General features: G+C 50.3%; 5 protein-coding genes, 2 long non-coding RNA genes, 1 other non-coding gene and 1 pseudogene across 14 annotated transcripts in view; 5 read left to right on the top strand and 4 right to left on the bottom strand.

The window, feature by feature from the left end:
- The window catches only part of YAP1 (Yes1 associated transcriptional regulator), a 110103-nt gene extending 6675 nt beyond the window's left edge, over nt 1-103428 (top strand). Inside the window, exons 3-9 of one of the 3 annotated variants that reach the window (XM_044257786.1) lie at nt 46968-47083; nt 67696-67809; nt 82526-82704; nt 84562-84609; nt 95554-95684; nt 99127-99239; nt 100454-103428. In XM_044257786.1, the coding sequence (XP_044113721.1) occupies nt 46968-47083; nt 67696-67809; nt 82526-82704; nt 84562-84609; nt 95554-95684; nt 99127-99239; nt 100454-100692 (940 nt within the window). In that variant the 3' untranslated portion in view covers nt 100693-103428. Of the gene's footprint in view, nt 1-46967; nt 47084-67695; nt 67816-82525; nt 82705-84561; nt 84610-95553; nt 95685-99126; nt 99240-100453 lie in introns of all 3 variants that reach the window. The other 2 variants (XM_044257785.1, XM_044257784.1) reach the window with 2 other exon arrangements.
- LOC122914761 lies at nt 43580-43686 on the bottom strand. Its single transcript, XR_006385842.1, has one exon. It is a non-coding gene; the product is annotated as a U6 spliceosomal RNA (small nuclear RNA).
- Nucleotides 103429-134923: 31495 nt separating the features above from the next.
- LOC122912259 lies at nt 134924-136702 on the top strand. The gene is made up of 2 exons (XR_006385592.1): nt 134924-135338; nt 136023-136702. It is a non-coding gene; the product is annotated as an uncharacterized LOC122912259 (long non-coding RNA).
- A 16101-nt stretch (nt 136703-152803) lies between these two features.
- LOC122912258 (baculoviral IAP repeat-containing protein 3-like) lies at nt 152804-171966 on the top strand. 2 transcript variants are annotated; one of them, XM_044257782.1, is made up of 9 exons: nt 152804-153229; nt 156457-158711; nt 158798-158897; nt 161309-161387; nt 164546-164594; nt 166220-166462; nt 170275-170529; nt 170929-170970; nt 171331-171966. In XM_044257782.1, the coding sequence occupies exons 2-9, from the start codon at nt 157859-157861 to the stop codon at nt 171522-171524; spliced, it is 1815 nt and encodes a 604-aa protein (XP_044113717.1). In that variant the 5' UTR covers nt 152804-153229; nt 156457-157858; the 3' UTR covers nt 171525-171966. The 2 variants fall into 2 exon arrangements, with proteins under 2 accessions (XP_044113717.1, XP_044113718.1); XM_044257783.1 differs by lacking the exon at nt 152804-153229 and adding an exon at nt 153639-153712.
- Nucleotides 171967-178196: 6230 nt separating this feature from the next.
- On the top strand, nt 178197-203322 carry BIRC2 (baculoviral IAP repeat containing 2). 2 transcript variants are annotated; one of them, XM_044257780.1, is made up of 9 exons: nt 178197-178297; nt 179009-181137; nt 181230-181329; nt 185153-185231; nt 186045-186093; nt 201290-201532; nt 202193-202270; nt 202534-202575; nt 202683-203322. In XM_044257780.1, exons 2-9 carry the CDS (start codon nt 180240-180242, stop codon nt 202874-202876), a joined length of 1683 nt encoding a protein of 560 aa, XP_044113715.1. In that variant the 5' UTR covers nt 178197-178297; nt 179009-180239; the 3' UTR covers nt 202877-203322. The 2 variants fall into 2 exon arrangements, with proteins under 2 accessions (XP_044113715.1, XP_044113714.1); XM_044257779.1 differs by having other exon boundaries at nt 178198-178297; nt 202016-202270.
- An 8398-nt stretch (nt 203323-211720) lies between these two features.
- On the top strand, nt 211721-214948 carry LOC122912256. Of its 3 annotated transcripts, none has more exons than XR_006385590.1 (3): nt 211721-212085; nt 212264-212372; nt 212940-214948. It is a non-coding gene; the product is annotated as an uncharacterized LOC122912256 (long non-coding RNA). The 3 variants fall into 3 exon arrangements; XR_006385591.1 differs by having other exon boundaries at nt 211861-211875; nt 211978-212372; XR_006385589.1 differs by having other exon boundaries at nt 211721-212372.
- Nucleotides 212490-257879, bottom strand: TMEM123 (transmembrane protein 123). Its single transcript, XM_044257778.1, has 5 exons — nt 257696-257879; nt 253549-253605; nt 216902-217165; nt 215801-215954; nt 212490-214315 (listed from the first exon to the last, which is right to left on the bottom strand). Exons 1-5 carry the CDS (start codon nt 257793-257795, stop codon nt 214291-214293), a joined length of 600 nt encoding a protein of 199 aa, XP_044113713.1. The 5' UTR covers nt 257796-257879; the 3' UTR covers nt 212490-214290.
- Nucleotides 255170-255277, bottom strand: LOC122914720 (annotated as a pseudogene).
- A 22719-nt stretch (nt 257880-280598) lies between the features above and the next one.
- Nucleotides 280599-282122, bottom strand: part of MMP7 (matrix metallopeptidase 7) — a 9876-nt gene continuing 8352 nt past the window's right edge. The window contains exon 6 of the mRNA XM_044260610.1: nt 280599-281839. Coding sequence (XP_044116545.1) covers nt 281811-281839 — 29 coding nt within the window. The 3' untranslated portion in view covers nt 280599-281810. The remainder of the gene's footprint in view (nt 281840-282122) is intronic.

Genomic DNA, 282122 nt, shown 5'->3' with positions numbered 1-282122 from the left:
GGAAAGGAGAAAATTAAAAAAACAAAAAGCAAAAAGCATGGCTGTTCTTTAGGATTTGGGGGGGATTTTCACATAGAAGTTAAATTGGGCTTATTATATGATAAGAAACACGAAGATTTGGGACTCCATGGACAAATTTTCTCATACCAGACCTTTAAGAAATACAGGGATTTTTCCCGAGGGATAGGTGAAACCGTGGATTAGTTGGTAGTTGTGAGGAATTGTAGGGGGGCCCCTAAATGTTGGTTTGTGGACGATGGCTACTGTGGGCTTATAAAATTCTGTATTCTTCTAAAGGGTATCTGCTTTATGAATAATATGTAATTTGGAGAAGTTACAAAAAGTTTACATCCAGTTGTTAGCTATTTTTGTGATTTTATGGGTTGTATCAGTTGTCATGAATGCCTTAGGTTTGTGTACTGCGCAGGTAAACGAGCGCATTGGTATCTGTCCTGACTAGGAGTCAAAGATGATGGTAAATGAACCTTCTTTTGGAGCCAGATTCCTGTTGTCTGAATTCATTTTTATCCTGGTTGTGATGTTTCCAAGTCAGCGCTCTTTTGGGGACCAATATTTATATTTTTCTTGTGTCTGCAGAAGATTCTGTTGCCATCAGGATGTAGAGTGCAGATTTACAGTAGTTACTTTCTGCTCCTTTAATAATGAAAAATTGTATTTTACTACATATACCTTCTTTATGTACATCTTTTTAGATAATCATTGGAACTAAGTTTTAAGTTACAAAGTATACAATTTTTTGAGGTTTATACTTGGCATGAAGAAATCTGTGAATGGTCCAAACATGTAAGGTGATATAATTTGATTGAAAACGTAGAAATGTTGACTTTGGAAACCAGTTGTCGCCTTGTGACCGTAGGTGGGCGACTCTCTGAAGCCCGTCAGCCCCTCTTCTAGCTTCAAAGCAGCACAACTGCTGAAGGGTTACAGGCAGGTGATCATTGCTATTTTTGAAGCCCTCCGTAGCTCAGTGAGATCTGGAGAAAAGATGTTTCTTAGCCTGGCAAGTGGTAAGGTAGGAAACTACATTTATCACCAACACGTATTTGAGCTCTGGTTGGTTGTGAAGTATGTGAAAAATTCTGCGTGTTACGTGTAATATTTGTGCTCAAGAGTTTATTGTTTTAAAACTCATCTTGTCAACATTGTATATGGAGCTTCTGTTTCAAAAGAATTCTTCTCTGTATTACTCTGAGAACTATTGCCTTCTTCAGCTGTCTTACAGTTTTCCTGCAGGAAATGGTTCTTCAAGTAGGTGGTCAACAACTTCCTATTTCTTTATAAGCTGCTGAATGACTTCCTGAATTAGTATTCTATAATATTTCTGGTTACAAGGAGTGTTTTTTTCTTCTCAGATTTTATTTTACTGAATTTGATACCTTGTAACTGTTAATGGTAATAGTTAACAAAGAACTTTTGTACATAATGTACCATATAGAATTATAATATGATTTAAGGAATCTCAGAGATCTTAAACGTTTGTAAATTTGCATTGCCGTAATCACGTTCTTCTAATTTTTAAAGATGTTTTGCTTCATTTCTGTTGTCATTCTCTGAATAACTGGTCAGAGTGTTTTTAGTCCTTGAAGATTGAAGGTTTCTTGTGGCTGTGATTTGATTAAAAGTTACACTGAGTGTTTTGATCCACATTTCAAAAAGGTATTTTTCCAGATATTGTCATCATTGCACAGCCTATAACTTGGCTGTATTTCAATGGTAAATGAACTTGAATTGCAGATGTCATTGATCACTGTAATTGGTTGCTTCTTTTTTTGCTACGTTATTTCAGAAGTGAGTGTTCCACTGCCCTAATTAAAGCTGCCTCAGAAATGTATTGATTAAAGGAGATGATTAAACCATTTCCTACTATAATTTGACGTGTGCTCCTCCTACCACTTGCCCAGTTGGAGACTGGAAACGCAGCACATGCTACCATAGTACAGAGTGGATGTTTGAGAAAGGAATGTCTTCAGAGAGAATAAGGGTACCCTGTTTTCCGGTTTCTTGATAGGACTAGGGGAACCCCAATGACTTCCCATTAGAAATGGGAAGCTTGTGATCTTGCCATGGAATGTTCAGTAAGCTGCAGGAAGGAAACAGCTGAGGTCGCCCTCACAGAATGTGTGCTGGCTGAGGGGAGGGCGGCGCGGGTGTGGGCGTGTTACAAGCTCTTTGCTTCCTCTCACGGCCTGGAGTGGGGAGCCTCAAGGTAAGGTCCTCGTGTGACCGAGAAGGACGGCCAGGGAGCTGCCGCGCCCTGACGAAGACGGTGAGGCTTGGGGTGTGCAGCCGCGAGGGCTTCGCTGAGTGCGGGTCTGTGCTCGGCTCTGGGGCCGGGCCGGAGGGTGGGCCGGGCTGGAGGATCGCTCCCGGTCGAGCTTCCCGTGCATCTGGAGGTGCCTCCAAGGCCCAGCAGTGCTGGGGAGGACCTGCCCAACCCCCGCCCCTGTCTGGGAGGTGCGGGTGAGGCAGGGGTTGTCCTCCTCTGTAGGGCTGTGGGGTTGTGTAGTACACTTAAAAAATTGTGCTCCCTCCTCCTCCTCCAGGTAGCAATCAGGTGGTGGATTTTTAGAAAGTATTTTCTTTGATTATAAAAGTGATGTGTTCATTAGAGCGAATTGGAAAATTCAGGAAAGGAGAAACTAGGGACAGAAGCACCTAGATTCTGCCAAGGAGAGGAGTTTGAAGAGTCTCCTTATCAGCCTCACTTATAAACTTGTGTTTTGATATTTAATTTTGAGGGAAATAACATATACATAGATTGAGAGAGTCCCTTAGTACTGTAAGGTTTATAAAGAAAAAAGGCACTTCTGGCCCACATTTCTGTATCTCTGGCTTGGATAATTCCCAGGCAAACGCTTGGAACTCCTTTGAGATCTTTCCCCTCCCTCGCATACTTAAGAAAACTCCATATTTATAAAATGTGTGGCACTGCTGTTTCTTAAAATTTCTGCATCTCCTAAAATTCTTCTTTCCTTAATCTCCCTAGTATAATTTCTATAATTTTCTTGTTAGGTACTTTAACAGTGTTAAGGCTCTTTCCGACTTGAATGAAGCTGAACTGTATAATGTATATGAGTTTCTGAACAGCTTTGGTATTTTCTTGGAATTGTTAATGGCCTTCTTTTTTCTTTAGTGTTTCTGTTTTGTCCCCTTGAAAACAACCCTTTGTCTTTGCGCTTTGGATGAGGATGGTTGCTTCAGAGTGGGGGGCTCCCCTCCATCTCCTCCTGGCAAGTCCCCACGGGGTCTGGTCTGCTGGGAACAGTGTTGGCTGTTTCTCTTGGTTTGCCCACTCGTACAGTTGTCTCGTCCTTCAGGAATTTACTGAGAAAAGGGGTGGATGGTAGGTAACTGCACTGAGATCCTCTGTGTCCAAAAATAATTCTGTCTGTTGACATTTGATGGGCAGTAGGTTGTAGAATTCAAGGCTAAGATGATTTTCCCTTGGAGCTTTGAAGGCAGTGCTCCATTTTATTTTAGCTTCCAGTTTTCTCATTGAACAGTTAAACCCATTTTGGTTCCTCTGGGGATTTTAGTATTTTTTTTTCCTATCTTTTGGTGTGTGTAGGGGGGGGTTCTTAAATTTCAAGATATGCCTTGGTATGTACATTTTTTTATTCAGTGTAAGGATTTCATGGCTTAGAAAGTCAGGTGTCTCTTTTAAGTGTATGGTGCAGGTGCCCAGCTTGTTCCTGGGTCCTGGGAAAGATTTCTTTCATCCATTCTTAGATGACTTCTTCCAGTCCCTTCTTCTTTTTCTTCTCCTGGAATTCCTGCTTATCAGAATAACGCTTTAATTTTATCTTCTCTGTTTTTCTTCCTGTATCCTTTTGTTATACCTTCTGGAATCCTTTAGCTTTCAATTTTTTTTTTAAATTTATTTATTTGACAGAGAGATCCCAAGTAGGCAGAGAGGCAGGCAGAGAGAGAGGGAGAAGCAGGCTCCCCACCGAGCAGAGAGCCTGATGTGGGGCTCGATCCCAGGACCCTGAGATCATGACCTGAGCCTAAGGCAGGGGCTCAACCCACTGAGCCACCCAGGCACCCCAAGCTTTCAATTTCTTAATCATTGTTTTGTTTGTTTTTTTTCCAGAAGCTCTTCATCATTCTTAATTTCCAGGGATTCTTTTTCTAAGCTCATTTTCCATTGCGATTTTTAATAACATGCAGTTCTTACTTCACGGGTGCAGTGATAGAACATCTCTCTGGGGATTTTATAGTGGGTGTGGTTTTTTGGTTTTGTTCTTTCCTTTTTTTTTTCTGAGTATAGTTGACATAGTGGGCGTTTCTTTATTTTTTTTCTTAAGATTTTATTTGAGAGAGAGAGCATGAACTGGGGAAGGGGCAGAGGGAGAGGGAGAAGCAGACTCCCCACTGAGCAGGTGGGCCCACGCGGGCTGGATCCCAGCAGCCCGAGATCATGAGCTGAGCGGAAGACAGACGCTTCACCGACTGAGCCCCCCAGGCGCCTTGTTTTTTTGTTGTTGTTATTTTATTTTATTTTTTTTTCTGTTGCTTTTAGAGTCATATAACTGGGACCAACCAGGCCCTCAAGTTGTGCAGGGCCCTAATGTCCCTTCTCCTGTAGTGGCCGGTTTCTGCAGGTGAAAGCCTGCCGTCCTCTCCCTAGCGAAGAGCGCTGATGGTGGGGGGGTCAGACTGAGGCCTGTGTTCCGGGGCACGGTAGCTTGCAGCTTCGGGGGTTGCGTCCCTGCTCTTGGCTGGGCCGGGTATCTGAAGCCAGAGCCTCTGGGTCTGTTTCTCTGGGACATAAATTTCCATCTCCTGCTTGGGCTGGGAGGAGGGTGTGCAATAGTTTTTTTTAAAGTTGTAGGTAGAATGAATTTTTGTGAATCCAATTTGTAATTATTAGGTTAACTGTGTGAAGTTGCTGCGTTCCTAAGCTTCAGCCTGTCACTACTGACAATTTCATATGACTTAACCTACATATTACAGGATCACTTTTTTTTTTTTTTTTTAAGATTTATTTATTTGAGAGAGAGAGAGCATGAACAGGAGGGGCAGAGGGGGGAGAGAGTGTCCAGTCAGCTTGACTCTGAGCGTGGAACCCGATGAGGGGCTCGATCTCACAACCCTGAGGTCATGCTCTGAGCCAAAACCAAGAGTCCAGTGCTTCACTGACGGGGCCACCCAGATGCCCCTGCAGGATCACTTTTTAATGAATACTTCAGTAAGTGCTATTACTAGACAGATGATAATTCAGTCACATCTGTCCCTCAGTGGCAGTTGTGCTAGTTTATGTCTTCATGTGTTAGAGGGAACTGTGTGCTTTGACAAGGGAATAGGCATTTTGGTCAGAGGGCTCGGATTCTGAAACCTTGTATAGGGAGAGAAGCATGGAAGACCTCACTCCCATTCCTGCCTGTGACTGTGGAGATGTTCCTGCTTGTGGGTCATCTCCTAGTTCTTTGTCTGGTGTACACGGCTGTCAAGTAAAACGGCCTCACACAATTATCTCATGTCTTCCTCCCCCTGGTTTGCATCGGTATAGATGATCTTAGGGTAAAGAAAACATTCGTGGATATCTAAATGGCTTAGATATTATTGGTGTGCTTGGGTTGGTTCACCCCAGAGGTATATAACTTGGTTTTATCTTAGTTTTGGCAGGTGCTTTTCCCTGGCAAGTACTCATTTTTCAGTAGGTTATTGTAGATGTCTGTCATAAGACAACACAGAATATTTTCTACCTGTGGTTATAACCATGAAGTGGTTAGAATTTCATGCAAACTGGGTTTAGTTTTGAATAGATTCACCCACAGTAGTGACTGAGATGTGTGTAAGCCCCTTTGTCATTGACGTCATTGAATTTATCCAGATCCACTTTTTCAGGAGCCTCTGCCTTGATTAGGTAAAAATCAGTTACATATGGAAATCCTTTGTGGAAGACGAGGAAGAAAACCTTTTAAAAAAACCACGTAAAATCCTACATGACCAACACAAAACCAGACCAGAGCCATCAGAGAACAGTGTGAAATGATACCAGAAAAGGGGATAAGTCTGGATTGGAAAAAAGGTATTAAAATGGCGTATGGTGTAGAAGAATAGAACAGAATCAATGTATCTTAGTTTAAACATGTAGAGTCAAGAAGTATATTAAAAGTAGCCAGATGCTAAGGTTAGGAAAGAGCTTCAGGACTGGAGATTGCTGAGACCTGCCTGGATCTAATCCTTACTAGTAATGGGGGTCACAGTTAAAATATACTGAACTCTCCTGCATAACTTTTTTTTTTTTTTTAGAGGCCCTCTGGGGAAGAGTTGGCCAAAATACAGATGTTTCTGTTTTTCCTCTACACATGTTCAGACTGATACAGGTTATGCTTCCGAAATCGTGTAGTTTGGATGGGCTCCAGATGATGTAATAGGGTCATTTGTAACCCCTCCCAGCTGCGCATGCAGACTTTCGTGTTCGGACTGCTACACCTCTCTTGTTCGGGTGACAGAATGAACACTGTTACTAGACAGTGCTGTGTGAGAGTCAAGGTCATCGTCCTTTGCTTGAAGACAAAGCATGCGCTTGGGGTGCCTGTGTGTGGGTTTCCAGTTCGTGTCTGCCACACCGTAGGTGAGAACTGGCACAGCCTGTCAGTAGCCAGACTTGCTCCACTTGTGTAAACATGGTGTGATTTTTCTCCGGAAAGATTCCTTGGTTCTGGATGGTGGGTGTCGGGTCGCTTGCATTGAAGTACGTAACTGCCTTTCTCCCTGCCCTTCTTCGTGGTCGTCTCTGAGCTCAGCAGACGCGCTTAGAGTCTCTTGATTTCATGAGCCACTGCCTAGTGGACTTAGGGAGCAGACGCTGTTTTAAGGGTTTGCTGGGTCCCACTCTGGAGTGGGGACCAAATTGGGGACTGTGTCAGTCAGGACTGGATGTCCTGTTTCTTGCCTGTCATCTTGTTAGCCTTTTCCTTGCTGACTGTCTCCCTGGAGGACCTGCGGAGGCTAACTTAGCGTGAGCTCCATGAGGGTAGATGTTCCGGCTTTGTCCCGGCTGTATGTACCGGCGACGACGTCTGTCAGGCGCTCACGGATTTTAGAGCCTGTTGCTTGATGCCAGCCCGAGCGATGCCTGTAACCCCTGCGTGATTACTGGGCTGCTCCCCTCCATCCGAGAAAGATGCAGTTCATTTTAGAGGCTTGAGATCGCTGGTAAACTCAGATAACCGGGGCCACTAGAAAAAGACGGCGTGTGTTCCGGGTGCGCGTGAGTGGTAGTTCCACCTCCGGTCATCGCAGGTTTGTTCCGTGGACGGTGACTAGCCGAGTGCTTCTGAGTTAGACGAACAGGGAGTGGACGTGTGCTTGGAAGGCGAGACCAGGGAGAAGACGCCTGCGAGTCCAGGGGAGAGGTGAGGAGGTGGCGCAGGGGGACCCTGAGCAGGCTTCTCGTCCGGGCCCGCGGACGCAGTTAGCTCCTCTGCGCCCTGTCTGCGGAGTGGATGAGTGGGGAGCCGGGCCGGAGCTGAGCACGGGTTTTCTGGGAGCTGCTGAAGGGTTCGCCCTTCTCCTCTTGAGTGACGTTTGTGTCTTTGACAGACGCCCTCCCTTCATCAAAGTGAACCTATTAACAGTTCAACCTGTACCATGACTTGGGGCATTAAAACAAAACAAACAAAAATTCCCAAAACCATAATACTTGAAAAACCAACCATTAAGTGGTTGGTCTAATTCACTGCTTGGAAAAAAAAAGTTTTAAAAGTGAGGACCACCCATTACAGGAACATTGGCAAACAGGTTCAGCCTGTGTGAAAGTTTAATTTGATGTTGCAGCCTATTTTAAGACTTTTTGTTGCTATTTTTTTGACAGTATTTGTTAGAAAATGCTAGTTGAAAGAATGTCTTTCCATTTTTTGGGTACTGTTTAAATGCAGCTTACCTTCCATTTGCTTACACATAAACTTCATTAGTGCACGGGAAGTGAGTATGGGCCCTTTTCATATGCTGCACAGATAGAATTAATAGTAAAGTACTGTGTAAGCAATTACAGTTTCTTACTTTTTATCATTATTATTTTTTATTTTTATTTATCTTATTTTTTAAGACATTTATCTATTTGTCTATTTATTTACTTGACAGAAAGGGCGAGAGAGCACAGGAAGGCAGAGCAGCAGAGGGAGAGGGGAAGCAGGCTCCCCAGCCAGCAGGGAGCCTGATGCAGGACTCGATCCCGGGACCCTGAGATCATGACCTGAGCCGAAGGCAGAAGCTCAACCCACTGAGCCACCCATACGCCCCTTATTATTATTATTATTATTATTTTTTAAAGATTTTATTTATTTATTTGACAGAGAGAAATCACAAGTAGATGGAGAGGCAGGCAGGGAGAGAGAGGGGGAAGCAGGCTCCCTGCTGAGCAGAGAGCCCGATGCGGGGCTCGATCCCAGGACCCTGAGATCATGACCTGAGCTGAAGGCAGCGGCTTAACCCATATTATTATTATTATTATTATTATTTTAAGATTTTATTTATTTAGCAGAGAGCGATCACAAGTAGGCAGAGAGGCAGCAGAGAGAGAGGAGGAAGCAGGCTCCCTGCCGAGCAGAGAGCCCGATGCGGGGCTCGATCCCAGGACCCTGAGATCATGACCTGAGACGAAGGCAGCGGCTTAACCCACTGAGCCACCCATATGCCCCTTATTATTATTATTTTTAAAAGATTGTATTTGTTTGACACAGGGACAGCGAGGGAGGGAGGGAGAGTGCCAGCACAAGCAGGGGAGTGGCAGGGAGGGGAGAAGCAGGCTCCCTGGTGAGCAAGATACCCCATGGGGCTCCATTCCAGGATCCTGGTAACAGGACTTGACTTGAGCCTACTACAGAGGATTAACCAACTGAGCCACCCAGGAGCCCTTATTTTATTATTTTTTTTAAAAAGTATCATTTATTTAAGTAAATCGCTACACCCGTGTGGGGCTCAAACTCACAAATCAGATCAAGGCTTCATCAACCAAGTCAGCCAGGCACCCCTGGTTTTTACTTGTTAAAGTTGCATTGGTCTTTCAGAAATTTGAAGAATTATTTTAATTAAACTTAAGAATTCATTTTAGACAAGCAGAATCAGATGGTTTAGTCTATTTTATGCTACCAAAACTAAATAAACATTTGAGTGCTTGTGTTCTCAGTTTATTAAAATAAATTGTAAAACGGGTACCTGGGATACGGAGTCAGTGAAGCGTCTGCGTTTGGCTCAGGTCATGATCGCAGGGTCCTGGGATCGAGCCCCGCGTTGGGCTCCCTGCTCCGCGGGGAGTCTGCTTCCCCTCTCCCTCTGCTACTCCTCCCCCTGTTCATGGGTACTCGCTCGCTCTCTCTCTCTCTCTCTCAAATAAATAAAATCCTTTTTTTAAAAAAAAAAAAGTAAAATAAATCGGATAGTCTGCCTATTACCGGTATAAGTTACTGTGGAAACTGAGTTTTTTTTTTGTTTTTTTTTTTTTTAAGATTTTATTTATTTATTTGACAGAGAGAGATCACAAGTAGGCAGAGAGGCAGGCAGAGAGAGAGAGAGAGGAAAGCAGGCTCTCCGCTCAGCAGAGAGCCCGATGCGGGACTCGATCCCAGGACCCTCGGATCATGACCTGAGCCAAAGGCAGCGCCTTAACCCACTGAGTCACCCAGGCGCCCCTGGAAACTGAGTTTTACTTTTTTTTTTTTTAAAGACTTTAAAATGTGCTCATTAGAGCGCGTGCAAGGTGGCTCCCCTCCTGCCTGTGCTGCTGAGCCTCTCTCGCGCTCAGAGGCTCCAGACCAGGTCAGCCCAGACTGTGCTCCTTGAGGGAAGGAGCCCGTGTGTTGTCCAACACACTTCGATGGGAAGATTTAAAACAACGATGTGTGGGATAGATGAGTTACTGTGTGGGGCAGAAAACATCCGGGTGGAGCACAGTCTCATTGGAAAACGGTTTCTTCTGTAAAGTGAAATCTCGTGTTTTTTGTTTTTGGTTTTTTTTTTGTGAAAAAATGGAATATAAGTCAATCGGTGTTTCCTTTTGGGTTACCATCTGATCAGCCCGGTTGTTTTGAAACCACTCGGTGGGTTCAACAGAACGTGGGTTTTCTGGTTATACAAGAGGGTTTGTGTTCACGAATTAGCATCTAATTCGAATCATCCTCTAAAACTTGCCTCTTGTAATTTGTCAGTAAACAGTCTCATTTTTAAGTTACTTACCTTTGGATTCACGAGGTCCTGGATCGCCATGGAGAGCCGCGGCAGGAGCGAGCGTGGGAGAAGGAGCCTCTCTCTTCCTGCTTGCAGCTGTGGCTTTGCTCATTGAGATTTTGGTACCGACGGACGGGGGAGTTGTCTGAGTGGGGAGTCCCACGTGTGGACGTGACGACCCGCAAGGACGAGGCCCGGGGCTGGTCACTGGGCTGTGGCCCCCATACCTGTCGTCTGAGGCAGTCCTGGGGCAGCGCGGCTTTCCGAGCCCACAGTGAACACATCTCCTACATTTAATTTCAGAACCAAGGACTCTAAAAACAGCTTTTTCTTTTTAAGATTTGATTTATTTATTAGAGAGTCAGTGAGAGAGGGAACACGAGCAGGGGGAGTGGGAGAGGGAGAAGCAGGCTTCCCTCTGAGCCAGGAGTCCGATGTGGGGCTTGATCCCAGGACCCTGCGATCATGACCTGAGCCGATGGCAGAAGCATAACAACTGAGCCCCCCAGGCGCCCTAAAAACAGCAGTTCTTTTCTTCTTCATGACTTTGAGTACTTCATCCATTGTGATTTCTGGAATCTAAAAATCGAAGTTAAACAGTGAATCAGGTTCCAGCCCTGTGATTCATACTCCCAGAATGAGTAACGTGGTTAGCAGGACATCCTTAGTTGTTCTCTGGACTTGGGAAAAGGGAGGAAGTCCGTGGTGACCCCTCCATTTTTGGTGGTGGAGCTGCATTAGGCCTAGGAGGAGGTTTCCCAAGGAGAAAGAGCCGCTATTTATGGAGCCTTTCCTCAGGCCTGCAATCTGAAGCCGGCAGAGCAGGGCTGCCTAGCGAGGCCGGGTTTCTGCCAGGGGCCCCTGCACTACCTTCCCCCTCCCGCCAGCCCCCAGCCGGCAGAGCTCCGGAGCTCGGCCCTGCTGCTGCTGCAAGCCTGGAGACAGTGAAGCGGCTGTGCGGTTGGTAGGGAACCGCACCATCCAGGAGTAACGGTGACCCCTGTCCCCGCTCCCCTGTGCTTGCTTCAGATCTGCTCTTCTGAGCAAATGCAGAACCTGCCTGGCAGTTTCGCTTAAGTTTGCAAAACAGATGCTGGTAGTTGTGTGTGTCAGAGGAATCACGATTTGATGGACACATCCTGCGGACCCAGAGTCTGTGTTCAAGAGGAGTTCGAGTTTGGATTTTATGTAGCTTCATTGCTTACCTGTAAAATATTCATTTCTCCAGAGAGTCTTGGAGTGGTTTTTTTTTTTTTTCCCCGTGTGTGTGTTTTTAAGATTTTATTCACTAATTAGAGAGCACAAGGAGTGTGCGGGGGAGGGAGAAGCAGACTCCCCACTGAGCAGGGAGCCTGGGTCCCAGGACCCCAGGACCATGACCTGAGCCGGAGGCAGACGCTTAATGACTGAGCCACTCAGGTTGCTGCTTTTGGGGGTTTTTCAGTAGTGGTAGAAAATAAAATAGACTTGTCTGTGGGTTTTTTGGTCCTCATTGAATGAAATTAGGTTATCCAGATGTTGGAAATTATATTTACTTAGATGACAGCAATAATGAACTGAAAACGAATGAGCTTCCTTCTCAGGATAAAATTAATAGCAGGTTTATCTTCAACAGGATACTTCTAATCTGTGAATTTTATAACCTTTCTACTCTTTTATGTCAAACTTCTAAAACTTGGTAGCTTTTCTATAAAAATTCAGTCACAGTAATCTTCACCCTATTTAAAAAATTTTTTTCCCACTGTTTTGCATTCAATTTCAGGAAGATTTTAAAGGACTGGGAAAAATGGTTTTTAGTAATGCCTATAATTTTAATATCAAGAAAAGCATCAATTCATAAAGTCAGGATTTATGTTATGAGACTTGAGATCTGCTTTCAATTCAAGTTCTCTGAAAGTGTTGATGTTTGTAGGTATGATAGCGTAGGCTATTTGAGATGGGTTTCTAGTCTCAGACCTTATCTGTAGGAGATAAGTATTTTCTAACTTACTGAGTCTGCAGCTGTCCCCTCCCCCCACACACATCCAGAGAAATTCTTAGTTTTGTTTTGTTTTTTCAAGATTTTTTTTTTACTTGATGAAGAGAGACACAGGGAGAGAGGGGAACCTGCTTGTATTCCCTTGTGTGGAAGAGGGGAAGCAGGCTCCCTGCTGAGCAGAGAGCCCAACGTGGGACTCGATCCCAGGACCCTGATTTCATGACCTAAGCCAAAAGCAGAACCCTAACCCACTGAACCATAGAGGCGCCCCCGAATTTCTTAGTTTTTAACCTAAGCTGAGATTTTGGACATTCTGTCATTAGCAAAATGGTGGCTTTTGGGAAGTGCTTTTTGGATTTCTAGGAACTATTTTGATGAAACACAACATCTTTTCCTCCTAGAGTGTCTCTCCAGATTTCTCCTACCTCAAGTCTCCCTTATTTCCCATCTTCTGCCTCCCATGGGCCTTGCTGGGAGTCGGGTTGCACCTACAGACCGGCCACACCCCCACACGCACCCTGGTGCTAGCACATAGTAACTGCTCACCAAAACTGGCTTTCCCAGTCATTGCAGAAACACTCGAGTTCTTTTCCTCCATCATGCTGCCTTCTGAAGGCTTCAGCGCCCTGCTCAGAGTAGGAACAAAAGGATTGAGAGCCACAGGGTCCCTCAGGAGGCAGAGTGTGTGGGATGAGCTAAACAGTGTGAAAGGCCCGAAGTCACCTGTGTTGGTCACCCAGAAAAGGAGAGATTGCCGTATTGGAGGTTCGGGGGCAGTTTGGCCTGAGGTGGTTTAGAAGGATTTTATTTTACACTGAACAGTGACCTCTTTCTTTGACTTCATTCTGTTGGTGGTTCAGTAGCTTTACATTCTCTGATTTTAGTAGATCCTACATCTGGCTTAAAACACTTTGGCCGGGGGCACCTGGGTGGCTCAGTGGGTTAAAGCTTCTGCCTTGGGCTCAGGTCATGATCCCAGGGTCCTGGGATCGAGCCCCGCATCGGGCTCTCTGCTCAGGGGGGAGCCTGTTTCCCTTACTCTCTCTCTCTCTCTGCCTGCCTTTCTGCCTGCTTGTGATCTCTGTCTGTAAATAAATAAATCTTTAAAAAAAAACAAAAAACACTTTGGCCTCTTGAATTTCAGTTGCCTAATTGTTTGCTGCTCCCCCAACCCCAGCCCCGTCTCTGTGGCAGGACCCTTTCCAGCTCAGCGTTCTGTCTCCAGCACTTAGTGCGGGGCTGGCCTGTAGGGAGTGTCCAGTGATGTGGCTGACCAGCGGACTCACCTGCCCTGGAGCCTTGCTTTCCTCCTCGATGGAGTTAGCGGAAAGCCCTGGGTGATCTCAGATTCTGTGAAGATCAGTGGCGACCTTCATGTGACTTCCCAGATCTTTATATCCTATTTTCTGAAATGATGTATTTACGATGCTTTCCATTTAGCATGAAGTATACCAAGTTTACTAGATAATTAACTGCTGTTCAGCAAAAACACTTAGTAACTTGGGCAACAGGAGGGATATCTTAGAGGAGAGATATTTGTTATTGTGACTTAATTGTGGAGGAAAAGGAAAGTAAAAAAGCTCGAGGCTGACATGAAGGGACTTAGGTATGAATGAAGATGGAATTTATATTTGGGGAGTTAGAAAAGACAGGGCTGACCCTCCTAGGTGAAGAGTCCGTGACTGGTTTTGGCGTGTAGTTTTGGTAAGAATGTACACTCACTTTTAAGAAACACTGGTTCTATTTAACACTGACACGTCACAAGTTGCTTCTTATCTAAAGACAGGCATCGGAGAAACAGGCATTGGAGATTTAAATTTGGACTCTTTCATTTGTGTCTTCTGCGTTAGCCCAGAAGCTGAGACTTCGCGGCCACCCCTGAGAGCCGGGCCTGCGCCCCGCAGCGCCGCGCTGTCTCTGCATCTTGGGGCGCTCTTCCTCGCGGTCTGCTTGTAACTCGGTTGTCTCCACTTGTAACTGCTTCCTCGGTTGTCGTTTGTAACTCAGGTGTCTCCGCATGCGCGGTGGGCGGTGATGCAGTTCCCTTGGGGTTCCGGTGCTGGCCCTTGCGGGGCGACTTGCTGGACGCGCTGCTCGGCGAGGACTTGGTGAAGACACTTCCTTTCGAGCCTGTGAAGCTTGTTTCCCGCGCTGCCTCCAGCCCCCGCGGTTCCTGCCGCCCTTAGAGTCGTGGGGTCTGGAGGACCTGCTGCGGCAGCCGCGACCGCGTGTGACCGGTCTGTGCGGTCTCGGGCTGTCGCGCGGGTCGCGGCCCTTCCCCGAGGGCCGGGGAAACATCCACAAACCGGTTCTGTTACGGCTGTGGCATCTCGGTAGGATGCTGGAAGTTCGGTAGCTTCTGTCCCACCAGCAGGTTCCACTGTCCACACTGTGTCCCCGCACAGGCCCTGCAGTCGTGAGCCCTCGCGTCGGGCCTCATGCGCCCTGGCGGAGCCGGCGTAGACGCCGTGTTCATGCACGTGTCGGTGCCGGAAAAGAGGTGCCTCGTGCCCCTTGGAAGCGCGCACCGGGATCCCTGGCGGGGAAGGAGGAGCTGCCGCGCTGCGGAACCCGAGTGTCACCGCGCGGGCGCGCCCACTGAACAGGGGTCGAGGGAGCCACAGAGAGCGGGCATGGCGCCTGCTACCGGCGCCTCCAGACGCGCGCAGCCGGGCCGTCCCGCCTCGCCAGTCCCGCCACCCTTCGCGCCCTGCCCGTGCCCGCAGCCGCCTAGCCGGGTGCCCTCCCCGTGCCGCGCGCGTGCGGTCGCCCGCGTGACCCGCCGCCTTTGCGGGCAGGAGCCGGTGGTGCGGTGTTGGCGCGAGGACGGCACGGCCCGCTCGGGCATCTCGCTGCGTCTGGAAGTCGGCGATTCGGCCCAGCCGAGGACGCATCGGTGCTGCGGCCCGGGCCGGGCTTGGCGGGGTCTCCGCGGAGGGCGCGCGCTCGTGGGGCTGGAAGCGGGAGCCGAGGGCGCGCGCTCGCGGCTGGTCGCGTCCTCCGTGGGCCGGTGCCGCGGGGACTGACGCGCGCGGCGCCCTGGTCGCAGAGCCCCGGTCGTAGAGCCCCGCGGGACGGCGGAGCGGCGGGACACCCGCGTGCATGCGGGCGGAGGGCGGGCGCGCCGGGGGCCGCGGGCTCCAGGCCGGGGATGGCTAGTCCCGGCGAGGCTGTGCCCGCGCTCCGGGCCCCGAGGCTGCGCCAGCCCATTGGGAACGAAGGCGGAAAATTCATGACCTTATATAAGTGTGTTTACACCCACGCACACAGAATTTTTTCCCAGCTCCGCCCCAGATTAGTTCAAGTGATAGAGTTTTTAACGGGAGCTTAGGGCTGACTGACTTCCATGGGAGGAAAGTACTTCATTATGTAACTCTTAAGTAGGGAAAACAGTTTTGTTTAAGGAAAGCTACCACGTCTAAGGAACTCTGGTGTTCTTTAAATGAAGATATCTGTTGTGTGATTTTAAATGAGGCTTACTGATTCTGCCATGATGCCTGTTTTACTTTGTGTTGTTGTTGTTTTGTTTTGTTTTTTAAAGATTTTATTTATTTCCCTGACAGAGAGAGAGAGAGAGAGCACAAGCAGGCAGAGCAGCAGGCAGAGGGAGAAGCAGGCTCCCCGCTGAGCAGGGAACCTGATGTGGGGCTCGATCCCAAGACCCCGGGATCATGACCTGAGCCGAAGGCAGACGCTTCACTGACTGAGCCACCCAGGCGCCCCTGGATGTCTGTTTTAAAGTACAGAATCAGCTTCTGCTTTCAGGAATTCAGCCTGGTGTTTCAAATGAGAGCGTGTGTATTGCAACATTATTTATCTATTTTTGTAAAGGGCTGTTAATCGCTTGGTGCCACGGTGTCTGAGCTGTGTGCTTGTGGATGGTCTCCATGAAATTTCTGGAATCGGCCTCTCGTTTCTGCAGAAGTTTTTCCTATATTTTTAGCCCACCACCCTAGTGTGACGCTAAATTATTGAACAGAATATTTAGATGCCAGAGCTGACTTGTAATGACTCATTACTGCACATGCTGCTCCACTCTTTGGAATCGGAGCAGTGTTCAAAAGCAAATGCCAATGTTGTTAGGAAATCTAATTCATTTATCCTACGTTTGGCCAAAACCTAGTCACTCAAACTCTCTTTCTTTGTTTCTCTCCTGTATTTAAGCACGTGGGCTGTTGTTTAAAGGAAGACTTCGTATGTCCAGTTTGTTTCCACATTGTATCTCGAGGTCTGAAGTTTTGCGGGATACTTGGTTTTTGATGGGATTGTCATTTAATGCCTCTTGAATGATTCCACAGGAGTGTCAGCACGGGTTGTAACCTGGAGTTGTGTGAAATGTGAGACTGCAGCCTCTCGATCCAGAGGTCAGGAGTGTTGCCAACTGAACCAAACCGTGCTGTTTCCTAAGAATAGAGGTACTGTGCTTAAGGATTGGAGTTCTGCTCAGTGCTTACCATGTTCTCCAATAATTGGTCAGAATCCCAGATAACCTGGTTGGTTTTGTATGTCTTTTGAGTAGATGGGCAACTGTTTCTTTGTGGGTAGGAGAGGGGAAATGTGCACGATTTCTTCAGAGTTTGGGAAGGAGTTTTAGGGGACCAGCCCAGCCCCACTGGTCTGGGAGACGTGTCCCTACGGAAGTTGTCTCTGCTGTGGAGATAAGTCTCTGTGGTAACGTTAGCCCTAACCAGCTTGAAAAGAACCATGTTGAAGTCTTTTCATTCTTGCAGACTTAAACCCTAGAAACCATCAGTACTGAACTGAGAAAACAAAGAAGGCACAGAAAAGTGGGTGGGAAGTGTGAGAAGTAGGTTTGTCTGGGAGGCATGAAGTATTTCTGAAAGGTTGACCACATCTTTCTACGTGAGCTTGAACTGTTCACCATCCACACACAGCCTTGCCGGCCCGCATTTGACAGACGGGATTCAGGGTTCTTGCCCTCAGACCCACGTTGCCTTCTGTGTATTTCTACTTTTTCTACTCCTTTGCTTATTCACCTTTTCTTTATGCTTTTCAAAATTTGTGGTGTTTTGATGTCCAGATATTTTGGAGTCTTTCAGGACAAAAGTGGTTGCAAAATCACGGTCCACCAGAGAGTTACAGAAGAGAAAGTCTGTTCTTACCTGACCCGCATCATGAAGATAGGTCACTTATTTTTGCTAAGGTTGGCTTAGTTGGGTCTGCTATGTGAAGGAATTGGTATGCTTGGTTATAAATTAGTGAAGATGAGTACAAGCAGTGTGCAAGTCAGCGAAACCACTCACCTAGAGATGAGGGTCCAAAGCTGGGCTCCCACTCTGCTTTCCAGCCTTGTTTTGGTTTACGACCTTCCCTCACCCCCAGCGTGCACCCCTAGTGAGTGTATGTGAGTTTGGACACCTGTGCCCACTGTTAGGGCTGCTCACTGAGGAGGTCTCCTCAGCCTCTGCCCATTTTTTATTTTAGTCATTTATGGCCTGGACACTGGCCCAAATTCCTCCCTAGCCTGTATTGACGGTGTGGACCTCCCGTGTCAGCTGCTATAGTATTTTTCTTGTTGTTGTTGTTGTTTTTTAAAGATTTTTTTTTTTTAATTTGTCAGGGATAGAGGGAGAGAGAGCGAGCGAGCACAGGCAGACAGAGAGGCAGGCAGAGGGAGAAGCAGGCTCCCTGCCGAGCAAGGAGCCCGATGCGGGACTCGATCCCAGGACGCCGAGATCATGACCCGAGCCGAAGGCAGCCACCTAACCAACTGAGCCACCCAGGCGTCCCTCTTGTTGTTGTTTTTAAGTTCTCCCCATTTACATTAGTGTGAAAATGCAGGGGCATGGGCACAGAGAGAGAGAGAGAGCGAGAGAGTTCCCAGCAGACTCCTCATGGAGCCTGAAGCATCACCGGGTCCCAGGGCCCTGAGATCATGACCGGAGCCAAAACCAAGAGACGGATGCTTAACCAAGCCCCCCAGGCGCCCCTGAGCTCTTACGTTTGATCAAAGAGGGTGTGTGGCCCAATGAGAGAAGGCTCTGTGCTGGGGCTTGTGCACACAGAGCTTGTACACTCTGGTGGGGCTGTAGCTCTAGTTCCCCTCCTGACATGGCACCTGACCCGTGACCCTTGACGCTCACACGGTTTTGCATGAGATCGAAACACCTCATCTGGCTCTTGCTCTGTCCAGGTGAGTTTCTCGGGCGTGATTTACTTACACATCCAGCCGCAGTAATAACAATGATGAGTAGCATTTGTTGAGGGTTTATTGTGTGCCCAGCACTGGCTTAAGTCCTTCCCGTGGAGCCGCTCAGTGAGTCCTCACAGCAGCTCTGTTATCTCCATTTTATTGATGTGGAAACTAAGGCCCACTTCCACCCAGGAGAGGGGAGGGAGCTCATGGTGACACAGTGGGTTCCGGCTCTGTGAGGCTGGTGCCGGAGTCTGTGCTCTTTGCCGTTACTCTCTCCTGAAACATAAATGAAGCTTTAGGCAGGCATCATGCTGTGCCCTTTCAGCTGCTTCTCATACAGTCTTCATCCTAGCTCTGTGGGGGTCTGTAATGCAGTATAATAGAACATGCCCACAGGTCAGCTGCACACAGAGATTTTAGTCCATACTCTGGACACTATAAAGAAACAAAGTAATTTCCTGTAAGAAACAAGTGTTGGCGAGGATGTGGAGAAAGAGAAAGGGGAACCTCTTACACTGTTGCTGGGAGTGCAAACTGGTGTAGCCACTTGGAAAACAGTGTGGAGGTTCCTCAAAGAATTGCAAATAGAGCTACCCCACGACCCAGTCATTCCACAACTGGTGTTTACCCAAGGAGTATGAAAACAGTAGTTTGAAAAGATACATGCAACCCAGTGTTTATAGCAACATTATCTACAATAGCCAAATTGTGGAAGCAGCCCAGGTGTGCATCAACTAGTGAGTGGAGACAGACAGACAGACACACACACACAGACACACACACAGAGGAATATTACTCAGCAATGAAAAAGAATGAAACCTCGCCATTTGCAATGACATGGATGGAACCAGAGAGTATTACACTAAATGAAAAAGTTGGAGGACTAATACCATATGATTTCACTCATGTGGAATTTTTTTAAAAATGGACAAAGAAAAGGAGACAAAAAAACCCCAGACTCTGAACTCCAGAGAACACACTGATGGTGACCAGAGGGGTGAGTGAGGGGCGGGGGGAGACAGGATAGGGATGAAGGGGGCACTGACTGTGATGGGCACAGGTGACCCACAGAACTGTTGAATCACTGTGTTGTACGCCTGGAGCCAATACAACCCAGTATGTTAACTACTCTGGAATTAAAAGTTTAAAAAATCATTAAATTTAAAAGAGACAATAAGTTCAAATGAGAGAGTTTAGCTTTAATAGTGTTTAATTCGAAATCAGTCCTATAAAAATAAGCTTTGTATGATAACTGCCTAAGGGGTTAGGTACCCTGAGATCGGCCCTTCAGGCAGCGATAGGAAAGTCCTTATGTATGTGCACAGGAGAGGTCCATTTAATGGATAAATTACGTTTCTTTGAAAGGAGAAAAATATAATTTCCTTCTATTAGGGAGTGTACATGCTAGAGTACAGAGTTAATATGATCTTTCTGGGTCTCTCCTGTCTTTTGAAATCATTGCATTCGGTTGCTAACATGAATTCCTGAAGGACACAAACTACACCATGTGTGCACAGAAGAAAAGATGGGCATGTGGGCCCCTGATGATCAAGGAGCACGAGCTCTTGTCATTGCGGGGCTCTTCCTGCCCTGCAGAGGGTCCCTTGCGGGGGTGTTTTATCTCAGGGTTTTTAGGAAGCCTTTTTTCCCCTGCTGTCCTTTCATTCTACAGAAGAATTATTCTAAAAATTACTCAGTAGCTGTTAACAAAAATTTCATAACTTTGTATTTATATTTAATAGTAGTTTTCTCTGCCAGCCATAACATAATTAAAAAAAATCAGAACGATAGTCTATGGAAAAAAAAGATGGACACATGTACTGTTTCAGATTTAGAAGTTGTCTCACTGTCTTGTGGAATTGTGGTAAAATAAAGCTTTAGAAAAATCTTTAAAAAGCTTTAAAATCATCCTTGTGACTTTTCTAAGTGTATTGTAACTATGACTGTCTTTGATTATTTAGAATAATTAGTACAGAGTACAGTGTCTTAGAAATAAGAATTTTTAATGGTTTTAGTTTGTTGTAAATTGTAGCTGTTTTGTAACATAAGCAAACACCAGGTCCTGCATAAACCTGGGACACTTGGTTGTTCTTTGGCTGACTTGTGAGAGAGATTGCAGCTTTGATCTCTGAATTGCAAGCAAACATCCTGACTTCTCTGTCAGTACCTGGTGCGAGGCTCTCAAGGAGCTTGAGAAGAGCCCACTGGTTTGAAAGCCGGGAGAAGTGTAGGTTTATGACAGTCTGTGTTTTGCAGAAGAGGGCAGGTTTGGAATCGGTTTATCTGCCTGGAGAATCTTGTGCACTAGATAAGAACCGCCGGAACAGGACCGAGGGCTGAGCCCTGCCTGCGTGGCTCAGCGGGGGTTCATTTGGTCTGGTAGGTCCCGTGTGCTCCCCGTGTGCCGCACACCGGTGGGTTTGGGAGAGCCTGGGTGTGCCCGCCTCAGTGCTGGTGTCCGGGCAGGGCCGCCGTAGGGGGATCGGAGAGGCGGTCTGATGGCGCTCGGCACAGCACGCCGACGTCTGAAATGGCTGGGCCAGCTTCCCACCATTTTATCAGTCCATTTTTAAAGAACAAATACACAATGGAATACTATGCAGCCATCAAAAGAAACGAAATCTTGCCATTTGCGACAACATGGATGGAACTAGAGCGTATCTTGCTTAGCGAAATAAGTCAAGTGGAGAAAGACAACTATCATATGATCTCCCTGATATGAGGAAATACAAATTATATTTTTTATTGCACAGGTGGTGAGGGTTCGGTGAAGGGGGAGAATGAGAAAAACAGAATGGCCAAAAAACCCCAAATAAGTTACCCGGGATGTCAGTAGCTGTCGGTAACATTTGTCTCTGTTTTCAGGATCTCTGCTCACGTGCGAGGGCGATCAGACCGCCCTCCAGTAAGGGGGTAACCGCTCGCCTCCCACGAGTACCGCGAGACAGCCCGATTTTCCTGCTCTTTGTGGTATTCTGGTAGATCGTCTTGTATCTCTCCATACGTTGCTGTGCAGTTTTATCACACTTTGAAGCATGTGTTTCTTTAAACTGTGTAAGTGACCACGGTGGGCAGACGCCCAACTGGAAGGTCGGGAGGAAACGTGAGGTGGTTTCCCGACAGCGGTGCGTTGCAAGTGTGTGAGCCGGTTCCGGGGGGACGGCCGCTGGCCTCCTGAGCGAGCAGCTGCGGGCTCCGAGTGGAAGGGGCTGCGGGACGAGGGCAGAGGCCTGGTCCGCGCAGGGAGCTGGGAGCTGGGGAGGGTGACGTGTGTGCGGCCTGAGAACTGGACCGCCTGCTGAGATATGTGGGGGGGGGGCCGTGGGGGTCCCTCCAGGGGAGGCGTGAAAGGGGAGGCTGGATGTGTTGCTCTGAAGGGAAGGGAGAGACTGGACTTGGGTTTCAGGAGTCCTTGTGTGGACGGGGCCCCGGGGGCGGGTGGGCCGTCCGGTTTAACTCTTCTGAGGAGGGATGTGAGGTGACTAGCCAAACCTGTGACAGCGGGGTGGGCGGTGAACAGGGCTTTCCCGCTCCTGGGAAGGTGAGAAGAAGTCGTTTGGGAAGCTGAAAATGACTTTAGTGTGCGCCTGCGTGACACTCTACATGCGGTTCCCTTCAAGCTCTTGTCCGGCCGAGACCTGGGCCTGGGGTTGGGGCTGGGTCTTGCAGCTCAGGACCATTCGGGGACTAACTGCTCCGCGAGAAAGAGTATGGGGGGAACTGCAGCAGTGCGGCTGTCACGGTCTCTGATTCTCAAGGCCGAGTGACCAGGAAGAGCTGTCGGCAAGGAAGGGAGAAGACAGCCCTGGGACCCGCGCACGAGGGCCAGGGAGGACCGTGGGCCCCCTCCACAGTGCCCTGAGTGGAGGAGGGCACACACACGTTCCCTGCACACTTCGTTGGGTCAGCTCCCCTCTGGCTGTTGGCCACGAAAGCGGGCAAGTAGTGGGCTCACTTCCACAAAATTGGGAGTGGCTCTTCGGTGTCTCTTGTCTTGTGTCTGTCAAACGAGAAGTCTCAGGGTGTTTTCATCTTTGGCCAACTGAAGTATCGCAGCCAGCTTTGGGGAGCTTTTGAAATGATGGGTTAGTGCTCAATTACCTCACAAGGCAAATTGTTGAGATAGAAAATCTCATGACGACAGCTTTAGCTACCGGGTTCAGCCTGAGTAACTGCGTGTGTGGTGGTCCAGTAGCTCGGTCTGCTCCCTCCCCCTTGAGACAATGTCCCCAGGAGAGTTGGGGGTTGCGTCTGGGAGGGTTTATTTCCCAGCTCCCACAGTGCCTGCGGACTTGTGCCATGGCCTGCACTGATTTAAAAATACCATGTGTGCTGGCCTGATTTTAATCCTTAAAATATTTTTTTTTATTTCATCCGATTAAGAGTGTTAAAACCTTTAACGGGTGAGATAATTCTTACGCATGCAAATCTTTCTTTTTTTTTTAGTCTGCATTTCCTCATGGAAATACATATATCCAAACCGTGTTTTCTTTTATATAGTTGTAACCCTAGTGTGAAGTTTCGTTTTCTTGACCTTGCTGAAATTACCATTTTTCAGCCACGTAGGGTGTTCATGATCTGGGATTCCATCTAGGAGCTGTGTCCATGATTGTGACCGCGGTGTGGGGACTGCTCTAGAACAGTGCGCCCGAGCTCACCCTGCTCAGCGTGGGCTGCTGCTTCCCCTGCTGCCTGAGTCTGCTGTTCGCAGAGTCTGCTCAAATGACGCCTGTAGGGAGTACGGGACGAGCTCTGGAGCCTTTACCTGAAAGGCATCCCTCTCGGTGCTGTGGGCCTACAAGGCTGGTCTATCCGCCTTCGGTTTTGTGGCTGGAGCTCGTGGGCCATAGCTCCGCTGCTCTCACGGGCCCTCCCGAGCTGCCCTGCACGCCGGCCGCCAGAGCCTGGGCCTGCGGGAGCTTTCGGTGCATGGGACAGTCCGCGCGCGCTGCACACAGATCTCATTTGCTTTGAATTTTTCCTTGTTTGTGGGTTCACGGAACTTCTTTGAGATGAAGCTGATTGCGATTCTGGGAAGACACAATTGAAAATGTGATTCAATAGCATGTTTAAAAAAAAATAAAAAAAAGAATTTTCACCAGGTCTTAGGCTGTGAAAGAGAAACATCCATATTTGCCTTGAAACGCATTTCTTTTGGATTGTGGCACATCGCATGTACATCCATACTGTACAGTTTCCCGCGTAGACATTTTTAAGTGTGGTTTGCTGGCATTGACTACACTCACAAGATCATGCAACCATGACCCGCACCGTTCCAGTTTGCTCGTCATCCAGCAGAGACGCTGAGCGCGTGTCGTACTAAACAGTGACTCTCTGTTCTCCTTTCTCCCAGCCCCTGCTGGAACCCTGGATTCTCCTGTGTCCGTGCATTTGCGTATTCTAGATATTTCCTATAAGTAAAATAAGACAAGATTTGTCCTTTTGTGTATTAGACTTTCAGTCTTGTGGCTGGGAATTACTCGTTGTTGGTGTTTTTGTGCGTTCATGTGTCGGCGGGCCTTAGAGTGTGTCCACTTTGGGCTGTTGCGAATAAGGCTGCTCTGAATGTTGGTACACACGTGGCTGCCGGCATCCTGATGTCACTTCTTTGGGGCTTATGTCTTGACCTGGAATTGCTGGCTCACAGGGGAGCTTCATGTCCATGTCCTGCAGGGCTGCCGCCATGTCCGTGGGGCCTGCCCCGTCTTGCATTCAGCAGGCAGGGGTCCTTCGCGGCCCACAGCCCCACCGGCCCTCGTGCTCTGTGTGCGCGTGGTGGCCCCCACGGGCGTGAGGCGGCAGCGCCGTGTGCTTTTCATCTGGCTTCCCGCGGCCGGGCCTGTGCGTCTTTTCCTGCGCCCGGTGACCTTTGCTGCTTCTGTGGTGAAGTGCCCCCCTCGTGCCCCCTCGCCCGTTTCATCCAAGGCTGTAGTACAGTGAGCCCGCGGAGCCCTTGTCTCGCCGTGTGAGCAAATGGGCTGGAGCCTGGGCCGCGGCTGGCGGAGCGCAGGAGTGCGCGCATGTGGTCATGGCCGCTCCGTCCTGCGGGGCTGCTGCGCTGTGGGCTTCGGCTCTCGTGGCCTGCGGGTCCAGGCGAGCACGCGGGGGCATTTGGTGGTCAGTGAAAGTCTCTGTCACGGGAAGATCACAGAGACTTCATGTTTGGGGTCAGACTCACAGCATTTGGTCCTTCAAGCGTCGGTACTCCCGGCACAGTGTTTCCCCGTGTTTCCGCGGCGGCCGGCCTGTTGATGGCGCTGGTGCGCTTGTCCGCTCCCTGGGGACGAGGTAAGACAAGGTTTGTCCTTTGTCCCCTCACGGGGACAGCTGGGGCCGTCCCTCTCCTGGTGCTTCATGTAGTCCCAGGTCTGGTCACACTGCTGAAACTGTTAGGTTGCCTCCGTTGGCCTGGTATTTGTGTTTTTTGCTTATTCTTGTTTTATTTTTATTTTTTATTATTTTTGTAAAGATTTCTTTCTTTGAGAGAGAGTGAGAGAGAGCAGAGCAGGAGGGAGTGGCAGAGAGAAGCCGGCTCCCCGCTGATCAGGGAGCCTGATGCGGGACTCAATCCCAGGACTCTGGGATCATGACCTGAACCACCCAGGTGCCCCTGTTTTTGGTTTTTTTTTAAAGATTTTATTTATTCATTTTCGAGAAAGTGAGGAAGAGTGCAGGGAGGAGTAGAGGAACAGAGAAAGTGAGTAAGGAGCCTGACGCGGCTCTCGCTCCCATAACCCCTCAGGTCACGCCCTGAGCCAGAATCAAGAGTTGGACACCAGTCACTGAACCGAGCGAGCTCCCCAGGCACCCTGGCCTCGTATGTGTGCACGCAGCTCGTCAGTGTGGGGTGCCCAGGAGGAGAACATGATCTTTATTGAGACTTAGCCGTGGTTGGTGGTGTCCTCACTCGCTGGAGACATTCGGTAGTGTCTAGAGATGTATTCGATCACGAGTATCGTGTTAATCTTTTCTAGCTAGAGGGGGTTTGGGGGCTCTTTTACTGAAGTGGACAGAAACCACCCCGGTAGAGCTCATGCTCGCCCCTTCTTTGGGGTTTTCTTGCCTTTTCAACCAGCTCATCACACATGTTGGAAGTTATCCGCTCTGCGTCCTCTGTGTTCCCACCTGGACCAAGAATCTCTGTAAAAGTATGGTGAGATTCCCTCTCTATCCTTGTTTATTTCAGTGTTCTGGGGACTCTTCCCCTCTAGGAGGAAACTTCTCCAGGTCAGGAACCATGTCTTACTCATGTTGATGTCAGCTGCACTTGGCACTTGGTATGTGTTCAGTAAGTGTTTTAAATGAATGAAATACTGTTCGGTGTGGATTTAGTGGTTTCGTGTGGTATGGGAGAGGTTTGGGGTTGCAGAGGAAAAAGCTGATTGGAAGGGGACTTGAATTCTAGTTCTCCCTCTTCCGGATACTCTCTGTCCATCATGAAGCTCAGTTCTGTCCTCTAAAAAGCGAGGGAGCATTGGCCTTAGTAGGTCAAGGACAGTGCTCAGCCTGCAGGGGTCATGTCACCGCCGGCCTAGCTGGGGCCAGACCGCCCTACTGTGACCGGCAGAGCCCTTTGCATAACTTCCACGTGTTTTCTCTGTAGTTTCAGGCAGTTATGATTAACAGTTAATAGTAAACAAATACCAGGCACTCAGAATCCCAAGGAGGAGGGCCCTTTGCTTACCCGTGAAGGGACCGGTGTCGGGCGCATGCTGCTGACCTGGCCGCGAAGCGTCCTGCCCAGTGTCCCTGTACAGTGAGCGCCTCTCAGCCGCCTGATGAGGAGCTTCCAGATGCTGATAAAATGGCTTTGCCGGGAGCTGGTTTTTACCCTGTGAGTCATCAGCATCAAAGCACTTGGAGCTGCTGCTTCTCCCAGTGACCTTGATGTCTGCAGGTGTTGGGACGGTGGGCAGGGCCCACACCTTTCATTCTGGCCTCTCCAGAGCGGGCTCTGTCCATCGTGCCTTAGACCAGTCCTGGCGCTACCCCCTGAGTCAGGAAATGTGCGTCTCACTGTCTCACCACAGCCTCTCAGGGTCACGCTCCACGTCCTCGTCTATAAAACGGGGCCGCTGGTCTGCAGGTTTCCTTCTAGTCCTGACACTGGGCTGTTCCGTGCAAGTTTACCTTTTGATCTCCACGATTCTTTAATTTGTGCTGACTGAGTCACCAGAGACTGACGCAGGAGACTCTGGCTGTGCCTGGGACGCAAGGGGATGATCTGCAAACAGTCCAGAGTCTGCCTTGATCGGTGCAAGTGCATTTTGATGGGAGAAAGGCTTGGATAGCCCCAGTCAGAAGAGATGATGCCTGTTCTGCTTTTCCTCACAGTGCCTGACTTAAGTTTGTTATTCTGTGTCTTAGTCTATAAAAAGAAGGAAAACAAAGCAAATAATTAGAAACATTTTGTAGACTTAGGATCCCTTTAAACTGAAATGTTTCTAACCATCTTTGTTCTCCTATACCTAGTATCACGATCATTGTTAGGGATCTAGTCAGGAACTTGATCTAGTTAGGAACATGACCAAGTTAGGAACTTAGGAACTTGAACGATTAAAAGGGGTAGTCAGTAAAACACTGTAACTACTATAACAACTTTGTAAAAGATCATTAAGACTGCTTCATGAGACCTAAACTGGTCATTGAAAGAACAAAGTGTTGTGGGATTTTCCCCACCAGTTTTAGTGAGGTAGAACTGAGGTACAGCAGGGCACAAGTTCAGTTTCAGGTGTGCAGGGCCAGGAGGTGACCTACAAGTAGTGTGAAACAGTTACCGTAGGTAAGTCTGGTCAACATCCACCATCTGAGGTAGATACAAAATATGAGAAAAGAGAAAACTACTTGGCAGGGAGAAGCTGTGATTCGAGGGTGGTTCTCCCAGGGTGAGGCTTGTCCACTGCCCTTGGGCCTTTCTGATGCCTGTGATTTGAGCTCAGCTGTACCATTTCTTAGTGGGAGCTGTGGGAGGTGGGGCATAGAAGAGAAAAAGAAGGGGCACCTGGGGGCTCATTCAGTTGAGTGTCTGAGTCCTGGTTTCAGCTCAGGTTGTGATCTCAGGGACGTGGGGATTGAGCCCCATGTGGGACTCCGTGGTCAGCTCAGTCGCCTGAGAGTCTCTCCCTCTCCCTCCTGCTCACACGTTTCTTCTCTCTCAATAAATAATTACATTATTTAAAAAAACAAAAACCAAAATACCCTTTTTGCTTGGGATGAGAACTCTTGGGGACTGAGTCTGTGAGCCACTCCCTCGTGTGCCCCAGAGTAGTGCTGCGTGTGGCCGTCCTGCCGTTCCTCCCGCAGCGGGGCCTCACAGCTGATGCCCTGCCCGCCTCCGCTCACCCTCCCTTCACCTGCCGCCTCATCTCTTTTTCTGTGAGTTTAGTTTTTCCTTTTTAAAATTCCACATCTTAAAATCTTACACATCTTACTGTATGAGATCATATAGTCTTTGTCTTTCTCTGTCTCACTTATTGCACTTAGCATTATGTCCTCAAGGTCCCTCCCTGTCACCACAAATGACGAAGTTCCTTGTTTTTTTTTTGTTTTTTTTTAAGATTTTATTTATTTATTTGACAGAGATCACAAGTAGACAGAGAGGCGGGCAGAGAGAGAGAGGGAAGCAGGCTCCCTGTTGAGCAGAGAGCCCGATGCGGGACTCGATCCCAGGACCCTGAGATCATGACCTGAGCCGAAGGCAGCGGGTTAACCCACTGAGCCACCCAGGCACCTCGTCCCTTGGTTTTTTGGTGGTCAAGTAATACATCATTGTATGTGTAGAGACACCCAGCTTCTTCGTCCGCCCGCTTATAGATGGACGTGCGGGTTGTTGCTGTTGTTGGCTACTGTAAGTGGTGCTGCTGTGAACTTGGGAGAGTGTGCATCTTGTTAGTGTCCTAGAGGTTTTGTTTCCTTCATGTAAATAACAAAACATGGAATTGCGGGATGACATGGTATTTCTGTTTTAGCTTTTTGAGGGCCCCACACGCTGTTTTCCCTGGTGACTGCTCAGTTTACAGCTCCACCAATGGTACGAGAAGGCTCCCTCTCCTCCACCCAAGCCAGCACTGGCTGCCTCTCGTCTTGGATGCTCGCTGAACAGGAGTGAGGTGCCAGGCTCATTGTGGTCTGCATGGCTCTACTGATAAGTGATACTGAGCATCTTTTCAAATACCGGTTGGCCATTGGTGTATCTTCTTCAGACAAATGCCTATTGAAGTCCTCTGTCCATTTTTAATTGGATTAATTTGGCTGTTTTTTTTTTTTTTTTCCCCTATTTAGTTGTATGAGTTCCCTATATATTTTGGCTGTTAACTCCTTATCGGATATCTGGTTTAGCAAATATTTTTTTCAAATCTGAAGGTTTGATCTTTTCATTTTGTTCATTGTTTCTTTTGTCGTGCAAATTAGGGTTTGTTTTTTTTTTTACCTAATATTGGTGATTTTCTCCTGGCTTTTTCTGCATAGCTTTGGAGGTTCCTTAAACTAGCAGTTTTTTGTTTGTGCCTTACTTTCCTTCCTCAACTTCCCTGACTACAGAGGCCACCACATTTTGTTTATTTGGACACTTCTGTTATAGAAGAGCAAGTCCATTTTACTATTGATTGGCCATTTCCCCAGTCTGTAACATGAATATGTTGGATTAAGAAATTCTGAGATCTTGAGGGGCTCTTTGAACAAATACTGGGTCTTCTCCCTGATGCTACTTTCTTTCTTTTTTCTTTTTTTTTTTTTTTTTGAAGATTTTATTTATTTATTTGACAGAGATCACAAGCAGGCAGAGAGGCAGGCAGAGAGAGAGAGAGGAGGAAGCAGGCTCCCCACTGAGCAGAGAGCCCGATGCGAGGCTTGATCCCAGGACCCCGAGATCATGACCTGAGCTGAAGGCAGAGGCTTTAATCCACCCAGGCGCCCCCTGATGCTGCTTTCTTATCACATACAAATTCTCTTGATACAGATTTTTTTTTTTTTTTTTAAGATTTTACCTATTTATTTGGGAGAGAGTGCAGAGCAAGAGAGACCGAGCATGAGCAGGAGTGGAAGCAGAGGCAGAGGGAGAGGCAAGAGCAGACTTTCATCTGAACAGAGAGACTCAATCCCAGGACCCTGCGATCATGACCGCAGCTGAACACAGACACCTAACTGGCTGAGCCACCTAGGTGCCCCTACAGATGTGTTTCTACTTTAACTCATGCATCTGAAATGATCACATAGTAGTTTCAGAGTTTGGCTTAATATTAGCCGTGAGATGAATTCTCAGATCCTTGGATTTCTTCTCCGCCGTAGTACTTGTTATGGTGGTCTGGTCCTTTTCCCCACGATGCTTCAAGCTTCCATATAGCGTCCTAAATCTGCACGATGGCACGATTGTTCTCTTTTATTCTGTAGGACACTTGTGAACGTCAGTTCTTTGTGGCGAGTCCTGAGCCTGCGCTCTAGTAGGGGCTGAAGAACACGCGGGCTTCGCTGTGGGTCAGCATGGTGGCGGTGCTCAAAGTCATCAAGGAAAAGGGCGAGGGCAGCTGGAGCTCTTAGGGGCTGAGTGGAGGTGGGGCAAGCCCCGGGGAGCCATCCTGGGAGTGGGCATGGGAGCTGGCCTCAAAGGCTTTTGCCAGGGTGGGGGTTGGGGGCTCGAAGGCCAGGATGTGGTGAGTAGAGACTGGGCAACGTGAAATAGTGGGTGAGGTTTTCCCTCAGGTGTAAAATGTGTTTTCCTATTTTTTTTTCCAATTTATTTATTTTCAGAAAAACAGTATTCATTATTTCCTATTTTAAGAATTTTAGAGTGCTTTTCCGTTGGTGACTTGACAGCTCTCTCCACTTGGACTCTATCTGGGTGGACTGGGGGGTTCCAGTTAGGCCTAGTCTCAGCCGTCCCTTTTGAGCCACTTGAATAGTTGGTATCTGCCCGCGGCTGCACTCTTCCATCCCGAGCAGCGGTGCCGGATGCCTTCCACAGCAGCTCCCGCGGCCGGGCCACTGTGGGCAGGCGCGACAGCCTCCTTGGCCCCCTGGCCCTGCCCCTCCTCCTCACTGGGGCTGTGCAGGACAAAAGGCTTTATGAAGCCCTCGCATAGAGGTCTTTGTTTTTTTTTTTTTTTTTTTAATACAAAAAAAATAACTTTTATTTCAGCTTTCTCACCTTAAAAATCTAGTGGTTCTGACACCACTTTAAAGAATCACTATTTTTATGTAAGTATGTTGTATGTGAATTACAAGTCTAACAAAATGAGTTCCATAAATAACCAAATAAAATTCCTGCCTTTGTGAACCTCTGTCAGTTATTAATCATTTGGGTTAACAAAAGAGAATTTTAGTGAAACTCCCAACCTGGTTACCAGCGTCCGCCTGTTTTAGAGCCCTGGAGCTTGGACTTGTTCTCAGTAAACCAGTGGGCGTTTGGCGTCTTCATCCAGAGTAGGGAGCAGGCCCCTCCCCGCACAGGGGCTCCTCCTGGAAGCAGACCCTGAGATCCGCAGCCCGTTCCTTGAGCAGCATCTCCTGTGAAGTCCTGAGCGCAGCCCGCTCGTCCGCCCTAAGGGGTGGTGCCTGCGGCTCCATGTTTGCAGTAGAGCCTCCCTGTGAACATCCTCGTAAGTACCGAAACCGTGACTTTGTGTGACCTGTTCTGCCAGCATCAAGAAAAGTCCCCTTCAAGACAGTGTTAATATATTTCATAGTATAACTGAATTTCATAGTCATTTAACTTGCAAGGTTCAAAGAAGAAAATGATTTTCAGTGACAGGATCACATTTCAGTTGCAACTTTATTTTTATTTATTTATTTATTTAAAAGATTTTTTATTTCTTTATTTGACAGACAAAGATCACAAGTAGGCAGAGAGACAGGCAGAGAGAGAGGAGGAAGCAGGCTCCCTGCCAAGCAGAGAGCCTGATGTGGGGCTTGATCCCAGGACCCTGGGATCATGACCTGAGCCGAAGGCAGAGGCTTTTATTTAACCCACTGAGCCACCCAAGTGCCCCTCAGTTGCAACTTTAAAAAAGCAAGTTGAATGCTAGTTTTCAGCCTGAAAAAATACTCTCATTTTGATGGACTGGGGAATTTACACAGCAAGTTTTCTCTTTTTTAATGAACACGTTAAGTCCAGAGGAGCCCGAAGGGAGGCGTTTAGTCTGGATTTATAATCCAGAGCGGATAGACTGCTGCATTTTCTCTGTACTTATTAATAAGGTCAGCATGGCTTGCACAAGTGTCTAGCTTTCATTTTCTTAAAAAAAAAACAAAAAACAAAAGCCAGCATGGATGGCGTAACTACAGGAAGAGAACCTAATGGGTAGCGGGAAGATGGGTGTGGCTGCTTGGCCCTGGGTGGAAGGATCCTGCACTCTCTTTGCCACATTTAAAATACAGAGGGCTGGCCAACCCCTTTATTAGTATCTGTGGTAGTTCTTCATGTAGTTTATTCATGCCTTCATCACCAATTAATACCAATAACTGGAGTTTAGCTGAGTGGATCTGTCACTCCATTCAACATAAATGTTCCCCTAGTGTCCATCAGTGGATGGATCGAGAAGGAAGGTGTGGTCCAGTCCAGTGGACTGTTACTCAGCCATAATAAGAAATGAAATCTGGCCACTTGTAATGACACCGATAGAACTAGAAAGGATTGTTTTAAGTGAAATAAGTCAGAGAAAGATACCATATGATTTGACTCATGTGGAATTTAAGAAACAAACGAAAAAAGGGAAAAGAGAAAACCGAGACGCAAACCAAGAAACAGACTCTGAAGTACAGAGAAACACATGAATGGTGAGCGGAGGGGAAGCGGGCAGGGGATGAAGGAGGGCGCCTGTCCTGACGAGCCCCAGGGGATGTGTGATGTGTGGAAGAGCGGGGTCCTCGTACTGTACACCTGAAACTGATACTGCGCTGTGTGTTACCTAATTAGAATTTAAATAATAAATTTACACAATTAAAAATTTTTCCAGGAGCTACCATCACGTATTTATTTACTTTGAAAATATTTATGTGAATGAATGGTTCAGTGGACATTCAGAAAGTGCAGTGTTGGTTCTTAACCTGTTGGAAGCTGAAGTTGAGGTCGAGACATGTCACAAGACTTGACCAAGGTTCGGTACCCGGAGTCTCAAGTGAGTCAACAGAGTGCCTTTCCCGCAGCGCGTCCCATTCTGTCTTCGGATCCTGGAGCCTGGAGGCATTAACAAAAAGTTCAGAGTTAGCCGAGTGATGTCTTCTAAAGTGACAGCTAACTGAAGAAACATCGGAGTAAGATAATTTCTGTGTAACATTTAATGAAAGGCAGTTAAGGCCCAGGAAGACTCTGCCTGCTGCTCCCCTCTGTGGAGGCCATCGGTCTCTGCTCACCGGGTGGCGAGAGGGCGCGGAGAACGTGCGCGCTAACAGCCAGGCTCGGGGTCCCTCGCCCAGTTACTTAATTTAGATGATTGGGGACATTCTGCATGTTACTAGACTATTGCTTAAGGCAAGTGGTGATTAAAGAAAAATGTATAAGGTAATGGTAATATTTTCATCAAAATGTGGGGCTAGAGGTGCCCAGCAGTTCACGTTACGAGGTCTGTGTGTGTCTGTTTCAGTCGGCCCGTCTGCCGACTTTGCTTAGAAGGGTTATTGTGGGTTTTTTCTTTTTCTTCTTTTTTAAAGATTTTGTTTATTTATTTGACAGAGAGAGAGAGAGAGAGAGAGAGAGAATGAGCGGGGGAGGGGCGGAGGGAGAAGCAGGCTACCCGCTGAGTGATGAGTCGATGCAGGGCTGGGACCGTGGACCCCACGACCATGACCTGAGCCGTGGGCAGACGCTTCACCGGCTGAGCCGCCCAGGCACCGGGTCCCGCGGGTTTTCCTGACCGCCCTCCTGGCGCTCTGGCGTCTGGGAGCCCCTCCCCGGGGGCCGCAGTCTTGCGGGCGGCTGAGGTTCTGTCGCATCCACGTGCTGAGCACGGGGCCGGGCAGCCGCTGTGGTTCCCTCGCAGTGGACACAGGAGCCAGCACAGCGAGCAGATCGGTATTCGGAAGCCGCCGGTGTCTGGCGAGACGCACAAAGCCGATGATAGTGTCGTCTGCGGCCTGAACCTGTGGCGCGTGTCGGTCCCTGCGCAAGGACCCCCGGCCTCTGTCCTGCTGCGGCTCAGCACACCTGTTCACCGTCTTCTCGGGTTTTCTCCCGCCCCCCAGATGGACAGTCACAAAGCGAGAGGAGAGTCCTGCCAGGTCTTCAGACGGGGTACAAGAAAGGCCACTTCCTGACCTCTGACCTGTCATGGTTTCACTTAATACAGTGTTTGCTGAGGCGTGTCCCTGAGCGCAACGGGCAGGGGAGAAGACCAGCCCGTCGTCTTCTGAAGAGAAAGGATTCTGTCTGGTTTTCTGGGGAAAAATGAATTCTGATCCTCTGTAGGGATCTCAGATTGTGGAAGAGTATGGAAGTTGCTAGATCGCTCACACTCTGGTCTCCCTGTGCTGGTTAAATATTCCAGGTGATTCTGATGTAAGGGATTGAAGGACTGCATTTTGAGTAACATTTGTCTCTTTAAATTTCTCAGCTTTTTTTTTTTTTTAATTCTTAAAATTTAAAAAGATTTTTCCACCGTCTTTTCTCTCCATCTCTCTTTTTAAAGATTTGATTTAAGAGAGAGAGTGTAGTGGGTTGAGGAGCAGAGGGCGAGGGAGACAAGCAGACTCTCCCGAGCGCAGAGCCCGGCCTGGGTCTCCGTCTCCCGACCCTGAGAGCACATCCTGGGCCGAAACCACGAGTCGGCCGGCAGCCGGCTCAGCCCCGCAGGCCCCCCTCTCTTTTACGGGGACTCTGGAGGAGGGAGCTAGGTAGACCTCCTGATTCCGAAGCCCAAGACTTGAATTCTGGTCTTTGTTCTTCTCACACAGCTGTGACTCTCGGTAGGTCTGTGAGCGCGGCTGTGGTCTGTGTCATGAGATGAGGGTACGGAAATGCTTCTGTGGAACTTCTGGGGACAATGTGTTTGGTCACTGTGGCATTATGACTAGAACGTCATGGGCCGTAACTACAGAAAAAAGCCGTCTGGGATCGGGATTCGGAGAACTTGGTGTTGGCTTCAGGAAGCATCCGCTGGAGTTCGGCTTGTTCGCGTGACCCCTTCCAGGGGAGCCGCATTTCAGCATGTCGCTCTTCTCGGGCAACGTGGTTAAGTCGTGCTTAAATTGATTTCATACTTGTGAGCAGATGTTAATTTTATTTATCCTGAGGACATGGGGTCAGATTACAGTGCTGTACAGTTTGTGGAGAATTATCAGTTGTCACGTTTGCGTCTCTGGGTTTCTGCCCACACTTCTTCATGTTTTAGCCCAATTTTAATAGCCTCTAGTGATAGCTCAGTTTAAGGTTCTACTTTTCTAGTACTGTAAGCGTCATGTTATCCTAAGGGCAGAGTATGTAAGTCTTTTCATCCTTATCACGAAGTTACAGTACGTGCACATCTCTGACTCTGGGGGTTCTGAAACTAGTCTGGGGTAGACCTATACAGTTACAAAAGGATATGGCTGTGGCTTAGGAATTGTAGCTCATAGAAGGATTAGATTGAACACAATGTGTCATTGTTCCTAGAATCAATTAAGCGTGTAGGTTGAGCTCGCTGGGAACAGCGTCTAGCATGTGACTCTATAAATAACACTTGCACGACAAACATGGGCTTGATAAGTGAGCAATAAATCCGGGCTGACTGCCCACTCTTCTAAATTTTAAAACCAGTCCTGCCATCGTAGTATTCTGAGGGCCTGATGAAAGTAATAGAACTTTTAAAATTAAAATGTTGCTCACGTCTATTTTGTACTATTCCCAGTTTTCCAACTTCAATCTTATTTTTGTTATTTCCTAAAAGTCAGTTTTTCTTAATAAAAAGACTCCTTTAGTTTGACTGCTTGGCTTTTCATGAGATATTGAGGTTTTATGGTCTTATACATAGGTTAGTACGAATTGTCTTACTTTAGGAATGCTATGACTTGCTTGTGCAGATGTCTTTAACATAGAAGCAGAGCACACGTCTGTCATTTCATTTTTATGTTTACCTTTATTGGGAAAAGTTAGCAATTTCTTTTCTTTTCTTTTCTTTTCTTTTTTTTTTTAATGAGACTGGTTGTTTTGTTTCAACACCTTTTTTTTTTTCTTTTAACTTTTATTTATTAAGGAATCTCTGCTTCCAGTGTGGGCCTGAACTCACAGCCCTGAGATCGAGAGTTTAGTTTCATGCTCTGCTGAGCCAGCCAAGTGCCCCGGAAAAATTAGGAAATTCTGTCCCTTCCATTAATGGTTGAATTACAAGCCCATGTAGCAAAGGTGATTTCACAAAGATGCATTTGATTGGGGGTTACTATAAGAAGGTCACCGCTGCTAGATTTTGTGGTTTTTCCCTATTGCAACACAACAAAGAGGGTCTGAAAGATGTTTTAGGAGATTAAGCACTTGTCCGATGTATTTCTAGAAAGTTTCTACTCATGTAGTTTATTAATTATGTTGTTAAATTCTTACAACTGATATGTGGCATCGGGCATCACAGAATGTCAGCAGAGTTGGAAAAGAACCAGTTTGGTGGGTAGCCCTGGGCAGGTACAGACACTCTAAAACTACACTGTTGGGGGCTTCTGTTGGTGCCTTCGCTCGGGTCCTGCATGGGGCTCCCTGCTCAGTGGGGAATCTGCTTCTCCCTCTCCCTCTGCCCCCCTGTGCTTCCCCTCATGCTCTCTTCTCCTCTGTACTCTCAAATAAATCAAATCTTAAAAAGAAGATAATAAAATTAACTGCTGGGATTTTGTGAAAGGTGGGTTTTACTGGTTTAGAAGAAAAACATTTCGGAAGTGTCTGTGAAAGGCGGTGAACAGTCAGGATGTGGTTAGTTCGCAGCAGCCTCATTTTTGATACTCGTTCTGGATTTTAAACTACATTGTAGCATGTTACAGACAGAGGGTTGGAGTGACACTTAGGAGACACTGAACTCCTCATTCTCTGTCTGCCTCTGTCCCAGGACACCAGCAGCTTTGTGCCCTCACCGCTGTCTCCGTGCAGCTGTGGTGCCGCGCTTAGCACTTGGTGTAGGAATAGCGCTCTGGGTCTCGTTCCCCGACAGTCAGGGGCACGAGATTTTGTGCTCTCAAAATTTTGCTGACTCGTGACTCACAAGATGCCAGGCCCTGCAGGACAGTTGACCCTGTTTAGGATTGAGGTCACAGTATTTCTTGGTGGCTCGAGAACGAGCCACTGGAATAAGCTTTCAGGTCCTCACATGGTTACTGAGCACGTGCGGGCAGGCCCCGCGCTCCCGCGAGCGGGTGGGAGGGCAGCGCTGGGCCCCGCGGGATAGGTGCGTCGGGGACACGCTTTCTCTGCCCAGACTTCATGCTGCTCCTTCTCTGTTTTTTTTTTTTTTTTTTTAAGGTTTTATTTATTTATTAGCACAAGCAGGTGGAGGAGCAGAGGGAGAAGCAGGCTCCCCACTGAGCGTGGAGCCCGACATGGGGCTGGATCCCTGAGCCGAAGGCGGACACTTAACCCACTGAGCCCTCAGGCGTCCTGTAGTTCGTGCTTCTCAGTGCTGTCTTCCTTCAGCCCCCTTGAGTAGGACATTATTAGGGAAGTGTTTGTTATTTTAAAATAAAATTTGTGAGAGACTCCTCTAACTCTAGGTTGCTGGAGGATGGGGGTGGGGCGATGGGGTGGCTGGGGACGGGCGTGACGGAAGCACGCGATGGAATGAGCACTGGGTGTTGTGATGAACTGATGAACAGCTGATGAACCACCAGATTCTACCTCGATAATACAGCGTATGTTTGTTGAATTGAACTTAAAATAAAATTCATATGCCATTAATTACATAACTTTATAAATCAACAGTATGCGATGTGGAGGGAAATAAAGTAATTTCTGGTACAGTGATATGTATATTAACATACATGCTTGGGTATGACTGTTCTAGAACTTGTGATGAAGTGGTCCCCAGCTGGTGTCCGGAGTTCCCAGAGTGTGACAGTTCTGAATAAAGGCCAAGTGTGTTGAGTTGGCAACTAAAAATACCAGGGGGGTTTTACTGTCAGTAATGAGATTATCCAGAAAGGGTATTACTGCTAAAAGATTTCCTGGCAAAACTAAATGGAGTTAATTGTCTTCCAGAAAGTTTGGCATGTAATTAAAACTGTGCAAAATATGCTTTATGTGTCAAGTGGAGTTTTATGTGTAAATACGGCTTTTGCCCACGTGAGTGTCTGGTAAGGCCTTCTGAAGCTGGTGAAGACGGCATTGCGGGAAGTCGGGCATCCAACACTCTCCTCATTACATGTTTGCAGGACTGGGATCACCAAAATGCCATCCCCCCAGCCCCGTTTCTAAATTGAGAACCATTGCTCTGAATAAAAATGTTGTTACATTATCGACTCAGTTGTTGAAAGTCTACAGTGCTTTTTGTTTTGTTTAGTTTTGTTTTAAATTAAAGGCACGGAGTGGAGAGGACCTTAGCCAGTGCAGCCCGTGGTGTATGTAACACGCAGATCTAAGGGTCATATGATCGAGCCCTGCTCGAAGTCTGCTTGAGCTTCTCTCTCTCCCTCTCCCCATCCTCCTCCTAAAAAGAGAGAGAGAGAGAGAGAGAAACTCATCAGTATTTTTTTATAGCTGTGAAATTTGTTTCTCATTATGTTGCTGAGGGTCCCTTGTAAGGAATATGGATTCAGTATTTGCTAATACAGCCGAGAATTTGAAGACCATCTTAGAATTTATTGTTGGAATGGCTTTGCTGGTACATAAGAAATGTTGTGTCCCCCCTCCCTTGTCTTGGTTTATGTCAACAGACTTGAGTCTCTTGTGGCTTATGTGAAGAAACAGTTACGAAGAGATCTTCACCAGCGACTGTCTGAGACGTCTGGTTGCAGGGTTGAACTTTCCTTTATTCCCAGATTTCCCTGTCGCTCCTGTCTCGGGAGCCAGGACGCCTAGACTTGCACAGTTCCCCCCCTTGTTCCTTCTTCCTATTAGCAGGAAGCCCTTTGCGCACCGAACTGGTGGTATAGAGACATTGTCGTCGCTTCTGTCTCCTTCCCTGAGACCCGCTGTCCTCGCCTCACACGACTGTTCTTTCGCTGCTGGTCTTCCTGACGTGACCCCTCCCTGCACCAGGGTTTTCTGTCTGTGTTGGACAAGTGCAGGGATGAAGTCAGGAAACAGACTTGAGGGTCTTCCGTGGCCCTGGTGCCACAGTGCTAGGTGCTTGTGGACCTACTGCTGTGTTTTATCCTTGCAGCCTTGGCGAGTGAGGAGGTAAGTCATGGCGACCGAGCCGTTGGCCAGAGTGACCTGCCCGTACAACCCAGATTGTCACTGTTGGAGCTGGGACTTGCATCCCCGCCTGCCTTCTTTTTCTTGCCGTTCCACAGAGAAGCTTCTGAGAGGAGGGATTTGGGTCTTGAGAAGGTTTGGTAGAATCAGGTGTTTTATAAAAGGCCAGCTGGGGAGGAGATGACCTGAAGTAGTCTTGAGAAACGTAGCAGATGTTTCACAAGAATCAGATCCGTATTAGGCTTCTACGGCTGCTGGTTATAGGACGCTGACAACACTTGACTTGCGTAGGGGATTTTTTAATGAGGTCCGTGTTGTCTAAGCCATTCTCTTAGGATGCGGGTTCCAGAGCGGGCTCCCTGCTTCTCCGGGAACGCGTTCGTGTGTGTGTGCCGTGTGACAGGACTTGTTGACGTGAAGAGTAGAAAGAGCCCCTTTCCGGAGATTCTGAGAGACCCTTTGGCAGGAGCCGTGGAAGCCAACACTCAGCCGCGATGGGAAGACGGCCGCGCTGAGTTTGGGAGGCGGCTTGATGCTGCCCTTTCTGTACCTTAAGTTAAGAGTCAGAAGTCTTGCTTCTAAATTAAGAAACAAAGTAGGAAAAACAAAAAGCAGCATACATGTTTAGAGTACAAACCACCAGTTTACAGGAAGAGAAACAGTAAAGCAGAACAGCCCCGTGACCAGTTTATGTCTCTCCCAGGGTCAGCGGTGACCGATCGCTAACGTCCCCCGGCGACAGGCTGTGCGTCCTCTCTCGCCTCGACTGCGTCCTGTTCTCACGGCAGGGCTCAGTGGCTCGTCCTGGATGAGTCTTCATAGTCGATGAATCGGAAAAGAAAGCATTTAAAAGGATTCTGAGTCTCTTTTTAAGTTACATTCCACGAAGAAATTCTGTTCTGCCAGAGTGGCAGTTTAGCATTTTTAGAAGAACCGTTTCCAGTCGGAGATCAGTGAGATGGGGGGAAGCTGAGCGGGCAGCAGGACGCGTCCTCACAGGCCACGCTGCTTCCTGGCCACGGGCCCCAGGCCCCTCCGTGGTCCTGCGCCCCCCATCCTGTGTTCGGGCGGGACTGTCTGGGCGGTGAATGAGAGCCCTCAGACCAGGGTCCGCTCTTTGGGAGGGAGGTCTTGAGTGCCCCCACCCTTGGGCCCTCCCGTGCCGTGGTTGGCCCCGTTGGCTCCCAGGAGGGGCTGCAGACCCTGAGGGCGGTCCACAGAGCTCGGCCCCTTGGTTCTGCACGGCCCATCCCAGGGTTTCCGTGGGGAGGCAGCGCGTGTGTCTCACTGTGGGACAGTGTCTGTGGGACAGTGTCTGTGGGACGTTTCTTTCTCTTTTTTTTTTTTTTCAGTTATCTCCGCACCCACCGTGGGCCTTGAACTTACAACCCTGAGATCAAGAGTCGCACACTCTACCCACTGAGCCAGCCAGGTGCCCCTGTGGGATGTTTCTTGACATTCAGAACCAGTATAGAGGGTTTCTCCCCTCTTCTTCACCTAGTGGCCGAGGATCTATGAGAAGTTATGTTTGTGTGTCATTGATCTCGTCATCTGAAAGGCCTGGGAGCTTTCCTCAACTCCCACGATCCCTCCGTATTTGAGTGGGAGAGATGCAAAGGAATGCGGTCCAGGGTTTTTGTGCTGCGTGCTGTTGCAAAGGTTCTGCTCCTTCTGCTTCCTTTTTGCAAAGGTTAGCACAGGGATGGAAAGGTCAGTCTTAAGAAATCTGATTACCACCCCAAAACGCTCTCACAGCAGGAGAGGAAGTCTTCTGGAGGACAAAGTGCAGATTTTGCATCAGTTCTGAGTTAAAACCCAGCTCTGCCTTGTCCTGGTCCTCTGTCCCCAGACAAATCCCTTCGTCTTAATACATTGCATAACAAAACACTTTGTTTTGTTTTGTTTTGTTCTTCAGTGATGTTGTTGTTGTTTTCCTTCCTGAGGAGTCCTAAAGCAGGGGCACAGTATCATCCTCCCTGTTGAACAGTGGTCTTAGGGAGGTGAGAGGCTCTCCCCGTCAAAACTGCAAGGAGCCTTTCATGTTCTTATGGTTTCCTCAGGAATTTGAAGATGTGACAGTAATATTGTTATTTATTTATTTATTTTTGGACAGAGATCGCAAGTAGGCAGAGAGAGGGGGCGAAGCTGAAGACAGAGGCTTTCACCCGCTGAGCCACCCAGGCATCCCAATATTGTTATTCTTTATAAGGGCAGAATCCGTGCATGTTCAAGGGCCAGGTTTGAGCTTCATGAGACGTGTTTCGTACAGGGGATGTCAAGCCGCGGACACCGCAGCTGCGGTCAGCTCAAGGGCCTCTGCAGAAAGTCAGCTGCTCACAGTGTACTTCAGGATTTCCGCCCCGTTTTTGGTTCTGTATGCATCTTGCTAAGCCATCCAGTGTGCGGGAGTAGATTCTGCAGCGTAAGATAGAAAAGCAGAAGCCAGTGGGGAGGCGGCCCTGTGTGCGCAGGAGAGGGAGCTCCCCCGTGGGCCGGGCCGCAGCACAGCCGCCCCGTCCCACCGCCCGGCGATGGCCAGTTCCTCGGTGGCCTCGCCGTGAGGTCATCGCTCGTGTCGCTCCTGGATCAGCTCCTTTTGTCCAAGATAATACCAAGATTTGTGTCCATACTTTGAAGGGGCTGTAGGACTTCACACTTGTTATTTTCTTATAGTAAGTTCAGTATCTTGACTGTTCTTAGGAAGAGGATAAGCTGAATCTTCATTTGTTTCCATGCTGTGTATAACGAGGCATGTTTCTGACTCTGAAAGTACTGGTTTAGGAGTTTTGCTTAATTTCATCTCCTTGGTTTATATATTTTCATTCTGTTATTTAAAATTTGGCATTCTTAGTAGTAGAATAGATTTTTTTATTAACATACAACATGTTATTTGCCTAGGGTCCAGGTCTGTGAATCGCCAGGCTTACACACGTCATAGCACTCACCGTAGCGCATGCTCCCCCCCCAGTGTCCATCACCCACCGCCCTGTCCCTACCCTCCAACCCCCCAGGAACGCTCATTTTGTTTCCTGAGATTAAGAGTCTCTCATGGTTTGTCTCCCTCCCAGGTCCCATCTTGTTTGACCTTTTCCTCTCTTCCCCTATGATCCTCTGTCTTCTTTCTCAAATTCTGCATATCACTGAGGTCAATGATAATTATCTTTCTCTTATTTTGCTCAGCATAATACCCTCTAGTTCCATCCATGTCATCGCAAATGTCAAGATTCATTTCTTTTGGGCGCCTGGGTGGCTCAGTGGGTTAAGCCTCTGCCTTCGGCTCAGGTCATGATCTCAGGGTCCTGGGATCGAATCCCAGTCAGGCTCTCTGCTCAGCAGGGAGCCTGCCTCCCTCTCTCTCTCTCTGCCTGCCTCTCTGTCTACTTGTGATCTCTCTCTGTCAAATAAATAAATAAAATCTTTAAAAAAAAAGATTTCATTTCTTTTGATGGCTGCATAGTATCCCATTGTGTATATATACCACGTCTTCTTTATCCATTCACCTGTTGTTGGACATCTAGGTTCTTTCCATAGTTTGGCTATTGTGGACATTGCTGCTATAAACATTCGGGTGCATGTGCCCCTTTGGATCACTACATTGCTGGGTCATAGGGCAGCTCTATTTTCAACTTCTTGAGGAACCTCCACACTGTTTTCCAGAGTGGCTGCACCAGCTTGCATTCCCACCAACCGTGTAGGAGGGTTCCCCTTTCTCCACATCCGCCAACACCTGTCATTTCCTGACTTGTTAATTTTAGCCATTCTAACTGGTATGAGGTGGTATCTTACTGTGGTTTTGATTTGTATTTCCCTGATGCCCAGTGATGTGGAGCACTTTTTCATTTGTCTGTTGGCCATTTGGACGTCTTTTTTGGAAAAATGTCTGTTCATGTCCTCTATTTCTTGACTGGTAGAATTAGTATAGTTTGAGTGACAAAATTCTTTTCAGCCCTTTTTCAGATTAGCATTTATATGAAATCTTAATCACCCACGTTTTGATGTAAGTCATTAAAATCAGCACATACTGGGGTCCAGCAATCTCCCAGGTACATCTACTTCAAGAACCTAATACTCTAGTGGTAAAAGAAATTGTGTTTCTTAATATTCTGGATTTTTAAATTTTATTTTATTTTATTTTAGGATTTTATATATTTTCTTGAGAACAAAAGTGCAAAAATGGGGGGAAGTGGCAGAGGGAGAGGGGGAAGTAGACACCCCGCTGAGCAGGGAGCCTGATGTGGGACTTGATTCCAGGACCCGGAGATCATGACTTGAATCAAAGGCCGGTGCTTAACCGACTGCACCTCCCGGGCGTCCAAGTGCCTGAACTTCCTCTTTGCATAGTGGTGTTACCAGTAATACCAGCCTCTTGAATCAGCCTGATGTTTCCCAGGAGAATTGAAGTCTTCACACCAGAACTCATTCTGCTTTTACCAGCCAGTGAAATTCTTTGCCTGTGCCCCATGCACCTGGTGCTCCAGTGGAAGCAGCGTCTCCATTCTGTGCCTTCCCACCCTCCGACGGATGACTGCGGACTCTTCAGGCATCCCTTCGCACACTCTCAGCTAGTCTGTTTCTGTTCACGTTGAACTTGTGTTTCCTCGTCTTGAAGAAAAGAAAGAGTCCTTTGCATCTGGTTGTGGTTTTCCTTCCCTCCCTGTGCACGGCCACACCTGTCTGCTTCCTTACCTCGTCATGCTGCCGAGGCTGCTCCCGCCGCTGCCGCCAGGGCTCCCCTTATTGCCAGTTGCGGTGGCTCTGTCATCCTGACCTGTAATTTCATTTTGGGGTAAAGTCAGTGAGGCTACAAGGACTTTGAGAGAAAGCTGGGTGTTCTTAGGGCAAGAAAGAAAGAAGGCTTTCTTTTCATTAATTCATTGACAGATACTTATCAAACACTCTTCTCATCAATGAAGATATAGTAATTAATAAAATGAGTGAAAGTGCCTATTTTTTTTAAAATATGGAACGCTTCACGAATTTGCGTGTCATCCTTGCGCAGGGGCCATGCCAATCTTCTCTGTATCGTTCCAATTTTAGTATATGTGCTGCCGAAGCGAGCACGAAAGTGCCTATTTTTTCTGGAGGTTTTGTTAGTTGGAGTTTGTTGATAGGAGGAAATAGGCAAACAAAGTTAAATAGATTAAATAGATAATGATAAATGATCTTCAGGAAAAACAATAGAAGGGGAGTGTACATTTCAGTAGGGTAGATTTTAGGTTGCTTGGAGAGGGAAGGCCTCTCTGAGAATAGGACATGGAGCAAGGCCCAGAGGAGATGAGCCAAGGAGCGGAGCACGATCTAGGGGAAGAGCGGACCTTGCAAACCGATCATGTGGTTAGCAAGAATGCTTCTTTGAGGTATGAAATGTTGTGGGTTTTTTTTTTTAAGATTTTATTTATTTATTTCACAGACAGAGATCACAAGTAGGCAGAGAGGCAGGCAGAGAGAGAGGGGGGAGGAAGCAGGCTCCCCACTGAGCAGAGAGCCTGATGCAGGGCTCGATCCCAGGACCCTGAGACCGTGACCTGAGCTGAAGTCAAAGGCTTAACCCACTGAGCCACCCAGGCACTCCGAGGTATAAAATGTTTTAACGAAGATTTTTGTTCCTACGGTAAAAAGGAAAGCTGGATATTTTGAGGCATTCTGTTTCAAATTGACTTACTAGGATAAAACAGCATTTTTCATGATTTAATCTTATAAGACAAATTCTAAGTTAATTTTATTTCGCATTTTCTTTGGCATCTAAGTGATTGCATGCTTTTATAGTTGGACAGTTTAGATAATGACATCTTGATTCCCTAAAGAGCTGTAGGTGTTTCTAAGTAACTGTCATTAGCTGAGGTGACATAGACAGCTGTATGGGGCTGTCCGCCGATTTACTGGGGCTTAACAGCTGTTTCGGGAAGAGAAATTTTAGCATTTGTATGCTTATGGAACATTTCAGTAAAATAACTGAGCTTCTGAGGCAGTAAGACTATGTTCTCAGTATTCACAGCCCAATTTATTTCAGGGAGAAAGAAGTTCTAAGCACAAACACAGATTCGTGTCCATATTCCAGAAGCCGTCAGAGTGGGGTCTTGCTCAACCCTCAGGTGGAGCCCTGTTTCGTTACAAACGGATTAATATGATCTGTGGAATTGACTCATTTTCAGAGAGGCCCAGCTGTTGAGTATTGAGAAAACCGTCGGCAGTCAGCATCTTGAACTCACTTAGGTCTGTCTCCCTCTTCTGTACCCCTCAGGGTGGTACAGACACAGGGAGTAGGCAGGGGCACATGCTTTGAAATTTAAGAGCCAATAGTAATCACTTGTCCATTTCCTTTCCTAGTTTCTTGACATCAAACAGGCTGTGAAAAGCATTTCTCTCCATTCTGTTTTTCTTGAGGGCTGTAGGCTTCTCTCCCGTACGATTGTGTTAACCCCTGTGTGCGTGTCGCTTGGGATGGAGCAGCCTGTCTAGAAAGCATTCTGTGGTTTTGTTTGTTTAGTGGCTCATAGGGAGGGTTGAAAGGGAAGAGGAATGGGCGCTTACTGGGTTGGATGAGGACCCAGTCTTCTGGAATGGGGTGCTTCCATGGCAGGACAGAAATCGGGTTTCATCTGTCTTGTCTGGGCCTGCGCAAACGCTAGTGCCCGTGTTCAGAAGCCGCAGGTCACTGTTGGGAGAGTCTGGGCCCCAACGGAGACCTGAATACTTGGAGCACCTCTCGTGGGCGTGTGGCTTATGGGCGTGCGCCGGGCAGGTCCTGCTGTCGGAGGCGGACAGGCCTTCCTGTTCTCTCCCTGTTTTCATCCCCTTTCTTCTCCTTGGAACTCTCCGTTTACTAGTAGATAATACTTGAGTTTCGTGCTGGCCAGAGTGCAGTGTGATCTTGCTCACCGTCTTACTCACCAGTTACCGTCTTACTCACCAGTTACCGTCTAGTTCCATTTCAGAAAAGTTAGCGATAAGAGTGTCATTTCCTTAAAGGAGAGAAAGCTCAGATTTGGAATTCAAACAGCCATGTAGAAAATGATTGCGGAAGAGGGGACTTCTTAAAAATAACCCTGATTTTTGGCCACTCCCCTATTCAAAAGTAGTGTTAGTTTGTGATTGCTTAATAATAGGAAAACCTAGCATAGCAAAGCAGAGTTTTGTAATTTTGTCATCTAGAAATAAATATTGAGGGAACATTTTGATGTTTATCCTTTCCACGTATTCTGTGTGTGTGCGCATGCACACACACACACACACGGCTCACACTGTACATGCTGTTGTACAAACTACTTTAGAAAGCAATATTACAAAAATAAATAGCAGTATTACAAATACTTTCCATATGATCAAATATTCTTCTAAAATATTTTCAGTAGCTGTGTTGTGGTCTGTCCTACACTATAATATTTAATGGACCAATCCCTTTCATTAGATATATTTTTTTTCCTTTCATTAGATTTTACCTGGCTTTCAAATCTTTGCTTTTATAAATTATACAGAGAACTTTGCATTAGTGTGTGAATACTTTTCTGGCTCTCTCTTCAAGATAATTTCTTAAGTAGTTTCATATACTTAGTATTTCTAGTTTCTGTTTCACTGAAGCAAACTTTGCTGGAAGAAGAAAACTAGTATTTCTGAAAGATGCCACGCCAGCTTCTATGTGGGATGCCCAGGAGTCTTTGAGTTCACAGAGTCTTTGGCCCTTTTCAACCAGTTTTATAGATGAACAAATTTCTGCAGATGTAATAAGATATTTTGTAGTATGTTAACAGTGTGCAGTATTTAACGTTCACATGTTTTGTTTATCAACTAACAAAGACCTTCCCCAGTCACGAGTTAGTGCAAACTTACAGATGAAGGTTTTAATTCTGTTTTGGCTTTCGAGTATATATTTATAATAACACTTTTTCATCCTTTTATGTTTTACCTAAGAGACTTCAGATCTAAAAAGTACATGTTAATTGGCATTCTTGGGTTCTAGAGGAAAAAAAGTGGGTGATTCCCTTGTGAATTCTGGGTTTGAGTTCTATGAGTGCTGTCGTGGAGGAGTAACTCATAAATCACCTTTTATCTGTAAATTAGAAGCAGATATAATAGTCCCTGGTGGAGATGGTTTCCCGTCCCTTAAGGTTGCAGGTGTGGCTTCTCAGACCTTGCTAGGATAGGCTCTGGCTAATGAGAGTGGCCCACAGGGCGCAGGGGTGAGGGTGGACCAGGCAGCGGCGGGGGTGGGGGCTGAGGGCAGGCCATGTGGCGCATGGGGGAGGGAGACTGACGGAGGAGCCGTGGGCTCTGCTCAGGGGGTGGGGCGGGGGCTTCGAGGACCTGGTGTCTGTTGTCTCACGCAGTGGTTTATTGTGTCTCAGTCACATCGATCAGACGACAACGTGGCAGGACCCCAGGAAGGCCATGCTGTCCCAGATGAGTGTCACAGCACCCACCAGCCCCCCCGTGCAGCAGAGTCTGATGACCTCGGCCTCAGGTGAGTGAGACACCGCTGTCCCAGCACGCCCACAGAGGCCTGGCGCGCGTCGGGCTCTCTGCAGGAGATGGTCACTACGAACTCTTTTAAGGAAGCTGGAGTGCGGCTGACCGTTCATTCCATCTGGTTTTCTTTGCGGGCCCTGCCTTTTAACAAAACTGTGCTTCGTCCAAGCCTTTTTCAGTCTTGAATTCATAAAGGGGCTGCCAACTGAAACCCAGCATTTTTAAAGTTTTAGTTCTGAAGTCACTATCTCAGATTCCTCATTTGGTTAATTTTGACATGCTGGTGTTTGACTCTGCTGCTTTCTTTTGTTTTAAAATTGGAGGTTTCTTCCCTTTGTGGTTTGGACGGGAAGCCAAGCTATGGTGTTCTTAACTACCATTTATTTGTTCATTTATTTATGATTTATTTATTTATTTGAGAAAGAGTGAGCAAGAGAGAGTGAACACAAGTTGTGGGGGGAGGGAGGGACAAAGGGACAGACAGACTCCCCACTGAGCAGGGAGCCTCACATGGGACTCAATCTCAGGACTCCAGGATCCTGACCTGACCCAAAGGCAGCCGTTAAACCCACGGAGCCACCCAGGCTCCCTTCTTTACTATCTTTTAAGGTGTATACTTCTTCTGCCTTCAAAGTAACTGGAGGACAGCAGCGTATAAATCCCAGGCATCTTTCTGAAGTTCAGTGTGTGTCATTGAACACATTTCCACCCTTGCCACAGACAATAGACTTGAGTATGAATCCTTCTTATTTGGCAGTGTTTTTTTTTAAAGATTTTATTTATTTATTTGACAGGCAGAGATCACAAGCAGGCAGAGAGGCAGGCAGAGAGAGAGAGGAGGAAGCAGGCTCCCCGCTGAGCAGAGAGCCCGAAGCGGGGCTCGATCCTAGGACTCTGGGACCATGACCCGAGCGGAAGGCAGAGGCTTTGACCCACTGAGCCACTCGGGCGCCCCTTTGGCAGTGTTTTTAAGTCTGCTGTTTTTCTCATCCATGTTACGCGGATTATAATGCCCATTACTAGAGAGTGAGAAATATTAAATAAAATCAAAGAGTAAGTATGAAGCCTTTATTTACAGTTTCAGTGCAGAATAGGAACTCCGTAAAGGTTTCATTACTTCTCTAGTCCTCCGATACCTCTGTTCTGTGGGCCCCATTCTGCACCTTCATGTGCAGCAGAAAAAGGCGCCCCTTGCTCTGGGAAGATGCAGTCCCAGACCTGGCACCAGGGATTGGAGCCTTCGGGCCGACTCTGAGCACTTGCCTGCGCCCCACACTTGCGCACTTGGCTGAGTGTCCCCATTCTGAGCACAGGTGGCGGCCACAGTCCCAGGCAGCCCTGGGCCTCGATGGCTTTCTGCTCAGTGTGTCCATCCTCCTTGTCCAGCACACTGACGAGCACAGGATGTGCAGCTGCCTGTAGATACTCTCACACAGCAGCCTCTGGCAAGATGCTGCCAGCTTGTGGGGTCTGCACGGCAGGCTGGCAGAAGGGCTGCTTGCCTCGGAGAGCTTGTAGAATTTGTTACGTCCTTCTGCCCCCAGAGATGATGCCTGTGTGTGGACTGTTTCTGCTGTTCCAGAACTCTCTGTTCTTGCCTTCGGTGGGCTGAACACTTGAATTCTAAAGAGTTAAGTGCTGAAAAGAAAGATAATGCAAGATTCAGGACTAAACTTGTCTTGTCATGTCTTTATAGAACTCTTGAAAAAAGATAACTCCCTAAATCTTCAATTTTAGCTTACTTTACTAAGAATATATTTATTTATTTTCAGAATCTGTTTTATATGTGATTTTTTTTTTTTAAGATTTTATTTATCTATTCGACAGAGAGAGACTACAAGTAGGCAGAGAGGCAGGCAGAGAGAGAGAGGAGGAAGCAGGCTCCCTGCTGAGCAGAGAGCCCGATGCGGGACTCGATCCCAGGACCCCGAGATCATGACCTGAGCCAAAGGCAGTGGCTTAACCCACTGAGCCACCCAGGCGCCCCTATATGTGATATTTAGATCAAAAGGTTCACAGCAAAATATTATGCAAGTATTTGACTAATATTTTTACTTGACATCGAGGGTTTTTTTAATCATCAAATTTCCAAATAAAAGTTGTGAAAGCTTTCTTGTACTTACAGTCCAACAAGATGATTCACATTACTCATTTTGTCACACTCCACCTAAAACTGTGCCTTGGAAACTAGTAATAAATAACTCATTAATTTAAGGTTTATTTTGGAAAATTTAGGCATTTTGCATCTAACAAAGTTGATTGTGTTTCTTTTACTTATTTATTTATTTTTGAAGATTTTATTTATTTGACAGAGATCACAAGTAGGCAGAGAGGCAGGTAGAGAAAGAAATGAAGGGAAGCAGGCTCCCAGCAGAGCAGAGAGCCCGATGCGGGGCTCGATCCCAGGACCCTGAGATCATGACCTGAGCCGAAGGCAGAGGCTTGAACCCACTGAGTCACCCAGGCGTCCCTGTGTTTCTTTTAGAATATTAGTTTTTTCTTTGTTTACTTATTAAATTTTCTAATGGTAATGGCCTTAAGAAATAGGGAGAATTCAGATTTGTGCTTAAAAATCAAAAGTATGTATCAAGTTATTTTTAGTGGGTTTCAGAATATTTGCGTTTCTATTTCTAGCTCTTTTGTAAAACATAAAGTGTGTTTTACACACTGCATGTAAATTAGTAGGTATGCTTACTTGTAGTTGTGTTAGTAAACGGAGGTGACATTGGCAGGGACAGTTGGAGCAGAGTGGCCTTAGCAGTGGAAGGTCTAGTTAAAAGGTCGGCAGTGCAGAATTGGCCTGAAAGAGGACAAGCCCCCCAGAGAGGCATGGGCCTGCGTCATGGTAGGAGGGGCCAGTCCGGAGTCAGAGGGAGCCTGTCGGACATGCTGCTGGGGTCTGCGTGGTCTCCGTCAGGGAACCCTCCCGGTGGCCAGTGAAGTTCCATGCCGGTTGGTTTGTTGGTGGGTTTTTTTTCTTTCTTTCTTTCTTTTTTTTCTTTCTAAGATTTATTTTACAAGAGAGGGAGTGGGTGCAGAAGCAGGGGGAGAGGGAGAAGCAGACTCCCTGCTGCGCAGGGAACCTGATGTGGGACTTCATCCCCGGACCCAGGATCGCGCCCAGGCTACAGGCAGACACTTCCCTGATGGAGCCCCTGGGCGCCGGGAGTTCTGTGCTGTTGTCGTCAAAGTTACTTTCCCCAAATCACGCAGCTGTCAGTGGTCGAAGCCGAGACTCGGTGCTTGGTGATGGGCTCCAGAGCCCGTCCTCCTCCGCTATGTGGGAACCAGTGATGGGACAGGGCCAGAGAGGAGCCTCCAAGCCCACGAGGGGACAGGACCTGGGAGTGCATGGGCACCCTGGGGAGCTGCTTCTGCACAGGGGTGCGTGGGGGTGCTGGGAGGAGGTGGTTCTGTGGGTCATCAACGGCACACTGTGCCTTGCAGAAGAGGTGTCCTGACGAAGACCGCGGTCATCGTCTCTGCGGCCGCGAGGACAGCATGAGGAGTTAAGAAAGGAAGAGACAGATGGGGCAAAACTAAGAAGTTTTTTTTTAACCCAAAACCAAAAACTGATCCTAAAAAGGAAAAGGAGTCACCAGAGTTTGAGAATGAGAATAGGATGTGAAGTGGCGGCCGTGTGAGAACTCTGGGAAGGTGTGGCGTGCGGGGCGCGCTGGCGCGGGGCCCAGGCTGCGGAGAGGCGTGACGGTGGCAGCCACGGAGCCGCACACTCGAGTCCTGTCCCTCATCTCTTTCAGGCTAGTGCCTGTTTGGGAGCAGACAGGACTCGGACACAGTCTTGAAATGCTTTAGAAGGACTGTCATGGGGACTGCCGTCTTGGCTGTTCTTCACACTCCCGCAGAATGACAGCTCACATGTCCCCGCAGGAAGGTCTCCAGCCAAGGGTCCCTTCTTCCCTCTGGATGCACCTGCAGGGCGTTGGGGGCCGTGCTCTCTGCAGGGAGGTCAGAGGAAAGGCCCTCCTGTGCGTGGGTTCTCCACATCATCTGTGCGTGGAGACTCCTTGTTTAGAGCATGGAGACGGAGGGAGCGAGGAGACCTGTGAGGGTATTTCAGTGAATGGGAGGGCGTCTTCCCCAGCACAGCAGCGGGCGGCTTGCGGCTGAGCCCGGGTGTGCACAGCTTTCATCCCGAGGGGACCGCAGATGGAAGAGGGGCCCCGCACGTCGCTTCGAAAGCACTCACTGGGTCAGTTGTCCTGTGCGCAACTTTTGATTTACATTTTTACTGTTAATTATTTAAGCAAGAGCGTTCGAGTTTTGCTTTTTTTTTTTTAAAGAATGAATCTAGCTCAGTGTTCAGGTCTGCTTCTGATCAGACCCTACTTCCTTAAAACACAGTCACTTTCTTTAGACTCTCCAGACCTGTTTTCTAAGTTTTTAGTGGTTCACGGTACTGACTAGTTTTTTAAAATTCTAATTCTAAGATTTTATGAAATCCTGTTTCTTTCATTCACTCTAATTCAGTTAACAAAGTGATCCGTTTACTTCTGTTTTTACAAGTCCTTTTTCAAAGTATGAGGCTGAAATGATGGATTTCATTGCTGCCCTGGGTATCCATGGTTTGTAACTGGCCACCAATTATCATGTATAATTGAGAAATCACGTATTTGCTACTTAAATGGAAGACATGGAAAGGATTCTAGAGATGTGACTTACCTTACTAGATTCGGTAAAGTAGGTTGTATCTTTTAATTGTCCATTTAATGGGCAAATAAATGACACTGAACCTTGTAAAGGGAATTTGAAAGGTGAAGAACTGAAAACCAAGGGGCACCTGGGTCGCACAGTCGGCCCAGGCGGCTGGCTCTGTAATGACCTCAGGGTCCCCTGGGCATCGGGCTCTGTGCTCCGTTGTGCGGGGCTTCTCCTGGAGATTCTTTTTCTCCCTGTCCCTCTGCCCCACCCCACCTCATGTTCGCTTTCTCTCTTTAGACAGATAAATAAATAAGTGAAATCTTTAAAAAAAAAAAAAAACACTAAAAGGGAACTTGACTAATAAAGTAATAGTCCTATTTTACTATGCATTTAAATATGTAACACGGTCTTCTATAGAAGTGCATCTAAGTCCTGTCCTGTTGAATTACTTGAGGTGACGGGAGCCTGGCTGGAGCATGCGGCAGCTCCTTGTCTCGGGGTCCTGAGTCCCAGCCCCATGTTTTGGGTAGAGATTACTCTTTTTTTTTTTTTTCTTTTTTTTTTTTTTTTTGACAGAGAGATTCAGCGCAAGCTGAGAGAGAGGGAGAAGCAGACTTCTCCACTGGGCCGGGAGCCCATTGCGGGGCTCAATCCTAAGACTCTGGAATCCTAACTTGAGCTGAAGGCCGACACTAACCTACTGAGCCGCCCAGGCGCCCTGGGTAGAGATTTTTTTTAAAAGCTATTTAAAGTACTTGAGATGATTGCCCTTCAGAAATTCTATTAAGCGAATTCTGCTACAGCACGTGAGCGGCCCTGCGGTACCTGGTTGGGAGCAGTATCCACTTGTCCTGCATTCTGAGAGTTTGGCCAACCTTAGTGACTGTGTTTAACATGAGGAAATATGGACTTGGGGAGAGAAAGTGTGCTAGTCTCCTTTGACCAGCTTTATCTATATGAAGATATTAAATTTTTAGTAGTCGTTTGTTAACTACGACCCACAGGATAGCTGAATCTCACAGCAGTAGTAAAGTCAGGAAAGTGTCCTCTCTGATGACCCTGGGATAGCTTGATGGCAAAAGGCTGCTGCCCATTTAGAACTGTTCAGAATCCTAAGCCTTGATTTAAATTAAGCAATAACCCAATTCTCTGCTTTTTAAAAACATACCTTTGATAACAGTCCAAAATCAAGTGTCTTCTTATAGGTACGTTTTAAAGGAGTTCTTGTTTCTGTGTTTTAGAAGGGGGCATATATTTGGCTAACGTCCACATGTGGCGCGCAGTGCGGCACTTCAGACTTCCCTCTTACGAAAGCCTGCACGGGGTTCCTGGGGAGTACGTCTCTCTGGGGGGAGCAGATGCCCTCGATCATGACAGATGATGCATGTCCAAGGAGTGTGCCCAGAACCTCTCTGTGGCGGGCAGACGTTCAGAGGCTGGGAGAGGAGTGCCGAGCTCCCTGCCTGCCCGCCCGTGCCGTGCCATCTCTGTGCCGGCACCAGACACCAGCGGGTCAGAGATAGTTCCCCAGAAAAATGGCAGGTTGAGAGGTGATGTGAAATGGGAAAGGGACAGGTAAAAGCAAAAAGTAAAAACCTGAAAAGCAAAGGAAGGATGAGGGCACAGAACACAGTTTCAGAGCTGATGACAGGTTTCAGAGCTGGTAATTCCTGCTTCCTGTGTGGTAGCTCACCAGCTTTGAATTCTGCTTCTCACCTCGGGAGTGAACGGAGGCAGGATGGGGAACAAGGGTTCCAGTCAGCTGGACGAGGGTTTGAACCGCAGCTGTGTCACTGCTGCGCGCCTGCACGACCTTGGACAAGGTCCCACACAGGCACACGGGAGCTCCCTGTGCTGCGTTTCTTCATGCGGGGATCGGGGTTAGGGGACTAGCAGCGCGGAGCTTGGCACAGGACTGTCCCGGAGACGCAATGCCACAGTTGTGGGACAGGGTCGGAGATCGGGGCATAGTTAAAGATTAACCACAGCACCCAGTGCTCTGTACGTATGGTGGATAGAAGAAGTAAATATCATCTGGTCCCACAGTTTACATTTTACTCCATTTATACCAACAAGTAGCCACTTCTCATTTAAAATAATTTTTTATCACCAAATACGGACCCTTGGCCCTTTCCCAGTTATATGTTAACTTCTGGCATTTAGGTTCTTATACGTTCTCTGTTTGGTATATATAGGTGGTAGAACGTTAAATATAAATATGGTTTTCTTCTACACGAGTTAAATTTTTTTTTGTTCTTCTGAAAGTTCTTGACTGTTCTAAGATGGAAATTTTGTTAACCTGAGTCATAATAAATGGAATGAGATACACTTGAGTGTATCTAAATAATAAATAAAACCAAATAAAACTGTTACAAAGCCCAGAGTCAGAGCAGTGAATGGACTAAGAGAGACGCTGTATTTTATTAGTTATTCTCAAGCTCCTATCCCAAATATCTTTTTTTAAACCAAAGTTGCTTTCTTTTTGGAATGTATGTAAATTAAGAAAAGATGGCCACAGGGAAAGGGAAAATAGTAAAAGCATAATAATCAAAACCAATGGAACTAATTCTCAGGAAACTTGGTTTGTTTTACATAATTTGTTTTTGGTATTTATGCTCCTTAAGAACAGTTAGTAATATGGAAAGAAGAACCGACCCGTGTTTCTAGTGTAAAACCATAGAACAGCCAGCTCAGGAAGGACCATTGTGCATGGACAGGGCATGGGGGCCGCGAAGACCAGAGTGCTGGGGAGTGGACATCGTACATCAGGCAGGGCGTCCGGCCTCTCGCCGAGGACCATGGCTGCCGCCACCTGCCTTCTCCCCTGGCGTTCTGCCGGGTCACACAGCGCCCGAGGCACCATCGATCACCGTGGTTTCAGGACTCAGCTGTGTCCAGGAGCACGGCTCCTGCCAGGGCCGCCCATGGCCCCTGTTGTGCTCCGACAGTCAGAGCCTTTCCCTTCCTGTCGCTGACGAGTGCTCTTCGAGGTGACCCACTCCAGTCGGACTGTTGACTTAGGAATATTTTCTAAACAGTAGTAGGACTGAGGATTGCCTGAGCAGGGCCGCAGCATTTGGCAGACAGAACAGTAGATGCTGCTGGATCGTGTCTTAATGCTGAGTCTAAGGACCCCTCCGCCCCCAAACACAGAAGCAGAACTTTAAAGTCTGGAGTTGAGGGACGTGTTTACATATTAATGTATTGGCTTCTACAATTTACAGCATTTTGAAGTATCTACTTCCTCATTCCTTTATTGAAGAAATCCCAACTAATCATGTCAGAAGGTAGATAGAGTTTCTCCCTCTTCTGGAAGCTTGAGAGCAGTAAACTCCATTTTCAGAAAAGTACTTCCTTCCTGTCTTGTTTGCTTTATGCTTGAGGCTGTCTGGTACACTGACGGGGGACATGGACAGATGCAGGGCTGTCGAGTTCCCTTGACCTGATCTTAGGGCACAAATAACAGATGTTTTTAAAAATCAAGCAGTTTTTTTGAAGGGACTGTTCGGGAAAGTAAAACTCATTTGAATTCTGGAAGATACTAAGAATTTTTATGCAAATACTGAAGCTAATGTTCTGACATTTTAACCAACAAACTAACTTAGAGGGGAGTCAGGATATTATTAAAAAATATAAAGAAACAAGTTGACATGTGAGTGTCGTCGTCTCCCGCTCACTCTGGGACATGAGTTATTATTACAAATAGAAGTGTGTGCTCAACTTTCTTTTCAGTGATTATTTGTAGAATTTTGGAAACTTTGCTCAGCTTTGGAGCAGAGAGGAGGAGAAGGAAATTCAGTTATTTACATTTAAGAAAAAAAAATAAATGCCTGTTTTATTTCTTCTCTGGATGGGGATAGAATATTATTTTTGTCTTTCCCACTGATTTCTAAATACTTCTGGTTACTCTATTGCTACAGTAATTTTATGAGTCATGAGAGGAATATTTGTGTGAAAGATTAAAATGCTAATTCTTTAAAAATGATATCCATAGACTACCATATATAGGCAGCATCAATGAAATAAAACAGAATTCTGCAACAATAAACAGAGGGGGTAGCAGAGCTCGTACTAGGTCAAACATTTTTTCAAAGGTGGTTTCTTCAGGCATTCTAAAGTCTGAACTTACAGAAGCTAATCTCTCATAAATTTATTAAAGAAAGTCTGAACTATTATGTTAAAATACAAAAGACTCCAGTTGCCCTGAAGAAAGTTTGAAGGGTTGTGTATTAGAAAGTTCTCTGAGCTTGTACTTCGCCTTTTCCTCTAGTATGCTCATTCTTTCAGCTATCACAAAGATGAAAATGAAGTTTTTAACATTTTTTAAAGGTTTTATTTATTTGAGAGAGCTAGAGTGTGTGCGTGTGCACACAGGGAGAGAGAGAGGGACAAGCAGACCCTGTGCTGAGCAGGGAGCGCGACACTGGCCTCAGTCCCAGGACGCTGAGATCACAGCCAGAGCCAAAATCAAGAGTCGTGCGCTCAACTGACCGAGCCACCCGGGTGCCCCAAATATGGGAATGACTTTTAACAAAGTCTCAGTTTTACCTTGAGACAGTTGTTCCCCTTCTAAATTATTCCTTCCACGAATACCACATGCCCCACTTTGTACCAAGCACCCGAGTGGCCGCTGAGACTGCAGCATCCAGTTAGAACAGGTTCTCCCCGTATAATGACAGCAGCAAATGTGCGGGCAGGTGTAGCACTGAGTGCCGAGCAAGGAGAGGGTCATGTGAAGGTGGTCAGGCATGATCGGGAGGTAGAGAAGGCGGTTTAGAAGGCAGGCGTTCATCCATCCCCTCAACAAACCCCGAATACCCAGCCTGTGCCACGCACTCTCTAGATGATGACACACACGAGCAGCACACGTGCAGTGTGTCACGTAGTTAAAACTGGCAAGAGAAAAGTCAGTTACGGGTCGGAGAACACTTGGCTGGGCTGGAGGGAGGTGGTGCTGTGTTCGCTTTCCAAGCCAAGACGCCCCATAATTGAGCAGAGACGTGAATGAGCCAAGAGCTGTGCAGCTTTCTGGGGGAGAGAAAGGAATGTTCCTTGCATCACACAACAGCCGGGTCGAAGTTGCGGAGGGATGTTGGGGGAACAGATTCGGGGAAAGATAGCCCAGAAGCTGTATCATATAGGAGCTTACGGGTCTTGAACAGAGGCGTTCTCTAACAGGAGGGCTTTGTGTCAGGCACCAGTGTAGTGACCCAGGGGGCTGGAGCCAGCAGCTGTGGTACTAAGCAGCTGGCTTTAGTACCTGAGCTAAGTGAGTGTGAGCTTAGGTGTGTCCAAGGAAAGGGAAGGCAAGGGAGCTTGAAATCCCCTGAGCCGCTGAACGGGTGCTGGGAACTCAGAAGGCTTTTGTGTGGTCAGCCAAGAAGTCTGAGCTTTATCCTGATGGATTTGGGAAACCACCAAAACCATGACTCTTCTCTGGGGCCCTTTGGCCGTGGCAGGACAGACCTGGTGCTGTTTCTGTCATCTGGTCAGTTTGTCTCTGAGACACAGGGTTATTTTCTGACCAACCTGTCTCTCTGCTTTGTGTATGAGTTTTAGTAAGTTAAACACATGACTAGAACAAAATTGCACAGCTGTTCCAGGAAAGAAGTAGGGAACTGACTTTTTAAGAGGCTGACTTCAGGGCCACCTGGGTGGCTCAGTCATGAGGTGTCTGCCTTCAGCTCGGGTCGTGGTCCCAGGGTCCTGGGGGTCCAGCCCCGCATCGGGCTCCCTGCTCTGCAGGAAGCCCGCTTCTCCCTTTCCCATTCCCCTGCTTGTGTCCTCTCTCTTCCACTGTCAAATAAATAAAATCTTAAAAAAAAGAAAAAGTACTGACTATAAGCCTGGCCCTCTGTGAAGCGCTTTTTTTGTGTAGCCTCTCTGAACTTAACCGGCAGGAGTGATCCTGTCCACTGTGCGGATGAGGAGTGAGCACTGGGTAGATTAGGGAACTTGTACCAGGTTAGAAGGACAGGAGTATAGGCTCCAAGAATGGACCATAGGTCCTTCGTGTTAACATCGGGTGAGCAGATGGAGGGGGAGCTGAGCTCGTGCACAGTGTGGCTGAAGGGACATATGCATCATGGCTGGGCCCCAGCCTGCATGTAGGTGGTACCTGGGCTGTGGGCTCCCCAGCCTGGTTGCTGGTTTGGCAGAAGACTCTTCTAGCTCCCTGTGTGACGCAGGAGTGGATCTCAACTTAAATAAAAGAAAGGGACTGGTCACCATCTTGCCTTTGCTTTTGTGAAGCAGATTTTAATCAGTATGCTCATAATCTTTTTAGCTTCTAGGTCTGTACACAATGACACAGCCTTGACCTTGTGACCTGGGGCTGCGTGCTTTAAGTCACTTTTTACCATGAGAGTAAAACTGTTGCGATGGAAACCAGAAGAGAAATTGTTTCTTCTCCCACAACTAGATTTCATAAGTGGCATTTTCATCCACTAATGCATTCACGAATACTTGCCCCACATTGAGATTTTTGAAGCCAAAGAAAACTTAATGACAATAATAGTTAATAGTGATGGCGCACGGCAACTGCTTCAAGTGTGTCTACTTGAAAACTTCATTCAGGGCAGCATTTCAGTAGGGACTCTTGAGAGCTCATGAGATCAAACATGTCGACTTGGGATGCTCATGTCTGTGGATAAAGAACTGCGGAGGAGTTGGGGTGAATGTGCGTGAGCTCCCGAGTTCGAGAGCCACATGTCTGCAGGTCATAGTGTCCCTTACCCCAGGGGCAGTTTCTGGTCGGCGTTACCGTGTTTTTTCTGATCGACCTTGAAAATAGAGCATACCCATTTATGAAAAAATCAAGATCTCTTTTTCTATATTCTGGGACGGAATTATAAATTCTTCCCATGCTACTACCTGGTCTGTAGTACCATGTAAAAGAGCAAATTCAAAACAGTCTGCAGTAAAAAATGAAAACAAAGTAATTTCAGTACATCGTGGGGAAAGTCTTACTCATGGAGTAGAATTGAGGAAATTTCCCCAAAGCTGTAGTGTGAGAAAGCGGTAGAATTTCAGTGGACAAAAACAGTAGAGGCTAGGGGCTTCTGGGCGGCTCCGTCGCCTAAACATCTGCCTTCAGCTCAGGCCCTGATCCCAGAACCCCCACATCCTCGGGCTCCCTGCTCAGCACGGACTCTGTTTCTCCCTTTCCATCCGCCCCCCCCCCCCCCGCCCCATGCACGTGCGCTCTAGCAAACAAATACAGATCTTTACAGGGGGGCAGGGCGCCTGTAAGCCTCTGCCTTCGGCTCAGGTCGTGATCTCACGGTCTGGGATCGAGCCCCGCATCGGGCTACGGTCTCAGTGGGAAGTGTGCCTCATCTCCCTCTCCCTCGGCAGCTCCCCCCGCTTGTGCTGTCTCTCTGTTAAATAAATAAAATCTTTTAAAAAAACGCTGGGAGGGCTGACAAGGAGCGGCTGGCTGCGTAGCCAGCGTGGTGGAGTCCCCGTAGAGGACGCAGGGACCTGAAGCAGCGGGACAGGCGGCGCTCGGCAGGCAGAGGATCCCGGGGAAGTGGTGTCCTCCAGGAGGGCCGCGGGGCGGCCACACTCGGGCGACGTCAGGGAGACCGCGGTCTGCGCCGCAGCGTGCCTGGAGTCGTCGGTTTAGTGAGCCCCGGTCAGCGTGTGCGGACGTGTCCTGCGAGGTGGCACTGGCAGAGGAGCGCGCCCCGCGGGGACGCCACGGCGCCTGCGCAGTGTCTCGGACGTCGTGGCAGGCGGTCAGGGTGACCTGAAGCCCGCGCGGGGACCGAAGGGCCGGCGTGCCCCGCTGCTGTGGCCGGGCTCGGCCTCTCTGTGCCGGCAGCGGTGGCGCCCGCGCCTCGGGTCTGCGACGCGAGTCCGGAGACGCCGGCCGAGAGCCCAGGCGGCCTCGCGTGGTCGGACGCTCCATGGCCCCGCGCCGCACCCGGACCGCGGTCCAGTGAGCCGCCCTCCCCGAGTGCGCGGTCGCGGGCGCCTGTGAGTGCGGGCCGGGCCTGGTCCGGCGGCCGCCCGCGGGCTCTCGGGGCTGCGACGACGTCACTCCACAGTCCTGCGGCCGGGGGCAGGGAGAGATCGCTCGGGTAACGCGGCGGTAGTGCTGGCGGAGGCGCCGCTGCGGCCGGCGGAGGCGCTGAGTCGCCTGCGGGTGCCGACACGGCTGGAGGTCCGGCCGGAGCCGGCGCCGTGGGAGCCGCGAGGTCACCCCCTGCCCCCGCGGTAGGAAACCCTCCCGAGGCGCGTGACCTCCGTGGACGAAGCACTCCGGTGGGGCCGCCTCTCCTCGTCCTCTCACCGCAGTCCGAGCGTCTCCCCTGGACGACACCCGGCGGGCCGCGTCGGCGGAGCGAGCGCCTCCTGATCTCGGGGGTGCGCGCAAGCCCTGCGGGCGGTAGAAGTCCTTCCCGGGGATCGCCTTCCTCCGTCGGCCGCGACAAGGCTGACCGCTGTCCCTCCGCCTGCCGCGCGCGCGGCCGGTTCTCGGACGCCCTGCTCCTTCGGACCGCGCGGGTGCGGAGGCGCCGAGCCTGGACGGCAGCCGCAGCGCGGCCTCTCTGCGCGCTGTGCCCGGTGCGCGCGACGCGGCCTTGCCATCCTGGGGTGCGCGCCGCCGGCCCCTCCGCGCTGCCGCCGCGCTGTGGCCCTGCCGGGGCCGCTCACGCCCGGATCGTCCCGTGGCCCGGCGTGTGCCGTCGGAGCCTCGGCCTGACGGGCCCGTCCTCCGCGCAGCCCTTCCGGGGCCGCGCTGGTAGAAGAGCCGCCCGTCTTGTTCGCGTTCGCGTCGCTTTCCGCCTCCCGCTCCGGTCGCGCCAGTGATGGAGACGCCGCGCCCCCGTGAGGAGGAAAACGCAGACGTTTTCTCTCACATGCCAAAGGGTTTTCATTGAATTTCTTGTCCGTTCGCCTCAGTCCCCGCTCGTGCGCGCTCCTGAGTCGTGCGCGCTCCCCGGACAGGGACGCGGAGGAGCGCGCCGGATGCCGGGGAGGACAGCTCTGGGCCCGGCGTCCCACAGGCCGGCCTGGAGGGAAGCGCACATCGCCGACTGGCGCTGTGGGACGTGGGCTCCTCCTCTGAACCGAGAATGTCCGGAGTCGAAACCGTCCGGCCTCCAGGGCCCGTCGCATTCCCACGCGGTCGTTAACGGCCGGCTTCCCCGGCACAGTCGCTCGAGCCGTCGGGCGTGGTTTCGTGCTGTTTCCGGAAGGAGGAGCTGCTCTTTGGTGGGGCCGCACGTCCCCGACGACTGGGGCCGACCTCGCTCCCCGCTCTAGGGACCTCGTGCGTGTAGTTCGCAGACGCGCAGCGCGCTGGAGCGGGGTCTGGGAGCGGCCCTGGGCCGCGGCGCGAGCTGTGGCGGTTGTGGGGACGCCGGACGCCGTGAGTGAGCTCCGCGGCCCGCGCACGCTCGGGACCCTGCGAGCCGGCGCTCCTGAGAGCGCGGCCCGGCGGTGGCGTCCAGTTCTCCTCAGAAGCTCTAAGGGCGGGACTCGGCTGTTCTGTGCGCTTTAACGAGCCCACAAATTCTAAGTCATCTTACGTAACGAACGTTTTGCTGCTTCCATTTTACTTGATTTTCTCTTCACACTGAAGGCGCTGCGTCTGTAACACGTTCGGTCGGAGCGTAACCTGAACCCGGGCGCTCGCAGTACCGCGGTCGCCAGCGGCCTTCCCGACAACGTCCTCGGACTCGGGACCTTACCCCAGTAGCGCTCGCGCAGACACCGTGAATCACACTGTCCGTGGCCTGTGACCTAACGGCCCACGAAATCTGTCACTCTTGCTTTCTGTGCTCCTGCTTGTTCAGCAGCCGGCTCCCGAGTTCACGACGACCTCGAGCCCGGCGCTGCGTATCCGGCTCGGACGTTCTCCGAGGTCCGTTTAGCCAGGATTCTGCCCTGTATGCGTGAAGCCCACATCGAGTTGGTGATTCGGTTCCGCACCGAGTGTCGAGCCCCGCGCGGAGCTGGAACCCACGACCCCCAGGTCAGCAGCTGAGCTGGGCCCAAGAGTCAGGCGCTCACAGGCGCCCCGGGATCTGTATCGTCTTGGGCACCTACATTGAAGGTGGAAGATTTGTTTCTTTCCCTTCCCTTTCTCTACTGCTAAGGATTCCATTGCGACACGACGCTATTTGAATGTAATCTTTCCTCATCTCCTTTGCCTTTGATGAGCAGCTTTCTTTCCCTATAAAAGAAACATCCGATCTTGAGCCTTTTTCCGTCTAACATTGTATTTACCCAAGCGTCACACAAAAAATACACATGAGTACAGAAAGCATTGTTTTTTTTGTTTGACATATTAATTTGAGTGCTTATTAAATGTATGGGAATTCTATCTCCTCTGCGCCTCATTTAACTCTTTAAGTAGAAATAGAGTGTGAAAACAGGCAGCTGTCCCCGTGCGGACGGCAGTAGGACAGTTCCCGTTGTGTCTTCATGTCTGAGGTCAGGGCGTTCCCAGTTCTGGTTCTGGTATCTACGGCGTATGAGAAGGGTGTTAGTGAAAAGTGTTCTGAACTTCGTTTTTGAAGGCTACTGTTTTTAGTGGAATACTAAATAATCAATGATTTATACATAACATTTGATGATATGGTTACATATGATAAATACTTATTGATTTAAACTTGCATAAAAAGGGATAAATTCACTATTTCCGCTTTACAAATTTAATGTACGAAATACTTTCCTAAGTTTTGGGGAATATGTTGCTGTGTTTGGGAGGCAGCGTATTGTAGGGTTTATGTCAGAGACCTGGGTTCACACCTTTACCTTGACCAGGTTTCCTGTCCCCCAGGTGGATGACATCCTGCACAACCCATATCTCCTCCATGGGACACAGATGAGAACGGTGCCTGGTACGCAAGGCTGAAAGTGGCCGTGTCCTTAGAGTGCAGTGGCCGTGGACGGAGCTGTGGCCGTGGGGGCTGTGTGCTGTTCTGCTCCTTAGAACAGTCAACACAAGTTCGGACCCCTTGGAGATCTAACACAGGGAAAGGGATTTCTGAATTCTCATGCATTCTACTTCATGGGGCTTCCCAGAGATTGGATTTTGTACAGACTGAAGGTTTGGGGCAACCCTGCACCCATCAAGCCTGTTGGGGCCATTTTTCCAACAGCATTTTCTCACGTTGTGTCTCTGTGTCACTGTCACATCTTGTCAGTTCTCGTAATATTCCTTACTTTTTCGTCACTATACTAGTTACTTTAATCTGTGATCTGTGACGTTTCGGGATACCACGAGCCATCCACATGTAAGGTGAGGAGCTTAATACGTGCTGTGTGTGTGGTGACCGCCCCAGGGCCCCAGCTAGTCCCTCTGCCATCCACCCCCCAACCTTCCTCCTGACACTTGGGGTCTTGACAGTAGGCCAGTCAGTGGCCCTGCCATGACCTCTAAGTGTTCAAGTGAAGGGAAGAGTCGTATGTCTGTTCCTTAAAGTCAAAGGCTAGAAAATGATGAAGCCACTAGAGTGCTCTTGTCACACAGTCCAGTTGTGAATGCAAAGGAAAGTTCTTGAAGGAAATGAAAAGTGCTACTTCAGTGAGCACACAAATAAAGGAAACCAAGTAGCCTTATTGCTGACAGGGAGAAAGTTCTAGTCATGGATAGAAGGTCAGACCAGTCGCCACATTCCTGTAAACCAGAAGCTGATCTAGAGCAAGGCCCTGACTCTGTTTAGTTCTGTGGAGGCTGAGGGAAGTGTGGGAAGCTGCAGAAGACAGGTCGGGAGCTGGAGGAAGTCAGTTTGTGAGGCTTCAGGAATGAACGTGTGGGTGAAGCAGCAAGTGAGCCCGAAGTTCCCGCTGAGATGACAGCACATTTCAACATAGACAACACAGCCTTCTTCGGGAAGAAGGTGCCTTCTAGGACTCCTGCAGCTGCAGAGAAGAAGTCGGTCCCTGACTTCAGAGCACAGGCTGACTCTGGATCTAGGCTCATGCAGCTGGCCACTTTGAGTCGCAGCCACTGGCCAGTCCCAAACTTCTGCGGGCCTCCGCACAGAGGATACTCGGTCAGCTCCGCCTGCGCCCTCGGGCCTGCAGCCATGGATCCAGGTGTCGCTCCGACTTTCGGGTCTTACCACAGAAGAAACGGGTTTTGTAGAGTGGCAGCTGCCGTGGGTGGTGGCTCCTCTCGCAGGTCTGGGCGGAAGAAGGGGAAGGGATTCTCTGTGCTCGATGCGGTAAAGAACGTCATGGCTCACGAGCCATCAGATGTACAGCAGAGCAGCGGCCCAGGCGGGACTTCGTGGCGATGTCGGTTCCCGCCCTCAGGAAGACTCGGAGGGGTCAGGAGCTCGGGGCGGGAGGCGGCTGCAGATGGGGTGGACACAGCAAGGGTGCTCGAGTCAGACCTGGACACAGGGCCAGGCAGCGGCTGTCTCATGAGCCAACTTGGAAGAGGAGGATGTGCTGCTCGGGGCTGGGCAGAGACGGTGGTTTCTCGGCCTGGAACCTCCCGGGGAAGGCGCTGCGAAGATGGTTGAAACGGCAGCAGAGGGCTCAGTGTCCCGTCGGCTCTGCTGATGGAGCAGCTCCGGGTCTGAGTGGGGGGACCCCCGTCTGGAAAGAAGTTCTCCTGCATCAGAAGACGCTCGGCCGGCCTCCGGGGCTGCAGGAACGCGATCCTGACGGGAGAGCGGATCCGCGCAGCCACTGCCTGGTTGTCTTGGGAGCTCGCCGTGGCCGCCTGGCCTTCTGCAGCCCACAGCCCTGCCGACGGCGCCCTTAGCACTGCGGGGGGACCCCTGCCCACCCGGAGCTCAGGACCCATGGCCAGCTCAGATGGTGTCAGCAAATTTAACAATGAAGTATTTTCAAATTAAGGTATGTACATCATTATTTTTTTAAAGGTATAATGCTAATTCACACTTAACAGTGTAGTGTCAACATAATTTTTAAGTGCACTGGGAAACCAAAAACTTCATTTGAGTCACTTTATTCTAGTGGTCTGGAGCCAAAGCCACAACATCTCAGAGCTCTGCCTGCACAGTAAGGTGTATGAAGCCATTAAAAGGAAAGAGATCTATGTGTCGTGTCAAGAAGAGATGCCGTTATCTGTTAGGTGATGAAAGCAGGTACGGGGCAGGTGGAGCCTGGCCTCGGTGGGTGTGAGTGTCTTAGAGCAGCAGAGGCGCAGAAGAGGAGTCCGGGACATAGCACAAAACTGAAGTCGTTTAGCTTTTCCCCCGGGGTGGGGGAGCGGGTCAGAAAAAACGGACGCTTTTTCCATTCTGCGTTTCTGTAGTTTTTAACATTTCAAAAAAACTATGAAAGTGAATATGTTTATGAACAAAAAGTTTAATAAACAGAAGGCATTGGGTTTAATAACATACCATTCGTTGTTATTCATAAACATGTTAATGGAAAATCGTGTATGTACATGATTTTAAGCTTATTTATAGAAAGCTCCAACTCCTACGTGGCAGGGCCTTCATACTGAGCATGTCCTCAGTCCTGCCGGTCCGTGCATGCGAGCATGAGGGGACCGCGCCGCCAGGAGGACATGCGTGTGCACGGGTGATGGTGGCCTGCATGGTAGCTGTCGGCGCAGAGCAGGAGAGAGAACTCGGGGAAGGCTGGCTCGAAGAGCTGCCCTGTGAGCTGCTTGCAGGACAAATAGGAGTTCGTAAGGGTTAGAGTCAGGGGACGTCTGTGTAAGAGGAGCAGGAGATGCAAAGGGGTGGCTTGCCTTTGTGCTGAGTTGAGGGGAACGTGGGATCTGGTTAGGGTGAGGGTTAAGAAATGAGCCCAGCAGGCATTTCCCTTTTGATGGTCGAGAGGAAAGGAACTGCTTTTGCAAGGAACAAGTTGCATGGAGGAATTGATGAGTTGGTGCTTTAAGAAAGTCCGGGTGGGGGGCGCCTGGGTGGCTCAGTGGGTTAAGCCGCTGCCTTCGGCTCAGGTCATGATCTCAGGGTCCTGAGATCGAGTCCTGCATCGGGCTCTCTGCTTGGCAGGGAGCCTGCTTCCCTCTCTCTCTCTCTCTGCCTGCCTGCCTCTCCATCTACTTGTGATTTCTCTCTGTCAAATAAATAAATAAAATCTTAAAAAAAACAAAAACAAACAAAAAAGAAAGTCCAGGTGGCTGTCTGGGAGGGGACGGTGGGGTGAGGGGAGGTGATGAGCAGTCCGGTGCCAGGGAGGGACACTGGTGGTGGCTGAGAAAGGGGAGCTGTGACCCATGCTGGTGGAGTCCTTAGAGGCGCCCTGGGACAGGGGCTCAGAGCACGCAGGAGTGTCATCTGGAGCATGGGCTTGTGCTTCGCGTTCAGAACACGACTTCGGGTTCTGCCTCAGGTGGCCGAGGGGGCGGCTGGACCAGGAGAAGAGGCAGGTGTGGAGGCAGTGCCGGGCTGTGACGGCCTCGGAGAGGGAGGTGTACACAGCCGTCCCACGACTGCTCCGACTGCTTCGTCGTTGTGGTGTGCTAGGCGCTTGGAATGGCAGCTTCCGGTGGAAGGTCGTCCCAGGCGCTCGTACTGCATCCCGGAGGTCCTGTCTTCCTGAATGAAGCATCTCTAGTGACCGCGAACGCCACCAAAAGCGGTTCCATCTCTGTGTGTTGAATGGGTTTGCGTCCCACTCACTGTTAGTAAATGTGGGGTCCTCCTGGCCAATTCGCTTGCACTGTGGACCGAGCTGCCCGAGGAGGATGGCAGGAGGGCTTCCCTGGGCCCCGCGAGCCGTGCGGGACCCTCCAGTTGCAGGTGTCTGTGTCCTGACAAGATTGTGCCCCTGTTGCGGCAGGCCTTTGACAGTGGCGTAGCAGCGGATTGGTCAGTCTCTGCAACAAAGGGAAGTGGCCTGGAACGAGGGCTTCGGGTCCCGTGGGCCTTTGTGACTGTTTTGTTCCAGCAGGGCTCCTCAACGCCCCCCGGAAGGCTGGGGCCAGTGGAGGAGTCAGGAACCCGGGCCAGTATTACGTAGGCAGCGCCCCTCGTGCATGGTCTTGGGGTGGACGATGGCTGAGAAGAAGCCTCGTGGCTCCGGGACCTGGCTGCTGGGTCTCAGTGGCCTCTGACCCAGACTGCGTGGCATCGGACCACACGGAGCCCCTGTGTGCCAGTGTCTCATTAGAGTGGAGCGACGGCCGCCACAGAGGTCGCCGGCGGGCATGAGGGTTACATGAGTTGATGCACGTCACCTCCAGCCAGGGTCCAGGCCCCTGGAGGCGCTCAGGTGTGTGGATCCACAGATGGGAAAAGTCTGGGCACTCCCTCGAATCATCGGTGTTCTTCCGTCCTGCCTCACAGTGGTGTTCCCTCACCCTGCGGCTTTCAGGCTGTGTCCTCCTTCCGCTGACCGCTCCGGTGCCCACCCTGCCCTCCTGGAGCCCGGAATGGACTGAGCGCTCAGCCACCACCCGCCCTCCTCACCGCTTTCAGTCTGCCTGAAAATAAGCGTTTCCTGGAGTAGAGTTTGCTCTGGGCTAGTTTTCGCGCTGAGAGCCAGTCTTGTAAGTCATGGAAGTAAATGGATCTTGGCAGAATTAGCTGAAGTGTGCTCTACGTGAAACTGAATGTGTGTGACGCTTCAGATGTGCCGAGCACGCTGTGTGTCCTTCTCACTGAAGAGCCTTGACGTCCGCAGGAAGGCATCGTCCCCAAAATTACAGGGTGGGGGGCTCCCTGAGCCGTGGCCCCAAATGTGGTGTATTAACAATGATGATGCTTGTTTGGGTCATGGCTTCCGAGAGGATGTTGCAGGACTCTGGTTTCCTGTCTGTGTCTCTGGAGATACAGATTTTGTGAATTAGTGGTTTCTTTGGCGAGATGGAAAAGAATAAGGTATGTAGGTTTTCTTTTCTTCTCTGAACACATGCTTAATTCTGTCTTAGTAAGTTTTGCCGATACCTCTTTTCTTTATAAATTAGTACCCTTCCCACTTATTTTAGTTGCACCAAGTAAAAACCAACCATGATTATTTTTTCTGTATTTATAGGTCCTCTTCCTGATGGATGGGAGCAAGCCATGACTCAGGATGGAGAGATATACTATATAAACCATAAGAACAAGACCACCTCTTGGCTAGACCCAAGGCTTGATCCTCGTTTTGGTAAAGGTTCATTTCAAAACCTTTTTAGACATTTTTTTGATAACGTGTGTGTGTGTGTGTGTGTGTGTGTGTGTGTGTGAGAGAGAGAGAGACAGACAGACAGACAGACAGCTTGGGAAGGTACACTGCAATAAAACTGCATTGCTTTACAGTATTGAAGACATGACTGCTGCTCACCCAGCTTCTCCCGGACTCTTTTTTTTTTTTTTTTTTTTTTTTAATTTCTTTTTAGCGTAACAGTATTCATTGTTTTTGCACCACACCCAATGCTTCATGCAACCCGTGCCCTCTCTAATACCCAGGACTCTTTTTATACCTTTCCCTTTGCCCTTGAGGGAGAAATGCAGATGTAAATGAGCTTTGTAGCTTGGACCCCTCGGGGTCGGGTTGGGGGAACACTGTGGCGGCTACTGACCAGAGTCGCTGTTCCTTTCACATTTTTGGGAGACCTCTGATCTTGCTTAAAGAGGTCTTTCTCGCTGCACTAGTCATCAGGCTGTCAGCTGCTGGGAAACCTGGGGCACCAGCTTTGGTCCATGCCCCTGTGTCTGCTTTTGCTCTGCTTGAGCGGGCGGTGAGCCTGAGCCCGTCCGGTGCTAGGCGCTGCTATGTTTACTGCCTCCGCTGGGAAGGGGGTGTCGCATCTCTCCCTTCTCTCCTCACTCTGGCTTGCCTTTTTTTGTTGTTTGTTTTTTTAAAGGAAAGGTCCTTAGTTGGGTTTTTTTTAGGAAACAAAAAGCAAAAGCAAAGCACTTTCCCTTCCAAATTACATGACTTACTCAGCATTTGCACAAGCGAATACTCCACAAAAATACACGTTTTGATCATCGTACACAAGCTCCGTGTGCCTTTTTATCCACATTTTTTCACTCTTCTCAGTTTCTTCAGTCGGGTTTCTGAGATACTCTTCCAGAGCCATGGAAAAATGAGTCTAGAAAGGAGCAAAGCATTGTGGTTTTGAAGTTTTCTTCTTTGGCCTGGATGCAGCTAAATGAAAACAGTGTGCACGTCACTGAGTGGGTCAGACGGGCGGGGGAGGCTGTGAAGCCCTATAGGGGTCAGCCTCACAGCCGCTGCGGGGCCCTGACGGGAACGAGAATTTAACTCTGCGAATGCCTTCCAAACACAGAAGAGGAAAGAGAACTCTGCCTGCCCGCAACTGAGTGAAATAGCGTCCCCGTCAGAAGCGCTGTGGACAGTTGTGCCGCATTTATGTCGGCTCTGTCGGCCACGGCCTGTGGCTTGGCCCGAGCTGCCGGAGCTGCCCTGGATGGACGGAACCTTCTGTGTGTGGGGGGGGGGGTCAGGGCGGAGACCATCATCCTGACAGATGTCCCGTGTGGTTTGAACGCTAACCTTGGGAGCTTCCATATCTGTTTGGGTGTTAAAAAGTAACGTGGTGTGTTAATAATTTGCAGCTTTGGGTTTTATTTAATACTTAATAAGCCCTCGTGGTTGGAATAGGCAACCAAGTACAGGATTTAATCTGTGCTGTCGTTTGTAGGGACTGGAGCGACAAACCGTGTTTCCTTGAATCATCGTTAATGAAGTGGATCATCTTGTCCACATTTTGGAAATTTTTTTAAATGGTCTGTGGTTTTTTTTTTCCCCCTACATGAGGTTATGAAAGATGATGATTAACTCTTAGCTTCCTGCAGAAGTCAGGAATTAGAACAGAGTTGTTTTGTTTTTTTGTGTAAGTACTTTCAGGTTAGAAAGTAAAGTAAAACAGCTCGGCTGTGGTCCTCAGTAGATCCATTCTTCATATCACCCAGCGTGGCCTTTTGTTTCAAATGAGAGAAAGTACTAGAAGAATTCTCCCACCCTGCCTTGAGCACATACGTACATGCAAACATTACAATTAGGTATGCCAAAACAAAGTTCCATAAAATTCTCTTACTGCCTTTCGTCTCCCGTTTTGGGCCCCTGTGTGTGTGTTCCAGACAGACTTGAGAACAGGCCAGAGGTTTTTAGTTTGTGGCCCGAAGTTTAATCTGTTCCAGACCTTTTTAGTCCGAGAGCTCAAGTGTGCCTGGGCGGGAGGAGGGAAGGGGAGCACGTGGGCTTCTGTCTGCAGTGACAGCAAATAGAGACGAGCTGCTCGCCCCTGCGTTTGAGGGAGCTTTCCTTGAAGTCCCAAATCCTGTAGTGGATTGTGTTTGATCTCTACCAACGCGAAACTGTCCTTTGTAGGACCCTCTGAGCCGTGCAGACACAAACGAACAGTAGATTATTTTCATGGTGGTGAGCTTTGCTCCCCTGTATTTCCCAAATTTGTATAAACGCGTTTACCCATGTTTAGCTTAGGTCACGTTGTTGGACGTCTTTTGACATTTTGAAATGGAAGATAGAGCTGTGTGCAGGCTCGACGTTTCCATTCTCCTCCTCCAGGTAGCTCCTCCCATTTCTTGATCAGAGGCTTTAGGTTAATTACATATATTTAGAATAGTTTATCCATCCTTCATATCCTGCAGAAAGCTGGTAAATTAGCCGTATAATTTCAGGAAATTAAAGAGTAATTTGTTGTGGGTTGGTTTTCTTTTATCTGATTTTCTTCTTTAGCATTTTAAAAACTATATATTTTTGACACATATTATTTTAGAGAGTCCTTTAGTAATTTGTATGAAATCATGAAGTGTGACATCCATTGGCAGTAAGGGCTCCCTGGTATTTATTGGCTTTGAGAAAGGAGGGCTTTTGTTTGTTTTTAAGGAATCCTTTTAGGGATGTTTTGATCCTAGATTAATGAAAATTGGTGCTTGAGTGTTATCTAAGCCATTGAATTCATATGAACAACCATTTTTTCCTGCACACTTTTTATCGTAAATATAAAGAGTCTGAAGTTTTAAATGTTTCCTTGTATGTTGTAGAAATACCGTTTTATGTAATAGTCCTAGGAATAATTTCTGGTAAAAGCCCTAATGAAAACTCCCCCCAAAAATAATTTCTGTTCTTCAGAACGAAGACTCTCCAAACGGTAATCATGATTGAATTCCTTGGTTGTGTGCTCTTACTGTCCTCCCTGTCCCTGGGGAAGGACATACAAATAGTGCTCAGCAGTTGTTTCTGGAGATCAGTGCTGGTGCCGCTGAGAAAATAAACGGAAAATCCTGTTTGGTGTACATGAAATATTGGGACCAGAGGTTTGGGCTAAAAAGTACATCTTTTGAGTCTTAAAGGATGTAATGGACAATCTAGTGTGGCCAAAACACAATGTCCTTTAATTGCTAGGGCTGTGTGCCTAGAAGCTCTGTGTGTGGAGGTGGCATTAAAGCCCAGCGTTGCCCCAGACTTGATGTGTGTGCGTGACAGAGAAGATTCTTAGGATAATAACACATAAGATGTGTTACATCTTATACATAATAAATAAATACATAATTTATTAAGTCCCCAAACCAGAAGTTGTTCACTTCTTTCTTACTCAGAGTTAAATATTTTGAGTCAAAACCTAAAGGTCTTTACAAATTTTACTTTTCAGATATTTGTTAACCTTTTCCTTCTAACACCAGATATTCTTGATAGCTGTTCTGAGTGAAGTGATGTTTTACTCTTGATGAAAATGTACCCAGTGACCAACTTTGTGCCTCAGCCTGTTCTGGTAGAGCTGGGAAGACACGCCAAAGGCCGTGAGCTCTACTGGCGGAGTCTTGGACGGAGCGTCAGTATCTATCATTGGGATTTTATTGACATGAGTCTCTTGGTAATCATACATTCAAAAAATAGGTATTTTTTTTTATCCTGTTTTTAATCCTTCCTCCTCATCCTAAATTGTAAGTATTTGGTTGTGGACTCTATTACTAACTACTTAGGATAGACAGGAAATGGTAGTTCGTTGTGTTGTAGGTAAGAAGAGCCGTGGCTAATGACAAATTTTTAACAGATAAATCTTACAAAACTAGGCTCTGGAAAGAACTTGTAATTCCTCTAACCAACATTTTTCAAATGGAGCTGGGTGGTGAGAAGTATTAACAACACTGGGGGACATTGACACCCATGGCCCTTGCCCCCGGAATGCCACAGAGCCGCTCAGCTGGTGTGGACTCCCCACACCAGCAACGGAGGTGGTGTTGAAACCAGAAATGCTGGGGTAGTGGGAGGAGTGCCCCATACCGTGCTTCATCTCAGATCTGGGGAACGTGTGATCCATCCGAGGTCACAGAGTTAAGTGACAGAACTAGAACCTGAACTCTTTCTTTTCACACCTAGGATTTTTTGGAAGTTTAGATTGCGTGCAGTTGGATCTTACAGGAACACCCCTAATTCATTCAGCACCGATACCTGGTGGTTTCCGAGGGTAGCGCAGTGACTTGGATTGTGTGGGGCCTCCCCTTGAGGATAGTTGCGGAAGGGAATGGTTTCCGTGGCAGAAGAGAAATCAGGATGTCTCTGAGTGGCACAGACTGTGAAGCGGTCTGCGTGACTTCTCGTGCCTCGTCTCTCATGTTCTGGAGAGAGTGTCCTCCAGCCTTAGTTTTGACCTTGCCCTAGACTACAGCGTAGCGGTTCGTTCTATTGAAGGAGAGTTCCAGTGGCCAGAAAGTACGTGTCCCTTTATTGCCTACACTTCCTTTCAGATTTGTGGCCGTGGCTCAGTCCCAGAAGTGTTCCTCTGGAGCGAGCACTCGGCGTTCTGGGATCTGAACCAGTCCGCTCCCCTGCTCTGGGGATGCCCTGCGTTTCACTAGCGCCTCTGTAGTGCCCCGAGCAGGGAGTTCTGTGTGCAGTCCCCGCAGAGGAAGCCCGGCGTGCGGCTCTGCGTGCACCCGGCATTTTACATGCCTTCCAAAACTCTGGTTTTCAAGTCTGTGAAATGACCTGGTGTCCTCTCTCCTGTGCCGTACGTACCACGTGACGCGCTGGGTTCAAGTGCAGTGCAGCAGAGAGGATTTTACTGCTCAACGCGGAATCCAGAGACCTGAGTTTTTTCCTGAATCACAATCTAACCAGCTCATTCAGAAGAACACCTGACTGCTCTTGACTTAATTAAATGGCAATGGAGGCTTTTTGGAGGATGATTTCTAGTCTTAATTAATTTGATGCAGTGTACTGGATTACGGACCAGTAGCTGCTCTGCCCCCGGCTTCCGGGTTTGAGCACACCGGGACTGGGGAACTTTTTGTTGAGTCATTCGGGGTCAGCTTTTGGTCCTCTGGGCACAGCAGGGAATGACTTGTGAGGAGACAGAAATCTTTCAACCTTTAAAGATAAGACTTTGTCCTCACTCAGTCTCTTGGAAGCAGGTAGGAGTTTTAAAAAACCTTCCATGAGCAGGATTTGGCTTTATTGCCTTAAAGATGGTGCATTTTGGCATGCTTTGTTTCCCAAGTGTAGCTTTTCAGTGGAGCTGCCCTGACGGAGAGCAAAGGCCTGCTGGGGGCCGGGTGAGCCGCAGCCCCGGCGGGCGTCGCAGTGTGAGGTGGGCACTAGGGAAGTGACCGTTTTATTGCTTCCGATTATGGAATACCACACTCGCTTCAGTCCTGGCGGTCTGCGTGTCTGTTCGTGCCTGTGTGGTTTCTGTCTTGTTTTCAGTGTTCCTTCAGGAGGACGGAGCCAAGAGAGTCTGTCGGTCACGGTCAGCAGTTTGCCCTGCGCCCGAGCAGGGCAGGCCTGGTAGGCCCTTCGTGGCTGCCACTGGCTCAGCAGGGCCAGGAATGACAAAGTGAAGGTTTGTTTTTTTTTTAATGGAAGTTAGTCATATTTAAAACTTAAGATCACCCAAGTCACTGAACAGTAATTTAAATTAATGGTTTACTTACGGTACTATAAAGGCCCTAACATCAAACACCAAAACAAAACAAAAAACAACAACAAAAACCTTAATTAGCTTTTAAAAGAACAGCTGCTTGGAGCTGTGTTTTACCAGCTCTGGTCTATAGCAAGTCCCCTGTAAGACCTGCGGGTGGAGAAGGCTGGCGTGGGCACCACGTCCGAGGCCCCGCAGAGACTCCGCGGCGAGAAACGGGTTGTAGACTTGCCACGGGAAAAGGCAGATGGGCTTCTGTAGAACTAAGTCAGAGCGACTTTGGAGGAGAGCGGCCCCTCTTCTTGGTTCGGTTTTACCCTTGCTCGGTTCTGCCGCTCTAGCTGCCGAGGTCATTTTGTAGCTCCTGCTGCACTTGCTGCAGCTTGGAGAGTGTCCTGTGAGTTGCGCACGGCGTCGTGCTGAGCAGGGACAGGAGCTGGCTCAGGAATGGATCTTCCGACCTGCGCCCGAGTGCGGTTCCGGGCCGAGCACACCGGGGGCCATTGGGGAGGGGCTTTGGGCTGCTCCATACGTAAGTCACCACCAGACGTGTGAGGTCCGGTGAGGGATGGAGGACTCGCAAGGCACTCCGGAAGGGAGTGACGTGGGGTGGAGGATGCCCGGTTGGGGGCAGTGGGGGATAAAGGAGCATGACTGGCTGGGGGGCAGGGCTGTTCCAAAGAGGGACACTGAGGCACGAGAAGAGCCCCATCAAGCTCTAGACTAGAAGGTCCAAGTTTGTGCTTGTCAGCCAAGACTCAAAAATGGACCTCTTCTCAACTATAAATTCCCCTAGAAAAAGAGCCTTTATAGTAATAAGGTACATGTGATTGGAAATAGAGTTATTAATGGCAGTATTTATTCAATAATTTAATGACTTCATGATGCCAGGTGTATTTTAAAATGTAATTCCCCTTCCCTTCTAACCAGTAGTCTCATTATCCGAACTTTCTCTCCAAACTAGGCTTCAGACTTCTTTTCCGTAGTAAAGAGAAAACGTGGCTATACTCTGGGGACAGAGAGAACTGAAAGCTCGTTAGAACAACACTTGCTCCCTTTTCTTCTCAGCTCAGTTAGCAGTGCCTGTGTTGTGCCCCAAACTGTGCAAAGACGTGATAAGGGGAGCATGTGCTATTGGGTTTTTGTAAGTTCCATCCACAATTGTAGTTTGAAAAATACTATTTTAGTAAATGTTCATGCCAGTCTTTTGATAGATGTTTGAAAGAAGTTGAATGGACCTAAGTAATGATGTTTGTTGTCAGTATTTTTTTTTTTTTTAACAGTTTAAGGATTTAAAAACTAGAGCCCAATTTTGGGTGTGTGTGGGTTGGGTTGGTACTTGGGAAAGGAGAGAAGTGCAAAATGTGGGAAGGGGGCGTTTCTGTGCCTGGGACAAGAGCTAGAGCAGGGGCTTCAAGGAGACCCACTGCTGCGACCTGACAGTCAGACCATGGCACTGTCCCACGTGACACCCTGTCAGATGGCTAAAATCAAGGGCAGAGCGTCAGTGTTGACCAGAGTGTGCCAGAATTGGAACCCTCATATGGTCGAGGCAGCCACGTTGGAAGGCAGTTTGGCAGATGCTCAGAAGGTTAAATACACAGTCCTCTCGGGACCCGGCAGCTCCTTCCTGGGCATGCGTGTAGGGGACGCCGAGACTAGGCGTCCACGCGGAAAGCTGCACGTGAGTTTTCACAGCAGCCCTGCTCACGATTGTCCTTGCCCGTCGATGTGTGACTAGACCAGCGAGGCACGCTATACCTGTGTCACAACAAGATAATCGGCAACAAAAAAGGAAGGAAATGTCCGTACACGCTAAACGTGGTTCAATCTTGAACATACACTAAGTGACACAGGCCTGTCGCAAAAGGCCACATGTTGTTTTACTCTGCGTTTGTGTTCTGTCCGGGCTGGGCTTGTCCGTAGGCCCGAAGATAGATGCCTGGCCTCCGGGGGTGGGGGAGGGGCGCACTGCAGCGGGTACAGGGTTTCTTTGGGGGATGAACAGGTACTGAAGTTGGTGATGGCTGCGCAATTCTGTGAATCCGTGAGAAGTGTTAAAAGGGTGAAATATCTCAGTAGAGCTTGCTGTTTTCTGAAAGGTGGTATTTTTAACTAATGTTCGCATCTGGTGTGGGATCCAAACCCACACCCAGGAGACCCGAGAATGGCATGTCCCCCCAGCTGAGCCAGCCAGGCTTTCCAGGAAAACCTACTTTTAAGAAAGTCCTTCCTGGCCTGCCACTGTTGTTTAGGTCCAGAGCTCAGTGGAGTGATGGGAAACTCTTTTGCGTATTGATGGTAAAAGGATTCCGAGGAGGGGACACTGGGCTGGCCCAGAAGGTGGACCGCGCAGCTTGGTCTCGGGCGATGAGTCCAAGCCCCACCTGAAAATAAAATCTTTTAAAAAAGAAAGAAAAGGGGGTGCCTGGGTGTCTCAGTGGGTTAAGGCTCTGCCTTTGGCTCAAGTTATGATTTCAGGGTCCTGGGATCAAGCCCTGCATCGGGCTCTCTGCTCAGCAGGGACCCTGCTTCCCACCCACCCACCTCCTGCCTCTCTGCCTACTTGTGATCTCTCTGTCTGTCAAATAAATAAAATCTTTTAAAAAAAAAAGGATAGATTCAGTCATTAGATTAGGACTCTGGTTTTTTGCACCTTTTATAAGAGGCAGATTCTGTGTGAATTGAACAGTAATTGTCACTGAAAAAAACCATTTTTTCTTTAAATGCATAATTTATTGTGCCAATTAGTAGCCATTTTTTGTAGATGTGGATTCAGTCTCCCACGTTGTGTAGTGAACACTGAGCTGGCAGTGGGTGTTTTGTGTTTTGCTTTTTAGTTTTCAGATTGACAGATGACCTGTTAGTTTGTGTTTTTAAAAAAGTATTCATTTTTAAAAATAGATTTACTATTTTATAGTCTTGAGCATCCCTGAAGGTATGTGCAAAACCCAAGATTTGTTTCGGAATGTTAGGGGCAGGCTAACAGGGCGGCGTGCAGGGTTGAGTGAAGACGCGCCTTCTCGGGCTGTGGGGGACTCGGTGCAGATTAACAGGATTCTCGTTTCAATTCCTGCTTGATGAGGTTACTAGGTTTTAATTTATTATCACCAGGTTTATGGTGATTATCGCATCTGGAATACTTTGTAATATTCCAAGGTTGAGGTTTTATTACAAAACTGAAAACCTTCAGAAGCTTGAAAATGCTTGAGAAGGAGGCCTGGGACCAGACGCATCCGTGGGGATGACCTCCTGTTCTGTGGAGACGGGGCTCTTTTCAGTAATTGTTGAGTCTGAAGTTTGCTACCGTAATGCTGACAGGACTGATTTGTTCAGTAACACTTGAAAGTTACTGTTTCACAGTCCAAGCAGCACAGATTGAATTTAAAAACAATAGCTCTTAAAAAAAATTCTGTCATGTTTTAAGGATGATTGTTTTCTCTTTATCTTCTGGAAATGTTATTAAAACTGGAGAAGTTGATCATGGAAGAACTGGGTACTGCTGGTCTCTCCTTTTCTAGTTGCCCTGCCCCCTTTTCCCGGGAAAACAAAGCCTGTTTTGTTTCTCGCCTGCTTGTGAGGTCTCTGCTGTGCCCCATGTGGGCGCACTGCTCCGTGCTTTGTTGAAAGGCTTGAGATGCTCAAGGTGAAGCACCGGACACTTCCGGAGAGGAGTCTGCCCCAGCTCCAGGGGATGAACAAGCTTGTGTGGGGGTGAGTCACATGCGCTCTTGAGAGGAGAGCACCGGCACACTGGTGTCCGTGGGAACCGTGGCCGCAGACAACCCCAAGTGCTCGAGCCGTCAGGCTGTTTCTGCTGCAGACGTGGTACAGACTTCTGTTTCATTTTGCAGAGCTGGTTCTTCTCTCATCCCTTGTTCTCCTGTTTCTCCCTTTCTGTGGTTTTGAATAGTTAAACAAGCTTCGTTCTAAAAAAGACCGTACCAACCAATTTAGGATGCCTTTAGCAGTGGTCACTGTCAGTAATCCTTACTCCTTATGGTGTTCAGTTCTGGGAAATGGGTGGAAAGCAGAGGATATTTACCTCTTTATTTCCAGGCAGTTACGTTGTTGTCTAGTTAGTTTTCACAAAGACTACATATTTATATTAACCTTTAAATGTTCTGTAACTGAGTAAAGATCCAGTGTGGAAAGCTCAAAAGTTTTCTGGATGTTTCTTAGAGATGAAACACGGACCACTGTACAGTTCTAGAGTCTGTTTTGCAGTTCATCAAGTTGCATATTCCAGCACTCCTCAACTCACTATGGGCTGTTTCCTAGCAGTTTCTTTTTAAAATTGATTTACGTAATTGCTTAGAACTGGAAACATTCTCCCCAGTAGCTGTTTGTTTTAGGGTGCAGTTTATGGGGTGTGCACCGCGTGTGATGGCGTCTTAGATGAGCTCCCAGCTCATGTCGTTGAAGCAGACTTTCACGGTGGATGAGACATGTCCATGGGGAAGACACCAGGCCTTGCGCTGGACCGCCAGGAACGGGCTTCCACAGAGGAGGAGGATGCCTTGAAGGCTGATGTGAGGCTTAATCTCCACTACCCGTTTTGTTCCAATTTGGTTTTATTGGAAAAATATGCATATCTCTGTGAATCATAGCATGCCTAGAAATGCAAGTGGCCTGGAAAAGTGGGAGAAGGCAGAGGGCGGAATGGTTATCTGTAGAAGGAAGGATCTTAAAGCTTAGAAAGAATTGGTCTGGAGAAGGAGCAAGGTGCCCTCTGTGGCTCATCCTCTTTTCTCTAGGCTGTTATCTCCACAGCGTCTGTCGAAGGGACGTGGGGGCATGCCCAGAGTAGCCGGAGGAGCCGAGTACGGGACACGTTACTGGGTTGTGTCGGATTCTGGTCGTGGTCGCTTTGACGGTGAAGACCACAACGATATGTGTCAGCTGTGCACCTCGTGTCGGCGGCGAGCGGGTGTGCGCAGTTGCACGGATGAGGCTGTTGATGGGTGCCTGGCAAATCTTAGTTCTTAAAATTCTTGGCTTTTTCCTATGCATTTCCCTACAAAATACACTACAAACCATGATATGGAATGTAAAGCCATCTATTCTTTGTAAAGAGCAATCATAAATATTTTCATGGGGCCTTCTGAGAGACTAATAAAGCTTTCCAACAATATGGGACAGCAGATCCTGTTTTGACGTCCCTTCTCTGCTCTGCCAGACAAAATACTAAAAGCAGATAACCAAAAAGATATAACTGGGGTCATAGTTTAAAAAAAAATCTCTGTGGGTCAGAAAATAAAATCCACATACTGTACAGTGAGCAAGGGCAGGCAGGACCAGGGGCCGACCAGGGTTAGGGACCACCGCTCCCGAGGATGTCAGGACTGCAGAGTGGTAGGAACAGGGGAGATAAGACTGAAACAGGCCCTGGTGCCAAAGCAAGGATTCGACCCTGTGTCGAGTCGCAAATTTCAGGAATCGATGCGCAGAACTTGTTCTTTAACCGCAGTGCAGTTAAATTAGATCCCAATAAAATAGTTAGCTTTGAAAAACTGTGGTTTGCCTTCTTGGGTACTACTAACACATATCATTAATGTTGTGATTAAAACTGTGGTTCATGGTATGGCATTAATGAACAGAATGGAAAATCCAGGACCATAGAATCTAGCCGTTTAGTCTGTGATAAAGATGTTTCTGGGGGAAGGATATACTTCACATGCATGTGTTGAGACTAATAGGCACAAAAAAATAAAATTTGATTCATTCACACCACATTCCAGGATAAATTCCAAATGGTCTGGATTGAATTGCCAAACAAGTATATAAAAAGGAAGCATATAGTTTTTGAATTAAAAACTATAATGAATTCCTTTGCCATCTGGGCATGGGGAAAACTAGCTCAAATTTCAAAAAGATTGATAAATTTGCTTAAAAAAGAAACTTGTGGGGGAAAAAAAAAGGCAAACTAAAGAAACAGATGGAAAACAGGGCAATTATTTGTGGCGTATGTACTGCCATAGTTGTCTATCCCTAGCTTGTGGCGACAGTCTGTAGGAGAGTATGTAAAGACTAATAACCCCGGTGGACAAGATAGGAAAACAATTGACGTTGAAAAAACACATGGCCCTTAAAATTGGGTAATTGATCAAACTTTGGTGATAAAAACTAGCAAAGTGAAATCACACGAGCCATTTCTCATCTTTCAGATTGGCAAAAGTCCAAAAGTTCAGCAAGGATTTGAGAGAAAAGCAAGGTTCCCTTAACGCATTACTGGGCCGGTGCAATGAAGTGTGCCCCGTGGTGTGAGAGGCAGGAAGGGAGGGGTTTGCTGAGAGCGCTTGTTTTCCGCCACTAACAGCTGTCCCCGCTACGACTCTGTCCCGGATAGCCGAAGAACAAAGTGAGGTGTGTATGAGCTGACTCCGACGTAGTGGACACCTGACGGGAAATTGGTTGAATGGAACCCTAATTAGCTATTTTATAAAGGAAATGAGAGAAAACCTGGATATTGTGCTTTGGAGTGGTCCCGAGGGAATGTCCGTGAGTGAGAAAAGGGGACTGGAGTAAAGCAGTCTAGCGCGGGTGCCACCGCAGGTCCCAGAAGCCTGCATGTCTTTGCTTGGACTTCTAGAACGCCTGGAGCACTGGTGACTGTTGGGCGGGCTGGTGCTGGCAGGTGGCAGGTAGATGAGTCTCCAGAGTTGGCGCGCACAGTGTCACCGGTCACCCTCGATGGTGAGTTGGTGGCCGAGGCGGCCTGGAGAGCAGTTACTCAGCTGCCTTCCCTGCAGCCACTGGCGGCACACGCCCAGCCCTGACGGCTCAGAACCTTCCGGTCGTGGTCGTGTGGAGCGGACGTTCAGCTCGTGCTGTTTGAAGGAACGGCCTATGTGCGGAGGGTAACACATCCTCACTTAGTAGAACCTCCCTTCTCAGCAGAAGAGAGAGAACACTCAGAAGATGGGGGACCCCTGGGAAAACCCTGAGTGACACATGTGGACACTGTAGGACTGGAGGGCTGCGCTGCTGACCTGACAGTCCATGAGGCGGTGGGTGGGACGGGAGAAGCAGAATCAATCGTGTATTGATTGGAAAGCTGCACAACAAGCATGGAGAGTTTGTCTGTTTTTCCTGCTTCTCTGTATGTTTGTGGAAATCATTTTGGAACTTTGAAACATGTTTGGAAGCTTAACAGTCTATTAAGTAGCTCATGAGTTAAACGGAAATTGAAGCAGAAACTACAGGTATTTGTAAGAGAATTACACTTTAAAAAGGGAGGACACAGGAAGAGCATCACTTAAAGGTAAATGTACTGATTTCAGTGCTTCAAGAAAAGATTTAAACTCAATAACTGGAAGTCAAGAAGTTGGAAACACAGAAAGCCTGGAGGGAAAAGGCAGGAGCAGGAGGTAGGATGCGGCGGTGGGCACCCTCTGCGCACACAAGCGAGGGCCCTGGGGCCGGACTGAACGAAGGCGCAGACATGGCGGTGTGTCCTCGGTTCTGTCTCCGCGTGCGGCTGGCCTCATGGCAGAGTTGGCCAGTCTTTGGTGACGTGGGTGGCAGCATTTGTGAATTGTCATATCCCAGATCGTTCCGTTTCTGCCTTAGTGAGAACTCAGCTCGGGTTTTTTAGCTCCAGCTTCAGGCCGGACACTGCGCAGGGCCCCCGAGTACATGCACATAACTTGGGTCCTCGGCCCGTGCCCATGGCAGTATCAAGAGGGCAGGGCTCTGGGAGAGGCTGAGCCTTGTGCTCCTGTGTCCCACGCCTGTACCGGGGGCCCACGAGAAACCCTTGCCAGGGGGTTGGGCCTGTGCCTGGGGACCCCAGGAAGTCACAGGAGTGTGGTGGGACAGACAGGTGTGTCATTTTGCGCTGTCCTCACGTCCTGGGCTCAGGATTGTGTTGGAGGTTGTGGGACAGTGCTGTTCTTCCTTCAGCGTCTGCAAAGTTGTTAGGGCCTGAGGTTTTCTTGGTTGGTGTGTATTAAACATTAAGTAGAAGCAGGGACCCAAAAGGTCACCTGGAACAGTTGGTATGTGTCTGAAAGGTGGTATGTCGTTCCGTTTCTTGGAATAACTGTCTGCTCAGGAGGCTGCCTGAGTTTGGTCCGGGTGGTGTCCGTGACAGAAACTCCCTGGTGGGAGAATCCACGGTTCCTGATTGTCACGTGGTTATGGGGGGCCCAGCACAGGGCCCGTCCCCACCACCGGGGGCCAGTGTCCTGTGCCACAGACCTCCGCCCACTGTCCGGGTGTGCCTGGGCTCCTCATTCATCGCTGTCACCTGCTTGCTTCGGAGAGGTTCTGCGTGTGTTTCAGTCACTTAAAAATGTTTGAACATTTTGTTTATTTTTTAAGATTTTATTTTTAAGTCCTCTCTCCACGTGATGTGGGGCTGAACGTCCAACCCTGGGCTCCCGTTGCGCGCTCCCCCAAGCGAGCCAGTGGCGTCCCAAGGATGGGGCATTACAGCAAGCTTTACTGCTCACAGTGCTTTGTGCCATTTGCTCTGGGAGCTGTATTTTTTATTAAATCTGTATATATTATAATTTTATAATGAGCAACACGTTCACATCATTCACATTTCAAAAGTCACCCAAAATATCTCTGCAAGTCTGTCCTCTCTTCACAGTTTCCCTGCTGCAGAGCCGGCAGAGGTTAGTTGGATCTGAGCCGTCTGTCACTTTTTCGTACTTTTGTTCCACACTCGGCTCTTAACCTGCGGCATCCGCAGCCACTGCGTGTCCTCCAGCCGCTGCGTGTCGTGGGAGGTGCACACTCCCTTGTGTCTCCTGACTCTTGTCTTGGGTCTTGTTCAAGGACACAGGGCAGCGACAGTAACGACCAGTTAACACAACCCTTGTCCTAGGGATGAATTTTCAGCTTATTTCCAGTCCCTGCCAAAAAGGTGAAAAGGCTGTGTTGACTATTCCTAGTTGCTTTTGAAAAACTCCTTTCCCTTGGCTACCAGTGTTTTAGGCCAGATATTTTGTTTCCTTGCAGCCATGAACCAGAGGATCAGCCAGAGCGCCCCGGTGAAGCAGCCTCCACCCCTGGCCCCGCAGAGCCCTCCGGGGGGCGTCCTGGGCGGCGGCGGCCCCGGCCCGCAGCAGATGCGGCTGCAGCAGCTGCAGATGGAGAAGGAGCGGCTGCGCCTGAAGCAGCAGGAGCTGCTCCGCCAGGTGAGGCCCCGGGGGAGAGGCCGCCTCCGCTCCCCGGGGAGCGCTGTTCCAGACCCGGCGGGGGCCCCGAGGGGCCCGTCCACAAGGTGCTTCCCAGGGAAGCGTTGTTGAATCCCAGAGACCCCAAGCTTAGGAGATCCCGTAGTGCCTTCCTGGTGCCCGTCCTCGGGGTGGACAGGGCCGGGGTCTGCTCCCGGGAAGTGCCGTTGCGCTCCGGGACAGTGGACCGCCCCTGTCAGAGCCGGGGGCTCCCAGAGGGGAGCTGAGTCCAGGGACCGGGGTGCAGCCTTACCGGAGCAGCGTATGTTGTCATTTTCCTAGAGGTTGTTCTGACAGGAAAACAGTGCGATTTTGAAGGGGGCAGAAGGTGAAGGTGTGTGAAGACCGACCCTCCCGCTCTGTGTCCTGAGTCCACCCCTCGGAGTGGCCGGAATGGTCAGCTTCTCACTTCTCTGACATTGTTTCTGTCCACAGACACAGAACACATGTATCTACTGTTTTTCTACTAAATTGTAGCCTCCCAAGTGTAGAAATTAAAACGTCAATGACACTCCACGTTTCTGTTCCCCGGAGGCAGGACCCTGGCTCAGGCCCGTTAGTGACGTGGGCCGCATCCCAGGAGGGTCGCTGGACGTGCACAGACGTGGTGCCGTCGCCGGACTCTGACATGGGATTGGAGAAACTGGGCCCTGGGGATGGGGACTCGGCCCTGGAGGTCCCAGATAGACCCACCTCTCAGCTGTCTGTGCTGTCCGTTGTCCGTCCGTGTAAGGCCAGCGCGCTGGGCCCCGGCTCTGAGCCCGGACGCCAGGGCGTGCTTGTTCAGGGTTCGAGGCCACAGAGTGGTTGTCACGGACGGATTTCTTAACCTGCGGGGAAGGTGTAGAAAGGAGGCACATTAACTCAATGTTCTGGACCTCTGGCTAACAAATGTCTGTAAAGAAAAGATATTTCTCATTTAAATAAAAACTCGATCATCAGAGCGAGGCGGCACCATCGAGAATATGACGATGGAGCTGCTAGAGGAAACAAAGCAGCCTCCGGGCCTGTTTCCGACGCTGCCCCTGAGCGCTGGACGGCCCACGCACACGCAGGTCCCCTTTACACATAGGAGTTGAAGACTGTCCAGACCAGGAAATCTTACTAAGAGTGAAGATCTATTAATGTCACCGTTCATCATTTTGCTGTATGCCATTGATCAGCCTGGGGTTTTGTTCGTTTTGTTGTTTGTAACGTTGTGTTCGGGTGGGCAGTGCTGCTGTTTGTGAAGCTGTTCCTTCTGGAGTCTTGTCCTCCCTCCTACTGTGGGTGACGGGTCCGAGACCAGCCGCTTAACTCCCTTCAAAGGCAGCTCTGTGTCTTCCTTATCACCAGCTGTGTTGTCTTTCTCACTTCCAAGTGATAGACCTGCTCCAATTTCACACTAATAGTCTGTTTATTAGGATTTTTTGGGTTTTGTTTTTTGGCAATCAGTATAAATTCAGCAAGTCTCAAGTCTTTGGCTTCCTGTGAATTTCTTCCCTTGTTGGTTGCTCTTACCGCTGAACATTGAATGACACTTTTCCTGCTCCTTCTAATACTCAGAAGCAAAGAAACTTCCTGACCAATATCCAATTTTGTTTGAGTCCTGACGCCTGAAGCCTGCTGTCCTGTCCTCCGTGCTGTTCAGTGCCCCTGAGGTTTCAGTTTGTTACGTGGTGACCCCATCGGCTCCTGTCTTCCTCGGTCTGCTGCTTCTCGGGCTGGCTTGGGAGTTCTCTCTGTGGTGCTATGTCTGGATGAAATTTGTAAGTCAGCCTACATAGCCAAACCATGTGGCTTAAAGTAATTTTTATCCATCTTATTTTTTACTCTTAGGCAATGCGGAATATCAATCCCAGCACAGCAAATTCTCCAAAATGTCAGGTAGGCTCTTAATCTGATGTTTTAGCATTAAAAAAAACAAAAAACAAAAAAAAAGATACTAAATTAGGAAAGCAAGAAACTTGCGCTCCAGGGTCCTGTCCTTACTGAGCGTCAGCCCAGGGGGTGTGACTGTGAGCCGTCTCTTCCCGAATAACGAATGTTCCCACTGCTGTTTCCAGAAGGTCTGCACGGCCGGCTTCCCTCCTGCTCCTTCCAGAGAGCGTCTAGCACTCAGTTTGATCATGGAAGTCTCATTTTATTCCGTATTTAAAGTGTATTATGTCCCTGTCAGCCTTGAGCTGTGTGTGATTCTCCTGTGCGTAGCTTACGGCAGTGTTTGTAATGATGGACAGGAGCTATGCACCTGACGGGGACAGACCGGCACAGCTCATCTCCTTGGGCGGACTACTGTAAGACCTCTTAAGAGAGTCACAGTAGTATTCTTAGGGGAAAAAATTCTTTCCAGGGCTTCCCAAAGAAAGAATATCACAATTATCAGAAGAGGGAAGGGCCTGCTTGGGTCGTGTTTGGGGTTTCTTTGTTGACTTTATCAGCTTGTCTCCCTGATGAACCCCAGAGAGCACTGGTTGAAAAGGAATCTTATGTAGATGGAGAGATTGTGGCCATTTGTCCTAACTCAGACACTTCCGTGATCGAAGGGAAGACTCTCAGTCTTGAAAACAAACAGACTCTCCGTGCTCAGGGTTCACAGGATGTAAAGGACTGAAGACCTGGGGGGTCATTGCACTTTTCATGGGTGGGCAGATGCTACCATGTGCCCCTTGTGCACTGCGGGGCTGAAGGGCGTGTGTCCGACTGAGCTGTGGAAGCAGGAGTTGGCAGAGCTCCGCTCATTTTGGATGCGGTCATTGTGCCCGTCAGAGTCCATGCTGATCAAGTCAGAGTCCCTGTAGAGACAGTTAATTTTGGGAGGGAAACCTCGCTTCCTTAACCCATAAATGCCTTCTCGAAGCAAGACATCAGGTGAGGGGCTAACTCCCGGAAGTTGTCTTCGGTGGAGAGAGCGCATCCTCGCGGTGAGGGCCGCCGTCATCATGGAGGCCTGGCCAGAGCCCAGAGCATGGGTCTTTAAGAAGTGAGGATACATCCCGTGCTTTAGCTCTGAAGTGTTTCTGAAAGAAGGCTTCTCTTCGTGATAAGTGAGGTGGAAACTATGATAAGTGAGGTGGAAGCTAAGATAGGAGAAGAAATTAAATGAGATTTGGGTTTAAGCAAAAAGTCCTCCATGCCAAAAGTGTTTTGAGGTTGTTTCTTTGTTTTCCTACTGAGATTTTAAACCATAAATCTGATGTAGCTTAAGGTCTTTCTTTCACACTTGAGTACAAATGTAAATAGTAGCCCTTATTAAAATGATCAGGCGTTCTTAGATTTTCTTTTTAATAGCTTCAGAAAAGTTGAGACTTACAGAAAGTCTGTTAAGTTTATATGATGTTAATTAAAATTACGGAGTTGATTCCTTAGATTTAGAAGCCTGAAAGAGGTTTTTTAAAAATCAACTTTGGATGTGCTGGAGAATGGAATACTGGTTTGTTATGTAAGTTTTTATTTGTCAGTGTGTTCGCCTGGCAGGCGTGGGAGTGTCCGTGAACCTTACGAGGTTTGGTGCGGGGTTACGTTTGGAGTGGCTCCGAAACAGAATGTGACGGGGTTTGTGTCAGTCAAGCCTGTGTGTGCTGACGTGTTTTCTGGGTGACCTTCAGGTAGTTGCCAGGAAACAATTTCACAAAGAGGGGTCTTCTCTGAAGTGAAGATCTGGCTTTGTAGGGGGTTGCCGGGAAAGCTGGGAAGAGCTTTCCTGTCTCAAGGAACAGAATGTATGAAGGAATAATGGAGAAAGGGGGACAGATCCAATATTTGAGTCCTAAATGCTGTTCAAAGTGCCATTTTACTTTTCTGATAGGAATTAGTGCACATGAGCTAAGCAACACGAAATCCGTATCATCGCTCTGTAATTAGATCGTAATCATACACATGCTGTAGCATGTGGGAAGGTACCATACTTCAAAATGTTTACAAAGGTAGTCATTTCAAAAGCTATCTTTTAATTTTTACCAAATAGGATTAACTACACAGATCTGTGTTCTGGTCACATAGACTGATGTCAGTATGGGACAGGTTAACGTGGAATTCTGAAGAATTAAGACCACTTTAAAGGATTTTGTATATCTTAGTTAAAGGTAGAGATTAACATCTTACTTTGTTAGGGTTTGTTTGCAAATTTTGGAATAACTTGTCTTCAGAGAACTTAAAATTTTAAATTTCATTGTGATTATTCATTACTTTCATGCTTCAAAATTTTTGTTTTCAGAAGAAACTTTTTGGAACTATAAATGTTATCTTCACTCCCAGAGGTCGAGTCTTTACTGTTCAATTTTCCAGCTGTATCTTTTTAATACATCAGTTACTTCTTTGTAAATTGGGAGACCTTTAGAGAGAGTTGGTTAGGAAGGCGTCACAGTTTCTGTTTGAAAGTCTTGGGAAACGGAACACTTTGAGAAAGATAGCACCCCTCAAGTGTGAATGTTTTTACCTTCTCGTGCCTGAGAATCTGGTTCCCCAGGATGGGTGAGATGATGAAGTGGGATTGCAGAGCCCCCCGCCCTGGGTGTCTTCAGTAGCCTCCTCTCCCTCTCCGTCTTCCTCTGGCTGCGTGCACTCTTCTGTCCTCTTGCCCTGATTCTGGTCACGAGCACGTCCCCTCCCTCTTGCTCCCCAGGGTTCTCCAGTTTCTTTATAAGGCCTAGGTCAAAACCTGTCCTCATTGGCCTTCTTTAGGATTCTTGAAACAACTCCGAGCGTAGAAACAAGACTGCTGTGTCTAGCTGGAATGAGTATTAGTTGCCATTCCCAATGTCGTACACATCGTGATCAGCCTCTGGTTCAGTGAGGGGCACAGCCCATTGTGTGAACGTGCAGCGACTGTATCACACCACTAGCCTGTGGAGGTGAGGACGGTTGGATGTCCGCAGTTTCGGCCAAATGGAGCAAAATAATAGCACTGTTCAGGGCAGTGTGAGAACAGTGGCCGTCAATCTTGTTTTCCCTGAATTTAATAGCAGTAAAGAATTTGGCTTTTTGTTCGTCCAAATTGTCTTTCCTGTTAGCAGACACTAGAAAAGCTATTTCAGAGTCCAGTTAACTTTTACCAAGATTCTGTCTCCTCTTTTTGAAGTCCTAATACTAAATAAACTATAAATTCATTTAGGTGTTTTCTCATGAATAAAGAATTTCATGTGTTCTTTTTAATAGGAAAGTTGGAAACTCTCTAAGCCTCATACTTGCATAGGTTATCTCATTTGTTTTATTCATCGAGGTGTCTATAATTTGAAGAATGTTAAAAAAAAATGTATTCCTTTGACATTATAATTAACAAAAATTATAGAAGACCTAATTCTAGAGATCTTTCAGAAAGAGTGTTGAATCCCAGGATAGTGCTGGAAACACGAAACTTAAAGTCTGCTTTCGGAGATCACCTTTCAGAGTTCAGTGTGCTAACAGTCCCTAGATCCATGTGTACATGTTTTTTAAGTAAAAAATGTTCTGAAGTTGAAGATAATTTGGTAAAATGGCACACACATTAAAAAAAAAAAAAAAGAAAAGAAAAGAAGCATTCTAAACACTGGCCAAATGTTTTAAAATCCCTGCCGACCTAATGAAATGCTCTCTGCTGGAAGTAGGGCACGGCAAGGCCCGTCTGGAACCACTAGAAGAAATGCCTTTCTTCCTCCTCTGTTTTTAAAATTGTGGACATACACTGCTGTCGCTGAGACAAACTGTTACAATGTGTATTTTTAGTTACTCTCCATTTCTAAATTTGGATTTGTAGTTCACTAAACTAACCTTCCTTAAGCAAATCGATGACCCAGAGGAAAACAGCTGAACCTTCAGTCCTGTGTTGCGTGTTCCCTAAAATGAACGCCCCATTCCATAGCTTCCTGTGCGCTAAAGACAGAGTTGCCTCAAGAAAGGGATTAAGGTTGACGTCGTGTGTTCACAGAACCTTCTATAAGTGGATTCGTGGCTGTTCACCTACCACAATTACTTTGGGATTCACTCGTGTATGTTCGGTCTCTTTATTGTTAACTGGTGTTCCGTGGTGGGGCTAGCTTGCGATACTTATCTTTTCACTCATTTGGATTTGTTCCAGGTTTTGACTTTGTGGGGGGGTGCGGTGGGGGGGTGGTACATGCTTTGATTTCCCTTGGATACTCTTAAGAATTCAGTAACCCAGGAATACTCTCAATGTTGCCAGACTATGGAGTACTGCCTTTCTCCTTGTTTTTCTAAATGATGTGAATCAAAGTACTGATTTCATATGGGTCCAAAATACTTTAACTATCAGATACATCTAGTTTTGACCCTGTGGGAAATGATACTGCTCTTTAAGTGAGAGGAGGGGAAATATGGAAAGGAACAGTGGCTCATGGCTCTATCCCGAGTCCATGAAAGTCCACTGTATAAAGCAGGCGAACTCGTGTTTTCCCTTACAAACCATCCTGGAAAGTTCCCTTCAGACCAAGCTGGGACCATCCGTTTTACTTACAGTGCAGAGGGCTATGACTCCAAATGTGTCCCAGATTAGCTAAGATTTACAAGCTCAGTGGGAAAAGCTGCCACATTTTTGTATTATTACAGAAGACTATGAGCTAAAAATACTTGCTTCATTTAGAAAAAGTCAAATACTCTAAAAGAACTTTTTGACCTTTGAAATACAGAAGCATGATTAAATTCTGGCCAAATTTCCTATAACTTGCCTCTCCGTTTTTGAAAGTCTGTCAAACTATTTATTCTAACTACCTTTGGGAAAAAGAGAAGCCTAACAAACTTGTATTTTTAGCTTAGTATTCTAATTTTAGGCATTTGTTCAGAGTAAAAAAAACTCCTTAGAGATAGACATAACTTTCAACATGAGCTGTTTCCACTGAAATCCGTTTTTAGAGACGATCCAGTTACATCCCAAGCTTGTTTTTGAAGCAGCTGTGCCAGATTTACCCAGTTACAGAGTAATGTCCATATTCATCCAAAGTGTGTTCTGCTAAAACTACTGTATCGCACTAGAGCAGACTTAACTCTGTATAGGTATATATACATATTTACAGGCTTTATTTTTAAGTGCAGCATAAAAGAGAAAGCATTTCTATGGAATGTATTTTTAGGTTAAAAAATTCAGATTATGGAACTTGGTTTTATACTTATGCATATTATAATAATTTCTCTCTAACGTCACCAGTAGAAGGTCTATACAGCTCAGAAGCAAATCTTGAGTATTCTTCTAAAATTCTTAATTTTATGTAATCCTGTCCACCCTCACATTTCAGTTCTCGGCAAAGGATACAAGGAGTTCTGATGACTCCTGACAGTGAAATGTCCTCCCCGGGAGCTGGACGGTGGCTGCAGGGGCTCCCTCTGACTCCGTGCTCCTTTTCCTGTGGGACCTGATGAGGTAGAACGTGGAGGAAGACACTGCCCTGGTCCCACCTCTGACACCTGCCTGCCTAGAGCTCTGTCTCCGCGCTGTGTGGTGCGCGCGCGTGTGCGGGAAGTGTGGGGGTTTGTTTTCCTGTGCAGTTGGAGCCCAGTCCTGAGTCAGAAGGGGAACTAAGGCATCAGTGCATACAGTTTCCTTCCCGTTTTCGACGGTTGGTTCCAAATATCGACAGAATTTTTCCATCTTCCTTGTTGAACCCAGTGAACTAAATGAACAACAGATGAAAATATTGACATTAAGGATTAATGGCTTGAGGAGGGGCTGTAAGTCAACTTTAAGTACAGCAATTTTGTCTTCAAGTACTGAGCTGTGTTAAGGAAGTATCCATTTGGGGATAATATGTGGATAAGTTATTATACCTAGCTGTTCAGAAATCACTTAGGGGGTTCTATCAGTCCTGTTCTTTTTGGTGTAACTAGAAGTTTCAAAACTGAGCTGAGTATTCATACCTTGATACGGTTTCTACAGCCTGTGTAGACGTGTCATTGGCCTTCTCACGTCCTGTTTGTTTGCATGCCAGATTGGTCCCTGTTTGGTTGATCACCCTGACGGCCTCCCACTAGCACCAGTGGAGTAAAATGACATTTTCTCCTTGACCCTTTTAGGCTCATGTTAGATGAGTCCCTAGATGACTCTTAGTCATGACTCAGACACAGCTTTGGTAAGAAGTTTGTCTCCAGGCCTTTGTGGTCCTCGGGCATCTCCAAATTAATGTCCTTTGTGAGTCTGGATAGTGGGTTCTGCACTGCGTGCCGACAGAAATTCACTTGCCAACGATAGCAACAAGTAAAAATTGGGCAGCTTTGAACAAGCAAAGTGTCAAAATCCAAAGTAGCACCTGACAGTTAGCTTTAACTTTAAAAGGTAATCTCAAAAAAGTGGGAACTTTATCAAGAAGAGAAAAATAAAAATTTATAAAAAAATTGTAAAAATAATAACCGGCTTATTGGTTATTTTAATAATGACTTACTAGCCAGTGTCCTGTCCTGTGCTCACTCTGCAGAAACAGGTGGGGGCCTTTGATGGGAGTGGGGCACAAACGGGGCTCTTGGACGGTGCCTGCAGACGCTCCCAGAGTTCGGGAGACCTGCAGCCTCTGGTTCATTGGAGCCCGGGCTTCGATCGTTGTCATGGCTGTTCTGTTTACGCCCTCATGTTCTAATAGCAACGTAAATTCTTCGAGCATCGCTCTTCTTTGCTCCCAAACTGTCCAGTCATTCATTTGGTGTCCCCTTCAGGGACAGAGAAGAAAGAAAGAAATTACAGTATCGTGTGATAAGTGCTAAGCGTGTGTCCCATACATGCTCAAGCCTGGTAAAATCCTCACGGAGAGTTACCTGGGGGGGGGGGGGAACTGAGTCTGAAATAGGAAGGAAGAAAGATGTGTTCTCGTCAGGAAGTGCGTGTGGAAGGTCCTCCCGCAGGCCCGTGGGGAGGGCACGCACCCTGTGCTGGAGAACGTGGAAGTGGGGTTGGTCCAGGAGCGGATGGAGAGAAGACGCATGACGGGAATCCCCAGAAGCCGCTGCAGAGCCCATTGGCTTTAGCTGGAGGAGGGGAGAAACCCCTGTTTTCTGAGAAGTTACAGAGATGGGTATGACTGAAGGTAGCTTTGCAGGGAGAAAGAGGGGATGGCAGGAGCCAGAAAACCAGACTCCTCGCTCGCCTCCGGGTCCTCACTGAAATGGGAGCGAGGTGAGAACAGGCTTGAGAGCATGTGCCAGATGAGGGGCAGTAGCCCTGAAGATGAGAAGAAACACTGCCCAGAGGACAGAAAGAAGAAAACCCGGAGTGGTACTGAGCACCCTTCGAGGCCAGAGACCACTGATTTGTAATAACAGTGTGGGTGGCTGATTTTTCGCCAGTGTTTCTTAGCAGTCTCGGTATAGAAATGAAGGGAGCACTTTCCTAACATTGGTTCAAGGTGGCATTTTGCTCTGTTGAGGTAAAGTTATGTGCGTATTTCAGGACGTGAAAGGTGCTCATGCGTATGTCACATGATCGCTCAGAGGTCAGGCTCCTAGGGATGGAGGAAGAGACCAGGAACTCGCCCATCCAGAGACGCTCAGCGTTCCTCGTCATCAGGGAACTAATAACCAGATCTGGAGGAGGTGGCTCAGGTCATGATCTCGGGGTCCTGGGATCGAGTACCGTGCCGGGCTCCCTGCTCAGCGGGGAGCCTGCTTCTCCTTCTGCCACTGTTGCTCCCCCTGCTTGTGCGCGCGCTCTCTCTCTCTAATATGTAAAATCTTTTTATTTTTAAGGTTTTTTTTTTTTTAAATTAAAGATTTTATTGATTTGACAGAGATCACAAGCAGGCAGAGAAGCAGGCCGGGGGTGGGGAGAAGCAGACTCCCTGCTGAGCAGAGAGCCCGATGTGGGGCTCGATCCCAGGACCCTGAGATCACGACCTGAGCTGAAGGCAGAGGCTTTAACCCACTGAGCCACCCAGGCGCCCCTGGGAAAAAACCCCACGAGATATTCCCTGACACATGTCAGAATGGCTAACAAATGACACAGAAACCGGTGTCGACAGGATGCGGAGGGAGGGGTCCCTTGTGCGCTGTTGCTGGGAGTGCAGAGGCGCAGCCCCGTCTGGAGAGCAGTGTGGAGAGTCCTCCATGTTGAATACAGAGCTACCCTGTGACCCTGCAGTTCCACCTCTGGGGAGTTATTTGAAGAAAACAAAAACCACTAATTCAAAAAGATATGCACAGCCCCTCTGTTGGCTGCATCATTATTTACAGTGACCGAGATGTGGCAGTGGCCTCAGTGCCCACTTAGCTGCCGGTCACTTACCAGCCTTTGTCCGTCGGTGTGTGAACGGATGAAGCTGTGCCTGGCCGTGTGTGTCTTTCCGTTTGTGACAACATGGGTGAACCTTCAGGGCCTTATGCTAAGACAGATAAGTCACGGAAAGACAAGTACCATGTTACATCACTTATAAGTGGCACCTAAAAAACAAAAAACCAAGCCCATCGACAAAGAGGACAGATGGGTGACTAGGGGCGTGCGGGAGCCGGATCAGAAGGTTCAGACGACCAAATTACAAAATAAGTAAGTCCTGGTGATGTAACACACAGCATGGTGGCTGTAATTAATAATGAACTGTGATTATTAGCTATAGTTAATAATGCATAATAAATGCAAATTTAAAAGTTGCTGAGAGAATAAGTCCTATAAGTCCTCATTCTAAGAAAAACAATTTTGTTTAACTGTGGTGATGGACGGAGGGTCTTGGGGGTCACTGCCCAGCATGCACAGATACCGGTCCTTGTGTTGTCCTGTGGGGACTAACGCAGTCGTCTGTGTTGCTCTTGCCTCAACGCATTTTATTTAATTTTTTTAAAAAGATTTTATTTATTTGAGAGAGAGCACAAGCAGGGGGCGGAGCACAGAGAGAGGGAGAAGCAGGCTCCCTGATGCGGGACTCCATCTCAGAACCCTAGGATCCTGACCTGAGCCGATGGCAGACCTTCACCAACTGAGCTGCCCAGGTGTCCCCTCAAAGTTTTTTTAATGGGAAAAAAAAAAGCCAGTAGACCAGGAGGAGAAAGAAGACAGTACTGAGTCCCTGAGGTTAGAGGGCAGCAGAGTGGGACTGTGCTCATGTGGGAACCGGGCAGGAGAGAACAGCGTCCCAGAACGTGGGATGGGTGTGTGTGAGGTTCCTGAGGGGGACAGCGTGGAGCCCGTGCCAGAGTGTTGCTGGAGCCGCCCGTGTTGCCATGTGCGGACGCAGCACCGTCGGTGGCAGCTGGTCGTGTGGGCTTGGTGCCACGGTGGCCAGAGTGGTGGGCTGTGCATACACGGGTCTCTGTCTAGACTGAAGCCCCATGGTCTCAGCCGGCCAAGTCAGGGGTTCTGGTGGGTGGAGGTGAAGGTCACTAGGACCCAGAAGGTAAAGGAGCTGTCACGTTGAATGAACCCTTCACCTAGTAATTAACGTGTAGGTGACAATGTCTACCGGCATGTCTGACAGCTACCATGATACCGAAGTGGTCGTGAACGTAAGTGGTATTTCCAGATACTGCAGATACTGCAACTATGACAGGATACGAAGCTGACCACGGATGGAAAGTCAGAGGGAGAGCAAATACAGCTGTTGGTCCTCTGTATTTGTGTTTGAAGGGAATTTCAGAACAAAGTTACTGAGAATGAAGGTGAATCTTAATCACCCAAGTTCATGGGCCCTCTGCATTTTGTCTCGATCCTCTGATTAAGAAGTCCTGCGTAGGGACACCTGGGTGGCTCAGTTGGTTGGACAACTGCCTTCGGCTCAGGTCATGATCCTGGAGTCCGGGGATCGAGTCCCGCATCGGGCTCCCAGCTCCGCGGGGAGTCTGCCTCTCTCTCTGCCCTTCTCCTCACTCATGCTCTCTCTCACTGTCTCTCTCTCAAATAAATAAATAAAATCTTAAAAAAAAAAAAAAGGAAGAAGTCCTGCGTAAAGGATGGTGTATTCAGCGGGCATAAACCTGAGTAAAAAGCAGAGGTTTCTGCAGAGGCAGAGCTCCTGGAGTAGGGGTGAGGGCGCAGAGGTGGGCTGTCTCCCTCGTGGATGTGCCTCGGGCATGCCTCTGTGAGTAGCCGCCAGTTTCCTGAGCAATAAAAAGCCACGTTTAAGTCAAACCAGAAAAGCCAGGGGATAGGAAGCCTGTGCTCCCGCAGACAGGAGGTCCATGGGATGGTGAGAGTCCCGGCAGGCATAGTCCGGGAGCGTGGGCAGAAGAGGAGGTGAGCGAGGACAGAGTAGCAAGGAAGGGGGTCAGGATGGTTGGAGGGAGGGGACCCAGCTTCCAGGTCCTGCCACCCTGGCGGCTGAGGCCATGGCCGTTGGACGCCCGGTCAAGGCAGGCCCTCTGGAAGCACTGAAGCGGTAGCGGGCCCCCGGCTTCGCCAGGCAGTCCAAGTGGAGTCCTGCTGAGGGACCGTTAGAGGCTCTGAGTGCAGCTGCAGACAGCGGAGGTCGCTGGGGACATGCGACAGCCCGTGTACAGCGGTGGGTGTGCTGGTGGCCCCAGTCGGTGTCTGGTGTTGGTTCTCCGCCTTGGCTTCCAGTGCATGCGCTGAACACAGGATCAGGTGAGGGTTGGTGAATAGAAATAAAGTGTTAAGAAGCATTCTTTTCTGAAAGACCACACTTGCCATCCCACCCCACGGCATGGGTTGGGGAGGGTCTGCGAGGTAAGAGGAGTATCACCGTGAGGTCAGGTCATGCATTGTAGGGTTCATAAGGATCTGGGATCCCTCGAATGTGTGTGACTGGACGGTAGAAGCAGTGGTCTTTCCGGGCAGGTAGCATGTTAGCTTTGAGCAGGTGCTGGACGCTTGAGCCCCCGTGCCCTTGCACTGCCAGCGGCGTTTTGTTTCTGTACCTCGAACAGTGGATTTGTTATCGGTAGGCTGATTGTGTTTGTGTTGGTTTTTCCTAGGAATTAGCTCTTCGTAGCCAGTTACCAACACTGGAGCAGGATGGCGGGACTCCAAACCCGGTGCCTTCCCCTGGGATGTCTCAGGAACTGAGAACAATGACCACCAGTGGCTCGGATCCCTTTCTAAACAGGTGGGTGGGAGCTGCCCCGGCCAGTGTCTGAGAAAGGCCATAGTTGCCCGCGTGCCCCCTCAGTGCTGGGCACACCCAGGGGGTGGCCGTGGGGGCCACGCCCCATGTTGAAAATGACCTTCTTGACAAACGGTGAGTCCCACCAAGCCCTGTGCTTCAGAGTCGGCTCCTGGGGTAGGACGTGTGACACGTTCCCACCCATGTGTCTGCTTCTGGTGAGTTCACATCACACAGTCCTGAAGGGGTGCGTGCGTGCCTTCCGTGGAAGTTCATCCTCAAGCTCCCTGAGGCCAGCATCCGGGCACCCCTCCCCTCCCCACCGGGCAGCGGCCCACAGCCTCCCCATCTCAAGGGCTGTTGCTCAAGGCCATGAGATGGAAGGCCGCGCCTCCTTCCGAAACACCCCCGCCACGGGCATGATCTGCTTGCAGATGCCTTTCAGCAAGTTCACACAGACCTCTCGTTTGAGCAGAGCGAGGTCGTGCTGTCCGGTGCAGAGCTGGGCTGGAGGCTGTGGGCTGACGGCCCTTCCCTGGAAAACACTTAAAACTAAGGTTGGACGACGGTTCATCTTTTTAGGTTGTAAAATATTGGTGGAGTTTCAGTCTTTAAAATATGGAGCAAATACTTTCTTGTCTTTGTCCTTTTAGGTTTTTTAAAACCAGTTTTAAGCAGTGGAATTTTAAAAAACATTTAAAGGCACTTTGGTTTAAGAACGTTACTATGCTACACTTAAATTTCTCACCAAGTGAATTGAAAACTTCATAATTCAGAAAATGAAATTTCTGGGGCGCCTGGGTGGCTCAGTGGGTTAAAGCCTCTGCCTTCGGCTCAGGTCATGATCTCAGGGTCCTGGGATCCAGCCCCACATCGGGCTCTCTGCTCAGTGGGGAGCCTGCTTCCCTTCCTCTCTCTCTGCCTACCTCTGCCTACTTGTGTTCTCCGTCTGTCAAATAAATAATATCTTTTAAAAAAAAATTTCTCTTATCCTGCCAAAACTTTTAGTACAATAGAATTTCCATCGTTTGATCAGTGTTTTCTTTCTTTTTTTTTTTTTTTAAGATCTTATTTTTTCATTTGACAGAGATGTAGTGAGCATAGCTGGGGCAGGGGCAGAGGGAGAAGCAGACTTCCCACTGAGCAGGGAGCCCCATACAGGGCTCAGTCCCAGGACCCTGGGATCATGACCCAAGCCAAAGGCAAGCATTTAATGACTGAGCCACCCAGATGCCCCCAATCATTTGCTGTGACAGGATTGGGGCTGGTGGCCTCGGTTCTTAGGTTTGATTTTGAAGGCCGTCTAAAATGTATTTTAAGTTCATATTTGCTCTTTTGACACATACAGTTTAAAGTTCTGCCAGAGTTTGAGTGTATGTGCACAAGGTTATAGTTCTGAAGTCAAACTGAGGTTAGTTAGGAAAGGTCAGAGCCACGCAACTTTTTCTTCCCCAACAAGGAGCATTTCAGATAATCTAATTCTAGTGTCCATCCGAGGGCCTGTGTGGGTCCAGGGGTAGAATCGGACAGCGTAGATAAGTGGGTGGACCCTCTGGTAGTCACGTGTGAAGATTCTTCCTGAGAACGTTTGAGGCACGCTGGGCTGTCGCTGGAGCTTCTGTTTTCTGGCAAAGATCATAGGCTATCAGTTCGTCGGCACTGTTACTCTAAGGGGGGACTTCTGGCCACTGTGTCGTTACCCCAGTCTGACACCTTTATCTGCTTGAATGTTTGTCAGAAACTCTTGAAGAGGGGCGCCTGGGTGGCTCAGTGGGTTATAAGCCTCTGCCTTCGGCTCAGGTCGTGATCTCAGAGTCCTCGGATCGAGCCCCGCATCGGGCTCTCTGCTCAGTGGGGAGCCTGCTCCCCCCCCCCCCGCCTGCCTCTCTGCCTGCTTGTGATCTCTGTCTGTGAAATAAATAAACTTTTTTTAAAAAGAAGAAGAAGAAACTCTTGACAGTTTCCCCGTTGCCTGCTACTGAGATCATACACGAACACAGTAGTTACATACAGAGTTCATACAGAACACACTTGTTACCCCACTTGTCACCAAGCTGGCTTTCAGCCCTGCTGCAGCACCCCCCGCCCCGTTACCCTGGGAGCCCTCATCATCAGGTCCAGTGTCCCCTTGTACCAGCCTCTTCCCAGCTCCCCCCTAGGTTCTGAGAGCACTTTGCTCGCACACCGCTTGGGTGCGATTCGTGAATGTACGCGTTAGCCTCTCCTCGACGGTACGCGTCTCTCAGAAGCCATCAAATACAGGTTTTTGTAGTTGTTGCGTCTGTCCCCAGAGTCTGGGCTGGTTCCAGTCCCGCGTGTCTGTGGGTTGAGTAGACCGGGAAGTGGCCCCTGTGCTCATCCCGTGGTGTGGACAGAGCTCCACACCAGGTTCTCCCGTGGCCGGGGCAAGCCCTGCGCTGCGTGGCGGGAGTGGCAGCCAGGCCCTGTCCCATCTCAGGGCCCTGACAGGATGAAGACAGACCACATCCCGAGGCCTCCGAAGCAGCACTGTTGTGTCCAAGTGGCCCTAGGGGCACATTCGTGTTTTCCTGGGTCATTGTGAAGCTTCCAGCTCTTGCCAAATCTGGCAGAAGTCCGAGAGTATGTAGGGTTCCAGTGCAACCGTGGGGGGGGGGGGCACAGCCACTCATTCAGGTCATTAGGGGAGAAGCTGGGCCATTGAGGTTTCAACCTTCATCACGGGGCTCAATCTCAGGACCCCAGCATCACGACTTGCCGCTTAACTGACTGAGCCACCCAAGCACCCCAGGGGACTTCTTACTCATGGGCAGCGACTCCTCCCTTAGGGCCTGATCCAGAAAGGACTTGTGGTTTGTTTTTTGTTTTTGTTTTTTTAGATTTTATTTATTTATTTGACAAAGATCACAAGTAGGCAGAGAGGCAGGCAGAGAAAGAAATGAAGGGAAGCAGGTTCCCTGCTGAACAGAGAGCCCGACGCGGGGCTCAATCCCAGGACCCTGAGATCATGACCTGAGCCTAAGGCTGCGGCTTACCCCACTGAGCCCCCCAGGCGCCCCTGGGACTTCTGGTTTTTTGATTGGGATTGATTGTTCCTTGGCTTGAACTCTGCCCGTGCTCCCCCACCCCACCCGCCCCCGGCCTGTGGAGCACCACTGGGAAATCAAGATCCTGAAATGCGTGGGCCGCGTGGCGCCCCCAGCTTCAAACGGCATCACAGAGAGAATGCCCACACGGAGAACTTTCTGTCCACTGGGAAGGCTGCCAGCCTGTCATTTTTCTTCTCTTGCCACCAGAGCCAGCACCGGAGGGGAGATCGGGGCCCCTTCAGGCTGCCCTCCTCTCCCTGCCGAGGGCCAGGTCTGAGTCCTGGCGAAGGGGGTGGGTGCTTGTGGTGTGCACTGAGCTGTCCACTGTGACCTGGGAACCCTAGAAGATGCTGGTCTTTGACGCTCCTGTTTTGCAGTGGCACCTATCACTCGAGGGAGGAGAGCACAGACAGCGGGCTGAGCATGAGCAGCTACAGCGTGCCTCGGACCCCGGACGACTTCTTGAACAGCGTTGACGAGATGGACACAGGTGGGCAGCGGGGGTCCTCAGCTGGTCTTGGTGGGCTGCCTTCAGTGACACAGCCATGGTCGCCGTGTCCGGGAGCCAAGCTTGTTGGGAAGAAAACCCGTCACGACTCCGTAAAGTTCATTCCGATCAAGCCTGCTTTGTTTCTATATATGTAGCTTGCAGTGACCGTGTTTTCGCAGATTTTAAATGTGGGCAGCATTGCTCCCTTCGAACAGCACTGACGACGCGACTTCCCACAGCACTCAGGACCCTGCAGGCTGGCCCTCACTCACGGTTGTGGTCACGGACCTGTGTGGGTTCGGTGTCTGCGGACCTCTCCCCTGAGCTTTCTGGCCCAGTGTGGGTGTTGGCTCAGGAGGGCAGGGGACTCGGAACAGCTCCTTGGGGCTCGCCCGCTGAGCCCTGGCTGGCCAGCTCTCTGGCCCACGGCTTCTCGGAGCGCGGGCTGCGTTGTCTCTGCTCGTGCTCCTCCGGCTCAGGGCTTTGCTGCTTGCTCGAGTGTTCAGCGGCCCCTCCTCTTCGCGCCCCTAGATCTTCCCGCCCCTGCAGGTGCCCCTGCACACCTGGCTCTTCCCCACACACTGTCTTGGCTCCTGTCCCCCCGTGGCTCTGTTCTCTAAACCGCTGTGGCTCTCACAGGTTTGTCGGATGAAGCTTGAAGGAGTGTGGTACTATCGTGTGCAGAAGCATGTCCCGTCAGGCTCACAGGGGACTCTGGGAGGAGGGCTAGCGAGGGCGTCTAGTCCCAGACCTCAGGGAGGCTTGTTCTGCGGCTGGGATGCAGCTTTCATCCGCGTCTTGACGTTAGTGGTCCCCAGGGTGTTGTCAAGGGAAGAGGGTGTGTAGCTCTGCTGATGTTTGATCTCAGCATGGGGCAGGGGTGGAGGGTCCGCACTGGTGCTCTTGGGCAGTGTCCTTGCGGGAAGGAAAGTGTCGCGGGACGTTCATTTCTTTCACGAGCCCCCTTAGTGCCAAGTATCTAGTAATAAGCGCCTTGTGCCGTTGCTTCAGGGTCTGAATAAATGTTGAAGCAAAAGTCACCTTTGGCATCACTGTGTCTTCTGCAGATTGTTCAGCCTGAAGTAAACTCTGGGCGTTGGCTCAGGAGGTCAGTGGGGAGAGCTTTTCTCTCTGCATTTCCAAATGCTCTCACAGTAGAGCTCTGATGGTAGCTTTCAAAAGGGACCTTATTCTCTTTCCTCTGTCCCCACCAGGCGACACTATCAACCAAAGCACCGTGCCCCCCCAGCAGAGCCGTTTCCCAGACTACCTAGAAGCCCTTCCGGGGACAAATGTGGACCTTGGCACGCTGGAGGGCGACGGGATGAGCATGGAAGGGGAGGAGTTGATGCCCAGCCTGCAGGAGGCCCTGAGCTCTGACATCCTCAGCGACATGGAGTCCGTGCTCGCCGCCACCAAGCTCGATAAGGAGAGCTTTCTCACGTGGTTGTAGAGCCCGCAGGTAGACCGAGTGCCACATCTGTGAAGGATCCAAGGAGAGGTTCCCCAGTGAGCCCGTCGCAGTCTCCGGGCTCACGCCGGAGAAGAGGAATAGACGTCCCGCAGGATTCTTCGATCCGTTGTTTCGCTCTTCTTGTCCGTTGCTGCTGTTGATATATTGCTGACCTCTTTCATAGTTGGCTCTAAAGAATCAAAAAACAGTTTTTGGTTTCTTTTGCTATTATAACTACTGTTTGTTTGGGGGGCTGGGGGCAGTGAGCCTGTAGGGACGACGGATGCCATGCCTTGCGCCCAGTTAGGTGTTCGCCCGTCATGTCGAGCAAACATGCGGACTTGGGAGTCAGATGCGTCACGTCACAGCATTTCATTTGTGCGGGCGGTTGTCTGTCCAGTGGCCTTCGGCCGGTGGGAAAACATTAATTACCGGTCAGTCGAGCCGGAGCGATTCACCAGTGCTCAGTGCTTCGTGCTGATTCGATGAGCTCGTTGGAACCACGGCTGGAGACCGCTTCACTTTCAGTGTTTTTCCCTCCTCGTGCTATCATTAGTCACGTAGTGACCTTGATTTTATTTTAGGAGCTTATAAGGCATAAGACAGTTTCCGTAGAAATGTATTAATTATTGACACATACTCTAGTATAGGTTTTGCTGGGTTTTATTCTGGGTTTGTTGTTTTGATTGGTTGGGCTGTGTCTTTTCTGTTTTTTGTTTTAGTTTCTGTTTTTTTTCCAGAATCTAGACAAATTATCATAGTAGCAACTCTGTAGTTGTAGCTGGGGGGCAACTATTAAAATCTACATTTCCTGATTTTTTACCATCTTATTTAAATCTTGATTATCCGCTCTATATATACCCACACACACACTTATAATGTTTATGATAGCGTGATAGCAGAATGTATCTTTTTTTTTTTTTTTTTTAAGGTTTCCCTACTGTCCAGGTTATTTTAACACAGTAGTTTTGAATGTGTGCGTTTAGAATATGTGAGTAGTGGTCGTACCGCACGGGTGGTTAAATCTGTCGGGGCAGTGTGCGGACATTAGCGGTAGTTTAGTGTTCTAGAAAGAGCTATTGTCACGGAGAGCGTCTAGAGGACTGTGTGCTCACTGGGCACATGGTGTTGTCCCAATGAATTTGAAAGAAGCAAACAAGATAAGGCTGTATTTTCCCCTTGACACTCCCTTGGACTAATTTTGAGCCTCGATGGGAAATCACTATGTAAGTTCATAATGTACATGACAGAAGTAAGCTTTACATGTGGTTTACCTTTCTTTAGCTCTGGAAATTGACCTTTGTCCTAGATTTGGAAGTCAGTTCTAGTCTCTCAGTTCTTGCTTGTAACACACATATTGAGGACTGTGTTGAGATACTACAAGATTGTTCTTACTTAAACCAGACGTGCTCCTACTTATACATGGTGAGAATCGACCCTGGACAGCATATAGGATCCTGCCAAGGCGGTGAGTTAGCTGGTGAGGTGATCAGATTAATAAATGTATATCGGTAGTTGAGTTTAGCACAGAAATAGAGATAATCATGATTATACTTTTATTTTTACAGGAAGAGATATAACTAGAGTATGTCTACAGGAAGAATAATAATGGTTTCCAAAGAGTATTTTTTAAAGGAACAAAATGAGCAGGAATCAACTCTTCAGTATAAGCTATGAAGGGACTAGTCGGCCGTGAGTCATAGTGGTACCAGCGAGTGCCTCTGGGATTGAGGGTCTTTCAGTATTTCTGGAATAAGCCCTTATTTTCAAGGGTTTATAACTGACATAAGAAGATCTTTTTTCTTGGCTAAAACTGCTATGAAAAGCCTCAGCTTGGATAGATTTTCTTTTTTTTTTTTTAAATTTCAAAAATCTGAGTATTTTGGGCCTTCAGTGGAGAGGACTACAATAGTTGGGAATGAGAAGTTCTATCTTAAGTACTTTTAGTGCTCAAAAATGAAATGACTGTGTTGTATATAATGACTCATAGGTCGATCATTCATTACTATTGACTCTAAGACTTCTTGTTAGGAAAGCAGCAGAAAGAGTAAATCTTGAATTAACTCTGAGGGGAAATGGCCACTGTGGAGATTCCTTGACTTTTTTTTTTTTTTTTTTTTAAGAGCAATAATGAAATTGTACCCAGAATGCATGAGTGAGTGTAGGGACCGTCCAGCGGGTGTTGGTTTCCTCGTGCAGAGGTGGGAGCTGCGTGCAGGGGGTGCCTGCGTGGCCAGGAAGATCGTGTCTTCAGCCTCCGCAGAGTAGCTGTAGGCTTGGGCGGCTGGGGACGTGGGAGGGGTGGCGAGGACTTGTGGGACCTTGACAGAGAACTTGATAAGCTCCACTTTTTCCCTGTAAAGACTTGGCTTGCGTCTTGCTGTCACTGAAGGCCTTCGTTCCTCCGAGTTCCAACACTTGAGTGCGCCCACGGAGCGGGGACCCAGGGTTCTTCCTGTCCCCCAGACTCTGGCTTGCCCAGTCACCCCACAGTGTCCCTGAGGTGCTGGGGACCCTGACCGCACCCTCCATTCACCTGAAGGACACGTAGCAGTCCTTCCTTCTTTCTGATTTGAATCACAGCCTGGATGTGGTCTGTCTTGTTCTGTGTCCTTGTTCCTAATGTTAACGTGTGTAACTGCTTCTTGGTTGTACTGGGTAGCGTCGGGGTAAGATTTTAACTGGGTATTCTTGAATTGCTTTTACAATAAACCAGTTTTATAACCTTTCAGTTTATCAACTTTTTACATCTTGTGTTCTTTTCAGTTAGGGCTTCTTAGGTGTACTGACATTGGTGGAGCGCACTGATCGGGAGTTTCAGATTCTCCAAAGCACTGCCTGCAGTCATAGCTGTTTCTAAATCCAATGCCTTTTTTAGAAAAGGAAGAAAGAACAAGGAACTGACTTTTATATACAGACATTATTGTCGTTTTAAGTATTCACAGTAAAGAGATGCATTCTGAGATTTCTGGAAGAAACATTTAAAAATAACCCTAATTAATGCTAGCTCATAATTCATACAGTCAGTGCTGAAACCCATGGTGCAAAAGTGGGAGGTGGTACCCAGTGGTTGACAGCTTCGTAGGTTTTGAATATCTAAGACAGGAGTGCTCAGATGAATTTTATTGTTGGCAAGCATATTTTTATAAGAATTGTTGGGTGTGCCTATTTTAACAGTTGTTTTCTGTATCATGAAAAGTATTCTCCACAATTTAAATGTTTTATATTAGAGAACTCTTTAATGCACACTTGTCAAATATATATATATAGTACCCATATCACCTTTTTATTTTTTGTTTTAGATGTAAGAGCATGCTCGTATGTTAGGTACTTACATAAATTGTTACATTATTTTTTCTTATGTAATACCTTTTTGTTTGTTTATGTGGCTCAAATATATTCTTTCTTTAAACTCTTCATTGTTGTTTTTAACGACTAATATGTTTATAACTTTTTGGCTTCTTCATGGTCTTCCAGTGGAACAAGTACGTAATGAGAAGGAAGCGAAGGGTGGGTATGGTCATAACTGCAGGTGTGAGGGAAGGTCGGTCTGGCACTGGGGACTTCGGAAGTACAGAGGTCCTTCTTCGAACCTGATGTTCCTGTGTCCCCCACCCCCACCCCCTGGGCAGACCGTCCACGCTGACGGTGGTGTGTGATGGTGTGTCTGTAGAAGACAGGTCACCGTGGAGAAACTGAGAGGACTTCCCGTCTTTCAGAACAGCCTGTGGTTCCATCTCTCCAGAGCGCTTTCTCATGGTCCCCAAAATAGAGCACTTAGATTGGTGAAAATAGTAACAGATTTAGGTGGTGGGTCCTGAACTCCGAGTAAGTAGTAGATTTGATTGTCTTTGCTTGTACAGTTCCTCCAATTCCTGATGCACATCAGCTTCTTCGAGGGAGATCTGAACATCCTGTCTCGTTACGTTTACCATCCTCACAGTAGAGGAACATCCGTCTCGCAGCCTTGTCTGAACCACAGTGGAGCCCCTGGGCTCAGGACCACAGCCTATATCCACAGGCAGTCAGCTTCCCGTGGGTTGGTGGGACCCTCCTCCTGACCCCGGGGTCAGACGTCTACACCCTGCAAATAACTGGTGTGGCCAGTGTGGGTCTGCAGAGTCCGCATGGAAGGCAATCAGTTTGGACGTGGGGCACGTACCCCCTTGAGAGAGCGAGGTTGCATGTTCTGAACGTTTGGCAAGTGTTAGTTGTCTTACTGTTTGTTTGTTTGTTTGTTTTAAAGACCCAAACTATAGTAGAGCAGCTCCGTAAGTGAATAAAGGAATTGCTCAGCTGGGGTAAATAGAAAAATGGTTTTCCGGAGACAGAGAAAGCACAGTAACTAGTGAAGCCTCGGGGTGACTGGGGGAGCAGGCAGTAGACCGTGAGTTCCGCCTCCCGCCCCCCAGCCCTCCCCTCACTGGCCCTCCTCTCGCACTGCAAAACAAGAGCCTCCCGCCCCCCACCCCACCCCACCCCATCACGTTGGCTTGGGTTGTGCGCACACAGCTAGCTGCCCTGGTCCTGGCAGCTGCAGATGGTGTTAGCGTTACGTGTGCTTCTGGTGAGGCTCTGGCTTGACTTCTGGGTAAACGTGTGTGCCACGGGGCTCCAGCCTCCGCTCTGGCAGGACACCTGCTGCGTGGTCCCTGTCCCAGTTCAGGCTGTCGGCGTGGAGTTGCTCTGTGTCACTAATCACAAGAAACTTGACGAACCGTCTTCTTTGATGAAAAGTCTGATTGCTGACTTAGAAACCAATCCCATGACATCTGTTATTGTAGTTTTTCCAAATCACACATGGAATGTTTTTGCTGTATTATCTGGATATTAAAAAACCTCTGTCTAAAATTGGTAAGTTCTAAGTGTAAGCATAGCCTTGAGCTGGCAGGTTTCATCCTGTCACTAGAGAAACAGGTGCGAGATTGAGGCATCAGCAAAAGCAACATGGGATTGGGAAGATACATATTTTAACAGAAAACGAACTTCTGATCCAGGAGACCTGACATCCAAGCTACTCGGACCCTGTGAGAAGTGTAAAGAACAGCAACGAGAAAACCAAAAGAAAAAAAAAAGGAAAGAAATCGGTATCTGTGCAACTCTAAGCGGTATTTGGAGCTACCTGAGCAAAGAGCCAACTTTGCAAAATTCCTAAACAACTAATCTGGTGCTTGGAATGGTTTTGCCCTAAAGGGGGAAACGATGAAAAAGCAGTTACTGTGACTTTATAAACTTGATGTAGTTCATACTCTGAGTGAGTGGACAGGGCTTGGTTCTTAGTAAAGGGGCCCCTTCCAGAAACAGAACAGGACTCGAACCAGAGGACACCCTCGGCCGACCAGGCTGTGGACCGGACCGACTTCTCAGGGACAGGATACCCCTCCCTTGTGCTCTGCCCCCACGGATGTCTCCAAGTGTCTTCTAGGGTGAAATGAGTTCCTGGGACCTCACAGAACTGTCCTGCTGCGTGTGATGTTCCCCGTGGGCCACCGTCCCTCCGAAGGCTGCCGTCTGTGACAGTCCAGCAAGCAGCCCTCTGTCCTGAGGACCGGCGCTGGGTGGGCAACCGGGGCTTGACGTGGGCGTCTTGGCTGGGGTCAAGTCAGAGTATCACGTCCTCACAGGACTTGGATCACTAGGTGGCCATGAACCAAAACCTTTGAATTTATGAAAGATACAACGTCCTGCTCCCTGAGGAGCTTGAACCCACACCCTGCAAACATACACGTGCAGATTCTGAAGAGGCTGTTTGTCCACTGTTCTCTGAGCTCTGGGAAGTCACAGGCCTTGTAAAATGATCGCAGCGGCATTGTGCAGAGGAGAATGGGCCCTTTGGATCTGGTTGTCTGTGATAATCCAAACCGTGAACGGCAGTGTAGCTCTTTCTGCATTCTGAGCCGAAGGAATTTCTGTGGAATTCTGCAGTGGGATTTGCAGAACAGCCTGAGCTCGTGTGCGGTGCCGTCAGAATTCTGCTGATGCCCCATAGGGCATGTGTGTGGGAGCCCGCCCAGAACTCCCCTGGAAAGACCACCTCCCTGGTCGGTAACAGACTGGCAGGCCCGGGCCAAATCAGGAATGTTGCTAGGAAATTGAACATGCATTCGGGCTGAAAACTAACTATTGGTCAATCTCCGTATGAGTCCTTCAAAATCATTAAAGCGGAAATCTCAAGGCCTGAACATTTCCAGTAGTTTCATTGTTGTGTTCTGCCAAATGTGGCAACTTTCAAAAGCAAATGAGTCCAGTTTTTACTGCCATCACTTATGTAGGACCTGAAAACAGAATTTTTCCATCAGGAATGAAGTGAAAATACTACAGTCCACACAGTCGCCCAACACTGGCTATGGACACCAAAACCAGATGCTCTCAGAATAACGTAAACCGTCATGCTTTGGAAGCAATGTTGTCTTTGACGTAGCCACGATCCTTCTCGGTATGCCCTTATTCGGAGACAAGTGACGGGTTCATTCAGAGCTGCTGCGATCCGAGTACGTCCGCCTGGCAGTGTAGATCCTTGAAGCCTTCCCTTACTGACCTCAGTCTACACACCGAGCCACCCCCCCCCCATTCTACAAGTGTGCTGTGCTTTTGTGAAGATGTTATTTGTTAGGTATTAGCACACAAGCGATCGGTGGGGGAGGGGCAGAGGGAGCAGCAGGCTCCCCGCTGAGCAGAGAGCTGGGCACGGACCCTGACCCCTGGATAGGGACCTCAGCCAAAGGCAGATGCTTTACCGATGGAGCCACCCACGTGCCCCAACAAGTAAGCTATTTTCACAGCAATATGTTATGACTCTACAATTTATCAAAACATGTCCACCTACGACCTCACCTGATGGTACCACGTCCTTTAAATTGGAGGTGTTCTCGCCATTCGTAGTGTGAGTGTCAAACCCTGGTCCGGAGCCGGCAGGGTGGCAATGAGGTGACCAGAAGTTGAGGCATAGCCCGGCCCGGGGAATGTTTGTCTGAGGCCAGTGAGGCGCGCTGAGGCCCCTGCCATCTCTCCGCCGCGCTGGCCGCCCTGCTGCCTACGGCACTGAGCTCTCCACGCCCCAGGCCTTGGGTCTCCTGCCCTCTCTTCAGAAGCTGGTGTGGTTGGTTCACACCCACGCTGCCCTGGGCTACTCGGCTCATGCCCCCCACCCCCACCCCACCAGGGTCTGGGCACCTTCCTCATGGGGCTGAGGAGCAGGAGGGGGAGACGATGCTGACGGGCGGCAGCGGCGCTCACACGGCCTGGAGACCACAGCACCGAAGCCAAGGCCTCCGCTGGGAAGGGAATGGGGGTGGCCGGGCTGCGCGATGGACGGACGCGCTCCATGAGTGCCCGGGTCCTCCGTGCCGGGCTCCAGCGCCGCGGGCACACACACACTCGGCCCCTGTTGCTGGGCGCCCGCTCTGTGCCGGCACTGGCCACAGTCACGCAAGCCTTCCGGCCAGCAGCCCTGCGGTTTGGGTTTTGCAGGTCCCAGTGGCCTAGAGGTGTCTCCCCTTTGGCCCCACACAGGCCTCGTACTCCCTTGGGCTGCTTGGGGCTCCCGTCCCGGTTGGGAGTGGCGTGCCCAGTGAGCGATAGGGGCCTTTGCAGGTCCGCCAAGAGCCGAGGGCCTGGACTGGGCGCAGTGCGTGGCACCTCCCGGGGCACCGAGGGCAAGCGGGTATGCATGGCTGGGGGTGGACTTAACAGGCACGCAGGCCACTCTCGCCCACATCCTCCAACAGCCCCCATGGCCCTTTTTACTGTGCAGGCCAGAGGTGGTGGGAAGTGCAGGCAGGTGGTCAAAAGGCCACAGGGGGAGCAGGACCCCAGAGGGCATTGCTGGGGGTGCCCAGCTAGCTTCACCCCTGCAGAGTTGGGCAGGGTCAGAGGGACCCTGCATGGAGAGATCGAGTTGTATCACAGGGAGGCTGAAGGAGGTCATAGACAGCAAGCCCGCTGCGTAGAAGTGACATCTGCCCTCTGTCCATGTGGATGGCTCCCACGGGGCACATGGTGACAGGGTCACAACAGGGACAAGTCCACTGCCCTCCCCGCCTTGCGGAGCCTGCCAGCACACCAGGGAGACCAACCTGGAAGAGGGTGCGGTCCCCAGAGTGTGGTCGCCTCTGGTGCCCTGGGAGTCTGGGGGCACGAGGGGGCCTTTCCCAGGACATACAGGCCAGGACCGGGACAGGGGCAGGGGCCACACAGGCCACTGACGGCACAACTCCGTCCTGAAAGCCATGGAAGGCCATGCAGACATGGGTGGGGGCGTGTGGCAGGTGGCCCCAGGGGCCGACTGGGAAACCCCCAGCGTCCAGGACGGGGAGGGGTTGGGGCTGCAGCAGGAGCAGGCGCAGGTTTGGGGGAAGCCTCCCCAAAACATCTGGTTACCTGCAGCGTAAGTGGATGCGGCGGCAGGACGGGCCCGCAGGCTCCACGGACCAGAGGCAGCTCTGTCGCGACACCCAGGAGACCACGGATGTCAGGACCAGTCCAGAGCAAAACCACCCGGCGCCGACGCTGCGACCAAGATGGCCGGGACTATAATTCTGCCGGCTTTCAGCCCCTTCACCAAATACGCCGCCATGATCAACCAGGTCACACCCTACAACTATCCAGTGCCCGTCCGGGATGATGGGAACATGCCTGATGTGCCCAGCCACCCTCAGGATCCCCAGGGCCCCAGCTTGGAGTGGCTGAAGAACTTGTGAGCACGCCTTGTGACACGGAGGAGGCCCCTCACCTGTAGTCAATAAAATGCGAAAAGCAACCCCAGAATCTGAAAAAAAAAAAAAAAAAAAAAAAAAAACCCACCCGGAGAAGCGACAGGTCTCCGCGGCACCTTGGATTGCCCCGACGGGTTTGAAGTGCAGGTCAGATCCCACGCTCACATCCTATGTATGGTTCCAAGGAAAACCCCGGATCCTACCCACAGTTGCGATGCCAGTAACCTGAGTCATGGGGAGGCTGACAGGCCCTGATCCCACCCCTGCAGGAACCAACCTGGTTCATGCAGTTGGCTCTGCCGATGGACCAGAAGGCCCCGAGGGTTTGCTGCAGCATGCCAGGGACCCCCGCGGCCCACCCCAGGAGCTGCCCAGCCCACATGCCCTGAGCAGGACCAGGACCTGGCTGCGTCAAACATCACACAGTCCGGGCGCCTGAGTGGCTCAGTGGGTTAAAGCCTCTGCCTTCGGCTCAGGTCATGATCCCAGGGTCCTGGGATTGAGCCCCGCATCGGGCTCTCATAGTCCTTTTTTCTTAAAACCAAGCCAGTCAAACCCACCCACAGCCAGAGGCAGACTCCCCGAGGGCCCAGTGGCAAGGCTAGGCACAGGGAAACCAGGAGGTGGTTTCTGGCGGAGCAGAGTGCTGATCCTTGGGGCTCAGAGGCCCATGACCCCTGGTTTCCAAGACCACTCCCTTGAGCCCTCAACTGCAGGGGTTGGGGGTGCTCCGTGGGACACCAGCTGCTTGGCTGGGCAGGGTGGCCAGGGATGAGGCCCACTGTGTCATGACGGGGGAGTCGGTGACAAGAGGTCGAAGGGGGCAACAAGCTGGGGTAAGACTGGGTGTGGCCAGGTTTCCCAAGGAACTCTGGAGAGAACAGGACCCAGGGCCTCCAGGACACTTGCTGCGAGCCGTCCGGCAGCACGCGGCCCAGCCTGACTGTCGACACTCACGATTGTATCCCTGAGCCACACAGCAAGAATCACAGAGAGCCCAAATGACTCTCCAACTCTCCACCTGTGTACATACAGCCTGATGTGTGCAAGTTCACAGGGCGGGTGGGTGACTGGGTCAGGAGCTGTAGGGGCCCATGGGCACTTACTACACCTCCTGCCCTTTAACAACCTGCATTCCCAGAATTCTGACTTTGACTTTTTAGAACCAGGGAATCTGGGCTAATTCATCACGAATTTGGCAACGAGTGCCATCCGACTGGAGTGTGGCTTCAGGCATCTCAGCCCACACGTCCGGTCGGTCCCAGGCACAGAGGGGCTCTGTTCTCTGCTGGTCCGCGGCCAGCAGCCGGCACTCCAGCCGTCACCAGCCCTCTCCCCCTTGGCTCCCGTGTTCAGTGTCCGTCCCCATGTGCTTCCCTGTGGTGAGGCCCCTGATGAGGACTCGAGACGGTCTCTGCAGAACAGCTGCCCTCCGTGCGGCTCAGGCGCTCACAGCGTCGTCCACTCACGCTGGACGGGAGCCCATGGCGGTGGCCAGCGTCCGAACGATGAATCCCAGAGTCTCCTTCTTTCCGAAGAAGCGGCTGCCTGTGATTGTGCCTGTCCTTGCTTTCTAGAGGAGTCCAGGGTCTTGTTATAAGCAACAGAAGCAAACGAAGCTATTTTACACAGAATGTAGATGAAAAATGTGTATTTATGGAGGGGATCACAGACTCTACATGAATTAGAGACTCAGACAGAGGCTGCAGATGCTCTGGGAATTATGCCCAAACCCATGTGGCCAAAGGAGTCAGCTGCGCCTTGCACCCCCAACATCACCGAGGACAAGGACACAGAAGGTCGGTCACGGCTGCCCCTGGGAGGTAGTCCCGGAAGCCCCCACCCTGTGTCAGAGCACAGTCATATGGTCCCTACATCTCTGTCAGGTTCCAACCCAGAGTCCTGAAGAGAGCATCTCCTGGGGAAAACATGGGGTTTGCGCCTCCCCTCCAGACCAGAGGAACTGGGGAAAGCTCGTGTCCAGTGGTCAGTCCACTGCTGCGGTGGGCACTGCCGTCTGCAGAATCAGAAAGCCAGAGGAACAGCGGTTGTCCAGCTCAGCTCCCGCAATCAGCTGGCATTTACAGAGACTTCTCTACCAAAGCCCTCAACACTAAGAACAAGGGGGGCATTTCAGGGGTGCCTGGGTGGCTCATTCATTAAACGTCTGCCTTCGGCTCAGGTCATGATCTCAGGGTCCCCAGATCTGTTCCCTGCTCAGTAAGTGTCTGCTTCTCCCTCTCCCTCTGCCCTTCCTCCCACTCATTCTCGCTCTCAAATAAATAAATAAAATCTTTAAAAAAATTTTTTTAAAAGGGCATTTTAGGGACGCCTGGGTGGCGCAGTTGGTTAAACGACTGCCTCCGGCTCAGGGCGTGATCCTGGAGTCCCGGGATCGAGTCCCACATCAGGCTCCCAGCTCCATGGGGAGTCTGCTTCGCTCTCTGACCTTCTCCTCACTCATTCTCTCTCTCACCGTCTCTCTCTCTCTCAAATAAATAAAATAAAATCTTAAAAAAATTTAAAAAAAAAGGGCATTTTAAAATCTCCATTTTATTTATGGTCTAGAGTGTACTTGTGCTCATCTTTCTCTATTTACCCTGAGTAGAAGAGTAGGGAATACGAAGATCCTAAAACCCAATTATTATATTCCATTCCATCTTTGTGCTTTCCTGGTTTCCTGGACCTATCCCATTTTCGAGTATTAGATTTTATACAGATTAATTAAAAACTTTGATTATTTCTTACATGTTAAAATGTTTGAAAAATAGCAGAGTTACAAAATAAAATAATAAAAACAGACTCCTTAAAGAAACTTTTACTCTTGGTATTTGTTGGTACAATACACGAAGCCTCCCTGAGTTTGTTTTGCTCTGTTCTGTTGTAGGAGAACCGACCACGGTCCTGTCTCTGTGCAGGAAGCTGGGTCTGTGTGTGTCAGCCCCAACCACATGGGAAGTCCCTAAGGGACAGTGTGTTTCTACCGTGGAGCCTCTGGACACCACACAGAACCTGATGGTACGAGAGAAGGAGCCAGAGTAAAGCCCATCTGGAGAAAGAAAGGAAATAATCTCCAAGGGTTCCTTTGATCCTGTTAGGCTATTTGTAGAGATCCCTTCTGCTTAATCTAGAACTTTCTGCCCAGTGTTGGCAAGGCGTACTGGCACAGCTCCTGGGACCCACAGTAAGTCACTGTGCACTCAGACAGGGAAGACCTGTGTCCTAACGATGAGGCTCGGAGTCCAGTCCAGAGTCCTGTGTTCTTTACACTTCCTGCAGGCCTGACGGCACGCCCCTTGTAGATCACGCCTGCAGTGGGCGGGGGGGGGGGCCAGAAGTCCATCCCAAGGCAGGTCTGTTCACCTGCTCTGCTCTCTTTCTGGACACAGCCTTTCGATTCCCTAGGGCACGCTGCGCAGTCTTCCCTATCTCAGTGGCCTTCCTCCCGCTCCTGTGGTGGTTAGGTTTTTAACAGCACTGTTGACCCTTGAGCAGTTTGAACTGTGAGTCCCCGTGTGCACGTTGTTTTGATAAATACAGGACTGAACACGGATTTTTCTTTCATGATTCTTTTTTTTTTTTAAGATTTTATTTATTTATTTGACAGAGAGAGAGAGAGATCACAAGTAGGCAGGGAGGCAGGCAGAGAGAGGAGGAAGCAGGCTCTCCGCTGGAGAGCCTGACTCGGGGCTTGATCCCAGGACCCTGGGACCACGACCTGAGCCAAAGGTAGAGGCCACAACCCATTGAGCCACCCAGGCGCCCCTCTCTCATGATTCTTAATCACATTTTCTTTTCTCCAGTGCAATTTATTGTAAGGATGCCATATCCAGTACATGGAACACACAAAATACGTGTTAATTGACACATTATATTATTGGTAAGGCTTCTGGCTGGCCGTAGGCTATTCATAGCTAAATGTGGGGGGAGTCCAAAGGCAGACATGGATTTCTGACTGTGCAAGAGTTGGTGCCTGTCTCCTGGCCCCCATGTTGCTCAAGGGCCCTCCTTCAGACTATCACCTCTATTCCTAGTCCAAGTGTTGTTAGAGCATGGTCCTATTTGTAGATGATAGAAAGTTTCTCTTAGAGATTTTATCAAGCTTTGTGCAAAAACTGGAGGAGAGCTAAATCATTGAAAAGGATCACACAAGACTCAGGGCTGGGAAAGTGATGTGAAATGGCAGCAGGAGCTACGTTTGCCTTCAGCCAGGATGGGAAATGCTGCGAGGCTGAATCCGACTTTAGCAGAGAATAGCTCCTGCTCTCACCTGCTGTCTCTAGCGGAAGACAGAGGCAGCGGGACCTTGAAGGAGAGAGGCAGGGGCCGTCACCACAGCTGCCGCAGACAATGTGGGGCTCTGCACGCTGGTGTGAGCCCGGGCGAGGGTGCCTAATGGGGCTGAGATTTTGCCACGGCCAATACCCAGCACCGAGGGGCTCTCGGACGCGCTGTCTCCGCTGGGGAAGCCTAGAGCTTTAGTTCCAAATGTGGTGTCCGAAAATACCGTGGTTTTCAGGAAGGTGTTCAACCATTTAGGAGGCCCAGGAATAGGATTATATAAGCTTGGGCCTGCTCTATCTCATCAGGGCGAAGCCGGCTTCGGAGGTCTCCTCTCCGCAGGAGCTGTCCACTCGACGTCCACCGGATGCGCCCCATCCCGATCCGGAGCTCGTTTCCGGGACCCCAGTGTTTGCCACGGCGAGAGGAGGTCCGAAGCCCCTGCTCGGTTCGGAAGGCTTTGGTCTGCTCGTCCGCGAATTTAAGAAGCTCGGAGGGGCGCTCCTGCTCACCTCGCCTGCACAACTCTGGGTGTTTGCGGTCTGCTTTGGTCGTGACCTAAAATATGCCCAAGAAGCGTTTCGAGGAACGGCAGCAGCGTCGAGCAGACACGGGACGGCCGCGGCGGACCGGCGGCGCCCACGGAAATACTCCGCTCCAGCTTGGAATACGCGGTGCGGCAGAAGGCACGTCGGAGGCGGGAGCGCCGTAACCCCCGCTCCGCGACCGGACGCCCCAGACCCGGCCTCGGCCGCCGGCAGCGGGAGGAGCGCGGCCGCGCCGGGGTCCGCGCCGGGGTCCGCGCCCGGGGTCCGCGCCGGGGTCCGCGCCGGGGTCCGCGCCCGGGGTCCGCTAGCGCGCGCTGGGCCGCGACGGGAGCCGGAGAGGACGCGGTCGGCGGCCGTCACCTGCCGCGACCGCAGCCTAGGGGCTTCGGCGTGAAGGATCCCCGGAGACGTCGGCCTGCGGGCGCGAGCCCGGGTGTCCGACCTCCGCGTCCGGGCCGGGCAGGCGCAGGGGCGAGCGGGAGACGGCTGCGTGCAGCCCGCGAGCCCCGTGTGCCAGGGGGCCGTGAACTCGGAGCAGCGCCCCGGAGCGCGCGCGCAGGGCCCCGAGGGTCCCGGGGGCAGCGCGCAGCCGAGCGAGAGAGCGGCGTGTCCGCGTGGTCCCCGGGCAAGCGGAGGCGGCGCCGGACTCCCCGGTCCGCGCGCTTGGTGGGCGGGGCCCCCTGGGTGAGGGCGGGACCCTGGGGCATGGCGGGCGGGGCATCAGGGTGCGGGCGGCCCCTGGGCAGGGTGGGCGGGGCCCCCTGAGTGAGGGCGGGACCCTGGGGCATGGCGGGCGGGGCATCAGGGTGAGGGCGGACCCTGGGCAGGGTGGGCGGGGCATCAGGGTGAGGGCGGGACCCTGGGGCATGGCGGGCGGGGCATCAGGGTGAAGGCGGGCCCCTGGGCTGGGTCGGTGGGGCCCCCTGGTGAGGGTGGGCCCCCGGGCTGCGTCCATGGGGCGTCTGGGCGGCGCAGGACCTCGGGCTGGGGTGGGTGAATACGGGGTGGGGGTGGGGCGGAGAGTGTGTGCGCGGGACTCTGGAGCGGGATAGGCGGGGCTACATGGGTTAAGGGCGGGGCCCCGGTCCGGGTGGGCGGGACCCGGACCCGGTGGGCGGGGCCCGGGCTCGATGGGCGGGGCCCGCGCGCAAGCCGTCGGCCTGCCAGAGCGACTGCTGTGGCTGCTGACCGCTCCATTCCTACCTCGTGGACCTTGCCGGAGTGAACTCTGGAGACTGTTTCGTTATTCACAAAACGGGGTTCATGATCCTTAAATTTTAGAGTGTTTGGTGGTTAAAAGAAAGATGTATCTGAACCATCTACATATCTAGCTCTGGTGGGTGACCATTACCATTGGTTCCATCCCAGACTCAACTCCTCGCTGCCCAGGGTCCACTAGGTTCCCGGCACTGGGGCTGTGATGTAAAGTAGCCCTCAGGAAGTATGTCTGGTGCAGAGCAGGCCAGGTGAGTGGCAGTGGGGAGAGAGGCCCCTGCCCAGCTTCAAAATGCCAGGAGGGCTTCCTGGAGGAGGAGAAGCTGCAAAGGCCGTGGCCGCCAGCTCATGGCGGTTAGATCAGAGGCAGGATGAGGGGGAGGAGTTGGGACCCTCGGGGAAGGTAAAGCTGAAAGAACCCCTAAGTTCTTTTAGTGGCCGTAGGTTTTTATCTTTAGAAAGAGTCCTCTGGGGAGAGACCACATGGGTGCAGCTTACCTTCCACGTTCACCGTCAGCAGCTCCGCTGGCCAAATCAAGAATTCTTCTAGGGGCGCCTGGGTGGCTCAGTGGGTTAAGCCGCTGCCTTCAGCTCAGGTCATGATCTCAGGGTCCTGGGATCGAGTCCCGCATCGGGCTGTCTGCTCAGCAGGGAGCCTGCTTCCTCCTCTCTCTCTCTGCCTGCCTCTCTGCCTACTTGTGATCTCTCTCTGTCAAATAAATAAATAAAATCTTTAAAAAAAAAAAAATTCTTCTGGAGTGGTAAAAAGACTATTTGGAGGGGCACCTAGATGGCTCAGTGGGTTAAAGCCTCTGCCTTCAGCTCAGGTCAGGATCTCAGTGTCCTGGGATCAAGCCCCACATCGGGCTCGAGCCCTCACACTGGGCTCTCTGCTCAGCAAGTAAATAAATAAAATCTTTAAAAAAAAAAAAAAGACTATTTGGAATTTTTCAGGTCGGGCCATGTACGCCTGAGTTCTCAGCAGTGACTGCAGATGGCAAGGGTGAGTTGGGCTTTCAAATAATCCCCTCTCTGAACCGAGCTTGGTTCCAGGGTGAATATTATTACTCAGATGAAAAAAAATTAGAACTTTTATACCTATGTTATTCAACCGCCTCTGTGTACGTGGGTTTTGCCCCTCGCCTTCACGTGCCTTGCTGCTGGGAACCAGAAGCCAGGAGGCAATGAAGTGTTGTCTGCCTCCCATAAGACCAGCCCCTCCCTAAAGATGTTCTGGAGAAAAAGAGGAATAAAGTGGGGTTGGGCGGGGTGGAGTGTATAGGCCCGGGCTTGCAGCCTGGCCTGGGAGATGATGACAAGCCGTGAACAATTTGGTGGGGTGTTTCCTCTCCTTTGTTTCCTATTAGATGGTATGTGAGTTGTGGGTTGGTTGGTTTTGTTTTCATTTCAGTGACTGGCCCCTGAATATTGCTTTTGAAACAGCAATTTTCAGGATTAGCTAATAGCCATGCTGTCATGCTCATTTAGACCCAGTGAACAGTGATGTGATCTCAGCCTGCTGGTCTGTCAGCACGGCCCTGGCCTGGCCTGGGGAGGGTGACCGAGCAGGTTTGGGGACAAGCTGTTCGGTTCCTCCAGGTGGGGGACTTGTCTGCATCACCTCCTGTCCACCCCTCCCCCATGATTACAGGGGACACGATGCAGATCTGGAATGTGGCCCTGAGCTGCTGCCCATTTGTGGTGTGATCTGTGCCCTGAGGCTGAATTATAAACTGAGGGTTTGACTAAATGCTGGAAGTTTCCTTCCTCCTCTGGGAGGGTGTGGGTCATCTGAGCAGTGAGTATCACATCCTGGCATTTAAAGGCAGAGCCTGAAACTGTGAACCAATGACTTCTCCTCCTCAAATACTCCTTCGCATCTATGTCCTTGCTGGCCCATCGGTCTTCTTGCCATTGGAAACTGATACCTTTTTAAAAAAAAGATTTTATTTATTTATTTATTTGAGACACAGCGCACAAGAGCATGGGAGTGTGGGGGGAAGGGAGAAGGAGAGACTCTGGAGCAGACTCCCCACTGAGCTCGACATGGGGCTTGATCTCTGTACCCTAAGATCATAACCTAAGCTGAAACCAAGAATGGGACGCTGGAACCTTAACCGACTGAGCCACCCAGAGGCCCCATTGTCACTGGAAACTGATTTCTAAATGACATTGTTAATCTGGTCAAATTCACAGGATTCCGTACTTTCAGGAAGGAAGGTAATGTTGGAGATGGCAGAGTGTTTGACAAACGGGGTTGAGCTGGGTAAGAATACATGAAAACTGGAGGCCAAAACAACAAAGCTAGATTCTGTGGAGACCTTCAGGGGAAAACAGTGAAGCCCTTTCATATTTTCATACGGATGGTAGTTTCTGCGATGCTGCTGCAGAGGTCAAACATGATGATGAAGGTTCTCAGAAAGTGATACCAATAATACAGTAAATTCTTGACTTTCTTGAAATCACAAACTAAGAGAAAAGATATTTCATTATGTTTTTTCAAAATAAAATGCAAAAACACTTATTTTCTATGAAATTTTGGTTCCCTATTAGAGTTCATTTTTGGATGGCTCCTTTTGGATTCCGGTATCTCCTGTAGTTGCTAATTTTCCATCTTATTTCAAAAAGGATTTAAGATACCTAACGCTCTTTGTTGAACAGCAGTATATTCTGAATTCTTCCCCACCAAAGGGATCCATGTCCTAATACCTTTCTCATGTTCCTCATCTCTAAGATCCATTTTGCCTACTAATTGACATTTTTAAAGTAGTAGCTTTCCCATATTAAGTGAAACAGTAGATTACTTATTTTATAAATTATAGATTTGAATTATACGTATAAATTTTATACATATTATATGTGTGACTATTGGTTATAGACATGACAATTTTATGTATTTATTTATATATAAATATATATGAATATTAAAAGTTTTATATACTCAGTTCTGAATAGCACCTTGAGTAGTTGCCACAATCACAGCTAAGAGTCAAAGGTGTCCAGGCACCTGCCTGGCTTAGCTGGTAGAGCAGGTGACTCTTAACCCCAGGGTTGTGAGTTTGGGCCCCATGCTGGGCGTGGAGCCCGCATTAAAACAAAATTAAAAGAAAGTTAAGGTGTCTGTTTGACCACCCCTCACCCTTCTCAGTGACAGACACCATGGCTCTGGAAGCCGCAGGACAGGTGGGTATCAAGAGGCTTGGTCAGGACGTGGAGGAGGAGTAGGGAGGGAGGTGATAAGATAGGATCCAGCAGGTGTGACTGACCTACCCAGTAGGAGGTCTGAGCAGGTCTTTCCAGGTCTGGGCAGTAGAAGGGAGTGGGGACATCTTGAACTCAGGCCCAGCCTGCATCAGTCCTGGTGTGGGAACCAGTTGGGGCCTGTGTCCCAGTGAGAACAGGGAAGGAGAAGACAGTGAGTACAGTTTTCAAATATTTATTTATTTAAAGATTTTATTTATTTGACACAGAGAGATCACAAGTAGGCAGAGAGGCAGGCAGAGAGGGGAAGCAGGCTCCCCGCTGAGCAGAGAGCCCAATGCTGGACCCTGAGATCATGACCTGAGCCAAAGGCAGAGGTTTAATGTACTGAGCCACCCAGGTGCCCGCTTTCAAATATTTAATTGGAGGGATGCCTGTTGGGCTCAGCTGGTGGAGCAAGTGACTCTTGATCTCAGGATTGTGGGTTTGAGCCCCACGTTTTGTGTAGAGATTGCTTAAAAATAAAATCTTAAAATGTTTAATAATAATCAGTAATAGTGACACATTTAAAGACACTTAGAGAATAGAAAGAATAAAACAAAAATTACCTAATAATTTCATCTCCTTAAACCACAATCATTGTTCTGATTTTGGTGTTCTTTTTAAATTTTGTATACTTTTTGCTTTTCTATAAATTTTTATCATTTCCTTTCCTTTACTGTTCTATAAAACCATGTTTCCATGCTGCGCTATGGTCAGAGTGACCTAGTGGCCGAATGAATTAGTTTTTAAATTTTATTACTCAACAGTTAGATGGCTTTGGGTGTTTTGTTTTTGTCTTTTTCAGATACCGTTTTTATGGACTTTTAAGGTATATTGTTTTTTGGAGTGGTGGAAAAAAATCACGTTATTAATTTGTTCACAGAACAAGGACCAACTGAAGACAGCACGCTAGGCGCAGAGAATGAGAGCCTTTGGGGAGAGGACTCTCTAGCTTTGGTTACTACACGAGGGATCCTCAAGCCAGTCTGAGCCTCAGCCCTGCTCATCGGTGACTGCACCCCTGCAGGCCAGACGCTGGGCCAGCATCACACTTGTCCGGTCCCCAAGCCGCTGCAGCCGGCCTCCCTCACCAGTGCCCACAGTCGCCGGCGTCAGGCGCTCTCGCTCCCCTGCATGCATGTAAATGACCACACGGTCCCTCCAGACGCCCAAACCAAACACCTTGGGGCCAGTTTCTTTCCGCTCCAGCCCTGGCGTTCTGCAGGCCTTAGCTCCCGTGGCATCTTCCCGCGGGCCTCCTTCCAGACCCCGTGTTTCATCTCCGGCCCCTTGCCTGATTTCCTCTCCTGCAGCCCATGTCCACCTGACCCGGAGTGCTCCGGACAGCCACTGCTCCCCCGGGCTCCGCTTGCGACCTCGCCGGGGAGCGAAGGCCGGGCAGCCCTAGGCTCGAGCTCCGACCTCTGCACCAACAGTCCGCACCCCACAGGCCAAGCGCCCGGCGGGTGGTTCTGCAAGTGTGTCCGGAGATACCCCTGGGGCCGAGGGCCGTGGACACTGGGGTGTCCCCCACCTCGGGGACTGCGAGCGTCCCCTGGAGCCGGCCCCCGTGGCCCTGTCCCAGCCCGCTCTTCCCGCGCCGCCGCGGGCCCCTGCGAGCGCGCAGCCTCCGCCTTCTTGGCAGGCGAAGCAGGCTTGTGCGAGCGGGTCTCGGCCTCCGCCAAACTGGCAGAAACCACTTCACAGCAGTGGAAAAGTACAAACGTTCTTTGATGCCGGAAAGTGGCGACTTGACCAAATACGTGCTCGCTGCGCCTGCGCAGCACGGTCCTGGGTGGGGGGTAGGGGACGTCCTGCCTGCGGAGTTCACTGCGCCTGCGCAGAGCGACCTTCGGGGGCTCGCCTTCGGAGCTCACTGCGCCTGCGCAGAACTGCCTGCCGGAGTCCTACCTGCGGCGTTCGCCGCGCTTGCGCTCAGGCTGCTCCGGCGGATCCTGCCTGTGGAGCTCACTGCGCCTGCGCTCAGACTGCGGCGACCCATGGCCGCCAGGGTCAGGCTGTGAGGACAGCCAGTCCCACACGACGCGCGGACTGTGTTCCAAGGAAGTGTTTGAAACACTGTTAGCACCCCGATCCCTTTCCCCGTGGAAACAGTGTAGTAAGTGGAAGTCAAGTCAACGGGCTGCCCCCCCAGTCTGCTGAGAGCACGCGGCGCCGAAGCCGGGCCCGCGGTCCCCACCGGCGCCCAGTGCTCCCTGCTCCGCGCGCAGCCGCGGCCGTGACCTCCCTGCGGCGACCGGTGTCGGCCCAGGACGTGGTGCCGCACGCCCGCCTCGACCCCCGGCCCCGTGGCACAGCAAGTCTGCATCCTGTCCTACGGGCACGGCCTCCCGCTCTGCTTTCCCGCGTGTCCACTGCGGCCCGCGGCGGGACCCGCTCCGGCCGGCGCTCTGCTCCCGGCCCTGGGCTCCACCGGCCCTGCCGGTGCTTGGAGCCCCTGAGAACCCCCGGTCAGCCGAGGGTCCAGCCCCAGCAGCCAAAGCACCGAGCCCGGCTCCTCCGTGCCGTCCCCACCCTCGGCCTCGGCCCACCCTGCACGGCCGAGAGTCCGCGGGCCATGAAGACGGCAGATGCCCGGCCCGTGCTCCCAGAGCCCCCCTGGACCGAAACAGCTACCTGATCAGGAACGCTCTCTTCGCCTAAGTGCGTCTAGGATGCCGTCCATGCAAGGACCAGGGCGTACTCACGGTTCCTGAGCGGGGCCTGGACGCCACTGAAGGTGTGATCTGAGGTGATGCTTGAAAGGCGCCTGCCTAGCCTGGTGGGAAGGGGCCCTAGGGGAGAGGGCTCTGTAAGCGGAGAGGCGGTGTGTGCAAAGGCCTCGGGGCCTGGGAGGGTGAGGATGTTAGGGTTGCAAACAGTGTCCTCGGGTTTCAGGCCTGAGGGTTGCAGGTGGATGGAAAGGGGGAGACCAGCCCCAAAGGGCAGGGAAGCAGGAGAGGAGGCTACTTTCTGTTAGCCACACCCTGCTGCTGATTTGTGTCCCTCCCTGCAGGCCTTGTAGTTCATGATTTTAAAAATAGCTTTTATGATCTCCTAGTGATAAAATCTGGGAAAATGTAGGCAAAACTAAAACTCAAATCTAAAAACTTTTGCAAACACACTTATTTCCATACACTTGCTATTAGTATTTTTTTTTAAAAGATTTTATTTATTTATTTGACAGAGAGAAATCACAAGTAGGCGGAGAGGCAGGCAGAGAGAGAGGGAAGCAGGCTCCCTGCTGAGCAGAGAGCCCGATGCGGGACTCGATCCCAGGACTCTGAGATCATGACCTGAGCCGAAGGCAGCGGCTTAACCCACTGAGCCACCCAGGCGCCCGCTATTAGTATTTTAATATTAAATCAAGTAACACAAGAAAGTGGGCTATGACTTTTCCCCCTTGATTCTCCAGGTTTCTGTGTAACGTAAACATTTAGAGAATCAGGTTCATGTACCTTTCTAATTTAAAAAAGAGTTTACATTTTGTTAATAAAAAAACAAACAGAGGCCTACATGTTCAAGTTTGAAAGCTGATTTCCCTGCTCACTTCATTTTCCTAAGGATTTATTGCACAGTAAATTAGTTCATTGCAAACCTTCCAGCAATGTTTTAATCTATTATAGATTACTTTAAAAAAAAAAAAAACACGAAAACACAAATTTGAGTTTTCCCCCTTGAACAATGAGTGGTTTATTTTAAAGTAGGTGAAAGGTAACGTGAAGGGGAAAAAAACCCCAGCTTCACAGATGTATGGTTTAAAGTTTGCCAAGTACTTAGTGGAGGGTTACACTGACTTCAAAGGGCTGGAAAGTGTAATGTAACATGAGAACAGGAAGGTCCTGTTTCTTTCTCAGCCTGCTCTCTCTGGTTCCTGCAAAACGTCAACATCAGAGCAGGGATTTTGAGAAATCGCATCCCCTGGTGGAGAAGCAAGTGAGCGGAAGTGGGGGTGTGCAGTGCGTGCTGCGTGAACGCCACTGTATCTGCAGTCAGGATGCTCTGCTCCGACACAAGCTTTCTGATCGCGGGTGTGGGAGTCTGTCTATGCTCTACACGACTGTATTGCTCAGCGAGAGCGGCATTCCCAAGCCTGTGAGGGCGGATAGAGCGAGCATTTCTCACTGGGTTGAATGCTCATTTGGTGTGTTTTATGTACCTTACAAAAGTCTGACTAAGTAAGAGTCAATGATAAAAAACTCGATACCCGGCTTTAGTGGTCAGCTATCAGCCAAGGCCCTTGATCGTTTCCCTTTATGTGTTCGGGCTTGGAAATCTCAGCAGGGAGAGGGCCTTAGGTTCCGAGACTTTGCTGGCAGCATTCCGATCAGTCGCTGTGTTTTCTGAGATAGGGTTTGTAGCTGGAGATCAGGAGTGCAAGAGCACCTTGTCCCCAAACAGACCGGACTAGGGCCCTCGCTGCTGACAGAGTCTGAAGACAGAGAGACAGGAAAGGGGTCTATCTCAGTGAGGCCGAAACGGAAAGATGGTGGGCTGGTGTCTCTGAATCATGCAAAGACATCTGGGTTAGATGACAACAGTGTGGGTAGAGGTCAGCAGGTCCCTGCAGGCGGGTAGTGAAGGTCAGGTCACTGGTGGTGGTGCTGGCGTCAGGACAGTTTCCGCTGCTTGCAGGGTGGTCTGTGTGCTCGCCACGGGGCGCCTGGCGTGCCCCACCCCACCCCTCCCATCTTGTGCCTGAGTGAAGCGAGAACTTAATTAGGAAGTATACACTGAGGTCATAATGGAGGCAGTTGAAGTCCTGGTTCAGGCTCAGCATATTGGGGGGAAGGAAGCAGGATCAGCCGCCCCCAAACCTGCTTCTCTGGCATCAGCATTTTCTCGAGCTGATCATTTTGAGAAACAGCAGATGCAGAAGTTAGTCTCTGGTGAGGGACATTGACATTTATAAAGGAAATCTCCGTCCACTCCAGGAAGCCAAAGGGGGACTCCGTCACAGGACGGTGTCCAAGGAGGAGGACAGATGTCCCCCGCAGCCCCGTACACACCTTCTCCATCTGTCCTGAGATGGTTTTTTGGCCGGTGGCTCAGGCCACCTCAGGGACTGACTTACTTCCCCTGGGTATCTATCTCCCTGGATGCACCAAGTGTACATGTCAGTAAACTTTGTGCTTTTCTCATTCATCCGTCTTTTATTACAGGAGGTGTCAGCCGAGAACTCAGAAGAGTGGAGGGAAAGCTATTTGTCCTTTTCCACAAGGTGGAGAGGAGGCACCTGCTCCCCTGTCTGTGCTCATCTCATGGGGCGGAAGTGAGTCTTGACCAGAGCCTCTGCCTGGGCCCGCGTGAGCCTCTTCTGGCTGAGGGACGTGGCTTCCTATGGAATGTGATTTCAGGACTGGGAACCTACCTGAGGTTCCTGGAAGACCTGGTTCCCCACCTGCTTGGCTGCCTGGGGGCGGGAGCCCCAGAGGTAAATCTTCATTCCTTCTGCTAAAGTGCACACACGCCCAACAGTATCCTAACATTGTTTGTTTTTATAAGTCATTTACACATCATGAGAGCGAGGCTCTGCTTTCCTGTGAGCACAGATTTAAAGGAAAAGTAGGAGATGACGGGGCATGAGGGAATTTAGATTTTGGCGGGAGAGGGAAAGGGGCCAGGCTGGTTTGGAGCAGTGATAATGGTAAGTGGGTGCCAGGTGGGGAGGAAAAGGCAGGGACCATGTTCCAGACGACGGTAAGTGCAGTTTTGGCTGAGGCCAGGCTGCCTGCAAATGCTTCCTTTCCACAGAAGACAGCGCATTTAGAGTATCTTCTGGAGAAAGAATGATAATTCGATTTTCAAAAATTTTAGAGAGGAAAATAAAAACCAATATTAGAAAAATATAGGCCACTTTTCCTAATAATTCTGTTGTCAAGGCAGAATTAGACTTCATTTTTCTAGCAAGAAGTAATTATAAAGGAGCTGTGTCTAAAAATGTGATTTTTCTTCCAAGCCATTTTTGGTCTCAAATACATTTTGGAAATGTGATTTACAACCATCTTTTCTGGTGATCAGGATGCTAGCCGTGTGACTTTAAGCTGTGCGTTAAAAATATATGTACCGATTACAAAAAAAGGAAAAAAAGGATAAATGTACATTTGTTTAAAGCCGGGGTTGGTGGGGTACAGCCTGCAGGTCAGATCCAGTCCTCCCTCTGTCTGTGTATGGCCGGTGAGTTCAAATGGTTCACACTTCAAATGGTTGAAAAAAATAAAAATAGCTAACATTTTATGATATGTAAGAAGAGTATTAAATTGAAATGTAGTAACCTGGCTTTGTTCGTTTGTTTGTAAGTCTGTGTTTCTGGCTGCTGGTAAGCTAGAGCGGCAAATCAGAGCTGCAGCAGAACATTTGGTCCACGAAGCCTAAAATATGTATTATTTGGTCCTTTACAGAAAATGTGTACCAGCCTCTAGTGTACAGTATTTGTTCCCAAAGTGTGTTCCATGAAACCATCTCCTCAGCTACTCTGCATCCAAAAAGGCTTCCATGGTGAGGTGAGTCTGGCAGAGTCTGCCTGCCACAGTTCACGTTCTGTCGTCATGGTCTGCACTGGCGTTTTCAAGGACCTGAGGAGTCCTGCAGTGAGCAGCCAGTTTCCAAAGTGTATTTGACTTCAGCACAGTCTCCACTCCCTTTACGCCTGCGACCCGCCATTGGGCCAAGAGAAACTCCCGCAGGAGCTTCCAGGCGGGACCTTTGTCAGGTGGGAGTGTTTTCCAGCAAGGCTGCAGCCCGTCCTCGGGCTGGATGTGCTGCCGCAGTCCCCATAACCCTGCGAAGGCGTGTGGAGATGGTCTTGTCCGGTCACCTCCCATTCCGGATCAGGAGCTGGGGGTGGCCCCTCACTTGCCGTCTCTCCTGCCGGGAAGGCTCCCGTCCAGTGGTTTTGCTTCCTCCGGACATTGGCCCAGATGTCACCTTCCCGCTGGGGGCTTCCCGGCTACTCGGACAGGAACTCGAGCCTGTCTTCTGTCTTCCCGGCACTGTCCAGCCACGTCTGAGCTGCTTCTGTCCGCAGCGCGATAGGCTAACATGCCCCACGCTGCCGGCCTCAGCAGGATACCAGCCTTTTGGGGGCTTGTGGGCTGTCGTTTGACGGCCCGGGCGAGTGCCTGTCCGCGCTGCATCTAGTAGAGATGTTGTGCTGGTCGCCTCTGTGCTCTGGCGGGAAAGCAGGTGAGAACGGGCATCCTGGGTGTTCGGGGGCAGACCCCGAGGCTGGCACTGAGCTGGGGCTGTAGTTCGCACTGGCGTCAGCTGGAGCCCAGCGACAGACACGGAGCTTGGGTGCATTTTGTCATTGTTGTACGATCCGGAGGCCCAGGGTGACAGGGCAAGGCCCCAGCCTCCAGGGACCTGAGCCCGTCTGACCCCGCTGCAGTGGCGTCCCGAGAGCACAGCTCCTGCCCCGGCCTCTGCTGGCCACGGGGGTCCTGGGCCATACCTCTCTGTTGCCAGCAGGGGGACAGGTCAGTCTCCCCTGAAGTCTTCTCTTTCCCTGGCCTCTCTCTCCCCAGCTCGGAATTGTGTCTGCCATGGGCCCGCCCAGTGAAAACTTTCCAGGAGCACGCGTTTCAGGCAGGTCACTAGCCGTGTCTAACACAGGGCTGTGTGACTCTGGGCTGATAACAGAGGTGATCTGGACAAGTCCACCAGTCCCCGAGGGTCATGGTGACAAAGCGCCCGGGGCAGAATGGCTCACCGCCAGGAACTGCTCTGTCACCCAGGAGGGCAGCGTGAGCACGGCGTGGGTCCCTGTGCTGGGGGCCGCGAGCAAGACACCCCACGCTCTCTCCCAGCATCTGAGGGGCGCTGCTCAGGGGAGGGGGTACATTCCCTCCAGCCTCGGGGGCCCTGGCTGGATGTGTGACAGACGAGAGTGGAGGGAAGCTGCTAAAGGTGCAGAGTATAAGTTGTGCGGGACACGGGAGTTTTTGTGGGGAAACGAAGCCCCAAGGATGCCATTAGACACGTCTGATGAGGCCGAGAGATAGGAGAGGCCAGGGGTGAGCTACGGGGCGCTCAGCGAGGCCTGATGGCCCTCTATCCTGGGAGATGAGGCGCCTCCTTCCTCCCAGTCTGGCGAGGGCTCCTCTCCCAGCACAGCCCTGTGAGCTGCTGTGCAGGAAGCGGGTGCACTGGACACATGGGCTTTGTGACCTTCCTGCCCCTGCTGTTCCAGCGCCTTCTCCTTCTAAGGTGCACTCTGCTCGGGGGCCATGGGGCTCGCGGTCCCAGGCTGGCAGGCCCATCGCGGCTGTCTACCTTATATCTGCGTCCCTGCATTGAGGGCCCGCTGCGGTCCTTGCCTTCCTTACCCTGTGGGAGCCCCGTGTCCACAGTGGCTCATAGTCCAAGGTTTGCCGCGCCGCGTTGGGTTCCTGTGACAGGAAGGATCTTGGGCTTGGGGAGCCAGCGCAGCCTGTGGTGCTGGTACATGGATCGTTGTGCCCAGAGGCAAGTGTGAGGCTCTGTACACACTGTCGGACTCTTTCCGGAAGTTCGGGTATGGAAAGGGAGTTCTTTTTCTGCCTTCTTTATGCTTGTTTTTACGTAATGTCACACGGTCAGTGGCACTTAGTTCCGGCACAGGCAGAACCTCAGGGTTAAACCAGGGAGCACTAGTCTTGGACTTGAGAACTCGTGCACCTGTCTGTGCCTTAGGAGGGGGTGTTGGAAAATCAGCGCAGGTGTCCACGACGGGCAGGGGCCTTGGGGTCAGACGCCGGGCTGGGAGCCGCCCACACCCGGCCCCGCTGTGGGATGGCCCCAAAGCCAGGCTGGCCGGTTGGAGGAGCAGCCCCCCCGGCTGTCGTATCCTCCCTTAGAGAACGAGAAGTTGGAACCACTGACGCGGCAAGGGGGTCACTGGAGCTGAGCCTCGTTCGCAGCTTTGGTCCTGTCTGCTGCCCGCTGTCTGGCACGCCTTGCTGTGGTTTGTCGCACAGATGCAGCTCACTTTCTGCAGCCCTAGGAACTTCACTCGGTGCCGGGCTCCGAGGAGAGGACATCCACATACAGAGGGTGGTGTGGGGCCGTGCGTGCGCTCAGTTCGCCGGGTGCCCTCCAGGTACAGCGACGTGGGGCTCTGAGCCCTGGGGGGCTCACGGCCACCCCAGGCTCCCACGGAGGGCTGGCACCGACTCTGACCTGCACGTTCCTCTCACCATCTGTTCTTTGCCTTGAAAAATCCGTGGCCCCAAACCGGGGGAACACAACGCAGGATGGAAGCCAACATGACCAGATTTTGTAGTGAAAATCCATACCGAAGATTCGACATTTTCTGTATCTGGAGCTGTGAATTTTTTTTTTTTTAAGATTTTATTTATTAAAAAAAAAAAGATTTTATTTATTTATTTGACAGAGAGAGAGATCACAAGCAGGGGGAGTGGGAGAGGGAGAAGCAGGCTCCCCACTAAGCAGGGAGCCCAATGTGGGGCTCGATTGCAGGACCCTGAGGTCACAACCTGAGCTGAAGGCAGAGGCTCAATCCACTGAGCCACCCAGGTGCCCTGGAGCTGTGAAATTAAGAAGAAAAGCCATGCAGGTATTTCTCTCTCTCTTTTCTAGTTTTTATTTAAATTCCAGTTAGTTCGCATACACTCTGCTATTGGTCTCGGGAGTGGGGTTAGGGACCGAGCCCTTCCCCGAGGTGCAGCCCTCCTCACCGCCCCGACAGGGCTTGTCCTCGGCAGCGCGTGCATTTAAAACTGCTTCTCGCTGCGTTTCGACCTCGCCAAGCCACTTAATATGATGCCGTCTGTGGGGGGTGTTCTTGGTCAAACAGAAGTAGCTCTTTCCTTCTGGACCTGTGACACTGGGGAAAGGGAAGACAGGAAGCGTCCGTGGGGTTTTCCTCCACTGGCCGGGTCCCCCCCCACGGATGCGTTTGCTGCGCGGGGCATCTGTCAGTTTACATGCCGTTGTGGCTCCCTGGTCCATCTGACGACATGTCCCTTCTAGTGGATTGTCTCCATCACTTAAATGCTCTCTACATCCCGAGGATAAAAGTGTACGTCATCCTGTCAGGAGTGTCTTCCAACCTTTTTCACTGTTGTGTCTTTACTGCTTGAACTTCAACGGGTGCGTGTATATAGATCACAAAATATGGTTGATAGATTGTACTCAGATAAGTGATCATGATCTCGTCTAAGATGTTTTCATATTCGGTGCAAAACTAGATTGTTGTGGCCACTACGTAGAGGTGGCACAGACCCTTGCCCTCCCCCAGGCTTGGTTTGGGGGACGATGTCATGCCACATGAGGAGGGTACGAGAAGGCTTATTAGTCACACGATGAAGCTTTCTGGGGGTGAGGGGTGACTCCAAGCAGATCGAGGGAGAGGAGACTGACAGCCTTCCTTGTGGTCAGGGCTGGGGAGTCCATGTCGGCCAGGCTTGTGTGATGCGAGCTTCCTTTGGTGCCAAAGGAGGAAACACCCAGGGTTTCTCATCAGCTTGCCCAGACGTGGGGCAGAACAGGGAAGTGGTGGCCTTGAAACTTGTCGCCTGTCTCACATCAGTAATGGCGTCAAACTCTGTTACGAGAATAAAAGACTTAAACACTACTATATCTATTTATTTATTTATTTTTAAATTTTTTTTTAGATTTTATTTATTTATTTGACAGAGAGTGATCACAAGTAGGCAGAGAGGCAGGCAGAGAGAGAAAGGGGGAAGCAGGCTCTCCGTGGAGCAGAGAGCCCAATGCGGGGCTCGATCCCAGGACCCTGGGATCATGACCTGAGCCAAAGGCAGAGGCTTTAACCCACTGAGCCACCCAGGCGCCCCAAAACACTTCTATATTTATTAATTATAAAGTGTTTGATTTGTAGCTTATTACTTTTTCCCCATGGTGTTCAGTAAGATAAGGAGAAACATTTAAGTGTGTTAAAATTACCATAAGGTCTTAGAAAGTTTAAGAATGGAAGAAAGGTAGAGTTCTTGAGGTAGCATAAAGTAGCTAAAATGTATGGTGCAAAAGGAACTTTTTTAAAAAAGATTTTATTTATTTATTTGACAGAGAGCACACAAGTAGGGAGAGCAGCAGGCAGAGGTAGAGGGAGAAGCGGGCTCCCTGCTGAGCAGCAAGCCAGCCACAAAAGGAACTTTCAAGCTGGCTCATTCAGAGGGTGCTTTACCCAACATACAATATAGTCTTCTCTCCATTAAAACACAATTTTCACTTCTTAAAAAAAATGAACAAGTGGCTCAGTGTATTTTCTTTATTTTGGGCTTCCAAATTTGAGACATCTGAGCTAAATCAATTGCAGAGGGCTCTACCACCCCTGTGCGGTTTGGAGCTTACCTGCCCCCGTTAGCAGGTAAGGCTCTCTAGGGCTGAGACTGTTATCAACCCTTCACTGTTTGCTGTTGAACAGTCCCTGGCACATGGTAGACATATTGAAAATATCAGAGGATGGATGGATGGATGGATGGACGGACGGATGGACAGACGGATGGATGGATAGGGTGGATGGGTTAGTGGGTGTATGGATGGATCTGTACAGCTGCAAAAGCTCTGGAGCCAGGTGGCTGTTAAGGCAGGATCTTATCAACCCCGTGTGCCTGAACCCCGGTGACCCAGCCCCTCAAGGCTGCCCCTTAATGCCCACTGACCTTCTAAAATGCCAGGGGTTCATGAATCATGAAATGTTCTCTTTGTAAGAACTCTTAGATATTACCTGTTCTATTCCAGTTCTCCAATTTTTTAGTCCAAAAAGTGGGGAACAGCAAAGCCTTCAGGCCTCAGCAATTGATTTGGCTCAGATGTCTGAAACTCAGGAGCCCAAAGTGGAGATGATACACTGAGCTACTTCTTCGTTTTGGAAAAAGAGCACTCTACCGTCCCGTAGCAGAGACCTCACACCTGCACCACGGCTGCGGCCGGCTTCCTGGACTGCGCCCGCCGACCCAGAAGCCCCAGCTGGGTCACGTCCACCTTTCACTCCCGGAGGAGTTTTCCGCAGACCCACTGTTCTGCCGTTCTGACCTGTAGCCTGATCTCTTTCTCCTTTTGGCCTCAGCCCCACTTACCTAGTTTTTTTCTTACTGTAAATGACAGCAATTTTAAAGCTCTGAACTTTCTAGCTGCAAATTGCATTCGGGCCCCCATGGAAGCTGGAAAGTTTCGTTTTGATAATCCTCACGTTTCTGAGCACCAGAGGCCTCCCCCACCCTGCTGGGTCCCGCACGGGCCCTCGAGTCCCATGCGTGTTAGTAGTGACTGAAAACGCACCTTTCTGTGTCCAGGTAAGTAAGTCCTGTCTAGTTGTCCTTCTCCCACTCGCTCCTTCCACGTTCACTCCATGTGTGTTACAGAGACCCAGGCTCCTTATTTGTCTCTATTTTGTCTCCAATTTGTCTCTGATTTGTCAAATTATTGGAATTTGAAATGCAGTCAGATAAAGTACATGAAATCAACAAGATGCGTACTTCGCACTGTGGTCCGTGTAGCGAATATAAGTGCCAGGGTTTCTGGTGAGACACAGTTGAAAGATTCTTCTGCAATATAGATTAGTGCCGGCCTGGGCCTTTATCTACAAACTCGGGGTGCTAACGCCCACGTCCCGGGCCGGCAGGAACATTCAGGTGCATGTAGGATGTGGTCCGGTACAGTTCCTGGCCCGTGGCAAGGGTTCAGTAGATGCTAGCTCCCGCCCTGCTGTCTGGAACGGAGGGAGAGGCAGAGGGCGGCGAGGACACAGCAGGAGCAGCTGACTGTGAGCACTGGCTGGGGGCACGTGGACAGGGAGGTGCATCTGTTGGGTCCCCTGGGGAGCAGGCAGTGCTGGGAATCCAAGGGGCTTGTCAGGAAGGAATGTCAGTGGGAAGTAGAAGGGACCACGGAGCAGTGCTGGGCTGCGGAATCTCAGACTGTCCTGAGAACGGGGCACGGGGCACGGGCACGAGGGGGCCAGGTGCGGCCATCCTGCATTGGGTGGAAAGATCCAGGCTTTTGGCCTCTAGCTCCTGGTCGCTGTGCAGCAGGATTCAGGAGGCAGATGGGAAACTGCCGCGTCCGTTTCCTTTGGAGACTCATGGAGCGCCCTGGGCCCAGGCACTGTGTCCCAGCACCCCCGGCCGCCCACTCCCAGCCGAGCTGGGGGCTGTGGTCTCAGCCGGCACTGGCGACCCTGGGGAGTAGCTGTGGCCAAGATTTGGATGCTGAGCAGCCCGGGGCGACCATGCACTTGGTGCTGGCAGACTCTGGTCCATGTGATAGTGACAGCCGGTCACTGTGGCTGCCCACTGGGCCCTGTGCTCAGGGCAGGCACACTGGGATGGCCTCTGAGGCCCTGCCCCGGCCTCTGGGGAAGTTGGGCAATGTGTGCAGACATGCCGGGTGTGTCTGGGCTGGGTGAGCACAGAGTGGCGGCTCTCCCTGGGTGGAGACCTGGGCACAGCCCCACCATGTGGGCATCCAGAAGCCCGGCTCCAGCCACGCCACCTCAGACCACGAGGGCCCAGCTCACGTTCCCGCTGCCAGGGCCTTGTCGTCCATCGGACTCAGGATGCTCACCTCGCCGGCGGGGGGAGTGCACGGTGACTTCGGTGTGGACTTGTTTCCCATCGTTCTTTCTCCCGTACTGTCAGCTCCAAACACGGTCGTCACATCGACTGGCAAAGGGCTTTGTCTCATGGAGGGACTCACACCCTCACCCAGGGTGGTATGGGTTTGGAGACGCTCAGTTCCAGATGCATTTAGGGGGTGAGCAAAACCCTAGTTTAGTTACAGTGTCGTACTTGTTGATGTCGTTACTGATTGTCCCATGTTCCGTCAGTGTTTTCTGCGCGCTGTCCCACAATATTTGTCCTACCCCGTGGCATACCTCATTTCCCGAGGGGACACAGGTGATGGAAAGCATGGTTAGCTCTGGAACAAACAGGTTGCTCCTGCGCGGGCCTGCTTCGTGGCGGCTTTCTCCGGCAGACCCGACAGAGCTGTCAGTGTGTTTCTCTTTCTTGTGGTTGTCCTGCTGCGTGTCCTTGGCTGACTTTGTTGTGAGGGGACGGCGGGCGAAGGTTCCATTGGCCATCCATGCGGCTTCTGGTCCTCAGTGGGCTTGCAGAGTTAAGTTTTGGGGGCGTCACCTCTAGATTTTTGGCTGGGGCTGGTGTCTGTCACCTCCCCCACTGTTCGAGTGTCGCCTATAATAAGGGCCTTTTTGTGACCTTTCTCTCCTGCTCACCCTGCTTCTCTCGCTCCCAGCCTCGCTCACGTAGCCCGGGCTGCACAGGGTGTCCTGTCGCCCTGGCCCAGATCCCACCCTGGCCCGCAGCTGGCCGTCCTGCTGCAGATCCAGCCAGACACCCGATGCCCTCGGGGGGGCCACCCTCTGGACCCCCACTTGCTCCTGTGCCCTCAGCATGGCCACTCCCACCTGTCTGTCCCCCACTCGCAACATCTGCTCCCCGGGGACGGGCGTCGTCTGGTTCACAGCACAGCCGTGCTCTCTAGCAGCAGCGCCTGCCAGAAGCCAAGGGCCGGGGCTACGGCGGCCTCCGGTCAGCAGAGCTGCCATGTCTGGCGGGGAGTGCGGTTCAAGCTGGGCAGGGATGGACGCCCGCCCCCGCCTTGGGTGTCCTGCCTCTCACTGCCTCCCCGTGCTGTACGGCCTTCTTCTCGCGCAAGGCTGGTGTCGAGAGCCGTGAGAGGGGGTCGCCTGGGACCAGAACGTACGCAGCTCGGGCTGGGGGCCTACTGCCATCTTGGATCCGGTTCTCAGAACAAGAAAGCCCTCACATGCGACATACAATGCCCTAAGCCATCAAGAAGAGCTCCTAGCAGACTTCCCACACGAGGGAGAGTAGTTACGTCCCAGGTTCTGAGCTGTGTCCAAAACAAAGTCTTCAAGACGGTGCTTCTTCGGTGTCTCCTGCAGGCAGTCCTGGCCGGCTCCATGGGCGAAGCACGTGACACTTGATTTCAGAGTCGTGAGTTCAAGCCCCACGGTGGGCGTAGAGATGACTTATGGTAACCAAACCAAAGCAAAACACCAAAGCAGAAGCTTTCAAAAAGGAATTAAAGAAATTAAAGGGAGCTTTGTGCACCTGGATGTGCTTAAAAACTTAAAAAAAGACGTTAAAGAATTAAATTGCAGTGTAATGCAGGTACGGGGGATGCCTGCAGAGGGAACAGGGTCATTCTCCGTTAACGGCACAGCACGGGGCTCCCCTGCAGCCCACCCGTCCTCACAGCCCGCAGGACGAGGCGGAGCCGGATGCCGGGAGACAACTATGGACATGCTACACTGTCAGGAGCTGTTTGGAAATCTGAGACATTGTGAAAAGTTACCATTCGAAAACAAGAAAACACCTAAAATTCCCTGAACTCTCTTGACCTTTTGTAACAACTACATCACATACTTTCACATTTACGAGGGAATTGTGCTCTGAATTGACTTTGAAATATTTTAGTCCCTTTTTTGGAATTTCATGGTCTTTGCGGCTTTATTGAACAAAAGGAAAGAAAAGTGGAAATACCAGGTAGCTATAAATTACGCTTGGTTTTTTTTTACTAAAACAAAAACAAAAACAAAAACAAAAAAACCCCACAAAAACCCCCCAGCAAGCCTGAGCCTTCGTGCGACGTTTCGCCCCTTGCCACTAGGCGGTGCCGAAAGCTCTAGCGAAGGGAGCTTCTCTGCTGAATGGCAGACCTTCCCGGGAGGCCCAGGCAGCCCACGGAGAAACCCATGTATGTGTTTGTTTTTGGAAAATCAGCTGACACTGGTTTGATTTAGGAAGAAGACATGTAAAGGTCTGTTTTTGCTCTAATGGGAAAACACCTAAACATCCAGTTTGTTACTAATGTTCCAACCAGAAAAGTAACGTGAGGAAGGAATGCACACCAAACAATTACCGCTTGTCTCTCAGACGCAGTAAAGTCAGCCGGGGCGTGTTCTTGACCCCAGCGACGTGCTTCCTGACGTTTCCCCTGAGGAAAATATCGGGCAGGTGAACAGACGTGAACGGACGCTGTGTTCACAATACCGAGGACGACTCACCTAAGTCGTCCTGCTCACCCAAGATGATGGGCTCCACATAACGTCTTTGTTCATTGGCACTGTTTTCTGGTTGCGGGGTCTCGAGAAATAAATGTGAGCTCTGCCTACCTCTCCGTCTCCACAGGAGCAAGCCTGAGCGGTGATCCCGCAGACCAGCGGGTAGGGCACGTAGAAGAGTGTCCAGCATGTAACTAGGACTCACAAGACACGGGCTGTGGGAATCCTCCTCCTGGCTGTCTGTACCTTCAGACTCTATGAGTGTGCACGGGTTCCAGTTATCATCTGAAAAGATAATGAACTTCTGTTGGTTTGTTTTTGGAAAGCTCAGGTTGGGGGGAGGGAATTGGATTTATTACCCTCGATAAAATCAGTAAGTCAGTTCTCATTTGCCTGGAGAGCTAAGTGGTCATGTCTTTTTCATGTCTAATTTTCTAGCTATTCTGAACAAGAATTCACTTACCAACTGTGGATTCTTTCCAGCATGTGGTTCATTAGGGTGACTTCAGGCTGAAAGGTAAAAATTAAACATATTTGATGTGTGGGATAGAGCAAGAGTCAAAGTACATTGTTGCAGTAGAAAGAAGCCATTAAAATCCTGGGGACAGTGTGCACCACAGCCGCTCCTAGGTAAGCCAGCACTGTTGTTTGGAACCCAGACACTTGGTGAGTGAGCGTTTGAGGGTGTGTTGGACCCGAAAGCCTGGGTGTAGTGGGGGTCACGGCTTTACAGAAGGCAGGAATTTGGTGCTGCTCGGTGACAGGAGATGGACGAGGGGCTCTGCCCAGGTCTGCGTGGAAACGTTCCCTTCGTCGTGGGTGGCACATGGCGCCCTGATTCTGAAGAGTCCATCCTCGGGTTGGTGGAAAATGATGACAAGCCTAGATTTCTCATCTTGTGGGTGCTGGTCGGACAGAGGCCTGGGGGTCACGAGACCACATACCTTTCCAGAAAATCATAGACATTTGGACACCCCCAGCGGTGAAATTCAGGCTGGAGACAGATCTCACAGGACAGGGGTGAGGTGGGGCTGGGTGTGCCGGTGGCCGCATCAAGATGGGGGGTGGAGGGCCAAGCACACATGTGGGAAGAGAGTTGGGGGATGGGGAAGCAGTCAGTGACACTGATGAAAACTCCAACGGCATTTCTATTTTTATCTTTTATCTTTAATGTTATAACAGTCACCTTTAAAAAAAAAAAACTTTTATTTGCATTTATTTTATGCAGAATTTGCTCCTGGGACCTAAGTTTTCTTTTCTTGGGTTTCTTCTGGGATTTCTTCTCCTTCAGTGTCGGCCCCTTCTCTGGTTTAGGAACAGTCTGCTCGTGTTCAGTCGGGCTGTCTGCGTGGCAGGGAGAGCTCGCATGTGAGTTTGTCGGAACCTGAACCCGGCAAGTTCTGCATCCTGGGGCTTTGTTGTCCTGGATGTGCTCTGGGACCAGAGACCCTACATCAAAACCCTGAGGTCCAGCACGACTCTCTGCATGTTTAAGCACATGCAGTAAAAATCCAGCACTCTTTCTGGGGCCCCGACCCCATGTCTGGACCCCGGGCTCATGGCCCACCCCACCTGAGTCCTGACAGGATGGCAGACGTGTCTGCAAAGTGACAGCCTTCAGAGACTCGGTGGCTTTCCGGATCTGCATATGCTTAATGGCCTGGAAGGGCTCACGTGTGTCCTTAAACTGAACATGAAGATTTGAACCTCTTGATTTGCATGATTTTTTGGGGTTTTCTGGGTCAAGTGAACACACATTTTCGGAACTCGCCTCCAGCAGCTTACGGGAAGCTGTCACAGTCACATTTCATGGAAATCTAGCTCTCCGGTGTCCCCCGGCTTCCAGTTAGCAGCTGAGTGTGCTGTCCGGCGTCCGGTCTGCCCGTGGCCCCGCTGGCAGGAAGCTCAAAGCCTTTGGGGGAAATCCTTCCCATGTTTGAACACTTGTGTGGTTGCCAGGTTCTGTGTATTAAACTGAAATTTTCATGCTTTGACCTGACAAGTATTTATGGAGTGTGGGCCGGGTCCCGGGCCCCGGAGATGGGGAGTCCCCGTGTTCCTCACACTGGGCTTCCAGTGAGTCCCACACATGGCCTCTGTGAGGTGGCAGTCCGGCCACACTTCGTGTACGGCAGCAGCAGACACGAACAAGGAAAGTCATGAAGCCTCAGCGAGGGGTGTGGACGGGGGGTGGGATACGCGTCTCTGTGGCGGTGTGAGCGGCCGGGCTGGCGGCCACACAGTGTGCATGTGCACCGTGCGCGTCCACCCACCCACGGGTTTTCCGAGACGGCATAGCAGGTACTTTCTCTCAGGACTTTCTTGATCACGTGCTCTTTTCTCGAGCTGGCTGGGCTGTAAGAGCAGTCTGGAACACACACAATTCACATGCGACTCGGCCACGTACGCTCTGCACCAGGCTCCCAGGAAACCTTGGGGAGGCCGTGGTTGTATGGGATTTCCAACGCAGGGGAGCTGGTGCCTCTGATCCCCATATTGGAAGAGGGTCAGCTGTCTAAAGTCACAGGTTCTTGTGGCTTCCAGGTCCGTCCCTGGGCTTAGGGGAACTGCTGGGGCTGTGCCAGGCAGGGGAGGCAGGAGGAGCAGCCAGCACCAGCCACAGGGGGAGAGGCCACGGCAGCAATTTGGTGCCAGCCCCAGGGGAGACCTGTCCTGGCCACGAGGACAAGGGGAAGCCGGCAGGGTGTGGCCCAGGAAAGGGGATTTGCATGGGGATAGAGTTCCAGTAATTAGAGGAAGCAGAGACCGCTGACACCATGACCACGTTGCATGGGCCATGCTATGAATCCTGTCTGTGCAGCTCCGTGCTGAACTGGTTTTTGCCTCGGTGAGGCCAGTGTAGACCGCAGGTCTCGGCTGTGCGGGCTTGCGTTCTGAGTGCGATCTGTCTTACCGGCTGCACGCCGGGATTTCTGCGACTCGGAAGAAAGGACGAGCAGTGTCTTCCTGCTCAGCTCCCGGGGACCTTAAGGACAGTGCGCTGGACTGCCAAGGCACGTGTAAGGTCAGACCCGAGGCATCGTCTCTTCAGACACATCGTGAAAATCTGCAGGGCGAGGAGACTCCTCAACGCACGTCCGGTGGCGTGAACACCAGAGGAGCCGAGTGCGCTGTGGGGTGCCCGGCGGGCTGCGGGGTGCGGCGTGCGCCTGTGGTCTCGGGGCCCTACGTGGGAGCCCCTCGCTGGAGGTAGCGTTTACTTAAAAAAAAAAAAATGGATGCCACCCAAGGCCACCGTCCAGGCGGTGTGTGTCGGTTCTGCCAGAAGGAGAGCAGGAGGCGCAGCCGGGTGCTCTGAACACCTTCTGACTCGGGCGTCAGCACCTTCCACAGGATGTGGGCGTGTCAGGCCCGGTGGCTGAGCCCAGCTTCCTTTCCTGAAAGCTCGCTACTACCCTTTGACTAATTCCTGATAGACTCTTGCTCAAAATGGTTATTTACTCCGAACTGTCTGCAAAATTTCCTTCCTTTCATTTTTTTAAAAAGAATGATGGCTCATTTTCAGTTTTTCTGTTAGTCTGCATGATTTTTACAAACAACGATGTCGATGAAATAGTGTCTTTTTCATTTAGAAGTCATTCGCTCCAGACAAGAAACAAGAAGTTTTTAGAGTTGTTATTGGCTTCTCACAGCTCCCTTATTGGTCCTAACCTCTGAGTTCTTAACGCTTTCCCCATGGAGACCTGGCGGGGGCGGGGTGGGGGTTGGGCTGGGCCAAATGAGAAATAAATATCCAATATAATCTTTAAAAATGGCGTTTAACCAGATCTGAGCTTGCAGTTTAGTTGGATGTTAAATGCCTTAGATTCTTGCCCAGGAAAGAAAATCATTTTTAAAGTTTGTTTATTATTATTTTTAAAGTAATGTCTAGGGCTCCCAGGTGGCTTGGTCAGTTCAGCGTCTGCCTTTGGCTCAGGTCATGATCTCAGGGTCCTGGGATCGAGGCCTGCATTGGGCTCTCTGCTCAGCGGGGAGCCTGCTTCCCCCTCTCTCTCTGCCTGCCTCTCTGCCTACTTGTGATCTCTGTCTGTCAAATAAATAAAAAAATCTTTTTAAAAAAAATTGTTCAGTCTGTGTGTGCAAATGCTACGAATCAGCCCCACTTGATAGAACTGTTGCAGGAAGTAGAAAACACTGAGTGGGACGGTCTTGTGTTGTTTACCAATGTTCATTGATTGACTTGAAAAAGATTTTTACAAAGATTTACATTATTGTTAACTCCAGTTCAAGATTTTCTTCTTTGAAATAATTTCTTTTTTTTTTTTCTTTGAAATAATTTCTTAATTTGAACTTAGTAGACACACGTTACTCTAGTTTCCGGTGTGCAACACAGTGACTGGACACGTTTAGACAAGGCTCTGTGTGCTCACCTCAGAGTGACTACCGTCCGTCCCAACACTATTATAACATCACTGTGTTTCTTGTGCTGTGCCTTTTAGTCCCATGACCAGTTCAAGTTTTCTTGAAACAAAAGAATGTTTGCTGAATTTTTAGTTATCAAAGACAAAACCTGGCCACGTGCTCTCTGTGTTCTCACGTATCTCACACCACATATGAGCAAGCAAACCTCGAAGGTCCAGACAGCAGAAAAGCTTATTTGTAACCTGGCTCTGTTGGTATGAGAATTCACATACATACTGAAATTGTTCATACTACAAATCAGTAATTCACGACACATTTTTCTAACATGAATTAAGATGTGGAGTATTTGAACCATAATCAACAGTGTTACATAATTCCTCGGGGTGGAGGGAAACCAGAAAGGGGCGTCTGGGTGGCTCAGTTGGTTAAGCGTCTTGACTCTTGATCTTGCTCAAGTCTTGATCTCAGGGTCATGAGTTCAAGCCCTGTGTTGGGCTAAAAAAAAAAAAAAAAAAATTTATTTATTTATTTGTTTGTTTGTTTTTTAAAGATTTTATTTATTTATTTGACAGAGAGAAATCACAAGTTGACTGAGACGCAGGCAGAGAGAGAGAGAGGGAAGCAGGCTCCCTGCTGAGCAGATAGCCCGATGCGGGACTCGATCCCAGGACCTTGAGATCATGAGGGCCTTCGGACCCTGAGCCGAAGGCAGCGGCTTAACCCACTGAGCCACCCAGGCGCCCCCCCCAAAATTTTTTTTTAAAAACACATTGTTAAAAAAATAAATAAATAAAAATAAAAACACATTGTTATTCATTATAAATTTAGAGTTGCTTTCTTTTGTTTTACCCCCAGCTTTATTGAGATGTACTGGACATGTAATATTGTGTAAGTTTAAGGTGTACATGATGATTGTGCACAGTAAGATTAGTTAACACATCCATCCCTTTACTTACTTCCTTCTAGAGGAGGGTATTTGTTGAGAAAAATTGAAGTTCTACTCTCATAGCGACTTGCAAATATACAGTACTTTTTCTTAAGATTTTATTTATTTGAGAGAGAGCACGAGCCGGGGGAGGAGCAGAGGGAGAAGGACAAACAGATTCTGTGCTGAGTGAGGAGTCCGATACAGGGTTCAGTCTCACAACCCTGAGATCGTGGCCTGAGCCGAAATCAAGGCCGAAATCAAGCCGACGGACAAACCCAGGGGCCTCAACAGTACGGTATTGTTACCTGTGATTCCACACTGCGCATCAGATCCTTAAAATTTAATCATTTTATAACTGGAAGTTCATACCCTTGCATCAATGTGGAATTACTTTTCCGTGTATGCAATGAACTGTCACGTTACTGAATTTACTGATCTTTGACAGACATCGTTTTGAAACTGATATCCTTTTTCTCTTAAGGGTGCCAAACACGAGAGTTTGTTTTAGCGCATGACATTTGCATAAGAAAGAATATTATTGAGAACCATAAGGCCTTGTGCAATAGTCAATCGAATCATCATCATTATTATTATTATCTAAGGGTTTGTTTATTTATTATAGAGAGAAGTGTGTGTGTGTATGGGTGAGGGGCAGACAGAGGGGCAGTCTCGTGCTGAGCACGAGCCCAGCGAGGGGGCTCAGTCTCACAACCCTGTGATCGGGAACTGAGCCCAAACCAGGAGTTGGAGGCTTAACCGACTGCTTCCCCCTCAGTCACACTATTCATTAAGGGTACGTTGAAGATAGGTGCACATGTAACCTAAACTGAAAAACCAGTTCACGGGCGCCTGGGTGGCTCAGTAGGTTAAGCCTCTGCCTTCGGCTCAGGTCGTGATCTCAGGGTCCTGGGATTGAGCCCCGCATCGGGCTCTTTGCTCAGAGGGGAGCCTGCTTCCTCCTCTCTCTCTGCTGCCTCTCTGCCTGCTTGTGATCTCTGTCTGTCAAATAAATAAATAAAATCTTAAAAAAAAAAAAACAGTTCAAAGAGAGTACATACAAATTCAAATGGGAGCTTTCAGGTATGGTTTATATTTGTAGTTTTGTATTGTTAAAAGTGTTTCAAATGTATTGTCAGAAAGTTGCTCTTTTTATGTTGTTAGGGGTAATGTCAGGTCATAAACTGTAAAAACTATTTTCATGGGATTAGAAAGCTGACATGATGATATTCAAACTTACTTGAACCAGACTGAACTGCAAAGCCTGATGGCGACCGGATATGCTTTTCCTTCAAAGTCAAATCAATTTTTAGAAAAGACGAGTTTTTTCAGTGTGAATACAAATATTAAAAGAAAATAAGCTTCATATTTGGTTTAGTTATTTGAAGATTTTAACTATGTTTGGAACAACTTGGGTATGTGAATCTACTTTTTCAACTATGAATTTTTTGAAATCTAACACAGATCAAGTATGTTGATGTAAATTTTACATCTGGGAAACACTTTATCTCTCCTTCTGTTCTGAATGACAGCCTTGCTGGATAGGATATTCTTGGCTACAGATTTTTCCCATTCAGCACAGTCAATATCTCAGCCACTTTCTTCTGGCCTGCCAAGTTTCTGCAGAAAAGTCCCCCGCTAGGCTAATGGGGTTCCCCTGGTATGTAGCTGTCTTCTCTTGCTGCTTTTTGTTCTTTATCACTACTTTTTTTGGCCATTTTAATTACATATGTCTTCATGTGAATCTGCTTTTGTTGATTTTCATGGGGGTTCTCTGTGCCTCCTGGATCTAGATTTCTGTTTCCTTCCCCAGATTAGGGATATTTTCAGCTATTATTTCTTCATGTAATTTTCTGCCCCTTTTTCTCTTCTTCTGGGACTCAGGTTATACAAATGTTATTACATTTGATGGAGTCACTGAGTTCCCTAAGTCTATGCTCATTTTGCTCAGTTCTTTTTTCTCCCTTTTGTTCAGCTTGATAACTTTCCATTACTCTTCTTCTCAGTCATGAATTCATTCCTCTGCTTCTTCCAGCCTGATGTTCATTTCACCAAGCATGTTTCTCATTTCATTTATGAGCCCTTTATCTCTGCTACGTTATTCCTTATCTCTGTGTTAAGGGTCTCACTTAGGTCTTCAACTCTTTTCTCAAGTCTGGTGAGTATCCTTATCATTACTTAATTCTCTACCAAGCATGTTACTTAGATCTGTTTCTCTTGGATCTCTGACTGTGACCTTGTCTTTCAGTTTATAAGTTTCTCTGTTTCCTCATTTTGTCTGCCTCTCTGTGTCTATTTCTGTGTGTTAGGAAAGTGAGCTGTCTTCTGCACTTGAGGGTAATGACCTTACGAGGAAGAGGCCCTGTGCTGCCCTGCTGTGTCATGTCCCCTGTTCCCTAGGGTCTGGCCCTTCCGGGAGTGTCCCTAGTATGTGCTGCATGTACTCTTCTGTTTTGTCCTGGCCACTTCATCCATCAGGCCAGTCATTTTCAGAGGCTGTTTGCATGTTGTGGACAGTGTCTGGTCCTTGACCTGAATGTGGCAAGTTTTAACTAAGTGTGCTCTGGTCTGCTGTGAAGCGGGGCCTGTTGGCACCACCACTGGAGCAGAAGCCCAGCAAAACTCCTAGGCTGGGAGACATGATATAAGTAAGGATTCGGGCCGGTCATCTGAGGGAGGGGCCTGCTGCTGGAACTGAGGCCAGGGTGACGGAGTGGAGTGGTTCCATTGGAGTCGGGGGGTCGGGGTATTGGTTTATACAGTGGTCTCTGCATGAACGCTGTCTCTCTGACTCTTGGCGATGAGCACTAACCTCCCAGCTGTGTGCCCCAGGCACTCTTCAGATCACTGTTTCTACACCATATGTCAGCAGGCTCTTTGCTCTGTCTTCTCTCCAGAAGCAGCTCAGTGCCCTCTGGGCTCTCCCCAAGCCCAGCCGCTGTCCTTAGAGCTCTAAGCTTGAAGCCCCACTGGATGCAGAAACGCACAGAAATCAGCCCCTCATTTCCCCCAGCAAATGGCTTTGGGGATTCGTTTTCCCTTGTGTTGCCCTGGGTGCTAGTCTGTCTTACTCTTTTCCCTGACCATGGCTCCCTTCCTTCTGTGGTGGCCACGGTCTCTTCCCCAAACTGTGTCTCTGCACTTCCTACCTTCTTCGATGTGGCCTCATCTCTCGTAGTGGTGCACTTTTTTTCTTTCAGGCTTCAGGTCAATTTCGGGGTATTTAGGATGATTTGTTCATTATCTAGTTGTGCTCATGGGATGAGGTGAGTCTAGGGTCCTCCTACTCCACCATCTTCCCAACTCCTAAACTGAGCACCTGTGTGGAGATATGCCATTAAGGGTTGCATACATCTGGATCTTGAAAATATAGTAAAAAGCAAAATATTTTTGTATTGATTACATGTTGGAATGATCATAATCTAGATATATTAGGTTAAATAAAATATATAATGACAATTTCGCTCTTTTTACTCTTTAAAAAATAGGGCTGCTAGACAATTTTAAGTTATGTATGTGGCTCACAGATTTCCACTGGGCCGCGCGAGTCCGCGGCTCTTGCCTCGGACGATCTAGGAGTGTCTGTAACCCACCTGTCAGGTGTACGCAGGTGTGTGTACCCAGAGGCAGGCGGACAGCTTTCACCTTCGCATTCTGTGGGATGATCAGCTCAGAAGTCAGGTGCCGTACTGTGCTGGTGCGTGTTTAACAGTTGGCTCTTTGGGGATAAAAGCTCTGTTTTGTAGCTTTCTCCAGTCTCCGTGGTGGAAGTACTTCCACTGAGGCCCAGTTCAGGCTACCAACTGGACATCCCTGGGAGTAGGGAAGGAGGGCTTAGGACAGACCCTCGCCAGCAGGCCGTGGCTGTCTCCGGCACCCCGCCAGTCACGACTGTCTGTCGTCCCTCACTCTTTCTGGCGTCCTCGCGCCGCGTTTGACAACTGTAAGTCTGGCCGAAATATTTGTTGATTGGATGCATGCTCTGCACACTGCCCTTCTCAGGTGGCTGCAGTTTTCTCTGGATCCTTCAGCCGTTCTGGAATGTATGTTCCTCCAGCTGAAGGTGGACGTGTGACTGCAGCCAGCACTGTCCCCAGGGCCCTTGCGGCGAACCTGTCCCGATCCGCGTCCAGGGCACTCACTTGCCGCCACAGCTAAGGGAGGGCTGCCTGCTGGTGGCGCTCGGCGGAGGCGCTCGGTGGGGCCCAAGAGGAGCCGAAGGGCGGCATCTCTGACAGCAACGTCCTGTGACCCACCTACACACGGTCTCCCTCCAAGGGTCGGTTTGCCGGAGAATGTAACCTACAACAGCCATATTAAGAAAAATAAATGATACCGTTGCTCTCTTCTCTCGAGGTCCTGTTGTTGTTTAGTTTATCAGCTGTTTCTTCCATTGGTGACAGTGAGGGTCAGTGTTAACCTCTTCCTCTGCCTCATGAGAGATGACATTTGCCAGCAAGGTGAGCCGCCAAGGCACCTCTGAGAATATCCCTAAGAAATCAGAGTTCTTTGGCCATTGTAAAGGGCTTTTCAAATCTGTCTGGGAACCCCTCTGTTCTAGAATATTCACTGGTGGTTTTGGTTTGTGGCTTAATGAAGCAGTTGCTTCCTTGAATTAGTGACTCTCAGTCTTTCACAGTTTCTGGGAACGTCTCAGTCACTACTCCTTTTTACTGAATTTTCCCGTCTTGTTATCCTCTTGTGTGTCCGGAGTTGGACAAACCCTCCGTAACTACGTTTCCACTTTCCTGTTGGTTCAACTCTGTACTGAGATCTGGTACTCTCTACAGGTTGTGGATCAAGCTCGTTTGCCGGCTCCCTCTCTCTTCATTAGCAGTTTAATTATCTCATTAAGGTTTTAGTTTCAGTGATGATTTTCCAGTTTCTAGTCTATTCTGTCCTTTTACAAATCTGCCTATTTATTTTTTATCTCTTGCTCCTTACCCATATTTTCAATTCCCTCTTTTCTTTTTTTAAAGTTAATTTTATTTATTTATTTATTTTTTAATTTTATTTTTTAAAGACTTTATTTATTTATTTGACAGAGAGAAATCACAAGTAGACAGAGAGGCAGGCAGAAAGAGAGAGAGGGAAACAAGCTCCCTGCTGAGCAGAGAGCCCGATGCGGGACTCGATCCCATGAGATCATGACCTGAGCCGAAGGCAGTGGCTTAACCCACTGAGCCACCCAGGCACCCCTAAGTTAATTTTATTTTAAATTTAGTTAATTAACATATAGTGTAAAATTGGCTTCAAGGATAGAGGTTAGTGATCATCAGCTGCATACAACCCCCAGGGCTCATCACCATGTGCCCTCTGTCATGCCTGTCCCCCAGCCTTCCTGTCGCCCTACCTCCTCTCCTCCAACTACCCTCAGTTTGTTTCCTCGAGTGAAGAGTCATAAAAATACTAGATGTATTTCTTTTATATTTGATGATTCTGGATGTCTTGTGACCCTCACCTAGGAGCTTATGTCCACAGTGTGTTTTTGAAACCCCTTTTGAGGATGCGTTCCTCTGGAACGAATTTAAGTTTGCTTCAGCTGGCAACATCCTATTAGTTTTGAGGGCTGTATGATGCTCAGCCGTCCAGGCGTGATGTACGTAACTACTGCTCTGCAGCCAGGCACGGGGGAGGGGCCTGAAGTGTGTGCTTCCTGTCCTCAGTACGAACCTCGCGGGGAGCTGTTTTGTCGCAGCTGTGCTCGCAGCTGCTGTGAGACGCTGACACTACGTCCCCTCTTCCCTGTGACTAATGGTAAAACTAAGACACTGAGCCCGAGGAGCATCGCTCCTAAAACCACTGTAGTAATCAGGTGTTTGAAAGTTACTATGAATAACTGCCGTAACTTTGTATCCAGTGGCTGATGGTAAGCGCTGCCGTAACTTTGTATCCAGTGGCACTGGTGATAAGCGCTGATGTCCCTGAGCTCCTTCTATGTGCCAGACACTCTCTCCTAAGTGCCACGAGGGTCTCAGCTCCGTGAATCCTGGCAGCGCTCCGAGGGGCATGTGCCCATTTTGCAGCTGAGTATGGACAGGTGCCGATCGGGCAACTTGCTGCCGGTGTCGCTCTTCTGGGCTCTCTCGAAGCAGAAGCTGGCATGGGCTCAGGACCATGTGATCTGTTGAGCGTGTCCTGCCCTTCGGGAGAGCCTGTGGCCAAGCAGGGCAGCGGGATCCAGCAGGGAGACTGAGCTGAACAAGGAAGGCGTCTAGCCTCACGGGATCCAGGTGGAAGGATCCATCTGGAGTGGTCGCAGACTCGCATCCTCCAAGGTCGTGCTCCAGAGTGGGTCGCAGGTGTAAGTCAGAAGCGGGAGTCGGGTGCACAGGGAGGGACAGGGACTGGGGTGGGTGCCGGCAGTATCTGTCACAGCACACAGCTGGGAGGGGGGAAGCAGACCACCAGGCCGGACTAGAGGCAGGTTGCCTGGCCTGACCTCTGCCCCAGCTTCCTCCGTTTACCTCAAAACCCTGACTCGCCGAGCCAAGGATACCTGCGGTTTCCCAGACAGTTCAAGTTGGTTTGTTTGGGGAAGATTTTGTGCCCATTCAGTGCAGAGGTTGTAAGACGGTTTCACCCTCTTGTTTCGTGGTTGCCTCCAGTTTGGGGAGGCCTATCCCTGCCCATCTTGCATTTGCTCAAGGTCGGGACCGAGGTACACAAGCCCGCGCAAGTCAGTGTCTCTTGAGCCTGAGGACGAGCACATCTCTCCGACCTTGCCCAGTGCTGCTCCGAGAAAGGCCGGGATCGACAGCCTCCCTCCGCGGCAGAGCAGCCTGGCCTCGAGAATCCCGGCATGTCCCTCGGTTACCCTCCTGCCTCTTGTCAGTGGGGGAAATGGTGGAATGAGGCACATGGGCGTCTGGAGTCGATCGCCTCAACTTTTAGAGCTTCTGGGTCTCAGACACTCAAAGCTGCACAGTCAGGGGGTCAGGAAGCCTGGGAACAGGACAGCTGTCCCACCAGAGCCTCCCCGCGGGCGGGCACCTGCCGGATGTGCTCTCCCGCAGCTTCACTCCATCTTCATCGGCCTCCACCCGGTCTTCTGCTCGGAACCAGCTTCCCTCGTCTGCGTGCTCTGTCCAAGCCAGCACAGTCAGCCCAGCGCTGCCTCCTGTCCAGCTGTTCAGCTCCTGTAGGGCTGATCTGGTCCGAGGCGGACGCCTCTGTTCTCTAGCCTCCGGTCAGGAGTGAGCCTGCTTTCTCTCCCAGGGCCCCAAAACCCAAGTCGAGATTACCAATAAAAAGCAAAGCAAAGTAAAACAAAACAAGGGGCGCCTCAGTGGCTCAGTGGGTTAAGCATCTGCCTTCCGCTCAGGCCATGATCGTGGGGTCCCAGGATCGAGCCCCGCATAGGCTCCTGCTCAGGGCAGAGCCTGCTTCTCTCTCTCTCTCTGCTGCTCCCCCAGCTTGTGCTCTCTCTCTCTCTGTACTGAAAACAAGGAAATTAAAGAAGGGAAATAGATGGAGGCTGTATTCACTCACAGATTAGAAGGCTCAGAACAATGAAATGTCAGTACTTCTAAAACCAATCAACAGATTAAACATAATGCTAATCAGACTCCTAGCAACTTTTAAAAATATATTCACAATTCTAAAAATTATATGAAAATTTAAAGGACACAGACAAGACAATTTTGAAGAAAAACAGAGTTCAAATAATGCTGTTTGATATCAATGCTTGCTTTAAAAATACAGTGATCAGTACAGTATTGTCATAAGGATAGAGAAAGAGATTAACAGAACAAAATATGGAGTTCAAAAAGAAACCTCCACATATAAGTTCAGTTGATTTTTGACAAAGACAGTAAAGCATTCAACGAGGAAAGGAACTTTCAATAAATTGTGTTGGGACAATGTTTAGGGGGAAAAATAAATGAACCTTGTGCCTCCACTCATGCCACATGCAAAATTTAATCTGGGATGAATCATAGTCCTAAGTGCAAAAGTTAATATCACAGCTTCTAAGAGAATCCATAGAAGAAAATCTTTATGAGCTTGAGGTAGGTGAGATTTCTTAATTGGGGTATAAAATGCATTCTACATGAGAGAAAATATTGTTAACTTGGGCTCCATCAGAATTAATATATTCTACTCATTAAAAGAAACTGTTGGTAAAGGCAAAAGACAAGCCACCAACTTGGTGAAAAAAGTCACAACGTATATAACAGGTCTCATATCCAGAATATGTAAAGAACTACCTTAAATCAATAATAAAAAGTTGGGGGCACCAGGGTGGCTCAGTGAGTTAAGCATCTGACTCTTGACTTCTGCTTAGGTCATAGACTTGGGGTGAGAGACTGAGCCCTGCACTGGGCTCCATGCTGAGTGTGGGGTGTGCTTGGGATTCTCTCTCTCTCTCCCTCTGCCCCTCCTCCCGCTTGCATGAGTGTGCACACACACTCTCTCTACCTCTCTCTAAAATAAATAAATATATCTTTAAAGATAAGTTAATCTGTTTGGTTTAAAACTAAAGATTTGAACAGTCATTTCAGAGAGGTTGATGTCTAAGTCAAGAAAGGATATAGGAAATTATATTCGAAATCATTAATTACCAGGAAATAAAAATTAGAAGCGTAATGAGATACCAGTGCATACTCAAGAGATCAGACTTAGTCCTCAGAGGGGTGTTGAGCAGCTAGAATTGTGATCTATCGCTGGCGGGAATGTAAAATGCTGCAAACGCCTTGTCACAGTCTTTGGCAACGCCTCACGAAAATAAATACCAACATACCTACCAGGTACTTACAAAACAGACATGAATCCAGAGACTGACAAAAACACTTGAGCCAGACAACCCTAGCTTTGCTCTGCTTATGGGGCCACAGAGGAAGTAACCCCATGTCCATCAGCAGGAGAACAAGAGACTGTGGGGTCCCAGGATCACTGGGCTATATTTATCCGGTGGGATACTGTTTGTTGGCAAAGACAACAAGCCACGGGCACGTGCTCTCACGTGGAGGAAAGGAGGGAGGTGAGGGAGAGAAGCCGTGCAAGTCCACGTATGGGACGTCGGACAGACAGGCCGAAGCCGCCATGAGACCCATCCCAAGAGTGTTTGAGGCCAGGGTGGCGTGTCTGGGTAAGTGTCCCCTGGAAAGAGGCATGAAGGAATTTTCTGGGCTGATGGAAGGCATTCTTGATCTCCATCTGGGTGACTTCAGAATGTGTCAGCGGTGTCCATGAAGCACTCCCAGGACAAAGAGTTCCCCAGTAAGCCGCCCCTCGGAAGGGCAGACACTACCTAGAGGACCGCTCTGTCCCTGTGACAGGACTTCCTGTGGATTTCTTCATTCGCACTTGTTCAGGTTGACCCCATTGTTTCATCTGCAAGTCATCAAGTTACCAGCGGACCAGGAAATCCCCCGCACTCCTGAGGACTTTCATATTTACTTTGGAGTCAGAACAGCATGTCCCCTTTGTTCAGTTTCACTTTTGCTTTCCTTTCTAGAGTCCCGGGCAGAACGGATCTCTTCAGCTAAAAATGGAAGAACTTAGAGTGAAATAGCTGGGGCGGACGTTGTCAGAGTCTTTCTACCAGGGAAACTCCTTCCGGAGAAAGAGCGTGTGTTCATCCTGACTACCTGAAGGGAAAAAAATATTTTAAAACTGGTTATTTAAGCACGGGATATTCAGAACACACCAGAGGTGAACGTTTAGCAAGTTTCCAAACCAGGAATGGGGTGAGCTTGCTTCTCACACCTTGCTTACATGCGGACAACAGAGGAAAGCGCTTACATCAGATAGAAATGGCCCCCTGTGTCATTCTGTCACTGTCCTCAAGCATTTCCTTGCTTGCTTCTGTGTCTAAAAGGGTATTGGAGAGAAAGTAGGTTATATGTGAGTTCTGGAAGGAAAAAAACGGAGTTTTTATATAAAATATTTGGGATAGTCACAGGGTTAGAGGGAAAATATAAGGTAAGTCACAATACTAAAAAACTGGGTGCAGGTTTTGAATGCAGAAGGCCCAGGAGGCAGGACCAACCTGTGTCTGTCATTCGGCAGCAGGGTCTGTTGAACCCCCGGCTCACCCCAGCCGGTGCTGGGGTACTGTGAGCAAAACACAGGCAGGCCTTGCTCACATGCAGCTCAGCACCATTATAGGAAGGCAGTTCTTGCAGGAAATCCACACTTAGGGCTCCCTGGGGGCACAGTCGGTTGAGCGACTAGCTCTTGGTTTGGCCCAGGTCATGGTCTCAGGGTCGTGAGATTGAGCCCCTCATCGGGTACCTTCTTGGGATTCTCTCCCTCCCTCTCACTCTGCATCCTCCCCTACCCCACCCCGTTCACACACTCTAAAATAAGTAAATGAATCTTTAAGAAAAAAATCAACCTGTAAACTTGGGTGAAATGTGGCAGAGGAGACACAGTGATCTCCTCCAGGCCCTGGCGGGTCTGATCTTGGCTCTCATAGAGTCTGAGGTGCATGGCCCAGTTTTGTTTTGTTTTCTACTTTTCTTTTATTTTCTTTCTTTCCTTCCTTCCTTCCTTCCTTCCTTCCTTCCTTCCTTCCTTCCTTTCTTTCTTTCTTTCTTTCGTCTTGAGTAGACCCCACACCCAGCATGGAGCCCAGTGCAGGGCTTGAACTCACGACCATGAGATGAAGACCTGAGCTGAGGTCAAGCGTCAGACACTTACCTCACAGAGCCACCCAGCTGTCCCAGACCCCGTGTTTAAATTGGGGTAGGTGCTCCCTTGTGCAGGGTCACTGGGTCCTCGCAAAGACTTAGTCATGGGCAAAAGGGAACTCAAACCGTTCAAAGGGAACTGATAGCCTGACCCTTAATTTCCTCATGTAGCTCTTCCTGAAACGGATCAGCCTGGAAATGAGCTGCTCAGGGGGCCAGGCCACTCCTGTTTTCTCGTCAGCCCTGCTCTTCTGAAAAGGACAGGCGCACCTCTCACCCATCTTGGGTTTTAGACTAGTATGTTGCCCCTCAGTGTAAAATCTTCCTGGACAATTAGAAATAATTGCTCTTATTGTTCAAAAAATGATATCTGCCTACAGAAGTGCCCAGTGGACTATGCGACATCCAGTTAAATTTGAATGTAAGATAATCAATGAATCATATATTGCATGGGGCAAACTTACCCCAAAAAGTTATTTATCTCAAGTTTAAATTTAGTCAGGTATCCTGTATTTTATTTTAAAAATATTTTATTCATTCATTTGAGAGAGAGAGAGAGAGAGAGAGAGAGAAAGAGAGGCAGCACGAGTGAGTGGGATGAGGGGCAGAGGGAGGAAGCAGGCTCCCCACTGAGCAGAGAGCCTGATGCAGGGCTCAGTCCCAGGACTCCGGGATCATGACCTGAGCTGAAGGCAGAAGCTTCACCGACTGAGCCGCCCAGGTGCCCCATAACCTATATTTTTGTTTCCTAACTCTGGCAACACAAGGCCCATGGTTTCCAGGCCACTGATTTCAACAAAATAGAGTGGTTTCCTGATAACTAAATTTCAATTAAAGATCGTTAAATGTCAAGGGGGGGTATAAAATAGAAGTTCAGAAAATTGTGAAAAATTGACATAAAAACATTTTTCTGGTCCTATCTATATTTACTTATGTAGAGAAGGTTTTCAGCACTTACCTTTGGATATGGAAAAATGGAGCAGAACCTGTGCTGACCTGGTCATACTCTAATAATAGGTAATACCAACACACACACGTTTGAACAGGTTGCTCAAATATGAGCTGAAGCCCCCATTAAGATTGTGTTTGTAGTAGAATTTTACTTTTTATCTTTAGTAATCATCAGTATTTATGATCTATATGGTTTGGTCAACTGTAACTAATGTACTGAAACTGGTGTATCAGTGATGCAATCGGAGATATTTTCAACACTTGGAGCTTTACGATCACAGGAAAAAATTAAATTGGCTCATGCACATATTTATTTCAGAAATACGAGTATAGAGATGTCTCTTGTAAGCGCACATTAAAATTCTGTGGGGTCACCTGGAAGTCATCTATTGCTGTTTGTTAACTATATTGGAATCAAAATTAAAATTAAATGAAATTGCGAGGGAAGTAGATTGTTCAGGACGAAAGGCAATGATACAATATTCGCAGTTATTGAAGCTGATGTGTTGTGGTGATGCTGGGCATTAAATGGTTAGAACCTTACAGTTCCCTGAATTCTCTGCAGAGTGCTGCATCAGTTTCCTTCTAAAACACCTAGTCTTCGTTTGGCAGTTGCTTTGCAACTGGGGCAGCTTCTAACATTGTAATGTGAAGTTAAAATTGTGCAGAGAAGAGTTTTTCAAAATTCTTTGGGCGGGTGCTCTTTGGGCGGGTGCATGGTCCGCAGTGTGTAAGACCACAGAGAGGTTTTCAGAAAACGTCTCATGAAGCTTTGAACGGAGCGGGCGCAGGAGAGGACTGACCTTTCCACGTGGAGGATGAACGCAGTCATCCTGGCACGGTTCCAGCGGGGGCCCTAACCGCGGGGCGGCGGGCTGCGGGGCCCTGGAGGTGCGCGCGCTCCCGCGACACGGAGGAAGGGCAGGAGGGGCTGCGGGGGGGTGGCGGGCCTTCTCTCGGGAGCACAGGCCCGGCCGGGCCCGCGCAGCCGGTCGCCGCCCTGGCCGGGCCCTTGGATCCGGGCGCGCGGGGTGCAGGGCGCTGGGTGCGGGGTGCGGGGCGCTGGGTGCGGCGCGGGGCGGGGACTCCAGCGAAAGCCCCGCCCGCGCGGAGACCTCCCCGGGGGGCGGACCGCAGACGGGAGGACCAGGCTCTGCCGCGCGGCGCCCGCTCTAGAGCAGCGGCCCCGCCGAGAGACGAAGCTCTGATGCCCGAAGCCCGAGGGTCGGCTCCGTGCTGGGCCCAGGGAAGACCCCGGCGGAGCGCCCTGCTCCCCGCGCCCCCGGCCGCCGCGCGCACGTCACTGCTGTCGGGAAGCGGGGCGCGGTGACCCGGGCCGCAGCCGCGCGGGCGGAAAGGCCGCGGCCGGCACAGCGGCGCCCCCGGGGTTGCGGAAATCCCCCGGGGAGCTTGCCAGGCCGCGGCCCAGGGGAAGTGCGTGTGGTTACCGCCGCGGACTTCCCCCACGGCCTGCGAGGAAAGCACCGGCCGCGGGCTGCACGGATGGGGGCGGCGGGGCCGCTAAAAGCCGCGTAGGCCTCCCGCCCGCCCCGGAGAGCAGGGCGCCCGCGGCCACCCCAGGACACGGCCGGCGGCAGGCGCGGGCGCGTGGGGCCTCGGGGCGGCAGGTGGGTGACGGGCCGTCGGGGTGCGCGTGTGCGGACGAGCGCGGGCGAGCGCGGCGGAGGGCGAGGGTCGGCCGGGAGGCGGGAGGGCCAGGCGTCGCTGCGGGGACCCCCTGGCCTGTGAGCACCCGCGCGCCAGTCGGCGGTGAGCCCGTGGGCGGGAGGCCCTCGTGGCTGGGGTGACCCCCAGGGCCCGGTGGTGGTCCGCGCCGTGGAGGGTGCCCCCTGCGCTTCCCAGCTGTCCGCCCCAGACGACCCCGTGGAGGAGGGAGTGCCGGCGCGCGTTGGCGCGGAGAGTAGATTTGCGGTCGCGATTCCGGAGGGCAGCTCCGGCAGCCAGCAGTGCGGTTGGTCTAGGTAGCCCGGTGTTGGGGCGCGGCCGATGCCGACGAACTGGGTCTGCCAGTGGTCATCCCAGCCCCCGCCGCTGCCAAGCGCCGCTGTGTGCAGGGACGCCCTCCCAGCACGTTTGGGGCTGTGTTCCCGGTAGGTGCCGTGACTATCTCTGTGGGTAATGGGCTTGCTCGGGCTCAGGGAGGTTTCCTTGCTAAAGGATCTGAATGGTATCTGAAAACCCAGGATCTGTGACTTCAAACCCTGATATTAAGCCATGGGACTTTGTAGTCACTCATGGAGAGCTGATGTTCTTAATACCATACAAATGAGTGTGTTGTGGTCACAGGGTGCTGGGGCAGGTCTGCTGACCTTCCCTTGTTCAGCACCTATGGAGAATGTTCTCCATTTTGTGTGGAGCCCTGTGGATGTTGGCAGTGGGAGGACTGATCCAGAGCTGAAAGCTGGTTCTCCCTGAAGAACCTCAGGGTCTGGGGGAGGCAGGAAGGGAAGGTAAACTCTCCCTCCGGCCTCAGAGCTGTGGGCCTGCCAGGTGCCCTGGAGGGGGGACACGCCCACCAGCCCTGGGGTCCAGAAGGTTACCCGCCAGAGCTGCTAAGAGAAGAGAAGAGGCCGAGACCTTGAGCCATTCAGAACCACTAGAAAGGAGACAGGAACCCCAGAGTGGCATCAAGAGGCCAAGGAAGGAGAACATTTCTTTTCTAAGATTTATTTGTTTAGTTGTGAGAGAGAGCAAGCGAGCTGGGGGTGGGGAGAGGGGCAGAGTGAGCCGGAGAAACAGGCTCCCTGCTGCACAAGGAGCCTGACGTAGTAGGGCCCGATCCTGACCTGAGCGGAAGGCAGACGCTTCATCCACGGAGCTCCCCCAGATGCCCGTGGGATGGGACATTTCTAAGAGGAAGTGGGCCCCAGCGTCAGATGCAAACATTTCCGTAGGTTTTGGAAAAGAAGGCTCTGGTGTTATTAATGCTGACGGTGGTTTCAGACATGTTGGCCTAATCCAGTTGTTCTGGGAGGCCTCGGCTGTAGACGCTTGTGCATTCACGGGCTGTGAAGGGAAAGTGAGACGCCGCCCAGCTGACCCTTGAACAGCTGGGTTCCAACCTCTCACGTCCGTTTACACGCCTACGGTTTCCATCAGTATGGTACAGTGGTGTAAATGCATTTTCCTTTGATTTTCTTCACATTCTCTTCTGCTGACTTTCTTGTAAAAACACAGTACATAATACATACAATATCCAAAATACGCATCCAACGACTGTTACCAGTAACACCTTTAGTCAAGTACAATTTACTACAAAGTTTTTGGGAGTCAACAGAATCAGATTTTCAACAGTGTGGGGAGGGCTGTGGGCACCCCGACCCCTGCATTGCTCAAGAGTCGACTGTAGTTGCTAGAATGGAAAGTGGGGTTCAAAGAGGACTTTCGTTGCTGTTCTCATTCGGAGACCAAGACAGACTTCGGTGTGCCTGCTCTCTTGAAGGAAGAATCGGGAGAGAGGAGGAGGGGAGAGGCTGGGGTTGGAGGCAGATCTCTTATGCAGCAGGTGGGTTGTAGGGAGAAAGGCACGGATTTGGGGGCATGAAAGGGTTACTGCGCAGTGAGGTCTCTTAGGGACACAGAAGGCAAAGCAGTCTTCCAAAGGGGAGCAGGGAGAACTTTGGGAAGGATCCCGAAGGCTTCAGAGTTGCAGGGGGCAGTGGGCTAGGGAGCTGCCTCTAGCCACGGACAGCTGTGCGGGGATGGTGGCCCCAGCCCGTGAGGTGCCGGGCGTCCCCCAGAGCTCTCGGCGGTCTGTGTGCAGAAGCGGCTGGGAGAGTTCGGACGGATGCGGCATGGGTGTTTTGGAGTCTCGTCCTCTGATCATAAATGGTTGCCTGCCTGCCCACGGGAGTCTGTGGGCCTTGTGTGCACAGCTGGGCTTCGGGAGCACAGGGTCAGGGTATAGACCGGCCAGGCAGGCAGCATAAATGACCAGAGACAGGCGTCTCTTTTAAACAAAAACATACTTTATGTGCATATCTTAACGTGTAGGAATAGTCTCCTTTTCCACGAAGAAATATGGCACCTTCATTTTTTTTTCCCAACTTGTCTCTCTTGGTCCACTTTGCATTTCTGTCGCTTTCGACAGACACAGGTATTAGGACAATTTCACTTTCTTAATAATGGCCCTGGCAGAAGACCCGTGGTGCCCGTTCAGTGACACATGTCCTGGACACTCTGCGTGTCAGAGCCGGCACGCCTGCTGGGAACAGTGGCGCCTCCCCTCACGGCCAGCTCCCTGTCGCTGTGTGGGGACTGCCCTGTCGCCCTCGGGTTTTTCAAGAAGAGCTTGGGATCAAGAATGTCATGGGAAGTCTCTTACTTTTAAAAAATGTTGGTAATTAATTACAACATTAAAGAAGAAAACCTGTGATCCTGGGGCACCTGGGTGGTTCAGTCAGTTAAACATCTGCCTTAGGCTCTGCTCATGGTCCCGGGGTCCCGAGATCAAGCCCCACATAGGGCTCCCTGCTCAGCGGGGAGTCTGCTTCTCCCTCTGCCCCTTCCCTTCCCCCAGGGGAGTCCCCACCATGTGCGTGGGAATTCTGTTGTTTCTGTAACTCTTCTCTGTAAAAATTTCAAAATAGCAAGTTACAGGAATGAGTCAAGCACCGAGGTCTAACCCAGCATGAGCCAGGCCTCCTCGCACTCCTGCTGGCACCGGCTGGAGCCAGTGGGTCCCCCCAGGATTTCTCGGTCCTGCAGGACCTTGTGGGCGCGGCGCCCAGTCCTGCATGAGCAGCCTCTGCGCTGGGGGAAAGGTTTGAAGAGAGCACTGTGTTACAGCTATGGATTATTTGACTTTGAAACTGTCTTTCTTTTTTTAAAACAGGTTTTACAAAAGAGGCAAACTATTCGCCGCCTTCTAGATTTTTTCCAGTTTCTTTTATACGTCAAAACATCTCAAAATGGAGGCCTAAACCCCTTAAAAGGGACTTAGTCTGATCTCCGGGAGGTAGTTTTGTGCATGAATACACAAATTCAATAGTGAACTGGAGTTTCTGGTATCCAAAGAATGTTAATTTAAAAAAGCCTGGCTCATATGACCGAATCTAGTCCCGTGAGTTCTAACCCTACAGTGATGATAATCTTGATTTGAATCTGACTTGGGGCATAAAGGGGAAGTGATTTTCGCTGGAACACATTGTTGGACCCCTGGCTGCCGTGCAGCATAGAAAAAAGGAACTCGTGTTTGGTAAAGATCTAAAAATGAGTGGCAGTTATCTAGAACGGAGAGTAAACGCTTGGCCCTTTGCTAAAGTAGAGAGATGTGCAGGAGAGACCTCTGATGGGTGGCAGTCAGGAATGCATCCGTCCTGATAATTTAATTGAAATAGAGCCACTGTAATTCAGCCACCAAGCTCCTGACTATGGGAAGTGATTCTTATTTAATAAATTTTGAAACAGGCCTTAAGACCCATCAGCCAGTTCTATCCCCATTTAAGCTCTTATTTGTAGGGAAGTTCTAGATCGTTCTGTGTGCCCTATTAAAATTATTAGAGAAAGAAAAATTATTTAATTTGAGCAAGATTTGGGATATGCTGAGATGTCACTGATTGTAGGACACACTGTCAATTTAAATACTTTTGGGAAATAAAAATCTGCTAGTTAAAATCTGATGTTATTAGCTGTGAGATACCTCTCGATAACAAAGACACTGAAAAGATGCATCCAGAATCAGTGAAATAGGGTCGTGCATTCTCCTTTTAAGGTAGGTCTTATCCTTTTTCTTTCTTTCTGGCTACCAAATTTCGTCATTAATTTCGTCATTAATAAAAAAGCAAGATGAACCTAGTTTGAGTTTAGTTTCTGTAGAGTACTTACTGAGCACGGTTTCCCCTGATAACAAGCCAGCTGAGAACATCCCGCATTTGACGGGCTGGCTGCAGGCTGCCCCATGCCAGGGGGACCAGGCGCGGAGTGGCCTCTGATGCCCCACAGCACCCTGTGCCTTCCTGAAGGGTTATGGTTGTCTTCAGGAGGAGCTGTGTGGCATCTCACTTACACTGGTGTAAAGATTATGCTAAGGGGCCGTGTCCATCATGGTCCTTTGAAATGCGCGTGTGGAAGGCAGAGCGCCAGCCAGCCGACACACGGAGCGCGCGGACAAGAAGACAAGACAGGTGCCCTTGTTGAGCCCCGCCCAGAACCAAAATGAGCCCAAACCAAGAGCCGTGCACAAAACTACCTCCCCCGAGAAAGGCTAGTCCCTTTCCTTCCCTGTCCCCTTCACTATGGACCTGGTCCAGGAGAGCCTCTGCCTGTCCGGCCTGCTGAAAAGCGCCCCCGCGCTTGAGCTGAGGTACGACCACTCGTGCGAGCTGTACCGCATGTCCACGTTCTCGACGTTCCCGGCCGGCGTCCCCGTCTCGGAGAGGAGCCTGGCGCGGGCGGGGTTTTACTACACCGGCGTCAACGACAAGGTCAGGTGCTTCTGCTGCGGCCTGATGCTGGACAACTGGAAGCCGGGAGACCGCCCCGTGGAGAAGCACAGGAAGCTGTACCCCAGCTGTGCCTTCGTTCGGGGTCTGAGCACAGCCTCTGAGCCCGGAGCCCGCCGTCCGCCACCGCAGCCTCCTTCCGCCGCGAGCTCCACACACCCGCTGCCGCCCAGCTTGGAGACCACGGGCTATTTCAGCGGGTCTTATGCCAGCTTCCCATCGAGTCCCGTAAACTTCAGAGAGAACCGGGAGTTTGCTCCCCGGAGGCCCAGCCCCTGTGAGGGAGCCCTGAAGACTGCGGAGGACAGGCTGCTCACCTTCCAGACCTGGCCCTTGGCCTCCCCGCCGGCGCAGGATCTGGCCCGAGCCGGTTTCTACTATGTGGGACCTGGGGACAGAGTGGCCTGCTTCGCCTGTGGCGGGAAGCTGAGCAACTGGGAGCCGAGTGACAGCGCTCTGTCCGAACACCTGAGACACTTCCCCGACTGCCCGTTCGTGGGCCGGCAGCTCCAGGACGCGCTGCGGAGCACCATGTCCAACGCGAGCATGCGGGCCCACGCGGCCCGTCTGCAGACCTTCTGCAGCTGGCCCTCCCGCGCGCCCGTGCTTCCCGAGCAGCTCGCCACCGCCGGCTTCTATTACACTGGTAAGGACGCCCCCGGGCTGCATCTTACATGGGCAGGGTGGGCACATTACAGGAGTTCATATGTTTTGGTCCAAAATTAATTTTAGGTCACAGTGACGACGTCAAATGCTTTTGCTGTGACGGCGGACTGCGGTGTTGGGAGTCTGGAGACGACCCATGGGTGGAGCACGCCAAGTGGTTTCCAAGGTAACTTGTGAAACTCTCTTTGCAGATGGTGGTGGTGGTTGTGAGCTGGGCTGAATGTATCTCCTTAGAATCAGCTCTTGCTGGACTCTGTTTCAAGAAGGCACTTCTGAATAAATTTAGGACAGATGACTTAGAAAAATGATCTGTTTTAGTGGAAGATAGCGGTTAGGGTGTTTCTGCGCATATCAAGAAATATGTATGTTTTAAAATAGTATATGTTTATTAGAAAAACCAAAATCACACCTTGTAGAAAAGTACAGAGAGAAAAATGTAAGCGTCCAGAAGTCTCACTCTCTCAAGAGGACCCGTTTGATGAATGGATAAAGAAGGTGTGGCACAAACATACTATGGAATATTACTCAGCCATGAAAAAGGAAATCTGGCCATTTCCAATGACATGGACAGAACTAGAGGGTATTATGCTGAGCAGAATAAATCAGAGAAAGATTATCGTATGATCTCACTCACGTGGAATTTAAGAAGCAAAACAGAGGCTCATAAGTCAGAATCCGAGAGGGACACAAACCATAAGAGACTCTTAAAGGAAACCAACGGTTGCTGGGAGGGAGGGAGATGGGGGATGGGGTCACTGGGGGGCGGGCATGAAGGAGGGCACGTGACGTGATGAGCACTGGGTGTCGTATGCAGCTGATAAACCACTGACCTCTACCTCTGAAGCCAATAATACACCAGGTGTTAATTAATTGAATTTAAATTTTTAAAAAATGAAGTTATTTTAACATTTGAAAGAAAATAAAGAGGATCAGTAAGCATTTTAGTGAATATCTTTGCAGACATTTTTCATGCATGTATACATATACAGATAAATGTATATAATACTACATGAATTAGGTGTTATAGATGCTGGTTTTTTTTTAAGATTTTATTCATTTATTTGACAGACAGAGATCACAAGTAGGCAGAGAGGCAGGCAAAGAGAGAGAGAGAGGAGGAAGCAGGCTCCCCGCCAAGCAGGGAGCCTGATGCGGGACTCGATCCCAGGACCCTGAGATCATGACCTGAGCCGAAGGCAGCGGCTTAACCCACTGAGCCACCCAGGCACCCCATAGATGCTGTTTTGAAACCTTATGATTTGATTGACATAAGTCAATCTTATGTCTTGGACATATTTCCATTCTTTTGATGTTTAATATTAGTCAATTGTTTATTGCCAGGCACTGTCTTCGTGGTCAAAATACTCAGCTGTACTTGGTCTCGTACATGAATTTAATAGTGGGAGAGGCAGACAGTTAACAACTCACTAAGGCACCTGGGTGGCTCCGTGGGTTAAGTGACCGCTTTCAGCTCAGCTCATGATCCTGGAGTCCCAGGACCAAGTCCCGCGTCAGGCCCCCTGCTCCACGGGGAGTCTGCTCCTCCCTCTGACCTTCTCCCCTCTCATGCTCGCGCTCTCTCTCTCAAGTAAATAAATAAAATCTTAAAGAAAACAACTTAATAAATGAGTTATGTAGCATGTCGGAAGATGGTAGTTTCCATGGATAGAAAGAGAAAACAGAGCTGGCAAGAAGAATCAGAGCCAAGTCGCGATGTTAAATCGGGGGTCAGGGTGAAGAGGGACCCAGCACGTGTGTTTTTGTCACCACAGAACCCCTGGTCGTCCGTTCCTGCGCTTCTGACAGTTCCGTCCTAATTCACACTCTCCTTTTCTCACTGAGACTAGGTGATTTATGATCATCTAGAGTTTCCAGGCTCAAAACTCTTTGTGATTTTAGTGTCACTTACTAAGCTCATAATGACTTGCCTTCTTCCTGTGTTTAGTGCGGTGCTGTCATTTGTAGCCCCTTTACATGCCCCGATGTTTCAGATTTCAAGTTACAGAGATTAAGAATACCTTATCCACGGGTTTTTGAGCAGTGCTGCTGGCCTTTCGCAGTGGCCGTTTTCCGAGCATACGAGATGAAGGGCGGGTTCGCTTTGGTAGGGTGAGGGTCGTCTTGTGCTTGAGCCGGACCGCAGTGTGTGCTGTCTAGGAACTGCCAGATTCGCGAGAATCGGACTCACCAGGAGACGCGTTCACCTTCCTCGTCACTTCCCTTGTCCCTCTTCATATGTTGTAAACTTTCTAATGACAAACCTGTGCATGAACAGGGTCGTCCATGAGAGAGCTTCCTACCTGTCCCCTTGGCTTTCTTCTCAGCGTGCAGCCTGTGGGTAGCCTTCCTCGAACTTTGGGAGAGAGCCGCTGGGGGCTCAGAGTGGAACAGCCTGCCTTGCCCCGGGGCACTGGGAGCCCCGTGCAACCTGCCTCGCTTACGGCGTCTCGCTTCTGCTGTGGGAGGCAAAATGAGTGTCACGTGGTGCCATGATATCCATAGTCGGCGGGAACACTGCACAGGCTACAGATGGTGCGGTTAGAATAACCCCCACGCTTAATGTTGTTTCCATTTTAGGTGTGAGTACCTGATACACATCAAAGGACAGGAGTTCATCAGTCGGATTCAAGCCAGTTACCCTCATCTACTCGAACAGGTAGGGATGGCTTTTTCATCAGTTAACAACAGATAAATTATTTTCTGATAATTAAAGAGTACAGTACTTTAATGAAAAGACAAGAGTGGCTTTAAAAGTACATTCCATTTTTAAAAAATACTCAACATGATCTTAGAATTATTCTTTGGATAAAAATATATTCAGAATTAGAGACTTCCTGAAAAATAATATTTAAGGTATAGCCCCAAGTATTGCTATAATAAGGTCACAATCAGTTGAATTATTTGAGGAAAACATTGGCTGGGATGTAGCATTTAAAATACTAATTTTTGTTTAAAAGACTTGAGAAAGAGAATTTTTTTTTAAGATTTTATTTATTTTTTTGACAGAGAGAGATCACAAGTAGGCAGAGAGGCAGGCAGAGAGAGAGAGGAGGAAGCAGGCTCCCTGCTGAGCAGAGAGCCCGATGCGGGACTCGATCCCAGGACCCTGAGATCATGACCTGAGCCGAAGGCAGCGGCTTAACCCACTGAGCCACCCAGGCGCCCCGAGAAAGAGAATTTTATTGCTCCTTCTAATCTTCCTGGAAGGAGATTGCTGAGAAGATGACGGAGCAGGAGGACCCTAGGCTCCCCTTGCCCGTCCCGTGGATACAACTAGATAAAGCCCCCATCAGCATAAAGAACCCAGAAAATGACCTGGGGACTGGCAGAGCAGACTCTACGCACAGACTCTCTACACTGTGGAGAGCAGGCCACAGGGAAGAGGGCGGGAAGGGCAGAGACTGTGTCCACCTGCGGGAGGGAGCCACAGCCCAGAGGGGGAGAGAAACACACCCACATGCCGGGGAGCCCCCCCACCCAGGGAAGATGAATCCTCATGACATTTAGCTTTGAAGACCAGAGGGGCCGAATTTTGTGAGTTTTTACTGTCAGCAGGACTGAAAACTGGTATTTTAAAAAATCGCCAGGCTTGGCTCTAGGGCAGCTGGTGGGTAAGAGGAAAACTGAGTCCCTGCCCTTAGAGACACAGCACAAGAAACAGCCCATGGAGACGCAGGGTGAGAAACAGCAGATTGAAGAACACACCTGGGCCATGGGGGGCAGAGTTCCTTGTGGTCTCGGAGGTCCCTGAGGGTGGCAAGAGCCAGCACTGGTCTCTGCCTATGCCCCTCGGCGTAAACACACGGCCTCCTGTGGGAACCAGGACGGTGCCGACTCTCACCGCCTCCCTTGCTTACCCCACACCACCTCCTCCCCTGGGCTGGCCTCAGTGCTGGTGCCTGGGCTTCCCTCCTACCAGAAGATGGGCATGAACCTTGCCAACACCAGGTCCTTTGTGGATCCACTCCATCTGAGGCGTTCTTGGTCAGAGCTCATCCAAACCAGGACAGCGCGCAGGCAACCCAACGGGCCACCTCGTCCCAGCTCCCACCCCATCCCCGGCAGCGGGCTGGGAGCAGACAGCTGATTGGCCTGCAGGCCCTGCCCACCAGTGAAAGCTTCTCAGGAACAACACAGAGATGGTGCCCTGTGGTTCGATGCTACTGCAACTCTGGTCTCACTCAGCTCAAACCCAAAGTGACCCCAGACTGGCCCACAAATGACTCAGGGACGAAATCCTGCCCACAACAGACCAAGACAGCCCCTGTAGACGCCTGCACTGAAGGCAAAAGTAGCTCAGCCACAGCAGCAGGACACGGACAGCACACTCGGGAGATAGCCCTGAAGTGCTGGCGGCGGGGGAGTGGGGGACGTGGCACCTCGGGGGACCACAGGACAACCTCTTCATACAGCCACTGCTCTCAGGAGCAGAAGATGAAGCTGTCTTTGCTCACACACAGAACACACACAGAGTTAGACACAATGAGGAGACAGGAATACACCCCAAAGGAAAGAACAGAACAAAATCGCACCAGGAGACCCAGGTGAATCAGATGTAGGTAACATGCCCAATGGAGAATTTAAAGCAGTGATCAGAAGGACGCTCACTGGACTTGAGAAAAGACGTGAGTAGGCCTGTAACACAGAGGTAAAGAGTAACACAGCAGACATGAGTGAGAAACACTCTTTTTAAAAATTTTTTTTAATTTTTAAAAAATTTATTTATTTGTTAGACAGAGAGATAGCAAGAGAGGGAACACAAGCAGGGGGAATGGGAGAGGGAAAAGCAGGGGACCTGCCAAACAGGGAGGTCCCTGATGTGGGGCTGGATCCCAGGACCCTGGGATCATGACCTGAGCTGAAGGCAGACGCATAATGACTGAGCCATGCAGGAGCCCCAAGAAACACTCTTGATGACTTGAACAGTAGGCAGGAAGAAGTGGAGGAATGAATTGATGAACCAAAAGACAGAGTAATGGACAGTTACCAAGCTGAGCAGGAGAGAGAAAAAAAATTGTGCAAAATGGGAATAGACTTAGGGAATTCATTGATTCCATCAAGCATAAAAATACTTGCATAATATGGATCTCAGAAGAAGAAAAGAGAGAAAAGGGGACAGAAAATTTATTTGATGAACAAATAGCTGAAAACTTCCTGAATCTGGAGAAGGAAACAGATATCCAGATCCAGGGAGCAGAGAGAGCCCCCAACAAAATCAACCCAAGGAGGTCCACATTAAGACATACAGTAATTACAGTCGCAAAAAATAATGATAAAGAGAAAATCTAAAAAGCAAGGTGGAAAAAAGACAGTTACGTATAAGGGAAACTCCATAAGCCTAGCAGAGGTTTTTCAGCAGAAATTTGGCAGGCCAGAAGGGTATGGCAGGAGAGAGTCAAAGTGCTGAATGGAAAATAATCTTGGAAAAGCAGGTAAGTGCCTATATAATAGTTTGAGGGTCAAACCCTTTTTAGCCACAGTCGGTAGAACTGCTATAGGATCCAACTTACCCCAAACGATGACCCAGGAAATGTAAGATGCTGGGGATGAAATGCAAACAGCGATTGTCTCCTAGCTCACTGGAAGGTGTGGCACTTTTCTTGCTGTTATGAATATAGAGTCCATGAGAAAGAGTTTCTGGTGTTGAGAATAGCTCTTGAATGTAAATGATAAAAAATTGCTTTCAAGATAAAAAAATCATTTTGCCTACAAGCACGTCAATTTGCAATAAGTTGAATAAAATAGATCTCTTGACTCATTTATATCGTAACAGGCTAAGACTTGTATTTTAATTTATAAATTTTTTTCCTGTAGCTGTTATCTACTTCAGACAACACAGAAGATGAAAATGCTGAATCACCAAGTACGTATAATGATGATAATTACTGCGTTTAAACAGAACCACAGGTACCATGGAGATTGAAAGCTGGTAACGGTCACAAGGTGTACTTGTACGACGCTCTGTGTTATGCGCTCTCAGTGCATTAAGCTGGTGTTTCTTAAACCTTAGCGTGCATCGTAATTGCCTAAGGAGCCAGATTTCTGGTCTCCACTCCGAAGCTACCGTCCTGAGTGGTGTCGTCTAATGGTGGGACGTGAGTGTCTGTACGTGTAATAGACGCCAGGTACCCAGCCTCGCCCTGGTTCTCAGACCCTATGGGGACACGGGCGTGACGACATGCGATTGGTCACATACTCTTTCTGTAACAAGAAAAGGGTAGGAAATATTACCCCTATTCCTCAGCAGGGACCCTGTGGCTCAGAGAGGCTAAATGTCCTGTCTTTTGAGGCTAACCCTAAAAGGTGACAGAGCCAGGATTTGAACAAGCTGTTCTACTCCATCCTTTAGGGTTTAATTCAGTTCAATAAATATTCTGTGTGTCTGGTCTCAGAGACCAGACACACAGAATATTTATTGAACTGAATTAAACCATAGAACCAGAATTAAACCAGGACCTGGAACAGGGTAAACAGAACCCTTGCTCTCGTGAGCGAACAGTCCAGGGGGTACAGATAAGGACGCAGGTAGGAGGAAGGGATATGGTTGGAAAAGTAAAGGGTGCTGTGCTGTGGGAGCCCCTGAGGGCCCACAGCCCCTGTGCTGTGCACCCGATGTTGGAAGATGAGAAAGGCTTTCCAGAGGACATACTTGCCTTGGCACAGAATCGAAGGGAAGGGTAGGAGTTAAGCAGGTGACAAAGGGAGAAAAAGAATATTCTAGGCAGAGAGAACAGTGCATGGAAGGCTTAAGTGACAAAAACAAAACAGGGACATTAGCAGAACTGAACAAAATTCCATACGGCCAGAGTGGGATTTGCGAACAGGCAGATGGAGGAGGCAGGTCCACGCTCCGAGCGATCAGCCAGGCCGGGCGTGACCCGTGCGCCGTCCGTCTGTGACTTCTGGGCGGAGTGTCGCCTGGGAGTGAGAAAGTGGCAAGTAGTGAGACCGAAGAGGCGAGCGGGGCTCGGATGGGTGGCCTCTTGTGAGCCACAGTGGAGCGTTTGTGGGAACAGGGGGATTGTTGCTGGGATTTCTGAAGGAGGGCGACAGCCGGGTTTGTGTTTCTGAAGACACTCCGGTGGCGCTGCTCAGAAGCACTGGACAGGAGGGGCGCTCTGGGAGGCCCACGGGGTGGGGTGAGTGCGGACAGTGACCTCTTTGAAAAACACAGAAAACATAATGGACTTAGAAAGCTCATTTGTTCGTTCATCGTAGGGAGTAAGGAATGCTCAGTGGACGGGATCCCCGACATTCTCTTCCTCCCACTCACAGTTATGCCCAACAATGCATATTTTGAATGGCAGTGTGGTTTTCCATGTTCTTATTTTAGTGACTGGACATGTACATCATGGTTTTAACTTCAATAAAGTTAATATAAAACAATGCCCATATGTTTTCTGGGCTTTATGTTCTTGAAATTGTAGTAACTTTCAATTCAAAAGATACAGCCTCTCCCAGCATGGAGAAATCCTTTATTTCTTGTAGTTGTCCATTTTGGACCTGGAGAAATCCGTTCAGAAGACGCGGTCATGATGAACACGCCCGTGGTGGCGGCCGCCTTGGAGATGGGCTTCGGCAGGAGCCTGGTGAGGCAGACCGTGCAGAGGAAGATCCTGAGCACTGGGGAGAATTACAGGACCGTGAACGAGCTTGTGTCGGACTTACTGCACGCGGAAGACGAGCTCAGGGAAGAGGAGAAAGAGCGAGCAGCTGAGAACAGAGACTCAGGTACGTACCCACACTGACCAGTGTCGTCCCCTGCGCGGGCCTGACGTCACCGTGCAGGTGTGAGGTCACCATGCCATGCGAGGTCCCCGTGCGGGTGTGATGTCACTCTGCAGCTGTGAGGTCACTGCAGGTGTGATGTCACTGTGTGTCAGTCACAGAAAACTCAGGGCAGTTCTGTTCAGTGTTCTCAATTTGAACTCTGGAAAGCTTTTACATCACAATGTATTTGAATTGCCCATCAGTTGATTGAAAATGTGTGTGTTGAGTGAAAGCCCATTCTTTTTTTTTTCTTTTTTATAATATTTTATTTATTTATTTGACAGAACCACAAGTAGGCAGAGAGGCAGGCAGAGAGAGGAAGAGGAGCAGGCTCCCTGCCGAGCAGAGAGCCTGATGCGGGGCTCGATCCCACGATCCTGGGATCATGACCTGAGCTGAAGGCAGAGGCTTTAACCCACTGAGCCACCCAGGTGCCCCATGAAAGCCCGTTCTTAATTTATAGTTGTGCTCTGGGCTGTTGGCCACGTATGGAATCAGTCACCGCTGTGACCCCACGCCCACTCTTGTAAATAGGAGTGGGATCAGGGACGGTCCCTTTAGTACTCGCATCACAGAGCATCTCAGCCCAGGGACACTACCACAGCACTAATATCCCAGGAACATACGAAGCATGATTGAGTGTCCTGCCTGCACACACGGATGGGAGCCCCCTCAGGGGCCCTTCTGTTCCAGAGGGCAGGGCGAGGACACAGGTGCACATTCTCTCAAGACAGGGTGGCCACGACCATCCCTGCCTCTTTGGCTGCCCTGCGGCCTCTGCTCTGCGGCCCTTGACATTCGCTGTCTTCCCCCGAGCACATCCCTTCCCAGCTGGCCACTCTGAATGCCGTCCACACTCGGACCCCGACAGGCAGAGGTGTTCGTCTCTGCTCTGCTGCCCTTTGCCAAGCGTGGACCAGACCCAGAAGTCTTTCCAACATTAGATGCAGCTTTCCACGAGCTCTTATTAGAGGTCTCGGGGTCCCGGAAGCACGGTCTGTCACCGATGGCAGTCGGCACCTACAGCTCTTGGACTCTCTCGGTGTCCCTGAGCCCGCCCTCATGAGTCTCTCAGTCCAGCTTCTGCTCAGGCTCACCGCTGTGTAGCTCTGGCCATTTTACATAAATGACCCGGAGAGTCCCAGGTGTTTTCCCTTAGGAGAGCCCTTGCCCCTGGGTACGCCCACAGCCCAGGAAGGGAAAAGGGTCTGCCCCTCGTGGTTGTCCAGCATGATCTGGAATCTCTTTCTGCCCCGGGTGATTGGGAGGTTGTCCACCAGGCTTCACGAAGCCTGCTCCGTAGGAGGGTTTGTCTTCTGGTCAGCCTGGGCAGTACATCGGATCCTGCCTTTACTAGAGTGTGACTTCCTCGGTTCCGCAAACCACCAGCCCACAGCGGTGCGCGTCCCTGCAGGGGTGGTCTCCGTCTTAGCTGGTGGTCATCTTCCAAAGATGAGAACGCCCCCTCCACAACTGTTTGCGGACGCCCGCGGTGAAACCTCTGTCTTTCTTTCTAAGAAAATCCCCAGTGTGCTGCGATGTCGGCCGGCGACATATGTCGTTTGCCATCGTCAGGTCTCGCAGCGTCCGGTGCCTGTGTCGTGTATGCTGCGCAGCGCCGGCTGCGTGTGCTCGTGCTCAGGCTGTCGGAATGAGCAGATGAAGTATTTCCATTTAGGTTACTGAGGGCTTTACCATTTCCCAAGAACAGTAGGTAAGTAATTTCTTGACAGGTGTGTAAATAAAGAGACAATTTAGGATATTATTTCCAGAGCGAAAGAATAATAGACTTCAAAGGTGTATTCAAATCTTTACCTCTCAGAAGTCAGAAAGAAGACAGTCTGTGACTTTGAAATGAGTTTTTTTTTTCCTCAACCACTAGCAATACAATTTTAGAAATCTTGCGATGCCTGGGTGGCTCAGTTGGTTAAGCATCTGTCTTCGGCTCAGGTCATGATCCCGGGGTCCTGGGATGGAGCCCCGCATCGGGCTCCCTGCTCGGTGGAGAACCTGCTTCTTTGTCTGCCTGCCGCTCCCATGGTTTGTGCTGTCTCTCTCTCTCTGAGCAATAAATACATAAAATATTAAAAAGAAAGAAGTTTTAGGGGTGCCTGGGTGGCTCAGTGGGTTAAGCCTCTGCCTTCGGCTCAGGTCGTGATCCCAGGGTCCTGGGATCGAGCCCCGCATCGGGCTCTCTGCTCAGCAGGGAGCCTGCTTCCTCCTCTCTCTCTGCCTGCCTCTCTGGCTGCTTGTGATCTCTCTCTGTCTATCAAATAAATAAATAAACCTTTAAAAAAAAAAAGAAAAAAGTTTTAAAAATTTCAGAAAACTTGTTACATTAGTCTAAGTTAAATAGAGAAGTAAACCTTAGGGGCACGTGAGTCCCTCAGTCAGTTGAGCATCTGATGATTGATTTTAGCTCCAGTCACAGTCTCAGAGTGGTGAGATCCAGCCCCATGCTGGGCTCTGCGCTGAGTGGGGAGTCTGCTCGTCCCTCTGCCCATTCTCCTCCTCCTCGCCTCACCCCTCTTCTTTCTCTCTAATAAATATTTTTTTTAACAAAAGGACCAGAAATCTTAGATGGAAGAATGAATATATGTCCACGCGAGGTATGAATTCTACATTAATTTTCTGGGGTATCACTGCCTCTGCACCAGATGATTTAACCCAGTAGATGAGGTGCTAATCTTAGCCCCCTGGCTCTGACGTCTCTGTCTCCGCTGCTGTCTGGATCACTAAGACTTGCTTGCCCGGCTGTGCCTCAGGTGTGGATGGAGCGTACGCTTATGCCAGACACCGTGCTAGGCCCGCGTCCTCTTTCCCGGTTCTGCCCAGAGCTCCAGTTACCTTCAGAATGGGTCTCTCTGGCCTTGACTCTTTTACTAAGCACTATTTTTTATTGAATGGTTCTATTTTTATGTCCTGTTACTTGTTAGAGTCATTGTTTCTAAAATCCAACAGTTCTCTTCCCTCAAATAATTTTTTAGACAGCCCATCTTCTGTCATTGGTTATTTTATAGAAAGAGCCTTATGGATCATGGAAAAATTGTGTAGTAATGACTAAACTTAGATTCTATTCTAAGGGGATAAGAAAATTGCAGAATTTCAAAATATAAAATACTACATCAATAGATACAAATTCTGGATCTCAACAGAGAATAGAATGATCCTATAGACTGGATGGTATTACTGACAAGTACAATTTAATTTTTAAAAGGCTGTTAGTGTCTTTCCCCATTTACTATAAAAGATTTGGGTAATGGCAATATCATGTCTAATTTGGGGAAATAATTAAAACTATCCCAGCAGGGAATTTTGGAGATATTTCCAGGTGAACGATAATTTAAGAAATAAACATTCTGTCATTTTAATCTCCTCTGTCTTTCCAACTGATTTGGAATTTCAGTGTTCTTAGGTTCTGCACTGGATTTGGTGAGGGGCTGAGTGGCTGTGCAGAGACCGCGGGAGGCGGCCAGACACCAGTCTGCCACCGTTCCCGTTCCTGGCGCGTCCCACAGCACGTGCTTGCGTCTCTTTGTCCACTGCCAGGTGGGAGCACCGGCACCTCCCGCGGGCGCTGCTGGGAGCACGAACGGAGGGACCCATGACACGCAGTGCTGCCCTCACAGGGTGCAGGTCCTGACGCCGGGCGGCAGGGACCCCCAGGCCCAGCAGCCCCCTGCGGTGCGAACAGGGCATGACTGCAGTCATGTGTCCGTGTGAAGGAGGTCTGAGCGGAGCTGGAATGTGTCTGTGTTTTCTGTTTTCTAAAGACGATGCAGCGTTGATCCGGAAGAACAGAACGGTGCTTCTCCAGCGCTTGACTCACGTGCTCCCGATCCTGGACAGCCTGCTGGCAGCCGGACTGATCAGTGAGCACGAGCGTGGGGTGCTGGAGCAGAAGGCACGGACGCCTCTGCAGGCCGGGGAGCTGCTCGACACTGTGTTAGGGAGGGGCAGCTCAGCCGCCGCCGTGTTTAAAAACTCTCTGCAAGAATCGGACCCCGTGCTCTACAAGCGTATCTTTGGTGAGTGCTGCTTGATGACTCCGGGGAACTTTCTGGGTTAGCTGGAAACACACTGGTAATGTGGCCAGCGGCAGGCAGGGCGCGGAGTGTCAAATCCCAATTCTGCACCCAGCAACAAGTATTACACAGTATGTCAACTCACGGGTACTTAAAATTCAGGTCAGTTCAATTTAAAAAAAGAAAATAGGCTTTCAGCAATACTTTGGGATTCCCAGAGATGATTCAGTCTAATGTATAAGCTTGTACCACAAGATGAAAGAGTTGTGTTGCCCTTGACGTTGTGACAACTGTTGATAGCATTTGGCCCGAGTCTGAGTGGTTCGCTTAAAAATGGATACTTTGTGGCTAAATATTAACTATACTTGTTACTAATAATGCCCTTTTGTGTTTCTCCCCCAGTGCAACAGGACCTAAAGTATATTCCCCCGGAAAATGTCTCAGGTAACATAGTACTCATAATTTATTTATTTATTTATTTTATTTTTTAACATAGTACTCATAATTTAAACCCATAGAAATCATGGGTTTTATTTTCTCAGCTTTTCATTGGAGAAGCAAGTTGCCTTTCATCAAAAATTTTTCCCTCTTGGGGCACCTGGGTGGCTCAGTGGGTTAAGCCTCTGCCTTTGGCTCAGGTCATGATCCCAGGGTCCTGGGGTTGAGCCCCACATCGGGCTCCCTGCTCAGTGGGGAGCCTGCTTCTCCCCCTCTCTCTGCCTGCCTCTCTGGCCACTTGTGACCTCTGTCTGTCAAATAAATAAATAAAATCTTTAAAAATAAAAAATTCTTCCCTCTTTCCAGATTTACCCTTGGAGGAGCAGCTGCGGCGACTGCAGGAGGAGAGGACGTGCAAAGTGTGCATGGACAAGGAGGTGTCCGTCGTGTTCATCCCCTGCGGCCACCTGGTCGTGTGCCAGGAGTGCGCCCCATCTCTGAGAAGGTGTCCTATCTGTCGGGGCGCAGTCAAGGGCACAGTGCGTACGTTTCTTTCATGAAAGTGATTCCACACGCCATCTATACTTTTAAAAATAGTGGATTAAATGTATTGTAACTTTGACTACTGTACTGTAGTTTGTTTCCCTAACACTTTTTACCTCTTTGCTGCTCAAAACTGGTTTATTTAAATATCTGTCTAAACCCCGTGAGCTGTGGGCTCCTAAGAGAGAGGAGAATGATCAGCTTTTGCTCGTGTGAACAAAGACACAGCATTACAGGCACAATGCTAAGTCAGAATTGCTGCTGAAATGCTGGCTGAATGAAGCTTTCAGAAGTTTAAATACTTTGGAGTTGTATTAAGAAACAGGAGCATGGAAGACCTGCCTTTCTGGACGCGCTTCCTGCTGGTAGAAGGTCTTGACACTTGCCGAATGACTCTGGGGACTTGGCGGTTTTGTGAAGAGAGCTGTGGCCGGCGTTTTAATAAAGCCGTTAGAGTAACTGTTGTTCTTAATGTCTGTATTTCTGGATCCGTTTACTCCCTCCCAGGGTCCTCCTCCTCCTCCTTAAGACCCCGTGGGTGTTGAACTCTCTTTAGATCCCTTTCTCAAAGATGGTTTTTCATCCCCACCAAAGATCCCGGGGTTGGCGGATCCGCACCCGGCTTTCCTCGGCAGGCGGGATGTGTGCGTCGAGATCAGCAAGCTTGCTTGTTCGTTCAGGAGGTCTCGTGCCTGCCCTACCCATCAGGAAACGTTCCTTGTTGTCCTCACCACTGTGCTCTGAGATCCGGGACTCGGCCTACATGTGAGCAGCCCATTCTGGGGAATGGATTTTTTTTTTTTAAATATTTATTTATTTATTTGACAGAGAGAGATCACAAGTAGACAGAGAGGCAGGCAGAGAGAGAGGGAAGCAGGCTCCCTACTGAGCAGAGAGCCCGATGCAGGACTCGATCCCAGGACCCTGAGATCATGACCTGAGCCGAAGGCAGCGGCCTAACCCACTGAGCCACCCAGGCGCCCCCTGGGGAATGAATTTATTCTGTACTGTCTGGGCAGGACATTTGCCTCGGTCGCGTTACTTTCTGGTACTCAGCACGCCCAACTCATCATTCTCTATCCTTTGTTTTCTGTAGAGTCACTGGGGCTTTAAAACCGGAAGGAACACTGAAGTGGTGGATATTGTCGGGGGAAAAGCAAAGGTCCGTCCGCTAAAGCACTTCTAGATGTGTGCTGGGGTCCTCCAGAGACAGGTTAGGAACCCAGCGAGGACAAGAGGGTCCATTTCTCGGTGCAGGGACACTTACTCCTTTGGGCAGCCGCTGACTTTGGATCCCTGTGAAGAGGCTCCGGTGGCTGGTCACGTGGCACCAGCTCCCTCCTGGGACTCCCAAAAACGGCGGTTGTGTTGTATTGCTGAGGCCCTTCATAACCTAACATTGTTATAGGATAAATATTTACAAAGGACATTCCCTTCTTGCAACGTTTTTTAAAAATCTGGGTCTTACTGCATACTACACTTACTGTTTTGATTTTGCCTTCTCCACTGTGAAACTCTTGTACATTGGTCATTTTGGTAATACACAGCCAACATAGCCAACTTGTTTATCCAAATGTTTTGTTATTCCTCCAGGTGTTCTTTGACTTCAAAACCTGTTTTAGAAAAAATAAATCACTGTAGATACCAATGGTAGCTCAGCGCGCTGACGGTCAGGCACCATTGTGGAGGGCTTGACCTGCATTCATTCATTTGATTCTCTCCAGCCTTGTCCCCTCTGTCCCAATCCAGTCTGGTCTGTGGTGCCCTGAATCAGTGGTTTAAACCTCAGTGTACAAGGTACACGGTCCGTGCTGGAGTTAGAGCGTGGCGCCGAGCGTAATTCCGTACTTGGGTCGTGGTCACGACGTGTCTCTCTTGTCCGCCCGGACAGTTTCGTGGTGCTCGTAGCTCCTGGTCCCTGTTTGGTCACAGTCAACGTCCTTCAGCTGTGTTCACCTCCTTCTGATGTTGCACGTATCCTAGTAGACCTTGTGGGTATTTACGAGGCAAATTCCAGGCAAAACTATCAGACGGAGTGTTGAAGGGATTCACTCTCTCAGAAGCAGCACTAACATCCTGGAACGGAATCAGCATTCCTCCTCCCTGTTAAAGATGTGCCCACACCCACCCCCAGAGGCCCGACGAGTCCGGGCTCAGTCCCACTTTGCACTGTGCAAAGGTTTCAGCTCGCACAATATGCTTCTTGTCAGACCCTCACACGGCCTGCGTGGCTTTCGGCCTCATTTTCTACCCCTTCCCCTGTACAATGTCCCACACTTTCTAAGCATCGCAAGCTCTTTTGCTTCAAGTCTTTGCCTGGCATGTTCTGTCATTCACTCTTCACCTGGGAAACTCCTGTTCCTCTCTCAGGTCTGCTTCCCCGGATGTCACCTCCTCTGAGAGGTGTCCTCGGACTCTGTCACCTAAATCCTCTCTCGGCCTGTCTTCCCAGTGGCCTGTTTGTTTTCGCTCTTTATGACACTGCACAATGCGGTTTGTATTTATAGACGTCTTTAATGTCATACCCCATTGTTAACATTTCCAGGAGAAGAGGAACTATGTGTTTTTGGTGTTTTGTTTTTTTAAAGATTCTACTTATTTGAGAGAGGCAGAGATAGTGAGAGAGAGCACAAGCAGGGAGGAGGGGGGAGAAGCTGGCTCCCCGCTAAGCTGGAGCCCAATGCAGGACTCAGTCTTGGGACCTGAGACCTGAACCAAAGGCAGACGCTTCACCAACAGAGTCCCCAGGCACCCAGAGCCATGTGTTTTGTTCACGAGTGCAGGATCCCATCTACCAGAGAGCCTGACAGAGAACAAGTATTTCTGAGCTTGTGATGCTGAGTTGGGGTGGGGAGAGGGATTTCTTCTCCCTGAATTGCCGCGTTGGTAATCAGAACCCAGATTCAGAGCCATGGGCCAAATACTGCACTCCTTTAGAGATCAAAAGGAATTTTTAGAGAGGAAAGATCAACCCAGGTAAAGACTGATGTGCAGGTTGGGATGTAGAGCTCTGTTCTGAATGAGGAAGCAAGGCATTTCAACTTGGAAAGAGCCTTCCCAGAACACCCCAACACGGGCGTTAGAGTCCTGGCAATAGCAGTGGTAACAGACAGACATTTGCAGGACTCGTGCGTCCTCAGTAGCTACACATGTTACTTACTGGAGATGCGCTGCAATTTTAGAAAGGCCGTGTAGACCAGGGACTGACCCTACAGGCTCTGGGTTCAAATCACTGCTGAGTCACCCTGTGTGACCCTGGGCTACGTACTTAGCAGATGGTATAAGGAACTCTGCTGAGCATTCAGTGAGTCAACGTGTCAGGTGCTTGGAATGCTCACACGAAGTTATCAAGTAGATACTGCTTGTTTTGTTTAAGATTTGTTTGAGAAAAAGGGAGAGTGCAAACACCCAAGTATGGGAAAGGGGGAGAGAGAGAATGTTCAAGCTGACTCAGTGCTGAGCACAGAGCTGGATGCGGGACTGGATCTCCCCACCCCGAGATCAGGACCTGAGCTGAATCCAAGAGTCGGTCACTCAGCCAAGACTGAGCCCCCCCAAGGACCCCACTGCTCTTGTTTCGTAAAGACACAGAAACTGAGCTTAAGAGAGTCTAAGTGTGTCTCCTGAGGTCTCCCAGCTGGTGAATGAGAGGCAGGAGAAGACCTGGGCGACTTTGGGACCCTTTAGTGGTCATTCTGCGGGCAGGACATCAGAGTCCCTTCTGCAAGGAGCCCTCAGAAAGGGGTCATCTGGTCAGTTTGTGTTGATGACAGAACTTAGGTCATGCCTGAAAAGAGTGATCAGTGTAGCTCGCTGGGTCAAAGTCCAATCCACAGTAGCTTGAGCAAATAGCATGATAGCATGTTGTTTGTAACGTAATATGGTGGCAAGTACCACCATACCCCATCGCACCGTTCTCCAGATAGAGTGTTAGGGAGGAAACCACAGCAGGGCGCGATATCTAATGAAACCACAGTTTCAGCCGCCCAGGAGCTAGTCTTTACCGGCCAATCAGGAACACGGAGTCAGCATCGTGGGTCCTCTCTATCCCCTCCCCCACAGGAGGATGAGGTCGTCTTCATAGACCCCCAGCTTCCCCCACCTGAACAATCCTTTTCTCTTGCCAATAACTTTCTTCCCCATCCTCCTTCCTATAAAACCTTCTGTTTTGTACAGCTCCTTAGAGCTCCCCTCCATGTGCTAAAAGGGATGCTGCCCATTTCACAAACCCTTTAATGAAGCCAGTTACATCTTGATTTACTTGGTGAATTTTGTTGAACAGTTGACACCCATGTGCAAAAGAAACATACATGGAAAAGCATTGTTAAATGTATTTGTAAGAACTTTTTCAGTGATGTATCAGTCAGTGGATATTAAAAGTGCCTAAGTATAGGGGCACTTAACTGACCTCAGTCAGTTAAGCAACTGACTCTTGATTTCGGCTCAGTTCTGGATCTCAGCGTCCTGGGATGGAACCCCAGGTCGGACTCTGCACTCAGTGTGGAGTCTGCTGGACATTCTCTCTCTCTCTCCTCCCACGCTCTCTGAAATTAATAAATCTTTAAAAAGTGTCCAACTATACTGTGGTTATCCTTTTGACATTTTGAGAGGTCTTTATACTTGAAAATATTGGGAATTCTGGTGGAAAGTAGATTTGTGTGGTCTGAAAAGGTAGTCCCTAGCACTTAAAATGTCCCCTCCTTTGAATTGAGATGTATGCTAACTATGATATATGTCAAAGACCTAGTACAGAAGAATGTCAAACATCTCAATTTATATTGATCGCATGTTGAGTATTTCAGATATGTTGGCTTATATCAATACTAAAAATAATTTCACTTGTTTCTTTTTACCAGATATGGTTACTAGAAATTTTAAAATTACTTCGGTAGAGGACATTAAACTTCTGTTGGATAGCCCTGGTCTAGATAAATATGGAGACAAGGGTATTGTCAAACTAAGGATAAACTGAAAACGGAGTAGGTTTTTTCCCCCCTAAGAGAGGTTTCTCTATATAAGGGAAATCCCCATTTGTGAGGGGGTCTTCCTGGCCGTACCGGGAAGAGGGGGATGACCAGGTCTCCAGAAGCTCCTACAGCGGAGCAGGCAAGGACGTAGATCAGTGTAGCCGTGTTACCCTCGTGTCCTGTGCTTTTCCGGGAACTTCCCATAGCCCAGTCCCCACCCCGACATCTTTTGTCTTTAGCCGAAGGTGGAGTTCAAGGTGAGGGCTTGGGCTGTGTCGCGGAGCCTCGGCGTCCGGCCTGTCCCCTGGTGCACACAGGTCGGTGACCGCGTGTTTCTGCGGAGGCCGGTCTGGGCCGGGAGCCTAGCGTGGCAGAGCAACGCTCCTTCCCGCAGCGGCGGTGAGGGCGCGGACGGCCGAGGCTCACAGGCCGGGAAGCAGGTTTCGCCCCCATTCCTGCCTTCAGGGCTTTCACCCGCATAACTTCCTCACGTTTTAACAGGTCACTGTCTGCGTCCATCTTCCTTCGCGGCGACTAGCTTAGCCCACTTCCCGGCCTCCAACCCTCTTGTCGCAGACGTGACCCGCGTCCCACCGAACTCATTCCCACTGTGCGGGTTCGTCGGTCCGTCCTCGGGCCCCCCGGGACCGATCCAGCCGCCGCGGCTGCATCCCGGAAGCTGGGCCCAGAGGACGAGTCCCTTCCCACCGGCCCGTCTCCCTCTGCTCGTCCGGGACCCCGCGCTCCCCAGGACCGTGGCCAGGGCCGCAACGCGACCTCCGCCGCCGTGCACCCCGCGGGCCGGGCCTGCGGATGCGAGGCCGAGCGCAGCGAGCGGACCCGGATCCGCACGGCCGCGCGACGGAAGGCCGCGGCGCGAACTCGGGACGCCACGTTACTCCGTGGGGTGTTCACGGCTCGGCGCCCCGAAGCGCGGAGGAAGCGCGTCTTCGTCCTCGGGGCCTCCTGGTCACGGCCAGAGCTGAGCGCGCCGCCGGCCCGACTCACAGCGAACCGCTTTCTCCGTGTACCCTCCCCCCATGGAAGGTTCTGGAACTTCCCGAGCAGCGGCGCCGAGCGCCCGGCGGCCTCCCGGTCTAGCCCCGGAGCCGCGCCCCGCGCAGCAGCGACCGCCGCGGGCCCTCGGGCTCGGCCGGCAGGGCCGGAAGCCGGCACGGGGTTCCCCGGCCGCCCCGCCTCTGGAAATTTCTGAGGCGTCGGCCCCGGACTACCCCCGCCCCGAGGACGGCGCTCGGCGCTGCCACCCCGCGGGGCCGCCGCCCCCGTCCCTGCCGCCGGGCGGACGCCGACCGAGTGACGGCGGAGCGGGCGCGACTCTCCAGACGCGACACAGGCCCGGCTGTGACCGACTTGAATCAGCGCCGCCAGCCGGCCGCAGCCCTTCCCGCGCGCAGGCGCCCAGAGCGCAGGCGCAGACGCCGGCACCGCCCCGGAGGGAGTCCGCGAGGCGGGGCGGAGCGCGGCGCTCCCGCTGGCTTCCCGACAGTCCGACCCCGCGGCCCGGGACGTGTGGCCACGGTGAGGCGCCGAGGCAGAAAGACAGCTGCTGCGCCGGCAACGGGACGGCCCCGCCCACCGAGGAAGTCTCGTCCGGTCGCTCTGTGACGCAGAATCTCGGCGCCCTGGCGCGGCGTTGACGTCTGCGTGCGCCCGTGCGCGTCAGCGCGTGCCCCGCCTGGGCGAGGGCTCGGGACGCCGGAGCCGCGCCGGCCGGCCGCATCTCCGGGGGGGGCGCCGCGGTTCGCGCTCGGGGAGGCCGCCGGCTGTCGCGCTGTGTCCGCGAGTACTGCACCGGCCCCGCGGTGAGTGTGGGTCCTTTGCGGGCCCGGGTCAGCGGCGCCGGCGGGCGGGGAGGGACGGGCGGAGGCCGCGGCCCTTCGGCCGGACGCGGGGGCATGGGCGCGGCGGGCTGCGGGCTCCCCCGGTCGCGGACGCTTCTCGTCGGGGTTTCAGGGCCGAGCTGTGCGGGGGCCGGGCCGGCGCGCGCACCGGATCCCGCTCTCGCCGCGTCTCCGCAGGGCGTGCAGCCGGTTCCCGGGCGCGGGAGGGGTCGGAGGATCCCTGCGCCGCCGGACGGCCGACCCCTGGGCCCACCGCCCGGGCCTCACCGCCCGGGGCCCGTGGCCGAGGCGGGCGTGCGCGCTGGCTCCTCGCGGCTCCCGGGACTTCGCGTTGGTGAGCGGCTGACGCCTGTCGCTCCTGGTCACTTGCCTGCCGCCGGGCCCACCTGCGGCGCGCACGCGGCCCTTCTGCCCGCTGACCGCCGGGCCGAGTCGCCAGGGGAGGGGGCGGGAGCGAGGGCGCTGCCGGGGAGGACGTGTCGGCCGCCCGCGGAGGTGGACGGCTTTAAAACGTGCGGTGACTGCCGCCGGGGCTGCGGTGCATCGGCCTGTAGAAGGTCGTGCTGACCCGGTTTTGGACTTAAGTCGCCGTGCACGGCACTGGGTATGCCGGGGTTCGTTCTCGGTACCGGGAAAGCGCGGCTTTCTGAAGCGGCCTTCTTTTTTTTTCAGATTCACAGCCTGGAAGAGCCCGTCTTTGTCCTCATTTCTTTCCCGGGCAGTGATAAACCCCATTATGGAGACGCAGGAACTTTATAAAGGGAAATAGCGGGAATGCTGCGGAGTGTAATTTTGTGTGTGAAGTGCAGTCTGAAAGGGGCAGGCGTCTGAAGAAGGGAGGCCAGTGGGGTTAGCTGTTGGCTTAGTGTGCGCCAACGATTCTGTTCGTCATAGTTCCTCCTGTGTGAGGACACTGGGAAGGATGCGCTGTGTCCGGTTCAGCTGATTTCTCTTTACAAAATGAATGACTTAGGTACATGATGTTTAAAGACAAGCTATTTAATCTTTAAAGGCGGTGCTAAAGTTCCTGTTGTGGAAAGTTTATGGTTAAATGGTTTATGAAGAGCGTACTTTCAGTCGAGCCCGTCTAACCGGTGTGCAGAGCGAGGAGGGCAGGCGGACCATGATGCTGCCGGGAGTGGGAACAGATACGGTATTTAACAAAGGTGGAAGAGTTAGCACTTAGCTTCAAGCAGAATCTGTTTGACATACACACTAAAACAGGTGTAGGTTCAGCAAAGCTGTGGGTGTTGATGTCCGCAGAAGCTGCCCTTGTAGCTAGTACAACCCGCTTAAGTAAATACCGTGGCGATAACCTGTGTGAAACTGGCCTTCAGATAGATAATCTGACCCTAAGAAGACTTTAATTCATGTTTGCTAGAGTAAAACGAGTTTAAAAAAAAAAAAAAAAACCATATAAAGGGCTTCAAAGAAACCTGTATATAGTTTTTCCCACTTGTAGCATAATCAGTAATTGGCTTGATGAATACGCCTTGTAGCTTGTAACTAAAAGCATAGTAAAAGCATAATTTAAGTACCCTATAAGTTTTTAGAATTTTGGGAATATCGGCCTCAAAACATCAAGAAGTTTTAGCATATTTCCGTAAATGTGCCAGTTTCTTTCAGGCCTTATATTAATATTACACCAAGTAATGAGCCGTTAGCCGTTGTATTACTAAGAGTTAATCTGAAACAGAACTAGATGTTATCCTGGTAATTTAGGATAGACCTTCATCCCACCTGAGTGTAAACTCAGGCGTAAATCCCATAAAGAAGGTGTAGTGAATTTTACTAAGTAGGAGCCTTTTGTTTGATTCTTCTGTGTGGTAAAGGAACTAATTTCATGTGAAGAGAAGAGAAATTTCATGTGAAGGTTTTTGGCCATTAAAAAGTAAAATCGCTCATGCACAAAACTATTTGCCAGAGACTTCTCCCAGGTTCTTCATGTCAGAGAATTAAGAGTACCATGGAAGATAGCACGATCTTACCAAATCAGACAATTGGCAACAAACAGAAAATAAAATATGACTTTTCATGTGAACTCTATAGAATGTCTACATACTCAACATTCCCCAGCGGCGTTCCCGTCTCAGAGAGGAGTCTGGCCCGGGCTGGTTTTTACTACACTGGTGTGAATGACAAGGTCAAATGCTTCTGTTGTGGCCTGATGCTGGACAACTGGAAACCTGGAGACAATCCTGTTGAAAAGCACAAACAGCTCTATCCTAGCTGCAGTTTTATTCACAGTCTGGTCACTCTTACTAGCCGGGATTCCACCTTTAAGACGACTTCTCCAATGAGAAACAGTTCTCCACATTCATTATGTCCCACTTCGGAACATGGGGGCTCCTTCAGTGGTTCTCATGCTGACCTTGCACCGAGCCCTGCTAATCCTAGAGCAGTGGAAGACTTCTCCCCATTGAGGACTAACCCCTACAGTTATGCAATGAGTACTGAAGAGGCCAGATTTCTTACTTACCATATGTGGCCATTAACCTTTCTGTCACCATCAGACCTGGCAAGAGCTGGTTTTTACTATATAGGACCTGGAGACAAAGTCGCCTGCTTTGCCTGTGGTGGGACCCTGAGTAACTGGGAGCCAAAGGATGATGCGATGTCAGAACACCGCAGACATTTCCCCAACTGCCCGTTTTTGGAAAACTCTCTGGAGACGCTGCGGTTTAGCATTTCAAATCTGAGCATGCAGACACACGCGGCTCGACTGAGAACGTTCATGTACTGGCCGCCCAGCGTACCGGTTCGGCCTGAGCAGCTTGCAAGTGCTGGTTTCTATTACGTGGGTAAGAAACTCTCCTGTGGTTGTATGTTTTATCAGGTTCACTTTGTTTTACGTATTAGGATGTGTGTGTAAGTTCAGTCTTGTTTTCTTTAGGTCGCAATGATGATGTCAAATGCTTTTGTTGTGATGGTGGCTTACGGTGTTGGGAGTCTGGAGACGACCCGTGGGTGGAGCACGCCAAGTGGTTTCCAAGGTAACTGTTTTGAAAGGTATTACTGCCCCAGACTGTGCTTACAAGAGGCAGGTGTGCTTGCAGAATTTAGGTTACATTTCAGTGTTACAAAGCTGCTTTTATGCTGTTGGGAAATTGGCCCTAGAAAGCACTAAATCTAAGGCCTCTGGTTCAGCGGGGGAGCATGTGACTCTCGGTCTGGGGACCGTTGAACTGCACGTTGGCTGTAGAGGTTACTTAATAACTTAAAATACACCCGAATTTTCATGTTCATTGTTTTGATAAAAATGTTTTAGAATGTTCTCTTTCCTTTTGTAAGCCGTGTATCAGGATATAATATAACTTGCTGTGATTTTTAAAAAAAAGATTTGCTTAATTGAGAGAGGGAGAGAATGCTAACAGCGGGATGGGCAGGGAGGGGAGAAGACAAGCCGACTGGGTGCTGGGCTGGATCTTGGGCTGGATCCCAGGACCCTGAGACCATGACCTGATCACGAGTCAGATGCCTAATCACCTGAGCCACCCAGGTGCCCCTAACTTTAGTTTATTCTTGAGGACTCATTTATAATTATGGCCATATGTTTTATCTGTAGCGTTCCCAGTTTTGCTTTAAAGAAATCTTAAGGGTTACAAAGATGTATAAAATTGCACGAAACAAAATAGTTGGAAAGAGAAAAGGAGAATAAGAAGGGACATAAAATGATCTAGAAAAAGGCAAATATAAAAATGCATATAACGAAAGCTGATTAAATCTGATTATAATTGTAAGTTATTTTTTTCTGTACGGTTTATCTTGTGATAAGATCTTGTGATGTCTTAGTCACTGTGTTTCTAGCAGTATGTCCTGTTTTCTTTTGTAGCCTACAAAGAATTGAGAGGCAGTATTGTTCGTGGAAAAAGAATTAGAAATGCTTCATTTTTGAGGAGCTGTGTGAACTTGGACTAGTCTTGTGACCTATTTGAAACTGTGCTTATCTGTATAGTGGCGTTGGGCTAGATCGTTTTTTTTAAATTGTGAAAAAGAAAAAACCAAAATTTACCATTTTAACCGTTTCTAAGCTTATTGTTCTGTGGCATTAAGTACATTCACATTGTTCCTCCGTCTTTACTAGCAGACTTTCTCCTCTTCCCAAGCTTATTATACTCATCACAGGAACTCCCCATACCTACCCACCACCCCAGCCGCCACGGTTCTCCTTTCTGTCTGTCTGAGTCTGACTAGGTATCTCCCATCGGTGGGATCATACAGGGCAGTGTTTTGACCTGTGAGCACCTTTCATAATGACGAGGAATCTCTTGAACCCCTTCAGGAAATTAAAACATATTTTTGTCGGTTTTTTTTTTTTACATAAACTTGAAGTATTATGGATCAATACATTGTTAAAAGTTGTGTTTTAAAATTTTATCTTTTTTTTAAAAAGATTTTATTTATTTATTTGACAGAGAGAGCGCACAAGTAGGCAGAGAGGCAGGCAGAGAGAGGCGGGGAAGCAGGCTCCCCGCTGAGCAGAGAGCCCAATGCAGGGCTCGATCCCAGTGGCCTGAGCCAAAGGCAGAGGCTTCAACCCACTGAGCCACCCAGGCGCCCCTAAAATTTTATCTTTAATATTCATAATATAACAAGGTAAAATTTGACTTTCTAATTCTTAAAGTGACGTATTGTTTAGATTACTTAGGAAAATGTATTTTGTCAGAATTTTAAATGACTTGATTATGCTTGGCTCTATGGGATTGGGTGCATAAAATTTGAAATTTTAATAACAGTATTAGAAAGACAAAAATACATTTTCAGCTCCGGGGTTGGAATTACTGCATTTTGTCCTTTATAAAACAAAAGAAAACAAAGTCGTGGTTTATTTCCATCATTTGTGTTTTGTTGAAATGGTTAAATAAGGGAAAAAGGCTTAGGGTGCTTTGTGTGAACACTTTGGAAAGCAGCAAATGTCAATTGTGGATAATCTTTAATCTCAGTAAATGGAAAACCAGAATGGATAATTGTTATCAGTGTATTTACTTGTCCTGTGTTTGAGGGCCGACTGGAGGATGTTTCAGATGCTGGAGATGTAACAGTGATGAAGACAATGATCTCTTTCCTTACTGAACTTCTTAGAGGAGGGGCGATATATGAGCCAGGGCTCATTGTACTTTCTTTAATCATAATGAATGTAAATTAACCGGTCCCAGAGCAAAAATAATTAAAAACCGTATGACGACTGAGAACATCGTGAGAATAAGCTGTTTTATCTCCGTGACAGACTGAAGTCATGCGCATGCTTCCGTGGTCCCTGCTGATTCTGGCCAGTCAGTGGTTGAAGAGCATTTGGATTGTTTCCAGCTTGGAGCGATAAGCATAGAGCTACTGTAAACATTGATAAACAGTTGTGACAGATGTTTTCATTTGGCTTGAAGACCAGCTAGGCGTGGGATAGATGGGTTGTGAGGCAAGTTTTCACTTCCTACGAAGTGCTGTGTTGTTTTCTTAAGCGGCTGTGCTGTTGTAGGTTTCTGCCGGCAGCCCGTGAGCTCTCCCAGTGTCCCACATCCTTCCTTAACTGTAACTGGATCATCATTTTAGTGTGGCCATCACAGAAGGTGTGCCCTAACGCCTCTCTGCGCTTTTAAGTAGCATTTCCTTAATGAGTAATGACGGTGAGCGGCTTATTTGCCTTCTACATATCTTCTTTGGTAAAGTCTCCAAATCTTCTGCCCATTTTAAAGTTTTTTTTAATTACTAAGTTTTGAGAGTTCTTAGAACATTCTGGATACACGTTCTTTAACAGGTGTGTTTTGCTACCTTTGAGTTTGTGACTTGTCTTTTCATTGTTGTAACAGTGGCTGTTGAGGATGTCATTGTATCAGTTTTATTTTGTGTGGATTATGCTTCTGGTCTCTAGCTGAGGGATCTAAGGAAGAAAAGATTTTTCTGTTGTCTTCTAGAAGTTGCACTGTGTGATGTTGAATATCAGCTCTGATTCATTCTTAGTTTCTGCTCGCAGCTGGGCATGGGTGGAGGCTCGTTTTTGCGGGTTGGTGCTGAGCTGTGGTTAGTAGTTTAATGAGCTACCGAAGGGATAAAATGGAAGTTGCCGTTCAGTGAGCTTCTTGGAAGGCTTTCAAGCAGCTCTGGGAGTCGTTGAACAAGTGTTTGGGAAACACCATCATTATGCATAGAGATGAAAATATTTCTCTGTTTTGGAAGGAGGGTTTGTGCTTCATTGGTAATGGAAGAGGGATCCCTGAGAAAGATAAGCGGTTATGTTGTGAAAGATCCCATGTGAGGAATACTAATCACAGCTTTTGAAACTATGTGAAGCCCCAAAAGTAAATTGTCTGAACAGCATTTTTCAAGTTTTAGCTTGTGCTCCTTTGAGGTCTAAACCCTTTTCTTGATACTTGTTAATGTGATTAAGTAGAGGATGGCAGAATGCATCAATACGTAGTAAGAGTTAGTGTTTTATGAGGATTTTTTTTTTTTTTAAAGATTTTATTTATTTGAGAGAGAGAGACAGTGAGAGAGAGCACGAGCGAGGAGAAGGTCAGAGAGCGAAGCAGACTCCCCATGGAGCTGGGAGCCTGATGCGGGACTCGATCCCGGGACTCCAGGATCACGCCCTGAGCCGAAGGCAGTCGTCCAACCAACTGAGCCACCCAGGCGTCCCTGTTTTATGAGGATTTTTAAGGATTTTTTTTCCTGCTTAATACATATGTGTACTAGGTTGTGATGTAAAATGTTAATACTGTGGGGCACAGAGTTTGAAACCCACTTTTCTAGAAAATCAGGTTTTTTTGGTTTTTTTTTTTTTTAGGTATAAAACACTTCACAAGTAATTTTCATCTTTTATAGGTGTGAGTTCTTGATACGCATGAAAGGGCAGGACTTTGTTGATGAGATTCAAGCTCGATACCCTCATCTTCTTGAGCAGGTGAGTAAGTTCTTATACTTGTCAACGCTGAATTCTAAATGAAAATGTCAAAGAATATTATTAAGAGTAATATTCACATGTGTATTTTCTTAACATTGTGTTTTCTTATTAAGTATGGTTAATTGCTTTATACCCAATTAATGAGACCTTTAATTTTTACTTTTGTAACTACCTTGCTTATTCAGGGCTTTAAAAAAAAAATTTTTAGGGGGCACTGGGTGGCTTATTGAGCATCCAGTTTTGGTTTTGGCTCAAGTCATGATCTCAGAGTTCTGGGATTAAGCCTCGTGCTGGGCTCCCTGCTCACGGGGAGCATATTTGAGATTCTCTCTCCCCCCTGCCCTCCCCCTGCTCACTTGCTCTCTCTAAATGAATAAACTTAAAAAAAAAAAAAAAAAAGATTTCTTGCTTTCAGCATTCTGAAAAATCAGTTTCCCAGTGTGCAGATTTGTGGTGGGATTGGAGGAGGATTGGTAGTGTCTCCTTCATCTTTTCTAGAAAAATAAACAAAAACAACTTGTTAGGACTTTGGAGCCTCTGGGAGTGATCCAGCTGAAATATCTTTTAAATGGAATGAGGAACCATTAATTCTTCCCCCTTCCCTGAAATTAGAGAAGTACTTGAACTCTGTTTGGAAGTAGGTAAAGTTTAAGGGGATTTTTTGATGATGAAGGTATAACAGAGCAAAGTAAGTATATAAATTGCCTAGTTTTCAGAAGAGTGTATGTGTTACTGGAGGTAAACTTATCCTATTGCTCTATTTAAGGTTGAGATTTTTTAATTTTACCTATTAATTTTTCTCTTGTTTCATAGCTTTTGTCAACATCAGATACTCCTGGAGATGAAAATCCTGATCCACCAAGTACGTATGAAAGTATTCCAGATGTAGAATGGGAATTTTTATAAGAATGTTAAGCATAAAAGTATATAAACAGAGGGTTTGATTTCTGAGGACATAGGAAAAAGTGCTGGGAAGTTAACTAATATTATGTATCTCTGAAGACTCAGGATGCTTATACAGCGTTTTAGCAAGTCTGCTAAACATTGTTCTTCAATGCTGACCTTCCAAGTGGGGAACCGGCCATATGCAGAAGAGAAGTGACCATCACAGATAGCTCAGGGAATATCAGATGAGAAGTGTGAACATCCGCCGTCCAAAGAGGACAAATTTCCTATAAGCCAGTATGTTTGGAAAGGGCTAGTTGATGGATGATTTAAGAATTGGGCTAGATGTTAGCTGTTCATTAGGTGTGTACTATTTTAGGCAAGGATAGGAAATAGAGCTGGTTAGAACTTAGTTCTGGCCCCATCTGGCATATAGTTAGTGTATGTAATTGATGTGTGTTGGGTGTCCAAAGTGAGATGGCCATGCACCATTTCTTTTTTTTTTTTTTTTTTTTTAAAGATTTTATTTATTTATTTGACAGAGAGAGAGATTACAAATAGGCAGTGAGGCAGGCAGAGAGAGAGAGGAGGAAGCAGGCTCCCCGCTGAGCAGAGAGCCCGATGCGGGACTCGATCCCAGGACCCTGAGATCATGACCTGAGCTGAAGGCAGCGGCTTAACCCACTGAGCCACCCAGGCGCCCGCCATGCACCATTTCTTGGCATACACCACGCTCAGATGATTCCGAGTGGTGTTGGGATTTGGAATTGGTTTTGACGCAGTAACTACCTCCCGTGTGCTGGAACTGGAAAAGGCATCAGGGCTCGCCGCTCTTGATATACATGTATGACCAGGTTTTCCATGGGCCACACTGTGCAGATCCCTAGTACAGGGACTGTCACATTTTTTTCTCTTTGAAAGTTTCTGTGCTCTCTTCCGTAACTCACAACTCATAATCTTGCATTACTGAGGAAATAGACACACTCAGGAGAGAGCTGCTCCCATTTCCTCCCAGCAAAGCCACCAGTCTGAGATGTGTCCATACTACTCACCTTTCTGTTTGTTTCATGAAGGAACCAAGACCAGCTTTTCTCCTTGTCTTTTGTCCTCTGAATCTCAAGCCTCCTGCCAGTATCAGAATATTGCTTTGGCAGTGCTCAGCCCCTTCTGTTTCCATAGCATCAGGTTTTCAGTCTCCAGAATATTTATTTCAGTGTATGAACCTGACGCACTGTAGCCAGTCCCCAAAAGACCCTTCCTTGAGTCCATGTCATCTTCTAGCTGTTGCCTCACTTCTTTGCTTCCCTTTACAATAAAATGTGTAGAAAGATTTATCTGTGCTTACTTTATTTCTTTTCTATTCTTTCTTGAACTCTACTAAAAAGTGCTCCTGTCAGGGTCACCAAGAACCCACCACCTTCGTAAAGCCACTGCTTGACCTGGTACCCACAGACAGTTGAGTCTTTATCTCATCCTCCCCGAGCTTTATTGGGATAGAATTCCCATATGATGCTATGTAACTTTAAGAAGTGACGTGATTGATACACATATATTGCTAAATGATTATCATGTTAAGATTAACACATCATTCGCCTCACATAATTTTACTTTTATTATGTAGTAAGAATATTTAAGATTTACTCTTTGTAACTTCCAGGTGTGTGATCCAATACTGTAATCTGTGCCCAGCACACTGGATATTAGATTCTCAGAACTTACTCCTCTGATGAAGTCTGTCCATGTTATTGCAAGTGGCAAGGTTTCCTCCTTTTTTATGGGTAAATAATATTTGGCGCATATTACCACGTTTTCTTTTTTCAGGTCTGCTGATGAGCACTAGGGGTTGTTCTCATGGTTGCTGTGGCGAATCGTGCTGCAGTGAACATGGGAACGCAGAAAAACTTCCAGAAAGTGGTTTTGTTTCCTTTTGATAAATACACAGAAGTGAGATTGCTGGATCATAGGGACGTTTGTTTTTCCTTTAAAAAAATTTTTAGATTGATTTTAGCATGTGTTTGCAAGCAGGAGGAGGGGGTACAGAGGGAGAGGGAGAGGCGGAGACTCTCAAGCAGACTCCTGCCAGTGCAGAGCCTGACACTGGGCTTGATCTCGCGACCCTGAGATTATGACCCAAGGTGAAACCAAGAATCAGATGTTGAACTGACTGAGCAACCCAGGTGCCCTGGGAAGTTCTAGTGTCAATGTTTTGAGCAACCTCCATACTATTTTCCACAGTGGCTGAATTACTTTACATGTCTCCCAGTGGTGGAAGAGGCTTCCCCTTTCCCTGCTTTGTCAGCATTTGTTTCTTGGGCTGATGATTGTAGCCGTTCGGACAGGTGTCAGGTATAGTTTCTCACTGTGGTTTTGGTTTGTGCTTTTTTGATGATGAGTGACATGATGTTGAACATCTTTTCATGTGTTTTGGCCATTTGTATGTCTTCTTTGGGAAAATGTTGCTCATGTTTTCTCTCCGTTGTTTAGTTGGGTTATTGGTTTTTTGGAGAGTTGAGTTTTAGAAGTTTTTTGTATATTTTTGTATATTATTATACAAATGTATATTAGTATAAATGTATATTAGTATATATTTCTACTAACCGTTTATCAGGTAAGTCATTTGCAGATATTTTCTCTCATTGTGAAGGTTGCCTTTTAGTTTTTGTAGATTGGTTCCTTTGCTGTGCAGAAGTTTTATATCTTGCTGAAGTCCCAGTAGTTCATTTTTGCTTTTGTCACTGGAAGCAAGGGTGCTTCCAGTGACATTTCTAGTAGGAAGTTGCTGTGGCTGATGTCAGGTTGCTGCCTGTGTTCTCCTCTAGGACCTTGATGGATTCCTGTCTCACATTGAGGCCTTTCATCCATTTTGAGTCTATTTTCATGTGTGGTGTCAGAGAATGGTCCATTTTCATTCTTCTGCATATGGCTATCAGTGTTCCCAGCACCATTTATTGAAGAGTCTTTTTTCCATTGGACATTCTTTTCTGGTTTGTTGAAGGTTAGCTGACCATAGAGTTGAGGGTCCATTTCCAGGCTCTCTCTTCTGTTCCATTGATCTGTGTGTCTATTTTTGTGCCAGTACCATACTGTCCTGATGATTGTGATACAGCTTAAAGTCCAGAATTGGGATGCCACCAGATTTGGTTTTCTTTTTCAACATTCCTTTGGCTATTTGGGGTCTTTTCTGGTTCTTCTTCTTTTTTTGTTTTTAAGATTGTATTTATTTATTTGACACAGAGAGAGCACAAGTAGGCAGAGTGAGGGGGAAGCAGACTCCCGTCAAGCAGAGAACCCAATGTGAGGCTTGATCCCAGGACCCCGAGATCATGACCTGAGCCAAAGGCAGAGGCTTAACCCACTGAGGTTCCCAGGCGCCCCTCTTTTCTGGTTCTATACAAATTTTAGGGTTGGTTGGTCTAGCTCTGTAAAAAAATGCTGGTGGTAGGGGCGCCTGGGTGGCTCAGTGGGTTAAAGCCTCTGCCTTCGGCTCAGGTCATGATCTCAGGGTCCTGGGATCGAGCCCCATATTGGTCTCTCTGCTCAGCAGGGAGCCTGCGTTCTCCCTCTCTCTCTGCCTCCCTCTCTGCCTACTTGTGAACTCTGTCTGTCAAATAAATAAATCTTAAAAAAAAAAAAAATGCTGGTGGTATTTTGATAGGGACGGCATTGGAAGTGTAGATTGCTTTGGGTAGCACAGACATTTTCACTCTGTTTGTTTTTCCAGTCCCTGAGAATGGAATGTCTTTTCATCTCTCTGTGTCTTCCTCAGTGTCGTGCATGAGTGTTTTGTAGTTTCTAGAGTACAGATCCTTTACCTCTCTGGTTAGGTTAATTCCTCGATATCTTACGGTTTTTGTTGCAGTTATAAATGGGATCAGCTCCTTGATTTCTCTTTCTGCTCCATTATTGGTGTATGAAAATGTAACAGATTTCTTTATGTTGATTTTTTTTTTAAACTTCTGTTCTATCAGGTTTTTGGTGGAGTCTTTCAGGTTTTCTATATAGAGTATCATGTCACCTGCAAATAGTGAAAGTTTGACTTTTTAATGCTGATTTGGATGCCCTTTATTTCCTTTTGTTGTCCGACTGCTGAGGCTAAGATTTCCAGTTCTGTGTTAAATAGTAACAGTGAGAGTAGACACCCCTGTCTTGTTCCTGACCTTAGAGGAAAAGCTCTGAGGGTACTAGCTGTGGGTTTTTCATACGGGGCCTTTATGATGTTTGAAGTATGTTCCCGCTAAACCTTTGCTGAGGGTTTTTATCACGAGTGATGCGCTTTGTCAGGTGCTTTTTCTGCATCTGTTAGGGTCTTAACTCTCTGCCTTCAGGATCTCGCTGATTAATTTGCGAATGTTGAACCACTCTTGCAGCCCAGGAGTGAGTGCTACTTGATTGTGGTGAATGAGTTGAATGTCCTGTTGGATTGTTTGCTAGTATTCTGTTGAGGATTTTTACATCCATGTTCATCAGGGCTCTTGACCTGTAGTTTTCCTTTCTGGTGGGGTCTTTGTCTGGTTTTGCTATCAGGGTTATGCTGGCCTCATAGAATGAATTTGAAAGTTTTCCTTCCTTTCTTTTTTCTTTTTTTGGACTGGTTGAGGAGAATAGATATTAACTCTTTAAATGTTTGGGAGAATTCCCCTGGGAAGCCATCCAACCCTGGACTTGTGTGTGTTGAGGGGATTTTTGATTGCTGATTCAATTTCTTTGCTGTTACAGGTCTGGTCAAGTTTCCTATTCTTCCTGTTTTAGTTTTGGTAATTTATGTGTTTCTAGGAGTTTATCCATTTCTTCTAGGCTGTCCAGTGTGGTGGCGTGTAGTTTTTCATAATACTCTCTTATGCCTGCATTTTTGTGGCGGTGTGATTTCTCTCATCGTGATGAATTTGGGTCTTTTCTCTTTTTTGGTAAGTGTGGCTAGGGGTTTACCAAATTCTGCTCTCAGTTTCATTTATCTGTTCTAGGTGTTGTTTTTTGTTTTTACTTTTTCTATCATTTATTTCTGCTCTAATCTTAATATTTTCCTCCTTTTGGCTTTAGACTTCCTTTTTTCTCTCCAGCTCCTTTAGGTGTAAGATTAGGTTTTGTATCTGAGACTTTTCTTGTTTCATGACGTAGGCCTGTATTGCTGCATATGTCCCTCTTAGGACCACCTTTGCTTCATCCCAAAGGCTTTGGACCATTGTGTTCATTTTCATGTTTCCATGGAGTCTTCTATTTCTTTGATTTCCCGGTTGACCCATTCATTCCTTAGCTGCATGTTGTTTAATCTCCATGTATTTGTGGTTTTTCAAAATTTTTTCTTGTGGTTGACTTCAAGTTTCATAGTCTTGTGGTCTGATAATATGCAGGTATGATCTTGGTCTTTCTGTACTTGTTGAGGCCAGATTTATGACCCAAGATGTGATCTGTTCTGGAGAATGTCCCGTGTGCACTCGAGAAGAATGTATATTCCGTGGTTTTAGGATGGAACGTTCTGAATATGTTTGTGATGTCCACCTGGTCCAGTGTGTCATTCGAAGCCATTGTTTCCTTATTTTCTGCTTTGATGATCTGCCCCTTGATGTGAGTGGGGATGTTAAAGCTCCTGCTCTCACTGTGTCATTATCATTGGGTTTCTTTGTTAGTTCTGAATTGTTTTGTGTATTTGGCTGCTCCCAAGTTGGGGGCATAGATATTTACAATTGTTAGATCTTGGTGGACAGATGCACGACTGAAGATATAGTGACCTTCTTTGTTTCTTGTTACAGTCTTTGGTTTACAGCCTAGTTTGTCTTATGAGTCTGGCTACTCGGGCTCTCTTTTGACATCTGCCAGCATAATAAATGGTTTTCCATCCTCTTGACTTTCAATCTGCAGGTGTTTAAGGTCTAAAATGTGTCTTTCTTAGGCAGCACATCAGTGGGTCTTGGTTTTTTTTTCTTTTTTAACCCATCCAGACACCATACGTCTTTGATTGGAGCATTTAGTCTATTTATATTCAGAGTAATTATTTATAGATTTGAATGTAGTGCTTTTTATTATTTGGTTTTTGTTTGTTTCTGGAGATTTTCTCTGTTCCTTTCTTGTATATCATTTTGATCTGTTCCACTCACAGAGGCCCTTTCAGTCGTATTTTTTGCAGGACTGACTTAATGACCATGACCTCCTTCGGTTTTGTCTGGGAAACGCTTCATCTCTCCTTCCATTCTGAAAGACGGCCTTGCTGGGTAGAGTATTCTTGGCTGCAGATTTTTCCCATTCAGCACAATGAATACATCATGCCATTCTCTTCTGGCCTGCCGGGTGTCTGTGGGGAATCTCAGCTCGCCTTTTGGGTCTTCCCTTGTAAATTAAGGGCTGCTTTTGTCCTGTTGCTTTTAAGACTTTCATTCACACTATGGTTTGCAAATTTTCCTACAGTGTATCTTGGTATTGGCCGGCTTTTACTGATTTCAGGGGAAATTCTCTGTACCTCCTGGATCTGGACGTCCCTTTGATTCCCCAGATTAGGGAAGTTTTCTCCTGGTAGTTCCTCACATAAATCTTCTGCCCCCTTTTCTCTTCTTCTGGAACTCCTGTCATACCAGTGTTAGGGTGTTTGATGGAGTCACTGAGTTCTCCAAGTGTATTCTTGTGTTTCTTTATTATTTTTTTAAGATTTTCTTGATCTGTTTGAGAGAGAGAGTGTGAGCCAGTGGCAGGGGCAGAGGGAGAGGAAGAAGCAGACCCCTCACTGAGCAGGGAGCCTGGTGCGGGACTAGATCCCAGGATCCTGGAATCATGACCCGACCTGAAGGCAGATGCTTAACGGTCTGAGCCACCAGGTGCCCCACCATAATTCTTTCTCTTTTGTTCAGCTTCATTATCTTCCGTTACTTTGTCTTCTGGATCAGATCATTCCTCTGCTGCTTCTGCCTTGCATCAGGCCTGTGTCCTGATCAGTTACTGCATTCTTCATCTCTCACTGATTCTGTTTTATTCTCTTATCTCTGTAGTGAGGGCTTCCCTGAAGTCTTCCGTTCATTTCTCAAGCCCAGTGAGTGTGCTTATGATTGTTGCTTTAAATTTCCCATCAGATGTTACTTACATCTGTTTTGCTTAGATCTCTGGCTGTGGCCTTACCTTGTTCTCTGATTTGGGATCAATTCCTCCTCCTTGGTATTTTGTCCAAGTCTCTCCCTCCTTCTCTGTGTTAGAAAAGCCTGTTACGTCTCTGCTCCTGAAAACAACAACCTTCTGAGGAAGAGGCCCTGCGGTGCCCAGGGCCCGGCGCTTCAGGGAGTGTCTCGGGTGTGCGCTGCGCGCGCTCTGCTGCTATGGTTTGGCTGCTCTGTCCTTCGGGCCAGCGGTCTGCACGGGCTTTCCTTGCCTGCTGTGGGCAGCATTTGGTCCCTGGCCCGAATGTGGTGAGTTTTAATGAGGTGCCCTCGGGTGTGTTTGTGACGTGAGACCTGTCCGCTCCTCCACCAGAACTGCGGCCTTGCAGAACTCCCTGGTTGGGAGACGCGGTGTGGGCAGGGGTTTCTGTTTGTCCCCTGCGACTGAGGCAAGTTTGACCGGGAAGGGGTTTCCCGGCAGTGTGTGGGGTGGGGCGTGGGACCCGGTATAAGCCGGGTACGCAGCCAGTGTGGGCGCTGTGCTGTTCACTGCAGGTGGGTCTGTGTTTATGCCGAGGGGCGGGGAGGGAAATGGGGCCAGCGGGTGCCTTTGTACCCAGAGAGGCGTCTCTGTAATGCTGCCTCTCCAAGAAGAGCAAGTAATCTCCCCCGCTGTGTGCTCCAGGCGTTTCTCAAGTGTTTCAGGTCACTGTTTCCGCACTGTCCGTCTCCAGGTTGTTTGCCCGCCTCCTCTCCAGCGGTAGGGCAGCACCTCCAGCCTCCAGCCCTGCCTGCCGAGGCTTTAGTCCTGGCTGGTTGCAGGAACTCGGGAAATTCAGCCCCTGTCATTTTCCCAGACTGTGCCTTTGGGGAAACACTCTCCCTGTGCGTCCCCTGTGTGTTCCTCCCTCCCCTTCCTTTGCAACCAGGGCTCCCTCCCCTCCTCAGCCCTGGTCTGTTTCTTCTCCCAGACCACATTTCCGCACTTGTACCTTCTTCAGTGTGGCTTCTTGTCTCCCTGGAATTGTGGGGTTTGTTTTCTCAGTTTTCAGGGTGATTTCTGGGGTATTTAGGATGACTTGATAGTTACCTGGCCGAGTTCAAGAGACAAGGTGAGCCTGAGGGTCCCCCCCAACCCCCTGCTCCACCACCGTTTCAGCTGTCTCTGCCCCTCCCCCCCCCACCCCCGTTGCGTGGCTGTGTTCATCAAGGATATTGGCCTGAAATGTCCTTAATCTGTCTTTTAGTTTCAGGGTGATCTGGCCTCATGAAATGATTCTGAGGTTGTTTCCTTCTCTGAAGTATTTTGAAAGAGTTTAAGAGGGATTGGTATTAATTCTTTTTAAAATCTTCAGTAGGATTCATCAGTGAAATCATCAGATTCCATATTTTTCGTTGTTGTGAGTTTTTTTTTTTTAAGATTTTATTTTACTTATTTGACAGACAGAGATCACAAATAGACAGGCAGGCAGAGAGAGGAGGGGAAGCAGGCTCCCCGCTGAGCAGAGGGCCCTATGCGGGGCTTGATCCCAGGACCCTGGGATCATGACCTGAGCTGAAGGCAGAGGCTTTAACCCACTGAGCCACCCAGGTGCCCCTTGTTGTGAGATTTTTGATGACTGATTTAGTTATCGTAGTTGTTACTGCTCTGTTCAGATCCTTTATTTTTACATGGTTTAGTCTAGGTTAAGGTGTGGGTTTTGTAGGAACTTATCCATTTCTTATATATCGTCCAGTTTCTTAGCGTGTAGTTACCCACAGTAGTCTTCTAGGACCTTCGGGATACTTGGTGCATCATCTGTAATGTCTCTAATTTTGTATGATTTCTCTCTTCTCCGGGTTGGTCCAGCTAGAGGTTTGTCAGTTTTATCTTTTCAAAAAATCCTAGTGTTCCATTGTTTTTTGTTTTGTTTTTGTTTTTTGGGGTTTTTTTGCTTTTGTTTTTACAGTTTCTGTGGCACTTATGTCTGTTTTAATCTTTAATATTTTCTTGCTTCTGCTCATCAGAGGCTTTGTTTGCATTTTTCATTTTTAATGTTTAAACTAGTAAAGTTTTCTTAAAATTCTAGGGTAGTTAATATGCTGTGTTACGTTAATTTCAGCTGTATGATATAATGATTCCGTATGTTACTCAGTTCTCATCAAGATGAGTGCATTTTAATCCCCTTCACCTGTTTATTCCATCTCTCCTCACCTTACTTTTCTGCTTTCTGGACATAAAAAGTAAAGTTTATTTATTTATTTATTTTTAAAGTTTTGCTTGTTTCCGTGCATGTGAGAGCTCATGTGGCAGGGCGGGGGCAGAGAGAATCTGAAGCATTCTCCCCACTGCACAGGGAGGCTGATTGGGGCTCGATCCCACGACCCTGAGACCATGACCTGAGCCAAATCCGAGTGTTGGATGCTTATCCAGCTGCCGCCCAGACATCCCAGAGAGCTTTCATTGTGCCTAATTTCGATATTTCTTGCTAAAAACTTCCCTCTCAGAACTGCTTTTGCTGCATCTGCTCAGTTTGGGCATGTCGTGTTTTTGTCCGTCTCGAGTACTTGCTGATGGCTTGTTGATACCCTGTCTGGTCCATTGGTGGCTCAGGAGCGTGTTTAATCTCCTGTATTTGTGACTTCGTTAGTTCGTGAGTTTCCTTTCTGTTACTGATTTTTAGTTTTATGCCTTTGTTGTAGGTGAAAAAGATACTTGATGTGATTTCCATATTTTCAGGTTGTTAAAGCCAGCTTCGAGGACAGGCTGAGATCTGTCCTGAGGGGACTGTTGGGCGAGAGCTTGAGAAGCGTGTGGGGTGCTGCCGGGTGACGTCCGCTCGGCGGAGTGTTGTGCAGGTCTGTGGTTTCCTTATGAACACTGCGGCTGGGTGTTTTGACCGAAGCTGAAAGTGGGCTCTGGAAGCCTCCTGCTTGTAGGTATTAGTCTTTTCTTCACTGTAGTTTTGTGAATATTTGCTTTAAACATTTTTTTTTTAAGATCACAAATAAGTATTTGTGTGTGAGAGAGAGGGAGAATCTCAAGCAGACAGCCCCCTGAGCGCAGAGCCTGATGCAGGGCTCGATCTCACAACCCTGAGATCGTGACGGAAGCTGAAATCAAAGAGTCGGCTTAACCGACGGATCCGCCCAGCTGCCCCTGGTTTAAATGCTAAGGCGCTCCGGTGGTGCGTGCACATGCACCTGTGCATCGGTGACGTCCTCTTGACGAGCTGACCCCTTCGTCCCTCTGTGGCAGCCACCTCCGTCTCCTCCCACCGATTTTTGACCACGAGTCTGACTTGTTAGGTAGCCACTCTTCAGCTCTTGGTTGCCCTTTGCATGGGATTTTCCATCCCTTTTATTTTCATCCTGCCAGACGGAGTCTCCTTTGGAGGCTTATTGTTGGGTCTCGTTTCTTTAAATGTATTTAGCCATTCTGTGTCTTTTGATTAGAGAATGTAGTCCATTTGTGTTTTAAAGTAATTACTAGTCCTCTGGAGACTTACTACGATTTTTTCCCCTAGTTCTTTGTTCATTTCTTCCCCTCACGCTGTAATCCTTGACTGACTGCTGTAGTAGTGTGCTTTAGTTCCTTTGCTTTACATCTTGTGTGTCTACTCTAGGTTTTGTGTTTGTGTTCACCTGGATGTTCATGTAAAGCATCTTAAGAGGGCTGGTAACAGCTCACTTCTCTTCACCGCGCAGTTTGCCTGTTGATGTCCAACTTCTGATACGGGTCCGTCTAACAAGTTATTTCAGTTGTGGTTACTGAAGTTGTGGTTTCACTTCCATGCTGGAGGTACGGTACCAGGAGAAGGTATTCTGAATTGACTCCATATTTACCTTTGCCAAGAAGCTGTGCGCACTGGCGCGTGTTTCCCTGTTGCTGTGTAGTGTCCATTTCAGCTTGCAGAGAACCTGCTGGCATTGGTTTTAGGGCAGGTTTAATGTTGAATAACATCTTCAACTTTGGTTTTCTGGGAAGTCTGGTTTTTGTTTTTGTTTTTTGTTTTTTTTCATTTCTGAAGGATGGTTTTGTTGTTCTTGGTGTGGTTTTGTTTTCCGAGTCTGTCTCAGCTGGGCTGTACCATCTCTGCGGACCAGGGTGTGGAGAGGTTGAGGGTGTTTCTTGTATGTGAGCAGATGTTTTTTTCTTGCTGTTTTCAAAGTTCTCTCTTCAGCTCTGTCTTTTCATATTCACTATTACACATTTGAGAATAATGTTTGGGTTGATCATGCCTGTGGTTCTTTGCATTTACTGTTGCTGGAGAATACAGTAACAGAACTGGAAAATCTCTCCCATGATTTGGGAAGTTTTCAGCTGTTTCGTTTTTAAATAAACTTCGGCATTTTTCTTCTCTGGGACTCCTGTGACGTAGATGCTCATTTGTTTGCTGGTGTCTTGTAACTTCCACAGACTTTTCACTCTTTTATTCTTTTTTCTTTGTTGTTCTATAACTGCGTGATTTCAAATAATGTCCCTTTAGGTTCTCTGATTTTTTTCTTCGGTGTGGTCAAGTCACTTGTTGAAGCTCCTGACTCAGTTTTCCAGTTCTGTTCCAGGATTTCTCTTTGGTTCTTTTTTGTGGTTTCTGTGTATTAAACTTTTGAAATGTAGTTCATTTTTTTTAGTTGCCTACTTTTGTTTTCTTGAATTGCATTGAGTATAAGATGTTTGTTTAGTTTAGTTTGTTAGGCAGATTGTAGGTCTCCGTTTCTTGGTTTCCTTTGGTGTTGTCCTGTGGCCTGTTGTGCATGATTTGAGGAGCCTTTCATTGGTGTCTGAGCACGGGAGGAAAGAAACATCTCTTCTAGTCTTTACAGACTGGTTTTGGCAGATCAGAGACCTTTTCCTGTCTGTTCCCTTGGCGGGTGCCTGCTTAAAACCACTTGTGATGCTGTTGATTTGTCTGTGGGGGGATTTCCGGTTGGTGGGCTTATTGCCAGTGGTGCAGGCTGGCGTGGGTTCTGTCTGGTCCCCTATGGAGGACAGTACACCGTTCTGCAGGATGTGGGATATGGGTCCACAGTTGGGTCCTCAGGTGGCAGGGCTGTTACCAGATACGCAGACGGGTGTGGCCCCCTCTAGGTCTGTGGAAGGGCTGCTGTCTGGAGCAGAACGGGGCCCTGGACCCTGGCTGAGAGGGTCTGGAACGGAGCCCGGGGCTGTTTCTGGTTCTGCTGCCAAGATTGAGGTCTGCAGACCTGGCTTTGGAGGCACAGGTGGGCATGTCTCTGGCCATGTCTCTTGGTGGGGAGGAGTGCTTCCTGATGGTGTTTGGAGAAGCTGGAGCTTTGCAGGATCTCTAGAGGTGCAGACAAGGGTGTCCCTCCCTGGGTCCCAGCGCTGGTTGTGCTGCTGTGGACTGAGGCTGAGGCCTTTCAGGCGCTGCAGGTGTGCACTGGGCAGTGACTCCTGTTGCGTCCCTTTGCTAGCCGGACTGCTCGCAGATTGATGCTGGGATCGGCTGTCCGATTCTGCATTCTGACTGAATTTAGTGGGTTTACCTCCAGTGGCTCCCGGACCATGGTGGGATGCAGTTCTCAGGCAGTTTCAGTGTCGAGAGCTAGAACTGGAGTCTGTATGTCTATATGCCAAAGCACGGGTAGGCCTGGGTCTTTCTCATTCTTTTGTGTAGGGCGCTGGCGACAAGATCAAGTCTTACGGGCCTGTAGTCAAATCCTGAGGGGGTGGAGCTGTTCATGGGTCTGTAGCCAGACCCACTGTTGGCGAGCCAGCCTTCTGGGTTCAGGCCCGACTTGTTACAACAGTTCTCCTTGGCATCGGGCTCCGCTGGGGTTTCACATCTTCTGCCTGGATCTCAAAGCTTTCACAGAGGTGCTGTTGCTCACTGATGCATTCCAGATTGCTGTCGAGTTGCAGTACACGTGGGGGGCGTCGTACTTGGTCGCAATACACGTGGGGGGCGTCGTACTTGGTCGCAGTACACGTGGGGGGCGTCGTACTTGGTCGCAGTACACGTGGGGGGCGTCGTACTTGGTCGCAGTACACGTGGGGGGCGTCGTACTTGGTCGCAGTACACGTGGGGGGCGTCGTACTTGGTCGCAGTACACGTGGGGGGCCGTCGTACTTGGTCGCAGTACACGTGGGGGGCGTCGTACTTGGTCGCAGTACACGTGGGGGGCGTCGTACTTGGTCGCAGTACACGTGGGGGGCGTCGTACTTGGTCGCAGTACACGTGGGGGGCGTCGTACTTGGTCGCAGTACACGTGGGGGGCGTCGTACTTGGTCGCAGTACATGTGGGGGGCGTCGTACTTGGTAGTCTCGCTGACGTGACTCTCCTGCATCACCTTTCAGACACCTCCTTCGCCTGGCTTCCTGGACACCACCTTCATGGTTTTCCTCCGTTTCTCTGGTTGGTCATGAACAGTCTCTTTCGGTGGCTCCTTTTTCGAACCACAAATGATGGAGAACTCAACACTTGGCCCAGATTTACTTCTTCATTTCCTGAGCTCTAGGCTGGCATGGCCAGCTATATGTTTAAATCTCTACTTGATTATAATGGGTGTTTCCGAGTTAATGTGATCAGAGTAGACCTTTTCTCTCGTCTCTGATCGCTCCGACTTGTTCTTGTCTGGTCGTGCCCATCTCAGTTAATGGTAGCTGCCTGCTGAGGTCAGGAAGGTGACTCAGGCCAGGCAGCCTCCCACTCCTCTCTTTACTTGGTGTGTTTCATCCATCGGATGTCTTCTCGTCCCTGCCTTCCTGACAGCCCCGAATCTTCGTGCGTCTCCCCCGTCCACAGGGCACTGTGAGCCCAGTCCATGCTGCCATCCGTCTTCTGACGACCTGGCTGATCCCCTCATTGAATCTCATGAACGTTTATTACAAAGCTGCCAGAATCATTTTCTGAAAACACAGATCGGGTTTTACCGTTCTTTACTTCAAATGCCTGCCGAACATTCTAGCACACCTAGAGTGCCAGGGGAACTGGCAAGGCTGTACACGGTCTGGGGATTGCCCTCCTCACGGCTACTCACACTGTCTTGTTCTTTTTAATTTTCTTTTTAAGATTTTTAAAAGAATATTTGACAGAGGGAGCACGAGCAGGGGGAGCAGCAGGCAGAGAGAGGGAGAAGCAGGCTCTCCACTAAGTGGGGAGCCTGACGAGGGGCTCATTCCCAGGACCCCAGGATCATGACCTGAGCCGAATGCGGGCACTGAGCGACTGAGCCGCCCGGCGCCCCCCTTCCTAGTTCTTGAACGTCAGGAACTTGTCTCAGGGCTCTTGTGCCTGGGGCTGTCTTGCCCAGAAGATTTCTTTCAGAAGTTCCCCTGATTCACACGCTTGTCCTTGTGGTCTTGGTGCGGCCTCTGGCAGGCTGCTGCGGGCACGCTGTGCGGGTGTGTACTGGAACACTCTTCCAGTAGGGGGCAGTCTAGCGTCGTGAAGGATGACGTCTCTCGTGCTGTCCACCCAAGTGCCCTGTGGGGCAGCAGCGGCCCTGCTGCCAGAAGGTACTTCCCTGCTTGCCGTGTCCGCGGCCCTCATCCCTGCAGTTCGCCGTAGCCGCCGATACAGCCTTCTGTCCCTCAGAGGGTCGGGCGTCTGCTGGGAGCTCAGTCCTGTCTTGTTACTGTGGCATGGGGTGTGTTTTGCGCGAACTCTCCTCCACTTCGCTCTCCTTCCCGTCTGGGTTACTCCGGATCATCCGTCCGCCTCTCTGGATCCCGTTTCCCTGCAAGTCCAAACTGCTGCCAGCCCAGCGGAGTCTCTGCTGGTGTCTCCTGCTTTCCGGGGGCAGACCCGCCGTCCGGCAGCACATTTGTTCCCCGGAAGAACCGTGCATCAGAATTGTCTTGGGAATTGAAAAAGCCACGGGTTCCTACGCCCTGTCCTTAGAGAGTCTCTCACGAAGTGGGTTCCTAGATGTCGTGTCGGAAGTGATCTTTAAGACAGGGTATCCCCTTGTGCCACGCTCATGGATCCTCTCTGTTCACTCCTTGTTGGAATTCCAGGTAGTTGGTGCATAAAGCTCGCGGGCCTTACCAGGACATGAGCACACGAGAGTAAAGATTGTGCCATCGTCATGATTTTCTGTGTATTTTCACATTTGTGGAATTTAGCATTGGTACATGTCTTTTCAAATAGTTGTCCATTTTGGAGCTGGAGAAAGTTGTTCAGAAGACGCGGTCATGATGAACACGCCCGTGGTGGCGGCCGCCTTGGAGATGGGCTTCGGCAGGAGCCTGGTGAGGCAGACCGTGCAGAGGAAGATCCTGAGCACTGGGGAGAATTACAGGACCGTGAACGAGCTTGTGGTAGCGCTGCTAAATGCGGAAGATGAGTCCCGAGAGGAAGAGAAGGACCAGCAAACTGAAGAAATGGCGTCAGGTACTTGGGAATGTTAGTTGCCCGCCCTGTTCTGCGAGGCTCAGAGGACGGGCTTTGTTTAATTGACAGCTGGTGGGCATCAGGTAAGGGAGTCGGATGGAAGGGCTTATAGAACTGGCGTGAGGGGATGCAAGTGGAAGTGCGTTTCGTTCGTTCCGTGGGGGGAGGCACAGGGATTGTAAGTGTTAGTGCCCTTTCCAGTTCTGCTTTCTGGGGAACAGCAGGGTTTGAGGACTTTTAGAAATGACAGAAACAGAGATCCTTTGTGTTATGTGTACTGTATGATACGCCTTAGCTAAATCTTCCAGAAGTTTCCTGAGCGATAGGCATAAGATTAAGTGTGAACCAGTGATTCTGTGCTTTTTCAAGCTCCTCTTTAATGCCTAAATTGTTTGTAGACTTGGTTGTTAGTGACTATGTGTGTATAGTTGGAGCCCTTTAAAATCTAATGGATTTATTTTCTTTTTCCTTTTTTAAATGAAGATGATTTGTCATTAATTCGGAGGAATAGAATGGCTCTCTTTCAACAGTTGACTTGTGTGCTTCCTATCCTGGATAATCTTTTAAAGGCCAATGTAATTAATAAACAGGAACATGATATCATTAAACAAAAAACACAGATACCTTTGCAAGCAAGAGAACTGATTGATACCGTTTTAGTTAAAGGAAATGCTGCGGCCAACATCTTCAAAAGTTGCTTAAAAGAAATTGACTCCACGTTATACAGGAACTTATTTGGTGAGTTTTTGGTAAGATTATTTCAGAAATCTGTGGGTTTATGTTTGTGCTTCTGTTTAACAAACAAGGTAAATCGAATTAGCCGACTCTAGTGTGTACGTTTAACTAGTTCTAGAACCAGGGGCGTGCTCTCCTTGCCCGAGCAGTGTGACTGGGGCATTCGTGGTCTGTAGCCGGCCTCCGTGGTGTTCAGGAGATGAGGGGTGGGGGGCGCACTCTGGTCTTTGGGGGAATAATGCCTTTTGGTGTGTTTCTTTCCTCAGTGGACAAGAACATGAAGTATATTCCAACAGAAGACGTTTCAGGTAAAACAAAATGAAGACTTAAGACCAAAAGGAAATATTACTCCTTTTTTTTTTTGTCGGGAGGTGAAGTAGTAACCCGGTGTGACAGACTGTGCTGTTCCTGCTAGGTCTGTCGCTGGAGGAGCAACTGCGGCGGCTGCAGGAGGAGAGGACGTGCAAAGTGTGCATGGACAAGGAGGTGTCTGTCGTGTTCATCCCCTGCGGACACCTGGTCGTGTGCCAGGAGTGCGCCCCGTCTCTGAGAAAGTGCCCCATCTGCAGGGGCATAATTAAGGGCACCGTGCGTACCTTCCTCTCGTAGGAGTCTTCAGGGGATGGCCGAGCACTGGGAGCCGTCTGAGGTGGAGAGGAATTACTGGTTCTAAGATTAGGACGTTTGTGCTGGGTTCTGCTCCGCTGCTAGTGCTCGCTTCAGAAGGTTAATGTCCTAAGTCCCGTTTAATCTCCGGTTAGATGAGGGGGTTTGCGTGTGCGCGCAGGGAGAGGTTATGGGGGAGCCTTGGTGCCCTGAGGTGACACGTGACAAGGGCGTGTTGGGTGTTCTTTCTGGAAGCTCTGAGTGCGACCCGAGAGCGTGCTGTTGACAGGAACCGGACGGGAGCGCTGGGGTTCACCACAGTTACTGCGCCAAGTTCTTTTTGGTGTTTTTCACTTGTGTTATAAAATAAGGACTTTTTTCTTACTGATAAATAAGCTTTTCCCTAATTGGTGAGAAACCTCGTAATAAAATTCTTCAAGAAAACTGCATCATCATTTTCCTCCTGACTTAGAATGTATTTTCTTCTCCTGACTTAGAAAGTGTTTTTTCCATGCCTTAGTAGGGTTATCAGGGTTAAATGAGTTACTGTACAGTAATCTGTCCCTTTGTAAGCACGCAGATATTAGCTGTTAAAAGTGGAATTCTTAAAACAAATTACTAAGAAGTGTTCTTAGGGGCGCCTAGGGGGCTCAGTCGGTGAAGCATCTGCCTTTGGCTCAGGTCATGATCTTGGGGTTCTGGGGCCAAGCCCCACAACAGGCTTCCTGTTCTCTCCCTTTGACCCTTCCCTCGTTCTCTTGCTCTCTCTCAAGTAAATAAAATCTTTAAAAAAGTGTTCTTTAATAATGTGATTTTTGAAATTCTTTTAGGAGGACAGTATCTGTCTAGTTGGTTTGTGTATTATAACTAAAGTTCATGTTAAAAATGAAGTAAAATGAGGCCAGTCTGCACTGGGATTTGAAAGCAGTCGTGTGCTGGCTTTGTTGGTTGCATAGATGTGGGGGGGAAGGGGACGACACAGGCAGGGCCCTTGTCTCCTCCTTGGGCCCAGGCATCCCCGCGCTTTCCCAGACCGGGTCTGCGGCGGACCACGGAGGCCTGGGGAAGGAGCAGACCGTGAACACGCCCTGTGTCCTCCTGTCCTGTAGCTCCTCTAGGTGTCTTCCGCACAGGCCTCCCTGGGGGAGTGGGAGTCTCCCCACCCTTTAGGCTCTCGGCTCTCGTCTCCCGTCTCCACGGCCTCGTGCTGGTGAGAGGCTTCTCTCCGCTCTAGGGAAGGAATTTAAAGAGGGAATGAAATTATGTTAGAAACTTGTCTTCTTTCCTTTTTGGTCGATTGAGGGTCCACTATGGTTATGGGCTGAATTGTGTCCCTCAAATCCATATGCTGAAGTCCTGGTCTCCCTGGTAGCTCGGAGTAGGACTGCCTTTCTAGATCGGGCCTTTAAAGGTAACTCAGGCAAAATTCCGTCTTCTGAGCCCAAATGTAAGAGGACCGGTGCCTTCCTAAGAAGAGCTCAGGTCACAGACACACCCAGAGGGAGGAGCCCGTCGAGACGCCTGGGCAGCGGTCAGCAAGCCGTGGGAGCACCTTGGAAGAAACCGTGCCTCCCAGCATCTGGATCTCCGGACTCCTGGCCGCCAGACATCGTGAGAAAAGAAATTTCCGTTGCTCGAGTCCGTCTGGTGCCGAGTTGGGCAGGCCTGACAGTGCCAGGTGCTGGCGGCTTTAAGCCCAGGAGCCCATATCCTTCAGCAGCTACGAAGTGAAATTCGAACGTGGGTCCACCTGGCCCGCTAGCTTGTGCTTTGTGGGCAGACTGTCCTAGGAAGCCGTATTGATGTTTTTAAAAATTGCATGGGCTCTCCTCCAGCATAAGAACCCAAATTACTTAAATTTCGTTTATTAAAGTTTAGATAGTCGGTTTTCATGTGTAAGAACTTCTAGGTTTTTTGCATTCGGTGAAAATGCTGCATGTAATGGAGGTAAGCGGTGATGTCGTATTTCGCCCCCTTGCCGAGTCCTCTGAGGCTGCAGCGGGCAGTGGGGTCTGGGTCTCTGTCGCTCCTCACGCAGAGTGTCTGTCGTAGCAGGTACTTGTGGTGTCGGACCAAGAGGCCCATGTCAGATGCTCCGTTCTGCGTATTGACTGCGTTTTCTGTCCCTGAAGCCCAAGCACGCGTGTGAGCCGCGTCTGCTCCACGTGCCGCTGTGGGCTCGGTGACGTGGCGCACGCGGCTGCAGTCTGGCTGCGGTCGAGCCCCGGACAGCACAGGCGTGACTGTGGGGCCGCCGCAAGCAGGTTTTCAGGTTTTGCTGGACGGTTTTTTGAGATTCTTGACAATCTGAAATAACTTGCCAGCTGTGGTCTAGAAATACCGAAAAAAGGGAAGAGAAGCGTTACGGTGGTAATACGGTGTGGACGACACGAAGTTGCGGGGTAAGTCCCCAGGAAGGCTTCTGGTCAGGAGGAGGCCGTGCGCCGTTGGCGGGAGCGCGAGGTTCTCTGCCCGCCTCGGCTGCACCGGGGGCGCGCGCGGGGCCGGCTGTGGGGGCCGGATGGGAGGGAGGCCCAGCCACCTCTGCGTCTCCTGTTCAGCTGCACCTTCCGGTCATTTTACTTCCGTTTGAAAAATATATGGCTCTTCTTTACCGTCTTAATGTAAGTGGGGGAAATTGTAGTCAGTCCTCTGCCAGGGCCCTGGCCGACGCCCTCTGTGTCCCACACTCTGGCTAGAGAGAGCCACGCACCAGAGCCGAGCAGGCCGCTCCTGGCCCCGCCGGCCCCCCGGCCCTCCCTTGTCGGCTGCTGGCCTGTAAGTCCGAGGACAGCCGGCTGTCAGCTTTGAAGACAGATGGGCATTGTTTTCTGGAAGCCTTCTATATGAAGGAAACCCGATGCAGAGGAGGAGGTTCCAAACATCCTGGTCTCAGAATCCCTTTATGGCCCCAGATGTTCCTGAGGGCCCCGAGGAGCTCGTGTTCACGCGGCTGTGTCTGCCCGTGCTGAGCTGCCGCGTGAGATCACAGCGGATCTCCACAGTATTTCATGCTTCATTTGAGAATGAAATAAGTATTCCTTTTCAAAAAGCAGCGCACACTACACGGTAATGTAGCACTTCCCGAGAAAAATCACTGTGTATAAAGTTCACATTCAGAATGGCCTCGATTACATTCTGGCGAAGCTCTGATGTCTGGCCTGATGGAAGACGCCTGGACTCTGGTGTCTGCTTCTGCTTCTAATCTTCTGTAACGTGTTGCCTTTGTTGCAGTTCATGAAGAAAGGTCAGCATCTCAGGGGATGTATTTACAAAGGGAAGGAGAATTTTCCAGTCATTGTGGATATTCTTTTTGATGTTACACCAAAACTTTTGAAAGGTATTTGGAATGTGGACTGTAAAATTTTATCAGTGGTCTTAAAGTATTTAAGTTTAAAAATTGTGCCTCCTGTTCGTCCCTTCCTGCTCACCAACCCCTAGCAACCACCAAGCCTTTCACTGTTAGATGAGCTTTTGTTTTCTCTTACACCGCTGCCCCTTCAGACAATACGAGGGTTACGGGCACTGGTCCCCCAGCATGGGTGAAAATCTGTAATTACTGACTTCCCCAAAATATAACTACTAAGAGTCCACTCTTGGCTGGAGCCTTACTCATAAACAGTTGATTGATACGTACATTGTGTATGTTCTGTGTATTACATGCTGTATTCTTAAATCATACTAGAGCAAGAAAGAATCAAAAAACCATAAGGAGGGGCGTGTGGGCGCACAGTCATTAAGCCCCTGCCTTTGGCTCAGGTCATGGTCTCAGGGTCCTGGGATCGAGCCCTGCATGGGGCTCCCTGCTCAGCGGGGAGTCTGCTTCTCCTCTGCTACCTCCTTGCTTGTGTTCCTGCTCTCACTCTCTCTGTCACATAAATAAAATCAGTCTTAAAAAAAAAAAAACCATAAAACACAGTTACAGTATTGTAGTGTATCGACACTACACGTTTATGTAATCATTGAAAAAAAAATTCACATTCTAAGTAGACCCATGACCATCAAACCGGTGGTGTTTAAGGGTCAAATGGATTAAGACTCCTTGGGGAACACTGCACTCTGGATGGATCTTGAACCCGCGTGTCATCGAGAACCATGATGCTTTAGTCATTGGAAAATAGCCCTCGACTGAGTCGTGCGGCCGTTTCTGCTGCTGACAAGCGGTGTTGCTCGTTCCCAGAAGTCCCGGCCGGGGCGCATCCCTGTGGTCCGGCAGCTCCATGAGGTGTCTATGTCCACGTCGCACTGCGGATTTCAGCAGCGGCGGCAGCCGCAGTCCGTGCTGCTCACGCCGAGAAGCGTACGGCTGCTTGGGTCTGCCCGTGTGTGTCCGCCCCTTCGAAGTGCACGTGCCGCGCGCCCTGCCGTCCCGCCACTTTGCAGCCGGAGGTCGGTGTGCAGGGAGGCGCTTCGATGCGCTTCCCTTTCTGGCCGTCACGCTGCAGCCAGAGCGCTGGGGTCGGTTTGATGAAGGAGTTTGGTGGCATCTTGGTCCTCTGCCACGCGGGGGGCAGTGTTTGCTTTTTATAGCGTCCGGGCGGGGCGGCCGTGACCTCCGGATGCAGACCCGGCCGGCCGTCGGCCGTGATCGTGCGGTCTTCGCACATCAGCGACGGTGGCAGGGACACGTGCGTGTCATCAGAGCCCCGAGTGTCCGTGAATGGTAACGTGAATTCACACGTCAATCCTGGAAGGACTGGCCCCGGGGCCGGGCGGGGTGGGGGCAGGCTGACCACCTGGCAGTCCTTCCGTCGCGGAAGTAGGCTCGGCGCAGCCGTCTGCGGTCCTGGTGCTTTCGGGAGGGAGACTGGGGAGTTGCGCCCTGTCTTTCCCCTTCTGTGTGTGTGGGAGTGAGGGGGCCTGCCGTTCGCGCTGCGCTTCGGTGACGTCGGCCGCCTTGGTTGCCGGTACTTCCGTCACCAAGGAGAAAAGTCTCCTGGGATCTGGTGTGCGGAGGCTTCCACCTCTGTTGTCGTCCAGTCTTTTTCGGTGATGACGGTGACATTTTCTTGTCTGTGTGAGGACTTCATTCCTTTTCCGTCCTGAGCTGGGTGCCATCGGGGTTGCTCACTGGGCCGCACGAGCCCGCAGCGGCCTGCACGGTCACGGCCTGGCTGGTGGGCGGAACCGTGCGATTGGCTTAGCAGAAGCAGGAGAACCGCGACCGCTGCTATTTGTGCAGGGACCTGGCGTCTTCCCGGTGGTGCCCGGCAGGTCTCAGTCTGGGAGTTCTCGTGCTTTTAACCCATGACCCAGTCGTGGTCACATCTTGCCAGCCGCGTGGCGGTGCTGCTCGGTGTGAGGGGAGCAGGGCCGGGGCTTCCCTGGAGTCAGAAGGCCTGGCGGGCCCTTTCTCCCTCTGCCCTCAGCTTTTCTCCGAGGGCCCGTGTCTGCCCTTCCCGTGGGTCAGGAGGGTAAGCAGGGTGGCACGTGGGTCTGCACGTGGGACCCACTCCGTCAGCGGGCTCCGCTCACGGCAGGGGCAGCAGTCCTGTCCCCCAGCCGCGTCGCCGGAGCCATTGCGCGCCCCTCTGGCAGGGCTGCTGCCGTGTCTTAAAGGTGGAGCCTGGATCGATGCAGAGACTGCACCAGGGTTGGCTCCCCGCCAGGACCTGCGGTCTCTCCAGTGGGGACCCCGCTAGCTGACCACGCATTGTGCGTGTGTGTCGCTCCGCGTACTCTGTGCCTGGACAGTAGGCCTTGGAGCTCTGCAATTCCAAGTCCGTAGGTAAATACCTGAGGGTTTTTCTCTGAAAACTCATCACAGTAGCTGCAGAGTTCCACGGAGACTAAAGCCTTCTCTGTCCTCACCGGGCACGGAACCTGCATGGCACTTGCCGGGACCACGTGCACGGCCGTGTCCCCCCAGAATTCCAGCTCTCCACGACGCTCTTCTGTTTGCAGGCGTCGTGATTGCTGGGCTCACCCGTGCTCTAGCCTGCTGCGGAGGGACTGGGTGTTGTACAGACACTGAAGGTGAGAAGGCACGAGGGCAGGCACGGAGAGGAGTGACGGGCTTGCAGGGGACAGAGGCGCCAGGAATATGCGTTGTCGCATGGGGAGCAGCGCCTGAACGAAAGCCCCTGAGCGCCACCGTGGGGGCGCGGGGTACGCAGGCTCTGCGGGCAGATGCCAGTCCGGACAGCGGCAAGCTCCACGTTCAGAGCTGTGGGGAGTTCACGTCACATTCGGGAGAGGGGGAGTCCGTCATTCTGTTTTTAATTCATTAGTTAACCCAACGTAGTATCAGCTTCTGGCGGACAGGACCAGGACTCCGCGTTTCCAGACACGTCCCGGGGCTCAGTGCGGCAGGCACCCGCCTCCGTCCCCACCCCTGGCCCGCGTCCGCTCTGGGGACTGTCCACGTGTTCTCTGTAGGTCAGTCTGTTTCTTGGTTTGCCTCTCAGTTTCTTTTCTTTTTTCCTTGGCTCGTGTGTTTTTCCTAAATTCCACAGGAGTGAAATCAGACGGTACTTGTCTTTGTCGGACCTGACATTGCCTGGGATAGACTCTCCAGCTCCAGCCGGCCGGCTGCAGGGCTCGTGCTTGACGGCGGATACTCCACCGTGTGCATACAGACCGCGTCTCTGCCCACTTTGCTGTCGCTGGACATTCGGCACTCTCCATGATTTAGGTCTTGTTGAAAACGCTGCCGTAGACTTTGCGGTGCACACTTCTGAATTAGTATTTTTATATTCTTTAGGTAAATGCCCAGTAGTGCGATTGCTGGGTCATAGGGTAGCTCTATGTTGAACTTTTTGAGGAACCTCCATGCTGTTTTCCAGAGTGGCTGCACCAGCTTGCATTCCCACCAACAGTGTAGGAGGTTCCCCTTTCTCCGCATCCTCGCCAGCATCTGTCATTTCCTGACTTGTTGATTTTAGCCATTCTGACTGGTGTGAGGTGGTATCTCATTGTGGTTTTGATTTGTATTTCCCTGATGCCGAGTGATGCAGAGCACTTTTTCATGTGTCTGTTGGCCAACTGGATGTTGTCTTTGGGAAATGTCCTCTGCCCATTTTTTAATTGGATTATTCATTTTGTGGGGGGCTTGAGTTTTGTAAGATCTTTATGGATTTTGGATTCTAGCCCTTTATCTGTTATGTCGTTTGAGAATATATTCTCCTACTCTGCAGTTATCTTTTCATTTTCTTGACTATTTCCTTTGCTGTACAGAGGCTTTCTACCTCGATGAAGTCCCGATAGTTCATTTTGGCCCTTGTGCTCTGGCCTTTGGCGATGTTTCTAGGAAGAAGTTGCTGCGGCTGAGGTCGAAGAGGTTGCTGCCTGTGTTCTCTAGGACCGTGATGGATTCCTGTCTCACATTGAGGTCTTTCAACCATTTTGAGTCTATTCTCGTGTGTGGTGTGAGGAAATGGTCCAGTTTCTTTCTGCCTGTGGCTGTCCTGTGTTCCCACCACCATTTGTTGAAGAGACCGTCTTTTTTCCATTGGACATTCTTTCCTGGTTTGTTGAAAATGAGTTGACCGTAGAGCTGAGGGTCCATGTCCAGGCTCTCGATTTTGTTCCGTTGATGCGCGTGCGTGCAGGCGGGCATTGGGGATTAGGTGAGACTAGAGTGTGCAGAGCTGGAGAACGGAGCTGTTGGTAAGCACTTCCCAGGTGGGGGGAAATATGAAGAAAGACAAGTGCGTGAAGCATTTTTGGAAAATGAAGGTGAGTAATGGGAAACAAGGTTGGAAATGTAGGATGGGTACCAGCTTTCAGAGGACGATACATTATGGGCTTTGTTAGTGTAAACGGACCAGTCCATGAACACAGGATGCCTTCGCTCTCTTTAATACTTTCGGCATCTCTCACCAGTGTCTGGTGGTTTTCAGGGTAGAGCTCTTCAACATTGACATGTAACGCTGAGTATTTTGTTTCTGATGCTGTTGTAAATGGGATCTTTATTTTTCAGATACTTTTGCTGTCTGTGTGTAGAAATGTTGCTGTTCTTGGAATGTTGATTGTGTCCTCAGCTTCATTGAGTTTATGCATCCGCTCTACCAGGTTTTGGTGGAGGTCTTTGGGATTTTCTGTTTATGAAACATGTTGTGTGCTGAGACTGCCATGCCTGGACTTCTGGGGTGTGGTCGTGGTCACTTCACCTCCCTCGGGACCCTGATCTGCAGATTCTGAGGGCCGCTGGAGGCCTATCCTACAGGGACGTCACTCTATGGAATGACACCGCTTCCCTAAGGTTTTATCATGAACACATGTTGAATTTAGATGCTTTTGGGTCTCCAAGAACCAGGACGGAATGATGGCAATCCGTTAGTGCTGTGTATCCCACGGATTCATTTGTGCGCGCCAGACCATCCCTGCATCCCAGGGATGGATCCCCGAGGAGTCTGGTAAGTGAGCCTGTGCATGGGCTGGCTTCTGTCAGTAGGAAAAAATGCTGGCATTTATATTTGGGGGATTTACCTTCAAGTTTTTTGGTTTCTCTTTTTATTACCAAGATTTTATTTGACAGAGAGATCACAAATAGGCAGAGAGGCAGCCAGAGACAGAGGGAGGAGGAAGCAGGCTCTCTGCTGAGCAGAGAGCCCGATGTGGGTCTCAATCCCAGGAGTCTGGGATCATGACCTGAGCTGAAGGCAGAGGCTTTAACCCACTGGGCCACCCAGGTGCCCCTCTGGTTTCTCCCTTTCTGGCTTCAGTATTATGGTAATGCTGGTTTTTTTTTTAAAGATTTTATTTATTTGACAGAGATCATAAGTGGGCAGAGAGGCAGGCGGGGGGCGGGGAAGCAGGTTCCCTGCTGAGCAGAGGCCGATGTGGGGCTCGATCCCAGGACCCTGAGATCATGACCTGAGCCAAAGACTGAGGCTTAACCCACTGAGCCACCCAGGCGCCCTAATGCTGGCTTTTTAAAATGAGTTTCAGGTGGAGGAGGCCCCCGCTGTCTGCGTCAGTAGAGCCTGTGACTCCTGATCTCAGAACGTCATGAGTTCAAGCCCCACGTGGAGCCTAGAGAGTACTTTTACTCCTCACTGGTCTGTTGAATCTGTTTCTTGTGGACTCGGTCTCGGCAGAGCTGGTCTCAGCTGTGGCTGGGCTGTGGCCGCCAGACCGGCTCAGCCCCCTTGTCTGTGCAGGGACGGACCAGGCTCCGGTGCAGGTCAGGTTCTCCCGAGGCTGGGAACGAGGCAGAGCTGCGGTGGGTCCCAGTGGAGACAGCCCCCTCCTCGGCCCTGCTTCTGTAGGTGGGACATCCTCTGCCCTCTCCAGACCAAGTGCTGCTTGTTGCAAGCCCCCCACTTCAGTCTCTGGTCCCTAGCGGTCACCTCAGTCCTGTGTGCGGGTCTGTATGTTGAGGGATGTTGTGTCGCTGATGGAGATTGCTCACATGAACGTACCTGTTCTTCTAATTCTTCCCGGCAGAAGCAGGAAGCAGTGTGAACAGTGTGTCCTGAGCCCGGCTTGTCAAACGTTGCTGTTCCGGGAGTCTGGGGTGGCCCTGATGCGATTTCTGCTGCTCCCAGGGTTTCAGGTGAGCCTGCTGACCCTTCTGTGTCGCTGGACCCCTACAGTGTAGGCCTCTTTACCTGGGGCTTTTCATTTCTCTGGAGTTTGAGGAAATTGAAGCAAAACCACACACAAAAAGCTCTTAAATGAAGAACAAAATTTTATTCTAAAAATAGATCTCAGTAACAGTGAAATACCAAAAGTTGATTATTATGATAAAAGAGAAAAGGAATCTGCTTTAAGTTTGTCTCCTGAAAAATACAAAATTCCTACTGATATATTGGCAGCTCTTATCTGTGGGGGAAATGCTCATGGTTTGAATGACCTACAGTCCAGATTGGATTCTAGCAGCTCTTCAAGTGGACACATTCTCAAGGAAGCAAACAGAAGTGCGCATCTGCGGAAGCAAACACACCGAGGACAGGAATTTAGGCTTAGAACGTGGGGGCCACGTGGGAGCCGTGGTGCTGCCCCCAACTCCCCGTTTCCGCACGGGGGCCGGAGGGAGCCGCGCTCCAGCTTCCTGACACGGAAGACAGTTTTTAGACCCAAAGGCAGCTGGAAAGGCATTTAACGGCATTTCTTCTAACAGGCAGAGTCAGGCCCGGCTTCCAGGTTCTGATGGACCCCAAGCCCTGAAGTGGGAAGCAGGCAGGAAACGGACGACTGAAAGGCCCTCGTGGGACTCCAGACGGAAGCATGTTCTCAGAGCGTGAGTGGATTTCACAGTGAGAGCCAGCGGCGCTGTCAGGTCACGACCACGGCCCCCCTTTCTGCAGCCGGGGCTGCCCCGTGCTTCCGTGGCTTCCTGCCGCAGTGTGTGTCTCACAGACCCGCCCTGTCCCCTGGTCCTCACGTCCGTGGACCGTGATGCAGAGGAGAAATGGCTCTTTCATAGGAAATTCATGGCGTTCTCTGAAAGCCAAAAGCTGGTCCCAAGTTACACTTAAACCCTGTTCGGTGTAGACGCAGGGTCATTTGGACATCTAAGCTATTTCTGAATTAGCAGAAACAGAAATGCCATTTTAATGAAGTACAGCCTAGCCTGGGTGGTCACTTAGGTGGACTAAATACTTTTTATTTTCTTTCTTTTTGTCAAACTGGACCCTGAGTTTTCGCTGCTGTAATCTAAACCATAAAGCCGAACCCTTGGACCTCCGTGGATGGACGCTGCTGTCAGCACAACAGAGCCGGGTGCCCTCCACGGGAGATGAGGGGCCTCAGGACTCGTAAGTTTCTGTTTTTAAAAACTGAAGACTCTAATCCCAGTACAAAGGTTTTTTTAGTATACTAATTTCCCCAAATCGGAGTAAAATCAACAGTGCACAAGAATGCAGCAGCATCCTGCTGTAGGGGAGGGGCGCCCTCCTGGGGTAGTAACGCAGCCGTGAGCCGGGGGTGGGGGGTCCCACTGCATTACGGGGTCCCACTCCAGGGTCAGCCGTGCAGTTTCCGGCAAGGCCACTGTTCTCACAGCCGCTTTAAACCCTTGGTCAGCACGGCCGTTCCCCTGACCTACACCAACCACCCGGAGCCCAGAGGAGGCTGCAGGAGGAACGGGCTCCCCGGCGGGGCCGAGGCTGTCGATGCGTCTAGCTTTGAGCGGGGGCTGGGGCAGTGCCGTTGGTTTCAAAACCCGAGTACTGAGCTGGAAGAGCTGCGGCTTCCCTGTGCTTTCTGCTCCGCGGCGTCAGCGTGAAAATGCCAAGGTCCGAAGGGGGGGGTGCCCTTTGGGGAGGAGGTCGTTAGTCACGCCTTAGGGTGACCAGGGCTACGCTGAAGGGGAGGACTTGTCTCTTGTTAGTCAACATTAACTACCTGTTTCAGACACAATGTAGAAACCCAGACCCTTTTCGCGATACGTTGTACAGCAGGCGCGTGGCCGTCACCACAAGTGAGAGAGGGCTGTTCCCAATCTTCTTGCCGTGGGTCCTTGCCTTTCCTTAAATGATGGCGTCGTGTTCGTCACTGTAAGACAGGAGAAGTTGAAACCGTTTTGTATTTTCAGATTAATAATTTCAAGCTCTGGGATCAACACTGGTCTTTACAGAAAAACCTTGCTGACGTATCACGCCCACCACACACCGGAGGATCCGGGCACACTTCCTCTCGGCCTCTGCTCTGCACTCCCCAGCCGAGCACCCACAAGCCCTTGAACATTTCTTCCGTGGGAGGTGGGTGCGAGCGACCCCATATCTCATGCAGGCAGCCGGCCGAGGACCGACCCCTTATCTCATGCAGGCAGCTGGCCGAGGACCCACGGGACGGCCCAGGTGAGCGCTGCTCTCCGCGGGCCCAGTACCCGCGACTTAGCGCCGCCCCCGCCCGGGACAGAGGACGCTGCAGTGCCTGAGAACCTCCCAGCTTCAGAGCCGCTCCTGCCTTTGCACCCCCCAGACTAGCGCACACCCAAACTTCAGAGCAGCGTGTCTGCCCCATCCGCGTTCTTCCCGGGGCCTGCAGGGCAGGGTGCGTGGGGAGCACAGGAGCCGCAGGGGCCCCCCAGGCAGGAACGGAGCTCAGAGAAGCTGAAGGGACCTGGTTCAGCCGCTTCTGCGCTCTGTAGCCTCCCCTCCGTCAATAAACAGCAGCGCTGGAAAACACTTGTGGCACTGGATTTACTCAGAATGTACCTTCTGTTTTAACTGGGGAAATGCACCAAAAGCACGAGATAAATTCTTCTAGAAACACAGAGGTATCCAACACGCTGAGTCCAGTCTGTTTCCTCCCTGGGGTGATCTAGAGTTCCAGATGTGCAGGCAGAACACCCCGACTTTGCCAAAGCCTCGTGGCTCTTGGTTCAGTGGTCAACCTGGGAGGCCCTTTCATGCTCTCCTGTGTCCTGGGAACTCAAGACACGTGCCCGCGGCTCCAGCCTCAGGGCACCTGGCGTCAGGTGACCCGTTGTGTCTCTGTCCTGTCAGCTCCACACCAGCAGAAGCGCAGAGACCATGCGGGACGTGTGTGTGTCCTCGGGGGTCTGTGCTAACGATCAGTTCCCTCACCCCAGTAAGAATCAGCCCAGAAAGGACTTCGGAGAACTAGAGTAGCGAGGAAGTGACCCCCCCCCACAGCTCCAGGCCTACAGAAGGGGCATGTGACGTCCCCCGAGGGGGCCTTGCTGGTCAGGTGACATCTGCTCACTCACTATCCCGAGTTACCAGAGAAAACAACACTGTTAGGATTTCTTTCAAACCCTGTTTCTAGCAGGGCCGCGCCTCTGGGCTGCAGACGTGCTCCGTGCAGCCGGTCCGATGCCTGCAGGCCCAAGAGACGAGGGGTTTGAGTACGTCTTCCTCGGCAAGGGCATGGGCATCCGTTTGTAATGTGCACGTCGCCAATGACCTTTGGGCACAGGGTTAATTGGAATGTGATTCCTAGCCCCGGGTCCTGCTCTAGCATTTGGCTGTGGTATTTAAGGAAATAGAGAAACACGTTCTGACCCAGACTCACATGGTTCTGTAGCGAATGCCTCGTCTTGAATAGTACGTCCTGCATCCGACATAGAGAAGCGACAGGACCCCCAGCGTCAACACGATGCCGCCCAGGAAGCTGCCAATGTCGAATTTTGATCCTGGGTTTCCGGTAGAATTAATAGTTGGTGTGACTAGAAGAAAACAAAAGACAGGCTTTAGTACTTTTAAACAACCCTGTTAAAATAAACTGCCACGGTGAAGTTCTAAGAGAAGCCGAAAGCCCGCTCTGCGCTGGGTGACGGCTGGGCTCCGGGTGCCTCCAGCCGATGCAGCATCTCCCGGCCCCTGCCCGTCCCTGCATCTGAGGGTTTTTGTGCTCTTGGACCCCGACCTTCCACCGCAGCCCCAGGTGGGGAACTGGGTTCCTTACTGGTGCCCGTAAGAGTCTGCCTGAACCACGGGCACCACAGCGGGGATCCTGCGGCTGGATCCAGGCTCCGTGGTTCTGACCAGAACTCCTCCTTCTGCATAAACTGGGGACTCGACTATTTTGGGTTTATCCCCTCAAAGGCCCTTGAGACGGAGCAGCTGACTTGAGGACGTGGACTAGCGAGAACGCTGCCGAGTGGGGGCCAGAGAGCCCGAGGCGTCACGAGCCGCTCGGCACGGCCACACTCTGTGTCCGTGAAGGTCACGGTTGGGTTCTGCATTCATGGTTTCCCAGGCATTTTCATAAACAGTGCCGGCTGACCGCAGGGCTTGCCCCGGGATGACCTGGAGGGCCTGACGGCAGGGCTGAGCTGGAAGCCCGGGAACCGTGGCGGGGCCGGAGAGCCCGGTGCCGCTGCTACCTGCTTCTGTTCTGTATCGAGGGACCCGGAGGCCCAGGCAGGACATAATGTCACATAATGACCGTTCCCTGTTAGGATGTGTGTGTCCCCCCCCGTCGTCATACGGCCTGGTGAAGTCGGAAACGCCTCATCCACTGGGCTGGGCCCAGCAGCACGGATGCCGCCAGCGTGTGCAACGGGACAGCCCCGTCCGCACTCGCGCTTCGCAGGAGCGTGGATGACAGGAACACGGCACGGGACCGCCACGCTCCGCAGACACGGGGGCCGGGGGCAGCTTTGATACGTACGCGTCACGGAGGAAGAAACGGACGTGACCGAACTGTTGTGGGCTGGGGCGGTCACTGAGGCCGGCGTCATCTGGGTTATGTTCTGGGAAACCGAGCCGGTGTGAGTCCTATTGGAGTCCACAGCTGTGGTGATTCGAGCTGCTGCTGTGGATGTCAAGGCCGTGACCGCCTCTGTCTTGGCAGCTGAAGACCGTGGCGTTGTCGACGGTCTCAAGGTGCTGGTGGGCTGGCTCGTGTAGTTGGAGGTCACAGTGGTGACATTTTCTGCAAGACGATGGTGAGATGTTAGCTGTGGTGCAGAGGCTCAGGGAATCGGGACCCACGTTGTGGAGGACCCAGCTGCACGGAGACGCTGAGCCCCCCTGCCTCTGCCTCCCGAAGCCACAGGTGCAACGGCCCAGTGTCGCAGGTGGGAAGCGACCCTGCAGGGTCCCAGCCTGCGCTGCCACGAAGCTGGGAGCTCGGAGACAGGAAATAATACAGAGGACTGCGTTCCTGCAGGTAAGGACTGTGCCGTAACCATCTGTCAGAACCTCTTCCCACCGTCCTGCCACAAGTAGCAGGCAAGCGGGCAGACGGACGGACGGACGGAGGAAGGGTGTTCATGGCACTGATTCTGCACCACCTCCTTCCCTGGCGCTTCGGGCAAGCGAGCGCGAGCTGCGCGTTAAGCCCCTGCACGGGCTGTGGTGGGGAAGGTCAGGGCTACTTCCCGCCGTGCGTGCGCTGGGACATCACCGGCTGGTGCCTGTGCGGCTGCTCGGAAATCTTCTCCCTCAGTCTCTGGAGGCTTCATGACTCCAAACACCTGAACCTGACGTGCAGGTTTTCGTGCAAAGGCGCCTGTCACTACTCCCCGAAATACCTAAGAAAATTCCTCGTTTCCCATTTGGAAAACGGCTCCCTCATGGCCCTGTGTGTACGTCGGAGCGAGGCCGTGCCCGAAAGCCAGCTCGCTTCCCACGATACCTTCCCCGTAGTGCCACGGCCTCCCCCTCTGTGGCCGGAGGAGGAGCGTCCCGGTCCTCCATGGAGGAGCCACGAGCGCCTCCGGCCCTGGACTTGAGCTGTACGGGCTGCTTATTTGTCTCAGCTTTTACTCTTCAGATTTCTAATACGTTTTCTTAGCTTCGGGTCCCTACTGTGTGGTGTCACCCCAGACTGTTAGCTAGTTTTTTCAAAAGGCCACAAGAATACGTCAGCACTGTAGTTACTGCGCAGAGAGAACACAAACGGCAAAACCTGAACTCTGAATGCTCGCTCTAGAGAGACGGCGCTTCTCACACTTGTGCGCGCGCCGCTGCGGTGGGACGGAACACGGAAGCCGTGTGGTGTGGACACGGCGTCTTCAGAACGATCTGTGCACCGTGAAGCAACATGGGCTGCTTTTGGATGCAGCGTGCACACACGCGCGCACACACGCACACACGCACACACGCACACGCCCGGGCCCCCAGTCTGCAGGGAGACGTTCTTCAGAGATACTGGACAGAGGCACGGGGGTAGCCGCAGGAGCTGCGGTAGGTTTACCCAAATAACGAACACCCGAGTGCGTTAGAGAAACAAGCTCACCATTCCCACACTCGGAGAAAACAGGCAGGTAAGTTGTGTATAAAACCGCCTCCGACGTGTGGACGCGTGAACCGATCGGGAAGCTCCCACCGAGGTCAGCGCTCGGGCCCACGAAAGTGATGCGCTCGCCTGGGGTACGAGTGGCCCCCCCCGTCCCTCCCGGGAGGCCCCGCGCGGCGCGGGTTGGGGAGGCGGTGCGGGGGCTTCTGAGCGAGCCGTGGGCACGGGCCACGCAGCTCCGTGTCTGAGGCTGCTCAGGTCCTCCGTTCAAAATCGAAATTCCAGAAGGGAAACCAGCTGCATCCATTAACACAGAAACGTAACTGAAGGGTGTGAATCAGGTCCTGGAAACAGACTGAGGGTTGCTGGAGGGCGAAGGGCAGAGAGATGGGGTAACCGGGTGATGGGATTAAGGGCAGTGGCTGATGTGCTGAGACTGGGGGTCACACACAACGGACGAACCACTGAATACTAGTCTCGAAAACTAATGATGTGCTAGATGTTGGCTAATTGAACTTAAATAAATAAAAATATTTTTTAAAAAGTAAAAAAACAAAAACAAAACAAAAAAACTAAGGTCTCGGGTACCCGGGATGGTCTGTTTGCCCCAGTGCCGTGTGGGACACAGCTGACAGGGCTCGGAGCCCCGCGTCCCTGCTCTTGCCCGAGGCCGTGCCCATGCAGCTGTTTGCACACACTCTCCCCTGGTAGTGTGTCGCCCCCGCTAAGGACAGAAAAGGCACGGATCCCAGTGACACGGCTTCGGCAAGAACGGTCATTTCCGTCTCCTGCTGCTCAAAACCCCTCATCCTGGCGCTTCTCACCGTGCGTGGCACAGAGCGCACTCCCGGCCCCGGCCCGCGCATGCACGGAGGATGCTAGGAGCGTGCGGTCCCGGCTCCGTGTGAACAGCGCACTTGCGTTGTCCACTTTCATCTCCCTTCTCGTCAAATGTCTGCTTTCCATTTTCTGAACCTCTTCGTTGTATTATTTAATAAAAATTAATGCATACTGTTGAGAGTGTGAGAGACCAATGTAGGAGGGAGGGGCAGAGGGGGGAGGAGGGAGCGAATCCCAAGCTCCTCCATGTGGAGCCTGTCGCAGGACTCGATCCCAGGACCCTGAGATCATGACCTGAGCTGAAATCAAGAGTCAGAAGCTTAACCGACGGAGCCACCTACACGCCCCCCCCAAATTATTGTGTCTTGCTTTGCTTTTCAACAGATGAGGCAGGTTACCAACTGCCCGAACTCCTGCTGCATTTTCACTGAACTGCACACAGGCCAGTGGGACTCGCTGGACCCGTCCAGCGACCAGAGGGCAGGTCCCGGCTCCGCAGCAGGGCCCTCCGCGCCTTCCCCTCGCGGGCCCCCATCTCTGTGCTTCGCTCCTGCTCCTTCCTGGGCCTGTGGAGCTCCCTCAGCCTGGTGAAGCTCTGCTCCGTTCAAGGCCCAGCCCAGGCAGCACGCTGACCACACGGGAAACGCACGGGACGGCCGCCGACAAGATGCAGATGATGAGACGGTAAGAAAGCAGCCCTGAGCTGCGTGTTGACAGGAGACCCGAACTTGACTGGTGCGGACAGTGAAAGCACAGAGGTTACCACCAGCCAGTAACCGAGTGGGAACAGGCAGAGGTTCTGGCTCCATGCGGCCACCCAGCAGAGCCCGTCACCTCCTCCTGCGCACACCAAATCCACACGGACCCACGGAACAACTTCCTCTGGAAAATCCCCACAACTAGGTGACCAACTCCTCCACGTGGAGCAGAGACGAGCCGCGGGGCACCGGGGAGAGAGGCTGAGACCCGAGCTTGCTGCACCTCCTCTCCCCACCTGGCACAGTGAGCCCCGTCCCCAGAGAACTCACAACCCTCTCCCCGAAGCACACATCGGGTGCCCCACCCTGCACACCTGCCCGGGGAGCTGAGCTCAGAGGTGCTCTGGCCTTGAAAACCAGCAGGGCTCAGGCCGACCACAACCCCAGACACCTTTAAGGGGTTCGCTTACTCAGTGTCGCTCGCCCAGGGACAAGCAGGGAGGCAGCTGAGTGACAGATGCCCAGACTTGATGTCAAAGAGGCTCCCCTGCTCATCTGCCGGTGTCGGCCGAATGGCAGGCACGCACTTCCGCACGCATCGGGGGGCCTGATGGGTCCTCTCTGGGGTGGAGATGGTCTCGCCCTCTGCCTCACTCCAGCTCCCCGTATCTCCAGGACAAGAGCCCGCGGCCCGCCCCCCTTGCTGGCCTGGCTCTGGTGGCCGGGGTCTGCATTCCTGGGTCCCACGGACTGTAACGCCTGGGAAGGCAGTTCCAGGCCAAATGCCTCGCCAGGGCACTGGACACACAGCAGACTGAAACACGCCTCGTCCTTCCGTGAAGGACGCCCATTCCCTCGGGCTGAGGCACCTTCACGCTCTGCCTGCCTCCCTCCAGGTCACTGGCATCTCATGGAAAGGAGCTTGAGCACTTGTCTGGCCGCTGCATGTTTTAAAGCCCTGCGCAGCGGATGCCTCCAGCTCGCCTGGCTGGTGGCCAGCAGGACGTGTACGTCAGTCCCCGTGTGTCCGGCTGCTTCCAGGGCTGCCGCCTGAGCGTGTGGCTTACAATCTGCCTGAGCCTTGGTTCTGGGACTGTGCGCCCACGGACGGGCTTGGCACAGCCTCGGCTCCTGGGAGCCACGAGAAATAAAAGGACGCTTCATGATCGCAAAGTTCTGAAAGACGAGTCAGGGTAGGACTGAGTGGTAAGGTTCATCTGCTACCTGAAGCCACCCCTTCAAGATGAGAGACACCTGCTTCATCTGTGTGAGCTAACAGGTAACGAAGAAATAGGAACACAGTCCAAAGTAAACCACAAAAACCTCAGAAAAAGTTCTTAATGAAATGGAAATAATTTACCTGATAAAGAGTTAAAAATAATGGTCAAAACGATGCTCCCTGAACTTGGTAGAGGAATGGAGGAACACAGTGGGAACTTTGACGGAGAGGGAAAACAAAGCCCCACGGAGAAGCCACACTGCTGGAGAACACAGCAGCGGGTCGGAAAAGCACCAGAGGGGCCGCACAGCCAGCTGGTTTCCGCAGAAGAAAAGATGAGCAGGACTCACCCAGTCGCAGAAGCAAAAGGATAAAAGAATGAATAAAAGTGAAGACAGCTTAAGGGACTCACGGGGCAAAGTCAAGCAAAACACTATGTTCACATTACGGGAGCCCCAGAAGAAAGAAAGAAAGGAGCAAAAAATCTGAAGAAATTGTGGCTGAAAAGTTTCCTAACCTGGGGAGGACACAGACATCCAGGTCCAGGATGCACACAAAGTTCCAAATAAAAGGAAACCACAGAGATCCACGCAAGACACATCCCAATTAAAACCCGAAGCATTAAATAAAGGAGAGAATCTTAAGGGCACCGGGAGAGAAACAACCAGTTATGTACCAGGGAAGCCCCACAAGATGGTCAGAGTTTCCAGCAGACGCTCTGTGGGCCGGAAGAGAGTAGCAAAACACGTTCTAACGTGCAAAGAAAAAACTTCCAACCAAGAATACTCGATCTGGCAAAGCTGTCATTTGGAAATGAAGAATTTTCCGGAAAAGCAAAAGCTCAAGTCGTTCGTCCCAATCAGACCAGCCTTACAAGAAACGTTGACGGGACTGCTGTTAGTAACAGGAAAACACATGGAGGAATCAAGGCACAGCGGAGACTGAGTTCCTCTCGCGAAGGTGGTGGGTTCGTGGCTTACAAATTCACACAAGGTTAAAAGTCAAAAGCACTAAAAGCAGGACCACGGTAGTGAATGCAGGGACGCACGGTATGAAAGAGCTAGGGTGACGAAGTCCCAGCACCGGGGGAGGGAGAAGCGTCGGAGGTGGCCGCCCACTGGAGGAGGCCGCGGTCACCCTGAGCTGTTCGCCCGCAGCCGCAGAGCAAGGCCCGCGGGCAGTGCAGGCGGGACTGGAAAGGTCTCCGCACACGGCGGGAGAAGCGCCGGCCCAAGGAAGACCCGGAGAAGGGGACAGAGGCACAGCACAGCGGCTGGGAGAGAACAGAACAAAATGGCAGCGAGGACATTCCTGCCGGTAACGACTCGACATGCAAGCGGACTCAATCCTATAGGAGAAAGCGCGGCGGAGCGGGTAAGGTACCGAGTCATCTGTGCATCGGTGCGCGGCCGTGAGACTTCAGCCCCAGGAACGGACGAGAAGAGCCCAGGAGGCCCCGAGAAGGCTGCGAGCGCTGACTTCCATCAGACAAAGCCGACTTTGTTGTGTTCTTGTAAAGTAGCTCCATAGCCAGTGTGGGGCTTACACTCATGACCCCGAGGAGAGACCCACTCTCTACCTACCGAGCCGGCCAGGCGCTCCCAAAATAGACTTTAAAACAAGCAGTGAAATGAGACGCAAAAAGGGCATTAAATAAAGAGGTCACTCCAGCAAGAGCATAAAACGTTTGTATATATTTATGCATCCAACACAGAGAACTGAAATGTATAAAGCAAATAGTAATAGGTCAAAAGGGAGAAAGAGAAAACAGTAATAGCAGGGTCTCTAAAACCCCTGCATTAAGCTCGATCGCTAGAGGGCGCCTGGGCGGCTCGGCTGAGTGTCAGACTCTTGGTTTCGGCTCAGGTGATGATCTCCGGGTTGTTTATGGGATTGAGCCCTGCCTTGGGCTCTGTGCTGTCCATGTGGGGAGTCTACTGGAGATGCTCTCCCTCTCAGTCTCCCCTCTTTGCTCTAAGATAAATAACTAAATCTTAAAAAAAAGATCTTTAGGAAAGTAAAAAAAACAATACTGACCTTAAACAATACATCAGACCCAGACATACATTCCATTGGTTATTTTGGTGGTATCTATGTATCAGAAATCAAATAGGAGGCGCCTGGGTGGCTCAGTGGGTTAAAGCCTCTGCCTTCAGCTCAGGTCATGATCCCAGATCCTGGGATCGAGCCCCGCATTGGGCTCTCTGCTCAGCCGGGAGCCTGCTTCCCCCTCTCTCTCTGCCTGCCTCTCTGCCTACTTGTGATCTCTGCCTGTCAAATAAATAAATAAAATCTTAAAAGAAAAAAAGAAATCAAATATAAATATACCTATATTTGGTGGTATAATCACAGACATGCATAGAACATTCCATTCTAAAGCAACAAAATACACATTATTCTCAAGTGCACATGGGATATTCTCTAAAATATATATTATTATCTTGCCACAAAATGAGTCTTACTAAATTAGAAAAAAAAAATACCAAGTGTATTTTCTAACCACAATGGTATGAAATGAAAAATCAATTAAGAGAAGAAAACTAGAAATTCACCAATATGCAAAGTTTAAACATGCTGTTTAACAACCAGTGGTTCAAAGAAAAAAACAAAAAGGGAAATAAAAATACACCTTGAGGCAAATGCAAGTACAACATACCACAAATCACAGGAATCAGCAAAAGCAGCTCTAGGAAAAAAGTTGACAGAGATAAATGTGTACCTCAAGAGACAAGAAATATCTCAAACAACCTCACCTTATACCTCAAGCAACTAGAGAAAAGACAAAGCCCAAAGCTGGTAGAAGAAAGGAAACAACAAAGATCACAGTGGAAATAAAAATGAAGGAGACTGAAAAGATCAATGAAATAAAGAAATGTTTCTTTGAAGGGATGATCCAAATTGACAAACCTTTAGCTAGAATCCCTGAGAAGAAAGGGACTGAAATAGAATCAGAAATCACAGAGATGTTACAGTGGACACCACAGAATTACAAGGAACGACACGAAACTACCAGGAACGACCATATGCCGACAAACCTGACAACCTACAAGAATGGATACATTCCTAAAAACACAACTTTCCAAACTGACTCACAAATAAGGGATCTGAACAGATCAGACCTGTTGCTACTAAGGAGACTGAGTCAGTAAACAAAGACCTCCAAGGCACCAAAGCCCGGGACTGGACGTCCGCGCTGGTGAGTTCCGAAGCCCAGGACCGGACGTCCGCACTGGTGAGTTCCAAACCCCGGGACCGGAAGTCCGTGCTGGTGAGTTCTATTCGTAACAACCATCTTCCTCCAGCTCTTTCAGAATCACACGGGAAGGGAACGCTTGTGAACACATCTCACCAGGCCAGCATTACCCTGATCAACAAAGCGGATCAGGATGTCACAAGCAAAGAAATGTGACCCCCAACGTCCTTGATGAGCACAGATGCAAACGTTCCCAACCAAGTAATAACAGACCATGTCCATCAATCTGCCTAAAGGATCCTCCGTCATAATCAAGTGGGATTTACGCCAGGAAGGCAAAGATCGTTCAGCATCTAAGTCCATGTCCTCCACCACATGAGCAAAATCAGAGTTAGGAATCTTATGATCACCCCAAAAAATGCAGAAAACGCACCTGATAAAAGTCAACATCAGTTCACAATAAAAACTCCCAACAAAGAAGCTATAGAGGGAGTGTACCTCGGCATAGTGGAGGCCGCAAAGGTCAGACCCAGAGCAAACATCACTCAATGGGGTAGAACTGAAAATTTTCCCTAGAGGCTCAGGAGCAAGACAGGGACACCCCCTGTTGCCCCCTCCCTTCAACACAGCATTAGCAGGCCCAACAAGAGCAGTTAGGCCAGAAAAATGAAAGGCGAATTGGAAAGGAAAAAGCAAAACTGTCCCCATCTGCAGATGACATGGTATTTACATTCGGAAAGCCCTAAAGATCCCACCAAAGTAATGGACGGAGTAAATGGATTCAGTTAAGTTGCAGAAAACAGACATCAGTATACAAAAGTGTGTTGTCCTTCTGCATACTCGTACGGAGCCTACAGAGTGCAGAGTCGAGAAACACGGTACTTGCAGCCGCAGCAGGAAGGATGAGCCAGCGAGGAGTGAGCTGAAGCGAGAAGGGGAGTGCGCGACCTTCATACCGAGCTCCATGAAGCACCGACGAAGAGGGTGAACGGCCACAAATGGAAAGCCAGTCCGGGCTCAGGTACTGGAAAACTAATACTGCTAAAAACCCATGCTACCCAAAGCCTTCTGTAATCCCGCTCACTCCCAGTCAGCATTCCAGTGGCACGTCTCACAGACGGGAAAGCCTGAAATTTGAATGGAACCAGAAAACACCCTCGGGAGCCGAAGTGATCGCGACAAAGAGAGCAATGCTGGAACCATCATGCTCCCGAATTTCAAGTTCTATTACAAATCTGCACAAATCCAGGCAGCATGGCACCGGCGTAAAATCTGACACATAGATCAGGGTAACAGCACAGACCGCCCCGAAATAAACCCAGGGACATATGATACAGGGTTCATTTATGATACAGGGTTCAAGGGCACACAGTGAGGAAAACCGTATCTTCCACAAATGGTGCTGGGCACGCTGAGCCGCTGTCTCCTACCGTATATGAAAATTCACTTGAGGTTGATTAACTTAAATGTTAAGACTCAAGTCCTACAACTCCTTAGCACGAAACGCAGATGTGAGCTCGGTGGTGTTAGTCGCAGCTGTGGTTTTGCTTTGACACCAAGAGCAAAGGAAATACCCCCCCCCCCGAAAATCAACAAATGCAACTACATCAAACCAAAAAGCCTCCGCACAGCAAAGGAAGCGGTCAACAAATGAAAAGGCAGCCTAGTGAGCGGGAGAAGAGATCTGCCAGCCCTGTAGTAAGGGCTCAGAGTCAAAATACAGAAAGAAGTCATCCGACTCAACGGCGAAGGAAAAGAAACGATCCAGTTAAGAACACAGGGGGGGTCTGAAAAGACATTTCCCACCGACACAGAGGCCAACAGACACACGAGAAATGCTTACCACCACGCATCATCAGGGGAACACGAATCAAAACCACGGTGAGAAACACCTCACCCCTGTCAGGTGGCGAAGACCACCACAGGAAACACAGGCGCTGCCGAGGATGGGCAGAAAGGGGAGCCCTCGTGCGCTGAGGGTGGGAACGCAAGCTGGGGCGGCCACCAAATCTTTGAGATGCCTCAAGAAGTTAAATGTGGAGCTATGGTACGATCCAGAAATTCCATTTCTAGTTATTTATCCTAAGATAACCAAACACCAACTTGACGCGCACCCACACTGCCATGCTGACGACCCCATCACAGACCGTGGCCACGGTGGAGGCGACCGGGTGCCCCGGCTGACGAATGGACACAGGCGATGTGCGCGCGCGACGCAGCAGCCGTCCGCCGTCGGAGGCCAGTCTTGCCGTTTGTGACAATATGGGTGGATCCTGAGGGTGCTCTGCTCAGCGAAATGAGTCCGAGAAAGACAAATGCTGCGTGATTTCACTCCTATGTGAAATTTTAAAAACTAAGCTCACAGACGTGATGCACTGGTGGCTGCAAGAGGCAGGGGTGGGGCTGGGGGGCAGAATGAATGAAGGGGTCAGACGATACAAACTCCAGGTCGGGGGGGGGGGCGCACACGCGGGGCCGCAGTTAGGATTTCCATACTGCGTCTCTGAAAGGTGCGGGAGTCAATGTGGACTTTTCTCCGGCGATGAGAACTGTTCACTGTGAATGGTGGCAAGTGCTGACCAGAGTCACGGTGGTCATTTCACTGAACAAACATCAAATCCCCACACTGTACAGCTGCCGCACGTTCACCAATCACACTTCAAAACACGGTGAGGACACTGTGTTCGCATGCCACAGTCTTTAACATCCAAGTCCCCCAGCCGGAAAGGGTTTACAAAGGACATTTCGTAAAAGGGTCAGCGCAGGAGGAAGCTCTATTTCATATGTGACAGGAGAAACATAAGCAAAATGAAAGACCCAATAGGGAGAAGCAATCCACAGGGCTGGGATTTTGGCAACTTGAGGGAAAAGAGTGAGCAGGATACAAAAACGTCAGGAAGATTTTAGAACATTAACACATTTGACTTAACAAAATATGTTTCCATCCAATGAGAACTCATGTACTTTTCAAGAGCACATGACATATGAACCTGAACTTCATCACAAAATGAGAGTCCATGACTTTCAAGGATTGAAAGAGTATGAATTTTGGCCACTGTGAATGTTAAAAAAATACTCAGTTCTTAAAACATCAAAAAATAGATACTTTTCAGTTACCCGTAGATGAAATTTTGAAAATCACAATATAAATTTTACAACCTTTTGACACTGAGCCTGCCGTCAAACAGCATGTGGGCTTCGGGGAAGACATGCTCGGAGCGGAGGTCACCACTTAGATGCACATGGCAGGCAGGGGTCTAGCTCACCCAGACTTCGGGGCTCAGACCGGCTGAGGGGACGCAGCTCCTACAGAGGCTTCCCCGGGAGGAAATGCAAGAACTGAAGGCTGCATGGCTGAAATGTGCTTCCCAAGGCCTCCCGGACCTAGGTGCTCTCATGTCCCCGGAGCAAGGGCCTGGGGCCACCCGGCTTCGACAGAACTCCACCGAGAAAAGCGGCTCAGGATGGTGCTTCCGGACACAAGTTTGAGTCTAAGATCGTGCATTCAGGCTTACGGCTTTTTCAGCTTTCCTATTCACTGTCTTTAATAATCAAAGTATAGGTCATGCTTAAAAAACGCTGATCATAATTTATTTAGGCATTCCTACAGACTTTCAATCACCGACTGAGTCTGTGAACCTAGACTGACTTGCTGAACATCGCGCACTGTCCTGCTGTCGGGCACCGAGATACAGTAACTGGATCTCCGGCTGGATCCAGCAGACAGACAGACCCGCCATGAGAAATCGGCCTTTCACAGGGAGCCCTAAAACTGAAGGAACAAGATGCTACCCGGTTAAAGCTGAATGCAGTAAATTCAGCAAGTATTTGAGTCTGTAAGTTTTGCCTAATTATAAATATCCGTGTCTGCCGGTTGCCTGTTTTACAGAAGACAAGCGACACAGCACCGGTGGTAAGAAGAAAAACCAATCTAAGGGCATTTCCATCAACCATGGGACATCGGGTGTATTTTCTGTGATTCAGACCCAGCATGGCTGACGTTTTACATCTCAGAGCACAGACGCAGGCAGAGCAGAACGAAGCCCCGGTGTGAAGGAAGGACGAGCACGGAGGAGGGACTTGCACACAAGTCTGGGGTCGGGAAGGGCCGAAGGAGGGCATTCCCGGGGGAAGCTGGTCGTGAGCGCGCGCACGCAGGGGACGCCGCAGAGGGCCGGGTGCACACTGACTCGCCGAGTACTCACTGAAAGGTAACACGTGCCGGGCGCGCCCCAGACACAGCCGCGAACACGGGAACCAGGCCTCCCCTGTCCTCACGGGTGCTGGCTGGAGCGGAGGGACGCGCCGAGACACGGAGCGCAATGCCATGGATGGGAGAGGGGGCAGGACAGGCGGCCTGGGGCCGGGGTGCGGGAGGCTCTCCTCGCTGGAGGGAGGTCGTGCGGGGGGAGGCGAGGGCTGGGGTGGCACGGGGATCAGGACACCATTTATCCAGGTGCTGGGGCAGCGGCCCGGAGGTGGTATCTCTCTGTGGGGCCCTGGAACTCCCGCCACCCTAGGGGCACGCCCGTGATCTGCTTCCTCGCCGGGCGCTGCGTGTTCCAGGCTTGAACTCCCCGATCAGAGACCATGCAGACCCTACAACCCCTGGCTGGCGGCCTCGAGGGGCCTCCCCTGCGCTGGGAGCGAGGCCTTCCCAGCACACCGCCACTCAGCTGTGGGCGCACCGTCCGCGGGGAGACAGCGGCCTCGGGAGCCAATAGCGTTTGCTGAGGCCCTTGTCGCCGTCCCGAGAGAAGGTGTCCAGACCCCGACAGCGTGAGCAGTTGGGGAGACCGGAGCCGGGGAGTTCGTGGTTTTGCGCTGTCCGGCATAACTGTGTTAGAAAACACGGGTCCGGTCATCGTGCTTTCTCGCAGGCTAGTGCCCGCAGGCGTGCGGCTTCTGGGGTAACAGGACCCCCTCCCTGAGACGAGCTGATGCCAAGGGTACGGGTGGGTCTCGGAGATGGGGACACCCTGCACGGCTGTGCTCAGCACTCTGGGGGCAGCCTGGGTCCCCGGCGGGAGCAGCGGCCACCGCTGACAGCATGGGGACAAACAGCTCCCAACCCCGGACACACCAACCTCGTGGGATCACTCGGGTTTGAGCTGACTCCCCTGTGGCTGTGCACTGGGGCGGAACCACGCGACAGCGACAAGAGGACGCAGCAGCCTCAGAGCCCAGCTGTCCCCCAGCTGCAACCCAGGTGCGGCTGCAAGGCGAGGAGCGCAGAGGGGGCCGAGCCCGTGTTGGTCACAGGCTCCTGTGTGAGCGCCCACCTCCTCCCCGTCAGCTCCGTGCGACGACAGACGTGGCAGTCACGCACCTCCGACAGCTGCAAGGTCACCCCAGCCCAGGTCCCCACCGTCCGCCTGCCTGTGCGCGGCTCCCCACAGCTTCCCCGCTGGACGGCACGTGGACCACGCGCTTTCTGTGCTGGACTCAGTGCCTCGCTGGGAAGGCCCAGTCTCCGAGAGATGGGCACACAGTTGAGGTGCCACAGAGCCCGTGAGGCGGGAGGCTCCACCGCTGAGGGAACGGGCGCGGCGGGCAGCGCGGCGTCCAGAGACAAGCGCCGTCTCGCAGCGACAGCTGGAGCACCCCACAGGGTCAGGGCTGGGGGGTTCCCTGGGACACTCCGGCGGACACCCGTGGGCAGGACTGAGGCACAGAGCAGGCTGCAGACCTGTGCCCCACTGTGCGCCCCCCGGATGCTGCAGGTGTAGCCCAGGGCCCCCCGGGGTGCCAGGCCCGTGCCACCCGCCGCTCTCGCCAACACCCCGCACTCGCCACGAGGACCTCAGTATGCAGCTGGGCCCAGGGACCCTCGGCTGTAGGCCAGCTGACCAGTAGCCGGAATCCCGTGTGCCCGGTCCTCTCTGCCGGTCAGAGTGACGCGCTGGAATGCGGTCCCACGGGAGACAGAACTGCACAGTGTGACGGTCATGGAGAGGTCATCTTTGAACTGTGCCCACCACAGGGTTCGGGTCAAAGTGATGACGCCTTGTCAGTCTGGCAAAACACCACCCCCAAATGGAGGAAGGCAACGGCAACCCCGTCCTGAATGGGTGGGGGGCCCACTCAGAGGTCGGCACAGAGACCTGGCCCCGCCCACCGCCTCCCGCCGCGGGCAGAGGGACCCCTGGACTCCACAGGGAGCAGAGGGCCTGGCTCGGGCGGAGGGGCTCATCGGAGAGAACAGAAGTCCCCACTGCAGACCAGAGGCATCGGGATAAGGATGGGGGTCGCCGGCCGGCCTTTCGCACTGAGCAGGAAAACCATCCGCTCAGCCGTCAGCGCCTCCCTCTGGATCAGGTAGGAAAGGGGCAGTTTCTCCCTTAAGCCCAGAAACCCTGACGCCGGAGCTACCCCTCCATGGATTTGCTCCCTTTGTTTCACCCCAGTGAAATGCTGAAACTAAGTTTCTTCCTGTAGTAACTTAGAAAATGTTTACTTTGGAAGAGAATAGCCTTTATGTATTTACAGAAGTTTATATAGAAATAAATATGTGAACAGGTATTGTATGTATACCGTATGTAAATACGCAGGAAGACACTGGCTTATTAGCACCTGCAGCAGGACACTGTCCAGACCCCCTCCCTCCCCTGTCCTGCCTGCACTCTGCCTGAGGGGACGGTGTCTGTCTGTCCCTGCACACCCCCTCACTGCCCTGTCCTGCCCGCTCTCCGTCCTGAGGAGACTGTCAGGAGCGGCACTAGGCCTACTGGCCCCGTGGTTTCTGGGCTGGTCAGAAACCATCTGCTGATTCTCTCTACTGTCCCTTTACTTGTGGGGATGGGCCCGACCTGGACTGAGCTCTGAAACGGTCTGCCCCAGGTGGATGTGCGGGATCCGGCCTCAGCGAGCACTGATTCTGAGCCCGACACTGTTCTGCACGTCCCATAAATGCCAGCAACTGTCCTAACCCCCCAGGAGGCAGATGGCACAGTCAGCCCCTTTTGCAGAGGTCAGTGGGGGCACACAGGCCCAGTAACGGGAGCTCGAAGGAGCACGGGAAGCCGGACGGGATCCTGGCCAACCTGGAGGAGGCGTCCCGCCCTCAGTACCCGTGTCTGGCTGCGGCTGTGGCAAGTTGGTGCTCAGGGCCATGGACTGTCCCCGCTGTGCAACCTTCCTCGGTAGCGGAGAGCAGGTGCTCTGGAGCCTGAGACGGAGCGAGCAGCCTCAGAGTTGGCCCTTGTACTCAGCAAACCTCGGCTGGGCACATGCTGCAACGCTGACAGCCGTGGGCGCTGCGGGAACACACCGGATGGCCAGGGCCGCCTCCGCCCAGTGTCGGCTCCTCGGCATGGCGGGGCCATGTGGGAAGGCGGGTCTCGGCAGCCCTGAAGGGCTGTGCGCTGCCGCCGTCACCCGGTGACGGAAGACGGACGTGGACCACGGAGCCTGAGCACGTGCGGCCCACAGCTGCCACGCGAGAACGAGGCTGCAAACAAGCTCCGTGCGCCACCCAAGGACGCACGCACGCATAGACGCGACCCGCTCAGACGTCTGCAGAGGGACAGTCCGGACATGTGCAGTCCACAAGCTGTCCGCAGATCGTCCTAACTCGCCGGAGGAAGGCAATAGGAAATATTCAATACGAATTTTTTCTTGCAAGACCAAAAACTGTCTACTTTGCAGTGACTAAAAACACACACCTATGTTCAAAGGCTTGAAACGGCCTCGGGACTCACGTGGTGGTGGCCAGCAGGGGCAGGGAGCAAACCCCGGCCGTCCGCACGTGCAGTCCCGGTACGAGGTGCTGCCCATGGTCTGAGCAGTACCTCGGCAGCACCTTGTGGTCACTGAACAGATGCCGGGGACTCTGGAGAAGAGCCCGGATGAGGTGTGTTCCCCGCCTGAGACAGAGGGCGCAGACGCGGAGGCTGTGGGCGAGCCGCACGCGCCGGCAGGAGGCAGCAGGCCGTGGGACCCCAGCCGGGGCCCTGTCCGCTGGGCTGTGCGCCCTGCTCGCCGCCGGGGCCCCCTCCGCTCCCTTCACTGTCCCACCACCGACCGTCTTCACAAACAGAAACACATATTTGCGCTCAATACCGAACAGTGAGGCTGAAGGAAGAGCACCGCGGATTGCAGGAGGGGGTTCGTTCTCCGCTGCCTCCATGTCACCTGGGGAGGCCAAGTTCCTGTCCAGCAGGGGTAGTGCCTTAGTCTGGGGTCCCCCTGGTTCTGGAGAGCACACGTCCCCTGGGACTGGCCACTCCTTTCCGGGTCTCTCATGAGCACGGGGCAGGGTTTTGAAAAGGTCAATAGTTCCGTCGTCTGGCTGCTGTGTTCCTGGTGCACAGGAGCCGCGTGTAGTTCTACTCAGTGTGAAAAGAGAGTCTCATCAAGGAAAAGAGGCAGGCCAGTGACACGCACACCTTACAGACTCTCAGGGGACGTCTGGGGTTGACACTCAGTGGCTGGGCGTCTACTTTCAGCTCAGGTCATGATCTCAGAGTCCTGGGATCGAGCCCCGCATCAGGCTCTCTGCTCAACGGGGATTCTGCCTCTCCCTCTGCTGCTCCCCCTGCTTGTGTTCCTGCTCTCATTATCTGTCAAATAAATAAATAAAATCTTAAAAAAAAACAAACTCTCAAAGTTCACCCCTTGACTTACACTTGTATTCCTTCGGTTCCCACAGTACACACCGATGGAGCATCGTCAGCGTGCCTGCGCGTTAGAGTGTGTCAGGAACTCGTGGAGCGTGAGTGGGAAGGTGGTGGCCCGAGGCGCTTCTGACTGCCACCTCCTTCCAAGGCAACCCCTCAAATAGTCACGCACCAGACACCACAGACAGGGTCTCGAACACCAGGCAGAGGCAGCCCCCTGCTGAGACCACGGCAGACTCCACACGATGAGGGAGAGAAGTGCCCGCAGGCCAAGGGCATCCCCACCCCCACCCCGGGCCACCACAGGCTCCTGCAGGCAGGAAGGAGCCCAGCTGGATGTCCAGCTCCCCCACTCTGCAGGAAGCTTTATGGAAGCCCCCACTCAGGTGACGTCCAGCAGGGATCTTGGCAAGTGGATTTGCTACCCGCAGCGCCTGAGCAGCTGGGCCAGCCCGTGACTCCCCCCTTCTCCAACGCCCATGGACACCCGGCCTTGGGGACTTGGGGGCATGCAGCTCTGTCTTCTCTGGATCTCAAAGACCCTGGCTGGCCCAGCAGGGACATGGCTTCCCACCCCAGGGAACTGCGGGAACAGCCGGCATCATAGCAGCTGCAGAGCAGGATGGCCGTCTGCAGGACAGAGCCCGCAGCCCGTTCCGCCAGCACGCTGTGCACATAGGCCTTCCAGCTCCGGCGCTGGCTGGGTGCCAATCCAGGGACTAGCTGGCAGCCCCACCCCCACTGTCACAGCCCCCAGCCCAGGCGACTGGCTAAGGATGCAGAACAGAGCCCGCAGGAGGGGCAGGGGCATAGCCCAGCAACGGCCTTGCTTCCAGGGACACCAGTGGAAAGCTCAGCGCTGGTTTCCCCTGCTCGCAGAGCAGTCCCACGGGGCCCAGGGTCATGGCCCTCCAGGCACAGCACTGCCTGACTGGGCACAGGCGTCCTGCTGCCCCACAGGGCAGAGAATCTGACTTAGAGCCCCAGCGCCTCCAGGAAGGAAGCTGGACCAGAATCCCGAGTGTCCAGGCAGCCCCAGAGCCCATCCTGTGGCCCTGCCTGTGCTGGGAGCCAACAGAGGTCCTGTCCATCTGTCCATCTGTCCTCAACAGGGGCACGGCCTGGGCAGCCACCGTACCCACAGCAGACCCTGACAGCAAGCCCACCTGCCCCAGGCAAGGTAACAGCTGACTATCCGCAAGCCCAGATGGCGTGGTCCAGAGCTGTCTGCCCACTGGGAAGGACCAGGCGAGGAGACTGCTTGCTTTAACGCGCAGAACCAACGTGACACAAATCTAGTGAGCGTGTCACCAGAGGAAGCAAATTAAAGCTTTCAGACTCCCCGAACCTGGGGACACAAATGGACATCCCGGTGCACGAGGCCCCAAGGAGCCCAAAAAGGTCAGACTTTATTAGGACTACTAGGCTAAGACACACTTTTACCAAGTTTCTTTCAAAGGTTTCTTTAAAGCAACAAGGGAAAAGAGAAATTAGATGCAGGGAACGCCCACGGGATTATACGCGGATTCTCAACAAAGTTCCAGGCCAGGAGGGAAGGGGATGATAAATTCAAAATATTAAGGGGAAAAAAAAGCTGTCTGTCTCTGTTAAATAAACAAAATCTTAAAAGAAAAAAAAGCTCTAAACCAAGAACTCTACGCTTAGCAGAGCAGTCCTTCTGAAATGAAGGGGAGAGATTTCCAGAACAAACAAGCTCGGGGAGTTTGTCACTACAAAGTGCCACAGGGAGTCTCAGCAGGATTTAAGATGCCAGTTATCACAAAACATAAAAAGATCGCATGAAACTTGCTGCTGATGGTGTGGGTTTCTAGAATGTGACAAGATGTGCAGCCCGCGGTGGGCTGTGTGCGGCTGGTTTCTTGCTGTGGGACAGCGGCGCACGGTTCATCCGAGCTCCGCTCTACGAGTCCAGGGAAGATCTGTTACTTTCACTTTCATGTTACACCATGAAAAAAATATGCAACCTAACATTAATAGCCTAAAATGTAGGGGAGTAGAAGTAAAATTGTCAAGTTCAGGAATTCTATCGAAGCTGTAATCAGTTTAAAACAGGATGTCAAATTTTAAGATATTTTACGTAAACCTCATAATCACAAGATAACATCTATAATTACACAAAAGACAATGACGACAATAAAAAAAAGACAATGATGAAGAAGTCCAAGTGTACGGATGTCAAACAACAGCACAATACAAAAGCAGGATATGAAAAAAGTAACCACAGGTCGGCACAACAGCCAGAACTCAACGGGACGGCGCAAGTGGAGCCCTGCCTGCCAGTGGTTGAGACTTGAACGCAAATGCGTAAAATCCTGCAATCAGAAGACTCCGAACGGCTGAGTGGATAAAAAACAAGATCCGTGATGTGCTGCCTACCAGAGATTCACATCTGGTATGATTCAAATCATACCAGAGATTCACATCAATCCATTTGTGTCCCCAGGTTCGGGGAGTCTGAAAGCTTTAATTTGCTTCCTCTGGTGACACGCTCACTAGATTTGTGTCACGTTGGTTCTGCGTGTTTAAGCAAGCAGTCTCCTCGCCTGGTCCTTCCCATTGGGTAGACAGCTCTGGACCGCGCCATCTGGGCTTGCGGATAGTCAGCTGTTACACACACACCGCAAGTGAGCGGGTGGGAGAAGTTATATAATTCCAGCCAACCATATTCCCAAGGATCAGCGGTAGCTACACTTCCGTGAGACAAAGATACACTTTAACCGGAAAGCAGTAAGAACACACAAAGAGGGCCATTATGTAATGGTAAAGGAATCACTCCATCAAAACGATGTAACAATTGTAATTATTTACATACCAAACATTGGAGCACTTGAAAATATAAAGCAGAAACTACCAGGAAATAGGGGAAACAGCAGTCCCACAGGTGGGCATTCAGATTCCCTACCTCTCGCCAGGGGATCTCATCATACACCGGGTGGACCCCACAACACAAACAGAGAGTCTGTCCATCGACAAAATGCACATTATTCTCAAAGCGTGTGCAACGTTCTCTAGCACAGACCGTATGTTAGCCCACAAAACAAGCCATATAGAAAATTCACGAAGACACATCCTACAAGCACCTACTCTTACCACAAAGCAATGAAACTACAAATAAGGAACAGGAGTAAAACTGGAAAATTCACTAATACACGAAATTAAACACTCGCCTGAACAACTAACAGATCAAAGAAGAAATTAAAGGGGAAGTAAATAAAAAATGGAACATATATAAAATCAACTTATGGGATGCAACAAAAGCAGTTCAAAGAGCACGGTTTATACCTTGTCGACATTAAGAAACAAAGAAACAAAAATCTCGAATAGACAACGAAACTCTGTCCCTTAACAAATTAGTAAAACAAGAACAAAGTGAACCCTAACTTGGCAGAATGAAGGACATTAAGATTAGAGCAGAAATAAATGAAATACACAACACGAAAACAAGGACATTGGCAAAACCAAGAGCTGGTTCTTGGGGAAGATAAACTTGATGATCCTTTAGTCTAAACCAAGGAAATAACACACCCACGTCAACATTATAAATTAATAAAAAAGACTGTAAAACGGACTCTATGGAAACCCGAAGGGTCCTAAGAAGCTGCTCTCGACACTTACATGCCCATGAACTGGGAAACACACGAGAAACGGAAAAATTCTAAGACCCTCCAAATGAGCTAGAAAGACTGTATCAAGAAGTAATGGTAAATCAGAGCAGAACAAGTACTTCGAAAGAGACTCACTCAGTCATCAAATATGTCCCGACCCAGAAACGTCCACGACCAGACGGCTGCATTGGTGAAACTTACACGTAAAGAACTTAACACCAATCCTTCTTAAACTGCCCCACCCCCGAAAACATCAAAGCAAGGGGAACACTCCCCAACTCCTTTTCTAAGGACATCATTATGCTGATACCAAAGCCAGAAAGGACACTGTCAGAAAACTACAGACCGATATCCCTGATGAATATGAAGACAAAAATTCTCAGTAAAATGCCAGCAAACCAATTTCAGCAGCGATTAAAAAGACGATTCACCAGGATCAAGTAGGAATTATTCCAATGGTGCAAAGCTAGTTTAACATCCAGAAATCAATGTGATATACCATGTGATAAAATGGGATACCAATGTGATATACAATGTGATAAAATTAAAATAGGATCTTAATAGATGTAGAAAGATCTTTTTTTCCCTCTCCTTACAAAAAGTGTAGGTTTCTGTACACTGCACTGATTCACCCTCCCCAGATACACGGCTTCCGACAACGTCTCTGGGCACAGGGGAGATCTAGTCTGAGTCCTGAGGGCAGCATCTGGTCAGTGTAGAGTTCAAACAGGGTATCTGGGCTATACCTTTGGCCAGCCAAGGGGCGCACAGGAAGAGTATGCAAGGCCCACCTCGAATCATGGCAGGGCTTCAAGCTTACTATCCTATCACGTGTTTATAAATACGAAGAACTAGTCATTTGGGAGCTATGCGGTCAGAGGGACACCCAGCACTACTCTACTGTGTAAAGTCAAGCCGCCATCCTGTGGATCCTTTGGGTCTCCCTGGTTAGGACCCCAAACGCTTAGAAAGGAAGGCTTCAGTAGGCTGGGAGATGATTACCAGAATGTTTGGGCGCCTTCATTCCTGAATATCAAGTAACAGGGCTCACCTCCAGGGTTACTTCCTGCAGTAAGCACACAGGCCACCCGTCAGAGACTGCTCCTCACAGCTGCGAAACTCCCAAAAGTTCCAGGGGCCCGGTGGGCTGCAGAAAACCACCCAGGGCTAAGCAGACTCCGTAAGCCCAGCCTCAGCGCTAAGTCCCGTGCTGGCTCCGGGCACATCACAGTTCTTCAAGTCCGCTTCGCTCCAGCTCAGCAGTGACAGACGTGTGCTTGAACTCATCTGGTCCGAAGTCAGAGGTCTCCACTGGCCCACAGGTCTCCTTCCAGTCGACGGCATGGGAGAGTGAAGGTGGCCGGCAGTGCACTGTGCCTGGGCAACACTCAGAGAGGCGGGCTCCGTTTCTGCTGTCGTCAGCACTGCGCCTTCGTCCTTCAGTTCAGGGCAGAGACAGAAGCCCAGCTGGTCTGAGTATCTACCCATGCAGTGCAGTGGAGCTCAATACCTGTCCGTTGTCCTACAAAGAACTAATAACCTTCCCTTCTTGGTAGTGCACAGAGAAATGTTGGACAGGACTGAGCCCAGGACCAGATCAAGTCAAACTTCTCTTTAGGAATAACTGCATAGACCATATCTTTTGCTGCAAAATAGGTCTCATTTCCTCTGTTTTGTCTTTCGCCATCTCAGTGTTAAAGATGGAACGGAGAGTCTTGTCCTCAGTGAATCCTCTACTCGCAGGCTGTGTCCCCAGGGCGTCTGTCTTTGGTTCTACACGTCTGATAAAGTCACCTTGCCTGGAGTGCCCCACTGGCTGCTTCAGAAACTCAATGCACTTTTCCAGTCGCGATTCAAAAGCGGCTGGGTCAGACCTGCACAGCTGTGGGATCTTGTCCAGGTAGGGGTCGTAGAAGGGGTTGGCCTTGAGCTCGGCCCCGACCCCGCTGCCGCAAGCTCCCCGCCATGGGCCTGCCTGAGCCGTGGTGCATCGGGAACATGCGCAGCTGTGCAGGGGACACGTGGCGCACAGCTCCTGGTATAGACCGACCACCTGCAGCCGGGCCCGTGCCACCTGCCACCGCCACGGCAGCCACGGCTGCCGCTGGCTCCTCCTCCTCCAGCGCGTCCTAGATGTAGAAATATCTTTTGACAAAAATGATAAATGGGCACCCATTTACAACAAAAACTCAACAGAGATGTAAAGGGGACATAATCAACAAAAGAAAGATCACGTAAGACAAACACACAGCTTACGTCACATTCAGCCATGAAAAGCTGGACGGCTCTCCTCTAAGATCAGGAACAAGAGGAGGGACCCACTCTTGCCCCTGCTACTCGACATGGTATTAAAAGTGCTTGTCAGGAATCAGGTAAGAAAAGGAAGTAAAAGCATCAGATTTGGAAAAGAGTAAGTATAACTGTTTTGCCGGTGCCATGATTTTAAATATAGAAAATCTGAAGTCTATTATGCATGAAATTTATAGATCTAATCCACACATTAGTAAAGCTACAGAATAAAGTTAATGTCCAAAAAGTAGTAACACTCCTGTATGCTGAAGAATTATCTAAAATATAAAGAACACGGTCCCATTTATAATAGCATCAAAAATAATGCAATACTTAGGAACAAATTTAATCAAAGAATGTAAGTACCTTACACTGACTCCAAGACACTGAAGAAACAAGCTGAGGACACAAGCAGTCGGCCAGTGTCCTGAGTTTATGGGCTGGAGGAGGGTTTTGAAGATGTCAGTGGCCCCGAGCCATCTATGGCTTCAGATTCAGCCAGGTCAAGAGGCCAGTGGCATTTGGTTAATGACATAGAAAAGCCTGCAGTGACACTGATACAGACACACAGAGGACCCCAGCGGGCCAGAGCGATGCTGAGAAAGAGAAGAAGGGAGGCCGTCCACTTCCACATTCTGAGCCTTATTATAACGCTAGAGGTAACCAAGGGTAGGAACTGGCACAGAAAGAGACACGTACATCAACGGAACAGCATCGAGGGCCAGACGCAAACCGATGCACACAGTCAGCTGTTATCTGACGTGAGAGAAAACCGCCCTTCAAGAAAGGGCCTGGGAAAATGACACAGTCAGTCACATGTTAAAACCCAAACTTAGGGGCGCTTGGGTGGCTCAGTGGGTTAAGCCTCTGCCTTAGGCTCGGGTCATGATCTCAGGGTCCTGGGATGGAGCCCCACATCGGGCTCTCTGCTCAGCAGGGAGCCTGCTTCCCCCTCTCTCTGCCTGCCTCTCTGCCTACTTGTGATCTCTGTCAAATAAATAAATAAAATCTTTAAAAAAATTTAAAAATAGACTGAACTTAGACCCTGACCTGGACATGCTTACACAATTCATGTGGACTGGATCAAAGGCTTAAACGCAACACCAGAAACCTGAAGACTCCTAGAAAGAAATGGGAGGCGGGTAGGAAAGAGCTCCTTGACATCGGTCTGGGAAAGGATTCTTAGGATAGAACATCCAATGCATGAACAAAAAAATAAAAACCAGAACTCCATCAAACTAAAAGCCTGCACAACAAAGTAAACAATCAAAAGAATGAAAAACAACAACAATAACAACAAAACAAACCACTTATATAATGGGAAAGAAATGTCTGCAAACCAAGTCTGTAATAAGGGCTTAATATGTAAAAATAAAGAATATATAGGGACTCCGATCAAGACGGCAGAGCAGGGCTGCTGAGCTCACCACTGCCCACACACAGACTATGGCCGCAGCTAGAAACGGAGCGACTCTCTGAGAACAACCCAAAGAGAAGAACAGTTCACAGCCAAAGATTGTGGAAAACAAAATAAAATTTAAAAAATTAAATTAAACCTAGAAAGTTAAATGGGGCAGAGCCACAGTCTGGTGGGAATCCACAGCCCACAAACAGTAAGGAAGTCACAGACGCAGGGGTCCTCCTGAGGACAAGGGTTCAAGCCCGGCACGGGGCATCCCCGGCCCCGGGGATCTGCATCAGGAGGCGGCAGCCCTGCCGCGTCTGGCTCTGTAGGACGGGGGGCTTTTCTCCGGGAGAACAGGAGGGTCCCTCCGAAGGGGCCTTCTGTGCTGGGAGACTGGGCACAGAAGCAACGGTCTGAGAAGCCCTGGGCCATATGCGAAGGAGCTCTGCAGACTGATTTTCCCGTGTGTCACGGAGAAGCAGACATCTTTATGGAAGTTTTTCTGGGGACAAAATGGCTACAGACGACATCTGCTTGCCCTCCTTCTGCCTGGCTGACCACACACTGGTGGGTGCCGGTGTCGACCCTCTCCAGTCACCCTGTGAGCGCTGCCTCTGCGGCCCCACTCTCCTCCGGGGACCTCACCCCAGCTTCCCACCAGGCAGGAACCCCTGCAAGCTGGCCCCATACCACCACACTTGGCGGGCGACCCTGGCTGGGACAGGTGTCCCGCCATCTCCAGTGAGTGGCCTCAGACGGGACCAGCGCCCCAGCAGAGCGCCCCCCAGCTGCCGCACACCGCAGGATGCCTCAGGCCCAGCCACGCTCCTGGGCAGCTCCCGCCTGGGGGTGGAGGGGCCCTGCCGACCAGTTCACGGGCACAGTCCCTGCGGGCCACAACACGGCCAGCGCGTGAAGCCCACACACGGCACACCCCCGAGTGCCTGATTTAACAGCCCGAGACACTGTGTTTCTGGGCCTCGAAGGGCGCCTTCCACGTGAGGCTTCTCCCTCAAGGTCAGGAGACGTACTAATCCACCTGCCAAACACCATAAACACAAAGTCAGGCAAAGTCAGGACAGACAGGAATGTGTTCTAAGCAAAAGAACAAAACAAACCTCAGGAAAAATAACTAAATGAAACAGACAAGCTGTCTACGAGTGAGAGTCTGGTGATCCTCAATCACCAGAATCAGAAGAATGGATGAGCACGTGCGGAGAACGTTGTCAAGAGACAAAGAAACAAAGAAACAGAAACGATAAGAACACTCAGAGCCCAAAGCTCTAATATCCGAAATGAAAACACACCAGAAGCAACCGGCGGCAAAGCAGAGGGCGCAGCGACCTGGAGCACGGGGGTGCTGGAAATCAGCCAAGATCCACAGCAAAAGCGGTTTTGCAAACGAGGACACTTGAAGGGACTTCAGGTAACTTCTGGCACAGCATCAAGCACACCGACATTGGCATTATAGGGGTCCCAGAAGGAGAAGAGGGAAAAGGGCAGAAAACGTATTTGAAGAAATAATAACATTTTCTGTCCTGGGGAAGGAAACAGACATCCAGGCCAGGAAGCAAAGAAAGTCCCAAACAAGATAAACCCAAGAGTCCACCCAAGACACAAAATTAAAATATCAAGAGACAAAGACTAAAGAGAGAAATCTTCACAGTAGCAGGAGTAAAGGCACTAATCACACAACAGGGATCACTCCAAAGACCATCTGGTGATTTTTCAGCATAAACTTTTCAGAACAAAAGTGAGAGGAATATATTCAAAGTGGTTTAAGAAAAAATACCTACAGCCTAGAACACAGCACAACACAGAACCCTCAAGACCCTCATTCAGAACTGAATGAGAGATGATGAGCTTCCCATAGGAAGAAAACCTTCTTTAAAGGAGTTCACGACCACTAAACCAATCTTACAAGAAATGTTGAAGCAACCTTCTACAGCAGAAATGGAAAGGCCATGACTAGAGAAAAATTAAGAACAGAAACCTCACTGGCAAAAGCACACATCTAATGAAGGTAGTGAATCAACTGCTTATAAAGTCAGCAGGAATGTTAAAGAAAAGGAGTAAAAATAAAACTACAGTGGTTAGAAGGCATACAAGACCAAACATGTAGAATATTTCAAGTACATAAAATGTGGAGGGGGAGGGGCGCCTGGGTGGCTCCGTGGGTTAAAGCCTCTGCCTTCGGCTCAGGTCATGATCCCAGGGTCCTGGGATCGAGCTCCGCATCCACATCCGGCTCTCTGCTCAGCGGGGAGCCTGCTTCCTCCTCTCTCTGCCTCTCTGCCTACTTGTGATCTCTGTCAAATAAATAAAATCTTAAAAAAAAAAAAAAAGAAAGAAAGAAGGTAGAAATTCCTTCCTGATCCCTGGGGTGGAAGCTGGGCGCCGTGTTAGCAGGTACGAAAATACGAAATCTCATCGGACATCTGCGTCCGAGCTCTTGGCTGACTGCGCACGTTGTCAATGAGCACCGATTTTTTTTTTTTTAAGATTTTATTTTTAAGTAATCTTTACCCCAACATGGGGCTTGAACTTAACAACCCCGCATTTAAAAGTCTTATGCTCTACCAAGGGAGACTGCCAGGTGCTCCCTCACTGATACTTTAAAAGGAAGCTGTTTTTCTGAACACAAGGTCTCAACAGTGGGCTTAAAAGTAATGCAACATGGCCTTTGGGCCGGTACTGCCCTCTTCCAGAAATTCGCCGAGATGACCACCACAAAGGGAAAGAGGAGAGGCCGTTTAGAAAATAGTGTGACCTTCCTTTAGCCGTGCACATGGGATCCTCAGGACCAGGGACACTGTGGACGTGGAAGGAACGGGCACTGTTGCAAAAGGAGCGCCAGTGTTAGCACACGAAACCGGCGGAGTCTACAGGGAGAGAGCGTGCTAGCTACGCCACCGTGAGCGGGCACGTGAAGGGCACGATTCTTGCCGAGGGAACCAGGAAGGTATTGAGGGGAGTCCGCTTCCTGGAGCACGTGAAGGGAACGGGTCAGGAAAAAGGAGGCCGAAGAGCACAATGTTTGGGTTCAGCAGAAACGCCAGCCTGCCGCCGCGGGAGAAGCACGCGCTGTGCGGGAACCGCTGGGAAGGAGCCCATTCCCTGCAAATGACGGCACGACCGGCCTTTGTGAAACAAGTCCTGGCCTATTAAGAAATTTCAGAACTCAAAACCTTTTGAAAGGGGCGCCTGTGTGGCTCAGTCAGTTCAATGTCTGCCTTTGGCTCAGGTCAGGATCTCAAGGTCCTGGGATCGAGCCCCATGTCGGGCTCCCTGCTGGGCGGGAAGCCCGTGTCTCCCTCTCCCTGCTCTTGTTTTCTCTCTCCCTCTCCCCCCTCCCCAGTAAGTAAACAAGACCTTGTAAATAAATAAATAAAAAGCATTACATTTCTATTTCCTGTCCACATTTCTTTTTTAAAGATTTTATTTATTTGACAGAGATCACAAGTAGGCAGAGAGGCAGGCAGAGAGAGAGCGGAGGAAGCAGGCTCCCCACTGAGCGGACAGACTGATGTGGGGCTCGATACCAGGACCCTGGGATCATGACCCGAGCCGAAGGCAGAGGTTTTAACCCACGGAGCCACCCAGACGCCCCAGGAATTTCTACTTTCAAGCCTTATTATTTAAGACAGACATTTCACCAGACTGTTGCTGCCAGAGACTGGTTTTGTTGATGGAACAGGGCAAAGTAAATTGAAAACCTTCTGAAAGGATTACCTATTCTAGATGCCCATAAGAAGATTGTGACTCAGGGGAGGTGTCAAAACATCAGCATTAAAAAGGGTTTCACAGCAGAGGGTTCCGCTGCAGATGGGGTGGACACAGCGAGGGCGGATGGGGTGGACACAGCGAGGGCGCTCGAGTCAGACGCGAGGTCTGGACGCGGGGCAAACTCAGACAGAGGAGGGGCTGCCTCTTAGCAAAGGCAGTGGTTTCCTGACATGGAACCGCCTCGCGGTGACGGTGCCGTGAATACTGTTGAATGACAACAAAGTGTTACAGAATGTGACCTTCAGAATAATTCAGAGTATCACAGAAACTTGGTTGATAAAGCAACAGAAAGTTTTGGGAGGACTGACTCCACTTTTAAGAAGTATACTGTGTGTTAAAAGCTATCTAAGAGCACTGCACAATAACACAGGAATTGTTCATGGAAAAAAAAGTCAAACAATGTGGCAAAACTTCTTATTTTAATAAATGCATAGCCAGGGGCGCCTGGGTGGCTCAGTGGGTTAAGCCTCTGCCTTCGGCTCAGGTCATGATCTCAGGGTCCTGGGATAGTCCAGTGTCGGGCTCTCTGCTTAGCAGGGAGCCTGCTTCCTCCTCTCTCTCTTTCTCTTTCTCTGCCTGCCTCTCTGCCTATTTGTGATCTCGCTCTGTCAAATAAATAAGTAAAATCTTTAAAAATAAATAAATAAATCCATAGCCACCCCAGCGTTCAGCAGCCCACACCCTGACCCAGCGGTGCCCTCAGCACTGCGGGGGGACCCCTGCCTGCAGGGAGCTCAGGACCCACTGCCAGCTCAGATGGTAGTATTTTTTACCCAATAAACCTTTTAAAATTAAGATACGTGGGAGCCTGGGTGGCTCAGTGGGTTAAGCCGCGGCCTTCAGCTCAGGTCATGATCTCAGGGTCCTGGGATCGAGTCCCACATCGGGCTCTCTGCTCAGCAGGGAGCCTGCTTCTCTCTCTCTCTCTGCCTGCCTCTCCGTCTACTTGTGATTTCTCTCTGTCAAGTAAATAAATAAAATCTTTAAAAAAAAATAAAATAAAATTAAGATACGTAGTGTATTTTTTTAAGACATAATGCTATGATACATATTAATAGACTATAGTGTAAACATAACTTTGAAATGCACTGAGAAACCAAAAAATTAATTTAACTTGCTTTTTGTGGTGGTCTGGAACTTTGAAACCGCTGTATCTTCAAGTTGTGTTTATTCACAAAAACTAAAGAAAATGAAATACAAACACTGAAGAAAGTCATGAGATCACAAGGGAAGAGCAAGAGAAGAAAGGAGCAGAGAACTACAGAAATCAGGAAGCTGTCAAGCAAACGGCACTAAGTGCACCCACATCCGCGGCTCCCTCACGTGGGGATACACTATAGGCTCTAGTCCAAAGACAGGGCGACCAGAGGGATGAGGAGAGACCCGCCCACTTCAGACTTCACCACACACACACACACACACACACACACACACACTGAAGTGTGGGGATGGAAAAAATCCATTCCCTGTACTTGGAAATAAAAAGCAAACTCAGGAAGCGATATGCACATCACACAAAACAGACTTTGAAAGAAAAAGAACAAAAGAAAGATGCTACATGATAACGAAGGCATCCGTTTCACAAGGGGCTAGAACAGTTTTGCCCCCCTTAGGCGCTCCCAAATAAAGGAGAAATCGGTGACAACAGCAGGGGACTTCAACCCTCTCCCCCAGCCCCTGCCATCAATCATCCAGACAGACCCTCAGCAAGGAAACAGGCGCCGTGAGGGTGCGGAGCTGAGCGTGGAACAGATGTGGAACCCGCCAGCCATGCACAACAGACGCCCGCAGGACACTGTGCAGACCAGAGCCCCTGGGGGCCACACAACAAGTCTCGCTGGGTTTAAGACAAATCCCTTCGAGCACTGTTTCCAAACCAAGACTATGAAACCAGGAGTCAGTTACAAGAAAAACACTGGAAATTACACAGGTAGAGGTTCAGCAACACGTTGCTACAACCAGTGTGTCATGGAAGAAATCCAAGATGCCATCAAAAGACACCTTAAGACCAATGGAAAGGAAAACATCACCAAAACTGTGGCAGAGCCAAAGCTTTTCTGAGGGAAGCTTACAGTGAGACGGGCCGACCTCAAGATGCAAGAAAAATTTCAAATCAGCACAGTTACCTAAAGAAGCTGAAAAACAAAATAGACCAATAAAAAAAAAATCACTGAAACCAAAAGCAATTCTTCAAAAACCTAAATAAATTTGGAAAAGCTTTAGCCAGATTACCAAGGAAAAGGAAGAAGTCAAAATCAGAACATCAGGACAAGTGACAATGGACAGCATGAAAACACAAGGGGTAACAGGAGACGGCTCTGAATAATTATGCCGACAAACTGGACAACCCAGACAAAATGGATGAATGCCCGGAAACGTACGATCTTCCAAGAGGGAGCCAAGAAAAAATGGAAAATTTGAACACACCAATTACTAGAAAAGCAGCTGAACTGGCAACAAAAAACTCCCAACACACAAGTCCAGGACCAGACGGAGTCATGGGGGTTCTGCACACCTGTGAAGAGAAGATAATACCCACCGCACTCCACTACTCCAAAAAAACCGAAAAGGAAGGAACATTTGTAAATTCAGGCCATGAGGCCAGCACTACCCTGAAACCCAAACCAGAGACAGTGATAAACAAGAGAACTCCAGGCTAGCGTCTCCGACGGACACGGGTGCAGAAACCCTCAACAACACGTCCGCAAACAGCATGCATGATACAGGACAAGGGTCACTCATCCCAGTGAAGTAGGACTTACTCCAGGAACGCATGGATGTCCATCTACACGTCAATGTGACGCATACAGTAACGAAACACGGGCTGAAAATGTCCTCTCAACAGATGCAGGAGAAGCACTGAACAAAAACCAACGTCCACTCATGATCAAAGCGCTCAACAAAGCAGTATGGGGGGCACACGTCAGCCCAATACTGGCTGCACAGGACTGAGCCACAGAGAACGCTGTGCTTGAAATGTCAAAAGCAGAAAGCTTTTTCTTTGAGATCTGGAACAAGGTAAAGACGTCCCTTCTCAGGGCTTGTATTCCGCAGTACGGGAATTCCTAGTCACAGCCACGAGGCAAGAAAGAGAAGGCATCCAAAGTGGAAGGAAGAAGTCAGCCTCTCGCTATGTGCAGATGACATGACACTGTAGACAGAAAATCCTAAAGAATCTACCCAAGAACTAGTAAAATAAATGAACTTAACAGAGTTACAGGATACAAAATTTATATTTCTGAATTGGTTGCATTTCTACACAGTAGTTGTAAACAAATTAGATAAAACAATCCTATTTATATTAAAAGAATAAACTACCACTTAAACCAAGTCATGGTACTCGGAAAACACCCCACGCTGACGGAAGAAACTGAAGATGACACAAGCAAACGGGAAGACCCACCATGCTCGTGGGACAGAAGAGTTTATATAGGCTACCCTCACAGTAAAGCACTTCGCTTTCCTAAGATTCACAGATAATGAGTTTGCTTTTTTCCCCACAAAGTGAGGGTTGTGACAATACTACTTCATCAAGCAATTCCACTGGTGCCATTTTTCACCAGCATTTGCCCCCTTCGTGCCTGTCCCATTTTGGTTATTCTCACAATAGATACAATATTCTCATTTATTTGTATGGTGATCTGCGATCAGTGGTAAAAACTCCCAGAAAACTCACACTGTTTACCACTCTTTTGGGTAATATTTTAAAATTAAGGCATGTACATTTTTTTTAAAAAAGATTATTTATTTATTTATTTATTTGACAGAGAGAGAGAAAGAGAGATCACGAGTAGGCAGAGAGGCAGGCAGAGAGAGAGGAGGAAGCAGGCTTCCTGCTGAGCAAAGAGCCCGATGCAGGGCTCAATCCCAGGACACCGAGATCATGACCTGAGCCGAAGGCAGAGGCTTTAACCCACTGAGCCCCCCAGGTACCCCAGGCATGTACATTTTAAAGACATAGTCCTATTGCGCACCTAACAGACTATAGTATTATGTAAACATAACTTTACATGCACTGGGAAAACATCAACTTCATGACTCCCTTTATTGCATTAGTCTGGAACCAAACCTTCAATTCTCTCATGCTCACTTGCATTGTTAAGATAGTCATACTGACTGAAGCAAACTGCAGATTCAAAGCAATCTTTATCAAATACCAATGACATTTTCCACAGAACTACAATAATCTTACAATTCATAGGGAACCACAAAAACCCTGAAAAGCCAAAGCAATCCTAAGAACAAAGCTAGAGGCATCACACTCAGATTTCAATCTATACTAAAAGCTATAGCAACAAGGCAGTATGACACTGTATAAGACAGACATATAGATCCGTGGAACCCAACACAGAGCCCAGAAAAAAAACCATGCTTAAATGGTCAATTAAGATAAAGTAGGCAAAAATATACAATGGGGAAAAGACAGCTCGTCAATAAATGATACTGGGAAAGCTGGACAGCTGTGTGGAAAAGAATGAAACTAGGCCTCTTTCTTACACCACACACAAAAATAAACACAAAGTGGCTTAAAGATCTAAATATAAGGCCTGTGATCAGAAAACTCCCAAGAGAAAAGAAAGGCATAAACTTGTGGATAGCAGTCTTAGTGGTATTTTCTGTACTTGTCTCCTCAGGCAGGGATAAAAAGGGTAAAAATTAACAACTGTGACTACATCAAACAAAAGCTTTTGGACAGCAAAGAAAACCATCAACAAAACAAGAATAAACCTACCGAATGGGAAAAGACATTTGCAAATGATATATCTGACAAGGGATTAAAATCCAACATCTATAAAGAATTCTTACAACTCAACAAAAAACACAATCTGAATAAAAAATGGGCAGAAGACCTAAATACACTTTTTGCCTCAAAGAAGACATACAAATGGCCAAAACACACACACGAAAAGATGCTCAACATCACTCATCATCAGGGGAACGCAATCAGAGCCACATGAGCTACCCCCTCATACTTGTCAGGAGGGCTATTACCAAAAAGAAATAAAAAGTGTTGGAGGGGATATGGAGAAAAAACCTTATGCACTGTTAGTAGGAGCATAAATTGGTGCAGCCACTACAGGAAGCAGTATGGAGTTTCCTCCAAACATCAAAAGTAAAACTACCATAGATTTAGCAATTCCACTTATAGGTATTTATCTGAAGAAAATGCGAACTATGATTCAAAAAAGTACTGCACTTCTCTGCTTACAGCAGCGACTTCCCAACACTGACAGATCGACGGATAGAGAGCATGTAATGGGCACCGACTGTACAACGGACTACTACCTCCCCATAAAGAAGGAGCTCCTGCTTCTGCGACCGTGTGGATGGACTGAGTGGTAGTTTGCTAAATGAACCAAGTCATGGAGAAACGAAATACCTTGTGATCTCACTTATACGTGGAATCTAAAAAACAAAGAAAAGAGACTCAAATACAAGAACAAACTCGTGGCCGGCAGCAGGATGGCGGATGGGAGGTAAAACAGGTGCAGGGGATTAAGAGGTGCCAACTTCCAGCTACAAAATAAAGAAGTCACAGGGATTTAAAGTACAGCACAGGGACAACAGTCCATAACGTAATAGCTCTGATGACAGACGGTGACCAGACTTCCTGTGGCGAGCGATTTGTAATGTATACAAATGTCGCGTCGCTCTGTTGTGCACTCGGAGCCAAGTCTGTGTGTTAACTCTAGTTTTAAAAAGATAAAGAACTCCTACAACTCCATAGCAAAATGCAATTAATCCAATTAAAATGCGCCAAGGACCTAAACAGACATTTTTCCAAAACAGACATACAAATAAATGGTAAAACAGTACATTAAAAGCTGCTCATCATTACTCAGTACAAGTAAAATGCATATCAAAACCATGAGGGGGTGTCCTCTCGTGCTTGTCCGAACGGGTAAGATCAGAAAGACAAACTGTAAATGCTGGCGAGGACGTGGAGCAAAGGGAAATCTTGAGCACTGTTGGCAGAACTGTGGAGACAATGGGTCAGAGATTCCTCAAGAAAAGGAAGACTAGAAATACCACGAGCTCCCACAACTCCCCTGCTGGGTGTTCATCCAATGGCAAGATCACGGCTGTCCCCCCATGTTTCAGCAGCAGCTCTGCCATGGCCAGACGGACATGGAGACGGACGTGGAAATGACCCGCGCGCCCATCAGTGCAGGAGCGGGCTAGGAAGCTTCCATATTCACACAAGGGAGTATCATTCAACCTCCAAAAAGGACAAAATCTCACCACTTTCAACAACATGAACGACCCTTGGGGGCATCCTGTTAAGCCAATTAAGTCAGACACAAACACATACTCCATGATCTCACTTACCCGTGGAATTTAAACCAAGGAAAACAACCAAGTTCACAGAAAAAGAAATCAGCTTTGCGGTCACGGGGGCAGGCGTGGGGGAGGGGAAGTGCGCGAAGGGGCACACAAGGAACAGAGTCCCGGGGGCAGTACTGGGGGTGACGCCCAACGTGGGGCCTGTGCTGACCACGGCTGCAGGACACACAGGAAATTCCGAGCAAATCTTCCAAGGTCCCATCCCAAGAACCAGCTGGGGGTGCGGTAAGCGCCGCCAGTTAGCGCGCGGTCGCGCGCGGTCGTCCACGGTCGCGCGGGGTCACACGGGCCCGGCCCGCCGGCCTCCGACCTCGCCAGTGCGGCCGCGCGCACGGGTCCATCTACCCGCTGAGGAGACCCCGGGGGGCGGGAGCCGCTGGTCGGGCTCCGGCTACAGAGACCTCGGGCCCGAGCCAGCTGGGAGCCTGCCACGGCCCGGCGCGGTCCCCCAAGTGCCGGCGTCGCACGCACGCCTGTGCGGACCGGACCACGCGCCGCAGACACCCGCACGGCCGCGCTCGGGCCACCGCCCGCTGATGCCGCGGGGATGGATCTCGCCCCGGAGCAGAGCTTCCGTCTGGAAGGTGGCCCGGACCTCTCGTACTCCTCCTCGCGGGCACGTCGGGGGCATGTGGCCAAGGAGCAGGCCTGTCCCGGGGCCCAGCGAGCTGGCGTCCGGCCACGGACGGTGGCGCGGTCCGTTCCGAACTTCGTCTCGCTCCCCGCAGCTCCGCCCAGACCCCGCACGGACGATAACCCGCGAGCTCCGTGCCCCGCAAGGAACAATCCCCGCGGCCCGAAGCCAGAGCCCCCGCCTGTGTCTGAAACGGGGACGGTCTTCTCCCGGAGCGGAAAATGCGCAGGTGCCCTAACAGTTCTCAAAAAGCCGTCCCGCAACTACCCGACGGTCATCATTATTAGACATTTCGGTAATCCGTGCTGCTTCTGTCCTCCCCACCAATGAACACCTTTCTGCAGAATTACTAAAACTCAGTAAAACCTGCGGAAAGACTGTCAAGGCGATGGCTGTCCTCAGTGACTCCTGCCTCCGCGGATATACGATTCCATGTAAGGGACAGGGACCTCAGCGGGCTTCCCGGACCTCAGCTATCCGTCCCCTCCACGAACAAGGACCGCCACAAAACAGCTGTAGTACAGGATCGCCCTGGAGCACGCGCCGCGCTGTCTGCAGGCCCCAAGCCGCAGCTCTGGGTAAGGGGAGGCCGGGCTTACGGCAGACGTTGGGTTCCGCGGTCCAGGTCATCCGCGCGTGTGCGGTCCGTCTTGCGTACCAGGCACAGTGCTGGGGTGAGTAAATCACGGAAGCCACCCCCAAAGAACTCAGATGAGGCTAAAGCCCCGACAGAGAAGGGAGGAACACAGATCCCAGCGCGGCCAGCCATCTGGAAGCAACAAGCGCTGTCCTACTGGCCGTTTCCATGAAAATGTTTCCTTCTGGAACTGATGCTAAATAAATTGTGTTAGGTCAGCAGCAGCAGAGAAATTGGTAATGTCATCACAAAAGACAAAATAGTAAGCATCCCATCCCACAAAAATACACAAATTCAGCATGGTACACAAGGCTTTCTAAGACCAAAGAGGGTACGGGAAGAATACTGTGATGGCTCTGGGCAGTGTTCCCCACCAGGCAACACACCGTGTGTAACAGCTGATGTCTTCACAAAGACGCTGGGGGGCAATGCCTTCCTCGTCCCCATGACTCTCCCTGTGCAGTCACCCCACAGACCTCGGAGGGTCCCTCAGCCTATCTCGCTGATCTTTAACAACGGTTCACCATCGTGAGCGGTGGTGTTTCAAAGGGGAGACCACACCACAGTTTCAGGGAATGTGGGGAAGGGGCACAGGTTTCAAATCCGAGGAAGGGAGTTTCAAATCCTGAATGTGCTATGTGACCTTGGGCAGGAGAGGTAACCCGTCTGGGTTTCAGCTCCCTCTTCTGCGACACCACACCCAGCTGCGCACTGTGCAATGAACAAATGTACGGGAAGTTTCTCCAACGCTGTAGGCTCTCGGGAAAAGGCACTTGAAAAGCTAATAAGATATTCTTACAAACCCTCCTACATGTGTGTGCCCGCCATCATCATGATTGTCTCCAGGCAACCTCTCTCGTCTCTTCTCCCCAGATGGAAGCTCCCCCATGGAATGACTGAAGCTGAACCGGAAGAACTTTCTGTGCTGGGCCAGAAGCCAGTAGGAAAGGCGGAGGTGCAGAAACAGGGGAGAAGCTGGGGCGGCAGAGCGCAGAGACCTCCGCAGCCAGGCTCAGCAGGATGCTGACAGGCGGCTGCCAGCCCACGGGTCACGTCCTCGGTATTTTCCCATGGAAATAAAACTGAAAAGCCCACCACAAGGGCTAGAGGCCAGGGTCTGGCTAATTTTGTGCCCCCAGCACCTACACCATGAGGGCTGCCCGGGCCACTCCATGGACACTGCCTGTGGCAGCCGCCCAGCAAGCAGGCAGAGGGATAGGTCTGGGTGCTCTGGTCTGGCTCGCCGCTCGGTCCGCTCTGGGCGATTGGCGCCTGGCGGACAGGGACCTGGCCCTGGCTGACCAGACCTGGGGTGGTGGGCACTGCCCGTATCCTCCGACACCAGAGGCCTCGGAGACTCCCGACCGCAGGCACCGCAGGCACCGCAAGCACCAGGGAGGGCTCTCCACCCATTCAGCAGGGGCCCGGACCCTGGGCGTCCAAAGGCGGCTGACCAGTGTGGAGTGGCCTGTCCCATCAGCCCAACGGGCGGACGTGACGATTCCTGTTTCCAACCCGCGCAGAGCCTTCAACCGGGACCTGGCTCCGGCTAAGTCAGAGAGCCTGGGGTGCCAGACTGGAGGGCTGAACGCGTCTGTGCTCTGTGCTCTGTGGGGCCAGAGGGGCGGCTCCTGCCCCTGGCTCTGGTCTCCCGACGCCCACAGGGGCAGCCCTGACAGGAGCTGCTGGGACTCGGGAGCCTGCGGCTGGCGGGTCACCCAGCTGGGTTCCTGCTTTGCACCTGCCTGCCTATATCTCCTTCTGCGTGCCCTGCTCCAGACTCACCTGGGGGGTTCGTGCTGTGGTTTCCTGAAGGCACCAAGTTCTTTGTCTTTACAGATTCTGTAAGAATATAAAAACAAAACATCCCGTGAGGAAAAAGCATTTAATATTTATCTAAGAACACTGGCGACAGGTTGTGGGGACCTAGAGGAGGCACACGGTCCCTGGGAGGCTCTCCAGTGCCGTGGGTGGGTACGTAGCACACCTGACCGGCCGGGACACCTGGGATCATGTTACTGGGGTCTTCAGCACAGAAAACACTGGGCTCTGGTGACAAACACTTCCATCCTCCTCCCCAGGCCCCACTTCCTGCAGAGATTCCCTTACACCAGGACACAGGGACTGGTGACAGAGAAGCTCCTTTCTGGCCCTCTGAGGGGACTGCGCCACCAGCAAGGGGCCCTTTGGACACAAGGGCCCCTGGGGTCTCCCAGCACCAAGACCCCTAACTTCAAGCCAAGGAGAGAAGACCAAGGGGGTCGGGTTATCTCTTCATTCCCACCTCCCCTCAGGCAACCACCAGTTTGCTCCTTGTATTGTAGAGTTTGTCTTTTTTCCTTTGTTCATTTTTTAAATTCCACAGACAACTAAATCATACGGCATTTGTCTTTCTCTGACTGACTTCTTTCACGTAGCACAATACACCGTAGGTCCGTGTGTGTTGTTGGAAACGGCAAGACCGCGTTCATTTGGGGGCTCAGTGACGTTCGGCTGCCCACCCCGGTCCTTATCCGCTCATCTGCTGAGGGACTTCCACGCTGCTTCCATGCCTCAGCAGCCGTAAATAATGCTGAAGTCAACACAGGGCTGCCTCTATCAAGTGGCCGTCTTCATCTTCTCCGACACACGTCCGGAGCTGGGGCTGCGGGTCACAGGGCAGCTGCAGGTTCCGCTTCTGGAGGACCCTCTGCCAGCGTGCGCTCCCGCCGGCAGCGCCCCAGGCTTCCCCTTGCTCCGCATCCCCGCCAACACCTGTCGTTCCGTCTTCATTCTCAGCGTCCTGACAAGCATGAGGTGGTATTTCCTCGTGGTTTTCATTTGCGTTTCCCTGATGATGAGGGATGTCGAGCGTCTACATGTGTCTGCCGTTTGTGTGTCCTCTTCGGAGAAGCGTCTGTTCTGGTCCTTCCCGCTGCGTGTAGCTTGGGTATCAACCACCTGCCAGCGGTAGGAAGAGCGTCCCCGTGCCACGCCTCCCGGGAGCTTGTCACGTCACAGCTCATCCACCGCAGCCAGCAATTCCGGGACACAAATGCCATTCTGCAGTGACAGGAAGTGAGGCCCGGAGAAGGCCACCCGGCTAGGAAGTCGCAGAGCCTGGATTTGGACAGGCCGTTGGACTGCCAAAGCCCGTTTGCGGGAGCGTCAAAAGAACATGCTGATCTTCTACTAACCGGCTTCTCCCCAGGCGTCTCTGTTGCTGGGTTACCAGCTGTCCAGCCCCCAAACCAAGAGGTCACACTCAATTCCTCCCTCTTCCCCACGCCCTCCTCTAAGCCATTAGCAGGTAACTTAAACCCCCAGAGAAGAACTCCAGGCACTTAGGTCACTACCAACAGGCCGCTGCCTTCTGCCCGGACCACAGCACAAGCCCCCCTTCTGTCTCCCTGCTATTGTCACTCCTATGACGTGTCATGTCCCAGCAACCTTTTGGTTTGAAAAAGGAAACAATTAGCAATAATCGCGCCTCGGATAAACCTCATTGGCTACGATACTGCCACTGCGCAAAGCTTGAAAAAGGAAACAAAAGCAGATGATCTTTGTGGCTCTAGGACCTTTCTCCACTCTGGAATCATTTACTACTGCCGCACCCACTGTGGGCAGGCAGTGGCTCTGTATCCTAGGAGACAAGGAATACCACGGCATCTGACTACAAAGAGGCTGATGCTTTACTTGACGGAGACCAAGTATTAACATAGAACAATGCGCCGAATGGAAGAAAAGAAAGTTACATCCATGATGCGGCACGGACTCAGTAAGGATTAATTTACTCTCCTAACAGGCTGCCCATTATGGTGGCTGTGGGCGCCGAGAACTCACTGTAGAAAGTCTCTGTTATTTGGAGTCCCCCGCTGACCCCACCCCCACCCCCACCCCAGACTTGAACTACGGCTGGGCTCGGCTGGGCTTGGCTCGCCTGCGGCCTGCGAGTTGACAGATGTGATCAAGAGAGCCAGAAGTGGCCTTCTCCTGGCAACCTATTTGAACTCCGGAGTACCGCATTCCTGAAGCCACTTTGGGCTTTTGTGCTAAAGGCTGTCCCAGGTGGGTTTGTCACTTGCCACCAGGTGTCCTGAGGAACAGCCCTCCCCCAGCCATGCACCGCCATGCTGTCTTGTCCGCTGCTTTGCTAACTTGCTCATGGCCTCCCCACTCCTCCAACAGAGGGTGTTTATGAAACTACCCAGCAGACCGTGCAGGGTATTTTTAAGAAAGAACTTCCACGCTTTTATCTTCTCCTACAGTAAGGCAACAGCTAGATCGTGTGCATAAGCATCATCTGTGTGACCGGCCACCACCACCTGAAGTGACTTAGTGGCAAAATGGTGCATTAAGCTTTGGGATCTTAATCTCTGAAATCAAACAGGTATTAGCTGTTTTACTTTGAATAAATTCAGCAATTTCTAAGCCTCAGCTTTTTTCCATTTATAAAATGGGAATAATACTGTGAGACTCCAATGTGATGACATATGGACCTCACTCAGCACGGGGAGGACACAGGAAAAGTGCCTAGTAAAAACACTGTATAAGCTCTAGGATGATTGTTAAAAGTTACTGGATTTCATAGTGACACTTACTTGTTGTGAGAAACTCTACAGAACCTTTCACTCTGGTTTCAAAGTGACATTAGAGTCTGTAGATATGGTTTCCAGATCATGTTTGTTATACTTGTTCATGAAATGAAGTCTTTCCTGTAGTAGAACCTTCATTCCAAGATTCCATATAGCACTCACCTCTAGTGAGACTTTAAGTAATAAACAGAACGGTGAGTATTAAAATAGGGCAAAAAAAAAAATCTGTATTAGGGCAAAAAAAAAAAAAAAGTAAAGCAAGGATGCTTAGTTTCTCTAATCAGTAGGTCATCAGAGAAACAATAAAAAGGTTTACTTTCTCAAATAACAAATTTAAAAAAGGAGACTTTCTATATAAAAAACTTATTTTGTATAAAATAGGCACCAAAATAAACTGATCCTGTCCAGACCGTTCACCTTGCACTGAAACACCTCATAATATTGAAAATGGGATGGATGTGACTTACTGATCATTGTTTCCTTAAATAGTCTCAGGTCTGCGAAGCCGGCTTGTGACACGCACAATTCAGCAAAGCAAACAAAAATTATTACTGTCTAAGTCACCCAGGTTATTGTAAGCAAAGCAGGTGTTGCGCCTGCACTGGCGTCTCTATCTTCCCTGGATAAGACGAAGCTCGGGCCACACGTGCACCCGACGACCGAGCTCAACTGCGGAGAACGCGGGCACTTGAGAGAACTAACCCTCGTTCACCGGCCATCGCCGTCGGCCGCACAGCTGCCAGGGCCCACAGAGGAGCAGGGAATGAACAGCAAACCCTGGCTTCGCGGCCTGTCTCCTGGAGGCCTTTCACAGTCCCCGGCGCCTCCACCGCGCCCCCCAGAACCAGGGCGTCGCGGTGCTGAGGCGGGGCCCAAGCCGTGGGCGCGCACACCCGGCAGAAGCGGCCCAAGCGCTGCTCGGCAGGTGCGCGCCGGCGCAGGTGCCACCGCGGGTGGGGGGGGCGCGCCCCCAGGACCGTCCCGGGAGCAGCGCGCGCTCCCCACAGCGCCGCCCCCTTCAGCGTCCGGGGGCCTCAGGGCCAGAGAGCGTTCGTCCGAGACCCCCGTGTCGGGCGCGGGTGCGCGGGGTCCACCCCGCCAGTTTACAGAAAGGGGCGTGGGGGCACCGGCGTCGGGGGGGGAACCACGAGCCCCCGGGTCACTCCACAGGTGACGCGCGCCCTCCGGACCGGCGAGCGCCGCTGGGGGGACAGCCCCGGGGCCGGCCCCAGCCCGCGTTTCCCCGGCCCCCGCCCGCCGCCTCCGGGCCCGCCCCACGCGCGCGGCCTGAGAGCCGCACGACTTTCCGCGCTCCCGGCGCCCACGGGGGCCCGCGCCGGCACCCCCGCCGCCCCTACCGTGCAGGCCCGCGCTGTCCACGGCGGCCTTGAGCAGCGCCAGCACCAGCAGCGCGCACAGGACCAGGGCGGCCCAGGCGCCGCGCGCGCCGACTCCCATTGTTCCGAGGGCAGGACGCCGGCCTCGCGCTCCCCGACGAGCGTCCGCGGCGCCCCCGAGCGGCCTCTACGCACGGCCGCCCGCTGCGCGCCGCTCCCGCCGCCGGCCCCCAAATGCCCAAATAGGGCGCGGGAGCCCAGCCGGGGCTCGGGCCGGGGCGGGGCCGGCTGGGGGCGGGGCCGGCTGGGGGCGGGGCCGCGGGACCCGGCTGGCCGACTCGGGTCCCCCCGCCGCTCGCGCGGTTTCCTGTCTTCTCGGAAGCGGCCGTCCTGCCGTCGCGCCGCCGCCCCACGAGGCCCCCCGGGTCCCTGCGCTTCGCGGGGCCCGGAAGGAAGTCTTCGATCGGCGCGGGCGCGGGCCGGGCGGGAAGGAGCGGCTCTCGCGTGGGCGGCCCCCCGCAGGGGTCGTGAGCCGAGGACGGTCCCCTCGGGTGACCCGGCTGAGCGGGGCGGGGCTGCACCTAGTCCGCGCTCAGACGCGCGCGGGAGACGGCCGGGGTCGGGCCCCGCGGTCCCTCGTTGCGAGGCCCGCCCCCCGGGCGGGGCTCCCGGGGAGGACCTGTCTTACCCCGGATCGGACACGTCCCAGAGGACCTTTAGGAGAAAAGCCTGGGGTGCTCGGGGAGGTCTCTTCCGGCAAGTGCGGAGGGGACTGCGGGGGAGAGGGGACGCTCTTCCCTCCACCGGGTCCAGTTGTGTAGGAGCGACCTCCCCGCGGGCGTCGTACCTCGCCGTCTTCCCCGCTCGCTGGACACGGGGCAACGCAGTCTGTGCCTAAGGAGAGGAGTGCGGGGGACGCAGGCGTGGTGGCAAGTATGGCATGGAGGCCGGTGGGACAAATGGAACCTCGTCGCTTGTCTCCCGGTGTCTGCTGCCCCGGTTCAGACGGAATAAGCTGTTCTGCAGGGTTTTAGTCCGGGCCCTCTCAAGCCCTCGAAGCCAGGGCTATTCCCTTGTCCTGACTTGGAACGCTTCCTAAGTCTGCGGGTTGTGCTCGCTAGAACCCAGAGAGGTGCAGGAGAGGGACCAAGAGTGCTGCTGAGGGTGGGAGACCTCCTCCAAGAGGGGAGACCGGAGGATGCAGGGCCCTTGAAATCTGAGTCCCCAGCCTGTGACCCTCTGCACATTGCTGACCTTCGACATCTGACCCAGATTCCGTGACATAAAGGCCACATCACTGCAGTTAAAATTCTGAAAACTGTGTTAGAGTGGATAGGACTTTTGATCTCAGTTAAGTCCATCAGTGTGGACATGACTGATCAGAAAATTAAATGGGGCAGGGGCGCCTGGGTGGCTCAGTGGGTTAAGCCTCTGCCTTCAGCTCAGGTCATGATCTCAGGGTCCTGGGATCGAGTCCCGCATCTGGCTCTCTGCTCAGCGGGAAGCCCGCCTCCTCTCTCTCTCTGCCTGCCTCTCTGCCTACTCGTGATCTCTGTCAAATAAGTAAATAAAATCTTTTTTTAAAAAAAAGATTAAATGGGGCAACCTGTCCTACATTTACAGATTTCCATCTGTTGATTCAAGTGAGCCAGCAAACACTCCCTGGCATGCACCGTGGACTAAATGCAAAACACGCACATTTGGGGTTTGGTTACTCTGATCAACTGGGGAATCTGATTTAGGAATAAACTGCTCTGGTGACTGTCAAGCCAAGAATTTCACAACCCGGGTTCAACCTGCCTTTCCAGCCTCGGATCAGCCGCCCATGGGCACGGGTACTTTCTGGTTCCCGGACATTTGTGTACATTGTTCTCTTTCTGGATCGCCAGCCTACCTCTTTTGGTCACCTACTCGAATGCTGCCTTTAAGGCTCAGCGTATGTGTGCCTAGGAGTTAAGGTTGAAATGCAAGATTCCTCCAAAGAGAAATGAGAAAATCTGGAAGACAAGATGTCTTCCAGACATCTTGACGTTTTCTCCTGCAACCGACCTTGACACTGACACCCTTCAATCTTGTCTGTTGTCTGATTTCTGCACCAACAGCTTTGCCCAGAACTGTGGGCACGGGCACACGGTTTCCTCCAGTCTGAGGAGGGGGCGGTGGGAGGGACAAGAAACTGTGTCCTTCCTGCTCTCTTACGAAGTGCTGGGGAGATGGGCACTCCCTGGGGAACATTTAGCCCATGGCCACATCAGGCTCTGCCTGCATCACTGGACCAGCACTTGACTTGGGTGCCATGAGAAGTTAAAAGGACAGGACAGGAGCCCTTGGCAGCCGGGCTCTCCCCTACTTTTCCAGCCTGATGTCTGGACCCATCCCCGTTACCATGCCAGACTCCTCCAAGTTCTGCGAAATCCCAGAGCCTTCCCTGCTGCTGTGTGCTTGCTCCTGCTCTCCCTTTAGCCAGGACGTCTCCTGACCTCCTCTCCCGGCGGTTCTTGCTCATCTCTCAAGAGTCCCTCCTGTCTCAGCCTCTCCCTGACCTCAGGAATATTTAAGCTCCCTGATCCCCTCCTCATACTTCAAGCTCAGCAGCCAGCCAGCAGGATCTTTCTAGAAAGGAAGTCACCTCATGCTGCCCCCCTGCCACTTTCCAGGGTCTAGAATCACGGCCCTGCACAGATTGTCCCTGAGGCTCTCCGGCCCTGCTTTCTACCTCCTCCCTTCCCTTCCTCAGGTGCAGCCTACCTTCGTTTTTTTTTGAAACGACAAATCAGGTCCAGGCGTCGTGCTGGCCGCCCCTCCTGCCACTTGGGTGTCTGCTCACCTCAGAAAAGCTTTCTTGGCTGCCTCACCTCACAGTTTATGTGTCTGCGGCACCTAACACTATCCACCATTTTGCTCATGTGTATGCTCACGGTTGGTCCTCCCTCAAGGAAGAAAATTTCATAGGACCCGAGACGACCTCTAAAGGACGTACCTGACTTTGCTCCTATCATGTATTGCCATAGTACAGGGGACACTGGTCCTACTAATGGCGACTCGTCACCTTTTGATTAGCTCGCCTTCCTTCAGATGTCAGTCCCCAGCCTCCTTGGCAGCTGAGCTCCAGAATGTGACCCGGGTTCTGCCAATCTGGCTCGTCCCTGGGAAACTTGGATGCGGGTTTGAACAGCCTGAGGAAGCAGGCTCTGTCCGGAGCTACCCCCGCCGCTGGTGTGAATAGCAGCAGAGGCGGCTGCCTTGGCCGGCAGCACTCAGGGCAACGGCAGTTTCTCGGTGGAGGTGAGATTGAGTTTCTGAGGCCAACGTGGCACGGGCCAGGAGCTGCAGTGTGGACGGTTCTGTCGCCGGACTAGTTTTGCAGGCTTTGGGGCGCCGCCTCAGTCCTGATTCTCTCCACCTTCTCACAATGCCGAGAGCTTCCCAGTATCTTCAGCATCTTCCTTCCCTGCTGCATCCACAACACTCAGCTTTTCTTCTCCCAGCGAAGGATCCTGACTGTGTACAGTTGGATATGTCTTCTCCCTCAAGAAGGCTATCATCTCCCTTAGATGTCCTGTCAAGTGCTGAGTGCTTTCAACGCGATGGACAATGTCCGGGCAGAGGGGACACTCCGTGGCCGACAGGCGCTGTCTAGCTGCTGATGCGGAGTGGGGCGTGCTACAATGTGATCATGGAAACACACACGTGGGAGCGAGGCTCTGTGTCCATATCTGTACCTGAGAGCCCAACCCTCTTCCCACCATACCGGCAGCACTCAGTTTGTATGTGTGGGATGAAGGTTGGGTGGACATGAACAGAGCAAAGTTTGGGTCTTCCTGTCCCACAGGGATTGTGTATTTCCCATATGTCTGTGTCTTAGACTGAAGGTCACCTAAGCATGAAGCAGACAGAGACTGGGACCATCATTCGTTCGATCAACCAACGCCCCAAACTTCACTGGATACAGGTCATACACCAGGCACAGTGCTAGGTGCTGGAAAATGGTGAATAACACAGATCCATGTGCCGCGGCACATGGTAGACCCAGTGAGTGGTTTAACAGCAAGCTGGTTTCGAGATCGGGATGGCAGGAGCTGCGTCTGTTACGAACGTGCAGAAGCTAAGAGATTTCGGGTTTACCACTGAAACTTGCTTATATCCCACTCGAAGTTCCCATTCATCGGAAGAAAAAGGCGATCAAGGACTGCTCATTTGGTCAGGTGTGCACAGGTGATTGTCCTCTAGCGACGTATCTGCCAGTCTGTAGATAAATCAGTGTCTGCATGAGGAATGTGTCAGAATTGGCCGGACTTTGGGATGGTGAGGGAGCAGCAAACAAGAGAAGGCAGTAGCAGGGCGCCTGGGTGGCTCAGTTGATAAGGATCTGCCTTTGGCTCAGTCATGATCCCAGGGTCCTGGGATGGAGCCCCACGTCGGGCTCCCTGCTCAGCAAGCCTGCTTCTCCCTCTGCCTGCTGTTCCCCTTCTATGCTCTGTCATGTAAGTAGATAAGATCTTAAAAACAACAACAACAACAACAAAGCTGTGGAAGGACCTAACAAAAGAGTGTGAGTCGGTCTGTGGCCCTGTCCTGTTCCTGATGATTTCCTGCCAACTTCCATTTCACCAGACCGACAGCAGGCTGAGCACTGTGATTAAGGCCTCGCAGCGAAGGCTAATTCACGGGGTCCCCTCCCTCTCTGCACCTCTGCTTTCTCTGTCTGTGCTTGGCAGCCCCTGTTCTTCTCACGCTTTCTTCCCTCTGCTTCCAGTTTTTCCTTCTTGTGTCTTCCGTCAGAGGACCACTCATTCCAAAAGATGTCCTGGGTACCAGTTTGGTACTCAGCGCTCTGCAGGACTCTCGCGTTCAGGCAAGAACAGCTGCAGAAATGCGACACGCCAGACTCCAGTAAAGGTGAGAAGATCTGACCCGCAGAGAGCAATGAGCTCCCACACCGCTGGGTCGGCTCACCCAACAAGGTCAGGTTAGAGCTCCTGGGGACGACAGTTCTTAAGGAACGGCTTCTCAAAAAGGGGGCTGGGAAGCCATGTCTGAATCCAGAGGATCTGGTTGGGGGAGAGGTGGCCCTGCCGAGTTTCCCAGGTGCGACCCTTGGTGGAATTACGTTGGGCCAGGAGGACGGGAGGAAGGTGGGATCTGGGCTCAGAGGCCCCCGGTGGTGGGCCCAGGAAAGCCCCGGGGGCGCTTGCACGTTGTCCCGGCTTGTCCATCAGCTCCGGCTCGGGCTCCCGGCTCTTCTCGGGACGAGGCCCCAAGGATTCAGCTCACCTTTTGTTAAAGTCACTGGCTGCCACCTACCCCATTCTTCATGGCCCTTAGTCTTGAGCCTTCGCCTGGGCAGAGCTCCAAGTACCCTCCCCCCACCCCCCACCCCCACTGCTCCTAGCTGCCCCGGCTCACAAGCACTTTCCACAGCAGGAGCTTCGTGGCTAATCATGAGGAAGTAACTGACAAAAGCTCTTCTGAAGAAGTAAAAAAAATCTGAAATCAAGTTCTTACCGTCTTGATCCCTGCTCCGTACTCCCGGCCTCCCGCCTGGGAGATGGAGGAGCAGGGCTCACCATGCATTCACGCAGCAAAGGCTGGAGCCTTGGAAAACACACACAGCCCACGAGGAAGAGCCAGGAGTCAGGGCTGTGCTGGGGAAGCGCGGCGGTGTGATGCAGAACGTCCCCATGGCGGGTTCGGAGTCAGCAGTCAGGGACATCTTCTCCAAGGTCGCGGGGAGGCTTCATGACATGAGTCCTACAAGGAGCCTTGCGCAGGACAAACCGGGGGAAGTTCAGCTCCACCAAGCGCGCTGTGCGGGGGGCACCGGAAAGGAGGCCGCTGCGTCTGCAGCTTCGCGAGGAAGGGCAGGGAGGTACAGGTTGAGGTTTGGGGGTTTTCAGGTGAGGAGTGTGGGTTTTAATTTAAACACGAGGGAAGGCCATTCGAGAACTGGCAAAGAGACGTGCTGTGATTTCTGTGGCTAGAGAGGGTCGTACCAGCTGCGCTGCAGGAACGAGAGCAGAAGCGGGGGGTCTGGTTAGGGGGCTACCATGTGGCGTCTTGAACTGGGCTGGGAGGGTGACAAGAGAAGCAGCGGCGAACGGGCCTGGGGTGCGGACTGGGTGTGGACTCAGCGGAACGTGGCGACTGAGGGACGGAGAAACTAAGGTTGACGCCCAGGTTTGCGGCGGGAGCACCAGGCTGGGCGGGACCTCCACGCCCTCCCTGTTCCGGAGTACTCACACACGCTGTCCCTCTGTCCCTCTGTCATTTCTGGGTCCCTCATAATGGCCTGCCTCCAGAACGCACGCAGAGCTCCGCAGAGACGGGAGCCGGCCACAGCTGGAGCCACTGCACACCGTGTTCCGCGTGGCGGGGCGTCTGCCGGTGACCACCTGGGTCAGCGGGGTCCCTGAGCAGCTCTGGGCGTCCCCAGTCCCTCTCAGCCCGGAGCAGTGCACTGTGGTACCACCTGGACTGGGACAGACAGGAAATAAGAAACATTGTTGAAGAGACGACATGGTTTGTAGAGGATCATGGAGTGTTGGGAAATAAGAGATTCCAACGAAAGGCCCCTCTGTGTCGGCCCAGGAGAGGAAGGGAGCGCGGCCTCGGTAGTGGGTCAGCGCTGTCAGCGATAACATGGACGTAAGCTAGAAACGACTACAAAGTCTGGAGGGACGCTCACACGGGCTTATACAGAACGCAGAAGAGAGAAGAATGAAATTATGTCTGTGGGAGACAAGAGGGTGTGCCTTGTGTTGTTCTCGTTATACCATGAAACGCAGACTCTGAGCGGACTCCAGAGCAAGTGTTTACAGTTTCCAGGGTCAGGAGACACAAGACTGCTTGGTGAGATCCAAAGTTCGGACCATTTCAATCCAGTCCACTGTGTCCTTAAGGTGGACACCCTGAAGAGGGGGCAGCCGTAGGCAGTGACCTCCTTCCACAAAGAAAATTCATCATCTTACCTTTACAACTGGCCATATAATTTTTTCCAAAGACCTTTCATGTAGCCCACCCCAAATAAATAATGTTGGAGAATTCTATTGTGGAATGAGAATAAAAGAAAGGATAATAGATTATGGCATTTGTAATTTCTCCCAGCCCCTCTCAGTCCGAACTCCTGTGTCTCCTTCCAAGAGAGGGGCTGAGCCTGCCACCTGCACTCTCGGGTTCTCATTACGCAGAATCAACGGCCCAGGAGAGGGGGACTGAGCCGAAGAAGCAAGCATGCACGCCAGGAGGACGCAGAGGGCTGCCATTCATTGGCTAGAAGGAAGGAGCCATAGAGATCGAAGGAAGGGGAAAGGAAAGCAAGACCAAGAACCCCAGGGGTTGGAGTTCAGAGAGAATTTTTGGCAATAATTTTGATCCTGGGGCTTCGAGTCCCCTGTGAACTTGAGACGTGAAGAGAGGGAGAGAGGTTTGTTGGGGGGAGAAGGTTTGTTGTGGGGAATGTGTTGAATCTCATCCATTGGTCTTTCCGTTAGACAAACAAAGATTCACATGGATCTGCTGAGTGGGGCGGAGGGACCACCAGTGGTACGCCGGGCCATGTTCTAGAACTGAATCTCTATTTTCCCTTATTCTATTTTTTAAGCTTGCCTCCCCCAAATTGTAATAAATCTCTTTCACTTTAAGAGCCTGCAATTCCAGGGGTACCTGGGTCGCTCAGTGGGTTAAGCAACTGCCTTCGGCTCAGGTCATGATCCCGGAGTCCCAGGATCGAGTCCCGCATCGGGCTCCCAGCTCCACGGGGAGTCTGCTTCTCCCTCTGGCCTTCCCCCTCTCATGCTCTCACTCTCTCTCTCTCTCTCTGAAAGAAATAAATAAAATTTTTTAAAAAAGAGCCTGCAATTCCAATTATATATATCGAACAAAAACTCCATTCTTAGAAAAAAAAAAAACTTGGCAAAAAAAGTAGTCAGGCTTTAATAGTTATTTTTCTGATAGTTCTCTAGGTAACTTTTTTTTTCTTTCCACTTTGTGAATTTGCCAGTTTTTCTAAAATGTTTTTGGCATTTAAAGTAATATTTTTAAGCCCTTATTTTAGAATGTAAGTGTAAAAATGATTAAAAAAAAATGTGTCTATGACTACAGTTAGGGACCAGGCAAAAGACGAGCATGATTTAATCTTCTCTTGGAGCTTAGACCTGAGGAGGAAAAGAACGACACAAAATTCTCTCTATGATGGAGGAGCAAAATCCAGAACTTTCTCAGGTCCTTTCCCCGGATCCAGCAGGGAGTCTCTTGCCAATGGTCCAGTCTTTGTGCGGACACGGCTGCCGTTTGCCTGGCCATCTGCCCTCTGTGTTGGTGGAGTCAGCTTTGGAGGCGGGATGGTGTTGGGACTCAAGATACTTGCCTGTGATATCCGCTCTGCAGTTGACTTTCTGGGGATAGGGACAAGTTACCTAACCAGCTTTACCCTAGACGTCTTTACCTCAAAAATAAGGGATTTACATGCGTTGCTGGTGGGCACGTAAAACAGTGCTAACGGTACAGGAAACAGGTTGGGTGTTCCTCGCGTCAAATACGGCATCATCCCAGTTCCCAACAATCGTACTCCTAGGTACACACTCAAGGAAGGAAACATGGACCCGGCCATTTCTAAGTCAATATTCATAGCATTTTTCACAGCGTTGAAAAGTGGAAACAACCTGTCAACACAGATAGAGACACACTGAAGTGGTAGAAACACAGAAACTGTGGGACACCAACAAGCCACAGCCCAGACACCTACAACTCAACTGTCTTCTGACACCATCTTCCTGGAGAGGGGAAAGGGGTTCAGTCCCCCCCCAAACACACACTTCAGAGGCCCCTGTCAGTCACCCCTGGCTGGGTCTCCCTCCAACTGGTATAAATCAGAGATTCCCGATGGCCTGAACTTGGGTTCGATTAATTTGCTAGCGTGGCTCACAGAACTCAAGAGAAACATTTCACTGGGAGACTTCCGGCTCATTGTGAAAGGGTGGAACGCAGTATGGGTAGGAATGGGGGAAGGGCGCAGAGCTTCACCCTCTCCCAGGCACCCTGTCCCGTCCCCCAGGTCTGCATGGGGTCACCCTGCACGCTCTCTGAGCCCTGTCCTCTTGGGTCATTTATGCACGCTCCATTATGTGGGCATGGTTGACTGCATCTCGGTGCAGTGGGCATTTTCCCCTATGGCCCCTCTCTCCTCCCCGAGGTCAGGGGGTGGGGTCTGCAAGTTCCAGCCCCACATGAGCCGGTCGTTCCCCGGAAACCAGTTCTCCCCCTCCTTGACTGAGGGACTTTCCAAAACCGCCTCATTAACATACCAAAAGACACCTGGAACTTTCTCACAGCTTGGGAGATTCTGAGGGTTTAGAAGCTCCCGTGCTGCAAAGGGAAATGAAGACCAAATATATGTTTCTTATAAACCGTGATACCGGGCACCTGGCTGGCTCCGTCGGTGGAGCGTGTGGCTGTTGATCTCGGGGTCATGGGTTCAAGCCCCACATTGGGCAAGGAGCCTCCTTGAAACAGTGTCACGATACACAGTGCAGAGTGGCACATTCTTTGGCCAGCGAAGGGGCTGGAACTCTGACGCACCCTGTGATGTGGACGGACCCTGGAAACAGCGTGCTACGGGAAATAAGCCGGCTCTAACGGCAAACGGCTCGCCATTCCACTCTGTCGGGGAACCCAGCTCAGGGATAGAGACAGGCAGACAGACAGAACAGTCTGCAGGTTCTGGGGGGCAGGGGGTCGGCGGAGTGGGAGCTACTGCGTAATGAGTACAGCGTTCCTGCCGGGGTAATAAAAAATGGTTGGAAATAGCGAGTGCTGGTGGTTTGTACAACACCGTGAGTGTATTTAATGCCACCGCATTGTACACGTTAAATTATCATTTTTTTCTTAAAGATTTTGTTTCTTGGGGCGCCTGGGTGGCTCAGCAGGTTAAAGCCTCTGCCTTCAGCTCAGGTCATGATCCCAGGGTCCTGGGATCGAGTCCCACAACTGGTTCTCTGCTCAGCGGGGAGCCTGCTTCCCCCTCCTTATCTGCCTGGGCTCTGCCTACTTGTGATCTGTCAAATAAATTAAAAAAATCTAAAAAAAAAAAAAAAAGATTTTGTTTCTTTGAAAGAGAGCACGAATTGGGTGGGGCGAGCAGGTTCCCCGCCCGATGCGGGCTCCATCCCGGGACCCCAAGATGATGCTCGGAGCTAAAGTCAGACGCCTAGCCCACTGAGCCACCCAGGTGGCCCTAATGAGATGCGTCTAACCTGTCCTTGAGCTCTGACGTTCTGGAATACCACGGCCAAAGGGCTGAAGAAAGAAGAGTGAAGTGACGTGGGTCAGGAAGGCCGTGCTGGGATTAGTCCTCTGAACCCCGGGAGGACAGTAAAACCCAAACGTGGCGAGCGGGAAGCCGGCTCCCAAGTCCTGCCGGCGATGCACTTCTCTGGCCTTTGCAGCTCAGCGGCACAGCACCCGAGACGGGAATAACTGCTCGTTCGACTGTGAACCCAGGGGGATTGCAGTGAAGCGTCTGCTGTCTGCTTTCTCTCCAAACACCGAAGGATCCCGCGTAAGGGCTCCAGCCTGTCCGAGGGGGACACGGGGAAGAGCGTCTCCCCCAGCCCCGCACTCGCTGTCTGCTTCCAGCGGGCCTCGCCAGCCTCCGGCTTGGTTCCTTGCCCTCCTGTCCTGGGGCATTTGAACTTGCGGCCCCTCGCATACGTCAGAGGTTGGGTGAATTGTTTCTGACAGCCCTTTGCTTTGCTGATTTTTTAAAAAAGCCAAGTGTCAGAGAAATTTCTTCTTCTTTGAGTTCCTCTCTCACCTCATCTACGACCCAGGAGGAGCTGCTCCCGGGGGACCACACAGGATTTCAGGTTCCGGTAAGGGACCCAAATATATGTGAATCATTTTGTGGGCCTAGAGTTCTAGAGAATAAAGAGATTATTCACGCGTGCAGTCTCTGAGGTTTGATCTGCGCTTCTGCAAATATTCAGACATTTTATCACAAATTTGAGAAGCCTCTGCTTTTAATTGGGCTTATTTTCTATTTCAAAAAGAGGCATATGTATTACAGGAAGGTTGAAACAAGATTTAAACAATACACAGAAGTGCGTAAGAAGTCCTTCCTGTCTTACTCTGGTAACCACAGCTGCCGGGTGACTTTCTTTCCAGATCTCTGTTTTTGTGTGTTTGTTTTGTCTTTGCACACATAGTTATGTAGAAATTTGCACGTGCATTGATATGACAGTGAAAACATAGAACATGGGTCCTTTTGTCCACAAAAAAGGAATTACACTCTCGTTACTCTTCTGCGATTTGCTTTTTAAATCTGACAGTATTTTGTGGTCATTTTCCCATATCTACACTAAGAGATACGCTTCATTCTTTGTGGTAACTATGAAGCGTCAGAGCGTGGATGTCATTTCTTTAAACATGACTGTTTTGACAGATACGTAGGTTGTCTCTGATTTCTACTGATGTAAACTCATGGCCCTATGGGCATCCTTCAACCAAAATCCCGGCAACACGGAAAAAGTAATTTTGAGGCGTACACTCTCAGAAACACGATGGTTTCCATACGTGTTCTAAGCAGTCAGATCTGTCTTGTAACGTGCACCCGAACATCTCCAGCCCCGTGGGCTGTTTGCCAACACTGCACAGGACCCCTCAGTGTTCTGCCAGAGCGACAGGCCAATGAGGGAGGCTCGTCTTGTTCAATTTGCATTTCCTTCTCGATTACCTGAGATAGTTCACACCTTTGGTTATTTTACAGGGCGTTTGTAATTCCTCTTCTGGGAACTATTTGTTTAGATAGTTGGTTGCTTAACTCCTTTGTGATCTGTGTCCGTGAGAGTATTTCTACGTACTGAGAGGCGTTTCAGAACCCGGCTCCCAGCTCGAGAGTGCAGACTCTGCCCCCTTCCTCTCGCCGCTGGAGCACATCTGAGTGAGACAACGAACTTCCGCTCTTTTCCCAGAGCCGCCAGCTCGGTGCAGGGTGTAGTTTAAAAGGAAAGAAAAGAAAAGAAATGACAAAGATCTCACTGACCTTTAGAAGATCATAACCAAAAATAATCAAAACCACTTGCCTCAGATCAGTGCTTTGCAGTTTACATTCTTTGGCTAAATAAGACATGCAAATCAACAGTGAACACCTTCGGTAGAAGAGGTAGGTACCATAACATCAGAATAGGGGCTTGGGGGAGACAGAAACCAGCTGGGGGTGTGGGGACCGGAATGATGGCACAAGCGAGAGTTCCAAGGAGGACCACAGGGAGTTGGAGGACGGGGTGGGAAGGATTTTTGTGGGTGGAAGAAAAACGTATATACAGAACCAAAGGGTGAGGGTCTATCTGGGAAGATCACCTCCCCCCGAATTGGCCCAGTATTCCAGAGGTCACAACCGTCTCCCTGTCAGCGTCCTTTCTTTCAAGCATCACACTCCGGTCACCTCAGTCTGAAGTTACAGCATCGTTTTTTGTTGCCAGCGCATCTCATTCCTGGTTTGTCTTGGGTGTGGATGAGAACGGAAATCTTCTGGGGTTTCCACATGGCCCTTGTCTGGACATCCAAGCCCCCTGTCGCTGACCTTCGGTCACAGCAATGTCCGTGACCTCTCGGATTCCTTCCTTTGTCTGCTAGAACGTTCCAGACACAGGTGTTTGGAAGCACCTACGCATCAGGGCCGCGCTACGTGCGGGAGAGACCGAGAAGAGCCTGTCTGGTTCCCTTCCTCGTGGACCTGGAGTCCACAGGTAGGGGCAGTGAACACTTCATTATTTATTTACACATAAATTTTACTTTGATGATGGGGCGCCTGGGTGGCTCAGTGCGTTAAAGCCTCTGCCTTCGGCTCAGGTCATGATCTCAGGGTCCTAGGATCGAGCCCCACATCGGGCTCTCTGCTCAGTGGGGAGCCTGCTTCCTCCTCTCTCTCTGCTTGCCTCTCCGCCTACTTGTGATCTCTCTCTGTCAAATAAATAAATAATATCTTAAAAAGAAGAAAATGATTTAAGAAGATTTTACTTTGATGTTAATGACAAACTTATTGGTCAACGATCTGGACAAATTATACATTGGAGAGAATCTTCGTTTGGGAGCTTCCCGTGGGAGAGTGGGCACCTGACCTGGGAAAACGCACAGCATAGCCCATGTCCCAAGGGCACCCAGTGTTTCCAGAAGGGCAGACTTTCCCCGGGAAGGCCGCTAACTACGGTAGGTCTTCCCTTCCCCGCACACACCCCCACACTCTGCCGACTTGGGTGGTTTCCACGCGAGGTCCGGCAGCCTCCGCAGCACCAGGCCCGGTTGGAAATGCAAATTCCTGAGGCTCACGCAGACGTCCAGAGCACAGACCCGGGTGCAGCGCGCGCGCAGTGTCAGAACGAGACAGCCAGATCACGAGGTCCCCAGCTCCCACGTCCAGTCTGTCCTCGGCCAGCACTGCCAACCTCCTGCAATGTGGGCCGCCCCTGCGGTGAGAGCGCAGGCCTGGGGACTGGCCCAGCTCGCCAGAGGCCTGGCTGCGGAACAGGAACCATGTCATAGAACATCACAGACCCGGCCGCTCCGAGACCTTGTCTGAACACAGACAAAAACAGGAACATGTCCAAACCACAGAAATAACCAAAATGTGCTTCCATCCTAGCTACAGATGAGTGGCCACGGACTCCTGGCCACTGAAAGCTTCAGACTCTGTTTACCCGTGCATCCATCCACTGCTTAGTCACGGAGCCGCCCCGCTTGCTGAGGCGCCCAGCCCCAGGCAGGACCCCACATCTCAGGAGGACCCAAGGCAAGCCGCAGCCCATCCCCAGAAAGCCCCTTCTGATCAGTTCTCACTAGAACGTCGCCGGCTGCACTGAGGGAGGCCCCCACGGGTGCGGGAACAGGTGCGCTCCCGGCGGTCTTTGGCTGGACAGTACTGACGGTCCCCCACCTGGCCTGGGACCAGCGCCCTCCCACGAAGAGTCTATCCCCAGGCCAGCCCAGCTGACAGCTATTCCTTACAAACATTTATGTTACGGTTACATTACGATTTTAAGAGATACGCAGGACTTCAGCGGGTAAAACAGACCTCACGAACGAGGTCACGGAAGCCAGGAACAAAACGGTGTATGATCCTAGTCTGGACGCTAATTCCCCGTGGGTGGAAACGGACGGAAGGCGGTCGCCTGGGACACGCAGGTGTGTGCACCGTCTGAGGGCACATCCGGTGTGTGGGAAGGCGACCCACATATTTATTCCTACATACATATTTATTCCTACATATTTATTCCTTCGTGCGTCCTCGCAAAAGTTGTGGAGCTTATCCTGTGCTGGACACTTAGGTGCAAGGTTGACACCGGCTCAGGGGGCTGCTGCACCGTCATGGGTCAGATCGAAGGCCAGGAACGTGGGTCAGCAAGAAACACGGCCCATGAATCAGCCTGGTTTTGAGTCCAGCTGCCGTCCATGGGGCTGAGCCCTTCCTGTAGCCTTGCCCCTGGGAATCCCCGTGCCCTCGTTCAGCAACAGGGGTCCCCAGGTGTTCCTGCTCCTGTGTCTGCCCACTCCTCGGGTCTGGCAGCTTCTGGCACTTTCCCTGACACAGGTAGGGCACTAGTTTATCTCCCATCTGAGGTGCGGCTGTTTCCCGGGGTCAGGGATGGAGCGGAGCCTGGCTCCCGGCGGCCCGACCTCCTCCGGCTTAGGATCGGTTTGTGGGAAAGTCCTCTCCAGGTCCTTTCCCCTATGCTGGAAGTTCCCTAAATCCCTAACTTGAAAAGCAGGTTCTCTGTGCTCCAGGGAAGGGAGGGTTGACTTTACCAAAGCTGAGAGGGAGAATTTCCATTTCACTTTCTCCTACATCAAAGAGAAGGAAGAGAAGCACACAGGGGTGAGATTATACTCTGAAGCCGCGGGAACACCCACACGTACGGAGTTCTGGAGCTGGGATGTGTCACCTTCCCCGTATGTGGATGTGGTCCCCGATATGGAAGCTCTCCGAGTCCCTGACTTGTTTTTTTTTTAAATGAAAAAAAAAAATCATGTGGGCATCATGTGTCATTAACTCTGTTGGCAGACTCTCCCTTCTCCAGAAAATGCTGGGGGAGCTGAAGTTTCGAGGTTCTAATCATGGCTGTCTCTGTTTTAAAAGGAGCCCACCCAGGATCACCTCATAAAAATAACAGGTGCACCCATCCCAGGAAAGTACAAGAGTTTAGGAGCCACTGAGTTTAGGTCAGACACTGGGGTCAAGCACCCACTATTAGCACAAAAGGTGCCCCCCACGCTCTCATCCCTTAGGACATTAAAAGGGTTTCAGGCATTCCGTGCCAGGAACTGGGGCAGAAATCCATCATCTTGCAGTGACATGGCCTCACGTGTGCTTCCTGCCTCGAGATGGCTCTGGAAGCCTGTCGTGTTGAGTCTGGGAGCAGGCATCCTTGTTCCGTTTTGTGGGTTGCTGGGGGTGCCGACCGACGGTGCTGCAGTCAGCTAACTTTTGTTTAGAAGCCAGGAGCTTATTTTGTTTAGAAGTCAGGAACTTATTGTAAAGGAGCTTGCATTATTCCAACTCCCCAGTTTCCATTCTGCTGATGGGAAACATGAAACCCAGAGCGGCCAGTGACTGTCACACCATCTAACTAACACACAGCATCAAACCCACGTCCCTACGGCGGGCTCACACTACGTGTAATTTACTGCCCAGCAGCGAGGTTCTGTGGATGGAAGGGGCAGCTGCTGGGAACTGCCAGGAGAGAAGACGGAACGCGGAGCCCTCCGGGGGCAGGCTGGGCAGTATGTGCAGCTGTTTTTTTTCTATTTTTATTAGCTTTTTAAAAGAACAAATCATAATTTTGGAAATGAATTTTGTTTTTAAATATTCTCCCTCTTTTTGATTTGGAAACTTAGTTTTATCATTTTTTTAAAAAGATTTTATTTATTTATTTGACAGAGATCACAAGTAGGCAGAGAGGCAGAGGCGGGGGTGGGGGAGAAGCAGGCTCCCTGCCGAGCAGAGAGCCCCACCTGGGGCTCGATCCCAGGACTCTGAAATCATGACCTGAGCCGAAGGTAGACACTTAACCCACTGAGCCCCCCAGGCGCCCCCATCATTTCTTATTTCTAAGAACGATACGAGTGTCAAGTCCTCTTATGAAGCCAACGTAACCCACTGTGAGAACCTGATGAGAACAGTGCAGTGACAGATCAGCAGTCTCATTTGCGAACACAGGTGCAAGGACGCTAGTGTATATCGGACAACTGAATTCAGTAACGATCAAAAAAATAATACATTGTGATAAGTTACGATTAATCTGTAGGAATGCAAGGAGAAAATTCTACATTAGAAAACATCTATTAATGTAATTTCACATATTAACAAGCTAAAGAAGGAAATACTTAGGAACACTTCAACAGATGCAAAAAAAAAAAGCATCTTATTTACAACTTAAGCTAGCAGAAAGCTAGAAATAAAAAGAAACTTCCTTAACAGGATAAAAAAGTATTTATCTTTTTACCTGGAAAAACTTGAAAGGCATTTGCTCTAAGATCAGGAGCGGTACAAGAATACATGCTAACATAATGTATTGCAGGAGACTGAAGGTTCAGATCAAAGCAGTAAGACAGGAAAAAATACTAAGAAATATACGGATTGGATGGAAAGAGATGAAATTGTCTCTTGCGAGTATTTACATGGAAGACTGAAGAAAACCAACAGACCTTCAGAAGAAATAAAAAAGCTTAAATACTATAAGATCAATATACAGAAATCAGCAGTATCCCTCAATACCATAATAAAACAAAGAAGAGACATAAAATATCAAAGCGTCCAACACAACAATAACGAAACCGTAAAATATCAAGGACTTACTAGACAAGAATTCACAAGACCACTTCAGAAGAACATTTAAAACTCCAGTAAAGGACGCAGAGAAAGCGCTGAATTAAAAGTGAGATAAATTGTCTTCATGAATGAGGGTGCAGTATTTAAAGTTAACAATTTTGCCCCACTTTAATGTGATTTCAAGCAAAGTCGCAGCCGCCATTGGCTCCCCAATACAGCTTCTGTCCTGCTCGTATTTCGAATGAACACTCCACAGAGTGAGTCTTGTCAGAAGGCAGGACCCTACACCTCTCTGTGGACGTGGATGAAGGAGCGGACACGCCTTGCTCTTTGGAAGCTAGCGCGAGTGTGGGACCGTAGCTCAGGCCAAGCATTCTGCTTGTCGCGGCTCTGAATCTTGAGTGGTACGGGAAGGCAGGAGTTTGGAAGGCTTTTCACTTGGCAGCATCCACGCTCTAGGCGTTCCCCTGGGAGCGCCCATGCACTCTGATGCCTCCCGCAGTAAATCTATCTCCACATTAAATCAGACAGACCAGTTTCTGTTGCTTGTAATCAAGAGCTCAGAACTGGGAATCTTGCCAAAACTTGACGTGGAAGAATTCAAGTCCCTGAGTCCCTGAGACCAGGAGTCAGCAAACTTTTTCTGTAAAAACACTAAATATTCTAAGCTTTGCAGGTGGATGCCACTATTCAACTCCACTGTTGTGGTCAAAGCAGCCAGTGGCCGTGGGTAAGCAAGTGGGTGCGGTTGTTTCACGGAAATAGTGCGGAGAGTTTGGCTCCTGGGCTGTAGTCCCCTGTTCCTGATTAAGACAATCATGAAAAGGAAACTCGAAGAAGAGACAGAGTCACTCTATGACCTAGTGAGACTTACCAGCCACCACAGCAGGAAGAACGATGTGGAATGGGTCTAGAAATGTACAAGGGGCCCAAGGAACAGAACAGAACCCAGAACGAGGCCCGTGAGAGTTTGTAGGAAAAATTGGTTCGTTATATGGAAAAAAATAAATTCAATCCATACCTCAGGCAAAATATAAAAATAAGCTCAAAATATAAAAATAAGCAAGAACCTAAATATGGAACGGTCATGTTGTGAGAAATAGGGACTGTCTTCAGGACTTGGCGGTAGGGGAGAATTATGATGGCTAGGCCACTGCTGAACTATTTTGCCTTCTCGGGGGACACGTCAGCAGAGAAAGTGGTTGGGTCGTTAGAGCAAGTCAGCCTGGAGCTGACACCGTGTGGTCAACTCAGGTGAGTAGGGTCTGCTTCAAAGAACAGAGCCCGGGCCACACGCTCGTGGCCGAATCATTGACTGCGTCGTGAACAGAAAGGTAGGCCAGACTGTACAGCGAATGAGTGTTCTCTGTGTGGGCAATAAAGATGGGAAACCCTAAAGGGACAGTATTTGGAGCCTAAAAGCAATCCAAGGCCCTGCTTGATAATTCTACAACCAGCAAGGCTTTCAGGCACAAGAATGAGACGAGCGAGCGAGACCTAAGTCGCTATCAAGTCATCTTGTTTGGTCTTATTCTGTACATACATAATCGTATCTTACTGGAGAAGCAATCACAAAGACCAGAGACGCAACCACGTCTTCAGCCCCCAGGGTCATCGCGTGCAGCCGTGAGAATTTCCTGTCTGATGCAGTGGAGGGGCTCCTCCTGCAAGGTCAGCTGGGGTGCGGACTGAGAGGGCTTCCTGTTCTCCGTCCTGCTGTCCCGTGGAGAAACGGAGCTGGACTTCCCTCACGTCGAATCCCGGCTTCAGCAGAGGGAAGTTGGCCACAGTGCTGCTTCTGCTTCTTGGAAACTGTACGTCTGGGCCTTCAGCCACTCCGTAAGGAGACCGTCTGGATGGAGAAAGACGTACCAGACTCTACACATCTGTGCCAAGGAGCGGACTTGGGAATGGGCAAGTGGGGGGTAATCCAGCCCAGCCACGGCCTGACCCAAGAGGGCTGAGATCCTGAACAAGGCCGGGAGAAGAACCGTCTGGTCGACCCACAGAATTATGGGTGGTAAATCATGGTTGTCATTTCAGGACGGTAGAGTCTGGGTTTGTCTTCTGCGTAGCTGGAGACAGAGTGCTTGGAATGTGGAGCAGCCCAGCGAACCCAGCACAAGGGGCCACCATTCAGGAAAAAGCCCACTTTTATAGTGAATATCTTCCTCGGCATTAATACCTAGGAAGCTGAACAGAAACCATTTAGCTTTTTGAAATTTAAAGTAGCCTGTGTTCTGCCGCTCATTCTCTATTTGTAGCATCATCTTCTGTAAGATGTCTAAAATGAACATTTTAATTGAACAAGTTAACTCGGATTAGTATTCGTTCATTCATCCGTTCGCCCGTTTGACAGCAGGTGTTAGCGACCTCCTCGGGGCCGCTGCTCGCGCTCATCACTATGCCTCTGGCTCCCAGCGGTACAGACAGGGACTCTGCCTTTTTTGCCCAGAGCCCACCGTTCCCACCCGTGTCACTGGGGGTGGGGGCGGGGAGGAGGAGACGCTTACTGCAGTATTTGACCCAGCACGGTTTCTGTACCAGAATGATTCCGTAGGTTGAGAGCTGTCTACGCAGTCGGAGGTGCATTCTGCCCGGTGCGAGATCTAGCTACACGTAAACTGAGGAAGTGGAGTAGGGGTTAAGTTCCAGCGGAACTCCAGCCCATCATGCGTGGTCCCCAACTTTTCGATGGAGTTGCTTCTTTTCTCGGGGCTCGGTGATTCGCTCGCGTGGGCGGCAGGGAGAGGAAACCTATCTAAGGGGTTCGAATGATGCCGAGGGAGTTGTCCAGGCGTCTCCAAGTGCAGGCGTAGCCCATACTACAAGCTCGACGGTCACCGTCATCAGAGTCCGTGAGGGCAAGTCCACGACTGCTGCGTAACCGACAACGGTCCCGGTCTTGGTTCTCTGGTCTCTAATTCCTAGGAAAGTGTGTCAGGGATCAAAGCCTGTGCTGCTTCCTGAGCTTCGACCCATCGTCCATGGGTAGTGGTGACACCGTGTTTCTCCTCACCAGGTGAAGTTGCCCAGTAGGTCACGGCTGTCCCTTAGCTGGAGGTCAGGCCGAAGGGCAGGTCACTGTCGTCTCCACGCCTGCTAGCCGGAGTCGCTCTGTCTCACACGCAGAAAGATCAGTGACGACGTGGGCAGGGCTGGTGCCGCCTGACGCTTCCATACTTGCAGAAACCATAAACTCCGTCCCCAGAGAAACAGTGGTCGCCAGGGGAGTGCTCCGTGGCGTCCTCTCTCTCTCTGGCACTGAAGCAGTGACAGTGATTCTCTCTGCCGGCTGGGCATTGGCGTCCGGGCTGTGGTGGCAAAGAGGGGACCAACAAGGACTTATTTTTGTTGGTCCCTAAGGCATTTTATTTAATTTATTTTTAAAGATTTTATTTATTTATTTGACAGAGATCACAAGTAGGCAGAGAGGCAGGCAGAGAGAGGGGGAAGCAGACTCCCCGCTGAGCAGAGAGCCTGATGTGGGGCTCCATCCCAGGATCCTGAGATCATGACCTGAGCCGAAAGCAGAGGCTTTAACCCACTGAGCCATCCCGGCGCCCCTGGCATTTAATTTTTATGTTTTTGACTGAAACTCCGCTAGCCGACCTGTAGGACGTGGCTGCTTTCCGACGGAGTGTGCAGCCCCACAGCAGCCGCGTGCAACGCCCAGTGCTCGTCACTTCACGCGGCTCCTTCCGCCCGTCACCCGGTGACCCCAGCCCTCACCCCCTCCCTTCGGTGACCCTCAGTTTGGTTCCCGGAGTCCAGAGTCTCTCACAGGTTGTCTCCCTCCCTGATTTCTCCCCCTTCACTCTTCCCTCCTTCCCCTGCGGTCTCTGCTCTATTCCTTCTGTTCCACCTGTGAGTGGCACCGTAGGATGCTTGTTCTCTGCCTGCCTGACTTCACTCCGCACGATCCCGTCCAGTCCCATCCACGTTGCTGCAAAAGCTGGGTGTTCGTCCTTTCTGATGGCCGAGGAATAGTCCCTTGTACGAAAGGACAACTTCTTTACCTGCTCCTTCCGTGCAGCAAGTGTACCTTCCATCAGAGCAAATCCAACCCCGGTTCAAGGTAGACGGTTTCCTAGGAGAAAGGGCGACCCCGTGTGGCAGTTTTAAAATTTCTATTCCTTTTTTTTTTTTTTTTTGAACTGATGCTGCAGCTTTATCTATTTTTAAGGATTTCATTTATTTATTTGAGAGAGATAGAAACAGTGACAGACATAGCAAGAGAGCACAAGCAGGGGGAGCCGCAGAGGGAGGGGGGAAGCAGGCTGCCCGCTGAGCAGGGGACCCGGGATGGGACCCTGGGACCTGGACCAGAGCCAAAGGCAGACACTTAACCCACTGAGCCGCGCCTCCCAGACGCCGGGCCCCCTCCAGCGGGATGACTCTGGCTTTTTAAGTACGTTTTGAAGTCAGGAAGTGTGACTTTTCCAGCTTTGTTCTTTTTCAGGATTGTTTTTGCTCTTCAGGGTCCTTTGAGATTCCCTATGAATTTTAGCCCAAGTTTTTGTCTTTTGCATTAAATCGGCAGATCACTTTGGGTAGTCTCGAGACTTTAACAACATTAAGTTCTCCAGTCCACAAACATGGGATTTTCCCTCTAATTTATCTTTGATCTTGCACCTCCATCTTTAATTCCCGAGTATTTTATCCTTTTTGATAAAACTGTTCCTGGCGCTGTTGTCTTGATTTCCTTTGTACATTGTTCATTGTTCGTGTACAGAAAAGCAACCAATTTTTGGTTGTAGACTCTGTATCCTGCTACTTTGCCGAATTTATTAGTTCTAACAGGTGTGTGTGTGTGGGGGGTGTAATCATTAGGCTTTTCTGTGTATAAGATCTTATACTTGTGAACAGAGATCATTTTACTTCTTTTTCATTTTGAAGATTTTATTTATTTATTTCACAGGCAGAGATCACAAGTAGGCAGAGAGGCAGGCAGAGAGGGAGAAACAGGTTCCCACTGAGCAGAGAGCCCAATGCAGGGCTCAATCCCAGGACCCTGAGATCATGACCTGAGCCAAAGGCAGAGGCTTTAACCCACTGAGCTACCAGGCGCCCCTTCCTTTTCATTTTGGATGTCTTTTATTTTTCTTATCTAATTGCTTTGCCTGGGACTTCCAGTACGATGTTGTGTAGAAGTGGCAAAAACAGGCATCCTTGTCTTGTTCCTGATCCCAGAGGAAAAGATTTAAGTCTTTTGCCACTGACTATGATGTTGATTGTCAATTTTTCATAATTTTTTTATGTTGTGAGAATTTCCTACAATTCCTAGTGTGCTGAGTATTTTTATCATACAAGGATTTGGAAAATGTCCAATGCTTTCCTGCATGAGTTGAGATGATGATGATATTTTCCCTTCTTTTTGCTAATGCGGTACATCGCATTGATCGATTTTCATCATGCTGCAACATCCTTGCGTCCCGGGAATAAATCCTATTTGTATGGTGCATAACCCTTTTACTATGTTGCTGAATTTGGTTTGCTAGTACTTTGTTGAGAATTTCTGCATGAATTTCATAAGGAATATGGGTCTACTTTTCTTTTCTTGTCGTGTCTTCGTCTAGCTTTGATAAAGGTAATGCTAGCTTTGTAAAATAAGGGAGTGTTCCTTCCTGGTCAGTGTTTTGGGAAAACGTTGAGAAGAATCGATGTCAGTCCTCCGTTAAATGTTTGGTAGAATTCACTGGTGAAGGCTTTAGCCCTGGCTTTCCTTTGTCAGGAGAGTCTCAGTTACTGATTTAGTCACCCTCCTCGTTACGAGTCTCAGTTACTGGTTTAGTCACCTTCCTCGTTATGGGTCTGTTTAGATTTTGTTTCTTAGGATTTAATCTTGGTGGGTTTGCTGTTTCTAGGAATTTGACCACTGAGTCTCTGTTATTCAATCGGTTGACATTTAATTGCCCACAGAGCTCTCTTATTTGTAGTTTTTTTCCCCTATCGAATCAGGAGTAACGTCCCCACTTTCAGATCCGAGTTGAGTGATTTGCGCCTTCCCTCTTTTTTCCTTAGTCCATCTAGCTAAATGTTTGTCAATTTCACAGACTTTTAAAAAATTCCAGATTGTAATTTAATGTTTAATCTATAAGGTTATTTTTCTAAAATCAAAACTTTATTTTTTAGGGAAGTTTTAAGTTCACAGTGAAACTGAAACAGTGAAACCGAAAGGGGAAGGTACGGATGTTTTCCACAGACACCCCCCCCCTTCACGCGCAGAACCTCCTCCCTTCTTATCGGCGTTCCCACCGCAGCGTGCCTGATGCCGTCCCACAGCACGTTAGGTTCCATCCACTTTTCTTTGACCCTTTTTCCTTTCTCCCTGAGCTTTGGTAATTTCCACTGCCACTAATCAAGCTCGCTGATTCCTTCTACCCAACGTGCTTCTCCACAGAAACGCATTAGCGAGTCTCTCGGGGCAGAAAGAGCTGTGTGGACGTCAGGAAAATGGGTTTCTGGGAGAAGTGAGAAGGAATGGGGTGTAGACGTGGGGACAGGAGTGCGGGGCTGGGGCGGGCGGGCGGCCAGTGACAAATCTGTGATGCTGGGGTGGGGGGGGCGTGTAGAGGGATGCGGGTCACGCCGTTTCCTTGAGCAACGTGCCATGCCGCGGCCGAGCAGGTCTTCAGCAGGGCCTTGTGGGACAAGCTGGGAGACAGTTAAAGACAAGAGGGTAGGACTGACGTCTGGATTGGCCCTGGGCCAAGGACAGGGCACCCAGTGTGGCCGGGTCAGGGAGATGCAGGGACATCAGGTCTGGACTCAGCCACAAGTGTGGGAATGTAAAATCTTGGGAATTCACATGCCTGTTGTGGGAAGAACCGGGCTTCCCAGAAGACTCGGAGGAAAGCCTGGGCCAGGAGGAAAAGGGGAACTTGGGCACCTTTGGGCTGTGCCGATGGAGAGAGCTCGCTCCTTGCCCGCCCGGGGACAGGACGGGTGCAGTTGAAGACCCGGAACGACCTGGAGGTCTTCCTTTGTTTGTCTGGACTTGGACTTCATTGCACAGCGTCCTCTCTGACACAGACCCAGTCCTTCCCGATAGAAATCCTTCTGCGTAGTGTAAAAACTTTATTTATCTGGGTATTTAACACGTATTACCGCTGACCAAGTGCAGGCTCTTGAGGAGAGTCACAGAGGAAGGAGGTTCTCGTGCTTTTCCCCAGGAGAGCGAGGCGGGTGGAAACTAGCCGGGACACGGGGAGGGACGAGCGAGAGGCCGAACGGAGCTCGGGGACCGTGTGCGTTCGCTCCGGCTGGGGAGCAGCCACGGGACCACGGAATGAACATCCACTCTTCCCCACGTTCCTAATTCTTCCTCAAATTGCTCTTCTCTCCTGTTGAGAGAGAAAACACAATGTCCGACATGGGCGACAACACACAAAAACCATCCCGAGATGCTGAAAACAGAGGACGCGTCGCAGGCAGTATGGTCTGCCGTCCCCAGAGCCCGCTTGCTGCGCTGGACCAGCGGCTCTGAAGCCCACCCTGGCGGTGGCGGCGGGGAGGACGGCGCTGGGCGGAGCGCGGCCTGGCCGGGCGTCTTGAATACCAGCCGCGTGCCCCTGGGTAAGGTGGGCCTCCAGCTCTCGCCACCGGAGCTCACCCAGAGGCGCGACG

This window comes from Neovison vison, chromosome 7, assembly GCF_020171115.1.
Source record: "Neovison vison isolate M4711 chromosome 7, ASM_NN_V1, whole genome shotgun sequence".
NCBI lineage: Eukaryota > Metazoa > Chordata > Mammalia > Carnivora > Mustelidae > Neogale > Neogale vison.
Note: the sequence above shows the minus strand (reverse complement) of the source record. Positions and strands in the feature narration are given on the sequence as shown.

Bases quoted from the DNA above. Each gene is read 5' to 3' on its own strand.
- LOC122912258 (XM_044257782.1), top strand. From the start codon at position 157,859: ATGGACCTGGTCCAGGAGAGCCTCTGCCTGTCCGGCCTGCTGAAAAGC. The intron at 166,463-170,274 runs GTACGTACCCAC...TGTTTTCTAAAG, and splicing joins AGCTGAGAACAGAGACTCAG to ACGATGCAGCGTTGATCCGG. The intron at 170,530-170,928 runs GTGAGTGCTGCT...TTTCTCCCCCAG, and splicing joins GCTCTACAAGCGTATCTTTG to TGCAACAGGACCTAAAGTAT.
- BIRC2 (XM_044257779.1), top strand. From the start codon at position 180,240: ATGCACAAAACTATTTGCCAGAGACTTCTCCCAGGTTCTTCATGTCAG. The intron at 181,138-181,229 runs GTAAGAAACTCT...TGTTTTCTTTAG, and splicing joins TGCTGGTTTCTATTACGTGG to GTCGCAATGATGATGTCAAA. The intron at 185,232-186,044 runs GTGAGTAAGTTC...CTTGTTTCATAG, and splicing joins ACCCTCATCTTCTTGAGCAG to CTTTTGTCAACATCAGATAC.
- TMEM123 (XM_044257778.1), bottom strand. From the start codon at position 257,795: ATGGGAGTCGGCGCGCGCGGCGCCTGGGCCGCCCTGGTCCTGTGCGCG. The intron at 253,606-257,695 runs GTAGGGGCGGCG...ATATTCTTACAG, and splicing joins GGACAGCGCGGGCCTGCACG to AATCTGTAAAGACAAAGAAC. The intron at 215,955-216,901 runs GTACGTATCAAA...GTTTTCTTCTAG, and splicing joins CGTTTCTTCCTCCGTGACGC to TCACACCAACTATTAATTCT.